Here is a 217,393-nt window from a genome sequence, read left to right as displayed (position 1 = left end):
AAAAAAAAAGTGACTGCTAAATTAATGGCAGCAAAACATTTTTTAAAACAGCTCGTTCATCTGCAAAGGCAGCAGTAAGTGATCGTGCTGACTCTGGATCTGCACCCTGAAGGACATGATTTAGGAACAGGTTCTCCTAAAGCTTTGCATTGTGACAGAGCCCAAGTGAGGTTTGTTCTATACTTCTCATACTGACAACTGCTTGCTCTGGAACAGTTGTCCAGCTGGTCTTATACTACAGATTTTAGAAACCTCTGATCATTTTGGAAGGCATTTAGGCCAAGGTTATGGTTTATGATTGAAGACATGTAACCTATGACACATCAAAAGTTTTCTCTTTTTTTTTCATTCCAAGTTCAACTGCTAAAGTCAACAAGAATAAAACAAAAGGGAAAACTCTCTCCTTTTTTCTCTAATCTATATAATCCATGTTTGCCAACCACCCCCCAATCTATTTCTTGCATGCTACTAGAATAGCAATGAGACAAATGGCATCACTTATCTTTCTGCTTTATGGATGCTCAATATCCTGTTTCCACACAGGAAAGACTACGCTGCTAAGCAATTTTCTTGATATGTGAACACACCTATTAGGATGCTATGCCTAATTAAGGCCTTTTGGGAAGCTTACTATTATCAGATAATATTTTACTGATATCTCCATACATCTGCAGAAATAAAGTACATGTTGATTCAGTAACGATGAAGTTCCAAAAAATCAAGATTGATGGGGAGCATTCTTCTCACTTGAACAAATTAAAGAAAAAGAAACCTGGTACCAGAAAACAAATACTGCTTTTTCATAAGCGCCGTTAACTATGACCTGAAACAATATTAATGCTATTAGAACTGCTAAATGAATAGGAGAACTAAAAAGTTCTGGTGGAGTTACAGTGGAGCTCAGCTTACCACTTTTACTATTTTCCAATATGGATTTCAAATGCCAGCATTTTGATTAATAATTCCTGATGTTATACCCATTGCCATTTTCAATTAAAAGGAAACATAACTCGCCTATTTAAGAACAAAGGAAAAACTTACAAAAGAAAAACAGAAAAAGGGAGAGAGGTTGCATTTATCAACAACATAGAGATAGCAGCCCCTCTCTGAATGTTCTGGAAAACAGATGGGCTAAAAGCAGAGAGGTTAAGGAGGGGAAAGCATGTCACTTTAACACTTGAAAAGGAAGTCAATTTAACGTTGACTTCCCCAGTGGCTGTGAAATCATAAACACCAAGCACAGCTTTGGATGAAAAGACTTGCTTCTCGGCTATTCTGGGATGACAAGGTTTGCAGAACTTCAAAATATATGGTTCTGAGATTCTGGTATACTTTTGCCTATTGGAATATATCAGAATATTCTGATTTTCTTTTCCACTGGAAAATATATATATATATTATATTTTATTGAGCCCTGAACTACTATGTTTAAACACATACCAAATTCTACTGATTTCTAAAATATCCTGTTTTTCAGGATAATGACTGTCTTTTAGTTATGCATATGTCCAGGTTCTTCCTTGGCAAACACAGTAGAATATAATGGCAAAAGTCTGCCTGGTTCAGCCAAACAAACTAACAAATGCAAACAAAATATCCACAGCCCAATCCTGCTTTCTAATGTCTTAATAAGCTGAATCAGCTCATGAGTGGTAGAACAAGCACCAGCACCTGTAAAAGAAGTTGAACCATGGAGGTAGAAGTAAGGGTGGACAGAAGAGGAAGCAGAGGAGAGCAGAAGCTTCCTTTCAGCAGTAACAAATCATTAAACAGGCTCAGAGATCTCATTTCTGCAGGTTTACATGCCCAAGTATCATGTCTGAACACAGGCAAGCCTCTCTGCCTTTTCTCTTCCTTCACTTCCCAGGGGCAAAATTCTGCCAAATGTGTAAAAAGAGCTGTTAAGTACAGCAAGATTTAGAAAAAACTTTTTCTTTAACTGCTGTTCAAGTATTTGTAGTAGTTGCAATGCACTAAATACAGACCTATAGTAAAAAAATTCTACTTGGTAATAATTCTGAAGCTTTCTTATGCTAGTTGAAAGTGTGAACTCTTCAAATGAGACATTTTTATATGGCTTTTCAAAACTCAAGGTCTTTTGCTGTAAAAATCAAAACAATTTCTTTTCAGTTTTCATCCTTCAAAAAGAGCTTGTGCAGTCAAATTTAAGTCTTTGCCAAGTAACCCTCTTTTGACTACACATCACACTTGAAAATCCAAAAGAGAAAGGAGTTCTGTGAAAGTCAATATTTAAAGCTTCTATTACAAAAATATTGGAATATTATGATATTATTAAGATGCACTGTAAAGCATTTGCATTAGAGGGTAGAGACATTAGTCAAGATTGTTCTGCAGGTCATCATTCATAGATTTTGCAAGAATACACTGAAGCTCAGAACAGAAAAAACACTGTCCTTTTCTATCTGTATTTATAGTAGACCTTTATTTGAAAGCCCATCTCAGATCTGATACTTGTTTTTGCCTTAATCAACATTGGATGAGATTGTACCATTACAGAATGATTTGGGTTGGATGGGACACTAAAACCCATCTAGTTCCACCCCCATACAATGGGCAGGACTGCCACCCACCGGATCAGGCTGCCCAGAGCCCCATCCAACCTGGCCTTGAATGCTCCAGACATGGGACACCACAGCTTTTCTGGGAAACCTGTTCCCCTATCTCATCACCCTCATAATGAAAAATCTAGCATCCCACCATCTAATTTAAATCCCATGTCTATTAGTTCAAAAACCATTCACCCTTGTCCTGTCACTATCAAACTGTGTAAAAAGTTGGTCTCTCTCCAACTTCTAAGCTCCCTTTAAGTACTGGAAGGCTGCAATGAGGCTTCCTCAGAGCTTTCCCTTCTCTGGGCTGAACAAGCCCAGCTCCCTCAGCTTTTCAGTATAGGCCCTCCTCTGTACCCCCTCCAGTGGCTCCATGTCTTTCTTAAGCTAGATGGAGCATACACTGGGTATGGTATGAAACAGCTGGAGAATGAAGGACAGAATGCACAGAGGAGCATCTTAATCAAACACAGACATACTGTCAATTATTCTTCTTCCTGTTTTGAAAGAGTAAAAACTGATTCTCTCATTGAAGGCAGTAAAAGAGGAAGATGTGACAAGAAGGTCTGAAAGCTGAAATTGGACAATGGGGAACCTGGAGACCAACAATTCTGGATACTTTCAAAGGGTGGGTGTTCAAGCTTTTCTGTCTCAGCTTATCTCTAAAATGTACACACAGTATCTAGCAAGCCTACAGAAGATATCCAGTTGTTGGCAGCCAAGCTCTTTTCAATACAAGGGGTACTATAAAAGCAGTAAATAAAATTATTTTTACTACCACTAAGAAGAAAACAATAAAATACATTCTTGAATGAAGGGCAGCACACTGTAGTATTGTTATATTCTTCTTGAAAAATGTATTTTTTTTCTTTTGAAGATAATGAAAATATACCATAAAAATTGAACTTGTAAAAATAAATCTCAGATAAGTAATCTAAGGAGGATGTGAGTGCTACAAGAAATTGACATTGGTTTGCCTGATTGCTTTAATGCTAAATGACTTGAAGATTGGGCCAAATGCTCAAGGCTGTCATAAGATTCTCTGTTAAGCTTGATTTGTCCAAACCAGTTGCTCTGACAGAACTTCTCATTTATGCATCTCTCATGGAGAGAAATCAACCATTTTATAGTCTCAAAACAGTGATGCCACTCTGGTCTTGTGATTTTTTTCATTTGGAAGCCACATCGGACCACTTATAAGACAGGACTGTCTCAACTCTAGCCTAAATACATTAGAGCCTAAATAGAGCTTCAGACCCCTGTCTGGCTGCACTATGCTTGACACCCAAGCTAGCTGTTTTAAAGACACCTCACTACATTGTTAGATTGCAGTGTAGACATACAATATGAGAGATGATGATAGATATTAATCAGCTTTAAAAATTAAATAATGCTTAAGAAAAGAGCAGGAGAGACAAAGACTAATTTTTAAAGGAAATAAGATTTTACTTTCTGGAAATTACCATTTAGACATAAAGCCTGATAAATGAAAATTTAGTATAAAACTCCCAACTAGGGAAACATATGATATTTCCTGTCATTTGAGGCTTTGGTGGAAAGATTTCTCATAAAAAACTGACTCAAGTCTAACAGATTCTTCTCAATGTTAAACACAATGTCAAACACAAATGTTAAGGACCTCTATTTTTCAATACCTGGGCAACAAATTTGTTCACTTGCATATTTTGCTCTGCAACTTAACAAGTAAAATCAGACAAAGTTCCTACTATAGGAAGCACTACCTTCTTATAGATACATTTTTACCTGAACTCTCATTTTTACTTTCATTAAGCAAAAAATCCACATAGGCACCATACAGTAGAAAACCAGCATCCTTACTAGGACAGAATGTAGACTAATTTGAAGGGTAGGCCTTCCAGTACACGAAGGGGCCCCAGAGGAAAGTTGGGAAGGGAATTTTAATGAAGGCATATAGGGTCAGGATGAGAGGAAATGGCTTTAAACTGGAAGAGGATGGATTTAGACTAGATAGTAGGAAGAAATTCTTTACTGTGTGGGTGGTGAGACACTGGAACAGGTTGCCCAGTGAGGCGGATTCCCCATCCCTGGAAGCATTCATGGCCAGGCTGGATAGGGTTTTGAGCAACCTGGTCTAGAGGGAGGTATCCCTGCCCATAGCAAGGGGGTTGGAACGAGATGATCTTAAAGGTCCCTTCCAACCCAAACTATTTTATGATTCTGTGGAACATCTGACTTAAAGTCTCTAAGGACTTACTGACATTCTAAGGTGGGCCTAAGTTCCAACAACACTTTTGTGAAGGAAAGAGATCAACTCTTTTCCTCTTTCTTGAGGTCTTTATCATTACAGAAGGAAAACATCAGAAACATGCTGTGTGTAGTTAAGGGATGAAGGCCACAGGAGTTTAAAATCCCCGTGTTAGGACAAAAACAGATCAATAGCTATGTAAACAATCATGTTACTTCCTTAAGATACAATTAATTAGGGAATTAGAGGATGGCAAAGAAATACTGGAAGTCCCGTATCAGTCAAAATTCTAACTACTCAGAAAGTGAATAGAAGTATACTTAAAATATTATGTACACTTATTATTTCAAAAATCAGAGCTAATACTAGCTTTAGTTTGACATAAATGGTTTATCAGGCAATGTTTTGACCTTATTTAAATTGACCAGTGTTCATTTCTGAGATTTCTATTAATCATCCTCTCACTGTGCACTCTTGCTCCATAAGCCATCGTTATCATCTAAAGTGACTCAAAGAAATGGTAAATCATGGTATTTATGAGCAAAAAGATGTCCTACAATGTACTTTAAAACATAATAAATTGCTTCTGTTGCATCTTCCAACAGGCACAGCAACAGATTCATTAAAGAGTGAAACAAAATGAAAGTAAGTGATAGTTTTTTATGTTCCTACAATTTTATTTTTTGCCTGATCTTTAGTATGTAACAAGATCAAAAGAACAAGACCTGTGCAGTTTGTTTCAATGATAACATTGTTAATTCAGAAGGAATTGCTATAAAGATCCACAGCAGCTGGCTGCAAGAATTATTAATGACAGCAGCAAAGAGAAATAGGAATTAATTTAAAATAAAGGAATATCACTTACAAATCTCACTTTTTTTTACTCTTTTGTTTACCTGTCACTGCAGTTATCAGTGTATGAAATAGCTGTGATGAGATGTCATGGAAAGATGAGAACCTTTGTGTGGTTTTAGTTTGTTTGTTTCTTAATCAGCATGTATTTGAAATATTTTCTTCAATATTATATCCTCTCTCTCCCATTAGGAGTGCCTCTTCCTGTAGGAAAACATGTATGAAAAGTGCAAAACCTATAAATTTGCTAGGGAGCTTGGGTACATATGGCACTGGAAAATACTTTTACACCTACCCCAGGAAAGATCAGATAAGATGTTGCCCTTTAAAATATATCTACATTCATCCATCTATACATGTATGCACGATAAATATAAATTATCATGTGATAGTTTTGAATAAACTGTTCGATGCTTCCCTGGGAAATTGGTCAAAATTCTGTTATTTGCAAGGATATTTAACACCAAGGTCCATAAAGCACTGGAAAAATTTATGGTAGTGAGATAGTTTGCAGTAGTGAGAAGATCAACTATGTAATCCAGTAGCTTTTTCCTATCTGTATATTATCTGATTCATATCATATACAAAGATTATCAATGACTTTATTTATTTATTTATTTATTTAAACACAATAAAACTCATATTTCTTGACATCCACAGCATCTTAGAAAAACTCTGTTTTAACTTTCTGGAAGATGTTAAGGTTGAGAAATCTGAGAGAGTCACTAATTGTTCTAAAGTTGCAATAAAAGCAAATAAATGATTTAGATTGAAGTACCATTTCACAATGACTGTATCACACTTCTAAACATTATACTTTCTGATGTGTTTACATTTGACTGTGGTCCAATACAACTTGCTGTATGCCCAGAGCAAAGTGAAATAGTGAAGCCATACTTTAAAATAAAAAATAAAAAATGGTACACAACAGGTATTTAAGCTCAACTTGAGCTGTGAATCTACAGGTCGAGTTAGAACAAAAAATGATTCATCGTATCAGTGAAAATTCATAATTGACCTGGATTGTTCACTAACTTGGGATAACTACTAAAATGACAAAGATTAACATTGTCACCTTGAGCCGCACATTTACCCTACAAGAAAGCTGTTCTGGGCTGAATTCAGGGCACCTACAGTCCAAAGAATAAATATGAAGCCTCAGTTACTGACACCTGCTTCAACAAAGTGTGCAGAGCAAGATGCTCCTGGTAGCCCAAATGCAAATACTTCCTGAGAAACACTGGCAGGTAATGCAGTGCATGACTCCACTACTCACCCCTTACAGCAGTAAGCAGCAGATGACGCTGCAGCAATACGTAGTTCCAGCAATTGCTTTCTGCTTTCCATAAGGAATAGAAAAGCCATACTGTGGAATTACACAGTCTTTCCTATGGGCCAGACAGAGCAACCAAGCTACGTACAGGTTACCCCTACTAGTTACTTCTAAGCACAGCCAGCTAGGCTTTGAGGAACTTTGGGCTGTCAGTTGAGGTACACCCCCATCACCAAAAATAAGGATCTGATATCCACTTCTGTGGGCTGATTCTTTCAAAACTATGAATAACTCTTACTGACAACAGTGACTTAATCCTATTTGCAGAGAGATAATAGAGTTTCTTAGCACAATGACTGGCATTATGCTGGGTTGGAGTAGGAAGGCAGGTGATGTCTTGCGCTGTCTCCTCTCTTACATAACAGCATGGAACAGTGCACAAATCCAGCCCTTAGGCTGTTGAAAAGAAAGGTATCTTCTGCTCAGTATTTTATAAATTCTTAATAAAATAGTAGAACCAAAATACAGCAATCATACACTCATCGAATGCAACTTGGGGAAAGGGAAGGAGAGAGGAAAGAATATTTATGGTATCCTTCCTGTATCTGGTTTGCTGAACAGCAGATTTATATCAAAACTTCATTCAGTGGAGATTTATGTTAAGATTTACATGCATATAGAAAGCAAAAATACTTTCACTAAATGTGGGAACAATGCTCATTTTTAGATACATATTTATTTACATTGAACTATCAAGGGACTTGACCCAGCAAAACACTTCAGCATAAAGTTAGCTCTATGCACTTTAATGGAGGCTTACATGTGCTTACAGTGAAACACTTAGCTTAAGTGCTCAACTCAAGGCTTATATATTTCAAAAAAATTTAAATGACAGATTTCAAGTAAAATATGCTAAAAGAGATAATACAAAAGCAGATTTTATAAAAATATTTCCAACCCGCAAGCAACCTCCCTCCCATCATCCCAAATCTTCAGGGACATCCTCATCTCAGCCACTGCTAGACAGAATCCTCAAATCTATCTCTTTTATTATATCCAGACATATAGTCAAACTCCAAATGATCAAAGCAACCTGATCTCTAGTGGGAGTACAGCAATGTATTTTATTTATTTATTAATCACAGCTCTTCTGTTAATTTTTCCTAGAAAAATAAGATTTAAAGCATATCTAGAAGACTTGACTCGAGCTTCCTAGCTAATAGTCACACTTCTGGCTACTTGGGAGAACGTGACATAAAAGATACAAGCCTAACAGATATATCACACTAAGTGTTCTCTGCCAGCTCTTCACCTCACCTAGATGGAAACTTTAACAGGATAATCCACAAACTGTCTCCTCTCATAGCACCAGTCTTCTATAAGTGATTCAGCCCAGTCAGAATCTGAGCAAATCCATCTACAGAAGAATTTGAAAACTCACAGCAAGAAATGCTTAACTGTATTACTGGAGGCAAGTTGCCTAAATTAACCAGGTAGCTAAGCATCAAGAATGCTCCCACTCATTAGGATTTGGCATGTGCTTCTTAAGGTACAGGCAATATACTCTTCCCTCCATCATAGTCACAGAATAAGAGTTAAGGATTTAAAACACTTTTTGTGTTTCTCTAGAACTGAGGTACTACACAATTCTTGTTACTGTTTTCTTCCTTTCTGCTTCAGGTATAGCAGTTGGTACCCCTGCAATGCAGATGAAGCACAAGAAATTTAGGACTACTTAATAAACAGTGTTTGTATAAGAAGTTTGTTGTGCATCAACCCAATATACCTGTCAGTCTGCAGTATTGTTACTCTAGGAAATCTAGATTTTAACAGGTTTAGGGACAGACATTGAAAACAGACAGTGTCTACAAGGTAAAGTACACTGTAGCATCCTTACAGTTTGTTTAGTCAATGTATAAAGTCTATTTGCCAGCAGACAGGACTGGAGTAGCTCATTGCTCACAGTAGATGACTCTGCAGAAAAGAAACAGTATAAATGCAACAAAATACGTGTTTTCCGCCCTTTTCAAGTTTACATCTCAAAGAGTTTCCCAGTGAAGAGGTAGTTCAAGAGGTTTCCATAGTCAGTCTAAGGTCACTGATTAAAGGCTTCCTTTTGCAAACCCCTTAAAGAAACTTATGATGGAGCTCCACAGACTACACTCTGAAATCTGTAAACAACACTGGCACCAAAGGAGCTGGATCCTGTGACTCTACCACCACAACGGAAAAAAGCTCTGCCACAAATATCTTTAGCCTAAGAAATATGTATATTCTACTGATTCAAAATACAAAGGAAGAAACACAGTGTTTATTTGTTCACAATGTATATATGCTGATGGGCCTGTTTTGAACACCTGACATCTTAACTTTGCTGCCAGTGTATTATTTATAACTCCAGAGCATTTCTCAAGCTTTGGGCATCCTGAAAATAAGGACTACATAAGCACAGGAAAGGAGGTAATGCCAATAACTATGTACTTAGAAGGCCCTGAAGAGCCGTAATACCGTTCTGGCCAATTTAAATATTCATTCTTTCCTTGTTAACATAAAGCCTCTCCACGTTTAGTTTCTCAATTAAACAGGAGGTGAAGTGGTTTACATAGCAGTGTTTTAGTGAGATGGAATCTAATTACAGTTAATCTCCCAATATGCAATAGGGTGGCTTCCCAACAATTAATAAAAAGCAATGGTTAGGAATGATGACAGCACTGCTTCCAAAATGAACTTAAGATAAAATGCAGGATTGTATAATTACCACATTAAAAACCTGCATTGAGAGGTATTCATTTCTCAGGCAAGAATAGGTAGAACAAATTATGATTATAATATATCTCTCATTCTGGAGGAAAGTAAAGCTTACTGTACACATTGCTTACAGACCTATCTTGCACTGGTGCTTAGGAAGCTGAATAGGGTTGTTCCCTTATCAAGAATCGAGGTGCCATGGTGTCAGCTGTACGAACAAAAAGATAATAGCATATGGAGACAGAGGAACTAAAATATTGATATTTCATTTTTTAATCCTACCGAGGATCTGTGGTTCTTCAGATTTTTCTACAATGTGACAGATACAGAGACAACTTCTTGCTATCATAAATTAATATGATTTGGGAGTGAACACCTAAAAGCACTCAGGGTTTGACCTTGTGTGTCTGAATTTTTAGGAGTCTCCATAGGACTCCAAAACATAATTGTATTATGCTGACAGACAGTACTTATAATACTCCGGAGGATCTGCCTGATCTTTGGAAGCGTATTTCTATCCCAACTAAAACAGAGCATTAAGTGAAAGACAGTCAGTCTTTGTACTTAATATTCACAGCTTTCCTAGATTCAGCCCATGAGAACCAGCAGTGACTGTATTAATAGCAATTTTTTCCCACCACTTTAGAAGAAGCCACATCAAACTTCTACTTGACAGTTCAGGTTAGGACAGTGCACGCTAAGCTACAGGGCACAGAAGAGCAGAGGTACTACAATGAAATGACACTGCATTTTCCCAAGCCTGACAAAATTACTTTAATGCTGTTGAAAGAGCACTTGAACAGCCTCCTCCTTGTTGTTATCTAACACCATTTGAGTTGAAGAAGAAAACAAGAAAGTCAAAGACTAATACAAGTCCCTTCTCTCTCCAAAAGAAGGGTAATAAGAAAAGATTGCCATGCCTAATAATGTAAATGTCAGTAATTAACAGCTCGGTAAAAATTGCCTATGATTTCCACACAAATCTTACCATCTGCCTGCAATAAAAACCACGGAGTGTATCTCTGACAGAAATGGAAGTCACATGAAGGAGATGTAAGCAGAAGCAATTCAGCAAATTAAAGGATCTTGTATGTCAAGATAAAGGGAGCATTTTCCCTTAAAATAAAAAATAAAAATCAAAAAGTCCTTTAGCTTAGATATTTTTGAACTTATTCCCTGATATTAATAAATGAGTTCCTTTTAAAAAGTGGTGTGAATCCATAAATACTTACAACTTCTGAGCATAATATTTTAGACATGTGACACTGTTTAAACAAGGGTAGTTTAAAAAGAGATCTGAGCAGAGAATTCTTGAGAACCAGAAAAAGATGTGAAGATGCACACAGGATGGCCACCTTCCCCACCCAGCTTGACTTGGAAACCAACGCTTGGTGTGCACAGTGAGGTTTTGGTTGTGGGAGACTGCAGGGACAGCCTGTTTGGGAAGAGGCATGGATCTGCCCTGTGCTGGATCCAGATGGTTCCAGACAGCTCCACAATAGGCCCAATACAGGCCAAAGCTGTGCCCAGCAGTCAAGTTGGTGACATGTCTATGAAGAAATATGAAAGACAGAAATAATAATATATATAAGAAAAGGCAGAAAACACCAGCTAGAAAGGAGGGAATGAGTTATAAACAGCAGAGGGAACACCAAGCTCAGAGGAAGAATAGTTCTGTGGCAGATTGATTGCATCCTTTAAATTGTAATAAATATAAGTGCCCTCCCTGCTGCTACATCATTAGAACTCCACTGTGCTTAGGAATACCAGGACACATTCAAAGTGGACAGGAGATAAGCCACTAATTTTATACATTTGTGTGCTGGTTTTGGCTGGGATAGGGTTAATCTTCTTCACGGTAGCTACTGTTGTGCTATATTTTGGATTTGTGATATAAAACAGTGCTGAGAAGTCAGTTATGATTTAGTTACTGCTGACCAGTGCTCATACAACACCAAGGTCTTTTCTGTTTGTCACACCGCCCTGCTTGTGAGCAGGCTGCGGGTGCACAAAGCCCTGGGAAGGCACATAGTCAGGAGAGCTGACCCCAGCTGACCAGAGGGATATTTCACACCATGTGATGCCTTGCTCAGCATTACAAGCTGGATGAAAGGAGGAGGGAGACAGAAGGGGGATGTTTGGAGTTATGGCATTTGTCTTCCCAAGTAACCGTTATGCATGAAGAAGCCCTGCTTTCCTAGAAACAGCTGAACATCTGCCTGCTGATGGGGAGTAGTGAATGAATTCTTTATTTTGCTTTGCTTGCACATGCAGCTTTTCCTTTACCCATGAGACTGCCTTCACTTAAAGCCACAAATGTTTGCAGCTTTACCCTTCCAATTCTCCCTCCTCTTACACTGGAATGAATGATTGAGTGCCTGTGTGGGGCTTCTCTGCATACCAGGCTTAAACTATCACAGCCTTTTCTTGGGGCTCAAGGGGCTTAAGACCACAAGTCTTCACCAGCACATGCTAGATTGGATTTATAGTTGCTCTGCTGCCGACAGGCTCATATGCCTGCCTTGGGGCTCACTCACTTTAATATATATTAGTCTAGTGCTTGTAGGGGGCTCTACTTCTTGTTGGACTCTAACGTGCTTGAGAACATTTCCCTGGCCACATACGTGGACTGTTAATAGCCAAGGCTTGGCTGCTGGTCCTGCGCTGCTGCATTGGACAGACTGCAACTCCATTGAGAAGCTGAGTCAAAGGGACTGAGAGCTGTGGATAAATCCATGAGGGAGCAGGTACACCTCAACGTTATCTGTGACTGGGGATAAGCCTACACCAGAGCGAGTATATCTCAAAGCATCTGTGGATGTTGAAGCTGGCACATCCCTGAAGAGAATGTGGCCCACAGATAAATTCACACTGGAACAAGCATACCCTAAAGTAGCCCATGAGTAAGGCAGATACAGATATACCTCTGAAGAGATGGACAACAGATAACGCTGCACCAGTGCAGGTACTTGCCAGAGGGACTGTAAGCCTTGGACAAATGCATGCTGGAACACTGGCAAGGACTGGAGTAACATTAAACCCAAACCAAAGGGATCAGTGATAGAGAACGTAGCGGATATACCTTTAAGTAACAAAATCCACACTTTGAATTGCTTGTTATGTGAACATATATAGCAAGAACAATCTGAGCACAAAGTGCTGCCCTCAACTTGAATAGAGACTTGGGTGCTTTGGCAGCAGAATTCGTCCTCTGGTTCTGTTTTTGCAGCATCACTTCTTATACAGCCAAAAGAGAAAGCATCTTCATTTTTTTGTATTCAGAATCGTGGTTGCTTTCCTTTGAAATTTGTATATTGTCTCCTATGAAAGCAATCCGAAACAGCAGCTGGGTTTTTAAGTCTGGGAGCACATACCAACAACTAACATAAACAATACCAATAGGGATTTCAGTATCCTAACATCTAGAAAAATAGTACAAATACTTAAAAAAAGGAATGCAAAAGGAGTTGAGCAGTAGGGATCAATTCTTGTGGGATCAGATTCCTCAGGATAGGATTTTAAACATTAAGATGTATTGTTCCAGATAGATGTATATAAAAAATCCACATCCTGAATTCAAATGGCTAACAATAAATTTGGGATGCAAGCGTTAAAGTCATTGATGCAAAGATTCCTGAAGTAATAAATGAAAGCCAACAGATTAAACATCACAGAACGTAATCTTCAGTCCACTTCTTTCCTCTTAGTAACCTTTCTGCGACACAGCACTTTTTGCACTTGTGAAGAGGTCAAATCTCTTGATGCCACTGCAGCAGCCAAAAAAAAAAAAATCAAGTCATATAAATCCATAAATTGGTCACCGCTGCATTTCCTTCTTGACGGAGATGGAGTCCTTCAGATCTGCATGTGAGGATGGGTTGAAATTACCCTATCCCCAAAGCACACATAAGCTCCTGTTTTGTAATGCATTGTGAGTTTTGGCACAGTTCATTCCACAACAAAATCATTTAAATTCTTTTGCAATTCTGATGCAGTTATTAATGCAGCAGTTGACTAGAAGAATATCTACAAGCAGCATTGAAAATAGAAAGGAAGATAATGACTAGTCTGAAATGCTAACAACGGAAAAGCACTAGAAACAATCCATTGTAAAATAACTTCTTTCCTCAAGGCTAGGCACATTTAGACTACAAACCCAATTATGGAAAAATACTGCACAATACTCACAGAGAAATTTTCAGGCATGGGGGATTCTTTGCTGATACTGTGCTACATAATCTTTCCCTTTTTTAATTTCCCCTGCTGAAGTAACCAATACGCTGAAAACAATATATTTAACACTGTCAAATTTTCCAAACTACGAACCTTCCTCGAATTTATTGGCCAAAAGAAAATCAGAAGAGTTAAACTTTGATGAGATATAGTAGCAGTTAACAGACAAAATGCAAATACCTCCTTCCTCTTCCTATACATTCCATCCCAGTGTGGTGTGTTCTGGGAAGGGAGGCAAGGAAGAAAAATACAACTAAAGGGTGATTAAAATCCTACAGGCAAAACCAGGCTTCAAGTGACAACGTATATAAAATCTTCTTTCTTTCCTTTCCTCTTTTCTTTGCTAAGTTTCCACACATCTTATTCCGATGCTGTAATAAGCGGCTGGCATAACAGCTAAAAGCAGAATGCCTCTTTCCTGTATTCTGCCCTTGTTCCTCACTTCAGTACAGTGAGGAAATTCACTTTAATGACAACTAAGCAGTACCAGATCCCATACATATAAAATGGACACAACTCTCACTGCATTCCCCAGGGGCCAGCTTTTCTCTCCAGCTGGGTCCCTTAGCAGTTCTGCTGTTCCAACATGATATATTAATGAGATCCAGTACCTACAGTTTCTGGGGACTTAGAATTTACATGCTAAGCATCACCATTCTACTGTCTGACAAGGCCATTTAAGATATCCCTGAAGAAAATGGCTTTGCTTCTTTTTTTTTCCCCAACACTTCAACCAAAAGCAACATATTACTTCTTAGCAGAAAGGATAAAATGAATATTTTGCAAAAAAAAACCTTCTTGTTGCAGCATTTGCCAAGAACAACCAAGGTCTGGTTAAGCATGCGTGCTAACACTAGAAATGACAACACAACACTTGAGAAAGGTACTTCACAAGTCCACAGGCTTTCTACATCGTGCAGCACTTGCATGTAGGTAAGAATATAAACACAAAAAAAAAATACTGCATGTGGTTTTTATGAGTTTTGGGGGGGATTTTGTTGTTTGTTTTGTTTGCCTTCTCCTAAAATAGTAATAAGAAATGGCCCACTGTGTTGCTTCAGTTATTCAAAGAAGGGCTGGGGATTCTGCAGAGCTGGTAGCACCCTGCCAGAAGGAAAAGTCCCGTTGCTCACTGAAGAAGAAAAGACAAGGTTGATACAACACGTATTTGTACCAGAGTATGCCAAGGGAGAGAAAAGATGCACTGAGTCTTGCCACTCCTCTTTGTGATTCCTGAGAAGTCTGTGCAAGCTGCAGCAACCTTTATCACTGCGTAGGTCACAAGAAAAGGAAACTACAGAGGGAAATTAAGACAGGAGAGCAGAGAAAGAACAGCAACTTGTGTTTAAATTCTTGGAAAGGGAGAAATCACAGCAAAACACTGTCAGAAATAAGTCAGGCCAGTTTCTACTGTTATTATTGAATTGACTGCTAGGTTAAGGCCTTGTCTAAACACAACAGTTATGCCAGTTTAATTCAAATCAATTAAAAAACTCATTAAAGTTACACAGGTGCAAAGCTCTTTGCAGACAATCTTGTGCCAGTTTATAACTAGCTAAAGTGATTTGCATGTATCCACAAAAGGTCGCACCTGCTTAAATAAATTGATTTTTTTAATCATTTTAATTTCATGACATTTTATCTAATGTAGAGACTGATATATAGCTATTTTTAAATGCACTGAAGTTCAGGTTCTCAAGGTTAATTATTATGCAGTTGTATTGTGTTTTCTTTCATTTAAACACTACCATACATTTTTAAACAATGATCATCCAGGGATTTCAGTGATGTGCTCAGTGGAATCAGGCATCTTCCAGCACGTTGAGTTATGCTCTGTTCTACAGTTCAGGAAGCGCTATTTCATCTGCTTATAAAGCTATCTTCAAAATCTTAACACTAAACTCACTTACCTGCTCATCCACAGGACCAAAAAGTTGGAAGGACTGTTTAAGATTTGCTTATTACCTTAAACCCGCTATCTATAGGTTTCTAAACTAAGCCACCTACTACTGTTAATGAACACTGCAGAACTGTTGCCAATAATATTTGGCAAAAGGCATGAATTGTTCCCTCCAACCATGAGTTTGTATTTCTGATTAATAATTTATTACATGGATGTGTCTGGTTTCTTCTGTCTGACATCCTTACAACAGCAGGCGGCATGTCAGCAACACATGGTAGCCGTGTTGAGGGGTGAGGAGCTCTCATATGATGTTTTCTTGTATACAGATCTACAACTTTGAATATGCTTCAGTTTGTACGGTCGCAACACAACCTCCACACTTGGAATTACCTTCCTAACAATTCCATTATTGAGGAAGCTTGAAAAATAAATGAGATTCTCCTCCACCTCCCTCCCCCCCTACCTGAACAGCCCCAGCTCCCACAGTCTTTCCTCATGGGAGGGATCCTCCAGCCCTCTGGTCATCTTTTCATACCTCCTCTGGACCTACTCTAATAGCTCCATCACGTCACAGGGCAACGGGGAAGGACAAACTTCAAGCAGAGGTGGAATGCAGTTGTTCAGTAGACATGGTTCGCATCTCCTCCACAAAAGTGTTTTCCATTTCTGTCATGGCAGCGTAGTGTCAAAATGACTGACTCCTTCCATCCAGCTGTATATGACCATGAATTTTCATTAGAGTGCAGCTGTTTAATCAGATGTACTATAAGACTATTAAACCTTATTTCGCACAACATTTTGACAATGTATTTACAGGAACATTAATAAAAGCTGGTACTAGAACTGCGCTTTTGCTGCCACTAAATTTTGTTATCCACGCTCTCATGTGTTCAACGATACAGACATTTGAACAGTTTGAAAATGAATAGGCAACAATATTGTTTGTTACCAAGGACAAAGAAACACTTTACCATTAGTCAGCATTCAAATAAATCAAGTTCTGTCGGAGCTTGTCTAGGCTCAAACAAATTGTCAGTATAGTCAGAATGATATAAGCTCCCTGCTGGAAGTTAGAAGTTATAGCACTGAAATTCAAAGTGAATGCCATGTAACTTCACCAATACCATGTCCCACAATGACTTTTAAATAAAGCAGATGCTTAATCAAGGAAAGTAATTTACTGATAGTAAATTTTGCATTAAAAGTTCTGGTATGCAATTTTTTTTTCAGCGCATCATTCGCCTTCTTAGTACCCAGACACTTAGGTGCAGGGGAAGAAAAGACAAAGGTATTCTGCATACAGCACCACATAGAGCTGCTCCCCTACTGCATCATTAACCTTGAATTGCTGTTACCAAAGACAGGATCCAACTGTGAGAATGGAAATACCACAAGTCATCTCAGAAGAGCAGCCCAGGACTGAGCCTGTTGTACGACCAGTTGATGCACCTGAAGAAACAATGGATAGCTGCAGATTTCTAGCCACTTTTGCTCTTTGTTCATGACCCAATTAAAGAAATATATATATATATATATTTCACTAGAAATGCCAGTTGAGCAGCTCATTAAAAACACTTCAGCCTGGAGAAGAGGAGGCTCAGGGGAGACCTTATAGCTCTCTATAACTTCCTGAAGGGGGGTTGTAGTGAGCTGGGGGTTGGCCTCTTCTCTCGTGTAATCAGTGATAGAACTAGAGGGAATGGTTTTAAGCTGTGCCAGGGGAGATTCAGGCTGGACATTAGGAAGTATTACTTCTTGGAAAGGGTAGTCAGGCATTGGAATGCACTGCCCAGGGAAGTGGTGGAGTCACCGACCATGGGAGTGTTCAAGAAACGCTTGGATGTTGTGTTGAGGAATATGATTTAGCTGAGAAGTATTGGTAATGGTTGGACTAGATGATCTTCTAGGTCTTTTCCAACCTTGATAATTCTGTGATTCTGTAACTCACATACCATGCTAGGAAAGGGGCAAATGTCTAACTTAATTTCTCTTGAATCTATTATTGACCTATTTTAGCTGGAGTAGAAAAGAACAACACGTTAATAAAGAGAAATAAAACACGCACAGCTTTTCAAGAGCCAGATTCAGCAAAATTGAACCCCAGAATTTTACAGAAGCCTCCTTAAACCTCATACAAGGGTTGCCCCAAAAGTAATCCTTCCTATTTTATGGTGTTGGCCCACAGTGTCTGGGGGGGGAGTAAACTCTTCGAAAGGGCTGACAATAGCAGGACACGGGGAATTGGTTTTAAGTTAAAAGAGGGAAGATTTAGGTTGTATGTTAGGGGGAAGTTCTTCACTAGGAGAGTGGTTAGGCCCTGGAACAGGCTGCCCAGGGAGGTTGTGGATGCCCCGTCCTTGGAGGTGTTCAAGGCCAGGTTGGACGGGGCCCTGGGCAACCTGATCTAGTAAATGTGTATGTTTGGTGGCCCTGCCAGGCAGGGGGGGTTGGAACTACATGATCCTTGAGGTCCCTTCCAACCCGGGTCATTCTGTGATTCTGTGCGGGTGGATGTTGATGGGATGGCCGTTGAGATCGAGCTTTTCCAACACTATTCCATGTTGCTGCCGTGTGCCAGATGGCAGCAGAGGGGCAGCACAACAGAATGGTGATAGCCAAGTGGAATCACTGAGGGACGGCTCCTTTCTCCACTCCGATTGGCCGCCTCGCCTCGCCCCGCCCCTTTTAAATACCTGTCGCTCCGTGACAGGCTGCCACCGAATTCCGGTTAGCGCCGATTGGCCGGTCCCTCCCCCCGGTTCCCGCCTTAGGTTCCCGCCTCCTCCCTCGCCGTAGGGCGGCAATGTCAAACCGCCCGCCAGCCGCCAGCCCGCGCGCTCCCGCCTCCTGCGTGCACTCGCTCCTCCCCGCTCCGTCGTCACCGCCCGCCCCTGGGCTGCCGAGGGCGGCGGCGGGAGGCAGAGCGAGGCAGAGCCCGACTCCGGCGAGGCGGCGGCGGGCGACCCGCGAGGAGCGCGGCGGCGGCGGCGGCAGCGGGCTGGCTCTGCCCCTTCCCTCCCACCCCCCGCCCTTCCCTTCCCCCGCCCCTCCCCTCCTCCCCGCACGCGCCGGGCGGAGCGGCCGCGAGGGAGCCCCGGGCGCAACATGGCGGAGCACTCGGCCCCCGACAGCAAGCACAAACCCGGCGCCAACGCCAACTCCGTGGCGCCGCTCAACAGCCGCGGCGGGCCGGGGGGCGGCCTGTCGGGGGGGCTGTCGCAGCCGGCGGGCTGGCAGTCGCTGCTTTCCTTCACCATCCTCTTCCTGGCCTGGCTGGCCGGCTTCAGCTCGCGCCTCTTCGCCGTCATCCGCTTCGAGAGCATCATCCACGAGTTCGACCCCTGGTGAGCGCACACGGGGGGGGCCCCGTCCGGACGCGGCGGCCGCGAGAGGCGGGCGGGGAAGGAGGGAGGAAGGGAGGGAGCGGGGCGGCGTGCGCGGGGCTCCCTCCTTCCACAGCGCTCCCTCCTTCCACAGCGCTCCCTCCTTCCACAGCGCTCCCTCCTTCCACAGCGCTCCCTCCTTCCACAGCGCTCCCTCCTTCCACAGCGCTCCCTCCTTCCACAGCGCTCCCTCCTTCCCCGGCTTAGTCGGGGCACGGTGGGAGTGACAGCGTCGTGCGAGGACGTGCCCGCGTCCCGACCGCGCTTATCCGCAACTTGGCGTGCGGCTGGTGGGCTCCTGGAAGCGAGCGCCGTGTCTTCCATGGAACGTCCTGTCTCGTAGGGCTGATGCCACGCGAAGGAGGGAGGTGCTTTGTTTTGAAATCCGCCTTAAGATCATCGAAACCTAACGCTGGTGCTGCATTTAGAGCCCTTGTGTAAAGCGTGTGGACCGCTGTGGTGGTCCAAAAGCACAACTTCCTCTTTTCTCTGTGTGTGTGTGTGTTGGTTTTTTTTTCTCCCCCGTCTCTCATGTAATCCATTCAGAAACCGTGGCACAGAACAGGCGGAGGGAACAAGGAATCGCTTTGTTTTTAAGCGTCGCACGAAGCAATCCGTGCTTTGTGATCTGCAAGCCAAATATCTGCAGAGAGCCGGGCGGTCGCCCCAAATTTAAGTGCCCTTCTGCAAACGAGGAAGGGAGGAATGCAAACTCTTAATTAATAAAGTTAACAGCGGGGAGCACGGCTCCATGAAGCTGCAGGGAGCGTATAACCCCAGGGTCACGTCCTGGGGAGGAGTTTTTATAACTCTTCAGATCGAAATCTAAGCAAAAAATCGGTGGTGGAGGAAACTTGATACAAATGACGTCTTTGCACAACTTATCTGGATGCTGTAATCAGAAGGCTCATCCTTGGGTGAATGGAAGTTGCACAGCGTTGGGTTGTATAACTCGTCGCTAAGCCTTCAAGGGCATTAGGAATGTGCCAGGAGAGCTCGGTTTGTGGCCCCAGTGATGGCTGTGAAGATAACCTGCAGTGTGGCGGGATTGCACAGTCATCTTCCTGCGCGTGCAAACAGGGCACTGCTGCTGTGCTGTTGCACTGTGCTGTTGCACGGAGCTCTGCAAAGTTGACAGAACTCAGTGGTTTTAGTGCAGGTTTGTGGGAAGCAGAGAGATGTTGAGAGCCAGTGTCATGTTGCTGCACGCCAGGAACAGCGGAGGCGAACGCACTTAAGTTAATTAGTAGGAAAGAACCTAAAATGGTAGAAACTGGGGGGAAAAAAAGTGTTCTCTATTGCACCGGTGATATTGATGGAGAAAGCAAACAGCAGTTGTTCCCAAATACTGCCGTGTGGTGAGGAATGAGTGTTTTCTCACAGTTATAAGGGTCTTACAAACCTGAATGTGATGTGGGAAAAGCGCTTATGAAAAGAGATTAGCAGTGCCCTATTTTTATTTTCTTTAACCACTTCTTTAGCAGGTTGTGCAGGTGAGCAGCTTTCTGTTTCCCTTTAGGCGTCAGTGAAACAGTTCCATGTTATTTCCCATTCCTTTGGCTTTTTCTGTCAAGCCTGTATAAGGGCATAAGCATCTGTTCTGTGTTATTTGTTTTGTGATGAGAGAAAGCTGTGGTCTGTGTGGTAAAATCAGGAGCATTAAGTGAATCTGTTAGTCTTTGGAATGGAAAACACTATTGCCACTGAGGTGTAGGAAGCTTTCTCCTTTACTTAGGAAATCCCTTTTCCCCTGTGCACATAAGAAGCATAGGGAATTTAGGGTGGAAGCAAAAGGAGGTTTGCTTTGGGTTATCAGTAAGTTAACTGGATCAAAATGCTCTGTTATCTCTAGCATCTGCTTCCAGTTAGATTTCTGCTGGTAAGGTGAGTTTTCTATTGGAGGGGTTGGGGTGCTCTGTACAACTTGCTTCTGAGCCTTTCTTCAGGTGTCATTTCTTCCCAATGTATAGGCAGCCCAGTGCAGTACAGAGGGCAGCATTTGCTTTTGATCTCCTCTACAATACACAGTGCTCGTTTGAGGAAAAACAAGCTGGTATTTTGTTATCATCATGCTGCTCTACAAACTTGTGGCCTGATTATCATTACTGGGATTACTGTTTTCTTTCACGCTGCATACCTCTTTCAAATTGTATTGCCACTCTATTTCCCATGCTTTGTTTACTTGCCATGCTTGAGCTGATTCAGAGACCACGAAAAACGTGTGTGATTTTTGTCCTAGGTTGGGAGCTGATGCGTGGAGTCAGTCAGCACTGACTGGGAGCTGTTCTTGGCTATTGGAAAAGCCAGCAGCTCTTCAGGATTTTGTTATCAGACCAAGAACTTGAAACTTGAGCAGTGGTTCCAGTGTATGCTGAGGTGGGCAGGTTTCCTGCCTAAGGTTTGGTTCATGGTTTGGCTGGTGTGGCAGCTGGGTGAACCAAGAGCATCATATCTGTGCTATGCACTTGTGAGTGTGCATTGAGGTGTGTTCGTGAAAGTACAGCTGTGCTTAACCCAGCTGTCCAGCTTCTTCCTTCCTTCTTTCTGGTGTTGCCTTATGTGTCATGATGGCTGCCCAGCCAAGGCAACCAGACTTACAGAATACCAGAACGGGACTGCTTCACCCCTTATATGCTGCTTTGCATCCACTGTGCAGCCTCAACCGGCTGCTATACTGTGTCATATAGCCACTCACATCACACGTACCCATAATAATCTATAAGCTGAGTGTGTATACATAGATAAGTCTACAGGTACATTAGTAGTAGTCACGCACTGGTAATGCTACTGACTAAAGCAGGAACAACCTTTAATGCATTGGTAGTCTTCGGTGAGTGCTATCAAAACAGCACCATTCATTCTGTTTGCACAGCTCTCACCACTGTCACATGTGAGAAAAGTATCTGAATCATTAATCATATCCCACGGCATTAAGTCAAACTTTTGTCTTTCCTGAGAACTTTAACAGCTACCGCAGAAGCAAAAGAGCTGACTGAAGCTGGAATGCGGAAACTCTTGTGCTTGGGTACGAGACCCTTCACGTGTGCCATGCAGCACCAGCGGGATCTTGTCAGCCAGGTTTGCCTCCTGCTTCCAGGCACGTTGTGTCCTACTGTCCTGCCAGCTCTGGTGCAGCAAGCTTGTACGCATCTTTACCTCTTCCAACTTGGCACCATTGTTCAGTTCAAACCACCTGCTGTCAACAGGGTGGCTGCTGTTTATCATACATCACATAATTGTGCTAGGGGTAAGTGTGGTTTGTATATACAGCAACTTATCACTGATATCATCAGCTGCTGTTAGCGGACTCTGGTGACTGGCATTAAATTGGCAAAAATAAGGGTAAGGCCAGTGCGATGACATTTCAGAGGTAGACAGGTTGAGGGGAAATTAGGATTTTACCTTGAGCACAGAAATTGTCCAAATACTGTAGTGTTTTAGTTCTCCAAACCTGCCCACAATCAATTTTTATATTGCACTTTAGTCTCTTTATTTTTGAGGAAGAACATGAGCGTTAGGAGAGAATGCAGATAGCAACTGACTTTACAGGATAAAATCAGGTTGAGTGATAGGACAGAGGTATGTATGTGTAGAAACAGTGTGTGAGGAGTGGATGTGTGTTTCATCGCAAGAGTGATGAAAGAAGGGTAGGTAGCAGTGAATGAGGGTACCTTAAACAGGTGTTCATAAGGGGGGAAAATTAGGTAAGGAGAATGATGTTGTATTTATAAAGTAGATAAGCTCAATTAACGGTGTTCTGTCTGTAGGCTGTGGGTGGATGTGGCCTACCCAGGTAATTCAACTGTCTGTTGCTTACCTGCTAGTGGCTTTTCTTGCTGGGCAACTGGAAGGCAGATTACGCAGTAAGTGTGTTGTTCTTGAGTGGTGGCAGGTACCGTCATCTCCAAACTGCTGCCATTCTGCAGGCTTTCACCCCATCCCATAACCTTATGAAAGGTGAGCACACAAATGCAGATCTGTTTAGGAAACCTTTCCCACCCACTTTAACATTCTTTTCCCAACCACCTTCTTTTGTTTATAATCTTTGACAACGTCCAGACCTTGGGAAAACATTTGGTTGCAATCCAGTTTGAATATTATTGGATTGATATATTGGATTGATTTTGAGATGCTGGAAAATGTCAAGAGAAATTAATGCTAAAAACTTATATATTTTCTTCATTTACAAGCCTTTTGATTCTATGAAATGAGAAATATTCTTGTTTCCATTTGATAGGATTATATTTCAAAATCCTGTCAGCATAGGATGGCCTTTGGATTTTAGTGTTTTCTTTCCAGGGACTTGTACAGCCTTTCCATGTTCAGATACTTGGCCATTTGGAAGCAACCTTCCAAATGTTGGAAGGTTGATATGGTCCCAAGTCAAGAAGATGTGAAATTGAGTGTATTTGGCTTTTCTGCTGCTTAGGAAGTTGCAGAAGGTGTTAAGTATTAGAAATGTAATGGAAGGAGTACAGTCTGACAAAGACCTGTTGGACTAAGTTGCAAGTGTAACAGAGAGATGCTGAGCGGGGAGACTCATTTTGTCAGGCTATAGGCCCAAGAAGCTAAGAGCAGTTCCTCTTGTGGTTTCAAAGTGTCTGCCATTCATATAAGAATCAAAGCTCTGATCCATTTCTCCTGTTGTTTTCTATCACATTTACTGTTGGTATTGTTTCTTTCTTCAGTAGCCCAACTTTTAATAGGGGAGAAAGCTCTGCTCAGTCACGTGGCTTGCAATAATGGGGTAATGGATGAGAAGGTAAGAGGAACAGCGTTGGTAAAACACAGAAGTGTGTAGAGAGACCATCTTTACAGCATCTCCTAGAAGAGATGGGAGATGAGACAGAGTGCTTGCAGAGTAACCGCCCTTCTATTGATTTGTGGAATGAAACTTGAAAAGCAAAATGTATCGGGATTGTTTTGTAGGCTGGGTTGAACTGAACCAACAAGTTTAGCTTTTAGTACTGTGATTTTAAAAAAAAAATAGTCTTCAAAAATGCTTTAGCAAGTCAAGTGTTATTGAGTGACTGCTATGATGAAAATCCTTGAATGGACTTCTCTTAGCAGGTATTCTATTATTTGAGCGGCTTAATATGTTCTGTTCTTTGAACAGAACGTTGATTTCATTACAGAAGGTCAAGGGTGGCTTTTAAAGGTTTTCTTTTGCTTCCTGTTGTAATTCCAGCAGCCCCTGGTTTTGGCAACAAGTAATCCGAATTCTCATGTTTTAAATCTGACTTGGGTTGAATTTGAGGTGGGGATTTGTGGGGGCATGTTTAGGTGGCAAAGTTAGCAGGCACATCTGAAATCCCATAGGTACTTAAAAGTGGGTCGGGGGTAGATGTGTTTGAATGTCTTTGCTGTTCCACAAGCATCTCTCCTGATGCAGGCAGGTTCTTTCCCATTTAATGGATGTCTGTGAACGTGCTGCAGAAAGTTTCCTGCTTAATTCTTGAAAATTCTGTGCTTGCAAGCGCTTTGAGGTACATTCATACTGACATGTAGCGCCAGTCCTGAGGGCTTCCTTCTACTTAGCTGAGTTGGCAAAGCTGCTGCTTTTGCAACCTGTACTCTGTGGCAGGGCATGCACGGATTTTTTTATTACTATTGTAAAGTCTTTCAGCGAAACTTCTAGCCATCAGATTTACCACGTGCTCGGAGAATGAAGTGAACTTGGGACGGGTAAGAAGTGGGACTGTTGCTGGAGTCTTCCTGTGTTCTATATCTGCAGCATGTCCAATAGACTCATTTACAGCCATATGACTGAGCAGAGCTTGTGATCTTTATCTGAAGTGTTGCTGGGAATCGAGCTGAGATGTTTTTAATGTTAGTAGCTGATAGGTCTGGGTTTGAGAAGTACCACTACACGGGCCCTAACATTACACCACACCTTAGAGAAGCTGGAACAGCTGAAGGAATTTATTTATGGCCATGGATACAAACAGGACAGTTCAGCTTCCTTATTTCTCAACTTAGGTGGCTTTCCCTGGGTAAAAGCTCCTTTGGCATATGGAAAATTGAGTTCTTCCTACACTTCACAACTCCTGCTATTAAGTGAGGCAATATCCCTATGCCTTAGCAAAAGAAATGGTCTCTTTTCATCAAGAAGTAACTGGGTACTTGTGCATGAGAGCTTCACAGAGCAGAAAGTGGCATTTGAAGTGTATATTTGGTGTGGGAGACCCAAGTCCAGTGTCAGATCTAATTTTTTTAAGAGCTTGTCTAATAGAAATGACTGGAGTATGTGAACTGCGATAAGAGTTATTCCTGGGTGTTACTCATACCATGTTCTACAGCATTTTATTTACACAGTTCAAGTTAGTTTGTTAGTTAAAGAGCTTTTCAGAGTTCTGTTCAGCTGATAATCCATGGAGATAGAATTGCAATACACCTTTGCAAAAAGGTTCCTCGCTGAAAACCAACAAACAAAACCCTCAGGAAACAGTGTTGCCACCAGGGATTTGAGTTCAGTTTGTGGATTTTTGGTGCTGTTCTTAACAGAATCACTGCTTTACATAGAATTATTTGCATTTGTTCAGAAAAGTGGCGCGCCGAACGCATCTCATTCATGGGTACTATCCATCCTGTTTCAATGGTAAATGAATTCTGAAGAAAGGAAAAATAGCATGTCGTTATGTCATTTTACACTGTTCTAGCACATGTGGCTGGGCAACCTACCTTATGTGACTTTTTTTAGCCCCCACTGAATTGCAAATGCTTTTTATTATTACATATTTTTTTCAATTATTATTCTGTAAATTGCAGCTTACTTCTTGCTTAGCTCTAAGAAAGATGTTGTTTCATTGTCTTTGTTGTTTTGGTTTTTATTCAGTCTTCACAATAGAGGGATATTTGAAGGAAAAAGGTGTGAGAAGCACCGACTTAATTCCTGAGTTGATCGGAAAGACTACGGTTTGGACCCAACACTTGCATTCTACAAGCAAAGGATTTGAAAATACAGCAGTGCATTTTGTTGAGTCAGAAGCAAAACAACAAAACAAGCCTACTTGTCCTAAATACCTTTCTGCGCGTCTTCAGCTCTTATTTTTGTCTCTTGCCTGTCTTGAATGTGCTTCCTTCCTATTCTAAATCTATCGCAAACTCACTGGGAAGTTCAGCTGAATAACTTGGAATTTTGTAAATATTGTTTCAAGTGCGTATCTTGGAAAAGACTGTTTCATTTTCACAACTGAAACATTTTAAGTTTATCATTTGGCTATTAAAGGTCTTCCTAAGTGCCTTTAGTTTTTTTCCTTTGGCAGTAGATAAAATGCCTTAAAGTTGCAATTCTTCTCATTTAGAAAGTCGGTGAAACAAAATTGGAGCTTTGGCATTATATTGATGTTAACAGTGGAAGTAAATGGGTATCTCTTTGGCTTGCTTTACTGTAGAATAAAGATCATTAGAGCCAATGCGGTGTTTGAGTTTTTTAAAAAGCTCTGTAATGCTACAGTGCTGTATTTTATCTTATACAGGTAATACTTATCTTATACAGGAATGATTTATCCAACCTCAAATGTCTGAGGTAATAATTGAAAAAAGCTGCTGCATATGTCTCACAATTTATTCTGCACCGCAACAGTTTTAATCTTTCATTTGCCAAGTAGAAAATAGATTTTTACACTGAGGAGACTAAGTTAAATATTTGTGACAGTGTCTTAATTTGTGATGTCTCAGGTCAGTGTCATTCTACTGCTGGTAATGACAAATGTAAATGTTCTGCTATGGCTAAACATGCTTAGGAGCCAAAGAACCTGTAGTGCTTTAATCTTGTAATGTGCTGCTACTTTACCAATGTTCCTTGCCTCTTCCTAAAGGAAAGCCCAATCTTTTTTACTGGGAGAGGTTTAGATGGCCCTGTTAGCTTCTAAGCAAGTGGAGTTCCTGAGGTTGCCAACATCTGTTGGTCATTTCTTGGGATAATTTTCTAGCATACTAATAAAGCAACTGACAGAAATCTGGTAAACACAGGTGTCAGGGAATGTGACTGGATGCAGGAAGAAGGAAACTCCCCTTTCCAGTGGCAGTGAGCTGCTGTATTGTCACATCTGCTATCCTCATTTGGCCACAGGTATCCATGAGTTCTGTGACCAACAAGCAGTTTATTCAGGGGTGAACATACCAATAGTTCCTCCTAAAGCTCTCTGACTGTGCTGTTTAAATGTTCCACCAGAAATAAGATTGCTGTTGGTTGACTGGTTATATGGGATGTTGAACCACTCAGATCTGAGCCCCTTTTCTGAATTACCATGGCCAACTCTAGTCACTCTTCCAATTTAAATGCGCGTTTGTGGAGAGTTGGGAGGGCATCCCGTCTGGTGGGGATTGAAGTGTGGAAAGGCCTGGAGCAGGCCAACTTAATTCATCTCTGGAGAGTGAGTGAGGAGATGATTTAGTATTATGCGACCTCAGATCCATCTCCTGAGAATTTCTGCTAGGTCCTTCCCAACAACTTTTACATATCCCCTGCCATATTCCTCCTTTCTTCCCTGCCTGAACCACAGCTGATCCTCTTGTTTTAGTATCCCCCCTGCCCTATTCTGTTTCATGTGCAACCAGATGTTCGTTTTACCTTAACCCAGTTTACAGGGCAGTGTGGGAGAAGGGCAAGACACGGCACTTCAAGTGAGGGCCTGTCACTTAATAAAGTGGCGTTAGAAGTTAAACCCTGCTCTTTTACTGTTCAATAATATAGGACAGAAGGGATATAACTAGCAAATAGTACATTACTGTAGCCAGCCTGTCAAGGAGGTGATGTATTTTGGAACATGCTCCTGGGCATATGATAGAAAGATGGGTACAGCCTGAATATTTCTGTGACAACATTTGTGTTAGGAAGGCATCACAGCTTCAGAGAGTATCTGTAATTTTAAGCCTCTCTCATTTTAAAACTATTGCCCCACATCCATTTCTTCTGTTTTTTTACAGGCACCTTTTAGATAACTTTTTAAACACAAATTGGATTTGGCTGGGTATCTAAAGAAAGAGAGGAGCATAGTTGAATAAGTTAATAACTACAATATAGTAAGACGAAAGAATACTAGAAATCAGGTGTGTAATGAAATAACAGACGCGCAACTTTAATTTCACATAGTACATGGCAGGGATTTAATATTAATTATAAATACTCTCTTAACTGCTAAGCAGTGTGGTCACTGTGGTACACTTAATCTATAATGCTTCTGTGAGGTTACCTAATAAAAAGCAAATCGTGTTTTATTATCATACTTCTGTGATTCTTTTGTGTCTTTATAGAAATATTAGTATGCGTTAGGTGCAGTTTTTAGCATGTTGAATAAAACTCAGTGAAAACTTGCATTTTTGTTTTGATTTAGGCTTACTGGAAGCAATATGAAAGATATGAAATAGATGTAGGGGAGAAGTAATTTTTACTTCTTCTTGTCATACTTCTGACAATAAATCTGACAGTAAATGTGGATCAGGAATGCAAAATACACTTTGAAAGATAAAATCCTGTCTGTCTATTGCAGGGAAGGATAAAGACCACTTTCTGTCATCATTTCTTGCTCTTTGCTTATCTTATTGGTGACCTCCTGTTCCCACACTGATTTCCTTCAGCATGAGAATATCTGTGTAGTCACTGCTAACAGCTGGAATGGTTTCTGCCCTCATCTAGAGGCTGCCATCCTTTATGTTGGTCTGTGTTAATGGATTATGGGAGTGCTTCTAATCTGCTTCAGGCAAAAAAATAAGGTGAAATAGTTTAAATTATCTTTAGAGTGGTATGCTTTTAGATGTAATTCAAGCTAATTATCTGATTTGGGCACTGGAGCAGATTAAGAGCGCTTCTGCACAACTTTTAACTAGCAAAACTAAACTGAAGGATGGCTGCCACAGTTAAATTTGGGTGTGTAATTAGTACAAGGCATTCTAGAGTTGTGCATTGCCTTTTTGCCATTCTTTGTTCATTTGTGGTTTGGACTACGCTCATGCCTTATTCCTTTCAGCTTGTTCAATTAGGGCATAATTAAACTTATCTATATGTTTCTCCAGATGTTAGGCATACAGTTGAGTTTGGTCAGCAGGCAGCTATGTCTATCTGCATAATGCAGCATTTGTCTACTGATGTCAAGTTACTGAAGGGGTCAGTGGAATTTAAGCAGACATGTACAGAGTTAAATAAAATTAGGTTTCTTACTCTGATCTTAGTCACTGGATTGAAGTTGTTCAAGGTAGATAGACAGTCTGCTTCTTCTCTGACTCTTATCCACTCTAAAACATTATTTTTGCAGTATCCCTTGTAGTGGTCAATAAGACAATATTGTAACAGATAGAGCTGAACAAGTGTGCTATGAGAGGTCCAGCTTCTTGAACAAAACAGAACCTAAAGCCAGGAAGGACAGCTAAAAAAAAGCATAGTCAGGGAATTCAGGTAACTAAGAATTCATTGCAGTAGGAGGAATAGCAGATGTATTAGGAGATGTACTAAAGAGTGCATTTTTAGGGAATAGCCTCTAATTTTGAAGCTATTAATCAGCCTTTGTCATATTAAAAGCCTGCTTTGTCTGGAAGAACCATCCTTAAACATGTTGTTGAATTTGGTGCAAAGCTTTCAGAGCTTCATGATGCAAGGTAATGCATTACAAAGTAACCCAGTACTGCTCAGGGGGAAAATAAACAAAAACATAACTCTAGTGCCTTTCTAGTTGTGAGAGCTGGTGTTGTATTGAGCGGAGACATGAAGCCTCTTATGCAGGTGTTACTGTCAGAGCATCACTGTCAGTATTGATATCAGTCATAGCTTGCTATCTGCAGTGAAGTATTTGTCCAGTAGAGAAGAAGAAACACATTCAAATGTGCCCTGCAGTAATTTTGAATGATTCTATATTTAAATAATCATGAAAACCTTTTGGGAATTTTGACAGTCTGAGGAAAAAATGGAATCATCATTTTCTTATTAGGTTTATAATCTTTGAAATGCTATGAAAGGCAGACTTCTCTAGCAAAGTAGAACTTCTGGTGTTGTTAAAACTAACTTTGCTTAATAATTTGCCTTTAGACATGGAATAATTCAAAAGCAAGGCAGAAAAAAAGGTCATGAAAAAGCTTTATAGGCATCAGAGGAATTGTCTGAAACTGTAGACAGATATCCACCTGCTACAGTGGTGATGGGATGCATATTGTGGCTTCAGATGTAGTATATTGTGTGAAAAGTGTAAGGAGTGGTCATGGCATGCCTTAAAAAGCTTGCAGTTATTTAGCAAAAATACTGAAGATGCCCTGGGCTCTCTGAAAACAGTAGGCCGTATGCTTCTTTTAGCATTTTGTATCATTAAGCTACTGACAGCATGCAGTTCCTGATGTTAGCACTTGCAAAGCTCAGTGTGCTGTCGGAAGCAGTCAAAATAACATACCAAGAAGTAGCTGTAGAAGTACTGTAATCTTTTTCAAATGCTTCAGGAAAGTTCTGATATTCTTAATGGTCATTTTTTAAGGCTTGTTCTATACACATTCTGGTACTCAGGATTTGCACTGAGCGTGGCTGAATGTTGCACCTGAAAAATACTAGCTGTCCTGGCTATGCTGTCTGGTTTTGTTTCTGCTTAGGCTGTTTGCAGTTCTTCCCCATCAGGGATTAGTCGAATGATACTACAGAGAGGAGGAGCAAAGTTGCTAAGCTGCATTCCAGCAACAGGGAGGAAAAAAAGACAAATAACTTCTTCCTTAATCTTTTCTGAACTTACATGGCCATATCACTACAGAACTTCATGCCATTTTATTGCATCAGTAAATCAAATGTGAGTGTTGTAAGCGACTACTTGCAGGATGTATATTTCTCTTTTGCAATGGCTCTATTTGCAATAAAACTGCAGAGATCAGTTGTGTCTCTAAGTGTGGGGCACTCTTGAGAACTTCCACCAAATACTTGGTATTATTTGAAGCTTATCTCGGAATACAAAGAATAATCGCATATTCATATCTTCTGAGATAAAATCATGAAGACTTAAACATTAAAAAAATAAAAAAATCCTCCTTAACCCCCACAGAAAGGATAAAATTATGACATTATCAAACTCTGCTTTAGTCAAAGCTATTACTTCTACTTTCTGGCAGACTTAGCTTCATAATTAGCATTTTTCAATCAACTTCAGTAATAACTATATGAACATGTACTATGTCTTCAGTGACAGACTGGCTAGAGTTAACATATTCATGAGTCCTGGGTGTTTGTGTTCCCATGAGGTGCAGATACTCCAGATGAGTGTGCAAAGTGATAACAAAACTGTGGTAGGAGAGCAAAGAGAAACAACGAGAAAAAAGGTTTGTGATCACAGAAGTACTTGATTATATGCGAATGTTCCAAATGGGGGCAGTTCATGGAATGTGTCATATATTTGTATTAAATTTAAGAAAACCACTCAGCTGACAATCATCTGTGAGCTGCAAAGAAAGGATCAAGGTGGGGGTAGGCTGGAGGGGTGTTGGTTCTGAAATGAAATTGCCTGGCTGCTCTTCTGTTTTGCAGAACGTTGTCTGCCTTGGTTCATGTGAACTGAGGACCATCCACCATCTGACAGGTTCTTGCTCTTGAACATCTCAGCTTATGTTTTCTCAGTTCTTAATGTGAAGCCTATAACACCTAGCTTTTGGTAGTAGGAAAGGTTCTTTATCTGTCATGAATGTTTGCCAGTAGGTATTTCTGGTACAAAATTCTGCTTGATTAGTTGAAACTAGCTTAAGTGGCCACGTATGGACTTCCAGAGATAGAAACTCAGCACTAGTAAGCAATTTTTTAATGAGAAATAATACTGCTGTGTAGTGCATTGAATCATCACGTGGTTCATTAAGGTACCATACTTCCATTAAAAAGTAAAAAAAATAAAAATAAAAAAACGTGCAAAACTCATTGTGCTGATCCTCAATTTTGAAGATGAAGGCTTCACAACAAGGCTTTCATCATGGTGCAATTGTAGTATAATATATAGGCAAGCAGGTGTTTTAAAATCTGTTATTCAATACTGTGTATGTGGTTTTTTTTTCACTCCAGTGGAAGTTACTGAACTTTTCTCATTAGTGTTTTTCACAGAAGCGTTGGACTGAGTAAGTTCTTCCTTTAGATGTAAAGCATGTCAGATTTGGAGTTGGTCTTTTTCAAGAATCTACATTTGCAGTCTCTAATTAGATGCTGTATTACAGAATTGGTTCCACATTTGCATTGAAATCTGACTTCTAGAATTGCTTAGATAACTTGCAGTGTTCACAGTTAGTTGGTATCATGTCATTTTCCTGAGTATGCAGATGTGAAAGTTTTATGCACCTGCAGCTGAAGACTTTTAGTGCACAGAATCCTTTATAAATCCAGGCTTAGAATAATTCAACAAATTCTTCTGGTAAGGAGATAACACATTCCCTAATGACAATAAATGCCAGATAAAATACCTAGATGATGGGACATCAGTAGCATGAAGTTGGTAGCATTTTTGGCAGCAGCATTCCTGCAAGAAGCAGCGCTGATCTTAGCCTCTGTTGTAATGGGAGGATCAACTGAATTTCATCACTGTCTGTAATTTGCTTTAAATGTTGTTAAGATCTGGATGAAGCAACTGCGCTGCTGCCGTACATGCTCTCATCTCCTGTGTATTCTCCTTAAATAGTACTTTTGTCAAAGAAGTACTCAACTTAGGAATGTCAAAGCCGAAGATATCTCTTTACAAATATAGCAGTAATTGTTGCTGTGATGTGCTGCAGAGTTCCATAGCTCCTGGATATAGCGAGTCATCGCTGTGAATAGGACCAACTAATCATCTTACAGCATCACTTGGTTTCATTAAAGAAGCAGTTCACAGAGTGGAATAAAAATTAAGCCAAAGTATGAACAGTTGGTTAAGATTTGATATTAGCAGTACATAACATGTAAATGAAAACCCTCACAGGCTTTGTATTGCAAGCTGCCTAGTTAAGTTTCCAAGTAATTTTGCTACTACTAGAAATGCTGCCTCCGCTCAGTTATTTTGCTGTTGCTGCTTTTGCTCAGCTGCAAGCTAAAATTAAAATATGCTTTGAAAATGGAAATCATACTTTTTAACTCTTTTGTCTTCTGCTGTACCTACTATAATATAGATTTCTCCAATCTGCTCTACCTATTGTAATATAGATATCTCCAATAGTTGACAGAAAATCACCAGAAAATAATTAGTACCGTGCATAAAGCATCATCTTAGTGAAGCTGGAGCACTCCCCAAAGGTTCAAACTAGGTTAATTTGGTGGCTGAGACTTCTAATTCTGAAATGTACCAAGGGGATTGTTTGATTTCTTCAAAAATTAGCTTTGAGGAGGAGATACTTCAATCTTCAGACCTGATAGAAAGAGGCATTGAGAACAGCAGAGCATCGTTTTCCTCACAGAATGTCAGCTAAAATAAGAAAAGTCAGTACACACGAGTATTCAGTCAGTCAAGTTCTTAAGTTCTTTGCTAACTGATAGCAAACGTGCATCTTATTCACAATGTGGGTTGAGAACGTGAATGTTCACCTCAGGCTTTCAAGCTAAGTTCTTAATTAGACATGTGTTTCACATAATTTTCTTCTTCGTTCTTCTCATACTGACTTGCCTCAAAGAGAGGAAGAGAATCTTGGGAGGTGGGTGAGCAGTTCCCATACCTCCCGATCACATGGCTGTGGGTGGGAGAAAAGGGATCCTTTCCTTCAGATGATCCTGTCGCATACTACCACATATTATTCAGTCACTGTAGCCAGAAGCCTCTTCCAGTCCCGGTGTGCCTAATCTCTATCCAGTCAGTAAGAGGGTTGGAAAAGAAGTCTTTGATATCTGTTGGGGTTGAAGAACTGGGGTTGAAGATGGTGATACCAAAGCTGAGATGTGCTACCCTTCAACCTTTGGAATGTGGGCATAAGCAAAAAGGTTCATCTGTTGATATTCCCTGAAATTGTTTTACATTCTGTGGAACCTGTAGGTGGTTGCATGTGGCATCTGTAGAAATATGATACCACTTTGCCGCTTTCTAGCACAGTTTGTAAAGAACCATGGTGGCATGAGTGTTGTGTGATCATAAAATCATGGAATGGCTGGGGTTGGACAGAACTGCCACCCACTAGATCAGGTTGCCCAAAGCCCCATACAGCCTGGCCTTGAACACCTCTGTTTCGGTGTCATTAGCAGACTTGCCCTTGATCCAAATGGACTTTCAACATGACCGATAAAGATGTGAAGAGGATTCCTGGGGGGTACCACTTGTGGGCAGCCTCCACTTGGACATAGAGTTACTGACCGCGGGTATCTGGAGTATTGTTTGCAGCACAAGCCGTTATCATCTCTCTCCATTCTGGTGAAAGGGAAACAGTTTTACAAGGTTCAGCCTTGTCCTTGTAGGAGCAGATCGCTATGATGCAGGGAAGTAGTATCAAAGCATAATATGAGCATCATGTTCAGCTGTCTGGTACACTGCCCACCTCTGCTGCTTTGTCAGCGCCTAAAGCTGGCCCTTGCACAGCATTACTCAGCAGATTTGTCCTTATGCACGTATATGCTTATATTCGCATATTTATTTTTGCTAGCAGGTTACCTGATGGAAGGGGAAGTGAGCCCTTTTTTATTTTGTCTGAAGTCACAGTGAGGTTCTGTTGTTAAGCTTCTAAATACTATTTTTTTAGATTTCTCTGGTCTGAAGGCTGTTTCTTGCACAACCTATAGGATACCTGACAGTGAAACGTTAATTTACCTATAGCCTTTTTTTGGTGCCAGAAGAATCCATTGCCTTTCAAAAAGTGGGGTCAATAGATTCGTATCTAACAAAATGTATATAAGGAGAGAAGATTAAATTCATTCATCTTAAGCGGTAAAAGTATAAATGCTGTTATGTTGGCTTTCAGTTTTGAGGGGTAATTCATTCTAATTACATACGTAATGGGTTGCAGCCAAAGCACAAGACAGTTGTTCTCTTCCCTCTGAAGTCAGTTCTGAAGCTTTACTCGTTTGAAACTTGAGGAGAATGTCAATATGTGTTCTTGCTTATTTCATTTTTTAACTTATCTTTTAATGTTGTAAGAGTAAATATCTGCAGCCTGTGTGAGCTTGAGTCACGACTTAAAAAACTGACATTAGTCCATGCTAGTAAATGCGTTATCTTTCTTGTTTCCTTTTTAATGTCTAGGATAGCAGCATTGACTGGGATTTCAGTGCATTTTAAGTCAGGACCATACCTGGCTGGAGAGCATGTAAATTCCTGTTTTGTCTCGTACGATGCTGCAGGCTCTTGGCACTAAACAAATTAACAAAAAACCTTGCTGCACTGAGATAAGGGGCTAGTTTTACAGGTACAGCATTTCATAAATCATATTACAGTTGACCATTCGGAGCTGGAGAATTAATTCTTATTTAGAAAGTTAGTCAAGTAGGAATGGGTGCAGTCTTGTTAAAAACAAATGTCACGTTGCTGTTTGAGAAATACATTTCTAGGTCAAAATGACGGACGTTTATGTGAATTTTCTTATATAAATATGGCTGATTACTTTAGAAGGTGTGCGGTTTTATCGGTGTGTCCAATATGAATGGTTATGTTGGACAGTTTTCCTGAAAATACTGCACTGTTATATTTATTGGGTTTTTTTAATGTCTCTTGACTTACTGTGATAGTTCAGTGAGTGGAACCATACAGGTTTGCTGGCATCTGGATTTGAATTTCTGTTCTTTTTATTCAGTCATCTGAGTTCAGCAAAAAATATAATCTTTAACACTTCAACTAAATACCAGTTGGAATATTTATTAGGAGGGCTGGATTTGTGGAAGTTGCTTGTTTTAGAAGTGACATTTACTCAAGCTGCTGTAAGCCTAAGGTTTGCTTGTTGAGTTTTTATTTGTTGTTGTTTTTGCACTTATTTTTTCTTTTGTTCTCTTCAAAGCTGTTCAGCATTAATACCTGTGGCTTTATTGGTTTGGCTTTAGAATACACACATACAAGAATTGCTGTTTTGGGTCAAATAGGCTGCAGTTTGTCTCACAGCAATGTGAGCTAATTTGAAGAACTTTATAATAGCTGCAAGATGTTGCTACTTGAAGTTTGAGACGTTTGAAGAATTAATTATTTGCCAGAGAATCAGAAGGTTATTGCATTGATAGCATTGCATGTGTGCTTGTCAATGTTATATGGGTGGAATGGAAGGCTGAAGTGAAAGTATGCATGGAAGGGCTTTAATTGTGCAAATAATTTTCTGACATAGAGAATATGTACAAACTTTAAATGTGAAATTTCACTTACAGTGATTCTATCTTATGTAAGTAGGTTCTTATTTGAAAGAAAATATTTATGCAGAGGGCCATCAGGTTGACATTGTGTGAGCAAATAGAGTTTGTTTATTTCATATTATTGCATTACTTCATCTTTCAACATTATGTAAAGTAGATCAGTGGCAGATGTGCTGGGTAGCTGCCTTGACTCAGAAGGAAGTCCTGCATTAATTCTTCCATAGTCTTCATTCTACTTAAGTGGTATTCTGGATAGGGTATGCAAATTGGTGAAGAGACTGCTAGCTTTAAAAAGGAATGCAGAAATAACAGAGGCTTTGTGTCAGTCGTAGAAAACTGTTTAATGTTTACCAGGAGAAAAGGCTGTAATACTTCACCTGTGAATGTGCACAGGCTGTAGGAATGGAGACAGTGTGGTTGTTAATAACTGCAAGCTTGGTAATTTACCTTAAAAATGTATGGATTTTGAGAGGACCTTTGTATAGTAAATGAGATGAGATACTGATGCTTATTTACGTTCTAGATCTCAGCAAGAGGACTTGGATTATACCTAGACTTCTTGATTTTTATTCCATTCCCACTGTTCTTCTCTTTTTTTTCTAGGTTTAACTATAGATCAACACATCATCTTGCATCCCATGGATTTTATGAATTTTTGAACTGGTTTGATGAAAGAGCATGGTATCCACTGGGAAGAATAGTTGGTGGGACTGTAAGTATTGTAATAATAACGAAAAGTTGACTTTGTAGTAATGCTGCTGAACTTTAAACACAACTTTGACATCAATAGAAGGAGAATCTTGGTAGAAAATACTTTTAATTGCTACATTGCTGTTGAGGGAGTAAGAGAATGTTCTTAATTTTTAGCTGAACTAATTAAGACATTAAGTCAACATGCATTAGACCTCATCCAACTGTATACTGTGAACAAGAAATACAGAACTGAGTTTTGCCTTGTTACATATGAGCTTATAATAATAAGTGGGGGGTTTATGACTCCTGTAACTTTGATTTTCCTTTGTAGAGAAATTATTACACAGGGTTACATTACAAAAGAAAAGAAAGGGAAAAACAATTAACTAACTCTTCTATTACTCAAACTTTAAGTCAGTGATGTATTTCAAGTAGGCATCATCTGCGTGTGGAATTCACATTGAGGGTTTCACTGAATAAAGACCCTTCAAAACTAAACTAGGAATGGTCAGGAGACAGGCATGAAGCATCAGGAGTGGCTAAGGTTGATGTCAGTGCAAGTTACAAAATAGGAAAGTTATAAGAAACAATATTATTGATTAGAATACAAATATAGCTCAGTAGAATGTCTTTAGTAATTCAGAGCAACACAGCCACATCTAACCTTGAAAGTACACTAAAACTTTTTAATTACAGAGCCTGCCATTTACATTCATTTACACAGATTTTTGTAACAATTAGATCACCATTTGCTTTGGTGTTTTAGAGATGCTTGTGACATACTTCTTGTGTGTCTATTTTTCCATACTTACCTAAAGTAAAAAATGTTGGAAACTGAAATTGATTTTGATTGCATGCCATATTTTGGAAGTTGCATGGCATGCTGTGTTTTAATAGTTTGCCTTGGTAACCTGTTCTCAAGGATATAAGCAGAACATCCCATCGTTGTTAATTTAGCACAAAGCTCTACTTAGCTTTTGGAAGAAACTAAGGCAGTTGAAGTCAATATTAAGTTTTCTACTACATATTGATTTTTTTTAATGTTGATAAATGTGGAAGGGTACAATTCCTATTAAGAATATTTTAATGTCCTCCAGTATTCTATGATAGATACAAATCCATGGAACCTATGCTTCTCTTTCCTGGAGGACATCTTAATTCCGTTTTGTAGGACTTCATTTTAGTCTTCCTATACAAGATATTTAAGGATATCTTGCAAATATAGAATGCTGAGCTGACTGTCAGTCAGCTTTTCACTTTAAAAACTTCAATGCATATTTTCTTTCTCCACGGGTAACAAGAAATAAATAAATGACATGGTATATTACAGAGAAAATTGGAAATGGCCGAGAAGTGTTGAGGAGCTTTGTGTTGGTTTAGTTCTTTTTTTGGGTTTGTTTTGTTGCGTTTTTTGTTTTGTTTCTTTCTTAAATCTGTTCGCTGGCTTGAAATTTTCATGCAAACTTCAGTTTCTGATTCCTTATCTGAACTGAAATTTCTGCTCATTATGTGATAAATGTCAAGGAAGATAGGATATTATCTGTGTGCTGCTTATTCATTTCGAAAATGGATTATATGTAATTGTTAGCATTTGGGTAAAATTTAAAGAACCTTGGGTATTCAGCAGTGTTGTCAAAACATGATAAAAGCAGTATTAAAATAATTCCATTATCTTTACCTGCTCACTGCTTGTATCAGCTTAAAAAATGACTGTATTTCCTTGCAAATTATATGCAAATAAACTTACCGTGACCATTTTCTACAATAATACAGTGAGTTTTTTTCCCTCCCTTTAGGTATACCCAGGACTGATGGTGACAGCAGGCCTTATACATTGGATTTTAAATATGCTTAATGTGACAGTCCATATAAGAGACGTGTGTGTGTTCCTAGCACCAGTTTTTAGCGGCCTTACAGCTATTTCTACTTTCCTGCTCACCAGAGAACTGTGGAACCAGGGAGCAGGGCTTTTAGCTGCCTGTTTTATTGCCATAGTTCCAGGTTACATATCTCGATCAGTAGCGGGATCGTTTGACAATGAAGGCATAGCTATTTTTGCACTGCAGTTCACATACTATTTATGGGTAAGTAATTGCCGCATCTTTTGCTTTGGAAACATTTTTTGGTTCCTCCTCCAACCAAATGAATGAGTTTTTCTTAGCATTCATTGAAATCTCATTTTCTTCCCTCGCATTTCTCTTCCCTTTGGCTCTGGATGAGGCAAGTACTGAGAAGTCACGTGATCTGAACCACTCCATAATAACGCTCTTGAGCTTATTACATGAAAATACCGCTCAGCTGGAATATGTGTGTCCTGTAGTAGTAGTAATAATGATAAGTCTGTACGTTTAAAGAAACAGTAGGGTTGCTTTCATTTTTTGGTTTGGAGATATTTGGAGTTTATGTCAGATTTGAGCTTCCTTATTTAGCTGATGAAAAGCTGTAGAGTTCAGATTGTCATCTGGAGAAGCTGTGACTGTATGTCTAGACATTGGCAATTCAAATTTAGTATTCACATTTAAGACCTAAATCTGCCCATGGAGCAAGATATTCATACTGCTTGCATGCTTTAAAAATGTTTAATAGTGTAATGCCTTTTGAACAGCCTACTTTTTCATCTGTCACTCCTTAATCTGCATGTAGAACTTCATCTGTCATGTAGTTTTGTGTGAAGGGATTTAGGCAAGCTGGAGTTTTTTGGGACTTGGGATATTGTTGGTAAGAACGTAATGAAGGAAAGTCAAGCTCTTCATGATTAAGTTACTCATGATAATTAAGTGCAGGTTCTGAAGAAAAGCCCGCTAATGATTTTTATGTTTTCTTAATTTGAATTTAAATTGCAGTTGTAAAGGTATATTAGTTTGGATAATAATAGAATCAACCTATGTTGTTACTTTTTAATAACTAAGACAAAATAGCATTTGTCTCTTCTAATGGAAATCCCATATTTAACTAGACTGCATAGTGCCAATAGTGTTGTGCATAAGCTCTTGCAGAACTGTGTGAATCCAATACATTTTAGAGATAACTGCATAGCTTTGTTTAATGACAGTATTTCACCACTAACTGTTCTGTACAAAATCATATTCCTGAGCCAGTTCATGGATCCTGCTTTATCTTTAGTAAAATCTGGATGCTTTCACCAACCTTAAGTGAGCTTTTCAGAATTACAGGACAGCTTTATAATAGCTGGGTCTGATGCCAGCCACAGGAAGCCACGGGTGGTCAACAGGTAACAATAAGTTCTAGTGTCTCAGAGAAAGCAGCACAAAAGTGTTTCGCCTACTTTTCTACCTTGGATCATGAAATAGACAGTTGGAGTGCATCCTGTCTCTGCATTATCTAGAGAGATACATGTAAGCTGTTGTGTGTGCGAATGAGTTGCCCTTGTGGTTTGATTTTTATGGACATCAGTTCAGAAGCATACAAATATAATTTGATACATATTTAAGAACTTCTCTTGACAGTTGTATTTAAGCTGAATTTTATATTATTGTCCAATATTTGTTTATTATACTTGGTTATTTTTAAAGGTGAAATCGGTGAAGACTGGGTCAGTCTTTTGGACAATCTGCTGCTGTCTATCTTACTTCTACATGGTAAGCCTGTTGTATGTGATGACTAAACTGTTTGGGTAGGACCTCATTCATGTGTTGATGAAGGACAAAAGGAGGAGACTTTAGTCTTTGTTGGGATTATAATGTAAAGTCGTTCGTTTGTCTTATTACTAAGACCTTAAGTATATGAGTTAGAAGAAATACTAAATATTTTGAAATTCCAAGTGTTTAAGTACAGTGAAAGCAGTTCTCATACAACACTAAATACAATAACTTTTCTTGCAAATTCATCCTGTGCTGCAAATAGATGCTCTGATTCTGTGGACTTTCTGGCTTGGTCCAGGTGATTGAAGGTGGAGTTTTGATATCCATGCATACGTGTGTCATTATTACTATGTACATATTATACAATATGTACATATTGTACATACTATATACAGTGATAATAGTAGAATTTTTTCCTCCCCTTCTCAACTGTTAGATTCACAGTATTATCCTGCATGAATCTGTCAAAGACCTTTTTTCATCTAATGGATAAACATTTTTTGTGGCTGTATGATAAACAAATTAGCTTCAAAATGACCAGTGGTGGGATAGTTGGAATAATTGCTTAGTGATGTTAACACTGAGGCCTGAAATACTGCTTTTTCACAGGCAGATAGCTGTAAAAAATAAAAATAAAGAACTTGGGAATTATTTTGCATGCCTTAATTTAAAGTAGAGCACTAATTCAGAGGTTGTGGGTGCTGCCTACATTTCCTTTAGCTTTAATGTTAATTGGGTTTTTTAGGAGTACATCTGTTTTCTCTCATTTCTCCTCCTTTCTGTTAAGTCAGCAAACAAAGAGCATCTTTTTATACGCTAACATTTGTGTTTATGTTGCATTACTTGGAAGATTTGTGCTTTTGGTACAGAGCTGTGTGTTGTACAAGGTCAGGCACATTAAGTTTTAAGTTGACACACTGGTAGATGTTTGTCTTTTATATTAGGCCTATTTAATGACAGGATCCTATAAAAGTGTTGTTCATAAATATGCAGGTATCTTAGTTTCAGCTGGGACAGAATTGTTTTCTTCTGAGTGTCTGGTACGATGCCATGTTTTGGTTCTAGGAGAAAAACAATGCTGATAACACACTGCTGTTTATAGTTGCTTCTAAGATGTGTTGTACAGAGCCAAAGCCATTCTTAGTGAAGGACCCAAGTAGCTGGGAGGGAACAGAGTTAGGACAGCTGACTTCAACTGGCCAAAAGGATATCCCGTAACTTAAGGCAACATGTAGGAGTTTTGAAGGGAGAAGGAGTTCCTTCGGCTCTCTGCTGCTGCTCAGGGACTAGCTGGACATCACTACTGGGGTACTGAGCAATTGACTGTGCATCACTTATTATATACATTAGTGTATACATATTGTCATAACTACTATCCTTTTCTCTATATTAGTAAATAGTTTTATCTCAACCCATGAGTTCCACTTGGTTGTTTTTTTCCTCGGTTCTCTCTCCCATCCCACTGTGAATAGGAGGGAGTGAGCAAATGAGGGTGTGATGCTGAGCACCACAACATAGCAAATTCTCCTCATCTCAGTCTGACTAGTACCTTGGTTTGTGGAACTTTCCAAGAAGGAAGGGATGTGATCTAGAGTGTGCATGTGGCAGAACTTAAAGAATCAATGTCATCATCGTGACACTCAGTCCTTCATGCAAATTTAATGTTTATTTTCCTTTATTTTCCTTTAAAGCAGTGCCAACTATTAAAAGGTTAACTTGTTTGTCCATAAATTAATGTCAGTGATTAGATGAGAATTTGGTTGCTCACAGAGCTGACATGTTTCATCTCTGTTGGTGGCTTTCCATATATTGTATTTCTTTTTGAGGAAGTATTTTGATAAGATGCCCTCCTTGGCATTTTGCTTACATGAATTTGTAGGACAGCGTAATGATTATATGCATTATGTAGTATTAATTTGTCGTCTGGTGGAATGAGTGATCTTCTCAGTGCAAGTTGAAAAATGACAATTTTGAGACAATTAGGGTCATTCTGTGCTTGTGGAATGTGGGAACACCTTCTCAAAAGAGAGATGGATATACATGAACTGAAAGAAGCTTTACTTAATATCTGAATTTGCTTAAGGTACGCTCCTAACTCACTCTGGTGATTTGACTCACAATATAGTGTTGCATTCCAAAAGGAGGAGTTGTTTTTTCTTGCATCTAAATGTTTTAGCTTTTATTTAACATTACCTTCTTTTGCTTCAGTTGCTTTGTCATAACAAAGGAATAAAATTAAACTTTAACTGAGTACTCACAAGAGCACTGCTCTGTTTCTATTGCAGCTCTGTGAGGAAATATCCCCGATGTTTGAAAAGCTCCAGTACAGTCGTCATTGTAGATCTAGTTTAATATCTTGATAATTAGTGAATAGATGCTTATTAGAAATACAAGTTTCTGGTCCATGACCATTTGTTCTCATTCTATCCTGTCTTACCTGTCTTTGTATTTTCTCTCAGAAAATGAAATTGCCTCTGTAAAACATGGTAGTCCATTTTAGTAATTTGGCAATAGAATGATAATAATCTGAAATTATTTTCTAGAAAATTCTCAGGTTTTCGACTTGTTTCTCATGGTATGAATCCGTCACCCCAAATTTTGAAGCGTCTGGTTTTGAACTTAGAGTATCAGAAAGCAGTACTTAATTTTGTCCTTATTTTAGAATTTGTTTTATCAGACACAGCTATTTGGGTTTCTGGATTCTAGGGTTTTAAAAATACCTACATGAATCTAAGCCTTAGAGTACAATTAAAGTAAAAACCACACAGCTGCTGCATTCTGAAAATGAAGATCCAGGGTAGGCATGGTACATATGGGAGAAGTCTAGACTGCAGTTTGACAAGAGAATGTGTTAAAATACAGACTGCCTAGTCAACATTAGCCCTTCATAATGTATTAAAAATTTAGATAACATATTGTAATGGTAGCTCATTAAATCTTTATCTAAGCCAACAATGAGTGATACAATGATAACACTGTAATGTTTCAGTTCTAAGTACATCTTACCAGTAGATCTCAAGCACCGCAGTTAGTACGGGTTGACAATCTCCTTGATCTTGTGGTGTGCCATTCCACAGCCCTGCTTCCATGTGTATCTGCCCTCTTCCCTTTGATTTCATTACACCTCAGCTTCCCTTTGCTGTGTTGTCCCAGTGGTTCTGTTGTTGGCAGTGCACCTTGCTCCATTTCTTCTTTTTGGCTGGAGATGGAAAGTGCAGGACATTGTGCTTGTTGTATGTCAAATGAAAATCTCGAATCCTAGATGGGAGTACTACTGCTGCCATGTGCTGCATCCGTCACCATGAGGAAAAGACCTCAGCATCACACTCTTGTTTGCCAGCCTGAACTAATTAGCTCAGGAGGAGCTGCAGAGCTGTAAGGAAGACAGTCATGAAAATGCGCTGGCCCATTTCAAAAGTCTTTAATACTTTGATATTATTGATTATGGGGGTTTGTATTTTTTGTTTTCCTTTCCGTTGGTAGTAAGTTTGGAGAAAGACCCTGGTAGTATTGCCAGTAGCTTGGTTTCTTGTCTAGATGGTTTTTGTGTTTTCTTGTCAGCACTGACTGTCATAAGTATTTGCAGATATTCTTGCAGCTGATTTTCCTATTCCATTTCTCACAGGTCTCTGCATGGGGTGGTTATGTTTTCATCATCAACCTTATTCCACTGCATGTGTTTGTTCTGCTGCTGATGCAGAGGTACAGCAGGAGGGTCTACATTGGTAAGTTTTGTTCTTTGAACAGTCACTTTTAAGTGCTAGATCGTGAGATACGAAATTACACTGATGTCATCTGTATTAGGTGGGAATGAAGTAATTGCACATTAGATTGCATTAAATTAACTGAATGACTGAGTATAGTCACTGTCAGCAGCAGTAGAGAGTGAAGACATCCTGTTCACATTTCCAAAACTTTAGATGCACTGCAGTGAACTCATTTTCTACTTTGTAGTGCACTGAAAATAAAAGAGATAACTGGGTGGTTTGATATTCCCAAAATCCTGTTAGTGTATTTAATTTGTACCTTGTGTGGGTGCATCTTAAATTAAAAAAATTCATTTTTTTTCCTAGTACATAAAACTGCTATTTTTAAAACGTTTTGCAGCAGTAATTTTGCAAATGTTCGAGTATATTGTGACATACACAGGAAAAGACACAGGGAATTCTAAACAACCACAGAAGTTTTACATAACCTGGACTAAAATGCAATGTAAGAGTCTGCCACTTCTACTTGATTCCTTAATATTTTCTTGGGTTAATGGATCAACCTTGCTGCCAGTTTCAGAAATGTTTGGATAGCGATCTTAGGAGAATAACTTTTTTATTTGATTTGCCTGATATTTACGTACTAAGTCAACAGTTTAGAAATAGTACCTATTAAATCAATTGGCCATGGTGTGGATATGTGAATGAAATAATTAAGAAGCAGCTCAGGGATTCAAAAATGAATAAATTAGCTAGAAGAATTTTGATCCCTTCATGTGAAATCTTTACAAAAGATACGTTTGAAAGCATAGCGTTCGTTCAACTATAATACCATGTTTTGTGTTTGTAAATATATATTTGTTCCCCCTTTTGGTACTGATTTTCTCTTAGTATTTTTAGTGTATTTTTTTTGTTGTTGTTGTTTTTTCAGAACCTACTTTGGGGGAATTATAATATTTACAGACAATGTATAGTGGTTCAAATATATAGTGGTTACTCACAGTCCATTTTTCATTTTCTATAGCCCAATACAAATGTTTGTTATCTATTTTTATCATCTAGAATCTGAAATCAAATTTAAAGGAGGGAAACTCTGAGGCACCTTTAATTTTAGTAGTAGTTAACTTTTTCATTAACTACTTGTTTATAATTATAGGGGAGAACAATCTGTCTTGTTTTTCTTCTAAAATCACTAATTCTAAAATCACTAATTCTTCTAAAATATTGAATAAAAATATTTTTGTTTCCAGCTTCTGTGAGTCAGGCAAGAGAAAATGAAAGTTATTTGTTATAAAATCCTAAAAGAATGCGGTAACCGGAAACAAGGACACATAAGTACTCTAGTTTTTTTCAGTTCTCAATGAACTAGTCTTTAAATTCATCAATGGAAAATAGTTCTGCCAGCTCGTATGACTTAAAGTTTTTGGCACCCATTTGTTTTGCAAAGAGCTGCAGTGTTTTGAGATGTTATTGTCCTTCAGCTGTGAGGGAGATGCACTTCAGCAGAGTTGTCAGAATTAAAACATGATTGCTGCCTTGCTGTTTCCTAGCAATTCCTGGCTCAATTTAAACTTCCACGGGAAGCCTTACACAGATGTCTGCACATCTTGCAGCAGCGTTCTAGGTTTGTTTAACAGGATGTTTTTGTAAAAACTGATAGGAATGTTCAAGCAATTCTGGGTAGAAATGGAAGTGTGTTTCACTGCCATATATTCAAATAGGATGATAAGATCATTGAAGTAGGGAAGATAAAGATATTTTTGGAGCATATGTGATATGCAACTACTAGTGTGTGTGCAGGAGACTTCTATTTCTCAAGAAGCAACATGCAGCTATAACTTTTTGTAACCTATTGACAGATGACAGTAGCAAGTAAAGTCTGCATCCGTCTTAGAAAAATAGCCTCTTTATTTGAATGCAGAAGCAGATGTTGTCCTCCATTCTTTTATGTGTAGTTTCTCTTGTAGTTTCTCACAAGTTTAAAACATGAATGGTTTTACGTTTGGAAAGGCACCAATGTAGATTTAAGTCTTGCATGAGTGGGAGGTTCGGCAATTTTCATTTCAATCTACTCCTTTTTTTTCCCTATATACTTCAAAACAAAACACTTAAAGATAAGACAAGGGGAAACGGTTTCAAGCTAAAAGAGGGGAGATTTAGATTAGATATAAGGAAGGTTTTTTTTACAATAAAGGGTGGTGGGACACTGGAACAGGTTGCCCAGAGCTGTGGTGGTTACCTTGACCTTGGAGGTGCTCATGGTCAGCATGGACCAGGCACTGAGCAACCTAATCTAGCTGTAGATCACAGAATCACAGAATTGTAGTGATTGGAAGAGTCCTCTGCAGATCATCTATTGCAACTCCCATGCTAAAAACAGGTTCCCCTACAGTAGGTGGAGCAGAAAAGCATCCCTTGAAATTGGAAGGGACCCTTAAAGGTCATCTAGTCTAACTCAAACAATTCTGCGATCTGCCGGAATATAAAACTAAATTTCTATAATTCCTTGCTTTGGTGTTGTATCTTATCATACGCTCTTGTTAACTACTAAAGTAATCTAAATCTTAAGACAGTAAGTGCTTGTTTCTGGTGATTCTAATCCACTAATTGACAACTGTTGATTGTATTCTCTAGAGCAGCTTTCAGTAGTTTTGTTGTTTGTTTTTTTTTTCTTAAGTTTGTGCAGTGTGCAGTAACTGAAATTGTGTGAAATGAGTTTATCCAAAAGAAGGTCAGGTGTTTTTTTTCTGGTTTTGGTGTAATCAAAGTTAGAATCATAGAATCATAGAACGGCTTGGGTTGGAATGGTTCTCAAAGACCATGTAGTTCAACTCTCCTGCTGCAGGTAAGGTTACCCACCATTAAATTACTAGATTTAGATCAGGTTGACTTGGGCCCCATCCAGCCTGGCCTTGGACACCTCCAGGGTTGGGACATCCATAATACCAAATAGATTTCAGAAATCCAAATCAAATTCTTGTTTTTACATCACGCTGTTTGCATAGTCTTTGCACAGGAACATGGATACTTTGTGATGCAGTATCCATGCCTTTGTGTAATAAATTACTCAAAAAGTTGTGTCAGACCATCTGTTCTTTCAGTACCAAGCAGGCAGCTGTGATGGCTGCTTGAGAGAAGTGGGCTTTGAGAGGTGCAAAAAAAAAGAGGGCAGATGAAGCATACCGGTTGTAGAATTAAAAATGATTCTTCAAAATGGTCTAACAGGCGTGAAATCTAGTGATTTATGCCATCATTAAACCTCCACAGGATGGCAGTGTTGCAGCACTTTTATGATACAAAAATGATTTATGTTTTAGTGAGTTCTTCAAAAATGAAGTTTTCTACAGCACAAATACATTTCAGTGGCATAAAGAGGGAATAGATTGGTAGTAAAGCCAAGCAGCAGAATACTGATGCTTTGAAGAACACGGCAGCAAAGAGAGCTGGAAGTGGATGGAAGCATCATGACAGTCATTTTTGTGATCTTTGCAAAGCATACAGTGTCCTAGGAGCGTAATACACAGCTGCAACAAAAATAATGCCACTGGTATATTAGGTGGTCCTCATTGATGTGGTCCCCAAACCTGTTCTCTTAGAAAAGGATTATACAAGGACAAGGATTTCCTCATAAGATTGAGGCTGTTGCCAAGGCCAGTGGTTTATGATGTATAGGAATCTTGGAGGTACGTTACTGCTGTTTGCAGCTGAGGGAAAAAAAACCTCATTTGGATTTGAAGTTGAGTAGTTGCTCCCAAGATGAGCAGATTCATGGTTGTTCGTAGTTGGTATTTCACTCCTGTCCTTCCTTTTCCTTCTCACCTTGGGTTGTTTAGCAACCAAATCCTGTCAGAGTGATGTATATGAAAATTGGTTCAGTTAAAATAATGATTTGTGGTGTTAATACTTTTGTGTTCTTGGCCTCAGCTTTCTGAGGGGTTATGAGTCCCTGTTATTGGTATAGGTCTAATAGTACAGATGCTCAGTATTCTCTTTAATTCTGTTGCTTTTCAGTTTCTTGTCATGCCTCTGTTCTTGCGTTAAAAATAGAACAAACATACCTTTCTCATTCTCTAAGTAAGGAGTGCACACTTAAATGTTTTGTATCTTTGTAGCCTGGCTCCTTTAATTTCTCCTCATATGGAAAGTTGCTTTTTTGACTTGTTACCTGAGATCTCTTCTCCCACCCATGCTCTGGAAAAACAAGGAAATCAAATGGGAAGAGAAAACTTCCTAAGCTACAGCATTTTAGGTGGATGATTCACTTCTACAGGAAGAAAAATAAGCAACAACAGCGTAGTTAGGAAGAGCGGCACTTTGCTACTTTCTCTAAGAATGCAATTTTTTACAGTAAACAGTGGCCAAAGTATTTAAACCAGTACAGTTGTGTTTCAGTGTCATTCTTAGTTCAGAGTTGAGGAATGGGCTCTGCTGGGGAATTGGTGCTTTTTGAAGTGTGTATACTCATTTGTTGACGCTTTTCTCTTCTGCTTTCTCCCTCTTTTCTTGTAGCATATAGCACTTTCTACATTGTCGGGTTAATATTATCAATGCAGATACCTTTTGTGGGATTTCAACCAATTAGAACAAGTGAACACATGGCAGCTGCAGGTAAGGAAACTGTTTGCTTCCAAACAACCTGTTCAGCACAAGAAAACCTCAAACCCTTGCGGCTGTTTCTTTGTATTAGAAATAACTCAAACTAACAAACTAAACTGTTGAAGAAAATAGGTACAATTTAGTGTCTGTTGGGAAGTTTTCTTTCCAGTCAACACATTAGCCTTCTTTGTGTGAGTTAATGGAAGTAAAATGCCTCCGTAACGCTGAATCACTAATGCATTCTGACAAGCACTTATTTTACACATTGATAATCTCTGCTGTGTTGCAATATAATGTTACTCTCAAATGTTGTATAATTGAAACATTTGTTACTGGTAAACACGCTTCTTATTGAGCCATTTGTTTTTAGAGTTGATAATTTTTCAAAGCGAGTTAACTACAGATGACATATTACATATAGGAGGCTGATTTTTAAATTACCCATTTTCATCTTTTTGATTCTTTGTTTTCTTAAACTAAGCTTGTTCTCAGTAGCTGTTAAGCATTCAGACATCTTGATTTCTTGACAGCAGTAACCTTTACTAAGTCCGCTAGATGTAGGAGCATACGTATTATTTATTAGGAGCACAGACTGGTCTTGTGGTACAGCTTAATTTGTTAGATGGCTCCTTCTTTCAGTTATATATTGTCACCTAAAATGTATTTTGGACAGCAATTGAAAGTTGATTAAAATTCACGAGAAAAAAATATATTTTTAGCATATTTTTTATATTAATTGAGATTCTTTCAACATTGTGCAAATAATGGACAGAGTAAAAGCTATTACACCACAGTTTGCATCAGAATAGAAATTTTGCTTTCTCTGGGGCTTCAGAACTAATGAATTTCAACATCATGTATCACAATTCCATGATTAGAGAAACACCATATGACCATATACTTGTAGTCATGTGGGTTTTTTTAGCAGCGATTTTAGCTTTTGAGTGGCAAAATCATTGGATTGATATGATTATGTACATTGAAAAAAATAACAACAGAAAATGCCCATGCTTAATATTAGACTCGGAACTACCTTTTTGAGGGTGCGGGGTGCTTACCTAGCGAATTCTGATGTTTCAGCATTAGCTTTGTATAATTCCATTGTCTGTGTTACTTAGATGTTGGTTTCTTTTTCTTCTTCCATTAAATCCTATTGTTTTGTTTGGTAACTTGATTCCCATATATTCCTTTATTAGACTTGCTCTTTATGTTGTCGGGGGTCTTTCTCTGTAACCCATTACTCAAAGTAGCCAAGAGCTGTATCTTGTTTTTTCATAACACCTGGGTTTATTAAACTGGCCTTTGTCAAAATGTATGCAATCCAGTTTTCAGATGTTTCTCCTCCTTAATCCCAAGTTAATTTGGGAGTGAGAGGGCAGCTTTTAATCCATAATAAGCAAATAATGTTTAGTGGAGAAATTACTTCATTGCAATAGCTGAGGAACTATCATCTCTGTTAACTATTAAAGTGAATTTTTGAGTAGGTAATTTTATACTGGTTTTCAGATGTAAGGGTACATATACATTGTGTGCATTTTTCTAACCCAAACAGAGGGTAATGTTGCCAATTGCTTTTTTGTTTTGTTTTGTTCTTAGCGTTTAAACAGAAATGTTTGTCTTTCTTTAGGTGTTTTTGCACTGCTGCAGGCATATGCATTTTTGCAGTATCTGAGAGACAGGCTAACAAAGCAAGAGTTTCAGACCTTGTTCTTCTTGGGTGTCTCACTGGCTGCTGGTATTGTATTCCTGAGCGTCATCTATTTGACATACACAGGTAAATATACATGGAACCAGATTCTCTTTGGAGCAGGTAACTGAGGTGATCAGAACTTAAGTCAGAAGTAGTTGTTGGTGACACCAGAGCAAACCAACACCCATATTATTACCATGCATCTGTGTGCTGGAATTCACTCTGCATTCTGAGCTGCAGGATTCTTTCCTGGATTTGAGTATACTGGGGATATTTAGATGTATAAATCAGCTGAAGAGACCAAACAGATCATCAGCTGGAAAGCACAGATCAATATCACGTCAAAATACCAAGAGCGCATTTAGAATTAAAGAATGGGAGAAGGCAAACATTATAAAGCATGTGCATGCTGGGCTAATTCTTTCATTACTGAAAATGGAGTGTGTGCATGTAAACGTATTTTGCATACAAAACTTTATAGCATCATTGCAATTTTTCCATAATACAGAGTATGGTGCAAGAAGTCAGGTTGGAAGAGGAACATAACTATAACAAAAGCCTATTGGGAAGATAAGCGCAGTTAATCTATTCTGAATAGCACTGATAAATCAAGATAAAGATAGGTACTTTATTAAATAATTTAACCTGATTTCAATATTACTGAAGGTAATGTATGTCTGTAAGTTCCTCTTCTGTGGTTCAGCCTCCAGTCTTCATGATAGCTACCCAACCTCACAAAATTAACCTTGTTTTTGCATGGTCGAGTTCCTCAGATGCCTCGCTACCTTTTTCTGATTCCATGACCTATTTCTTTGGTCATTTACCTCCATGCTTTCTTCCTCCAATGGAGAAAAAGTCAACTGTTTTCCCATATAAACATCACCCATGCCAAAACTGAATTCTGCTTGGTATAAATAGGGTGATGTTAATATATACCTCATATATAGTCATGTTTTTAGAGGGGTTGGTTGGTTTAAAAAAGAAACAACCACATTTTGTTTCTTCTTTTTTTTTTTTTTTTTTTTACTGTTTTCTGTTTTTGAACTTCTTTACAGCACATAGGTTGCAATCAGTCATTCTTTGAGAAATATTTTAACTATATTTTAACTATATTGACTTCTGGAGGTGTGTATGTCTTGAGATTGAACTGGTCCGGTGTGATCTCACAACTGAAACTGGGTTTGTGATCGGTAGACTTCCTGAGCTACCTAATGCAGTAGGCCTCGTTCACATATTCTGCACATTTAATGAAAATTCTTCTGGTGTTTAGTTTTGTGCTGTCATGTAAAGGTGTAGACAAATGATTGCATTTAAATACCTAGAGAGCAAAAGTCTTTTTTTCCTCTCTTTTCATTTTCAGGTTATATCGCTCCTTGGAGTGGAAGGTTTTATTCACTGTGGGACACTGGGTAAGTAAAGGATAATATTTGCTATCAATAGCATTCTACTGAAAACTGACAATCTTTTGCTCTCCTCATTCTCAAATCCATGTAGTATTTCAGTAAACAAGAGTACAGTTGATTTTGATCAGTTATCTAAAGAGAACATTGGTAGTAATTGTTCCGTGCTCTTTGCAGCCATTTTACCTTCATCACTAATTTGTTCATTAAAGTTTTTGTTTCTTTGGAAGTCTTTAAATATGCTGCTTGTATGTTCGTCTACGAAACGTCAGCGCTTCTCAGCTTAGGATAACCAAAAGTGGTATCAACACTTGAGGGCACGCTTCAGAATTATGAAGAACCTTAAACTTACACTGTTTTCATTGCACAACATTGCACGAAATCACAAAGTTGTAACACGTGATCTTGCATGGTGCCTGTTTATTACCTTCGTACATCTGTTTTGTGTATATAGATGGCTACCCTGAACAATTTTGGTTTATTTGTCTGTGTTTTTGTAGATAATTATTTTGGTTTAGTTAACCTTTAAAAATCCAGTGTTCAGTTCTTTATCCAGACACTTAAATAATGGACGGTATGAATAAAACCAAAGGTATTTGCAGATCAGTGTGTTGAAGGTGGGTTTTAACTGGTTGACTTTTAAGATTAAATGCAGGGGTGCATTTGCAGTTCAACTTTTTATCAGGCTTCGAAGGCCAGCTGACACAAGATCCTGTACCAGCACTGTAATAAATGGAGTAGAATAGGTGTCAGTAAAGGAGCCTCAAATTTATTTGAAAAATATATCGATGTTGTTCCTTGCCTATAAATGATCTGCCCGTCCAGGTACAAATACTTCCTAGATAACAGTAAGACAGGGGGCATCTTTTGGTACTGAAGTTTCATCAGGTTTCCGCTAAATAAAGCGCTTAGCATTTGAAATTGCAATGCTGCCTTTGAAATGCATTTCAGAATTCCTAATGCTTACAAGTTTTAATCATTTTATCTCTTCAAAATAATTTGAACTGAATTTTTTTTAAAAAAGGTATGCGAAAATTCACATCCCGATCATTGCCTCTGTGTCTGAGCATCAGCCTACAACATGGGTTTCCTTCTTTTTTGATCTGCATATTCTCGTGTGTACTTTCCCAGCAGGGCTGTGGTTCTGTATCAAAAACATCAACGATGAAAGAGTCTTCGGTAAGAGAAAATGTTTTAAAATCGTCTTCAACTTGATTCTGTTTTAGTTTTGTTTGCTCAAAGCCGGTTTACAACGTGTTTAAACCTTTTCTGGAATGAGGGGGGATGTTCAGAGTTGCCTGTAGGCAGTAGTGTTTACAACCAGCTCGTGTGGAGGTGGGTGGGACGGTGATGGAGTGCCTTATTGCGCGGTGGGGTCAAAGCATTTCTGTGGCTCTTCCATGTGTGGATTGCACAGCCCTCGGGTTAAGGCTGCAGTTTCATATTCAGGTGAAGAGCTCGGAGCAGCAACCCTCCCCCACACAGGTTCAAGGCGCCTGATTCTTCTCTGGGTACCTGGCAGTCATCCATCATCCACAGAGGATGATGCGAAATGCCTTTTCTTAACAGATTTTCAGCTATTTCAGTGAACTGAATCACTCACTGTGGAGCAAGTGCTAGATAAGTCTCAGACCTAAGCAGAGGCATGGGGTCTCACTGTGCCAGTGACAACAAGTTGTTTGTTTGTACGAAGCTTTACTTTGAGAGCACACTGCTAAGGTTGGGAATGAGGCTTCTGAAGGTGTAACTTGGAGTTGTAGCCCAAAAGGAGGAGTGAAGCACACTCACTCATTCTTTTATGGAAGCAGAAGGCTTCAGTCCAGTACAGCAGCCTGTTGGAATTACCCCACGAGCGACAGGAACATTTATTGTGTTCAGTCCTGTGACTTTGGAGTATTTTGTGCTCTTTTGTGTACATGAGTCCTTGCAAAAAGCAGTGCTGCAAGGTACAAAAAGCAAAAAGCAAAAAGCAAAAAGCTAATGCTGCATCCTTTCAGTCAGCTTCAAGAGACCTGTGAGTGAGAACAGAGAGCCGTACCACTGTCCTACAATGTGCAAAATGTTTGTACAATGCAATTCAATAAATCAGTGCCCCTTAATTATTTCTGTGGCAAATCACAAAGCTTTCACTAAAGTTTGTGCTTGTATGTGTCAAGCTGTAGCACAGCAGCAATAACCACTATTACATGAACAACAGATGTTCCTAACAGCGCATGCAGGTTGTGTTTTTGCTGTTTTTTCCTCTCAGGAAAAGTGTTATGAATATTCCTATCCTGCAAATCCTTTTGGGTTTTATGTTGTTGTTGTTTTGTTGATGCTTTGTTTGGGGCTTGGGGGGAGGAAGAGATGGGAGGGAAGCAAAGGAAGGGAGCAGAGATAATGCTGTCCCGGAAAACTTGCTTCAGAATAGGGCTTGCCGTATCATCTTCTGTACCTTTGTTGTAATGTAGATGAGCCCCCAGTTTGTTCAGGAATGTCTCTAATTTAAATTAAATGTTGATGTCTATACGAGAATCTAATCCTTGCTCTTTGTTTTTTCAGATTTAATAACTTGTTTGGCCTTTCTAACCAAGTGCAGCTACCTACTACTCCAGTAGTATTATTGGTGTGTGATATTAAATTTCAATACAGTGGATCTTCTGACACATTATTAATGAATATGAAAATTAAGTCGTGTTATTGTTAATAGTTGTCAGGACGAGTTTCAGGAAGGACTTGAGGCTTAAAAGGGAAACACATTAATTATCTCTGTAAATTAAGAAGCAGTACAAGGTGCACGCTCCAGTCTTTATACACACAGATACTCAGCCTGCTCCCAAAAACAGTTTTCTGGTGAGCCTGAACGCGTGCAGTCACAGGGAGGGTTAATTTCTAAATGTCATCAGTAGGTTTCTTTTTTTCCCTCTGCAGTTGCTCTGTATGCAATCAGTGCCGTTTACTTTGCTGGTGTGATGGTTCGTCTGATGCTCACTCTGACTCCTGTGGTCTGTATGCTGTCTGCAATTGCTTTCTCTAATGTCTTTGAGCGTTACTTGGGTGATGATATGAAGAGGGAAAATCCACCAATAGAGGACAGCAGTGATGAGGACGACAAAAGGAACCCTGGCAACCTGTATGATAAGGTGAGGGGAGGGAACAGAAGTTAGGAGTTTAATTAAGATAAGCTTTATTGTTGTTTTGGTTTATTTTAACTTTTCTAAAGGTCTGAAATTTAGAGTAACAAAGTGCTGTTCTTCAATGAGCTGTAAGTAATGATGCTCTGAAAGAAAATCAGTGCCAGTATAGAAGTGGTGCCTTGTAGCTGATCAGAGCAAGCCTTTAACCAAAGGAAGTCTGCAGTACTGACCCAGCTTTCTAGATGGGTGATGGCAGGCAGTTGTTCTCTCTCCTTTAATATGGCAGTTCTGTGTCACCCACTGTGTAACTGCTTCCCTCTTGTATTCCTTGCTAAACAGAGTGAAATAGAGGAATAATATATTTAATGGGAAGGTATGTCTGTACTTCCAAAGTCCTGAAGGAGATGGTGTTACCTACTCATGTTTTTATTTTGTATCCTATGTTACATTAACCAGTGAATGAGGGTTTCTCCCTGTTCCTCATAGTAGACTCCAATGTCCTTCTCTCTTCTACTCTACCTTATAAAAGGGCATTATTGCACTAAGCTGAGCTAAGCCACATATAATAGATTTTCTTCTTCTGAAAAGATACGGGAGAATAACCCATTATTTCAAGTTGTTGCGTTGTCCAAACATTCTTGTGCATACCTGGTTGATTTACACTAGAACTTGGTTGATTTTTGCAGTATCCCACAGCTTTTATGGAGTTAAGAAAAAGGCATTTCAGTTTCATTGCTTTAGATGATTGAAGTTGCCGTAACAGCTCTGTTTGTGTTTGTTCAGGCAGGCAAAGTGAGAAAACATGTATCTGAACAGGAGAAAACAGAAGAAGGACTGGGTCCCAACATCAAAAACATAGTTACTATGCTGATGCTGATGCTGTTGATGATGTTTGCCGTCCACTGTACCTGGGTCACAAGTAATGCATACTCCAGTCCTAGTGTTGTTCTTGCTTCTTATAACCACGATGGGTAAGTAGTGACACGGGTCTGAAAATAATTAAAGGGCAAAAGCATTTATAGTTCCTTTGCATTTATAATTTGTTTTGCTTTTTATTATATTAAGGCAAAATTGTCACCTGAATGAAAAACCTCTTAATATTCTACTTTTCAAAAGTATCTAACATTTTACAAAATAATATCAATACATAAAAAGAATCCTATCCAAAGCCAGTAAGCATGAGAGTTTGAAAAGGAACAAAAAAAGTATTCGGGTCTTACAGCTTGTTAATGAATATATATTCAACTGGAAATGCATTCAGTCACGTCTTCAAAAGCAGTTTCAGCTTCTGGCTGTTCAGCTGTCCATGAGTTTAAGTTCACAAGTACAGGCTGGGGACTGAATGCCTCACAGGGAGTGGAAAGCATAAAAAAGGCTTTGTTTGTGAGCCCAGATTTATCATGATGCAGTCAGTTTCTTGCCAACATTTGTACTGATGTGAATAAAATGAACTCTGTTTTGCAGCACTCGGAATATCCTGGATGACTTCAGGGAAGCGTACTACTGGCTGAGACAAAACACAGACGAGCACGCCAGAGTAATGTCGTGGTGGGACTACGGTTACCAGATCGCAGGGATGGCCAATCGGACCACGCTGGTAGACAACAACACTTGGAACAACAGCCACATAGCTCTGGTAAGCGTGGCCATGCTCTGCAGAGTGCCAGCACCAGAGTGTCTTCTTTTGGACAGATATGAAAGTGTAGATGTTTATTGAAGGATAAAATGACACAAAGAAACAGGTGGAAAAAGCAGGTATCTCGGCCGTTATTTCAACTCTGTTATAAAGGTTGGATTGGGGCTAGACAGGATCAATTCTGCTTTTGGGTTCTCCATTTTGTTTTCTTGGAGTTCCCAGAACTTCAGCTCCACTTCAGTTTGTCGTATTTTCTTTGTGTGAGGATGGACAGCATGGGGTCGTGTAACCACTCCCCTTGAGAAATGCACTGCAAAAACTCACCTGGTACCACTGCTCGGCCAGCACTGTCCAAACACAGATCAGTTCAGTTCAGCAACGTTTTGACTGGATTTTGAGTGGCACTATGAAAACTGACCACACGAAATACATTTTCAGGCATCCTGGAAACCTGAGAAAGCATATACGTAGCAATAGAAGTGTTGCAGACTTGAAGTGATTGTTTTCTCAAATCTGCAGTTTGATAAAACATCTGTACCTTCAATTTCTTCCAGTTCCGAAGTTTAAGGGTTGCTCTTTCTATCTAAGGCAGGGTGTTTGTTACCACTGTCTGTGTCTACAGGGGCACCATCCTTTTTTCAGAAGCAAAGCAATGCTCTACATGGCCTTACTAGGTGCTGTGTAGTCAGCCATCACTCAGTGCCCGCTTCTTCCCAGAAGATCCGTGTTCTGCGACGTGGGCAGAACGCCAGGAGGAGCTTGGGGGAAGTGATAAAATAGTTTCTGTCTCCTGTCAGTACCCAGCGCAGCAGTTGGACCAGATGTGCTGGCAAGCAGCATTCAAAATGAACAAATTAATTGAGTTGTGCTTCAAGCATACAAAGTACTGTAAAAATGTGTGAGGTGAGGTGGCAGGGAGCAAGCATCAGCCAAAAGAAAGTTTGGGAAATGGAATCACTGGTGCTAATATTAGTCAGCAAGCTTTCCCATGTAATAAGGCTTTTCTCTTTTTTTCTCTTGCTGGCCTGCCAGAGTCAGTGTGTTACTGACCGTGTTCATCTGCTCTATACACAGCTCTGTTTTGCTGTTGCCAGTATCTATAGTACAGATACTGTGTCCAAACCTGCAGATACCTTCAGGACAAGATGTATCATGTGAACAGATGGACCATAAAACAATCACCTGTGTTTTGTACACACAGTAACTGTGCACGTTACGTCACTATTTATTAATGGTTTTTAATAAAGAATTCTCCCCAGTATGACTGGAGAGTTGGCACTGTTCGCTTCCATTTGAGAACAAAGGGGGAAGTAAAGCACTACGTGTGTTTTGTGGCAGATCTCTGAACTTGTGTTTTGCATGAGGCATTGCCCTGAAATCTTTGCCAGGTGATTTTTTCCTGGACAGAAATAGAAATCTGCCAAATAATTTCACACAGATAAGGATAACAACAGCCAAGAAACTGAAGCTCTTGGTCTTTCTGACGGATTGACAGCCTAAGCTTAGTGTTTTCTCATTAAGTTCTTGACTTAACTGAATTTTACCCTTTTGGATGCAGTATTATTTATATTGTAGTTTTGCCCTTCTGCTATAGTGAGACATTATTATACATTTAAGTACAAGAGATTCTGTGGCACACAGGCCTACTGAACTGATGCCAGTTATTGACCTAAGTAGATTTTATAAGTGTGAAAAATGCACAAAAGGAAAGCAATTGTTACCACACTTTTTACAGCTCATTTCAGTAGGCTACCCTTTTTCCACAGAGCAGAAGACGTTTCCATTTAGGTTGAGCTTTTGGCCTTCTATATGAAGACAATCTGTTTTATCTACCTAGAAGGAGATTGTGGGGTCAGGTGGGGAACCATATTCATGGTCTTGCAGGTGCTTGATATGAGAATGTGATCAGTAGGCAGCTGTACAGAGACTGAGGGTGTTTTTGCTGTGATGCAGGTGGGAAAGGCCATGTCCTCGAATGAGTCGGCAGCATACGAGATCATGAGAAGTCTGGATGTGGATTACGTTTTGATTATATTTGGTGGTGTGATTGGCTACTCCGGTGACGATATCAATAAGTTCTTGTGGATGGTGAGAATAGCAGAGGGGGAACATCCCAAAGATATTCGGGTAAGTGGAAATGCACGCGGGGAAACTGAAGGGTTCTTGGCCGATTGTGATCTGTATTTTCACCTCCATTTGTCGTCGTTCTATTTAACCTTTATTTACTTTGTCGTTTTTCTGGTGTTCATCACCATGGAGAGAAATCTCTGTTTACTGCAAGTATTTGAAAGCTACGTTAGGGTTGTTTTTCTAGAACAGCAGCAGTGCAGAGGCCTGCAGTTTGCAGGACAGGTTCTGTCAGTATTTACCTGTGAAAGGTCAGTAACCCCAAAAGCTTCTCAGTTTCTTTTTTTGCACTGTAACAAAAGAACAAGGTATCCCTTATCATTCCTGTCTGTGTCTCACTGTGCACCACTGAATTACTAAAAAAAAGGAGCATTCAGAATGTTTAAATAGTTGGTGTTACCAATTCCTTCAAACTCCGTAATAGCAGGAGACAAGTTAGTGTTAATATTTATGTAGAGTTGAAGTTATTAGAATGTCTCCAGTTGCACAAGCCTGTAGTAATATTTGCTTAAGCCAAACAAAAACTTCCAGATCAGACATGAGGGAGATGCTGCATGAAGAGTTTCATCGTGCACTTGTATATTAACAGTGTGGTACTCTCTACATTTGAAGAGTAATTCTGGTAGACGTCCTACAACTACTTCGTATCTTTTCAAGACAGGTTTTCAGTGACTGCTTACAGTAAAGTGACAGAATTTGTAGCAAGACAAGAATAGAGATGTAGAAAAATTATTCCGCAGCATTTTAGGTTACAGTGAGTCAGTTTGTAACTGATTCTACCTTCAGTGACCACCATCAGCACTGACTTGAATCAGCTTTTAAACTGCAGAAGTCAGAAGAATCTTAATGATTCTTTATGGAAGTTTTGTTGGGGTGGTGGTGGTGTGGCTTTGTTGGTTTTTGCAGAGAAAGGAATGAGAAATTACCTTACATAGAGGTTCAGTTTATATTGACTCTACCTATCTTCTTTTACTTTCAAAGGAAAGCGATTACTTCACTCCTCAGGGAGAATTCCGGGTAGACAAGGCAGGTTCTCCAACACTGCTGAACTGCCTCATGTATAAGATGTCCTACTACAGATTTGGAGAGATGCAGGTTAGTGCTCACTCTTCTACTAAATCATAGTTAGAATGTGAGAGTACAAATGTTACTCTGATGCATTTTCCACTCTTTAGATTGAGTACTGCTCCTAGTAATAGAATCTTAAGTAAGAAAGTAATCTTTAACAAGTAATCATAACACCTCCAAACTACTTCTTGAACAGAGCCTTTAGGCAGAAGCAGCTGTACTGCTAAGCTAGGCTGGCACTCAGCTTTGTGCTGTCCTTTACTTGGCCTCAGATGAGTGTCCTAACTACATTATGGAGAGCACTTGATAAGCTTCAGTTCTTTTGTGGCGGGGAGCATTTCTTGTTAATAACAGCAAAACAGAACTATTAATAATTGTCTTTATTTAGTATCTGTCAGAAACAACCCAATTTCTATCCAAGTCACACTGGTGTTGTAAGCAACTCCATGCCATATAACAGAGGGAGGACCTAATTCTTACAGCGAGCCACCAGTCCCCTTTGGGATCATCAAACGTGTGTAGCTAAATTGGACTGCTTTGCTTTTTTTCTTCTCACCACCAGCCCTTGCCCCATGAGCTCCTCATTCTGATCAAGAGCTCTTTATTCAGCTATAACTTAGAGGCCATGGGATCATGTTCTTAACACAGGGGTCAGATTGAACTGATAACCCCAATAAGGAACTATTTCGGACTTGAACAGAAGAAACATGATAGTGCAAAATATTTCAGTATGAGAGTAGAAAAATAAACATTAACAGCTGTGCCAAAAAAATCCCCAGCCTACTCTGAGCAGTTGTACCTTTGTCTTTCATTGGAATAGCATATTCTCTGAATGCAGAAGTGGCGTTTCCATTGGAAGATACAAAGCGGTATTTCCTGCATCAACTGCAGGAATGGGTGAGGGTTCTCAATTTTGATAGTTGAGAATAAGAGAGTATTTTCCAGGTCACGATAACCAACGTAAGAAAGGAAGGAGCATCCTTTGAGCAGACCAGTGGAAATTATTGCCACGTGGTATAAAGCACCATAGCTTGTGGTGCTGTGCTTTTGGGTTTTGTCTTGAACTAATACACAACTCTGGTCTTTGTAGCTGGATTTTCGGACACCCCCAGGATTTGATCGTACGCGAAACGCTGAGATTGGAAACAAAGACATTAAATTTAAACATCTGGAGGAAGCCTTTACTTCAGAGCACTGGCTGGTTAGAATATACAAGGTGAAACAACTAGACAACAGGGAGACGCTGGATCATAAACTTAGAGTAACCAACATTGTACCGAAACAGAAGTATTTGTCAAAGAAGGTGGGTTCACAGTGAAGTAACTCAGAGGGTCGAGAGAGGGCAATTTATTTTTAAGTCAATCACATAGCGGGTGAATTATGTATTTCCACTAGCCAGAATGTTACGGATACTGTTCATGTTAGTGTCCAATATCAGACCTGCCTGCTGGTAATAATTGTTAATTTACTGTCTGCTTAACTTACAAGCATGTAAAGACACAAGGCTAGATTTTTTTTAGGCAGAACGCTAACTGGAAATAGAGCGTGTCACTGGCTGTTACAGCTCCTAAGTCTTCATGTAACTGGAAGCATAATCTCTAAAGTAAAGCAATTCATGTTTCAGTAACTATGGCTCACTAAGTAAATTATGTGGAAGTTGCTTTCTGACTTTGTTTGAAAGTAGTGATGCCTAGAAGTTTAAAAATGGCACTTTTGTATGAAATAAATTAAATATGAAACTTTTGTTGATGGAACTGAAGTGTCTGGCTGCTTACTGTTTGAAGTCATCTTAGCGTTAGTTTGGCGCGCTACTTCAGCCTGCTAAGAAGGATTTGTTATCAGGGAGCTCGGGAGAATCTCAGCAGCAGCAGCAGCCCTGTCCTTCACGGCCTCTGACCCCTGTGTATACTAACATACGTTGCAAAAGGAATCCCAGGATCCTGTCAGAAAGAAAGGTGTGTGAATTAGCTCAGGCAGTAAGCATACACTGCGTCATACAAGTACAAACGAGGAATGTTGGAAGGGACTGGTAAAATTGGTAAAAATGGCATATTTTTAGTGAAATAAGGCATTTGAGAGTTGCCAAGGAAGCCAATCTTACTTTAAAAAGACAACAAGCAAAAGTTATTCTGTGCCTAACTTACAGTGTAACTTTTGCTTGTAGGTGATAAAGCAAGGCTGTATGTAGTAATTGTGGACACACTGACTTCACTAGAGCTGTGGATGTGCCAGTTCTGTCTAAAGGCAGTTTAGATCCAGCACCAGCTGTTGTAGCACCAGCTACTAAAGGATTTCCCAATGGGGAGTCAGTGAACCGGGAAAGAGCTCAGGGCTGCTGTCTACACTCAGATTGCTTAAGCACATGCTGAGGGCTCTGTAGTAGCTGAAGGTTTCAAAGGGCTGCTTCCTTACTGGCAGTCCAGTCCTTCTCCTGTCACTCTTCCACGATAAGGGCTGACATTGCTCAAACTCACCAAAGTAGCAAGTCTGAGTATTGCGTTCATATCTCACTTCAAAACACTGTTAGTTTTAGCAGAAAGTTAAAAAGTCACATTGAATGGATGCAATGGAGCCTGCTGCTATGCACAGCACATTGCAGCAAGCTTGGGAGCTGCCCAGTGTGCAGCTCCGCTCTCCAGAAGCAGACTGACTATTTATTTATGCATTTTGAATTTCCGATGAGCCAAGACTAGCACTGATACTTCTCCCCATCACCACCTCTGTTAAATAAAAAGAAGAAAGGGGAACCTAAAGCACGCTGATAAGAGACCCACAAGCAGACAGCACTAACAAGCCCGCAGGCAACAGAGGACTAAAGACTAGAGAATATGGTTGTGCAGTTTCTCTTCTTTATGAAAAACCCATTTTGTGCAAACAAACATTGCTATCGACCTTGCTAACTTCAAAGAGATCAAAACAGGGCAAAAGACGCGAGGTGGTATTTCCAAACAAAACGAATGCTCTCTGTCGCTTCTGCTCTTTGGCCTATTTAGCAGAGCTTTATCGCGTTGGTTAATTATCAATTCTGCCTCAGCACAAAGCTTTGAAAATAACTCCATGGATCGTGTGTATGTGCAGCTTGGAAAAGTACAGCACGCACAAAAGCGAATGCTGGGCACGAATTAACAATCCCAGTTTTAAAAGTAATAAACAGATAATACTTAGTTGAGGATTTACCCATTAAGCTCTTTAAAAATAAATCTAATGCTCAGACTGAAATGCACAGCATTAAAATCGCGGTCAAGATTAAATCATTAACTAATACATTGTATTCTGTTTTTCTTTTTAGACCTCCAAAAGGAAGCGTGGCTACATTAAGAATAAACTAATTTTAAAGAAAGGCAAGAGACCCAACAGGAAGACAGTTTAAATACACTGTTCCGAATGCTAATACGAAGCAGTTGTCCTTGAGATAACCGGTCTTTGCCTTTAGCTCGAGTCATGTTTCACAGCAACATGAGGGTACAGAACCATCATTGGTCCAGATTATTGTACAAAATTTTCAGGCAATGTCTGATTAAAAATATTGGCTTATTGAGAACAGCTGTTTTAGATTTGTAATGTGAAGCAAGACAGAGCTGCTATCCAAGTCTAGCAGCGTTTTTTTTATTGGTACATATTATCCTTCAAATCGGTTGAGAATTGGGACTGACTGCACCAAAGAACCCTGTAATTTGGTCCTTGGCACATGCATACTTGTCAATCTTTCTTGGAACACGTTCAGCTGAAGAGCAGCAGCATGTAAACTGGAATGGTTAAATCTAAAATGACTTGTTTTCGACAATTACGAGGAAATAAAGCTGTCTTTGAAATTAAACCTTCAGAATAAGTTCCTCCCATAATTACCGCTCCATGGTTTCTTCAACCGTCCCTTCCTCCCGCTGCAGGCTGGTTTTGATCTGGGGTGTGAGAAGTAAAGCTGCAGTTCCCAGCAGAGCTGACAGGACAGATAACTGGGGGACGGCTCGGACCGGATGAGCTGCTTTTGGTTAACAGCGATTGCAGTATTGCTGCCTTACGCTATCGTTTCATCAGGTAGACGAGGCAAGCCTTGCACATTGCAGATACAAGGGCTACACTTATTTGCATCCTCTGGAAAAATCTGAATCGACAGTAATGAATGCGATAGAAACGTACAGCTGAGCACCATACGGTGTCTGGCGCTTCAGAACTGAAACTAAACTCTTGTAGGTAAATGTTTACATTAGTAAAACAAGCAGAGCCTGTTGTAGGAAAGAAAAAGGTTGACAGGTATACAGCCCCTTTTCTGTGGCTGGCAGCGGTAGAGGGTTTGCAAACCTCTTCCCCCCTCACCGCCTTCGCCTGTGAGGACAGAAGTTCTGCTGGAAATCTGTTTCTCCGCATCTTTTATTTAGTGCTCAGTTCAACTGAAGAAATCCCCGCTGTAGCGCTACCTGCTTCGTCTGTCTTTTATACTCATCTCCTGCTTGTTTTTTGTTGTTCTCAAAGAAAAAGGTGGTGAAAACCGTCACATTAAATGCACTAAAGTAATATAAATGGAGACTGAACATGTTCACTTTCCAGCTATAGGGAAACTTTATACAGACTTGAACGATTTCTTTAGATAAAATGGAAGAAGGGGTTTTGCAGTTTGTTTTCCTGCCACAGGTTGCAACTTTTTACCGAAACCAAACTTGCATCAACAAGTTGATGTGAAGCGCAGAATAGTATGTACCTTTCATGAAGAACATGTAACCTTACAGTGCTCTGTTGAGAACGTTACTGCTGACTTCTTCCCCAAGCTGTAGGATATTTTTGATTTACGAACTCGTTTCCAGCTCCAGCGGTTCTTACAGACCAATAACTACAGCTGCAGCGTTTTCACTGAGGTCATTAAATCTGGATTTCTGGGCCCCATCATTCGGAGATTTCACTTCTTTTTCGTTGCTTTCAAGCTCAATGCAGACCAGTTGTTGACTGTAGGGGAAAATAAAGTTAATTCAAGTTTTGTGTTAATAAGGGTGTTGTGTCGGTTTTGTTGTGGTTACTCGATAATGTGGTGCTTACAGTCCTAGCCATCAATTCATGCACTCAGACTGGGTCATGCAGAGTTACTGACCTCAGGAAGTTGCTGCAGTGAATCCACAGCAGCTACTTATTAAAGCTGGAAGGATGTTAAGTTAAACACAGAACCTCCGCTGTGAGGAAATCCAAAGCAGCTGTGATAGTTCCAGGGAACACACCCTGCACTGAACGGTGCCTGCGGCTGGAGAAGCCCGAGAGGTCGCCATCACTTACATCAGGCAGATGGGTGATGTATAATTTGTTGTATTCCAAGCAAATCTACACCCTGACTGCTCAGCAGTGCTAAGAAATAAGCAGTCGGGCATTTGAAAGACTGCAAAAGTCAGCTGAACAGGTGCTGCTGGTCAGTCTCCTGTTTAGCTGTAATGCAGCCTTGCTTAAGGGGTGACCCTCCCATCTCCAAGTATCTTTACGGTTCTGTGAAAAAATGTGTTCCATTTTAGCTGTCAGCGTTTTCCTTCAGTAGAGCAGAAATAATTACTAACGTTACAGTATTTTTAAGGCAACATGAAAGGATAAGCAGCTAACTCCAGGAACCTCAACCAGCCTGGGCCCAAGATTACCTGCTGCTCACTTACCTGAGCATTCTTAAATCTAATCTGACTTCAAGGCTTTTACTACTAATCTGCATTACAATGAAAACTTGCTTTGATATCATTAGGAAAATATAAAGAATTTCCACCGTACCAGCTGGCACTGTGTGACTGTGCCCTTCCTTGGTCCCTCAAGAACCAGCACCCTGCAGGTGCCCAACTTCCCCCATCCTCAGCACTCTTCTGCGAGCTGAACCCCCCTGGTACGAGCAAAGGGCAGCACGCTCAGTTTGCACCATTCTCCAACCTACCTTCCATCCTGGGCTGCTTCCTTACGTACAGCCATCCATCCTCTTGTTTCTCTACTGAGTCAAGGGTGCTAGAGCTGGAAGCACGGTTGCTACAAAGGAATCAAGATCTAAAGGGAAAAATAGGTTTGAGCCAGACTCGGCCCTTCAGTTGCTGAAGAACTACACCTGTGGACTCACAGCTGGTGCTGCTCAAGTTTGGCACCACTTGGGCACTGCTATGAGTGGAAACGAGGGCAGCACTGCTGCTGTTTATCACAGCAGAAACATTCGGACACTTGGAAGCAATTCCAGAAGAGGAGGGGAAGCTGTTTGTTAGTTAAGTACCTATCTTGATAGATTTACTCTTGGAAGCAGCAGTTAAATGCTTTGACTCAGCCCTCTGTACATATCAATGCCACTGAGTGAAAACTGAAATGAAATCCCATTTGGCAGCGACTAAAGCTGCCATGGCCCCAAAGCAATGCAACGAGAGGTGAGGAACATGACTGAGTGGTATTTCCTGTCTCATTACAGCCAGGGTTGGTCTGTTTTGCATTAAAACAAAGTCCTCTGGCATGGTGTTTCCCAGCAATTTGGATGAACATTTAAAACAAACCAGACTCACATAATCTGACATCTGAGAAACGCAGACCACGCCAGTGTCCAGTGCTGCAGTAACCCGGAGCCGTACTTTAAGATAATCTCTGTTAATGACGAAATTTAAATGAAATGATTTCCAGAACTGAGGGAACACCGTAACCTTTTTCCTTTCTCTTTGCCAAAACAAGGCTTGTGCTTCCCAGCCTTTCCAAAGCCCAGCCCTGTGCTCTGTGTGGTGCTGCCCAAGTTAAACACCATCAGCTGTACGGTGTCTGGCAGCAGTAACAGGGAGGGACCACTGAAGTACATAAATAAAAGGCAGAGCTCCAGTGACAAATCGCTCCTATCAGAACCATGAAAACGGACTACGTGTGCCCTCAACGCTGTGGTAGACCTGGAAATAAATGCTCCTCGTTAACTAATTCTTCAATGGAAAGAGAGAGGGGCTTCCCGCTACTGAATGAAACAGCTTTTATTCACCAGCATCGTAATTCTAACTTCACAAATCACAAGAGGAAGGCAAACCAGAAGAGACCACCAGAGCATCTTTTAAAATGAGGAAGGTAGAAATTATTTTCTGAATGTTTCTAATATGGGGGGGTGGAATTTTCAGTGAGCCTGTGGCGGCTTCTTTGGTGTATGACAGTCAAGAGGTTCTAGGGGAAAAAAATGTTCCATGTGTTTAATCTGCATTTGGAGTGATCTTTGTGATGATGCTACAAACTGCACTGGGAGCTCCGGATACCTACCAGACTCAACTAAAACAAGAGCAGAACCATGACGGGCGTACAGCTGGCAGGTGGCAAGGAAGGCATTTTCCTGCCCATGCCTGGTGGTGGCATTCAGTGATTACCACAACTGCATTGCTGTGGTGGTGTTAGACAAACACTGACTGCAGCTAAAAATAAGGTATTTCTCTCAAAAACCAAAAATTGCCAGTTACAAAACTAAGCTCATTCAGTCCACATTTTCCTTAAAAAATAGTATTTAAATCACTCATAAATCCTTCTAATGTGCAAAAAAAGAAGGTATATCCAAGCAGAGAAATAACATTCATGAGGAAAAGGAGGCCGCACTTGAAGTTCTGAAGTTCAGCATGGAAAGATCTATCAGACTTACGTCCAGTGAACTAATGTCTCCTTGTGCACACACCTCTGTGTGGCCTCCAGTTACTCGAGAGATTTTAATATCCATAAAACATTATAAAATGCACAACACTCAACAAGGATAGAAGCGACACTTTCACCTACACGTAGTAGTGTAACAGGTGCAAAGCAACAGTCATCCTATTAAGAAAGCAGACAAAAGGCACAACATAATCAGCGCTACGAGGCAGGGCCTCACGACAGGGGGTGAGAAACAGAGGTTTCTTTGCAGAGTGCTGTAAGAGCAGCACTGAGAAGTCAGCACATCTCAGTGTTTGCTGTCACTGCTCTCGAAAACACCTTCACTTGTAACAAACACAAACTGAAAAGCAACGAAGGTTTAAGGAATTCAAAGAATCCACAACGTCCTTCTGTGTGACAGTGGTTATCTTACAAAGCAAGATCAAGCTGCAGGATTGTTTACTCTTTTATTTTACAAAACAAGTTACATCCCATTTCATTCATTTCATTAATAAAGTTCTTGTTTCAGCATAGTAATTTACTAAATCGTTTCTCGAACATCAGAAAATCATTCATTTGAAAAGGCTTCTCATCTCCACCCACGAGGAACCATTCAAAGCGATCACCTGGGCCACAAGCGAAAGGAATGAAGGTACAGCTCTGCGTGACCAAGGACTGAGGGGCTCTGACCCCACAAGCAGCAGTGGGCAGGGGCAGCTCTGGAGGCTCAGACCCACTGCAGCAGCCGCACCTGATTCACAGCCTGGCATTTCTGCACAAGTGCATCAGCAGCAGTTTGATTTTAAAGGCAGGGCTGTGAAACCAGGCCCTGCGGAGGGGGAGGAGGGGCAATGTTTGAGGGGGAAGTTGAGGCAAATAAGTTTGAAGACCTCAGCTCTATCTGCCAGGAGGGATTTAGCAAAAACATGTAACCAAACGCATCTGCATGACAACAGCCAAAGAACATCACACAGCAAGACCAAAAGCAGCTGGCTAGGAGCGACCGACTGGAGACCTGTGAAACTTCGGGAGTAGGAACAAACAGAACAGTGAGGACACGCTGGGTTAGTGCCAACAACGTTCTTGAGAAGGTATTGCTACTTCTTGTAAGAGCAGAAAATTCACGCCGCAAGTGACAGAAACATGCTCTTAAATCAGCATCCCAAAGAGCGCTGTCAATGCATCATTCATACGTCAAAGTGAGTTACCCCGTGACTGTTGGAACGGAACGACTGCCATTAAGTGACGTCACATTTCAAGTGCAAAACATTTTTGGCAAAAGTGAAAAATAGAAAACCTTAACCAGTACTAATAAAAAAGTGGTTTTTAAATACTAGCACAGGGCCTGATCCTGCAAGCACGCAACTCAGGAACCCCAGCTGATGGCAGCCAGAGTTCTGTGCCCTAACATTTAAAGGATAAGGTCTTTAAATCACCATTAGTGTTTATACTTTGTTTATGTGTAGTGTAGGTAACACACACACACAAACACACATGCAACACTGTGTGTCTATATGTGCGTATATCGTACACGTGTGTGTGTGTCTGTGTATCCGTACACACCAAATGGCTCCTGAATCACCTTGAGCTTGTGGTTATTTGAGATGCACTGTTCACAGTATATAGCTTCTCAATTGTATCTTCTGAAAACGAGACCTAATCAGCGACATTTTACAAGTTATATACTGTATCTTTATAATGCCTTTAAGGTAAAATTATAAGACAACTCCCGTATCTTGTCAAAGGCTCTTCCAGAGAGGATTCAAGTATTGCCAACCATCTCCCTGTAAGAAAATTAGGGACAGGTTACAAACAAGATTTATACATAATGCATCTTCTTATGTCCACATAAAAGGTAAAACACCACCACTGACACTAGAAACCACCCCTGTCCTCTGCAAACTCTGTGCTTAATGAACGTACAGATAATTTGTGCAGCAGGGAATGAAATTCCCAAGGAGAAGAGAAGCAATGGGAAGATGCAGCAGATGAACTACTGGTTTAAACAGCTGCACACACTGGCTAACTTAAACACAGCTGTGTAATGATTCTCTCAGTACATCTTATTTCCCCTTCCGCTCTTCTCTAAGGATGAACAAAGACGAACTTTGTAAAATATACCTCATTTCAAGCAGTTGAATCCCAAGCCTGCTTACTTACATTGGGCCTATGTCCCTAAGAACATGTTCACTTTGCCATGCTAAGAACAAGATTATTAGGCAAGCATTTGCAAATCTAGCTGTGGATTTCAAGGTAAAAAGCAAAGCTTCAGGTGCCTGGTACCAAAAATTCAGTGTTAAACTCAGTCTAATTGAACAAAAGTGAACAAATGTACAAAATAAACACAGAACAATCTATTGCTTCTCTCTATAAAATAATCAGTGATATGTAAGAACACTAGCCCATGGTAAAACCACAAAGGTTCATCTGTACCAGCACTCATCTGCACAAAGACGGTACTGGTCTTAGAAAAGAAAACATAATGCAGTACCTCTTTGGCAAAATATTTTGGCTTCCATGGGGTTGTAAGAGCCGCACGCTGCCTCTCCTCTGCTCGCTGTCTCTCTTCAAGGTGGTGTTTGTGTTCTGTTGCTGCATCGATGTTGCCTTCCTTCAGAGAATTGGTGACGTGCTGCCAGAGGTGCCTGTGTGATGGGGAAGGAGCACACAGACAGTCAGCACATGGCTACAGCAGCAACGCAGACAGCGTTGGGCTGGTGCCACGTTGCCATGCCACCTCCACAAGTCACATGGATGCTGAACTACCACTTCACTCCTATACCCATTTGCAGACCACATCTTCAGATACACTCAGTTCCCTGCAATCTCCCACAAATTACATTTCTCAGCAGTTTCTGTTCCTCGACTCTTCACAGCCTGACCATTTTTCCTCAAAAGTGATGAATGGTTTTGCCATTTCCTGTTCACATCCTTTACTGATGACCTACCCCAAATGACAAGCATTTATTCTGCGTGTCTTTGCAGCCAGCTTTGGAATGACATGACAGAAGCCAAGAGAACATTAACCCGGGGCACTGACTGCTCCCAATGGCTTCCTAACAGAGGTGCTGACACACCGATGCTCAGAAGCCCTTCAAGGTCTACTCACTTATTTCCAGTTGACAATAACTATCAGTACAGAACCAGATTTGTTTTTACCAGCAGTATTGAGAAGCAATGCTTCCTCACGCTGCATTCACCGAGCAGCACCTTGGCCCCAAAGCAGACTAAGAAACTGACTGCAACTCCCACATATTTCCAGGGGTGTTTAAATGAGTTTGTTGACAAGCTGATAAACAGCACGCCCTGCAGAAGCACTAAATAACTGTAATTTGCTTAGCAGTGTCAAAAAATACAACAAATACACTGCAGTTACTGCTTTCATTATTTACTCCAGCCTTTCCTTGTTACTAAACTACGAGGAAAAATGAGTTTGTGATAAAAAGATACGTCTAGAAAGTAAAAAAAAAAAAAAACAAAGACATTTGACCTTGCACAATGTCTTGAGATATGCCATTGTACAATAAAGAAATACATTTAAAGATTATAAAATGAAGTTCAACTCGTGTTTTTAAATCCTCCAATAAAGTGTTTCATAAAGTGCTCCTAAATTCAATAAAAATATTGATTTTCCTGAAGATAAGTGAGAACAGTTATTGACAGAATAACAGAATGAGTTTTTTCTAATATACCTGAATCAGATGAGGCAGGTGATGTGAGTTCTGACAGCCTAGAAACACCTGCATGTGTATTTCTGTCACACTGGATCATATGTTACATTTCTGTACATGCACACACATCACATATATTACGTATATACAGATGAAATACGTAAAATGTGCATGAACACTAAGATGCAAAGTTACAAACTGACTAATTTGGCTGCCACGTTACAATCCAAGAAATACATAAAAGACTGCATTACCATTTTCAAATGCTCATTAAAATGCTTGTGAGCATTTTTCCCACTGGAAAACTCATGTTTACATCACTACAGCGTCATTTATCTACCAAAGAACCAATACACAACTTCAGCTACTTGCACCCAGATTAACGTGCTAAATGAAAGCAAGGTTTTTTAGCACCACACTGTTGATAACTGCAGGTTGCTTCATGATTCTGTTTTCTCACCTGGGATTCAGAAGCAGAATGCTGTAATTCTTCTGCCTTACCTTGATTCCAGTGGGCCTTGTTTTGCTATTGGTCTAATCTTCTTCTTGGTAACAGGCAGTTTGCTAGTGTCAATCACTTTGGTTTCTCCATTGCTGTAAGTGAATTCCAGCGTGCCATTCCATTCTCCCTGTGCCTTGCATACGATGGTATTAGTGGGATTATGTTTCACTTCAGCTGTAACCCTAATTGAAGAAGAAGAAAAAATAGACCACAAGAGTGATAACTGGTACCATTCATTATCAGTGTGTGAAAGCATTACTGCTGTACCGCTGCTAAGGTTACAAGTGTGTTCTTATGTCTATGAAATAGTTTTTCAAGCATAAAGACACTGCTCTCTAAAGACCCAACTAAAACAGGGAGCAGTTTCCTCTGTGTGTGTCTGTGTGAACAAGCACACTGCGTGCTTTAGCAGCTTGTGTCAAGTCATCTGCAAATTCGCTTAAGTTTTTAGATGATTAAACTATCACAGCACAGCCATCCCCATTTTGATGGGCACCAATTAATCTGTCCCTTTTAGATAAAGCCTTGTCAAAACAGCCCGTGTCAATTATTAGCCGGAGCACAATGTTGAAGGGGTTGACACACGTATGGAAGAATAACACAATCAACAGTAAGCGCAGCCATGGAAATGGCTACAGTCTGCAGCAGAACAGGAAAGGGAGCTGTGTGTGTTAATGATCATGTCACCAACTTAAGCACGGAATTAAGATGCAAGCTATCTTGCACAGCTCCTCCTGACACTCTCATAAAGCAGAACCAAAGACAGATGAGCAATAGTTTCATCCCATATTTCAGTGCTGAAATGGAAGTCCTCAGTGGGGAACTACTACTATGGGCAGTGATGTACCAGGTATCTACAGCACAGTGCAATAGAGGAACCGAACAGATGACCAGCTAAATCTTTCCTTGATCAGCCACAATAATTCCCATACCTGTGGACTTTCCCTCCATAGAAGGGCTTGGTGTGGAATGTGACTGTAGCAGAGTAGCCAGTCCTGGCACAACTGATGTTGACTTTGCCTCCGAGCTCCACCCACGGGATGGTAAGTATCGAGCGAGCGTAGGCACTGGGCAGTGTGAAAACATATTCTTCTTCATGCTCCAGCAAGTACAGAACACCTACACAAAGAGATTGACAGTGAAAAGGTAGAAGCTCATTTATAAGGTATGAGATTCACTGATCAATTATTGTCATTAAAATACACTTCCACAGAGGGCACAACATGAAACTTGCCTTGAAGGAGGGTACTGCCAGCTCCTCTCCACTAGTTTATTTCTGACTAATTTTCTGTTGGGAACAAAAGGTTCTCTGAGTCCGGCTGAATGCAATCAAGAATCGTGCTTAAGGTGACCACCTAGGAATTTCCTAGAAGTCTGCTCCTTTCTTTCAAAGGGCCCAAAAACTCTTACATAACTACTGGGAGGCCACTCCTCTGTTACCACTGACACCAGCCTCTCTACCATGCAGAGAAAATTGCTGCCAATTCTATTTCATTCTATAATGGTTCCTAACAACAAAATGAGCAGCAGACCTACAAAGGAAGTAGTACCATATCTGATGAAAAGACTGAATCAGCTTTCATTAAAGTTATTGATGGAGCTCTATCCCTATCACAGCCGTACTTTGGTCTTTAAGATGGCAAAGAATGGGACATAAGACCTAAAATCAGGTAAAGAGCACTTTAAACCTTGCACAAAGAATTAGGTAATGCCAACTACGTGCAGAATATTTTTATTACAGTTCTACACTCCTTTATAACCCATTTAATACCTAGCTAAAGGCAAATTTATACTTGGAAAATAATTTTTCACAACAGGGATCAAAAATAACCCATTGTGAGAAGTACTCAGACCCCAGAAACCTCTGAAAATATCAGGAAAATTATCTTGACATACAGAAAGTAATAGAATCAGTTCAGCAACCAGATGAGCATAAGCCAATTTACCTCGCCCTGGGGCGGAGAGGGGAAGAATTGCAACACATTAGTAGCTGTATTTATTAGTTTGTCTATCTGTTGAAGACAATAATGACACATCTTGCAAAGTGATCTGAAATGTAACAATGGAAAAGCACTGAATAGGAACGAGCTACTAGTACTGTCAACGTAAAAACATGCCCTTAATGCTGTACAAAGACACAAACCTAAGTGACATTCAGAATTTAAAAGCACAGAGCTCTATGAGAACCATCATTCTAAATACCAGCTCCAACAGCTAGAACAAAACACAGGTACAGGAAGCTTCTTAACTTGCTGTTTCTGTCTTCCAGTAACCTCACAGCTTTCCGCTGTTGTTTCTGGACCTCTGCAACTGCAGCTGCCAGCAGCAATGCAGCCAACACTCCTACTACAGCAAGTCTGACACAAACAAACCAGAGAGTGCAAAAGCACAAGCACAGAACAGCAATGTCATGAAAGAACCTTCCATCATTTTACCTTGCCGAGTCACAATTTGTTTGTGTCATGTGCTGAACCCTCAACCTCACTGAAAGGTCAGAACACAGCTGGAACACACACACATTTTGCCTCGGGTCTCCTCAGTTCCACTCCTGTAGGTAAATGCAACCTTAACACCTTGCAGGAAGGCTGAGCTGCGTAAACCATCCAGGACACATCCATCAGCACAGCCCTGAGTGCCAGAGCTCAAGGTACATTTGGACAATGCTCTCAGACACTGGGTTTGGGTTTTGGGAGGGTCTGTGTGCAGCCAGGACTGAACTCAACTGTCCTTGTGGATCATAACACAGAATATTATATGATTCTTCGCTTTTATGATTCTATAATGGCTACAAATACACAAAAGGGAAATGCCTGCGGTTGCACAATTTCCAAATGGAAGACTGTATCAGGTTTTAGATCCAAGCCCATCAGCCAGTAAAAGGATGCTGAAGCTCCCCATTTCCCACAGCTTTCTACTTCTCCAGGCCCAGACACGCTCCTCTGACATGGGAGGAAAATGCCAGGATCAAAACTGTTGGCACGGGTTTGCTTTCACCACTCTGATGGGATCAATAGCTCTACTTCTCCATGCAGGAATGGGAGGGATGCAGAGCTCTAATGATCAGTGCAAAGGACACTGAAAAGTGAGTGGCAAATAATAGCAGTGACCTTCAGTGTAAATATTTAACAACCACAGCAGGTTGTGTATTAAAAATTGAACCAGCTCGCTTAGCAGCATTCCTAACATTTGGTAGCATCATATTTTTCTTCTTAAATTCCTTAAACATCTCAATAAGTACATTTCTTTAATGGAGCGCTACCTCCCTTGAAACATGGCTCCAGCTCAGTAATTACAACCTAAAGAAGAACAAAGGAAAGATGTGAAACATCCACAACTTGATAACACTTTCAGCACCAACACGTAACCACCAGTTTCCCATTCTAACCCTTGCAGGATCCACCTGCAAAACCTCATGTGACTGAAGCAGCGCAGGGACTGCAGCTGCACCACTGGGCCCGAGCTAAGAGCTGCATCATTTTTGAAGTGGCAGCCAAAGGGACACCAAGACACAACAGATATAACTGCTACCACCCTTGCAGTTCACATTTTAGCCTCCCAGTTTTACTTTGAGAAATTAAAAGGCACAAAAAAGAAAACCTAACAGGTTTTTTTGTTGTTGTTGTTGTTTTTTGTTTTTTTTTACTAATGTTTCCTCCTCTTGCATCAAACAATGATTTTGGAAGCTGCAGATTCCTTCAAGAAGTCATTAAGTATTTATAGGCAGCTATTACAGAGGGAGAATGCATCACGTAAGTACTCTGGGAAGAAAAGTAGATTTAGTAATCTAGTGTATTATTAGAACAAAATCCCATAGAGAAGGGTGAATTTTTTGTAAACAAGCAGTGAATTTTGAAATCTCCCCTTGAAATATCCTTAACGCCATTTACTCCTGCTTTGATTAAGGCAACATATTCACAGCCATGCTCTTTTCCTGCCTCCCCAGCCCACATGAAAGGAAGCGATGTTCACAGCGTATCATTTTGCCCCTTTGACTATTACACGTCCCTCACTGACACTGTAGCTTTGTGAATTGATTTTCCAGTAACATGCATTGACGGAATACCCAGAGGATACTCTGGATCAATAACTGCAGAAGAGGCATGTGAAATTTAATGCTTCCCACTGATTGTTCGGAGATCAATCTGAACAACAAATGGTATGTGGGTCATAAATGGCCGAGGGCAGTTTCCTGATTTAACTGGCTCTTCACAGTCTGTATTATTCATAACAGGGCACAAATGAGAGTGAGTTACTCACTGGGATGCAACACACGTGGATGCAGCCCATCAGCAGCCACCACAGTTCACACAAGATGCCCTTGTCCCAAACATTCTAGCGAGCTGCTCTGCATTGCTTATTTTCCAAAAGCTGGACACCTTTGCTAAATTCAGTAATGAGGACTTTGTCATACAGAAAGTTCTGAAAGCACCAGACTAAAAATATTAATTACAAAAATTAATGCTAGGAAAATATTTCGTTAGTTCCAGCTGCATGGAGCAGAGCTGGTGAATTAACAGGTTATTAATTCCTCAGGATGGTAAATGATATATTTTGTTACATGCATGAACGCATGCACATACATACACGTGAATGGAAAAAACTAAGACAAACAACACTTGTTGCTTTCACTTGTATTTACCCTGGAAAGAGCACTGAGCCTTTCCCTATCTATCAATCCTCTTCAAGGCTGATTGATTTCAGTTTTAAGAAATAACTTCTGAAAGCATCTCAGGAGTTTTTAAAAGCATTTAAATAGAGAAGTAAAAACATGAGATGTAACTAAGCCAATTGGCTATAAAGAATAATCCACCTAAACTGTTTGAGCTACAAATTAACCAGTGAATCAAAGCTAACACTTCCCATTGGATTTTGCTGCTTTGCAACAAAAACCAAGGACAGACCAGGGGCACACAAGTAAGGTGTGCTCAGAACAATGTTTCCTACCAGAAAAGCCTTATCTTACAATCAGAATCTGTTTGAAGATTCCTTGGACCATGTAAAGCACATTAAATATTTACTCTGACTCTTGCATCCCCTGCTAATTTAAATCCTAACACAATTCTATTCATTACGCCCTCCTCCCCTCCCTCACTCTCTCATTAGTACATAATTAACATTAATCAGAATTAGGGACTGTGCGTGCAATGTGAATTCTTACATGCAAAATACTCCCTCTTCTAATTCCATTTTCTCCTGGGGAAACTCTGGCTGCTCTGAAGAACGCTTTTGTCACACAGCGAAGAAGTTAACAATTCTCCTTAGCAAACCAGATTTGGAGCCCTCATAACCAAAGACAAAGGCCTATCATAAAAAAAATGCCTCTTACGGGCTTCCAGCATCACCTGTCTACTCACTCTGCATCTCTGGAATTAATAAACAAAAATCATAGTAGACAATCTTAAGTACTTTGATTTGCAGCAGACACAAAAAATTGCACAATTTGGATACAGTGCTGTACCATTTGTACGACAGATCCATACTGCTACCAAATCCCCTTATTTAACCTCCTATAAAAGCCTTGGCAACTCTACTGCACCCTATTTCAGCAAGGCACGAAAAGCAGCATGTGCTGCACATCTCAGGGCATTGTGACAAGTTGAAAACACAACTTTGCAAAAGAACCATGGAAATGTTATTAGCATATTCCTTACACAATTAAGTCCAAACATCCAGTACTACACTACCTATGTAAACAGCAAAGTGCAATATAATAAACATCTCTCAACTGTTTGGAGGCCATACATATACACAAAAAAACCCAACATTCAGGGGACAGCAGCTTCCACGTACACCACACTTACTTGTATTCAATGCTAAGGTCACAAGAAAGTTAGAGGATAAACAAAAGCATTATGTTAAATATCTTAAGTACAGCAAGACAGTCACTGCTACCACTAAATTATGTGAATTCAGCACAGTTTGCCTCTGCTGCTCTGCGGGGAAGGATTTTTCCTCCCTACATACATCAAAGCAGTGTTGAATGAATACACAGGGTAATGGAACTGCCACATGAGCACCAGAAAGATCTGAATATCATCTCAGGAAGGACAGAGGCACATGGGAAGTCAAGAAAATTGCCTTTTCAGAATCTAGAATCCATAACAAATATTCAAAGGCATCTACATGTACAGAAGTAAACTTGACAGGTTATCTTAAACACGCATCAGAGTCACTGAATGCATATCCTGAAAGAGCACGGAAAAGAAGCTGAACGATCATAATGAAAATTAAATAAATAAAAAAGGAGGACAGAAAGGAGGACTTTTCATTGGTTCAGCAATATATTCCCCAGCATTCACGCTGACCTCAATCTAACACAGAATTTGTACTTATGTAAGACATAATAAAGAGAAGTCTGCAACAGCTTTTCATTTTTGCACAGCTTGACAAATCTATACAGCAACTGTACCAGGAAGACCTCCCTGGGACTAAAATAAAAGAAGAAAAAAAAATCTATATTGGAACAAAGTATAGTCTTGAGTGAGGAAACCACACAGCAAGCAAACATTTTCAATACAGGCTGCCAGATTTGAGCTGTCTGTTCTCAGATTATAGAAAAGATTCGCTGGTACAATTTCCTGCTGCTTATTGCTTGTCTTCAACACACAACAGAAATGCCTGGGCTGCACTGGCGTTTCTCCATCACCTCACAGAAATGCTGTCACCATGAGTCTGCATGCTTCTGCATTGCTTACGTGAACAAAAGAAGATGAATGACAGCTATAAATTGGTAACCCCAAACTTCTTCCACAAATGTTCACCACAAAGACAGTGGTGAACCTCACACTAAAAGGGTTCATCACCACAGATGTTCCCCAAAGCATGACTCCTCTGATGGCACCTCTCTGGGATCACCAAGGAAGGGAATTTATTCTCACTAATGAACACTAAACAATCACTGCAGTGGGGATGCAGTTAATTCCTATACCCTTTCTCTCTCAAAACTGGGACACATCAGGACTTGGAAGTCTTAAATAATCCCCACAGTAGACACCCCCAATCCCAGGGAACTGTGTGCTAGCAGCAAGAAAAAGAAACTTCCTCATTCCTAAAAAGGTTTTGCTTTTGACTGTAATTCCACTTAACAGCTCCCTTCACCCAGAAAAACAGTATCAGATATTAATATGTACCAGAAAAATGTGACAAGTGAAACCAATGACTTGGCCTGGAAGTAGAATGGACAAAAGGACCTGTTTCCCTTCTGACACTCCCTTCACCCCATATTAAAAGACCAAAATCTCTGGAAAAAGGAAACAGCAGCACTACTACAGACTTCAACTATCACAATATCGGATCCAACAGTGAAAAAGTTTCAAGGTTCAGGTATGAGAAGTGAATATATATTGACACCAGGAAAGAAGCCACTGTAGCCATGTCTACCGTTCAACTTCGTTCTTCATCTCCAGCAGAAACAACAGAATATATCCATCTGCTCTTCGATATCAGGGTGTTTATTTCATCACCCTACTTGTTGTCCTTTGTTCCTGTCTTCAATGTTGATATTATTTAACATAATGGAAAAAATAAATAATTACTCTAAATCGTTCTGGTTCCCTTTCTATGACTATTAAGAGCAGCACCTAAAACTTAGTTAACAAAAAGGAATAAAAACCACAGACAGGAGATTACCCTCAAACATCAAGAGGGACTAAATAGTTTTGAAACATTAAATTAATAAATTAGCAGTCAGTAACAAGATGGATATATGCGTGTTTATCAGCTCACATCATACATTAATAATTCATTGACTCTCCGCTTTTCTGAACTTCTGTTGAGCAACAGCTTATCACAAAGCTGAATGTGTATATATGATACAGCAAATTGTGATTAATACCCCAACTATTTGGCTTATCACAAAGGTTGAAACAATACACTACTGTAGTAAGCACTACAAAAGCCACGGTTCTTTATTGGAACTATGAGAAAAGAATGTTGGGCTTAAGTACAAATGTTTGTTTTGTTTTTTTCCTATTTCTTTGCTCCAGTTGTAAGTCTCTAACGTAGAATTGGATATTACATTAAAACTGAGCAAGAAAACGAAAATTGTTCTTACAAAATATACTGTCCACAGTCCATTGCTACTGCAGCTTAACATAGGACCATGTATTAGGAAAAATTTCTTCTCTGAAAGAGCTGTCAGGCACTGAAACAGGCTGCCCAGGAAGGTGGTTGAGTCACCACCCTTGGAGGTGACTAAGTACACATCAGATGTTGTACTAAGGAACGTGGTTTAGTGGGGAAATACTGATGGTAGGTAGATGGTTGAACAAGATGATCTCAGGGGTCTTTTCCAACCTCGGTGATTCTATGATTCCATATTTCAGATATAATTAACCATCCCATTTAAATACACATTTCTGTTGTTTGGACACTCATAACATTGGCTCAAGAAGTAAAATAAAATCACATTTCTTACCTTCACCTACCATAGAAACACCTATCGACATGCCCATAAACTTGCTTTTGGTCCATACGTGAGCGTTCACACACATTTTCTTCTCCTTGCATTCACAGTAAAAGCAAGATACTGGTGGATGATGGGACACTTGTTCAGCCACAAACCTCAGCTTGTAGCACGTGGACTGGTCCTGGCCAGACTCCTTGGCTGGGTCCTTAGAAACCGCAGAGGCACCACTAGTTCTGAATGGTTTCACTTTATCTTTAGGCACATCCCATGAGCAATGAAACACTTCACCAATTATAGGGTTATAGGGCTTCTTGGCAACCGCTCCCTTTCGGCCTTCATGAAAAGCTGTTAGATAATACTCCACAAAGCAGATAATTCTTTCCTCAGGAGTGGCTCCAGCTGCAATTGACAAAAACAGGTCTGGATGGGCCATGAAATTTGCATACATCTCCAGCAGGGATCTTTTCTCCAAAATAAATGTTGGAAGCACTACCTGTATGCAAAGCAGACAAAGGCAGACATGATTTCCCCATGATCACACTACAGTGAGGGGTAGGGGGGGAGAACAGTTAAGACAGCTGCAATTTTGGCTTAGCCAAGTTTCAGGATAGTGTATTTTCCTCCCCTCTGTAACAGCAATTTCACATTCTTTGCAGTGTAAATAATGGGTAAAGGAAAAAGCAGCAGCCCTGATAGCTGCACCGGCTGCTTCCTATTTCATTATGATTCTCAACAGTAGCTCATGCAACAGGGATGTGGTGTTCTGATTGCATGGAAATTCTCCTTTTCCTCTCCTCTCAGTTAATAAACAAACCATTGTTCTCATTGCTCTCCTGGTTCACAAGGTAGAAAAAAAAACATACTGTGATGTAAACTTATTTAGTTCTAACATCAACAGACCCAACTGATTATGACCCTCCAAAAAAGCAAACCTTTCCGAACCATTAAAAAAAAAGGGTATTGTACATAACCATACACATCCTAATCTAAGTGATGGACAGCATAATGTGTATGGCTATCCAGTACCTCAAGCACCTGGGCTCCCAGTTTCACTCCCAGTTCCTCAACCACCCTCTGTGCACATATATGTAACTGTCCCCTTCCAGTCCCTTCAAACCAGGCCAACAAGATCCAACCCAAGACAAATCTTGAGTGTTTCCAAGGATAAAATCACACCAAAGGCCTTTCTCAACATGCTCTAGGCAGGAAAATGCTTCAGGTTGGACTACACCTGCCATACCTTGTCACTGTATCCCCCTGACCTTCCCACTACATCAATCTCCAGTCACCCTAGGGTACGTGGCACAACTCTTCCTTTTCATCCCCTCACCACATGACTACAGGAAGCCACTGCATGCCTTTACCTTTTTTCACCCAAATTGAAACAAAGGAAAAGTGCACAAGCTGTTACATCAGTGTCCTGGGACTAGAGAGGCCCACTGGGTCTATAGGGATACTGGGACTGAGTGCAAGTCAAGCTGCATGGCAGGCAGCCATCCGAAGTGAATTTTGCATGATGTCAAATGGTTCTGGCAGCACAGATGTCACCAGTGCCCCCTCCCTTCCCCCCCCCCCCCCCGCTTATAAATAAGCTTTGTTGCAAGTCTTATTGAAAACTTCTTGGAGTGACCTAGAATAATCTATTTCTCTCCATTCTTCCACGTTCTTCTCCTTCCCCTGCCCTCCATACCTTGTGTAGGGAAGCTCAGAGCTCAATGCTGTGCAGCCAGCAAGGAATTTCTGGCACAGATATCCCTCTGGAGTCAAATGGGTTGGTAATGATAGTTACAGAACTACTGCTATCCTCTATTAAAGCAGATCTTCAGCTTTCCTCTTCCAGCTCACTTACTTTTTCCCTTTAACTCTCTTCCACATTCACTTGCTCCCTTCCCCAAAAGGGATGGTTATTTAGTACACACAGGGAATCACTTTTCAAACAAATACATTTGCTCTGCCCTTTAGTCCCATCATACTATTCTACATGGAACCAAAACATGGGTCAGACCCACGAATCCCATGGATAATGGAAAAGAAGCCATCAAACTTTTATTCACAACTTAGTTCTTCCTAAAGAAAACTTGCAAGTGTGAAAAAAAAAAATTCTTTTCATGATGGCTCAAACAATCTTAATTCCTTCAAAGTAAGTCATCACACCCCAGAAACAAAACAAAACCAGACTGCTGCTAACATGCATGCTCATTTTCTCTCTCCTTCTGTACGTGTGTGTGCATACATAATACAGTCATTCTTCGGCTAATATTTTTACAAGGTTAGACATAAATCAAGTGAAGCTCCCTCTGTAATATTCCTCAGACTCTGTAACACTTGAGGACTCTACACAGTTTCTATTACTAAACTAACGAGTCCCCAGAAGATGCCAAGACCTTAATTTTATACTGTTTGTGGTAACGTACTGAGTGCCAAATAACGTCCTCAGTGCCCAGTGGTTGTGTGATGGGTGGAGGTGTAGCTGAGGAGATTGCTTTTTAAAGGTGAAAGTTAAAAGTAAAAGTAGAAAGAGAAGAGATTTTCTTACAGTATTTTTAGCTCTTGAAACAATTTCCTCTTCTCATTCTAACTAAATATTCGTTTTCTGATATCACCTTTAAAAATGCAATTCAGCATTGGTGACCTCAGTGCAGAATCTCATCTTAATACGAATTGTACACTGAAAGATCAGGGTATCAAAGGGAAAACAGCCAGTAACACAGAAAAAGCCTACCACTGGCATCTAGAAATGCCAGCAGTGGCTCTCATGAGTTCACTGTACAGAAGGGAAAGGGCAGAGAAACTTAACTAAATAAAAAGCACTGCACCTCCCTCCATGTCCAAGTGGCTAACTCTAAGAGTGACCTTTATTAGCACAAACAGAGGAAAAGGGAAAGGAAGCAACAGGCCATGCTTAAGATTATGCACATTTGATGACACAACATTAAGTCGTCTGTAGTTTCATCCTGTTGGGTTGACTGTGAAAACAAAGCCCCCTTACCCACTCTCTCAGACACCAGCTGCTTCGCACATACACACTTAATACAGCCAACACAGTCACTAAAGAGACATTATGAAAAACTGAACACTTTTGTTATTCAGTTTCAATAATCAACTTTAAATCTGAAAGCCAGCTCACATGATCTTCTTCAAAAGCCCCAACTACAATGGAAAATGCACCATTACCTGTAGCAGGTAAGGATCCTTTGCAAAACAGTAATTGAATTGCTTCCTCAAAAGGATGCAGAAGTACATATGAAAACTGAGTTTCAAAGTTTACAAAGCTCTGTTATTTTGCAAAAATGTCCAGAAAACGCTGCCTCCTACTAAACAATCTCATTGCCTGGAATCTCCATGATTTACTGGGAGGCAAAAGCTGACCAGCTTACCCCACGCTGAGGTTTTCACTACCTTAAGTGGACAAAAGCCTTCTACTGTTATCTGTATCATTGTGGGAGTAAAATAAGGGTCTTTTCCACCCATTTATGTTTTTAATTTATTTTATCTTGAAATTTTAAACCAGAAGATCTTGTGAGCAACTGCAGAACTAATCTAGAACTACCAGTAATACTTCTACTCTGAACGGCAGCCCCTTATTTTTCAGTACAGTTATGATGCATGAGGAAGGTAAGGGAATGGGGTGAGCAATCACCCATCTCTACAAACTGTTAGCATTGATTTCAACCCATTGGATGCCGTTTGTCAACACAAAGAGATTGTGGTACTATTTTTTGGTTTTTTAGAGTCCAAATAATAAACAATTTATATGCGTGGCAGGGTTTTCGCTTTGTTTTTCTATCTTTTTTTCTTCTCCTCATCACCAATGCCAATTTTAAGCAAAGTGTAAAGTCTGAAACTAGTTTGCCACCACAAACTGCTCGCCCATCCCTCCAGCAGCTGCTGAAGTCCATTTCGCCACCACAGGGCTTAGCCTGTTCTAGCAAATCCCCATGCAGATTTGATACTTCATTGTGGGGTTTTTATTTCACAGCAATGTTTTACTGTTTAATTCTTCATTAAAAGGCATGGCAGCATGACGCGTTTCAAAAGTGAAACACCTCTACGATGCTAAATGTGGCTATTATCTCTGCAGGAGACCCGTGTCACTGCAGGCAAGGCCAACACTAATGTAATGTTGTTTCCTCTGACATGATACAAGAAGATAATGGTTATGCATCCAGAACCAAAAGTCAGCAAGGGCTCAGAAGAGCCGTTTGTTCATGTGCATCTCATCCTACAGTCCCTAGCTCATAAAAGGAACTAAAAAAACAACCCCAGGGAAAAAGGCAGAGGAAAATGCAAACATACAAAAATATCCTCCGATGTTAGTAACTACTGTGTCACAAGCACTTCCAGCAGAAGCTGACTAGCACCAAGGCTATCTGAAATCTGACTTCCACAGGAATAATGAACAGTAAGCAGCACAGCCAACAAACTGAGCTGTATCGTCACACGTCTGTGGCCCTGAGGGCCTCATGTCAGTAAGCAGAGTTAATAGCAAAACAAAAACAACAACAAAAAAAAGCAGCCAGCTGTCCTGTAATTTTTTTATTTTAATCCTTAAAACGGTCAGAAAAGTGATGTGCACATGTGGCACGTCTCATCAATACTCATCATATGCGTAGTCATGCATCACACACACACAAGAGAGATCCAACTCTGCCATATGCCTGCTCTTCTTTTCAGGTTGTAGGCATTATACACACATTCATGCACACTAACGTTCTGCCACAGCACAGATCTGATGATATTCATTGCTACCCTCAGAAACCATGCTCTAAGTATGTTGTATAAGAAGTAGGTTATCATATTAATTTACTTTCTTACTTTTCATATGCATGTCTACACCTCTCTTATTTACAGAAATTTATTTACACTATGATTCTATGGCTCTATGATCTGGGATTTTTGCCTCTGATGATAAAAACATGACACCAGAAATCAGAAAGAAAAGCCTTATACATTAAGACAGAATGTTTTAAAGCACACAAAACTGACAGATAAGGAATCAGTCTAGTTTAAACATCACAGATTACAGCAGCCGTAGCCAACCAAAACAGAAAAAATGAAGAGCTATTAATGATTGAAGAATGACAGGGAAACAAAACAAAAATAAACTGTACATAACACCAGACGTACGAAGAAGTGACAAGTATAAATTATGCACAAATCAAATGATGAAACATTTGTCCTCTTCAGAACAAAACATTAACTTCCCTGTAGCTATTCAATAGCTATACTTAGCAACAGATCACTGGACTGCTCAGTCTTAAAAATGTAAGTATTTATAAATAGTGTCAATTGCTCCAGAGGAAGCAGAGAAGAATACATTGAGAAAGTCTTACGTTGTACAAAAGAGTAAAAACAGCTTTGATTAATATGTAAGATTAAAAGGAAAGCAGATGCAACTCTTCAAAATACACAAATGCCCGTGAAAATAATCTGCTGCACAGCTACCCCATAGCTACTTATGGGAAATCTCTCAGTAACCTCTATTCACTTCTGTTCACTTCTATACGGATAAGCTCACAACAACACTGGTTCCAGAAGCAGGAGGATGTACAGAATGTCAAACTGCTGAGCTGGTTAGCACAGACACTCACTATGATACACTGAAGACTGTCTTGTTTACCATTAACTTTTTCTTTTTTTTTTTAATTAATTGAAGCTGCCAAGTAATTAAAAGGGATTCATTCCACAGAGCAGTAACTCAAGCACAAATCTCCTTCATCCATAAAATTAACACTATGGTTCCTCAAAGCTTGATGCACTCTGACTTAATACACATGTGGGATATGTACACAATGTACAGTTGTATGAAAGATTTGTAAAAAAATAAGAAAAGTTTCTAAATCCCTTTTTTTATTTTTCCCCCTACCAGTGCCTGTTGTAGTCACTTCATGTGAAAGCCTGCCTAGCAGACAATAGGAGCCCATAGCTGGTACAAAACCACCCTTTTACACACACACACAGAGACACACATTAGGATAAAGATACAATGTCCATACCCTGGTAAGGTCCATGCCAAGTTTAAGCTGGGAGATGAGATGGAGAATTACACTACGTTGATCCTCCATGACTCCTAAGTCTTCCTCCTCGTTATCTTCTGTATCTGTTGCTTCATCTTCAACTAGGATCAACTCAGATGCTGAATGCTGAAATGAAAAGGAACATCACCATCTGGACAAACATGATTTTCTCTACCACGTACATTTAATATGAAGTAATTTAAGGGAACAAAAGACAAACTGTTAAAAAATAAAGGTACAAATAAAAAGCCAGTGATGGGTTCAACAGAGTGTTTTCTTCTGAACAGCAGTATTAAGTATCAGACACTAATTTACACATTATATTCTTATCTATATTGCAGTCAGTGGTCATTGCTCTCGCTGACCACTACAGTCCAGACTATTAATGGAAGAAGATAAAGAAACCATAAACACCTTGGGGGATGAAAAAGAGAGATGACTGGGGGAAAGGCAATGCCATGAATTTGCAACATTACATTGCTTCCCAGTGTAAAAGCGGCAATGCTGCCCATTCTGCAGACACACCAGGTGAAGATCAAGAGACATCATGCCATCCCCCTTCAAGAGGAACTTTGACAGCAAATAGGGATCGTGGTTTGTGACACTGTTGCCCTTTGGGTTTTACAATATATTGACACCACTAATCCAAACACACGCTAGTACTTTTGTACAGCCCACTTTGCAAGCCTTCCAGATTTAACTTCTTTTTTTTTTTTTTAATAAAATGAAAGTTGGGTTACACAGTCAAAAAATTCCAGCATTTCATTATTCCCCAAGGAGCCCATGCTGCACATGAGCCAGCACCACCCGCAGAAGTTAGCATTCCTTCATGCTAAGCAGCACATTCCCGCGGAAGCACTCAGCTTGTTGAGTAGAGCGAGAACATTTTCAGCTCACTGAAAGTCTCTGCAAGTGAAAGTTTCATTTAAAAAAAAAAAAAAAAAAAAAAAAAAAAAAAAGCTGATGCTCAGAATTAGGTTTCAAAGGAAGTACTTCTGAATATCACATTAGAGACCCCGCAGGTGAGCAGCTTGTGTAAGGAGGACGGTGCTGGAATCCAGTTGCTGCACCTTTACAAGATTTTAATTAAGCTCTTTCCACTTTTTTTTTTTTTCCTTTTTAATTAAATACATGTTAGGTAACTAGTTGCAAAGGAATATCCATTTGGTGAGATCCAAGGACAATTAAAAGACACTCTGCATCAATTTATTTAAGGCAGTAGAACACGTAGCTTCCATAAAGCAAGATCCGGTGAGCTGTAACCTCAACAGCTTAAAGCATCTCAAAAGAATGAAACCACACTTTCCTCTTCCCACTCCCTCAGAAAATAAAAGGACAGAACAATAATCCCTTTCCTCCCAAAGCACACAGCAGCAGCTGATGCCTTATTGACAAGTTCAATCAATGTAAACCTGACAGCCTCACACAAAATTATCAGTCAGGGGACACACAAAACACTGAAGCCCTGCTCTGTTGTCGAGGCGACATTTCATTTGGAGGGACAGTGGAAAAAGCAGAACTTACAGCAGGCGTTTCCACAGGAGCTTTGCCTTTGATCCAGCTTGACCTCATTGAGAGCACTGAGCTACTGGGTAAGCACTGCTTCTTCGTTACTGCCATGAACCAAGCTCGCGGCAAACAAGCTCCAGCAGGAATTAATAGTGCTGGGGAAAAGCAAGGGAACCTCCCTCCTCGCTCCCACCCCCTCTTCCTATTTTTTTTTTTGCTATCCAACGAGTTTCAGTGTGTGTGCCGGACGTCAATCTGCTCCGTGCATTGCGAGTCATGTGATGCTGGGATGAGTGAGCTTAACTGCAAGCGGCTCCAGTGGGAAAGCACTGCTGATGTTTCCCAAAGGATATACAACTGGGCTGCCCTCCAGGTTTGGGCTGGGGGGTGGATGAGGAAGGGAGAGAGAAAGCAATTGCAGGTAACAGCCAGCATCAGAAAATAAGAAAAGCTACACATCAACCCGTTAAAAGACAAATAACATATAATTTTCTTTTGCTCCTGAAGACTGCACACTCAGCCAGGGACAGAAACACTTCTTCCTTGCCTGCTAAAACAGGTATTAAGTTTTCCATGCCTTTCAAAGTGCTGCTAGCAAAATGCTACCTGCCCCCCATTGCTCCTGGACAAAACGAACACGGTGGGTGGGAGCAGCTCTAGAATCAACACAGGTATTCAGGGAAATAGTTTTTGCATTGTTTCAAATGAAAGACTTCCTACTCCTTAGGGATGATAATAAATACAATGTAATACTGGGATCAAGCACTTTTAGTGACCATTCTGCAATAAGGACTGTATTTTTCATTATCTTAGCTATTTTAATAGCACACATAAGGACACTGAAAATCCTCTACTCCTTCTTCCACTACTGGAACTTTCAGTGCAACAGTGATCTTCAGTGCAGGCAGAATGACATCACTTCTCTGTAGCTTTCCTCGCTTTCCAAGAAAATAAGAACACAAGTAGCAGTCTACTACTTATGTCATCAGACCTGAGTAGTCATCCTCAGTAGCAATATCCCATATGTGTTTTCTTCTCTTCCCATTTGCTGTTCCACGTAATTAACGAATTACCTTTTGGAGTAGAAAACAGACTCCTCTTTTAAGAAATGCAAACTTTCTTTAAAAACAAACTAACAAAGAAAAAATCCACCATGTAAGTACAATACTTGGTGTGTGTACAGACAGCCACAAAATACAACACTATAAATGCCACAGAATACAAAAGACAATTCACATTCAAAATGTCATTTTAAAGTGCCACTGAGTTTTTACCTATTCTCAAGCATGCAGTAAAATGTAAGGGATTACACTGACCGATCATCCCTTAATGGCAGCTCTTCTGAATTATTAGACAGACACGTAAATGATTTTTCCCCATTAAATATAATTGCACAGCTGAGCTAGGAAAGCGGTGATTTGCTTCATTCCTGAGTGGTTGGGGCACAAAATAAAAGCTTTGGAGCTGTGCAACCCAGCCTGGGAATGAACAGCAGAGTGAAATGGATGCTGAACCCAAGAATCGGACAGAACCACTTCCAAACAAACACCAAGAAGGCACTATTTACCATTAGTATATGTTTCCAGCATTGTTTGTTTCCAACACTAGTCTGAACTACCAAGACTTTACAGAAAATAAGACATACTTTCTAGAAAACCCTTTGAAGTTTACTACTTTAGTCTTTAAAAGTGGAAAACTTTAGTTTAGAAAATTATTTCTGTTATAAGGTTCAGGGCTCAGTTTCCAACATGCTCACGAGTCATATCATGTAACAGTACTGTCAAGCATGGCACAGATCTTGTTTATTTGGAGAAAGGAAGCGTAGAAAAAGGAATATGCAGAATCACTGCATCAATTATCAGGTTAGAAGAGATCAGTCCTGATCACCTCGTCCAAACCCATCTGCTCAAATGAAGAGCCAGTTGTGTGTTGTACAACTGTGTTGTAATGGGATGTGAAGATCTTCAAGGAGGGAGACTCCACAGTATCTCCGGGCAATCTGTGCCACTGTGTTTGACCATCCTCACCATTACTAAGCAGAGGGAAAGGAGCACTTCCCTCGACCTGTTGGCAGCACTCTTCCTAATGCAGCTTAGGAGGCTGTTGGCTGCTTTTGTCATAAGAGTACATTATTGGTGCATCACTGACAGTTGTCTCCCAGGACTCCTGGGACTGTTTTAGTGCAGTGCCTTACCTGCAGATAGCTCCAGATGCATTATTTTGCACTTCCCTGTGTTGAACTTGGAGACACTTCTTTTCTGTGCTGCCTATGACAATCTGTTTCAATGGCAGCACAGCCCTCCTATCTCATCAGCCAACCTCCTCCAGCTTTGTATCAGCTCTAAACTTGCTGAAGATTTACTCTGATCTCATCATCCAGGTCATTAATGAAGATGTAGAACAGCACCAGTCCCAACATTGATCCTTAGGTACATCACTAGTGTACTAGCCTCCTACTGGACTTTGTGCCACTAATCACAACCCTCTGGGACTGGCCATTCTGCCAGTTTTGATCCACTTCACTTACCTAATCCATTACCCATCTGTCTATGAAGACATTATGGAAGACAGGGTCAAAATCCTGTTGGAACTAATTAACACATACTGCTTTCTCCACACACAGCAAGCCAGTCACCTTGTAGAGAGCTTTCATGCCAGTTAAGTAGGTTAGCTCGTAAACATACGCTGACTACTGGTCACCTTTCTGTCCTTCGTGTGTCTGGAAAAGGTTTCCAGGGTTAGGTATTCAACTACCTTTCCAGGCACTGAGGTGAGGCTAACCGACTTGTAGTTCCCCAGTGTTCTTTCCTGCCCTACTCAAAGACAGGAAGGGCATTTGCTTTCTTCCAGTCTTCATGAACCTCTTCCAATTGCCATGACTTTTCAAAGATAACAAAGTGGCCTTGAGATTACAATGGCCAGTACCTTCATGCTCATAGATGTACCCTGTGGAGCCCCCTAGACTCATGCACATCCAGTTTAAGTGCTCCCTAATCTTGTCTTCCATGAACAAAGGTATATCTCCTTCTTACTCAGTATCTTCTCAGAAGCCCGGCATTACCAAAGGCCAATCTTAGAGCAAAGACTGCAGCAAAGAAGGCACTGCATAACTCAGCCTTTCTTCCATCATAGCAATAACTACTCGAGCATAGTAATAAGCAGACACCATGTGTATCCTGACACGACACAGTGACAACTTGTATAGGACTCATAAGGCAATTCTGCATGTAACCGGACCAAAGAATTTTAAGAAATTTTATCAAGATATGGAAAAGTCTTATGTAGGAAAATTAGATTTCTAGTCAGGTGCAAGACAATGAAACTCGAATGCTTAAAACATCTGGACAAAACAACAATGTGAAGTAGCCATTAAATCTTCCTATATTAAAAAAAAAAAAAAAAAAAAAGGCAAATGATAATACAGAGTAACAGACTCTGAAATACTTTTATATTGATAGAAAAGCTGCAAGACTTGTTCAGAATCCACATTAAAAAGAATTAGCATTCTCAGACTAGTCAAAGATTGACATATTTTCCATAGAGTCATCTGATTACAGTTAGTCCTACTACTGCACATAAAAGTCAAAGGCTTAATTTTTAATTTTCAGATTCCCTCCATAATGATAGAGGCTTGCAAATATCATTTACATTTTTACTTGTGTAACTTGAAAGCTCGCAAACAGGTTTTCTGTGGGTGTAAGACTATATATAACTCTGTGTTAGGCCAGAGAGTTTTGGCATATTTACACTAACGTGACAAATTGACTCCATACAATTTTCACCACACTGAATTCCAAAATTAGAACTCTCTTTGTACAGCAGATACATTAACAGCACTCCATAAGTGGGTGTTGTTACATAATTAGGTGCTGGCTTCTTTCAGGACTTGTCACTATATTAGAATTGACAAAGCTCCACAAACCTGTATGGGTCACTTGTCTTTTTCCAGCAGGTACGCTTCTGAAATATTTAATTGCATTTACTATCAGTTGTGGCATGAACCTGCCAGGAAAATGTGAGCTTACTGTACCCCATCCATTATTGAAAGTGATCTGAATCTCAGATAAAGCTTTTACCAGCAAGTTGTATTTATTAAACTCATTTATATATAGACTAGTTTATTAGCACACTATGGAAGGAGTAATTCTCATACAAAATGTTGTACTGAACAGAAATTGAAGATTTCAGTTCAGTCATTAACCTAAATCTTGAAAGAAAACACTCAGATGCATTTACTTTAAATCCATGATGAAGACAGAAATCACCATCACCTATGCACCTTTCTGACTTACAATGTATTGCCATTTACAGATTAGCACCTTTTAACCAACACGTTCTTTTCTTTTTTTTTTTTAACTATATCCAGGAAGATTCTAATCTCTCTTTAAACAAGCTTTTCTCTCCTCAAGAGCAGTCCAAATAAAACAAAAGGGAAAATACTTTTCTCAGCACTTACCATCACACTATTAAACAATACATGCACATTGTGGAGAAAGAGAAATAAGAGGGTTGGAAGTGAATTCAGTTTATTCGCTGCTTAAGCCCTGGCCTCCATCTTACTGAAGCCTTAAGTTTTGCTCCTAGTAATGCCCTTGACTGATTATTGCAAAGAGCAGATGAAGGATGAAACTTCAAATGCACCAACATCTAATATACCGATGTCAACTTTAGCACCTGGATACCAAAGTTCCAGTGACTTTCAAAGAGATTTAAGCATCCCCATTTATTGATTTATTTATTTATTTAAAATACAGCTTAATAAGCCTACATACAAAGCAGAGCGTAAATGAGGAAGTTAGAAAGCAAAACTTAATATAGCTCATACACCTCAATTTCGCCCCCCAGAAAGATCCCTTAAAAGCAATAAAACTAGGTGGCTTAGCTGATTTTCTTCATTTATTCAAAATATTTCATAAAGCTGTTTCCTCTTCTACCTTTGTTACAAGCTTTTGATTTAATTGCTAGGAAAAATTTTCCACAGTATTAATAAGCAAAATGTTTACCAGCTCAATGAGAGAAAAAAATATACCTTTTTTTCTAGAATTCAACTGCTATAGCTTAGAGTTAATACTGAAGAAATATAACTCCTAAACAATAACGTCTAAATATATAGACGTAAATAGAAGAGGATGACAATCAAATGAGAAAGATTTTAGAACTAAAAAGTGTGCACACCATAACTTAACAGTATAGCAAACAAAAAAGTCCTTCTTTTTGCTTTGATAGTCATCTATATACAGATCCAATCAGCAAGACTGTTTCTCTTTCTTCCAAACTGCGTGAAGGAAAAAGTAGAAAATAAGCTGGTTTTCTACTTACCTTAAATTATGGGTACCAAGAAAAATAACTAGAAAGATAAGTAATTGCTGCATCTGGGTTTGGGATACAGTGCTCATAACTGACAGTTAAATACGGAATATTTGGTAGGAAAAAACTTACATCAGGAAAGGAAGTCTACAAAGTGCCTAGAAACAACTTCCTTAGTGAAGCTGTTGTTTCAGTTTGGTAATTCAGATCTCCAGAGGAAAAAAATATATATTCTTCAAAGCTTAACTATTAATGATAAAACATCTAAATTTCTTGTCTAGATAACTTACATGTGTTTTGTGGGTTGAAGTGTTTTGCTTTTTGTTAGAATATGCTACACACTTGGACAACCATAACATTTATCCAGCAAGGGACAAGTGAAAAGATCAGAGACCAGCAAGGTGAATCACCTTCCTATTACACAAGATTCTAGACGCAACACGTAACTGCAGTCACTTATGGAAAAAAGTAATGCCTTGCTCATTTTACGAGAAGCTTCACTATGAAGTATGCAAAGTCCATTTTGCAGAGATGACATTGATACTAACCACTTTGTAAATGCAGACAACTGACACACAGATGGTGCAAGCACAGAAAATAACTACAAAACTAGCTCTGTAGGTCACAAATAGGACTGCAGTCTTTCTGCCCAACAAAACCAATCTGACAAGCATCTTGAGGCAAGAACATTACCTGGATTTTCACTATTTTGAGAGTTCCACTAACATTCTTTGTTTCCCTCCCCCACTCCCAAGCATCTCCAGGAACAGAGGTCTTTTTACACATATATAAGCTCAGAAAGTGTCCCTTTCCTACACCACGTAATTATTCCAAATTTTATTTGTGACCATAGTTGGCAGTGAATATAACAATACAGAAGTGAAGAGAACCAGACAGGATAAGATGTTTAAGAAGGAAAAGCACTGATGTGTTGTAAGAACAAAATGAATGTAACATGAAATATCGGGCACCTTTGTAAGCCTTTAAATAAAAATACTGGAAACAAAGGAGATGATTATCTTATAAGATTAAAGTAGCAGTCAGTGAACCAATACCCTTTTATATGCAGAGATCCTTACTTGGATTACTCATAGCACCGTAACCCTGTCAAGCATCAAATCAGGTCTGACAACTTTCCCCCTCTCCCATATGAACATATTTTCTTCGTAAGAGAATTTTTCTTTGGTTATCATAATTTTCCTAAACCCAAAGTAGTCAGTACAGAAAATCAGCTGAAAAGCAGCTCATTCCTAAACATAGACTTGAAAGAAAAAGATAAAGTATCAGCACCAGTCTGCACATCTTGTGAATATCTATCATGAAGCAAGCGCAACTGAATTATGACACTGTTTAATGTGAATTCTAAAACACCAGAGGACTGTGCAATATTGCATAAATTGAGTATGAACAGGGAATAAATATTTTTCATCACTGTTATCAGAAATGGCAAAAAGGAACAGCAACTAGAAGAACATGCTAAAAAGAAAATGCTCAAAGAGAAAAGCCCCAAAGACTTGTCCTAAATTGAAGCAAAAAAAAAAAAAATAAATAAAAATCGTGAAGGCTAATATCAATTATAATAGTGAATTTCACATTAACCTGAAAATACATGAAAAAAAAATACCATATCACATCATCTAATGCCATACAGACACTAGTGAAGAAAAACTTCCTGTAAGATAACCAGTTTTGTTTTGAGAATTAAATTTTTAGAAGCAAGATGGCTTTAAATACAGAATCTGACAACTCAAAATAAGTTCTTTACCATTTACAAGCCTGTAAACTCCAGTGTTTAGAAGCCTGGAAAGACTCCCAGCAGCAGCCAGGCAAAACTTCAGAGATTGTGAAAGGTCTGAAAGTCACGTGCCCATGACTCCTCCTGAGCTAAAGACAAAAAACTGCATGGAGCAGCAGGCTGGTAATGGAAACAAACGTGGATGAAAGCATAGCAGAAAGTTTTACCCTTAGTTTCCTCCTGTATTAAAAGGTATCCTCACTAGACTGAGATCCTTGCATAGAAACTTGATGAACTTGGAGCAACTCGTCTCTTACACCCACAAAGTAGGGAAAGACTTTTTGGTAAGGGACTCAGCAGGCAATAGCCATCCACTATCCCATACAGCACACTGGTAAGGAAAGCCATCACACTGAAATGAAATTTTGTTCATATTGATAGAATCCCTACTTCAGTGTTCTACTTTGACCAGAGAAATACTATGAAGAAAAGTTACTCTTTCGGTCTCCAAAGCAAGCAGTCAAAAGAATACAGGTCCAATATTTGATAGTTGGAAATCACGCTCTTTACAACTTAAGGGATATATGCAATACCTTTAAAAGAAAAGAAAAAGAAAAAAAGCCAAAAGAAGATTTGTATTTTTTCTGGGATGTTTTCACAAGACACCTATTTATAAACTTAAAATTTTTTTCAAATAAAGAACCATTAAAATTCATCATCATAGGTGGAAAAGCCTCTTTCTAAGCAAGACCAGATGGAACAGCTGAGGTCAGCTTGGATGACACTTCACTTAACAAGATAAAACATATCCAACCTGAGACAAATACATACTGTGAAAAAGTTCAATCCATCCCACTGAAGTCTAGGTAAGCTACTGATAGCCTTAATGAGATGGGTAAGCTCACTAATGGACAGCATGGCCAAATCCACATACTAGAAAAGCAAAAACAACAGCACAAAGCAATACAATTAGCACACAGCAAATAGTGCACAATCCTGAAATAAATCTGATATTGGCTTTGAAACTAGCTTTGCAAGGGGGCACAGGTTTTATAATTAACTGAATAAGCAATCTGCTTATTTTAACTTAATTTTTAAGTCTTCCTGCAAGTGAATCTGATTTTACAATAATGAATTTTCACTGAAATTCGCTATTAATTATGAAATTCCAAATAACCAGAACCTCATGTTTATTCAAATTAGTTATAAATTTTGTATTAAAGCTTCTTTTCTTATTTTAAGTAGAATATTACTCTTGAGTATATTTTACAGATATTAGATGGAATATATGTACATATCAATTTGCATCTATTATTTACATAAACAGATCGACTAGATTCTTTGCTGACACCATAATTACTTCAGAAGATTATAAAAATACAAAAACAAGATTAGCTAGACTATCTTAGTCATTTTCTTTCAGTGCTGCTGTAGCAAGCTCATGGCATATAATTCTACTGAATAGCTGTATATTTAATCCCTAACCATACTTTTCCCTGGAAGTTTCAATCGATTATCTCAGAGTGCATTTTTTAGATGGCCTGATAGAGAATAGATTAACTGGTACCATCTTTGCCTAGAGGTTAAATTTATCTATCCAAGTCATTACAGTCCATTTACTGTGCTCTTCAGCCCAAAAGTACTTAATCACACAGAAAGCAAAACACAGGGCACATTTAGCAATTCCATAATGTTGATGCTAAATAGTGAAAAAGGACTCTGTAGTACCACCAATATTACTTTCCCACACTGATCTGTTTTCTTTCTATTGCTGCACATGTAGATAGCACCGCATGTTCAATTCTAAGCTGATCTCCCAGCACTGATTACAAACACTTGTGTCAAGTACAAAAAGGAAACAGGAAACACTAGGAAAAATTGATACCAGGAAATAATTCAGAGTCTTGGGTAAGACTGCCTCAAAACAGATGTACACAGAAAAGGTAACACCAAATTAGAAATTACTTCCCTCATCTAGTTTTGCTTCTAAAATGACAGAAACACTTAAAATTATTTTTTACTATCTCTAAATCATCCTGTAATCGCTCAAAAAGAGAAAGGACTCTGCAGAGAATGAAACATCATCATATAGGACGATATTAAAGACAAGATATTAAAGGCAGAAAGCAACTTCAGCCTAAAAGATAAAATCTCCTGAGCGGATTGGGCAAAAGCATATCTTTAAGAACTAAGAAGAAAACAACTCTGTGCCACCTACAAATACTGCAGGTTCCCTCCTGCTTTTGAAAACATCAAGGTTCAGATCATCCAGGGGACAGAAATATCCTTAATGATCAGGCCTTGACTACACTTGCAATCACTATCACAGTGAAAACATGGTTTAACAGTTAGATAATCAGAGCTAAGCCTCAATCCTACAGTGCTGAAACTTCAATCCTATTAAAAAGATACTTTTGTATGGAACATGTGTACAGCGTCTCATGCACGTAAGCAAGGGAAAGTTAGAGACAGGAAAGCAGAGACTGCACAGATGCCAAATCCCCAGGAAAGTAATAATCAGCCAACATGGCAAGTTAAGGAATTAGGGGAAAAAAACAACAAACAAACCAAGAGCAGAACTAAATTTCAGATGTAGGTACAGGATATTACAACATAATAGTTCTTAACCAAACTATTAGAGCTAAAGAAAATTAGCACTTCCCCCTCAGGTCTCCCCTAAGAACCACCATTTTTATTTGGCTACCAGGGGAAACATTTGGCCTGCAGTCCCAATCTCGTTGCTCAAAGGGGGACTTCTGCCACCTGAAATTACAATCAGTTGAACTGGAAGAGCAGCACACACATGGAAGTGACTCACAGCTTTATTCCACGTAGGCACAAACTTTATTAGAACAAAATTTATTGTTAAACTCAGTATTTTGAAATTAATCAATGTCAGAACTTCAAGAAAGGAATTTCTAGGTTGTAAACAGTTATGTGAAGGAAGCAGGTCACTTTTTGTTGCAGACTTTACAGAGATCAAGTTCACATCACAGCTCTGAAGGATGTACAAAGGCATATTTGTCCTCTTCTGCTTTAAGGGAAAAACTCTGTAAAATACATTACAACTTATACCAAAACCTCCAGGCAGGTTTGTTAGGGGTTGCACAAAAGTATTTTAAGACATCTCACATCAGATGTAAAATAGCTCTGTTCAGATCAGCCTTTAGCCCTGACGAAAACAATATGAAAGAGCTATCTGGCATTTCACTATCAGTGGTTTCTTCTTCCAGTTGATACAAGAGATTCTAACCTAATGCTGTTTTGTAACACAAACCTGAAAGGAAATTCTCATCTAGGAAGGAAAAGCAGCAATAACAACAGTAACAACAAAGGAGATGATAAAATAAGCAAGTAAATACACTTGGAAATGAATTCTGCTACAAATCTTTTCCTTTCCGAGCTACTTTAAGAGGTATCTCAAGTGACATCCCCCTGCACTTGGAAACAAGGAACATTTTAAATAACAAAAGCAAGTAAACAGTAACAGATTGTTTAAAAATAAGACTCTCAAGCTGCTACATTGTTTCACCATGGGAGAAATTGCAACCTGAAATCTTAATTGGGCAGCAAAGCGAAAAGAAGTGTGTTTTTCCCTTTAGTTATATGAGGCATCAAAACACAACTCCACAACTTAATATATTCCTCAAGAATACTTAGGCATTAAAACTGCATCAGATGAATCTTGTCCATGCTTTCTTTGAAAACATAAAAAAAAGAAAAAAAAAAGAGAAAAAGTCATTTATGTGTTAATGATATTTCTTAATTCACTGCTACAAAGAGCCTACCCACTATGCTGAGAATTAATGTAACTATCACTAAACCTGTTTAGTAACTTGGCCATGTAGCCAGGGAACTACTACCAGTTTGTAGCCTTCTATATCGGGAACAATTCCTTTGCAATCTCCTTTCAACAAAACAAACATCTCTATTTTCTTCTTAAAATGCACTGTTGATTCACATACCTAAAATGATCTTTTCCTTATAAATAACATCCTATAACATAAGCAGCTAAGTCAGTTGCTCCTCAAGGGCAGCAATTTAATGGCATTTTCTATTTCAGACTACAGGTCAGTTCACAATTTGTTTAGTTGGTACATCTAATATATTATGCTGAATGTCGGTCAAAAAGCTCTCACCCATTCCTTTGGGGCATGGCTTCTGACTAAGAGACAGAGGAGATGCTATCAAAAAAAATAAAATAAAGAATTCTTCCATAAAAATCCAGGCAAGGCCAAAGAAGAAACCAGAATTAACTTGATAGCACTGAATGAGGAAACAGCACTTTCTTCTCAGAACTTCTTGAAAATTAAGGATCATTTCTTCAGGCACTTCTGAAAACCAGCCCAACTTACACACTACCAACTTGTTCAGAGAAGACGAGCACAAGTTTCTTAACAGTGTCACTTAGATGGATTATATCATTCTCTGCTGATGCCACCACAGTTTCTAACAAGGAACTAAAATCTGCACTAGGAAATAAGTGAAGCATGATGACTTGTAGTTGTTTTTATAATCTCACATAGTAAGTAATCAGCTGAGTCACTGCTTCTTATACCCTTGAACATGAACTGGCTACTCAGCATCACTTACTCTTGCCTCAGCCATACAACAGTCACAGCAACAGGAAGCTTTGCCTCCTATTTGACACTGCTCAGCTTACACAATTGGACAGAAAACTTGCAGCTCTCTCTAAGAGCACCTGCTCCAGAAAAGAACCTGACCACATGCAACCTCTATAACAGACAGGCAAAACAGAATTTCTGTTTCAGAAACTGTACTACCCTAATGAAAATTACATGCATAAAGATGCTTCTTGTAGTTTCAACCTACTAACTTCCTACTACTGCTTGTGCCAAAGCCAACATCCTGAGCTTTCTGTAACCTAAATCTTTTCTTCCCTCCTTTTTTTTCAGTGCTAGTGCCCCTAGGGGATGCAAACACAGGCTTCTGATTTCAAGAAGATGGTCCACAAAGCACCAAGTATTCCATACTGATACTAGTGTTATGCTCCCTTGCTAATATTCGTCTCTGGAAGGGTATTCCCTCCTTCACAAATTATGAGCTCCCATACCTCAAGCCATATGCAAAATTCAATATCTCACATCAGCAAGAGAAAGAGCTGAGTTTTTAAAAAATAATAGCTGTAATTCAAAACAAATTATAAATGGCTTAAATTCAACTGCAAAAATAATGCTCTCTAAAAATAATAATAATAAAAAAACAGAAAGCTCCCAAAAGAATATTCTTAAGAAAATGCTGTAAGAATTGCAGTTGGCTCCTCTAAAAAAAGGAATTATACAACCTCCTAGTAAAAAGCAAATATAATTCATTTAAACATTAAGATTACTGGATACTGTAAGATAGCAAAATTTGAAATTGCTTTTTAAGGACAGAACTGGAAAAGAACCAAAGTAACAAAGAACTGGAGAAGAACCAAAGAAACAAGTAATATTTTAAAAAAAGAAAAAAAGAAAGAAAATCTATTTTGTTTAAGCCAAGGAATTTTTAAACTACATTCAACTCAAGATACTACAAAAGACCTGGAAAAAACAAGCAGCTTTATTATCTCCCCAGCCATTACAAAGTTTGTTAAAGGCAATATATTTTAATTTAAGCTATTCCAATTGCCAAAGAGCATTCACTTGTAGTAAAGAGTTTCTTCAGCTCTCAAAAACGTCTTTCCAGTTCTCCAGGTCTTGTGTGCTCCAGGTGCCCAACAATCTGTGAAGTCTCAGTGTGAAGTGTTTTCCTGGTGGGCAGCACTGGTATCCAAAGCAGACAGCAGAAGCTGGAGAAGTCTGACATGGTGAGAGAGTTTCAGTGCACCAGATGCCTGATATGCAGCTATGAGCCTCCTCAAAGAGTCGATGCTTCAGAACTGCCCTTAACCAAGTAAATGCCACAAAAGCACAAATCAACAGGCTGGTGCAGATGATGTGAACAAGTTTGCCTACAATCACTTAACATGAAAGTGGGCCAGAAAGCAATGTACAATTTGAACTCAGAAAAGCTGTACCCAGAGACATCCAAGAGCAATTAGCAACATAGAAAAATGGGTAGCAAGCAAATTGTGGTCCTAATGTCTCGTGTCTCAAAGCAGAATAAAAAAACAAACAGCTTATTCTATCGTCAAAGATAGATACGTACACTGATAGACCACTAATGGCTATTACAATTAGGAGATTATACGCTTTCCATAGTCCACTGTCTCTCAGTATCACAGGGAAGCAAAAGCACAGCGCAATATATAAACATTTTGTTCTAGTTTTCAGAGTGCATTTTTGCATAAAACACCATTTTAACAATTATTTCATACAGAACGATAAAGATAAAAAGTACAGTAAGTGCTTCATAGAAGCATCTACTATCGCACATCTTTGCATCTAATCAATGTCAAGTCTCAAATACAATAGAAATGGTCTGCTTACCTCAGTACCTGGCTGCAGTGTCTGCCCATCTTGGGCTGCAGATGGAACTATGGCCCATGTGATGTTGGCACTAGCAGATGATAAGGAGCTGAGGGCACCATTTTTCAGTTGCTCTGAGGAATGTGACTTGGGCCCAGGCCATCCCAGGATACCATCTGAAGCAGGAAAACAGGAATCAACTTACAAGATGCAGACGACTGATATTTCCACTCCTCTCATCATTCTATTCATATTAATGAACTGTTGCTTGTTCCCTGTCCCCATGCACAGCTTTATTTCAGTAATAAATCAATGAGGGAAGAAGATTTTACAGTTTTATTTCTACTGCCAAATAGAATTATACACAAATTATTATACATAACTATATGTAAAGATTGTTCAATCTGGTACACCTCTGTAATTAAGCAAGCATTCTCTATCCAGGGTTTTAATAGGTAGGAAGTTATTCAACATTATTGTACCTAATACAGTGCAGGTGCTTGCCACATCTTTTAAACATTGATCAGTACCAGAAGAAAAATAACTAACCATCTAGCATTTGCACCAGCCCCCAGGCCCAGGATGAGCTCAGGTAATATGCTGACTACCTCTTCATTTACTCTGCCTGAAAACAGAGTTCTCAGCTTAACAGATGTACTTAATTTCTGCTGGAAATTACTCCAAAGCTCTCCCTAGATTAAGTGCTAAAATGCTTTCCTTGTACCAAGATGACAGTTTAGAGGAGTTCTCATTAGAAAGATGCACGTTATATATGAATCAAACAGAATTAGACATCAAGGCAACCCCTACTTCTGGAGGCACCTAATTTCCAGGACAGGCCAGTACTGAGGGATGCTAAGACAGAAAAATCCAATCAACTAAGAAGGCTGCAACGTCCTTCCTACCTCACTACTCTAAAACACAGTATTGCCATTCATATCTGTAGCCCTCACCATTGTGCTTAAATTTCAGCTATCAATTACATGCTGTTATAAAATAGAAAGATATGGATAAGGAAATTGTGGTTTTTCAAGCATTACTGTAACATGTGCATGAAAATACAATTAGTGTCACCAGGAGGTTCTCTTTCTCTCATCACCACCAACATTTTTAAGATGATCTTAAAGAACAAAAAGTACATTAAAGAACATGCTATTTGTTTTCTCCATATCACTAGTGCTTAACAGAGGTTACTTCCTAATTAAGATAAATAGCTTGATCTGATGAGATAATCTGTGTACTATTATATTAACTTAATATTTGCATTGCTTAAAATGGGTCAGAAGTCCTATAGCTGAAATCTTACTCCATTCCAAAGATAGAACAATTGCAGCACATTCCCCTCATCTGAAGTGATACCAAGTTATGACAGTATGACAAGACTTCAGGTCTACTTGCTCAGCTGGATTTTGTAGTAGTGCCCTCTGAAGAAAGAGTAAGCAAATGATCTGTAAAAAGTGTAAAATGATTTTCAAAGAACAGAGAAACTAGCAGGAAGGTAAAGAAAAAGAAAAAAGAAAAAAAACATGAAAAAAAATAGAACATGTATTTCATACAACTCAAATTTCCCACTGACAAAGGAAGAATATCTCTGGGGCTCTAATATTAGGCCTTTATTTTTACATGCTGCAAAGACTTCTGCATTTCAGTAATTCTGAGTACAATGCCAGTAGATATTCTTTAGATCAAGCAAAGTTATGTGAATATGTGAGGAAAAAATGGTCTTTTTGTTTGATTTGCCCTACATACTAGTCCAACACACCACAAAGTCAACATCTGCTCCCATTTCAAAATCTGAATTAAATTTACACTGTATTGGTATACATGGCAAGGAATGAAGAGCTCAGTGACTGCAGTCATAGTAGCACTCTGTTGGGAAGAAAAGGCAGCTCCAGAACCCCCCAGATAAGCTCTGATTCAGAGGATAATCTGATGATTTTTCTGGCAAATCCAAAATGGATTCTGCATAGGAGGAAGTAAGGAAGCATAACTCCAGCATTTAAGGACAAAACTAGAAAACTTAAAAAATTAAAAAACTTTATGTGAAATCAGAAAACTTCACATAACCCGTTAGCTCCTTGGAGGGTATGCGTAAGGCTATAAATTGATAAACAATTTTTATTAATTCTTTTTTATGTTAATTGATACAAATTTCATAGAGAAAAATCACATCACAAGCAGTTGAAGTACACTTGCTTCATTTCAACAGTTTTGTAGAGCGCAGCTATCCTTCTCATTCTTCACTACTTTGTAATGTTGTAACAGATCTATTTTTCCGTTTCTCTCTGTCAAGCAGCTGAATATTGAATTATTACTGTTATTTCCCTATTACAGAGAAACTAAAAAAAACTGAACTGACTTTTTTTTTTATGCAACTATCTGAAAATAAGTCATCCACTCATTTCCTTGGGCTATCAATTTTCTCTCTTCACACGCAATCTATTTTGCCTTCACTGTGAAGAATTACTCTTTTTAACTAACATTTTTTTAGAAAGCTCATTTCTGTAAATAGCCATAAGAAAACACCATTGAATAAACACTTTGCTTCAGGGGAAAAATGCAAGCATGAACATTTACTTAACCGTCATTTACATATTTTTTTTAAACACCAGATCAGTTTTCAGTACAAACACACCTAGTAAAAAAGATTATTTTAGTCATCATCTTTCTCTGCACATTTTAAACTCTATCACAGAAACAGCATCTATTAGTAGTAAGCCAGCATGTTTTTCCATCTGTCCCAAGGGCAGTGATATTCCTTCATAGAAAAATTCATCTTGTCAGCAACTTTTTAAGCAGATCTTAACCACACTTTACTATAGGATGCTAGGAGTAATAGTTAATAGTGTCGTGCGGGTTGGAAGGGACCTTAGAGATCATCGAGTCCAACCCCCGGGATTCGAGCCTCCTGTGTAGCAGAGCGGCACTTCTACCACTTGAGCCACAGGGGGATTCGAACACCTGGGCCCCGGTGTTGCAATGCGGCATTCCTACCACTGTGCCACTGGGGCACACGGTTAAGGTCCAAAGGGTAAATCACATCTAATAACATCACATTCAATATGTAAATCTACACTGACACATCAGTATTCCTGGGTCACTGAAAGGGACTTACCATATACCTTATAGAACTTTACTTCCCAGACAAATGCAGGGTACTAAGAGAGAATCACCGGAAATAGTCTAAAAATCAAGTGAGATAAGAATACAATCTCTACATGTAGAAAATTAGAGGATGCAAAAAGCACCACACTAATTAAAGCAAAACATCTACTATTATAGCAAACAATGCACAAATTAGAACAGATGCATTAAATATGATATTTGTATAATCAACCAGATTTCTTCCACTTGTACGGCATTGGGTATGTAGTTCCAAAAGAGAAAGCCAATTCTAAGCCCAATTACTCTGGCAGTTCAGTGTGTATGTACACACAGTATGACAGCTTCCGCAGAAAGTACCGAAAAACGACACCAATATCTACTGTAACTAACAGGCAGCAGGAAAGTTCCAACAAAACAGAAGAACATTTCTAGAAAAGCTACATGTAGCACCCAGATATAACCAGACCTTCTTTCCCTTTAGCAATGCTGCAGTTCAGAAAGATCATCCATTTCAGATGGCACAATACAGAGTATTCTACAGAAGAGTCCTCAGGATCAACACTTTCCCCCTTAAATGCTGCACACAGCAGGAGTTTCTACCAAAAGAAGGGGTTTGGAAAAGATTTTTCAGTTAAGCACTATCAATTTCTTTTTTTTATTCCAGTGGACCTTCAAACTATGATTCTGTATTATAATTGATGTATGAAATATGCTTAGTACCTACATCAATTCTATAACAATAGAAACTTTAAGTTCTCTGCTCTTGGCTTACAGACAAAAACAAAAAAAACAAAAAAGAAAAAAAAAAAAAAAACAAAAAACCACATCATTTTTCCTTAGCACAATCATAAACAAACAACTATTGATGAAACTCTTTCAATACATTGTAACTACACTATAATACATATTCCCTTAAGAATTCTACACTAGCACTGAAGGAGAGACCAAAATTGGTCCCTGCTGGGCTGGAACTAGAAAACAATGTTATCTTGCAAAGCAAGAAGAGCATGTAAGGAATAATGTATTAGCATATAGATGGAAGAGCAAATTGTTTTTGTTAGTCCCAGAAGAAGCAAGTCTAGCACTGATACATTTAAAGGAGACATGACTGACTGTGGAATTTACTTAATTTACACAGGTAATAATTTTATTCTTTCCGGCACCTTCAGGCACTGGGAGTGTTGGGGACAGCAGGTGTTAAGCAAGAAGGAGGATTCCCCTACTTGGTCATTTTTCTCTCCTCTTGACATCTCAGCTAAAGGAGAATCCATAGCTGTCATCTATCACCAAGTTAAAAGCACCTGGATTTTGTCTTTCCTGGCCAATTATTTTCTCAAAAGAAGGAACCAGACAATCTGATGAAATAAAGTACATCCCCTTCTGCCCCCTCCCCCTTGAACTCCAGAATCACCTTCAGTCCATTTGTTGCCAAATAAGCAGCATTTGCACATCCAAATGAAATCCAGAAAAACAGATAGTGAAGAGGGGTTTGGGTTTTGGCTTTTGTATTTAGAAAAGAGAACAAAAATAACCCCTCAAAAAATAAGAAAATAAGAAACATTACATTTGCTATTCAGAAAAGTGGGCAAGTGAGACTTAAAAATATAATGAAGGAGTTCCTGTCTGGTAGATGCTTTATTCAGTAAATGAACATGTGATGAAAGATAGATTAAAATAAGGGATATATTTGTACTCACTGCCAATGACTGTAAGGCAGGATTCCAATTGCAATAATACTAAAATAAAGAACAGGCCTAAAGCACAACATAAGGTGATAAATTAGCTTTAAAACAAATACCCAAATTTGCTGCGGTCTTAGTTTGGGATAGAAGGAAGGACATTAACCCCAGCAGTCATCAGGCTCCAGAGATACTCTTCTGCCAAAGGCTACACATTAGGAAAAAAGTAACACCAAAGATTTTCAAACAGAGATAGAAGTTTCTTCTCTGTAGTTTTATTTTGAAAGCCATCTGTTTTCTGTTGCATGCTAAATAAACTCAATCTTGTCATATGGCACTTAATGCTGAGTAGTACACACTACTCTGCTAGGTGACATCCTGGAACAATTTTTGGCTCTACGCTTGTTCAGTGGCACCCATCTGAGACAACCTGCTTGACAAGCTTTTGAGGTTAACGGTTACCATGAGCACAGCACTAAAAGAAACATATGTGGCTAGGCAATGAGGAGAAACCATTTTCAGCTGGTTGCTCATTTTGGGCATTCAAGCTGACTTACGGGGGTGGTCATACAGCCAACAAGATGTCACTGGATGCCTTGTGGTGAATATCCCCACTGCCTTAGTCTTCTAGATATTCTAGGTATCTAGATCTTCTTGATATCTGTATCTATCTATATCTCGAACCATCCCTTCCAATTACTGGAGCTAGACAGCATGTAAGAAATCTCTGAAATATTTCTCCTCCATACAAAGAGAACAGAATCCCAAAACTCAGAACTTGTAGATATAGATGCAATTCTCTCTCCAAAGTGTAATCAACACTTTGAAGTGATAACATATTTTCCCAGCGCGTTTTTCAGTGAAAGAGAAAAATTACAAAGAACTTAGCCAGTGATCAATGCACATAACTTTAATAAAGGCAGCTAGGTATGTCTGTCATTATTTTGGCTCAAAAGTAGAAACAGACAGGATTCTTCTTTCACTGTCTGTTCTTGTTGATACATTTCCAAAAATCAAACACTAACAAAAAGAGAATCGCAGAATCCTTTCTTTGAATCTTTACAGTAAGACTAAAACATGTGTTGACTACCCTTCAAAAAATGATTGAAGATTTCAGTTTAATCTTCAAAACTGCTTGTAGACTTGAGTTATGTGATGGACAACTTGTGAGAAACATTAAAATGAAGAGCAGAAAATTATGTTTTCCTTTAACTATTCCATGCCAAACAATTTCATAAGATATCTCAAGTCAAGACCTACACACTTCTAGATTTTGGATGCAATTTTATTGCACTGACTGCTAAAATACTTTCCTTCTACTCACACTACTGGAAAAGATAACAATAAATAAATTACATTAAAAGAGGAGATTATTTTCTTTTAAACAGTAACAGCCCACAAATCTGTTTAAAGTAGCTACTACTAAATAACTGTCTTTGTGATTGCAGTTCCTCAGTATTATGTCAGAAACTCAGCTACCTCAAGTTCTTGATGTAAAAGAATTAAGATTGTAAGGCAATGCACAGAGGAAAAGTTAACAATCCTTATGTAACTGGCCATAACAATTTCAAGAACAGAAACAAAGTCATTCAGAAAATAGATATGTATTACTCTTCAGGCAATTCTCCTTATTCAGGACGTAATAGTGAGAGATTCTGACACTGAAGTAAAGGTAATCTTAAGGATAAGTTAAATTCAACAAAGCTAAGTCACTGCTTATTTCTCACATTCTACATGAGCAATACTGCTCTGCTTTGCTGAAATACTTCCATGAACTGTAGGCTAGAGGCTAGCACGTTATCAAATACCTATCTTGTGCGTCTATACAAAAGCCTGGAGATGCTAGCTCAGGATACCCATTGCCTTCTCACAGGAGTTATTCAGCATTATCTTGGACGCCATGTAGCAGGTAATCAGACAGCATCTGAGTGGAAACATATGGCAATACATTTCATAGGGCCATCACATCATATAGAAAAGGTATTTTAGACTTCTTGTCAGAGGAACCTGAGGCTTTTAAAGTAAGAAGCGATTTTCATCTAGCAGCATCAAGAGGTGATAACAAAGGTTATTCTTTGGTTGCTCCTTCTGGATATACAATTAAAAAAACAGACAGGAAGACACAATCAAAATGAAATATATTATCTCTCAGAATTAGAGTTTCCTAGAGGATTTCCTAAAGGCGCTAGTTTGATTAGGTATGAGCTTATGTAGCCTTGATGACTCAAACTCCACCAACTCAGCTGAAACATTAAGTCCATCAAAGTACATCTGAAAAAGATTAAGCGTAGGAAAATCAGTAATCAAGACTTTCAGGCCAGGTTCTTTAAGGCGACTGTGTTGCATAATAAGTCCTGGGGAAAAGAAAAGGGAAAAAATACAATAATTTTGCAGACTTTCAGTTAGAGAGAATAGACTAAATATTTCAGCAGCTTTTAGTTACCTCCTCTCCCCCTTCTTCCCTCTCTCTAAATTACATACCAAGTGGTAAGCACACCTACACTCTGAAGAATTAACTGTTTGCATTCAGGTCCTGTTACACTGCAGATGCTGGTATGAACAAATGCTACAGAATTCCTGAAAGAATTCTCCTGTAAGTTTAAAGTCTAAGAAGAAACAAACAACCGTATTTATTAGATAATACTAAGTACTTCCTAATAGTGACTTCCAAAGGGTTTTAAAGGAGAGATTAAGATAAGCTTAATAAAGGAATTAAACAGCTTTTCCCCATTATTATGCACATATCTGCAAAAATCATTACTAAGTCAAAACAAACACCAATTTAAAAGAACATTATTTAGACACACAAGTACAATTTAAGTCATCTATCTCTGACAGTTTGCTTAGATCACATGAACATGGAAAACAATATTCCGAGAGTCTGAAACTGGAAACTGACTTCACTTTGAAGGATGCTTTTCATCTTTGATACAGCCCATGCTGTTTTGAAATTGCATTATATCAAAGATATCTATTAAATGCCCTTTATCATTACTGTGTAGACATGCACAAATTTTCTAAATTAAAACCAAAACGTAGAAAATAAAATTTGTTGTTGCTGTCCCATGTTCCCCTATGAAACATATCAGAAACTGGATTAGGGAAAGTCATAATACGCCACAGTATAGGTGTAACAGTTTCTAATCCTTTTTTTCCTTCACCAAGAACTATTTTTATGTTGTTTCCCTACTTCTCAGCTGATCCTCTCATATTTCTACTTTCCTCACAGGGGAACTCTATAGAGGGCTTGACTTCTTAACCAGTTGTCTCAATGGCTCTGAAGGCATATTTGCCCAGTAGCAAACCTACTGTAAAAGTAAGAATGTTTCACCTTTTTGGTTTTATATCAGTTTTTTGAGGTTTTTTTTCCTACTTGAAGATGGATTTTGTTATTGATTCACCTACAGGAAACACATAGAGCCCTGATATCCAGAATTCTGCTGTTGCTCCTCCTCTTATACCAGCTCCTGCTCCTGCACTTAAGCTACACAGCGCAATAAGAAAGTAACAAGTACCCTTTCAGAAAGGTCTTCTTATGTTATAGACAGAGTTCTGCGTGATCTGGGAAAAAAAAAACGAGCTATATAAGGATTGAGAGCTTCGTGCCTGCATAGCTAAATGCAGTATCAAACTGTTTGACATTTTAGGCTCATAAAAATTTGCGAAACACATATCTATATTTAAATAGCAGCAAGAAGATCTCTTCCTAGAATTAAATAAAACCACTGACTGGAATAAAATCTGCTTGACCACAATTCTTCCATGTAGGAAAACTAGTAATATGATTTTTCAGAAAGCAACTGCATTTTTATCAAACAAATCCGTATTGGGATTTCACTCTCTACAAGAAAACAAAAAACAAACAAACAACAACAAAAAAAAAACCACAAGCAGGTTCTGCACTGTTATTAAGAACACAGGCTTATATACCTGTTCTCCTTGCCGTCTCTTTAGGTTTTTGTTATTATTATTATCCTTTCTCTGCCTTGCTGTCTTCAGATTCTAACTTCCCTAGTAATACTAAGGATAACGTCTTTTTCTCCCCTCTTCGGTTTCCAATTGATTGTGTAGGTTATTTTTTAGATTAGAACAAAAATCCAGATCCCTGATGTTACAGAAGTCTACAAGTCGCTCCATCCAACTTGTGTCTTTAAGGGATAGTATATTTTGCCCGCTTCAGTACCATAATAAATAATAATTAAATAAAAAAACAAAACCTAAGACACAAAAAAATACCCAGGAGAGATTATGCTCACCTGAGGACAGAGACCTGTTATGGTGCTGGCCCACTTGATGCATGCTTTGCTGTAACAGAGTCAGGCATTCTCCAAGGCAGCTCAGGGTGGCAGCAGAGGTAGCTTTTAAAAGCAGCAAGTCCTGATCCAAGGCAGAAAGGGGGCCAGAACTTGGGAGAGCTTCAATGGCTTGTACAAGATTCTTCTGTTGTCCCTCAACTTGGCTCATCATCTGTAAAGGTGCAAAAACATCTGATGTCACAGGAGATATCACTACATAGCTGTCAAATTCCTACAGCTCAATACGATGACCAAATGTAAAGAGCTGCCTAAAATGAATGTTAACGTTATGATCTAAACAAACCATAAACATACAAAAACATAGGGCTTGAGACTACCACAAGCCTAACAAACCATCAAGACTGCAGTAACAAAAGTAGGCACTTAAAATAGTAGGTTTCCTATAGATTAAATAATGGCTCTCACTGTCTGGAAGTCTTCATAAGAAAATACATTAAATTTCTATCTCCTTCTTCATTACTAATTCAGACTTTTATTTTCTTTCCTTGGTATACGATCTGAGCCACCCAAGGAAGATACACTATCCATCTTCTTCCTTTCCCACATAAAACATCTAATCACAATTAAAGAACTGTTATTTTTCATTTCTCATGCTACAGTAAGGAACTGCTCTTAAAAAATACGGTGACTTGGAAGCTTACAAGCATTACCATAGGATGCAACTTAGAATACTTATTTACTGTCAGATATGAATACCAGCTGTCAGGGAGAAAGTTAATCTGTTTCTAGATTTGAACAAACCAGATGAAGATAAAACGCATGCTAGTAGTGCAGATAAAAAACATTATAGAAGTAGGCTGTTCTTAAATAAACTGGCAAGTTTCCAAAGTCATTCCTATAACCAAAAGAAAGAGCTTATTAAAAGTTCTATTTTTACAATCTGCACCAAACTGCACATGCACACTGACAGGCCTCTTTATTTCACTTACCTTTCCTTCAAGTAAGAAGCCACCTTTATGTATCACACTGTACCTGGCAGCATCTTTGAAATAATCACACCCATGCCTGAAATCATACCTACTTGGGCCAAAACTCAAATTAACTCTGGATTTATTATTTTTTTTGTTTAATGCACTGAGATACTATCAGCCTATGCCTAAGGAGACAGAGTTTATAGACTTCATCTCAGACAATTAACTTTAGTTAAGCCACTGCAATATTTCTTTAGTGATGGTGCATCACACTTCTTCCCTTCTTCACCCTTTGGCAGAAAGAGTATACAGAAAGAGTATATACTACTCGACAGACAGCTCAGTCAACACAAACTGAGTTGCTTAGTATTCCTTTCTCCTGCAGGTATAAGACCTACCAATATAAACTCAAGATTCAATTACCTGTGAGAGTCCATACTGATTAATGGCTGTCATGCGTTTAATTGTCTTCCCTCTCCTGAAAAATTTCATCTTTATACTTCCAGTACAATTGCAAGTTTATGATCCTAAAAGGTGGACACAGAAATAAACTTCCCGTCCTCTGCCAGACTGATATAAGAGAAAAGTCCTTTTATACAGCATGCAGCATTTTAAAATCAGCTTTCTAAAAAATAAAGGATAACCATGTGCCAGTCATTCTTTCCAACAGGAGATAAATGCATTTATTCTATTCATCTCTATGCATTCCTACAGGAGGATTTTTTAAACTAAATATGACACTTATTCCTCAGAAGTCTCCTTCTTACATCTCCCTTTCCTTTCTTCTCAGAGAGTCTATTTTGCTAAATCTGATGTTTTTACATAATCTAAGAAACCGCTACTTGAAGAATACAAGCTTGAAAAAAGAAAAAGATGACTGCTTAATAGGTTTATGAAGCATACAATTTCAATCTCACACCTAAAGTTCAAACTCGAAACATGACTGGAGATAAATCAAAGTCCAGCTCCTTTAGTTACATGAATGAATCATACAACACTGAGATTACAGAATGTGTCAGCACTGAACCCATTTACCATTCAATTCACCCCATTAACTGCAATGTTCCTGTACTAGCTCACTGATTCCAACCAAGCCTAGACAAACACATCTGGCTTAATTATTACAAGATTCATGAGATGATGTCAATCTTTCTTTATGCAACTATTTGTAAATCCATTAAATTACAAATAAAGCTTTTCAATGTAGGTGCTTTCAATCTGCAGTTAACTTTTCTTCATGCACCTTCTTCTACACATATGCAGCATTTAACACAACAGTCATCATCTCTCATCTAATGCAAGTATATACTAACCCAGCCAGATCAGAGCACCTGAGGACACCGGCACGACACTATCACTGACAACGAGAAAGTTATAACCTGGTTATAGACATGAAAGATGTTGCTATGCAAAGATACAGTTTGATTACAGGCAGTCTGTAGTGCTAAAATGCTTGACTATAAAAGCAAGCTCGATGCACTCTAGAAAATTCAGAATGTTGAGATGTACTTTGCTAAGTGTTTTAAACACAGCATCTTCCAAACAGAATACCTTCACTAAAACCCAAAAAACTACACTTGAGATGATCAAAGCTGTCAAAAGAAAAGATTTGTAAACAACAGATTCAAGTTCCTTTTGTCCAAGCTACTACAATGTTTAAAAAAAAATAAAAATAAATAAATAAATGAAAAGGAAGGGCTTCATCAGGTTTTTTATTATTACCTTTTTGACGTATGGTCAGAACACTTCCTGTGGCCTCCCTACACTGTGGCAAATATACTGATATAAAGGGCCATGCTGAGTGCACTGAAAAGAACAGAAACTGAACTCAAAGAAGAAGCAAATAACCACTCCAGGAAACAAGCATCCTCAGCACCTTAAGACATAGTGATTTCAAGCTCCTTGAAGAAAACAAAGACTGACATCAGCCATTTTACCTCCAAGGTAAAAAGCATACACTTTCCCTTCATCATGTGTAAGGCCATGTGAAGAATGGCAAGAAAATAAGTAGTGCCATTCATTGAGGACTCACTTTGCTCTATCAGTTAACAGCAACCTTTCTCTGCTTCAGTATCCTCTGTGCCAGCTGTCAGCAATACTACTGCTAGCGGCATATTGTCTGCCAAGTTACCTCTGGGCACTTCCCCTGCAAGATTCAATGCAGTGATGTATTTATTTATTTTAAAGCTTTTCCACTGCCAGCTGCACATAAGCTGAAAACCATCATTTAAAAAAAAATAAATAAATAAATTGGAAAATAATCAACAGTGTTCATATGAAAATCAGAGCATCCATATAAATAAATATGTGACCAACAAGAAAAAAAAGAGACCGCTTGTGGGAGGAAAGACAATTAAGTGACAGAAATTCAACACACATCCCTTCTTTTTCAAACCAGATATATCAAGTTCTGTTTGATAGAGGTGTATCACAAATACTTCCTAGTGCTATTAGTTTCTTGCTTTTGGATAATCATGACAGAAGGAAAGCATTTTGAAAGACATTAGGAAAGGACAAAAGGAGAGGTCAGTTTATGAAACCTACTGAGAATAGGTCCAAAGTGATATGAGTCCAAACCCTGGTTCTTGTTTTTAAACATATATGTACCACAAGGTTTTTGGTTTTTAATTTTGTTGTAATACAAAGCATTGTTTTTCTCAAAAAGAAAAGCAGACATGAAGCTCCCACACAAACAGAAACCTCCAAAGATATTGTAAATCAAATACATCAGATTGTTACATAACCCTAATAAAGTTTTTAACTCTGATTTTGAGCAAGAACTCCTGGCTTGATGCAGGTATCATAAACAATCCTGACCCAGATATCATCAATAACAATACGAACCATCATATTACAAAAATGATGAGTTAGAACAGTCAAAAAATTCTTACCAAAGCATAATATAGAGATTCATATACCAAGTATATTGATATATACTGTAATGTAAGATAAACACATGGAACTCCAGTGCCACCAAAGTAATCATACCAGTCACTGAAGTGACACATTGGCTAAAATCTCAGCACAACTTCACAATTCCCACATCGTATTTCCACGAAGCTTTCTTATTTTCATTTATTTATTCTGAAAAAGGAAAGAGCATAAACATACATGCAAAAAAAGAAAAAAAAAAAATACCTAACAAACATTACTTCCTTCTTTAGCTTGTTTTCAGCCACACCTGGAGAATGCAATGCTGCCAATCACCAGCTCAGAAAGTATACGTCTCCCTACTGAAATGTCTGTCAAACGAAGATAAATTCTACAGTTGCAGTAGAAGCACGGAGTTTGGGTTGGGTTTATTTCCCCATTCGATATGTTCTTATTTTGAGTTATAGCCCTGCAGAGTAAGAGCCCCGGTCCTAACTTCTGAAAATTCTCTTCAAACTTACTCAAAATCACTTGATACATGCACCTTCCTACTTAATGAAAGATTCCCTGACTAGGATTTATAGGTTTATCCCTTTTCTTCAGTAAAGTCATGTCCACAAATATTCTAGTGGGGTTCCATCAATGGTATGCAAGGCAGAAAGGCAAAGTTAGAGCTTAATATATAGTTGAAGTGAAAGAGTTATATACAAGAGTTGTTGCTGAAGGCGCTGCAATATGTAACACCAATCTCTTATTACGGAACATTTTGCTTTTCAGTCCTGAATCTGTTTATCTGTTTAGTATAGAAAGGTACACAGGACCATATGACTACAGACATGTTTGCTCTACAATTAACAGATGTGTATGCTTTGCTTACAACAAACAACTCAGTTTTCAACAAAAAGAAAAAATAAGGGGGGGGATGGGGAGGGGCTTTTCTTGAGCTGTAGACAGAAAGAAATTCTTCCCAGAAAGCTTCAATCTGGACAAAGACCCACAACAGCCTCTGTGAACATTGTTATGCTAATGAGAAAAAACTATTTTGCAAAAGGATCCCAGAACACTAAGTGAGATATTCCAAAAGCATCTTGGAAAGATGGAACAGGATAATGACATCCATATCAACTGCCCTTTCTTGATTAATGCTCCCTTCCCCTTACAAAGAAAAAGCACATAATTCTCCATTATTGTCACCTCCGGATAGCAACCAGCTTGACCTCAATTATTTCAAAGATGCAAACAATGAACAGTAAAACTGGAATGACTCTGTTATATAATAGTTATTAAGGCTTAGACACACACATCCTATCAAAGAAGCTTCAAAGGAGCAAGTTAATTTTCACTTGGCATGTAATTTGCAGACAGAGGCACAAAAAGTGACAGAACAAACAGAACTACACCTCTGACAATCAGAACAGCAGCTAACCACCAGGACAAGTTTTCCTTGCAGTCTTCGCCCCTTTTTCCACAATATTATTTATTTCCTTTCAGAAATAAAAATAAAAACAAAAAGCACAAGCATCCCTACTTCCATCTGTTATTTTGTTCTATTTTCCCAAACCAGAAATTCATATAATCTGTTACAGGAACAACTAAAAAGCCAGTTGCCACATATCCTATTGTCTCAGCTGACAAAGCATAATTTCCTTTGGGGTTTTGTTTTGGTTCTTTTGCTCGGTCTTCTTTCAGTGCACTCCACAGAGTGGTCCCTTCTGAGGAAACCCTTAAAAAACAGAGGAACAAATGTTGTTAGACTGGACCAATTCTGAAAGCAGAGCATAAGATAACCAGTAAGAAACAGAACGACTTTGTTGCTTCCTGCCTTAACTACTCTTCCCAATCCACTGTTATCAGCGATGATGACACTGTTCCACTGGCAACCACAAGCAGGGGCTATGAGCTTACCAGGGACTGTGGCACCAGATGTACACGCCAAAGAGCAGCTAGCACTTAATTGTCATCACCTGCCACTTACTTTCAAAACTGACTGCTTAATCTGTCCAAATATTCCTATGTTCCAAGCTTCACCAGCACGACACATTCAATCTATGGTTTATATTTTTAAGTTCTGTAATCTGGTCACTTGATATACATCCATATAAGACAATATCACTGCATTTTTTGAAAACATGATTAATTACTCGATTATCTAGAGACTTCTTACTCTTTAGCCTCCTGTCCAGTAACTTATTAATTAATTATATATTCAAGCTAATTTGCTGTTAATTGTACATTTACAGTAATCAGACTGTATTTAGCAGGTCTGCATACTACTACTTTTTTTAGGGCTGTTGGATATTGGAGTGAGGAAGGAAAGGAGACAGAGGAGTATTTTTTGGTTACTGATCTGGAAGCTGTAAACATTGCTTCCAGCACTGGAGGAGCAAAAGTAATCCTCTTAACCCTCTTCCCTGACAAACTCTCAGACTACTGCAACTTGGGCACATATTACATTCCTCCTCCTTTCTTCCAGTGTTTTAAAACAGGCACAAGCTCAGCAAGAAAACGAGTTGATTAGCCACCTGTTTTCTCTTTTCAGAAAAAAAAAAAAACAAACACCAAATCAGGATATTCTCAACAGATTTCATCTTTAAGTACTACATGAAAAACTGTAACAGTTGACGTTCTCTGGGACTCTATTTGAGTGCAAATACCTTATTTGGATGCAAATAATCCCAAGTTTCCAGGAAACTCTGCTTCCATCCACATGCAAAGACAGATCTCAGGGGAATAAAAGTGAGGTCTCAAGAGTGATTCACAGCCTTTGCAACATATATGCAACTTCGAAGAGAAGATTCAGCAATTCTGGCGGAATCCCCAAGAATGCTACCATAAATCTCAGTACAACAGCCCACTTACTTGGGTGTATCAGGTGTTTTCCTTTGCTTTCTCAGGCAAACTTACTACCATACTTTGCTAAGATCACACTTTCAGACTTAAGATTAAGTACATGCTTTCTGTATACAGTCTGTCTTACTCCTCACCTGGGAAACAAGATAGTGAAAGATGGAAAGAGGAAATATTTTTCATCCTAATCAATATCCTGAGATATTTACCTTCTGTTGGCTCCCTACTGAGCTATTAAAAAAAAAATAGCCAGTTCTCACTCTCTTCTTCCTCCTTAAGATCAAGGGAGGACAACAGCTCTCCCTTCTAAACCAACATATGCTTCAGGTTCTTTTCCTCACATAAGAGGAAGATTTAGAAATAAACCAAAGTACTAGAACACTGGAGTAAAATGAATTCCTCTGATAGCGTCAGCTACTGTAAGAGTGTTTCAAGGAGACACTAAGAAAGACTTTAGGTGAGAAGTCAAAGCTTTTTACTAAGATCTGGCTTCTGTAATAAACACTCAAGTAAAAAAAACATGACTCAGACAGACAGAATCAATAAGCACTAGTTTTCTCCACAAATCAGGGAGAGTGGGCTATGTTTTTTTTTTTTCCTCTCCCCAAAACACTAAGTATTAATCTTAGCAAAGTCCATCTTGCCACTGGAGGGAGCTGTCTCAGCATCAGGATCTATTTTATGGCGATAAGGACTGGTTTTCTTCACAGCCTGTTGTATTAAAGCTCCCTTTGGATAATCTATACATCTAGAGGTAATGCTTCCGTTCACTGCCAGCATAAGGCTGGAACAAAAAACTACAACTAGTACATAGTAAGTACTCAGTTCTCCCTGCTATCTTAAGAGCTCCTTCCTTGAATATTTTTTGTCTACCTGTTAGTTTAACCATATCATATTAACAGTCACCTACTGAGACTTAACATTTGCTACTAAAGATAACTCAAGAGTAGCAGGATGCAAGGATATCAAGGCAAAAAGCACAGAGAAAAGTAAAAGAAGGTAGCTGCTGCAAAGGTTGGTGGTGTTTTGTTGAGGATTTATTTCACCTGAATTGCTTCCAGTGATCAAGAACCAAAAATTGAGAAGCCAAAGGAAGAAGCCTGCAATTTCATGTAAATCTTGGACAGCAACTGGCTGCCATCCAGCCAAGCAGAAAGTGCATTGTTATATTTTAAACCACGGAATGTAGCACTGAGAACACAGTTTCTGAAAAGCTTCTGATGGAAAATTAGGTTGTTTAATTTCACTATACGGATTGACTCAAAATCCGTGAGGAAAGTCATTTCTTTTAATGATTAAGTGTTACTCACAACTATGTGTTATCCTATGAGCTCTTCTGAACAGCAGTTTCTCCTACATTAAATAAGGATTAGTTAATGTTTACAGCACAAAACTGTAAAGCATATTTTGATTACTGGCAAGTAAGGCAAATTTGTGACTATTAAATATTCAAAAGGACACCCGAAGGGCTAGTCACTAAGTCAACATCAGCAATCACAGAAACATTTTGTTAGCTCGTCACTGTATAGCATACTATTCACAGAAGCTATTTTTGGTAACTTATGCTGCATTGCTCTAGAAGATAAATTATACATCTCAGAGATGGATTTTTAAGCGTCGTGATTCCCTCAGTACACATCACTAACGAACAATTTTAGATTTTAAAAGAAAATGAACATTCCATTTCACCTCAGAATGTACAAAAATGCCTATGGTGATACAGAGTAGCCCAATACACCATACAGGTAATTCTTATGAAGATTTCCACTGTGTCTATAAGGGGTTTAAGATGGCAAGGGCCCAGAAGCTGTCCCATGTCAGTTAATAGCCAGCTCTCCCAAAAGGGACTCCCTGCAGACACCCAAGTCAGTGCAGAAAGAGGGTAGGAGGTGCTCTATGCACAGAGCAGAACTTTGCTGCAGCCCAGGAGGCCCACATAGGAGCAGGCTGTCCCCCTGCAGCCCATGGGCACCACACAGAGCAGATCTCCACATTCAGCCATGGAGGAGCCCACGGTGCAAAGGTGGATGAGGCCTGAAGGAGGCACAGCCCACAAAAAGCCCCTTCCTTTCACCCCCAGCCCAGTTTGCTACTTAGGCTGTAGTAAGTGCAAAATAAAGTTCTAATTCTGTCACGTCTAACATCACCTTCATAATCTGGAAAACCACCATGCCAGAGGACAACAAGATTTGCTTATAATTACTAAGAAGTACTCTTTGAACAACTCTTAGGTGAAAAAATTTACAGCAGAACAATCATGAGTTTTCAAAGTAGGTATTACTTCCCCATCTGGCAATCTGTTCAGATCATGTTTTCTGAAAAGCAAGTCAACTGTCACTGTCAAGGCTATCTAAACCTGCTATTCCTGAAGCCTATACAGGAAGCCCTGGATAAAGCATATCCCTATGGTTTATGACAAGTCACACAGAGACAAAGCACAGTAAATCCATCCTTGGCCTTATCCCACTGTCCCAAAGCCGACTGTGAACTGGTTTAAGTTGATACCATCAACTTAACAGCACTGAAGTGATTCAGCGTGCACTGCCATGGTTTTGAGACAGTCTGTGACACCATAATGCAGTTGAATTGTACTTATACTGCAACTTCTAAACAAATTCACATGCTTTGCATTCACCAGCCTAGACCTACCAAAAAACAAAAACTGGATAAGTTGGAATCTCTGGGAGGAAAAACTGCAAGCAGTCAGCCCAGAAGATAGCAGACATTATCAGAACACACTAAGCAGTACTCAAAAGAATTTAAGATGATGTTTTCTGAACAAACACAGGAACCATTTTTCCATCATATTATATATCATTTACAAGTATATATCTAATGGCTGTAACACAAAGTTATGAAGTAGTGTATTCAAATTTAGCCAGATACAGCTCTTTTTATAGCCCACTGGACAAAATGTTACTATCCATCTGGGATATTAATCACATTTTAAAACTACTGTCAAAAACTGAAGGCCTGTAAGCAGGAAGTGGGCAAGCAGCTTCTTAAAACTTTAAGTGTAACATACAGAAGTTCCAAAGGCACTGAAAACCTCAAAGACAAGCTTAAGTGAAGGAAATCATATGAACATGTCTCAAATGTCATTGGTCACATCTTTGTTAAAGATGAGAGCTACAGTGTTTACCATCTTCCACTTGTAAAATCTAAACATGTCCTGCGTTTATTTGTGCAGCAGGCACAACTTGGGTGTAACACAAGAATTTGAAGATTGTAAGTCCTTCCAAAACGTATATAATAATATAAATTGAAAACTACACAAAATATATGAGACATTTCTACAGTTACTTTCTCCTGGAGGTCATTAACGTAAGTACTTTCTGTAATTAACATTTGAAAATTGGCCAGCCACCTAACACTACATAGTCATCACCGAGAACACTCAAAAACATCTTCTACTTAATTTAATAAAAATTGCATTCAAGTAGGTTAACAAAACAGCCCATGTATCTTGGAAGCAGTTATTGCTGTTATAAACGCGGCTGTAGAAATTAAGCGAACCTGGTCTCATTTAGGACTTGCTGTGAACATCACTGCTGCACCACACAGCCAGAAATGTGCACTGAAAGGAAGGGTGCTAAACAACCAGGCGTGACGTGCTATCCTCCCATCTCAGAAGAAGATTTACACAACTATGCTTAGTTCAATGCTTCAGTTCCAAACTGTCAACTCTGAAACAACTGCAGTATTAGTGCAAGAGAACAGCCTGGTTGGTTTTCAAAATGTAGGTAAGCATATGATAGGGTACACCCTATTTCACAAAGAACAGGTGAATTCTGTTTTATATTCAACATTAATTGAGAATTTTGAAGGCATGAAAAACATGAAGACTGACTTCCCCTCAAATTTCATTTCTTAAGCTCCTTTGCAAGCTTTCCGTTTAGTTAAAATTTAATGAAACGCTCTTAAAAACTAAAAAACAGTAATCTTAGCTTCTCCAAAACTGCTTTAGAAAATGAATGCTGCTGCAGCCTCCAAATGTAGCTATCATAAATGTATTATCCCTAATTTATAAAATTGCCATTTAAGTGATTGAAAATGATCATCTTTCCACATACTCAATTACTACTAAACTACAGGCTGAGAAAAATTTAATAAAAAGGAGCCATGTTTGCATCATTAATATTTTTAATATTTGGAACAAAAACAACAACAAAATCAAAGAAATAACAAATGACATTCACTCTTGACATTACTCACATGGGCAAATGGTGTAATTTAGTAGAACATTCGCTCTGTGATTCCCATAGCAACCCTAATTCTCTCTGCTTGTGTATTTGGAGTCCAAGATGACACTGCATTTGATTTCATATTCAAGCAAAAGTACAGAACAAAGTGTAGTTTAGAAAGGTGCAACTTGTATGCATTGAACTGCAAAGGCAAGGTTAAGATTTGCATAATAAAAATATTCAACTCTTGCCTATGCAACTTAATAGTTACTGTTTTATAGTACTGTAATTTTTATAAGCACATGCACATTTACTACTTAGCCTGATACCCACAGATATTTAAGCATCCCATTTATTCCCTAAGGAGACGTATTTTTATTAAGCTTTGCAACACTAACTCGTGGCAGAACAAACAGCCTTAGGACATGACACATCCTCAGACAAATCAAACAATCTCCAAAGAAACTGCCCTGGAAGACATCAAATAATTGTATCTGTTCCTATGTGGTCTAACTTAACTTTTTGTCTACAACAGTATGGAAAGCAATTAATCACACCAACACTGTTGGACAGCTAAGAAGAAAGTTCAGCATGCTTACGCTTCTCATAAGCTTCTCTATATGAGACACACAGATTTCTAGAGGAAGCAAGTAACTCACCATCCAGTTGTGTGGCTCCTGCAGGAAACAGGGAAACAGGGAAACAGAAAGGAGGGGAAACAGAAAAAAAGAAAGAGGCCTATTTGGTTGGCAAAGTTTCAATTATTTTATCAGGGAAAGAACATTAACACAGACCTGTAAACCTTTTGCAAACTTGTCTTATCATTGTAATCATACCAAAGACCAAATAAAAAGCAAGGATTCTCTGCACTTCTATGTTCTAAGTTTCCTCTCTTCACATAAAAAACGCACCATAACAGAAACAGACTTAAGGGCATTTTTGTGAATGCCTCTGGCCACATCTCTTTATTCATAATTCTAAGAAAGAGCAAATCTAACAGTCCTGATTGCCTGATACAGGGAACAAGAATATTCATCCCAAAAAAAGCAGGCAATATGAACCCAAGTCTGTTGCATGTAATCCTGAAAAGATTTGAGAAGGAAATAAGTAGAACATGTCACTGAAATCCAGTATTTCCAGAATAAGGAATCAAATATATTCTTCTTTTTCCAAAAGATGTACCAAAACACAGAAGGTAAAGTTCAGGCACCTCCTTGTAATAACTTCCCATATTTATCTTAGCTTAATTTTCTCTCCTTGAAAAATATTCATTTCTTTGAACTTTCAAACATTATCATATGTTCTGTATCTATTTCTTTTTCTTTTTATTGTTGCTCTCTAAGCTTTCCTCAGAGGATTTGATGCTCTACCTGACCTGTGACTCACAACAAATATAGTAAAGCTTTATCTATAATTACAAAATAAAGTCCCATCATATTTACCTTTAAGCAATGACATCACACTGCAATATTCTATACCTAAATGAGTCAGCATTCAGCAGGCCTTGTCTGAAGAGATAGTATCTTGACATTTTTTTCTATTTAACATAAGCTAATATTAATTTCCTTCCCAAATACAGTTCTTCAGGTTTGTTGATTCTGTCCCTTTCCAAATTATTATGAACAGTACAGATTAGATCTCTCATTTTCGATTCCTTTCAGTCTTGATAAGTTTTATTCAATGAATCTACTACAGCTCCCACTGTTTATTTTATTAATTGAAGTAATGAATCTCTTGATTCAGCCTATAAGAACAAATACATTTAGTAAGGTAGAAAGAACTTGAAGAGATGACTGGTAGACAAGGACAGGATATTCTAATGCAAAACAAACAGACGTGTGTTTTCTGTAATATGAAGTTAATATCAGTGACAATCAGTGACTCCAGGGCAGGGAATGAGCACTGTCAACACAATACAGAATACAAGGGAAGTTCTCACTTTTAATGCTAGCAGGGATAAAAAGCATTCTTCTTCAGAATGTGTAATACAATTCCTCACTGTTAGAACATACTAAGACAATTTATTCAAATTCTTCTTTTAAAAGTCCTAAATTAATAAAACATTCCAGGGAACAGAATTTAAAAGTAGATTCTTCAGACTATAACTTAAAGGATGAAGGCAGATATTTTAATCTAATGTGATAAAAGAATGCTTTAAAGTTAGGCTGCCAACAGTTTCTTAGGTAGAAAAGGTGGGAAGGGGATTTACAAAGGCGCTATTAGAGAACAGCAGGAAGTTCAAACGAAACAAAAATAACAAGGGGTGAAAGATGAAAGTGAGCTCTGTGAATATCTGCCACATTAAGCTTTATCTCTGTACTATTTTTGCTGTCTAGAAGACAGACTTAAGTCAGTATAGGAGTTTTAGTTTTTAAACTGCGATAGACACACACTGAAATAAACTCTTCTTTTTTTAAATTTGTTTCCTAAGAACATAACATTCTTCCATCACAGACCAACAACATCAAAATGTCAGCAAAGTTAAGACCACAGTCACATAGAAACAAACTACTGATGGGGAGCAGCTACTCCTTCTTTCACATTCATTCACCAGTATCATTCTTTTCTAGTTACACTTAGATCTTTTATGGTCAAAAAGGTTTTGCTGCATGCAGCTTAAGAGATGTTCCTCCAGCACTGAAGCACCACTGCAAAGTCCAGTTGCTACTTCACCTTTTAATGTACATGCACACAGAATAAAAAGCCCGTACACATCAGACTTCAAGCTGAACCAGAACTAAAGAGAGCCTTTTACTCAGCAAAGGGATCAAAACAAAACAGTCATACAGAGTAGGAAACAAAGAGAAGTATTGACTTGTCAGACTTGACTGTTTATCCCAAAGCAAAATAAGAAGTCATATCAGATTCTCTTACCTCTCTAACTTCATGGAGTTGTCCAGAACGCTGGCTCTTAGCTCTTCGAGCAGCTGCAGGTGATTTGTGATGTGTGATGGTCACAACAGTTGGCCCACTTTGATTCATATGTTTTTGGCCACTAGGAGAATTAACTGTCCCAGGTGGCAGCAGAGATGAGCTTCTACTTCGGGAGGATGTAATGCTCTAAAACAAGCGATAGAGTGTTGATATTAGCAATCTTTACACAAATAAATGATTTGCAGTTCAGGCTATAGATCCGCATTGTTCTACTTTCCTCACAGTCTTGGACGTGGAAATCTAACTGCTCAGGTTTTACTTATTCCTTTTGAAGCACCTGCATCGCTCAGCACAGATCTTCTCAGAAATACTGCAGCCAATGCCTTTCTAGAATTGCCTGAACTTGGCCTCCTCAAAAATCTCCACAAAATCCTAAGTGAGGATACAGTTATATTGTTATGCTCCTGTAACCATGCTTTTTAGGAAAGACTGGGAAGTATTCTGAAGACTGAATAATAACATTCATCAACACAAACATTTTTAATGAAGACGCTGACCCATAATTCAAACTATTTAGCATGAATAGCAAGGAAGAAAGGAAATCTCATAATAATGCTTTTACCTGATAAACTTCTGAAACAGTATAGTGCTGAAATTTCACCATGAAGAGCTGCAATTTTGGCAAAGCCAATCCACAATCCATTCAATTAAACCTAACCTTCTATCCAAAGTGTGGCTTAAACTGTTAACAGGTTTTGGTGTGAGACTAGGACAAGCAGTAAGTACAAAAAAAAGTCTAGAAACAAGTCTCCAACAGTGTTTGCAGCATGAGGACTCCTTACATACAACCTATAAAATTCATCTAAACATTCAAGAACATTCTTTGTTCTTATCTCATCATTTACCAGTGTTGCTCCCTCTGTTTGTTTTCTGTAGCCAAGCTCAGATGTGCACTAGAACACTTTGATATATCATATATGGTTACAATATAAAAAAGCTTTTTTTCTTCTATTTAAACTGCCGGTTGCATCTGTAAGGTTAAAATTGAAACAGAGTAACTTCTACCTCATAAAACTGAAGCCAGTTCAGAGAGTGACATTTACTAGCACTTTAAGAAAGTGAGGTAAATACACAGTGCAATGGGTGAAAAGAACATTTAATCTCTCATACCAGCTCTGCACAAGAAATGACGGCAGCCTTCAATACTTCTGAGTTACTGTGAATGTGGGAGACTATTCCTAGAGTGTTGGCAAGTGCACATAAGTATTATTTGAGTACAGTCTTTCCCTCTATACGTTAACAAGTTACTCATGAGCATTACAAATCCGTAGTTTAATAACTAAATAAGAGTTAATAACTAAAAGACAAAATCCAGGGTGGACGAGTGCCAGCTAGCACTGGAATCAAAGTCACGCATTATATTACCACTACAGTGACTGTAGATGATGAGGTAGATTATCTGGCACTGACAAGATGAGTTAACTATGTCGTGTGTTCTCCCTGCCACCCACTCTCAAAATAGACATCTAACTTCTTTGAGGCATTGGAAGTTTTAAAAAGTGAGATATCACAGTCTTGGTACATGAAGAGCAGCTATGCAGACATATTGAGTGCTCACAGGAGAAAAATAAAAGAATAAGAAAAAAGCGTTATCCCAAAGGCTTAGATGTACACTTCCTTTACTACCATGGCTATTCAGATTGTAACAGCAGGCACCCATACATTCAGGCATTTGTAGAACTAACTATTCTGGCTGATAATTTACAATCACATCAGAACCGGATTTGACTGCAAGGTAAAAGACATCTATAGAGCACAAGGATGGAATTTATCATAAAGGAACGGAATTTTGACACCTTTTTAATACACCTTTCATCTGAAATAGCATTGTTTAGAAACAAGTACAACTCAAAATAACAGAGAAAGAGGTATTTAGGAAAATGTGTTGAGTAAAGCTGGATGTGACTGAATTTTCTTGTTAAATAGAAGTCTCACAGAAAAGGGTTATCCCTACCATGACAGCAGAATATATTTACTCATTTTTCTTTTTTAAACTGGCTAGCATGAGAATAGTTCCAAATGAAATTTTGAGTGCTGAGGAAGAACATGATAATTTCATTTTTCAGCATAAGATAAACGTATCCTTCAGTTTAATAAAAATTATTTTTAGAATTAAATCTTCTGAGAATCACTGAAGTTCTAGCATCATGCTATCACAATATGAAAATAATCCATGACTGCTACCTTCACATAGCCAAACTGATCACAAAAGTAAGATAAGCAGCAGCAATTTAAAACAGTGAGTCCAGCCATTAGTTTAACTTGAAGGAAAGCAACACTCTATGAGAAGTTCAATTTTATTATGTTTTTATTTTCTTTTGGGGAAAAATAAGTTATAGATCTGCAAACAACAAAAGAAATATAAAATAAATATGGAAAATTCTGTTTAAACACAGAATCAGGAAGGAATGAGAAAGATCAAGCTTTCAGAAAAAACAGCAGTCAAAATAATCCCAGTGAAACAGAAGGGAGAACTGGCAAAACACAACACATCTACAGTTTCAGTAGCAAGTGGTACAAGAAAGGCTGTACCAACAGAGTAACAACAGGTCACCCCAAATCTCTATGCATACAATATGACAACCTGATAAGGGCTAACTATAATCACACTGCCAGGTTTGCCTGGTGTTCAGCTGAATGCCTTGCCCTACAACAGTGCTACAAGATCTTTGCAGAGATCATCTCTGCTTATGGGTGTGTTTTATTAACCTGTCCTTTCCCTCTCAGAACATCAATTCTATGCCTTTCCAATCAATATGCTATAAAACTCCATCAGCCCACCACACAAACCCTCTCGCATCTAATCTTGGAATTATCCATTAGAGGATGTCCATAATATACAGAACCTAACTGAACTCTACACTAGGACCCAGAAAGTTCACCCCAGGCTCACCCCAAAGACAGACATAAAATTTCAACTTGCAAGTAACCTTTCTTCTATTCCATAACTTAATTCATGAAATCAGTGCAAAACCTAAGCAATGATCAAAATGACACAGAACTGCAAGGAACTGATACTAGTAAGCGCAAAGCACTTAAAGATGCAAAATGCAGATGAATGTTTGCAGTAGGCAGTTTCTACAATCACACAAGAACACCTTTTGAAATGGAACTGCACTCCTAAGCAGTGGGAAGCAGTAGACCTGCCCCAGTCATCTGTACCAGCAGCAGGGAACTGTGCCTACTCAGCCCAAGGACATGGGGCTGGTAACCAACTCCTGCCAGATTCTTCCCACAAATTCCAAGAGAGACCTTTCCAGGAATCACACACTCAGCCCTTCATGTACTTTCAAATTTTACAACACATTGTCAACACTTACATCCCAGCCAAGTACTTGACTCTTCTTTTGCAGAACTTCTGCAAATTAAAAACTGGAGATGAAAGGCATCTCTTTTGCATTTAGACACAGCTGTTCAAAAACCAACTTTTTTGTTCCTGTTAAAAATGTTAAAATCATGATTTTAACAGCCCAAAGCAATCTAATTACACATCATACTGCAACACTCGTTTTCCTAAATTCACTCTCACAGGAAATCAAAGCAATGACAGTAACTGACAGATCTTTGCTCCTAATCTCCTACTCTCTCCTCTAGTATCATAGATTTTCTCTTTGGTTCTATTGCTTTCTGGCTTGCAAGTAGATAGATAATAAAAAAGAAAAATAAAGACAAACAGAGGAAATTAAGACATAAGCTCTTTGACAATTAGTAATGTATGGCGCTAGTAATAAGCCAGGAAACTCAGAAGCTGAAGCATCTGAAAGGGATTACAAATACCCTTTCCTGAGGCTACGCTTTACCATGGCTCCAACACTTTGCCTGCTAATAAAATGAACCCAATAAAAGAAAAATATAGAAGACAATAAAAGGTTATTTGTACTCACATTCATCCTTGTTTTATGACCTAAAACTCTCTAAAGTATGCCCCGCTAATATAGTCCTGGGGTAAGCTCCTTATTTTGACTGTCCATCTCCAAGAGAAAAAAGCAATACACTGACTGCTTCCATTTGGATATGAAAAATCCCAACAATTAAATAATGTAACCTTAGAACAGAAAGTTCCAGCTATACTAATGCTTCAACCACGCTAATGTTTCATGACTCACTTTCCCCAGAGATTACACTTTCTCCTCACAGAGAAGGGTTTTCCAGCGTTTACAAGAAGCAAACAGTTTTGTTTATTTTCAAAAGCAAATGCAATGTTCCAGAGATCAATAAACTAATTTTTGAAGTGAATTGTCGTATCTGTTTATGGATGATAATCATCATCTGCTTCAGAGGCACTGTGCCACAGATGTTTTCTACAGAATAATAAATACTGAAATGACATTCCTCTACTCCTCTGTATACATATACAGCACAGCACAAATCCCCGTGTACAGCTTTAAAGCAATGAGAACTCACGCAGTCAAAAAGTAATTACAACTGAGACACCACCATTCGGTATTTTAATTCCCATCTATTTCTTTCGACAATGTATCCTAAGTAAGTAAATATCGAAGAAGAATATGCACAGATCTGGTTAAACTACATTCTGATCATTCAGAAATATTAAAATGCAAATGACAAACTACATAAAATCCAAATTCTAGCACTGAAAAGGGATGAGCTTATGGGCTCCTTTGCATGATTGTGTACAGCAATAACTCGTCTGACAGATTATTACCATGCTTTATCATCTTTAGGTAAGGCAATACATTCGTCTGCTTTTAAGCAAAAGACTCATGTTTATTTGCTCATTAAAATATTTTATTTGTCAATAATCATTTCAGCATGTTTATATTCAGCCCTGAATTTTTTTTTTCCCAAGACTTCTTTCAAAGATTTAGAAACCAGGGATGTAAGCAACTCTATCTTCATGCAAGTTCCAAAGGGAAGTGAAAAGTACATATCTACGGCCAAGCAGTGCTTCCTTCTCAGCCTCACTACAATGACTATTTCCAAAGCATGTTTTAATTAGAAGTGTGATGCTTTATTTCAGTTCTCCAGATAAAGAAAGAGAGATGTGGAAAAGCATACAAGAGAGGAGGGAAGAGTAAACTAGCTGAAAAGAAAAAGAGTTTTGATGTTAAGAATCAAAGATAGAAACCTTCACTAGCCTGGCTTTATGGAAAGTTATCTTGAGCATGTTAAAAACACGCACTGTGTATTCCATTTGGAAAGCAAAAGTCAAGTCTGTTGTATTCATTACTAAAGGCAAAAAGAAACCTGAGAAAACTGAAGAAGAGCCTGCAAAGATCTGACAGTCATTTTTCCATCTGTAGAGAAAGTAGTACACATCATTTTCAGCAGCTCACTGCTCAGCTCTGAGCTGAGCACTAGAACAATGAGTCTAGCCCTTTGTTTTTCCATAAACCTAAGCTGAGAGTTTCCAGCTTACCACTCTTCAAGGCGCAAGCTGCTTCACAAATTTTTGTTCCTTGCCACGCTCCTGATACACACTGAGAAATACAAGAGTTGTTGGACTGGCATATATAACTGATAACGTATGCTGAAATTGAGTTGCATAAAGAGCTCTCTGTGTATTTGTAGTGGTTTTACAGCCACCATCATCAAACTTTCAAGAAAAGGAGAAAAGAAATTGAGAAATAAACAAGCTTTGGATAATTCATGGATATAAAATTCTTGGAATTTACCAGAAAAAAATCATGCATGGGCCTACTTTTTGAATTTACTTTCTCTCTGAACTCCAATTTGACTTTAATTAAGACATGGACAATCCAATTGATTTAGAATAGTCTTTAAAAAAAAAAAAAAGGAAGCAATCCTATCTAGACACAGATGACTTCTTCTAACGAGTGTGATCTGGCACTCTCTGGAGGCTAAGCACTCTGTAATTAAGCAAAATGAAACTTGTATGGGAATATGGAGAACACTGGAATTATCCTACAGCATGGGTATTATTTGCCAGGACATTATCCTTTTATTGCTTTTTTTGTCATTAGGATGTAAAATTTAATTAAAACACAGCAACAGACTTAGCTTATATTATGCCTACTTCTCAGTTATGCAGCTCACCTTTGGACTACATTCAGTAAGTACGCAAGCAACATTTTCATACAACATTTTTCTGCTGTAATAAGAACACAACATTTATATGAGAAAGGGATATAATCAGATTCGGATTTAACTATGTGGTTGCTTACACCTGCAGGACTTCTGAGAAATTTCAGTACAGGAACACAAGGGGTTCAAGGAGATTACCAAAATTACTATAAAATTATTATAAGATATCATTATTAGAGAACATGATGGTACAATACGGTACACATAAACAAAATATATTGAGAATAGCACCGGGCCACAGTCACACAAGAACAATATTTAAATGCTTGTCATAAGGAGTAAAAGAGATTAATGAAAAACTAAGTTACTAATTTTCCTCAGAAAAGGCTTTTACTCAACCAGAATGACTTCCCAACAAATCACCATCAGTCAAAGAAAGAAGATAAAAACGTTTCTATTTTACTTCAGACACTGTAGTGAATGCCATTCCCTTAAAAAAATATCATCCAGCTGTTCAGCTAACATACGATAAATACGTTTTGGCAGGGTATGGCACAGCCCTTTCCAATCGAAGTTAAATGCATTTATTTATTTATATAGCAAGCAATTGGCAGCAGGAAAGCAATCTTTTCATTCTTGTAAATATATTAACAAAACTGTTTAAAAGACCAAATGCAGGAACAGAAATTGCTGGTTGTTTTTAAGTGTCTTCAGTACATACACTAAAAGCACACGAAATAAATACAATAACAACTTGTTCCTCAAATTGTTTTTATCTATTTTGTAATCTCTCCCACCTTTAAGGTGCAAAGGAATTGAAACAGATTCAAACTACTTCTGCTGAGAGGCAGGGAACACTCTCAACTCATCATTCTGCTCTTTTTAAAGTACCTGTTCAAAACATTTGTCTGTTTGCAGAGAAAAATTCAGACATCACTTCTGAAGAGCAGGAATTCATATTAATCTTCATATGACAACATCTCCCAGATTTGTGAAAGAAGTCGTAAAATTGACCACTGCTAACATATACATGAAGCTTCTTAATAAGAGCCATTAAACTGGAAATACTAATCAGCATATCACACCATTAATGAATGGTCAATTTTTCAATAACCATCTATTGACAGCATCCAAAATGCACTTCATGAATTTTCCACAAATTGGACAATGTTTATTTAAAAAGAAAGAAGCCCAACTGACTTAAAGAATGCTGTTCCAGATAGCAAGGAATTAAAGTTTGCTGCTTTCATTCAGAAATACCTGAACACAAATACAAATTACAGCAGCCAGTCTATCATCCAGGTATTTCTGTTCCACCCCTACGCCACTTAAAACAGTCATTACTTCTCCTCTTAATTATTTACCTTCGAATTACCTTCCTTGTGGTGTTTGGCACAGGATCGAAGCTGATTGATCCAATATTGTTTCTCCTTTGCATCAGCAGCTAAAACAGAAGCAAGAGAATGCAAGGGATCACACATGCACTATTTTTTGGGATACAGAAGATGAAGGGAGAAGGAAACAAGAACAGGGAAGGAAGAAAGAGAGAGGGGGGTTATTCACTCATTAAGACTGTACATTCTAATTTACTCTAGTTTAAGTATGTGCAATTTCTGAAGTACTATACATCTCAATCTCAACTTAAGATGCTGTAGCCAGTTGGAATCAATAAGCTTATGACACTTCTTCATGGTTATCTCTACCAGTCGTTATTTGTCTCATGTTGATTTGAGACACTCCTTACCAGTCTCAGACACTATTAAAAGCAAAAGGACCTCAAGATGGCTTTCAACTTTTCCTTTAATCATCACTGTCCATGAAGAACAAAGGCCGTACCACAGCATTCAAGTATGTGAAAACTATATCCAAGCCTGTCAATCAGACAAGCTACAAATTCTGCAGACACTTCAGCTCTTCTTCAGTGTAGTTCAACTGAACATCTCTTTACAACTTTATTTTGCTGATATGCCTCTAAATGATACAATGTCCCCTGACTATCTTTGAAAAACAGGTTTAAAAATTGAGAATTATGCTTTCTATATTAGACAGCTCCTGTAAAACGCTAGTAAAATACACTTAGGAGAGATTTGTGCTTATCTTTTTTAAAAAACAAACTACTAAGATGGTAATTAGGAATACCAGTGCAGAATTGGATACATTCAGTAAATATTCTTTCCTACTTCCTTGACTATTAAATATCTCAGTGGTTATTGACTTGTTATAGAATCTATTAATTTTATTTATGTCCTTAAATCTCACTACGCTAAAAGCAGTATGCTTTAAGTATCCAAAAATCTCAAGTGAAAAAGCATGACAAACCGAACATGCGCATTCATGATTTCTAACTGCAAATTCCAAAACATTTTAGCAGAATTTCTCCTTGCTTGATATTGTGTTTCAGTTCCAAACTTAAAATGATAACATGTGCCTTCCTTTACATTTCCGTACATGCACTCCACATTACTATTCCATCATGTTTTACAGCATAGTATGCAAGAATACAGCTATGCAACCACTACTACCTTCTGACAGTACAGGAAGTAAGAGATAGGAGATGCAGAAGCAAGAAAGGAAGAACAACGCAGCCAGTAGTTTAAACAGCACTGTACCTACCTCTGAGCTTAAATATCTCTCCGTTGGCTGAGTAGACCACCAGCATGTGTGGTACTTCATCACTGGGTGATATTATAGCTCCAGCTAAAGACAAGGCTCCTCGAGGCTTCTGGGTTTTACTTTGTTCATTCACAAAATACTGCAGAATTCCCGTCTCAAAGTCCAGCACAAAGTACCTGTTCAAAGAAATAAAATGATTCTGTGAAAGGGTTTTTCAAGCAGTTACTGAGAGAAACACAGACCTATCTTTAAAAAAAAAGTCATAAACAAACAAGGTTAAGCCACTTTCGATAAATCAGCCAATTTTATAAGGTAATATTATTTTGACTAGTAATTGTTTTGGAGGCTTGGGGTGTTTTTTCTTAAGGACATTTTATTCTTCTGCACAGGTTTCTTTAAGACTAACAGTGAGGTTCACACAACTCACAAGAGCAAGTAAAGAAAGATTTAACTGAAGAGATGCACTGAAGATATTAGACAGTTTCTCTTTTGTTGGTTGCTTTTTTTCCCTTACATTTATAACCTTGATATATATGCTAATTCCTTGCAAATGGCCTTCAGAAAAGGAGGAGCTCTTTTTACAGAAGAACGAGCACAATTAAAATGATGATATTTTCACTTCTGTGATCGCATTTCACACAGAACTGTTATGGTTTTAGTTCTGAAAGTTGAACAAAGAAAACTGAACATTCAGTTCCCATTAAGTGCTGGTGAGGAAGTACAAGTGGCTATCTACAATACAGCTAAGACACGGGAGCAAAAAAAAATCAACAAGCGAGCAGAAGGTACAGAACCCTATGAAGAGAGGTTGAGAAAGCTGGGGCTGTTTAGTCTGGGGAAAAGGAGGCTGAGGGGAGACCTTATCTCTCTCTTCCAGTATCTGAAGGATGCTTACAGTGAGAGCAGGGCAAGTCTCTTCTCACTGGTGACAAGTGACAGGACAGTGGGAAAAGGTAAGTTTAGGCTAGACGTTAGGAAACACTTCTTTACAGAAAGGGTAGTTAAGCATTGGAATAGGCTCCCCAGGGAGGTGGTTGAGTCACCGTCCCCGGATGTGTTTAAGGGCCATTTGGATGTGGTTTATGATTTAGCAGATATGATTTAGCAGAGGGTTGTTAGAGGTAGGGTACTATGGTTAGGCTGCGGTTGGACTTGATGATCTTTGAGGTCTTTTCCAACCCAGATAATTCTATGATTCTATGACTGACCCTATGTTTGATGATCATCTGATTTCCAAATTAGTTATTCATAGAATGTTTTTTTCAGGATTCTGAGGAAAGGCCTGGGAGGTTGAAACAGAGAAAACAAATGTTTCATGTAATAAAAAATAAACAAATACACTTAGAAACAAATGAGTACAAACATCAGAGTCCTTACTCATTTCTAGACTCATTAAGCCAAACATCTATTGTTTGTATGGTATTAAAAATCATGCTCTAATATAGCTGTTTGGGAAAGGGAAGGAGCAATAGCCTTCTGCTAAAGAGTAAGCAACCAGCATTATTCTACTTCGGTCTTCACTCACTCATCTTTGGTTGGCCCCAGCCATCCTACAATAAATTAACTGCTAGGACCATAAGACCATAGAAATGAAATTAATTGTGCTGTTCAAGTGAGACAGAAACATTATTTTAAATATAGCCATCTCGCACAACAGCACATATCTTAAATTGCCTTTTCCTATAGGAATCATACAAGTAATTAAGTAAATCAACAATTTAACTCTTTGCCAAGAAGGGACCGAAAACCTCTTAGCTCACATGAAGGACTGTCTGCTGTGATTCCCAACAGTCCAGAGTGAATATGATGTACATATAACCTACCTGCTTACTTCCACAAAAAAATAAAGTTAAAAAAAAAAAACTTTGAAGCAGCCCAAACAAATTGACAAATAACACTAACGCAGGCATTTGGTACACATATTTGCTACTGTTCCTGTGGGTAGGATAAGCATACTTAATACAAACGTCTGTTCAGTATTTCAGAAACTCTGACTGATCAGACTTGTTGTTTTGCATACCCCAAATTTGCTCAGGTTATTAATTTATTTTGAAAGTGTCATATTGTTTTAGCCCTTTCTTCAGTATTTCCATACTAAGAACACCTTTAAGCTTTTCCATCACATAATGTTTACGGAATTGTTTTCATAGCCTACTGAGGTTCCCATTGTTCATCCCCGCTTCTCTTTTTCCAGACTAAGTTTAGGTATAATACGCAACCACTGCCTAAGATCTTCAGAGTTTGAGACATTTTGCTTGGGCAAGCATCCTTTGTCACCTTTACTCTACTCCCACTGCCTCCAAAACAGAATAAAGATCACCTTTACTTTATTCATAGATAAACAACCCTTGCTTCAAATAATCCTAAGCTAGTGCACCATCTACCCCCATGCTTCTGCCCTGACTCCATTTCCCATACATATCTCCACAAACCTTCCCTCACTAAACGGAAACTCTCTCCTTGTAATCATGAATCATCTTTTCACCTACCCTCTGCAGTTTATCTTCTCAGCATAAAAACAACTAGAGTAAAGGCAAACTGAATGTCAACCACCATAATGTTTTCAACAGCAGTGCTAAAAGTAAGGGAGCTCTAAACAGAAATTGCCAACATTTGAAAAGATTAACTTATTGCCATCTATTACACCAATCTATAATCTCCATGTTTTGTTTGACTTTTAAATGATTTTCCAATACCGCTTCCTCACTTACAAAGCATTTCCCTCTCTTCTGATTGCTCTGTAGGGAGAAATGATGCACTTAACGGTGGGTAAAAACAGCAGAATTGAAAAACATCTGATCAAAATTCTGACTGCACATCTCATAGCACATTTTCATTTCACTTACTCTCAGTTTTCCTTGTCCACTTTAGAAATATCTGTTACATATTCAAAGGGATAAAGCAGACAGAAGTGAAGCTATACCCCTGAGAAAATGATATGGCCACTTGACCCTAGTGCAAGTGTTTCCCTCCATCCAACTGATAAGTTCTCAGTTTTCTATTTACTTAGATTCAGCAAACAAGCCTAGGCTTTGTAGATAGCAAAGTCCATTCTAAGCCTGTGACATCCTCATGATAACTGCCCCACTTACTTCACTCCTCTTATCAGGCCATCTTTTACCAACTACATCCCACGCAGTAATGCGTTGTATCTCCGCAGCTTAGAAAAAAAAAGCAACAATTGCATTAAAAAAAAAAATTTCCTCCTATCAAGACCAAGGAAAAAAGATCCTTTGAGTCTATTAGAACAGAGTCTATTAAGTTATATCTACAGTATGAGCATTTCAATTGAAAATTGAAATCTTTGCATATTAGACCAGCAAAGCACCCCCAGAATGAACATAAACTCCACAAAGACACGCTTTGCACTGCCTAAAGACACCCCAGAGAAGAAAACCAGCCATTCAAGTACAGAGTACACCTTCACCAGCACCATAAAAGCCTGCTGTAGTAACTTTTAAAGTTCCACATATGCAGAGGTGATGGCATCCTTTCACATCCTTGTGATAACAGTCTTAGCATCATTTGACCTCCAAGTCAACCATAACCTATTTTATACACAGCCTCAGAAAAACAGAACATTACCACGGGCCTCATCCCTTCAGACTTTTAGATGCTTTCTTAGTTGCTTGTAAAAGCATGCTGCACAATTTCTGTACAGTTTGAACAGCAATGCTAAATGGAAAAAAAAGTAACCAATTTTCACAAGCCTTCGCATTGCGCTCTTCAAGTACTCTGCCTTCTTTTGTTATCCCAGATGACAACTTTAAAAGCCAGAAAAGCAAAGAGAATTATCTATGGAAAGAGGAGTCCTAACCACTCAGCAAAAACTGTTCAGGTGAACAAAATAGCTTTCCTCTCATTTCGGAGAGGCCAGCAACTCAGGAACTTTTCATAGTCATCCATTCTAACCGTGACCTTGCACAAGTTGAACAGAAATGTAAGTATATGATGCACGATTCCTCTCCTCACCTTTTTTACAGTGCCATCCCAGGGAAAAAAAAAATAAAAGAAAAAAAAAGAAAAAAAGAAGGAATTGCAAAGACATCTATAGTCATAAAACAGTGGCAGGTAAATTACACTTGCAAAAACATTAAAGTGATAAAAAGGAGCTAAGAGAAGGAATGAGGGATAAATGTTCAATCAACACAAGATTTCAAGGAAAAAAAAAATAGAACAGAAGCAGCCTTCAAAAACATTTTCTTATGTCATAAGACAAATAATCCAGACCAGACTATCAGAAAAACACAGGAGAAATGGAGACGAGATTCTTCCATTAACTGAAAATTGAAAAGCATATAAAGCAGGAGAGAAGTAAATGATGGTACATGTCCCATTTTAGAAGACAGATTAACTGTAATCAAAAGAAGGATATCTCATAACTTGAGTTCCACAAGTCATTTGTTCTGCACACCAGGGAAATAACAGCATTAACTTCCTTACAACTGATTAATCTTGCCATCTTTTCCTCTATTACTTTACTGGGCTTGCTCATAGAGCACACAGTTACCCAGGACATCGTCTTTCTGTAATTAACTCACAGATTACCACTGATGAAAACTTCAGCATACTCTTAAGAGAACTGCCAGGCAGAAGGTAGCAGAGCTGAGTTATGTAATATCAGACATACAACAGCTACAATCACATGGAAGTTAAGAGCACTAAGAAGCACAATATGATGCTTTCTACACTTGTGGAGCTGAAAAAAAAGAGACTCAAACACTGTACGAATCTACAATTTCAACTGGATTTCACACTTACTGTGACATGCACTTTTATAGTGAACTATGGACATCTTACTTTTGCTTCCCCAATCAACAAGAATTTAACTAGCAGTAATTTCAGTTTGGGGAGCAATAAACCGTTTTTAATCAAGATGAACCACAACTGGGAACTTTTGGAAGTACTACATGTCTAAAATGGAGATAAGAAATAGAATTATTACCCACAAGTAAGAGATGACCTGTTTCTGATTATCATGTCCTTCTTGATTTTAACCACAGATCCACAAAATCTCAAGAGAAATCTCTACTGCTTTGCCAAGACCCAGTCAATTCCTACATTTCTAACTGAGCCCACTTTACAAACAGAAATGTCACCCATCATCCAAAGAAGTTACATTCGCTATCAGTAGTTCATAAGTTCAACCTTTGCTTCCTCAGCCAATTACCTTCCCCTGTTCAACAATATGAATTCTATAGTCAGCAACAGACTATGGTCAGCTGCCCTTATTTTAAGTAAAAAGAGAATACAGTAATAATAAACTAATACTACGTAGTTTTCTAATTTCAAAAGGGGCTTGCTCAGGGGTTGCTTTTTAGGACTGTGCATCAATTTTTCACACATCAGGCTTGGAATTCATACTGATTATGAAAAAGAACATTAACTGTAATAATCCATGCTTCAGCACATCCAGCATCACCACACTGAGGGACAGCAATTTATGGCAAACACATAAACAGAAGGTATACAATTGGGATTGATACCATAAGCAGCACTTAGAGCTTACACCACACCCCAGTGAACTGGCTGGCTGCCCAATGCTATTTGTGTCATTTAACAATCCTTCCCATCTTCTTTTTTTTTTCTTTAATTTGTTCTAAATTTTCTACTACTTAATAATTTAGCAGACTTCACTTTTGTATTGCAGATCAGAGAGAAAAGGCTAACAGTGACATAACTGGGAGGAATAAACAGGCCAGTGCAACCTTGATTACAACAACATTATTATCCAGCTCAATTCACATCACAGGTGAAAAACAGTTTGCAGATAGGAAAAGAAATTCTCATTTACAAGGAAAAGAACTTTGATACAAAACAAGAACAGAACAACTCCACGTTAATTCTAATAACTAAAATACAACTGAAAGGGAGTTGGGCTTTGAAAATGTTGTAAATATCCAAATTATTTATCAGGACAGTATCTCAGGTAACAGCAGATTTTATTCGCAATTTCAACGGTGGGCATTCCACAAGCAGGAGCACGTACAGAAAACAGCATTACATCCTTTATGCCCTATTACCTGACGCTTAACTGCTCATAGGTCTATATCAGCATGATCATGCAGAAAAGTTTAAGGAAAACCACATCCCATAAAACTTGTGTCAGACAGTCATGTCTAAATCACAATTTTACCTCAAATTTCTCAGTATCATCTGTAATCTAAGTCATCTGCTATTCACTGCTAGTAAACTCCAGTGACGTCAAAAGATGCACACAGCAGAAAAAGGCTGCTGAAAGCAAACTAAGAACATCTATCCAACTGAAGTACCCACTCACCCTTCTTCATTTTCAGCTACCAGAGCCTGCACTCTAAACTATGTTAAGCAAGGCAGACACTATTACCAAAAGCATAGAAAACACAGGAAGGAAGGAAGCAGTAAATACTTATCACAGGTGTCTACTACACAATACCTTCCAATCGTCCCCATCCTTAACTGTGCTATCAGTTCCCTCTTATGGCATGCATGCCGAAGATGAATCAAACCCACATTTGCAGAAGTAAACCTGGTTAATATTTCTCTAACCTTTCCCTCCCAACTCTTCCTTTCTCTTATCAAACAGCCCTTAAGGATTAAGTCCAACTCAAATCTTCATTGCTGTGATATCTAGATATTATGTCCTGCCTAACAGAGGCACCTTCACCCATCAGACGTCTGCTGACTTTGAGAGCCTTCACTACCAAAAATTACTGGTCTCATGTAGAAAAGCACCTAAGCAAAGGACAGCCACTGTGGGCCTGAGCTTTTATGTCAGATCTGGTATGAGTTTGGATGTCACCAAACTAATGATGAAGACTGAAACATTAATAAATCAAATAACAAAGGCACAGAGAGTGACCCTGAACAGCAGCAAGAGCACTGAAACTGAGGAAGAGACAATAGCTGGCTGCCAAAGCCCAAACACCTCCAAGTTGGAACTCTGCAAAACTATTCAAGTAATCAAGACCACAAAATGGACTGCAAATAGCACTGGTTCAAATATCAAGAATACTCTAACTTCAATTAGAGTAGCTCCCAAGTAGTTCAGCTACTTAAAGTGCCTGCATTTTTGTTCAATTTAACAGCAAGGGAACGGAAATTAGAAATACTGTTCAATCATAGTTTGAGCAAATTTCACAGAGACAAGGAATCTGTTAACTCAGAAGTTAGTTGGACTGCAATGTCTTACTGTTAAAAGACATGGAAATCATCTGTGTAGTTGAAATGTGCTACAGTGACAGCCCGTCACTTAAAACGGGTATAGCACAGTGGTTAGTCAAGGAACTTCAGGGAGTTGACCAGCATATAAAGAATGGAGAGCAAATACCAGCACAAGAAAATTCTTTTTTACTGCTTACAGGACACCAGGGTCACTTTAAGAGAGTGTAAAAACCCTGAAATCACAGGAAAGTTATATCACACAACTGAATTATAACTTTTATACTATAAAATCTGCTCTATTTTGTAGACGACACTTACTGGAGAAAATAGCTGTTGAATAATAGGACTGTCTCTTACTTAGTTCTTCCTTCACATTTAAACATGCAGTAGAAGAAGTCAGAGGGGATTCATAGAATCTCTTAATAAAAGATGACATCAACCTAGAAGTTTTCATTAGAAAGATATTACTGAAAATTAATTAGAGCAGTCACTCATGTAATGGTTTATGGAGACAGAGACTTGGTTTTATCACAACTGCTCTGCTGCCAACAAGCAATGGACAATTTATAGAGCAGAAGAAGGTGACAATTAAGGAGCACAGAAGCAGAATGGTTTGGTCACAGGAACTGCCAAGAAGGTTTTTAGTAGATATACCTAAAACTAAGCAAACAGAAATCTGAAGACACTGCAGTTGAGTATAAAACACCATCACTTTGACTTCCAACCACTAACAAAAACAAAGCACACAGTCCTTTACTGGACTATATCTACAAGGGGCTAATCAGTAAGATGGTGAGGATAGTTTTCTTTTTACAAGTTCTTACAAAAACTAGCTCATCAACTAGTATCTTGAACAACTTAAAATGAGAACAAGTTAGTTACCCCTTCCTAGGCTTATTAGAGGACTGACAGAGGAAAATATATATATATATCATCACCACAGGACTATATTTTGACAGTACATCGATGTTATTCTTTCAAGATATACAGAACATTAGACTTTCTCCTGCAGCTTCAATAAACCAAGCACTTACTGGTGACAGCCAAGATTTAACTGTTATCCTTGAAGCCGGAGTACTTTACAAGACAGATATTGACATTTAAGATATATTTATTTACAGTTTATTCATCTTCTTTTTTTTTTTTTTTTTTTTTTTTTTTTTTTTTGCCAAACTTATTTGTTGTCACTTTCATAAGTGGAATCCCATGACCACGACTAAGTGCAGTGAGGAGTAAGTAAGAAGTTTACTACCTCTAGGTGACAGTGTGTTCTTAATTCAGTCCAGACAACCTTGCAAAACCACATCATCTGAGGGCCACTGTAATGATGTGCTGTTGTATTTATTGGCATGGATAGAACTGCAGAGAACTGTGATGCTTCTATTAATCCCACTTAGACTTTTCTATATTAAACACTACTAAGAATCACAGCCGATGGCATATGGTCTGAGTATTTTTCTTCAAAGAGAGGACTAAACACTAAACAAGATTTTCCTCAATCTTTTCTACCTATATTATCTATTTCATATCCAGTTCGCCATCCGCTAATATAAAAACCTATATATCATGAAAAATTAAACCTACAAGTACAAATTTTGTATATTCTGTATTTTCTATGCTCTCAGGCACACTGTGTAAAATTCTGGTTAATGTCACTTCTGCTAAGCTTAAAAATGACCAGCAGGTAGAAAAAGTATCCCCTATTTCTTTTGATGTATGAGAAACAGCTAGGATGTCATATGAGCCTAGAGATATTCATTCCAGCTTTCTGTAGTCTTCATGAAAGAATAATGTGACAGAAATACTACCACAAGACAATACATGAATAAATACAAAAATGTATTCATGTAGAGCAAGCAAGAAAATACTCGAAGGCATACAGGATGCTAAATCACCCCATAAATTTTGGAAGTTTTCAGACAGACGCTATTCGAAAACATCAAAAGTCACCTTTATTGCTGAATACATGCAGGTTCCAAATCACAGGTGCCACTAACGTATTCCAGGCAGGAGAAGCTGTTAAGTCTGCTCCCACTTCATTGCCAGAGATCATCGCCCCTGCAGAGCAATGAACCAACCTGTCCCCAGTGAAATTAAAATTGATGGACTCACGCAGGGTGACAGTGTCTCTTGTACTGATCTGCTTTTCAAATAGTGTAATTTGGAAGAGAGTAGGAGATATTTAAGTCTATGCAAGTTACCCGCATGAGACTACAAAGAACAGACATCTGCTGGAAGCCAAAGCCCTTCCAAAAGTTACACTTCACAGAATCACAGAATGACCCAGGTTGGAAGGGACCTCAAGGATCATGTAGTTCCAACCCCCCTGCCTGGCAGGGCCACCAAACATACACATTTACTAGATCAGGTTGCCCAGGGCCCCGTCCAACCTGGTCTTGAACACCTCCAAGGACGGGGCATCCACAACCTCCCTGGGCAGCCTGTTCCAGGGCCTAACCACTCTCCTAGTGAAGAACTTCGTCTAATTTGTATGTGATATATTTCTATGGAAGAAGACAAGAAATCAACACAACCATCTTCTTATAATTGTTTAGATTCTATGTGAATAATTCCATTCCAAAACAACTACACTGAAAATTTAAAAAAATAAAAAAATAAAAAGTAGCTCTACTATTTCTAAATTCAGAGAACTCCTTTATGTACAGTAAAAAATATATATAAATATCAAATATCTAATGCTGATCTTTTAATCTCTGAGTCACTTATTTTTAAACAGAAATACAATATTTTGGACGTTTACACCACAGTCCACAGCAATTCTACAAAAATGAACAACAATGCGCCTCCTAAATCTCAGATAATTGGGCAAAGTAAAGTGAGCTGCACTTAGAAAACTTCAGAGAAAAACAATTCTAGTTCTCACTCTTGCTCCTCAAGGAAGAATCACAGAATGGCCTGTGTTGAAAAGGACCACAAAGATCATGTAGTTTCAACCCCCCTGCTATGAGCAGCGTCAACAGCCACCAGACCAGGCTGCCCAGAGCCACATCCAGCCTGGCCTTGAATGTCTCCAGGGATGGGGCATCCACAACCTCCTTGGGCAACCTGTTCCAGTGTGTCACCACCCTCTGAGTGAAAAACTTCCTCCTAATATCTAACCTAAACCTCCCCTGTCTTAGTTTAAAACCATTCTTCCTTGTCCTATCGCTATCCACCCCTATAAACATCCATAAGAACTGAGGATGAGCACTTTAAAAGGCTAGTTCAGCTGAAGAAGCCCTCCTCTATTCACTGTTACATCAGAACTACCAGTCTGTCACCTTAGTTTTTCAGTTCCCGTTTCTGGCCAACAGTAATACTGAGCACGGCATTCCTGCAGAACTACAGTAATAAATGTTGTTAGCTAAAGAAAAAGGTGGCACATAACTTGCAAGGTCAGTCTTCAGGTAGGAGTGGAACTTCATAGAATCATCCATCTGTTCGGACAGTGATCCATTGCCTCTGCCAGCTACTAGCATTACATGGAAACAATTGGCCAGTGTTTTCAGCAGTAGATCTCAAGCGCTGGTAACGGTACATGGCAGTACTCCCTTCAGTTTGTCCTGCACACAGTGAAGCTCGCTTACTGTTGCACTGTGAACCCTCAACTATTCCAGACTTCTGAAAATAAGCTTCCATGCAATTGCATGCAACACCTCCCACGCTGAAAACAGCCTCTCCCACACCAACAACCACTTTACTAATATGAATCTTTTATGACCAAAGAAAACAGACATTAAGAACAATTTTTACCACTCAGCATCATCAGTCCTGCCACGTCAGATTCCACTGTACTCACTACTACACCAACTTCAATTTTAAAGTCATGAAAACATGGCATTTTGCATGGACCTCCAACACTGCATATGTTCCTGTCAAATCCCCTGTCATATCTTATTCAATCAGTCAAAACCCTATTTGCTGGGCAGCCAGCAAGTAGGTAATTTTCAATAAAATTTAACAAGAGTTAACACAAAAGTATTCAGGCTGCTTTACAAACAGGAACAGACTCACAAATAACTTTTTACAAGCACAATGTGATTTCTGTTGTTATTCCAGCGTTATAACCATGCTAGTTATAACAAAACAATTCAGGGATTTCTAATTTAGTACAACCTCCTACACAAACAAGTACCTTTGCCATAACTGTTATGAATGACAATGATCAAGCACTGAAAAAACAGAAGTTAAAATTCTTCACTGCTGCAATACGCAAGTGCTTCGATATGAAAGAAATTCCCACAAAAGCTTTAGGCACAGTCTTTTTACCCACTGGAACAATCCAAGAACACAGCCAGGACGATAAGCTTTTGCACTGTCTCACCAAAACTATAGAAACTGCTTTCCATTAGCCTTAAATTGACAGAAAGATGCAGGTACTTCCTTTCTCCCCCTAACATCCAGCAGTATGCATTCTCAGCTTCAAATCATGTAGATTTCAATCATGTAGAAAGCAAGATTCCCAAGACTTACCATTCAGTTACAGACCATGAGCAGTTTCTGAGTTCAAATGTTTAAAAGCCTTGTCTTGTAACTATTAGGAGCAGGTTGTTAATCTCCTGTTTCCATTATCAGATACCCTCATTACCTTAAGTACTGGCAGTGTATGCTGCAGATGCAAACAACCAAAATCTACTAAGAGAATCAGCAGGTGTATGGCAAAAGAAGGCAATGACAGTGCCTTCTAGTAGGATACAAACCCTACAAAACAATAGCAGGTAAAAAAGAAGGAAAATCCGCTCATCCCTTCCAATGACCAGTGACAGCTCAAGAGCAGCACAATCTGTATCCAGAGCAATATGACTCCCTCGGCTGCTAAGTGAGGAGGGACAGATGTAGGCTCCATCCCTTCCAGTCCCCCAGCTGCACTGCTTGTCCTTGAGCTCCCTGTGTTAGACACACCTTCTCGCTTGGTGCTCAACCATCAGTTCAGGCTCTGACCTGGCAGTTCCACTGCAGTGGGTCAGAGTAGTTCCATTTGGTTTGTACAGCTTGAACTCGCTCTCACTTCTGCTCTGCTTTTTGTAGTGGTGTTGTTTGTTTGTGGGAATTTTTGTTCTGAGGATTTTGTTAGTTCCAGCTCAGCTTTTGAAAGGATTAAATGCTTAGATAAGCACTTAACATTCAACCCCCTTGTATACAGTGTAGTCAGTGCTTGAATTCTGGCAAACCATTTGGGTTTCCAAGTGAAACTCCTAACTACGAATCCCATTTGACTATTGGAGGCATTAAGAACTGTACAGCAATTGCAATAGTGGAGCACAAGGGGGAGGACTCCAAACTTGATCACCACCTTTGTAATCACTGTAATCTGCTTCTCTGTTGCTGAATTCCTATGGAGCATGGTCACAATTGTTTTCATATTTTCATAATCATTTATTTGCTAATTCCTATTCTTGCAATATAAAACATTCTTTTTTAAAAAAAAAAAATCATTTTAGAAAAAAAACAGGAGACATTTCAAAACTATATTGCCAATAATGAAAATACGACAGCAAATCCAATTTCCTTTAATCATGTAAACAAAATCACATCCTATCAATCACCTCTAGAAGATCAAACCCTGGAACAGTCAGTTAAGCCAGTGAGACACAAAACATCACTTCAGAGGCTGCTTCTACTGTAGCTCCAGACAGTAATAGTTCCTCTCAGGTCAGAGTTGCATGCTCTTCATTTCAGTATTAAGTATCATAGCAAAATAGAAGCCTCTTTTTTTCCTCTGTGTAATGGGAGGTAACTTCAGTTGAGAGATCTGCATTACACTCAAAGTACGCCAGCTGCACCAGTCAGAAGCTCAAGTCTTACTTTTAGTGCTGGAGGGATTAGGCTACATGAGGATCTTCACAAACACTCATAGTCAATATAGGTAACACCGCAGGGAGATTTCAAAGGGAATTCAAGTAATTACAACTCACCCATTTCCCTGGAGAAGCAACAAGAGGATGTTTTCCTTCAGCCACCAGAAACTTTCAACCTCAAATCCAGAACAAGCAAAACTATCCTACTGCACTAAAAGTTCAATGTAAAGACTTAGAATTCATTTTCTTCCCCTCAAACACAGTTCATAAAGCTCTTCCCTCTAGCTTTTTTCATTGTCTCTAATTGTGACAAAAATCAACACTATAGTAAGCACTTGTCTATTTAACCACTTCTTTGTAGTTTTGTTCTATTCCCAAATGGTATAAACTATTCACAAACACTCAGCAGATGTTGCTCCTTAGCTGTTAATTTCTCTTGTCTAACGCCCCAAACAGAAAATAAGTGATTCAGAACATATATCATTATTCCCCCACTCCTCAACAAAACAACTCGTTGTATCTGAGACATTATAACTGGGGATGCTCAAGTGAAGAAAACAGAATTCTCTAATGGAATGCAAGTCTCAAATGAAAACAGAACCTGCAAGTCATACATTTAACTGCCATTTCCAAAAACCATTATTTTGTACAAACATCATTTCTCGCAAGAGAACACTGTAAAGAAGTAATATTTCTCAACTTAGAGAGCAAAAGCTAACATGTTTTCCTAGCAATCATTTGACACCGAAAGGTCACTCCTGTTCTGCAGAGCCCTTTGGCACCCTACTACCTCCCTCATACACTTCTCTATACTCACACCAGATCCAGCACTGCCCCCCTCTTTGCTCAGAATGAAATGAAAATCAATGACAAGGAAATAGAGCGATAAAAGAAGGAAAAAAAAATTAGAATAAAAATAAAAAGCTACTAAATATACTAAATACTAGCAGAGCTCTGGCAGTTTTCAGATTTCCAATGCTTGGTTACAGTTCCATAATTCTTAAATTTTCCTTTAAAAAACTGCACAATTCAGTATTCCAATAACTAAATCCAGTTAAGGGAATGTAATGAAAGTCAAAACTCAACATATGAGAGCAGAGTAGGCATTTTCAGTCTCTTAGACATCTGTTCTTGATATCCTGACACTGTCTCAAAAATGCAATCTGTGAGAAACCATACTGTATATTCTTCCTGTACCAGCTGCTTTCTCTATTATCACTGACAGTTCCATTTAAGCTGTCCAAGTCCCTTGGTTGAGATACCTATTGCACACCCCTAGTGTTCAATCTGTTCAGGCATAAATAGTGAAAAACTCAGTTTTAAGCTCAAGGAGAAGAGAATTCCAAAAGGTTTCATACCATTGGTCTAATCTCTGGAACCAACTGTCTGTTTGGCCAGTTCTAAGTATTAGAAAATGCATTTTTACAGCTGATCTCTTTACTTTCAAGTATTTTCTCCAATTCACTTCCTAGAACACCTCCCAACCCTACACTCACTGTCACAGTAGCAAATTAAAGATCAGACAAAGGGGAAAATATCGAGAGGGATCCTTCAAAAACAAAAAAGAAGACGGTTGGATTCATGCCACCTACTTCATATCCCATCAGAGTTAACTGCCAACCTGGCAGTTGAACATAGGAAAGATCAAGACTAGATTCAGCATCTGTTCATCCCTTTTTCCTCAAGACATTAATTCTTCCATTTAGAAACTAGAAAAGACATGAACCTAAGCCATCAGGCTAACAGTTCTAAGCTGCTCCGGCACCTGCTTAGTGGGTCTTGCTATTTTCTGTGACTCATGCTTCAACACAGAACTCCTACCAGAACATCTGTGCCCAAGAAAGGCCCACCTGAGCCTCCTACCAACTTTCACAGTCATCTGCACCATGTATTACAGCTCATGCACGAAAAGAGACAGTCCCAACAAACTTCATGCACTGACAGTGTGGCACAGTCACAGTGCGAAAGAAGAACCTCCATTTCTTCCTATATTTGAACAATCTCCCAGCCTAGCAAAAGCACAGTATGTGCTACAAGCTTTCTTCTGAGCAATAACATTTGACACTTCAAGCCCCTGGGAAAAGGCTGCTGAAGGAGACTGCCCAAAGGCACCAGCTGCTTACTGCCTGCAACTAACTCCTACACATACATCCACATCTAAGAGTTTCGCTTTCAGATAGTGGCTGTTCTCTTACCTTCTTATGCCAAGTCTCAATTAATGCCTCACTTAAGAAAAGAAGTAGTAACATGCTATTTTCCCAGAATAATCACATTTTTTCTATGAAAACGTAACAGCTGGAGAGGTAAAGGGGGCTTAGAACTAGCAGTCCAAGCTATTTAGTCATAGAAGAAACCCAAAGACCTAAAAGTTGCTAGTATCCCAGACATTGCTTGTATTATTGTTCTGATTGTCTATGATTCTTCTCAGGACATTCTACACTGAGAACTGCCAAGTAGTCCATATAGTAACATATAAAGAAAAAAGAAGAAAAAAAAAAAGCAAGAAAATATTTACACAACTAATCCTGATTTATTTTCATATTGGCTAGATTTCAAGCTGATATATTTTCAATATTCAGAAGTCCATCTCTTTAAAATAGCCTATCCAGAGAAAGATACTGACTGCATTGCATTACAACCAACACAGCCCAGCAGGGTACAAAGCATATTCACATCCCATCAACAAATCATATAGCATAAATTTTCAATTAGCTGTCTTGAGTCAGCAAAGCTTTATGGAGGTTTTATCACAGTTCACTGACTTCTCTGTCAGACCTTCATAGTTCAACCTTGTTTTGCAATGCTCTGTCCTCAGCAAGAATCACTGCCAGGAGCCACCAACATTTCAGTGTTATGTTTTTACCTATTTACTATAACATCAAGAAATAAGAGACCTCAAAACAACATTTCCAGCAAAGCCATAAATTAGAACATTTTATAAGTCACTTTTATCTGAAATATTCTTGCCTTCATCATCTAGGTCAGGGTCGTAATGCCAATACAAAACTGGTGCATACAAGAATTTGGCTCCTTCATCTTTCTTGATAATTCTCTCATGTTCATCTAGGTACTGTAGCATGTGGACCTGTGTACGTTACCTGTATAATTTATATGGGAGAAACAGTTTGTTCTTAGCTGTTTTTCAAACGCTGGAACACATAATAAGAGCTGACCACCACCTACGAAAGCAATAAACACAAAGATCTCAAAAGCAGTTTCCAGATGGACAAAGGCATACACACTGATGCCAGGAAACAGCAGCCCTCATACCAGCTCTGCATTCCTCTCTCATTCCATATAGCATCGCTTACATAATTCACTAAAGGTATATTCTCTATAGTTATTCTGGACACAAATTATTATAATAAATTCCAGATGATTACATGGACTATCAGACACTTTCAGGCAGTGAACGCACCTGCTGGGGCAATAATTTTCGTGCAAGTTAAAACCAGATATTTTATTCCATCAAATTTGTTCTGTGTGATTACTATACTGCTTATAGCAGCTGTTATTTTTCACTTTCTAGATGATAATTTATCATCAAGGTTCTCCAAATTGAACCTCATGAATGTTGGCACTTCTCCCAACAGCAATGTTCATTTAAAATACCATTTCACCCACAGAACCTGTTGAACAAGTAATGTTTATTCTACGCTCAGACACAGGGGGCTGAGAACTCGGCTACATTAACACTAATGCCATTTTTGTGAGTTGCTTGTATTTTTTAAAATATATATAATTTTATGAAACTAAATAATGCAATGGGCAATTTAAGGAGGTCCTGCTTCTGGAATTAATGTATTTCTCAGCTTCCCTCTTCCCTGCAGAACTTGTTTTTCCTTGCCTTTAAAATAATAATAATCTGTAGTCAACAAATCCCCAATTTGAAATTACAAAGATATTCAAGACCGCTCCACACTTTCTCTATAACATCTCTATATCATATGGAATAAACTAAGACATACAAAGTAAAGAAGCTGCTTTCAAGTTACCATTGCACTGGCTCATTTCCATCTCCAGCTCATTTCCACCTCTTCTCCAGCTCAACACGTTTAAACAAAGCTTTGCAGAAACCAGATCTTTCTGATTTATCAGACCATCTTATGACAGCTGGAACTTCTCGGCTCTGTCAATGCTCTGAATAGGGCTGGCCCTACCTTTTCTCTTAGAATCACTGATTCACTAGGAAGAGACATTAAAGCTTCTGTGTGCGGTCTTGACAGTTGATGTGCAGCCTTCTTCACAATACAGCGTCTTGTCAGCACCGCTTCTTAGAAACATATGCAAAGAATCCACAGAGCCCACTAAACAGTGCTTTCACCAATATGTTGTGAGATATTCAGAGTATTAGCCATGATCCCCCCTGTAGACAGCACATTTTGATTTGCAAGCAACATTTACTCTGAAAGACCTTTATGCATTAAGCTTTGTTTCTGTTTCTATAGCCTCTGTTCTACGTACACACAAAAATCCAGATATTCACTCTTTAATCAAAAACGAAGGAACACTAGTGACCTTTAAACAGGAAAAATCATCACATATTCTTGAATTTACACATAAGCAATATTGTGTTTAAAAGGGCAAAGTTAAGCCTGGCACACGACTATATATCCAGGTGGGCGCTGTCAGTAGCTTCCTCTGGCTGCAGTTCACATACTATTAACGTACAACAAACTCTGCTACAGAAGGCGGGAGAGGTAAGAAAGCAGAAAAATGTTGGCACTGCCTCAACTGTTCTGCAAATTAGAGAAGAAGAATTTCTGCCTATTTCTTCAGTGCCACTCTTAAAAGTAGGATTAAAATTAAGAAATAAAATCTTCTCACATAGGCTTCATCGACATCATTCTGAATATACATTACATGATTTTTAGACTTTCTTTTTAATTTTTTTTTTTAATAATTGCTCAAGGTCTATCTCTGTGCTGTCTTAAGTTTTATATCTACTTCTTCATTCTTTCCTTCATTTCCTCCTCCTCCATGGCTCCCTTTCCCTCCATCAGTCCTCCTCCAGCAGCTTTTATTCCTTTCCTACGTTTCTCCCACCATTGAACACCTCATCTTTCTTCCTCTGTTCTACTGTCAAATCACCCTTTCCTTCCACTTGCTTAATAAAAATGAGATTAAACGACTGTTGTATAACCCAACAGTAACACAATCAAAGCCTAATAACCAGGTAAGATAAAAAATGTTCGATGGAAGTAAAAAAAAACAAACCCTATGCCTATGGTGTGAAAGGCAAACCTTCCAATTGAGAGAGATTTTTTTTCCTGTTTCCATGAGTCCAAGAGTCAGAGCTTCTATAAAAGCCTACTGTGATAAGTCACCAAATATATATATATATATATACCCACCTTCAGAAGAGGTTTCTGTGCCAGTGCGAAATGCCCAAATGCCTGCAGCAGTGAATACCACAGGTTCCATCCTGCCCACACCTAAGTAACTTAGCTATGATCCAATTCACTTTTTTAATTCCAATAGTCAAAGAAGCATGGAGAACCCCAACACAGTTCTACTTCAACAGGAGACATTAAATGCATTGAAATACAGGATGTAACCAGCCTAAAAATATAACTGAACAAGGATCTTTGAGTGAATGTATTTCTAATAGCGTTCCTTGGCAATCAGTTCTTGGCTTAAAGCGTTTAGCAATGACCTAGATGAAAAAGAAATTCCATCAGGATTGCTGATGACATGAAAATAAGCCATCCTCAGCAAATACCATGCATCCTAATAACATCAAAATAAAATCACACATCTAGTGGCAAAAAGAGTCGTAATTACAAGAAAGATTGACCTGGAAAAGCACTGTCTGTACACACACACACTTATATATATCTCCAATCCTTACACTAATATTTTCCCCCTAGGTAACGCTTCAACCAATAATCAGTTTCACCAGTTATATTTTTCAATGTTCTTAAGTGGTTTTAATGTTTAAAAACAAATAATCAAGTACTATTTTTCCCCCTACAAAAATAAGGCATCCACAAGCCATGAGAAATTCTAAGACTTATTAGGGAACACGAGAAAACATGTGCTAACCATGGATAGAGAATATAGCAGGGGGACATCACCTTGCTAATTAAAAAGAAGAAATGGAGCATCACAGTACTTCCAAAATGAGTATGATAATGGACATCAGAAGAAAGAATAAGAAGAAGCACCACATGCAACTTAGAGAAAAGCCTAACAAGCATCAGATCGCAAGCAACTCAAGCAAGGCAAGCAGAAGGTTGCAAGAGAAGGGGTAGGGATGCATCTGTCTGGAGAAGCAGAGCAACACCAGGGAACTTAAAGTACCAGTGCTGTGTGTAATTAGACTAACAGTTAAATTCACAAGTCAAAACAAAGCTAATCTTCCAAAACTGTAATGGAGACCTTAAGAGTTAAGTTTGAGGACATTTTTAGCAGGAAAATACTGGAGAAAATAGGATGCATTACATCTGCATTTGTTCACAATTGACTGTACACAGTTCTAGTGTCCAGACTTGAAGAAGAACACTGAAATAGCCAATAGTAAGGTCATAAATTACTAAAATTATTGGGAAGCTTGACTTACAGCTCCTCTGAAGATTCCACTGGTTTAGCTATCAACAGACAAATGATAACATCATCATTCCGAAAAGGCTGCACAAGGAAATGATATTTGGTAAGCAGTGCTTTCTGTCCCATACACAGTACATATAACAAGATTTGAGTGGGTAAAAAAAAACAAACAAAAAACATTGACGCATATTAAGAAAGTCAATTTTTTAAGCACTGAGTAATTAAAGTTGGCACCCATAGTCAAGAATGCTCTATCACTGGAATAAAAAGTCTTAGACTCTCAGAGAAACACACTGATTCTTGTCTAGGTGGGACAAGAATCAAGACAAATGCTACGGCTTGTGCTAGATAACTGATACTTAGGGATCTAAATTACTCGATTTACCTGCTAATTACGATGGCTGCTCTCAAAGTAATGCCTCCTATTTCATTACGTTGTCCCACAAAACCAGAGGTGGATGTTGGTGGTATGGTGGTAGAGGTTAACTGTCCCACCAATACTCTGCTGCTGTGTGACAGATGGCAGCAGAGGGGCAATCTGACAAAATGGCACCAGACAATAAAGTGTATCTGAAACAAAAGGGTGGCACAGAATCCCTCTACGTGGAAAAAATGGCACCCCCTGATATTCATCAACACTTACTGAATGTTTATGGAGACCAGAGGAGGTGAGCACAGTGAGCTGGTGGGTGGTACATTTCAGCAGTGGCAACAGTAGCATGAAAGACAAGCCTCCTCCAGGCAGCCATTCACAGCTGTCACATCACAAAACAAAGACCATCTCAATCAGCTTATCTGCACAAACTGGTGGATTAAAACCTGCGTATAGAGCTGAATATCAGCTTCAATTAGTGGAAATGTTGGAATACTGCAAAGTTTGCACCAGGTAGGTCCACAATGCTCACATGGGAACAAAAAGAACAGCATACATAAGTTTGTCAGGACTAAATGAACAAATGTGAGGATGAAGGTTATTCCCTGTATCACTTCACCACCGGTGACATGACATGGTGCATGGACCATTATGAGCCTGAGTCAAAACAGCAGTCCATGAAGCAGCAATATGTGAATTCCACATTGAAGACGAAGTTCAAGATGCAGCCCTCAGTGGATAAAATGATGCACACTGTGCTTTGGGACAGGAAAGGAATATTCCTTCTGAACATCCTGGGATCCAGACAAACCACCAACTCCAACCTCTACATCACTATGCTGACTAAACATCAGGTCAGAGAAGACAACAACCTTTCTCTTGCAGCACGCTAACACCAAGCCTGGTACCACAGGGTGCACAGCCAATCTTTACTGGACTGTCCTACCACACCAACAGTACAGTCCAGATTTGGCACCTTTGGAATTCCATCTGTTCAGGCTGATGGAAGATGAACTGCATGGGCAACATTTTCCTAGCAACAACATCATAGCAGCTGTGAAATAGCAGGTCACCTCACTGGTGCAGATTTTTTTATGAGCAAGGCATGCTGGCTCTTGTACATTGCTGGCAAAAATGCATAGCTAATGGTGGAGACTATGCTGAAAAAAAATAGTGCTTTGTAGGTGATACTTTACTCTATCAAACAGTCTTATTGTGTTCTTTGTATCTTTTGTAGTTTCCAAGAAAATAAATACAAGGTGCTGCTTTTGGAGTGACATAAATGCCATTTTGGAAAGTACAGTAGTATTTCAACAGTGTTTACTGACATATATTTGCAACAGAAAGAAAAAGAAAAAGGAAAAGAAAGGGAAAAGCTTTGCCTCCCTGGATGAGGTTCTAAATGTGCTCAACTATCTCAGAAAGATATTCCCAAAATCCCAACAGACCTAAAGCATAACGACATGATACTTGGAAAAAAATAAAATAAAATAAAATAAAATAAAATAAAATAAAATAAAATAAAATAAAATAAAATAAAATAAAAACATTTAAGTTCTGGAACTGTATTAGGCCAAGGAAAGAAACACAACTTTTTTATTTGTATCAAATTCAATACTTTTTGTTTTGTTTCATCATCCATTATAACACTGATTTAAAATATATCAATTTACATTAAGAGTCGATGGTCAGTGATTTCCAGTACCCTTTTCACTTGAAAGGTTTACCCTTTTAAATATACCACAAAGAACAAGGTAAGAATCATCATATTACTTAGTCAAAGAGAAGCTAAAGCCCAAATGCTTCCTACTTATTTAATAATTGCTTTTAAATACAAAGTGATGTGGAAAGCTTCTTGAATACAGTTCTTACAGACACACAAAAAGACTCCAGGCACATTATTTAGTTTAACAACTTACTGTCACTTCACCTACTTGAACACAAATCCGTATGCACAAACGGGTGCATTTTTTCAGATGAGCTAACAGGAGCATGTGTGCTCCCTCTAACCACATTTATCACCGCGTTACTAAGCACAGAGATCTCCATTCAAAAAGACAGCAGTGAGATGAGCTAGTAATAACAAAACCCAGATAAGGGTAAGTGCTAGAGCCAACTGCCACTTCTTTTCACTGTCTGAAAGCAAAGTGTGACATCTGGGTGAAAGGAAGACCAAGGTCTATTTTGTCTGTCACTTCATTCCCTCTGGTACCAAGACTGCTGCTCAGCTCTGAAGTGCACTTGAAAATCCCAAACGTACTGACTGAGTGAAAATGTTCAAGTCTCCTTTGTTTTAAACAGACTTTACCCACACCTACGACACCATCAAGCATCTTACATAGTGAATAATCATACTTCACATGAACTTATCCTCCAGATAGGCATAAGTAAGGCAGCCAAGGAGCAAAGAACTTGGGTTACCTGCCTGGAGATGAGAGAAATGTGGATTGCTTGGAGAACTGCCATGGACATCTCCAAAGTCCAAACCACAAGACCATCTTTTTAAATTTCACCCTGACATTCAAAGTTTTTTTTCTTCCAAATGTTTCTTGTAAGCATCCCTGAAGGACACAGAGAAAGAATGATCGATTTCTCATCCTGCCTCTACCTTAATAAAAGCCCTTCTCTAACTTCACTCCTCTTCCAACAACCTTTTCCATTCTCCTGACATACCTCTTTAAAGACAACAGCAAAAGTTACTCAAGATAAGTCAAGCAGTTAGTGATAAAACAAGTTAGGTTTAACCAACCATTAACTAAGCAAAGTGCATCTTAACTTAAAATTTTACTTTTCCTACAAATAAATTAGAGGTATACAACAAAGGGTTATTTTTTTTTCCTAACAGTAACCTTCAACAATAAATAATTAAGAGCAAAAAGTTCCAATAGCAGGAAATGAAGGAAATAGAGGAGTTAAAAACTTAAAGCTCACATTTCAATATTATTACTTTCATTACCTAGATTTCAGGATTAAGGAAAAAGAAAAGATTAGCATTTATTCTAAACCAGAAATTACTAATAAGTGATTTTTGACATTTTAGGTTCCGAGTTTATCTGACACTAGCAACATACATCTAACTTCCAATAACATATTCAAGTATAGTCATATTTCTCCAGTAACCACCTACTTGCTTTTTACACTGGAAAAAGGTTGTAAGTCATTCCTAGACCTTGAATTCTACCAGTGAAAGAACCTGGAGCAGCCGTCACTGCATTAGACTCTTTAATCTTTGACTCTCAACATGTTTCGCACCTCTCTTATGACAGGGAAGAAACAAACAGAAAGGCTGGGCTGCTGCACTTGCTATATAGTTGGTACCTTATGAAAGCAGACAGAAGACGACTAGAAAAGTTGGACAAACTCTTTTTCCCTAGGCAACACTTTGCCTACTAATGCAGCCAAGAATTCCATTAGCTTTTTTTATCTGCAAGGGCACAAGTCTGACTCACAGTTACCTTGGTGTCTACCAGGACTCCCAGGTCCTTTTCTGCTGAGCTGCTTTCCAGATGGGTGGCCCCCAGCACATCTGGCATTATTACTCCCCAGAATGACTTGACTTGCCATCTCTCTTTGCTGGACTCCACATCAACCACCTCCAGCCTGTCCATGGCACTCTGGATGCCTGCGCATTCCTTTGAGTTGGCCACTTCCCTTGGTTTCACGACATCTGCAAGTTTACTGAGGGTTTACTCCACCTCATCACCCAGATCTTTAATTAAGACTTGGAACAAGACTGTGCTCAGAATCAACTCCTGGGGTACTCTGCTCAATACTTGCTCCACTAACCACTACTCTCTGCACTGATATTCAGCCAGTTATTGATCCACTTCACAATCCAGCCCTTCCTCCTGATCTCTGGAAACTGGTGTTCATGAAGGCAACCTTGCTGCTGAAGAAGGCATTCAGTACCTCAGCACGGCCACTGTCTCAGGTAACCGGGTCATTTTCCCTAGTGTTCTTTATGTCATAATGTACCTGTTAAAGGCAACAGGAAGGGCTTTTACATCCATTCAATACTATCTGGACCTTAGCTATCCTAACTTCATCCCTAGCTGCTCTCTGTATTCCTCCCAGGTTACCTGACCTTGCTTTCATCCTCTGTAGGCTTTCTTTTTGTATTTGAGTTTGGCCAGGAGTACCTTGTTCATTCATTCAGGCCCCCTGTCGCTAACACCAGTCCAGCAGCCAATTACTGACCTGTCCTGACAGTGAAATGTTCTAGTACCTCACATCAGACACAAATGTTCTTACATGAAAGAACATCTTAAACATCTTACATCCGTGGTTGAGGTTGTTTTGCTCTCTACCTTCACAACTGTGAAAATCAATGGCGAGTCAGACCTTAGCAGAGACACTCTAAACGCCCAGCCCCCTTGACAACTTTACTGTACAACAAACTGCCTCAAAACAAACATAAAAACAGCCCTTCCTTCTGCTGGTATGAGGGTAAAAAAAAACACCCATCTCTTTTTCAAAACAGGCCGTTCCTGAACCTGCTGGAGGAGAACAAATAGACTTATTTAGTAATAGACAGAAATACTTAAAACAGAAATAAATGCAGCCCTCAAGATTGACTGAACCTAAAGCCTTCAATTACTTCAGCTATTGTTCATCAGTGCAGTGTAATGCTTTAATATTGCCCCATCCGAAATATCTTGCACACCCCTCTTAAAGGGCAACTGATAAAAAAGTGACACCAATTTATTGTAATTCAAACAACGAGACAAAAATGTCTCAAGAATCTTAGAGGTTACCCTGCAGGAGAGAAAGCCTTCCTACTTCAATGCCTCATGGCAGAAGCTAACATTAAATGCATTTAAATTATTTAGGCTAATGGGTAAGGTACTTTAAAGAACATTTCAAATCCACCATCACTGAACTCTCAATTTCCTCTTTATTTTTCCATTTTATTTATATTCATGCCATCCGGCTGTATTGACCATGAAGTTAAACAATCCTGCGTTTTTCCAGATGAAGTAAACTCAGAACTAATTTCTATGATCATTCCACAACACATACATTCCCAAACAGACAACCACACTTCAACCCACACATACTCATTTATTGGAAATTATAGTAAGATCAACTTTTGTAACCTCCCAGCTGCAACTGTTTTGTTTAGAACTGGCATCACCAATGCCAGCCAACATAGATCAAGGAACACCCGAATAAACTAGAAACATCACTTAGCCCAAAAGCTCTGTCTCACCATGAACCATGTAGTCAAATAGCCAGATTTACACAAAATAAGATCAGCGGTTGACAAAGCATTATATAGCAGGATTAAAATAGACTGCTAAGAGCAAAATAATATTAACTTCCAAGTGCTTCAGTGGAACTGCTCACGTGACATTTATCTCTGTAATGTTTTCAGATAGAAGTTTTTCAGACATACATAGATCATCTTGAACCGCCATCTTTATCAGAGATCTAATCAGTGCCAAACACTGCCCAAAGCCAACAGACAGGCAAGTACAGACCCAAAGACTTACAAGCAAAGACCTCAATTTTACCCATTTCCATCAGGTTACCTGAAAGCGACCCTTGGCAACACTCACGCGATTAGAAAAAGTTACTGCTTCTACCAAAAGAGATGGCGGTACCAGGAAAAAAAAGAAAGAGAAAAAGGAGAGGAGGTTAGTTGTTCATTTCAATACCAAAATGTGTTTATTTGGTTCTTAAACAAAACAACAGAAGGTCTGCATAAATCAGTAACAGACAAGATTCTAACACAGAGAATGTAGCACAGAGCAGCAGAAGCCATGAGATAGTTGAGGGCCTTCTCTACATCTCTATGCGAGCGGTCTATACATGTACGTGAACAGTGTCTGGTTTACAAATACAAGTGCCTATCCATGTTGGGCCTGACACGTTCACTATCACCCACAGTGGGTATAACCTGTGCATGCCTCCTCCTGCATGAAATCGGATCCATTTCTGAAACTTTTCAGTAAGCACTGCCACAGTCCTCTACACTGATCCAGCTCCGCAAGAGTCAGCATCAAAGCATCCTTGGCATCCATTTCTCACTTAGAAATACTTTAAAATTACTGCTGGAGCATCCAGGAGACATCTATGCCTGCATTCTCACTGCTTGTGACCACTTGGTGTAAGCAGTCTCCTGGTTTTGCTTCTCCTTTTCCAAAGGTTTGTGGCTGGACCTGCATTCTCTCTATAGCCATTATTTCCCTTCAGAGCCACCACCGCAACACCATACCTTACAAAGTTGAGGTATAGCTACCCAAGCTCACGCACTCAGTAAGTTTAGCAAGAAGTAAAGCAGCAATGCAAAACCTCTCACGTTCCACAGACCCCAACGCAGCGTTCTGAGTCCCACAACCCGCACCGAGGCCCCACTCCCGGCACCTGTCACGCAGGAAGGACACCGGGGCTGAGCACACGGATAATGGCCCACCCTAAAGCCGGCAAATCACACCGGTGACTGCACTCACAAGCACGGCGTTTCCCTTTCACTCGCACCCATTCCGGTTATCCCGCCCAACTTCCCAGCGGGAGGGAGGTAAGTTGCACGAGGAGGAACGCGGAAAGGATGGGAAATAAACCATAAACGGAACGAAACAACAAGAAATACAGAGGGCAGCAGGAAGGGCGAGGTGCGGCGGAGCAGGGCCGGCACACAGCACCGGCACACAGCACCGGCCTACCTGCCCGCGGCGGGGAGGGGAGGGGGCGGCCCGGGGCGGCGGCCGCCGGGCACCATCTTGGGGGCGGCGGGGGCCGTGAGGCCGCGTCCCGGCGGCGTATTACCTGCTCTGCCAGCCCTGCAGGAGGTTGGTGTATTTGCTCAGCGTCCCTTCCAGCACCGGCTCCCGACGCCTCCCGACGCCGCCCGGCGCCTGCGCGCCCCCCGGGCTGGCCGCCGCCGAGCCGGGGCTGCTGCCGCCGCCTCCATCCAGCCTCCCCGCGGCCGCCGCCCGGCCCGGCAGCCCGCGGCCGGCGGAGGAGGACGAGGGAGAGGAGCCCGCCGACGTGGGGCGGCTGCTGCTGCGGCTGCTGCTATTGCTGCCGCCGCCCTCGTTCGCCGCCGCCTTCTCCATGGAGCCCCGCGGCGGGAGGGTACGAGCCCGCTCCGGCCGCGGCCGCCGCTGGTGCCCGGCAAAGCCCTGACTCACGGGCGGCGCCGAGCAGAGAGGCGGCGCCCGGGGGAGAAGGGGCCGGGCCGCGGCAGGAGAGGGAACCGCGCGCCGCCCCTCGCCTGGGGCCGGGGGGCGTTGGGCGGCCGTTGGGGCCCTGCCCTGCTCTGCCCTGCCCTGCCCTGCCCTGGGTGTGCGCGGGATGCGCGATGAAAGTCGGGGGGGTGGCCGCCCTCTGTGGGATGCGGGTGTGCAGCTGCACCGCTGGGCAGAGGGTGCCCGGGGAGCGCAGCCCGTGGCACTACAAAAGCTGTGCCCGCCTGAGCGCAGCGCTTGGCAGGAGGGCGGCTCTCAGTGCGGATGGATGCACACGAGTGCCCTTGGCCGTATATCGTGGCACCGAGGAGGCGGCTGTCTGTGCCACCACTCATGCGGTGCACGCCAAGGTGCATGTGCCCAGCAGCAGCAATCCCCAGCGTGTGCAGCGGGACACTGTACAGTCACAGAATCATTAAGGCTGAAAAAGCCCTCTAAGAGCACCTAGTCCAACCACCAACCCCACCATACCCACTGCCCACGTCCCTCAGTGCCACATCCACACGGTTCTTGAACACCTCCAGGGGTGGTGACTGCACCACCTCCCTGGGCAGCCTGTGCCACTGCAGCACCAATATTTTGGATAAGTTTTTCCTAATACCCAACTTGAACCTCCCCTGGAGCAACTCAAGGCCGTTCCCTTTTGTCCTTTCATGTACATCATCGCATTGCATCAGTTCTACCATCGATCCAGACTTTGCAGAAAACATTTTTGCGGGCACAGTTGCATCTCCTGAAGATGGAGGATGTTTTAAGATAATTTAGGATCGTTATAAAAAGACAAGCAGGTCCTTGTACCATCAGCAAGGTTTGCAGCTGTGCGGTTACATTCCCCTAGATCAATTCCACAGCCGGCTTTGCTGTGTTAGCCGGTTGCCTCAGCCTTGTTACAATACAAATCTTCACAGCACACCCGATGTACAGTTATGTCATTTTATAACTAGAGACCTGAAATACAGAGGGGCTCAGTGGGACTGACAGCACAAATGGACAAAGCTTAGTGCTTTGCTTTAACTCTTAGAAAGGTTGTGTGTTTCCACGTGTTTTTTGGACTGTGTGGACTCATGTGTGGACTCGTGCCATCCCATTTCTGCACCTCTCAAGGTTTTCAGGCCCTCTAAACTCCCACATCTAGAGGCCTGCGCTTCCAGTATTAACCAGCCAGCAGTGCTTCTTGCTCAGATTCTCCCATTTCTCGCTCTAGAAAATCCTACCATATGTGTTGTGGTTGGTTAACTGAAATGTTGGATAACTCGATCCTGAATTTTGGGTAGTTAAACTTCTATGTTGTAGCTAAATACTGAGGCACTGCAGTCTGGAAACTTGAATTTTAATTTAGCCTTTCATTGGTGGAATATTTAGTGTAACATTTAGTATACATCTCTTGCAGCACAGACAAAGATTATTAGCTTAGTTAGGCTTTAAAACAGAAAATACTTTAGAGTAATTTTCCAAGGCAGAGCTATTACTTTAATATTTATGTAAAGATCCCCACTCGTTGTTCACTACAGAAAGAAACTCTGTAACTACAGTCTGAAAAGCCCTGTTCTCTGACTCAGCTCCATCAATTTGATGGCTGCAGTTTTCAGAAGACCTTGGAATGAAGGAGCTGTGCTCCTTCGGGAAGTTCAGACCTCTCTGGAGACAAGCCTGAGATGCTTTAATTTCTCTCATCATCAGCTACAGCAGCTACAGCTACAGACCCCAACAGTGGAACAAAATGCTTTACAGAAGTAGCAGCATCATCACCACAGCTTCCCACCAGCCATTGCAACACATTAACTGTGTGTGTTCCATATTATAAAGAAAGATTTTTTTTCCTGTCTTCTGTAGAATTTATTAGAAGAGAGTTATGTCAGGAAAAGAAGCCTCCTCATAAAGTTATACAGAAACTCTATGTCTTTCTGTACAGTAAAACCTAAATAACAGTTGTGTTCCCATGAGGGAGCTTCTGACACTGGAGAGACAATGGTTTGCCAGCATATCATATCCCCAGGAGTTTTGCAAAATCTCAAACCACCTCACTGCTGCAAGAAGGTTTCTGTGATGTGATAGCACACCTCATACAGCTTGAAGGCTGGTTAATGGGGAAAACAAAATAGAGGGCTCAGTGGCCACTTTTCAAGTGGGGGAAAACGCTGCTCTGATTGGAGACATATGTCACTCAATATCTTCTAAAATCATTAGTCCTACAATAATAGTTAAAACCAGAATCAACTGGAAGGGGGAAAAGAAAAACAGTAGAGATTTCACAGTAGTGACTAATTTGCTGATAAAATGATAACTGAAGCAACTAATTTATATGATCTATACGTTGCTGTAGCTTCCCAGGAAAGACATTTTGGTGTCATTTTAAGTAGTCCTCTGAAAACCCATCTCAGTGTTCAAGGGCAATCAAACAGCTGGGATGAGCTCATTAAGGAAAACAGAAATATCAGCACGCTGCTATATAAATCCATAGTACACCCAGTGAACGTATACTCTGCATTAATAACATTCCTTCAGAAGGGATGGAATAGAAAGAGAAAAGGTATAAACCCCAATTTTCTAATGAGGAGAGAGCCAGCTCAACAGGATTTTCTGCTGGAATAGAAAGAGCCTGTGTACAGGATGGTATTTAGGTTAATGGCTATAGTTCACCGTTTCTCATGAAACTAGAGCTATGGGGGAGCTGGTTTAAAATAAGCACAAGGGAATCTTTTTTTCACATGATTTCTAAAAGTGAAACTCATTGTTACAGGATGCCAAAAGTCCTGAAGAATAAAAGAGCAATTTGATAACTGTTTTCAAAGACCTTTAAGCAAGGCTGTGCAAAGTGTTTTGGAAGTATCCGAAGATCAGAAAAGCCCTGAACTTCTGATGCCTTGCAGAGTGTTTATTGATGAAATGATATCTACGTTATTCTTGATCTTTCTCTAGGCATCTAGTAGTGGAAGAAATGGACTATGCAGACCTTTAATGTGACCTATAATTCATATACTAAATATATATGGATATATATAAATTAATATATATATCCTCCCCTTGGTTAACCAAAGATCCTTTTGATCCCAGCCTTGGCAATCTATGCTGGTTTTGCATCGTATCTAAGAATGAGACTGTACTATCATATTCCCAGTATGTACATACTACTGTGATGTGACAGAGTCGGACAACCTTTCATTGCAATCTCGATATCAGTGATCCCCTATTCTCATTTACTTTAAGGCACTGATGTTTTCCAAAGTGACTGAACTTGTTTTACTTTTGTGTATTTTTTTCCCTTAGTTAATGATCTGTCCCAGCAGAGCTACCCTTCAGAGTAATACAGCCTGAGTTATTCTGATGCAATCCTGCATGATGTATGCTTTGTTACAAGTATTCTTAATTAGCTATTTATTAACAGCGACCTACCTAATGAGGGCTTTTGCTGTTTCCAAGGTAACACAGCCACTACTTTACAGTCCTCCTTTGGTGTGTTACTTTCCCTCTGTGGTCAAACTAAAATTATGCCTCTAAACCAAAATTTTGCCTCTTTCTTTAAGTACCGTACGAAGCAAAATGGTTCATTATTTATCCCACCTTTTAGAAAGCACAACATCTGGCAGGATAACAAATTCATCTGTGTTTGCCTTTATCGGCAGACAGAGAAGTTTCCTAGTTTCCTAGTCATCTTGTTTTGGGCTTCTCTACCTTTTTAGTGCTTCCCTAGCAAATAGTTTTCTATAATTACTTTCCATGTCCCTTTTCCACCTCTTGCCCTCTGTCCCCACCAGCTTTCCTCACAATTTGTAACAAACATAATCACAGGGGGATGGAATTCCTACAGGTTCTTCTCTAATAATGGGGCCCACAGAACTTAGTATTGTCTGGTCTGTATTCAAGCATTGAACCTATTCCATGAAAATGACACAAGGCTTCCTCAGTTTTACCATCTCCTCCTTGTTCTACAGAGACATTGCATCATTTCCCATGAGCTTAGAAGAGTAAAGCCACATATCACTGAACTGCAGGCAGTACTTAACGGCAAAAACGTGCCACTGCTCACCTCTCCTACTGTTGTGAACACCGGAATGAATCAGACATGATCCCTAAGGATTAGTTCATGCCACAGTCACACTCATGCCAAGGCTGTTCTCACTAACACTTCCCCAACAGTCTACTGCGTCTGCCACAGCTTGAGTGCAGCTGGCACACATGCAGCAGGTGGAATGATGCAGAGAAACAGGATGTTCTCTGGTTCTTCCTCAGATCTACTTCCCTACATTACTGGATTTGAAGTTCTAAAAGAAGCAGTGATCTCTCCAATCTGACCTTTCCATGACATAGAACAAGAATCATAATACAACTATTGTGATCTATCTTACATAATGGTTTCATTTAGATTTAACCAGCACATCATGCACATTTCTGACCTGAGGATTTCAAGGACGCAGAGAAGCTGCCATTCATTTTGCAGTCTGCCAACTTTAGCATTAGCTTTGCTGCATCAGTGTGCATTTTATGCTCCTTTCTTGGTGCCTGTAAGTCTGTAAGTGTACTAAGCATGCTTCTTTGACACTCCTCATCTGTCAGCAGTTTCTCATCCATGTTTCTCAACCACCAACAAGACTATTTCTCACTGAGGTTCAAGCTGGTGACAGGGAAACCAGCATACGGCACTAGTACCCGAACCACCTTGGCTGCCAGAAACAATCTAGTTCAGGAAACACAGTCTTGACTGAAGCATAACTAACTCTGCCACAAAGCATCACAAATTCATTTGGGCTCAGATTTGTGCTGCCTGCCACATCTAGATTTACAATAGCTCATTTACTCATTTACTCACAGCTCTGTAATTTGCAGGTTAGGCCAGTTGAAAAAGAACTTGATCAAAACACCTGTGAACCTCTAGAATGCAAACTTTGGGATGGCCAGGTGGAGAGAATACTAGTTTATATTGCTTATATTTGCATCGGATGTCATTAAATGAGCATAAGGAAACAATGTGTGCGATAACCATGGTGCAAAATATTTTCTGTATGATTAGAATTAAACCTTTGAACTGCCCAGGAAACAAACAGAAAGGTGGTGAACAGAGAAACCAGGTGAGCATAAGCATCACACGCAATATATATTGTGTATTTTAGCTATGGGGAACAGCCTTATTCTGTGCCAACTTATGTTTGAACAGTTGTTATAGGTAGTGAAAAATACAGCTCTTTAAATAGATTCTTTCATACTCTAAGGCCAGAAGAAAACACTGAGATTATCTATCATGACCTTTTGAGTAAGTGAAGCCCTTTTAGCTTTGTTGTGAAATTACAGATAAATGTTGATTTATCAAATGTTAACATGATACAGGCACTTTTACCCATGTTTTTCCAGCAGTATAGTTAAACATTTAGAGATCTGAAAAGTACACTATCCCTTCTAAGGGTCAAAGTTAGATTTAACACCAGACTGACTCTTCTCATTGCTGCTCTCTTCTATCAGTTCTCATGGTAGTAGTACATGGGCTCTTTTTTGTGCCACTTTTTGCCAAACTGAATGTTTTCCATGGAACGTATCAGATTTCAACATTTATTATTCACAAAGCATGATGCCATATGACATTATAAAATCAACCTGATTGTCTTCCACTGAGTTTCTAAATGAAGTATCTGTGAAGCATCGCAAGGGGATGGCATAAATCTGTTGTGAATTCAATAGACTAGTGAAAAGTGCTTAGCCATTTAGTTGTAGCTCCCACCAATAAAAGCCAGTCAAGTAAGCACGTAAAAGGCAGTAAAATGCAATAAATGGTATTTTGTTTTGTGGTGTTTTTTTTTTTTACAGTTTGTGAGTTTATAATCTTTGGGGTTATACTTTGATTAAGTCCTGAATGTTTTACAGCTGCAATTCTCCCAAGATTGGGGTGGCAATATGTTTGCCAGGGTTCGCCACTGATTTAACCTGTTAACCAAAATAACAATAGGTTGTGAAAAGCATAAATTATTTACATGACGTAGTAGGTTTTTTGTGTTTGTTAGTTAGTTAGTTTCTTCTTTAAACGGAACATACTACATAGTGCCATATTAGTGCGAGTACGGGGCTAGGCCTCTCACAGTCTGCAGGTCCAGTGCTGACAGAATGGCTAGATAATGTGATGTTCCACAGGACCACAGCAGAGAACTGACTGTTCAGTGATTCTGAAGAACGCTAGAAACTGAAGTTTACAGAAGCTTGACAAAGTCATTTGTTTACTCCTTTTTTGTTTGCTGGAAAGGAAGAGACAGACATATTTTTTATCCCCCTCCTCCAGTGAATTTGCTTGTGATGCTTTCTCTCTCCCATCACACTCAGCCCTGACAGGAGTATCCAGTAGCGACAACCTCAGATATGCAAAGAGCTGAATTGGGATTCTGTATCTCTGGTTTCCAAAACCAGAGCTGTCAGCTTTGATCTTTGACTTTTGAGAGTCTGTTCTGCAAAACCAAAGGTATGTGGCTTGATGTGAGAGCATTTGCCTTGATTTCAAAGGTAGAAATGAATGTTATTTGTTCTTGAGCACACAAACTAAAAGTTCAGAAAGCTGCCATTTTTCAGGTTAGCTTTTCCTGACTGTGTTATTTTTCAGAAAGGATTTTTAGGATGGGCACTCCTGCAGATTCACAAATCCAGGCATTCCAAGCTCTGAGCTCTGCCAGTTTCAATCAATCATAAACGTTCCCCTACTATGGTGATCTCATGTCACAAACTAAAAATAGGGCAATGCTTGCAAAAAAAAAATGAGATAGCATTAAAGTTATGAGCATTGGTATAAATTGGGCTACAGGCACCAACAACCAGAAATGACAACAGGAGCAAGAAACTAGAGATTTGCATACAGAGGAACTTCTTCTTTATAAGATACACAGAAGACTGGACAAATTTGTTTTACTTTTTCTGACATCCTGTTTGTATGAAATTGAAGAAGGAATGTCTGATCTTACCGTCCAACTGGGGAAAAAATAGGGATTGATTCTGGGACGTCTGGAAATCCTGACCAGAATTCAGCCCCTAACCAATAAAACAGGTACTGGATCTCTAAACAAAAACAAACTTCTGACAACTTTTTCTGTCACCAGAGTTACACATTTGAATGATGTCATACAGCTTTGAAGAGTCTAACTAGAGACTAACTGAAGAGTTTAACTGAGACTGCACATCCAAACCTGGCTTCACTTAGATTTAATATTCATTTGATATTTCTATCAGCTTTTGACATAATTTACAAAACAGGACATGGAAAAGATCTGCGTTTTTAGAATAGGTATCAAATGGAACAGGAAAAGCCTTCAAAAGATCATGAACCTCTTTTTCTTCTTTAGAAGACTGATGGAACAAAATCATCATCTACAAGCTATAAATATTCATACAGTGAACGCTTCATAAACTGGAATAGGGTCTTATTATGGGAAAACATAGCCCATTTAATCTTAACTTAATCTGATATCAAATTCATTCATGTCAGAAATGAAATCCATATTGCTTTTAGTAGAGAAGGGCATAGAATTCTGCTGCTGACAGAGGGAAATGGGGCTGATAGACAGAAACAGACAAGAATTACCCAGATCGTTTTAAAGAGTTTCAGGTTTTTTCACAGCTAACAACCAGTAGTCACACCACATTGGTCTCCAGCAGTTGTTATTACTCTCTTTCGCCAGCTTGATCTGTGCTAACCAAGTTTAGACAGCACTTTGGTAGCAACACAAGCACTTAGTCTACTGCAGAATTCCCAGTGGAGGTGGAGCTGCTCCTCTGTCAATCTAAGAGCACAGCAGAGAATTTACCAAAAAAGGTTATGTTAAATACCGTCTTCAGAGGCTGCACATAAACCGCACATGTCAAAATCCTGGTGCTTAACTGGCAGCAAGCTTGGAAGTTTGTAGCCAGGAAGAAATAGAAGATAAGTCTGCTGACATAACAACAGGATTTTCTCACTCTCCTATAACTGCAGAAGGAAAAGCAGCATTGTATGACAGGGCAGCGCACCAGAAATAAGACAGAAGTTGTCAGCCCCAGGATAAAGAAGGGTTTCAAGGTAATTTGAAACTTAGGAAAATAATACAGCGGGAAATTGATGTAAAGAGCACACCCAAGCCATTGCACAAGAAAAGAGAAGGATTTAAGGCTCTTGACAAAAGAATAAAATAAAAGAGAAAATAATCTTGTTTCAGCTTCCTTCTCAGGTTGGATATTAGGAAAAAATTCTTCTCCAAAAGAGCTGTGAGACACTGGAACAGGCTGCCCAGGGAGGAGTCACCATCCCTAGAGGTGTCAATAGACATTTAGATGTTGTACTGAAGGACATGGTTTAGTTGGGGAATACTGGTGGTAGGTGGGCAGTTGGACTAAATGACCTTGGAGGTATTTTCTAACTTTGGTGATTCTGTGAATCTATGAAAATTCTCTGGTTCAAGTCAAGATTGCTCTGTTTATTCTTTTTCCTTGGTCAAGAGCAATGTGCTTCAGCCTCAACTGGGAAAATGGAAATAAATAGCAATTAAAAAAATAATTAAATAAATAAAATCAATAGAAATGCATTTGTAATGTAGGATCAAGGTATCCTGTTCTTTTGTCTACGATCTGCACCATAATACAATTGGTGTTTCTTTTCTGGGAGAATGCAGCTACTTTCTTCTCCCTGAAGTTGCTGTTAACTACCCAGCAATGCACACATGACAGGACTAAGCAGGAAGCATGGACCTTCCTGTTTCCTTGGCTTCTGAACTTCCCCTGCATTCTCCATACTACTAGTGATACCCCTTGTAAAGAACTGTGCCCCTGAGAAATCAGTGCTATTGTTTGTAATAGAAAAGATCAAGAAATTCAGGCCCAGCTGGAATCAAAGTACATAATGTAATATCTCTCTGCTATGCATCTTGTGTCCCAGAGTTTACTTAATGTTGCATAGTACTAGAAATGAAATTAAAATACATATCCCAAAGGCTCAGTCACATCTCTAACACTCTAGGTATACAGCAGACAATGAAGGAAGTTCATACAGAGTTATACTGTGAATACAAAAGCAATAGGTATCATCAAAAGAAAATACGACGTTGGGAATGTTGTTTTTTTATGGTGGCTGGTGTTGAAATATATGGTATATTTTGTCGTTCCCTGTTAAAATAAGTCAAAGAAGGCAGAGAAATTGCAGTATAGAGATATAAGAAACAAAACTGCTGTGTCATAAAATGGAACACAGAAATGTGGTCTTATCTAGGTTACACTGGATGTATCTGCAGCTCACTGAAAACAGAAGAATCAATTTTGTTTTCTCAAGAAGAAAAAGAGCAGTGAAATCTGGGACAAAACTACAAGGCTGCAGAAAACACTGAGAGTGCTGGCAGGTTTATATTTAAATTTGAGCCTATTGTTTAGCATTAATTTGAGATTTATTCAATCCAGAACAAGGCTAATTCTGCAGACGTGAGTGAAAATTCAAAATATCAGTAAAAGGATAACTCAGGTATCAGTACAAATCTACTGGGTAATAAGGAATATAAAGTTCAACACTGAAGTCAAGAAGAATAACATGAGGACCCACGCATCCTGTGATGAAACATATGTAGAAAGTGAAGCAGAAAAAAATAAATCCAGGACATTGTGTCATTTTGCAAAGGTTTCCTGCACTGGCAGAGTGCACAACACCAAGAAAGAGCTGATATGAGCCTCATTAAGCTATGATTAATTCCTCATAGAAGTTGTACCAGGAGATGAGTGGGGTATCAGCTGGAAAGCAAATGGGGAATGTATTGCTTTGTGCATCAGTGTCCACCTAATAAATGATGTATTGCCAGAACTGTGGAGTTTCTAATAAAATACCACTAATAATAGAAGATAAACAGTAGGGTATAGATCTCACAGCGGTAAGCTTCTCCCCCTTACACAGTATAGTAATTAGGCTATATTTCTATATATTCTAGCAGTATCAAAGGAAAGTAAGCCCCAACTTCTGGATTAAAAGTAACTCATAGCCTTGTTCTCACAAAGGTGGACACACTGAGAAGCAGAAGGAAAGCAAAATAACTCAGGATATTATGAAGGCACTTCCCTAGAAAACAGAGAAATACTCATAAAGCACAGAACAGAAGGGGGGAAGTTCATGTTTTGTGTCGCTAGGAAAGTTCTCTTTGGCCTAACATAGCGTGAGAGTCCAAAAGCATTATCTGGGGATATGCAGAGGAAACAGAAAAACAAAAAAAAACAAGCACATTTATGACATCATAGAAAAAATATATTGTAGTTGGGCGTGGGTTGCAAAGAATTCAGTGAATATTTTAAAAGGGGACATGTTCCATTTCCTCAAATGGAAGTAATACTCAGGGAATGCAGCTGATGCTAAAACTTGTCTTCATTGAACACAAACTCAACATTTCCCAGTTACATCTGCGATAGCTTTTCCTGCAAATATTATGTACTTCACTTCTCCATCTGAGGAAAAGTTAATCATATTTGTTATTTATTCCAATATCGTAATAAAATCTCTAAGGCTTAAAGGTGCAAAAGGGTTTCCAGTTAATGTGGTAATTAATGACTACAAAGTCAGTTTTCCATTTCCTTGTAATTTGGACAGCTAAACACACTCCAGAAGGCTTCTGACTGGATCACTGATTATGAATTTTGAATGGTCAAAGCATGTATGAGTTTTACTGCCTTTAAGGCCAACACTCCAAACAATTAAAAACTTCCAAATAAATATTCTTGCCAACTTGAACGCAAAGCCGTGAACTGCATTGTTAAATTCACTGTCATTGCAGCAGATTAATTGCTCGTGCTATAAAGTTTATGAGTGCATAGAAAAGAGAGAAAATGCTTCATCTCTATTTGCTGCATATTTGTAGCAACAAATGAATAACTGCCTCCAAGAAAGTTGATAATATTTATTCTCAAAGTTGTTGAGAAAGCAAATGCAAATGAGAAAAGGCATCGTTTTCTATTGCATTAATACATTCTTCATGTGTTTTTTACACCATTCTGACATCCATTATTATGTATTAAGTATAAATAGAATATCAGAGCAGAGGAGACATGTTCTCAGAGATGGAGACAATTATGAGGAGAATAGTATATTCGTGATAATAATTTTAAGAATTTTCCTCTTTAACTGAATTAATACAAATTTGACTATCAAACAATTTAGAACCTCATATCTACATAAAAAAGAGATAGCAGCATGTGACACATTGTCAACTCTTGGAGTGGATTTTTTTAAACAAAAGTGGATTTATCTTGTGCATATTCAAAATTAATGCTTTCCTACTAAGAGATATCTGCTGATCTCTATTAGAATCATAGAATCATTATGGTTGGAAAAAACCTCTCAGATCACATAATCCAACCACTAACTCATTACTTCCACACCACTGACCATGTCCCTCAGTGCCACATCCACACGGTTCTTGAACACCTCCAGGGATGGTGACCACCACCTCCCTGGGCAGCCTGTGCCACTGCAGCACCAATATTTTGGATAAGTTTTTCCTTATATCCAACCTGAACCTCCACTGGAGCAGCTTGCAGCCATTTCCTCTCATCCTTTCACTGTTAGAAGAGGCCAACCCCCACCTCACCACAGTCTCCTTTCAGGCAGCTGTAGGGAGTGATCAGGTCTCCCCTGCGCCTCCTCCAGTCTGAACAATTGCAGCTCCCCCAGCCACTCCCCATGAGACTTGTGCTCCAGACCCTTCATGGCTTTCTTTCCCTTGTCTGGACACACTTCAGAGCCTCACAGTGGCTTTCTTGTAGTGAGGGTCCCAAAACTGAATGCAGCACACTAGATACGGCCTCAGCAGTGCCAAGTATGGAGGGATTATCTCCTCCCTGCTCCTGCTGGCTGCACTATTTCAGATACAAGCCAGGATGCCATTGGTCTTCTTGGCCACCTGGGCACACTGTTGGCTTATGTTCAGCCAGCTATTGATTAACACATCCAGATCTTTTTCCTCTGCATGGCCTTCCTGAGGAAAATTACCCCGAGGCTGAAGCAAGGAGCTGCTGAGACCAAAGTACACAATATGACATTCTGTCTTGTTAAACCCATGTTATTGACCTCAGTCCAGCTATCCAGCCTGTCCAGATCCCTCTGTAGAGCCTTTCTACCCTCAGGCAGATCAATACTTCACCCTGACTTGGTGTCTTCTGCAGACTTACTGAGGGTGCTGTCAATTACCTCATCCAGATCATCAATAAATGTGATGAAGCATTATGGACTGATCGCAGCCTTCATTCCCAGTTCCCCTGTGCTGCTCAGGAAAAGGAGGTAGAAGATGATGGACTGGGGAAAGTTTGAACCTCCAGAATAGTTTTTTTATGTTTGAAAACCACATTAATACACGTCAGCATTACAAATGATGACGTTTTTCTTTCCAGAATTAATAAAATGCAAAACTAGTGACAAAATTGCTGACATCATCCCATTTCGTCATTATTTTTCCAAAAACTTACAGAGAGATTTTTTTTCCCACTTTTTCTCCCACTCTCCAGTAACCAACTGAGGTATCACTCAGGAAATAAAAACACTCTGTAGTGTCAAAGGAGCTTCCTCCCTCACAGTACAATAAACTAATCTCCAGTGTAAGACATCCCGTGCCAATTAATACTGTGTTCCTGTTATAGAGTTGCGTTCAGGACTCTATCCTGTTTTTACTGAGCACTAATGTAGTACTAAAGCTTTGCTTACATACACAGTCCCCAGCAAGCAGGCACTATAGCTGGCTAGCTGCCATCCTTGGAAGCTGTTTCAGAATCTCCTGGCCACTCACAATTTATGGCAAGTGTATAATTTCCATCCTAACAAAAACATTGAAATCAGACACGGTTACTATGGATCCTAAATTTGTCCTGTGTTGATACTCCAGGAGTCAGTACGCATAGTGACTCAGGGAGTCAGTACATACCACAGAATAAGAAAACTGAAAGTTGCTACATCCCTGTGGGAGTTTTTCTCCTCTGCAGCTAAGATAAATAAAGTCCTACGCCCTTGAGTTAAAACTAGCTGAGAAAGATCAGTTCCACGTGGGACATTCCATGCCGGCTTGTTACGCTGATAACAGGGTTTGTATGCTGCTGGTACTGTCAGCCTGCACGTACTGTAAACAAAGGTCATGGAGATTGTCACGCTGAGTATAGACAGGCTTTGGACACATTTAGGTTGCACAACTTGCATTATTTTCATACGCACACCAATGGAGCAGCACAAATCTAAGCCACCATGGCAAAAAGCAGCCCACTGCTGGTGAAAAGTAAGATTGCACTTCGTTAAAGGCAAACAAGGTCAGCACAGAAACTGTCCTGCCTTCATCACAGAGAGGCTGTGCTAGACCTCCCCTCCTTCCAGAAGGTCCACTAAAGCCCTATAAATGGAAAATTCTGGGAAATTGGGTTTGTGGAAGGCATCCCACTAGAAACTCCTGACGCAATGCTCTAAAGCACAGATGTCCACTTTTTTGTCTTGCCTGGACTGCATTAAATGAAAAGGAATTGTCTTGAGCTGCATTTAAAATACATGTTATAGTTAATGTATATAAGTAACAAAACTTGTTTTTTTTAAATGATTTTGTATATTATGCATATAAAAAATATTTCCATGTCAGAGGCCACTTTGCTAGAGTGCCCCTCTGCTGCCTTCTGTCAATTTTATTTTTTCTGTGCGAAACTGTGAAAACAGTTGTTGACAAAAGTGCATAACGCCAAAAAGTGATGATGTGAATAAGGTGTGATTGTGGAGGAAGGGGTGTTCCTCTTTGTAAGACAGGGCTTATAAAGGTCCAATAAAGAGACATGATGAGATTCTTAAGTTGAATATCTGATGCCAGCGCTACAAATTTGTAAGAGTCTTGTACAGACATTCTTGTCTCAAAGTCTGTAGAACTTGTGATAAGCTGGTCAGACAACATTTGATTCCACTTGTGTCTTAATCTCACTCTGGGTATACATACATCAAACCATCTCCTCCAACAAATGAAGCGAGACAACATTCCATTTTGAAATTTGCAGGTAATTTATGACTACTGAAAGTAGAATTTATAAAGTAGAAGTAGCATTTTATTTAGTCAACATACCACAGTGCACGCAATTACTTACCGTAACTGAGTTGGCACTGCTCTGCACCCTCCCTGTGTCTCAGTATCAGCCCAGGCAGTGCCAATCCCACACTGCTCTGCATTTGTTGTGAGTGATGGGTGCATGTCTAGAGCCAGGCCAGGCTTCTCAATAGGATAGAGCTGCTGCCACAATAGCATGGGGCAGAGGGTGGCCACAGAGCAGGCTGGGCCAGGCCGCAGGTGGGACACAGCTGGGATAAAGCTTAGATGTCCAATAACATGCATTACTAAACCATCATAGAGTCACTCACTAACACCTATCTAGAAGAAAAGATGAACAGAAGAAAGATGTCATAATTACATTGCTTTATCAAATCATTTTTTAATAGCTGTTGTCAAGGGTCATCATGGCCCCATACATCCTGCTCAATAAATTTCCCAGCAGCTACATGACTTTGATCATTTAGCTGCCTACTGATACTTTTGGAAGCCGCTCTGGCTTAGACTGTTGGTTTCTATTTTTTTTTCAGTCTGTTACTATAGGTTGATCTTGTTCTCCTTTCTGGGCTTCTGCTTTGCTTAACACAGAAAAATACTTCTTGCATGAAATAACCTGTGAGATCCTTGGCAAACTGTGCTTGGCAGGCTGTTTCTGACTGATATCTTAATTAGCCCTGTTGCAATTGTAGAGGTTCAAATTGACCTTAAGGGAATCAGTTTGGACTAAATTTTGTCACAGTCCATGTGTGTTGTAGACACACTTTTCTATTGTTAATATCTCTGTTAAGGATAGCAGAACTGAGACTTAATGGTGCTGGAACTGCTGTTTGACAGTTGCATCTTAGCCAGGACTTACAGAACACCCTTCTCAACTTGTGCCAGCTCAATCAGTGCTTCTTTTCTGCCCACACCCACCCACATGGGAATCTTGCCAGATTGCTGCAAATACTTCCCTTTGTATACGAAAGCGTTCTAAGATTGTCACCTCCCATTTCTCTGTATTACCTGATGGTCCCACACAACCAGCTACTCCGTAGTCTTAAGTTCACAAGCTGAGGAACAACAGCCCCTAACGTAGCTGGTGGCCACATACAAGGCAGACAAGCATGTGGTGTGCAGATCCAAAGTGGCAAGGTACGTCTCCATGTGCTGCCATATGGTGGAGTTCTCCACAGTGTTTGAGCTAAAACAGTCAAGTCAGCATGCAGAGAACTAGAGTCCCTGCAATACAGATAGAAGGCATGGAGACAGTGGGGCCAAGAAATCACATTTATCCCAGTAGAGTTATCAACCGCAGGCTGGATTCCTTGTTCTGGTAGCCTATATTTTGTCTTTACTGGGATCACTGGCACCCTATGAGTCCCACACAGTGGATCTCCTATCGATCATACAGCTTTACACAACTGACATCTTACAACTTGGCCTTCTACTACAGTCAGCTTGACGTGTTACTCAGCCTGAAAGCTCACAGACCTCCTTCCTGCTATGAAGAACAGCCCATTTAGAGAATTTTACCTGAAACTTAATTTATCACCCACCTAATCTGACCAGGTGGAGCCAGGGGTTATGGTGATTCCCTTAGGTCTCTCTAGAACCTTTTAGGACTGAACTTCTTGCCTATTCTTGCACTCTGCAACAAATAAAATGTTGCCTGGCATAGTTACCAGAGTGTCTACCTTGCATGAGGAGTTAGCACGCTGCATTTTATTACATAAAAGTACTAGTTTTGCTTGGCATGTATTATGTATTTTTCATACATAATAATATCTATATATACAGATTTTGCTAATCCTACTTTATTTCTTTTCTATATGATCTCACGATAGCATGATTTGCTGCAGTTCTAAGACAAGGGAATAAGAATATGCTTTCACTTCCAATCTTAAACAGCTTTATAATCTACAATGATTTGCCCTTTGTACCTACCTTCCTTTTCTGAGTGACTCCTTGATGTTGCATAACTTTATTCAATTAAATCAGTTCTGCAGGTGAAGTCAGACAGCAATACAAGTAAATTTTTTCCTGTGCAGTTGGAAACCTAACAACCTGGTGGTGTTGTTAGGCTGATTTCTACTCTCATCTATGCAGGATCAGCATGGATTCATCCAAGTTGCTAGTAAAAAAGGAATGTCATTACTGTGTTGTGTGTTAATTGTACATAAACTTCTGTGATCACAGCTTTTAAAGCTAGTGTAAAAAATTATTTATAGTTTCAGCTGTTAGATAAAAGCAAGAATGAACTGTTCCACAAAGAAAGGTGAGCCCAGATGACAAGCAGATGGAAGCAGTACTCTCCCTTGAAAGGGTGTAGTCCCACGCTACTTGAACAAGAGCAGGTCTGGTGACAATGACTGTGTTCAGCACAAAGTCCACTGATGGCCAGAAAAGTCTGAAAGCATTTTGCGGGTCCAGGTAGTTCGGACAGGAACCAACAGCAAAGCCTGAGATGAAATGCAGTTCCTGAGCTAACAGGCTGTGTGCATAGATGAAAGTGCGCAGCTGGGTCCAATGTAAGGTAGTTTTTACAGAGCCATCTGATCCAGCCTTACACAGTTACAGCACACCATGGCTGTCTGTGAACAGAGGCAGCCAAAGTCTCCAGAGGAGACTTAAAAAGAAGGATGGTTAGAGGTTGGTCAAGGCAACAACAGCTTCTGAGCTCCCTGGGGCTGTGACAGCAGCTTAGGTAAAATGTTCCACTAACACTTTTGATCTGTGCATTTCCACTTAAAAGAGTACTTTACTCTTGTGTTTTTTACTCTTCTTGCTCCATTAACTGTTCCCAAACCCATACCACATGTAGACTTTCACTTTGCTTGAAATGAACCAACACTTAACATTCTGATCCTACCGCTTTACATGGACTGTTTCATAGTTTCATAATTCACATTGTTTATGGTTTCACAATGTTTACACTATGAAAGGGCCCTCAATTCAGCTTCTCTTAGTAGATACTCCACTAATTTGTTCCAAAAATCACAACTACATGTAATCAAATTAGAATGCAACAACAACAAAAACAAATATAAAACTGCATGTAATACCACACAGTCTATGTCAATGAAAAACTCTTAAACAGTAACCAGCTGACTTTCAGATACAACTGTTCAGAGCATCAGCTAATCACATCCTTATTCAAGCAGGAACCACAGAGCATAACTATTTCTAAAAATTAGCTGCTATACCTTTCTACAGTAATTTTATCTGGGCTTTGAAATGAAGGATGTCGGCATATCTATGTTATCATTCACTGTGTTAATGGAAGAGCCCTCACTGTCCCAGTTGTAATGTTGGAATTTATACAGAATTACAGAACCATAGGGGTTGGAAGGGACCTCATGAGATCATCAAGTCCAACCCTCTCCTAAGTAGGTTCCGTACAGAAGGTCACACTGGTAGACGTTCAGGCTGGTCTTGAATATCTCCAGGGAAGGAGACTCCACAGCCTCTGTGCTATACTCATGGTGTAATTTCTATCATTATAAGTACTGTATTTCACATCTAGTCAAACTAAAAAATTCAGGGAAAGCACTCAGGATGTTTTCCAGAACCTTTACAAACTGTAGTTACACTCCAGTTAAAATTCATTCTAGATGTAATAAAGACATTGGAGGACAGCAGAGAGACTATAAGAGAACTATCCTGTTTCCAGGTAATTGAAAAGAGCAACTAAAATCCATTATGGATGAAATAAGTGTCAGTTATATCTACAGCCTTGTAATTCTTTAGTTCAACCAACCATAGTCATTTTACAGCTTTTCAAGTTCAGAGAATCACCGAAATGTCTTTACTATCAGATTCTTCACTAAAGTAACATACTGGTGCCAAGTTCCCTTCCACTGCTGCAGCTGCCTGGAGTCAACATGATGCCAACATACAGCACTATGCCTAACATTCCATGACACCGAGAAATTAAGCAGCAGTATTAAAGAAAATAATAATAGCTATGACTTATTTAGTAGCTTGCAAGGCCAACTCTCTCACATTAAAATGAGGAGGCAATGATGCTGACAACTATGGTGCAGATTTGTAGTCATCTGTGTCATCACAGTAGTAAACAAAGAGTCACAAACCAGTCCATTCTTGAGTTAAAGTAGAATTTTCCTATTTGCAGCACTCTATGGAATAATGGTACATGCACTGACCAACTTGGCATTCTTTTTGTTCCTAACTAAGAACAGTTGTGTAACATGGAAACTAGCCAGCACCGTTTGTCTGAAGATCTGGATTTTATTTCATTGTGGGTTTGTCATCTGAAATCCAGGAAGAAAACTCTCTAATTCCAATGTGGTGTTATCATTTAGATCATGACATATGATCTAAAGCCTTCTGGACTAATATATTTGCAAAAATGTTATATAGAACTCCATGGAAATGGAGATTAACAGTAAATTCAATTCACTCCGAATCTTCAATACTCTATATGTGCTTGATAAGAGCCCTGTGCCTGATAAGAGCTCTGTGTAACTTCAGGAGTACAGTTCTGTGGTCTGGGGCTGCACAACAACGGGAGGGTTGTTTCAGAGTATTGCGAGAGACCCAGACACTGCTTAAAGGCAGAGCAACTATATATATATATAAGTTATCTGCAAAGCAGAACCCCAGTGATTGTAGTGGGATATGTCTGCGAGAAGCACAAGAATTAACATAATAGCCCGGCTTGATACTGATCTATGCTTTGCAAATTGACCTCTTTAAGAAAGCTGACTTAAATATCAGGGAACATTCTTCCACTCTAACCATTCTAGTTGTCCTAGCTTCCAAAGGTAAAGGTCTTTGTTACTGCTTACTTTGTAGAGGAAAGGTTAGAAAGAAAGCATTCCATGCATGCCATCAGAATGGTTGGGTGAGTAAGCTGAAATGAAGGTTGAATCAACATTAAGAGTAATGGAAGATGGAAAAGGAAGTAACTTGAGCAAAACAAAGGAGAAAAACAAATTTCCATCTGTAGAGAAAAACTTGCCTTTTTTTCTTTTTTTCTTTTGTAAGGAATATATTTGAATATTGTTTATCTGCCGAACAAATGATGGCAAACAATTATTCTAAAAATGGTTCTCCACTATTTGGGGATTGTGGGAAAAGAACACCCAACAAACATCTTTGCTTCCCAAAATCAGCATGTTTTACCCCGAGCCCACATAACTCTGTCTCTCTCTCATATTTTGATATCATATTTCAGAATGCAAATCTAACAGCAGTAAGTTGCCTCATCAGGCATTTATCTTGTAAGACCTGTCAAGATGCAGTATATTCTCTCAGCAAAGGTGCAAACATTCTTTTTTCTTTGGGAACTGAGAAGTCATACATTAGGAAGACTGACTGACTTTGAAGGTGTCCGTGAACCTTTTGTGAGTTTGCTACCAATGAAGTGAATACATCTGCCTGAATGTAGTAAGGAATACAATGGTCTTTACCCCTCAAAAATCCTTCCTTTCATCATTAGACTTAGTCATTAAAAATGCAGAATGGTCAGCCAAAGTAGAACAGCATGGTGATGTCTGAGGTGAGAACAGGCATCTGTGAGAAATATTTGAATGGATGAAGGAGTGGAGAGATGGCAAAATACGCACAGATAAGAGGTAGGAAAGCACAGTGGAAGAAACACATGAAGGGAAACAGGGACTGGAGTTGATGATGGAGAGGAAATCTAAGTTAGGAAGACTGTGAAATGTCTGAATTTCTTCTCCTAGCCTTAATGTGCATTTCCTCTGGGGGACTTTTAAGCTACCCAGAAGTTGCTAGAAATAATAATAATAGTAATAGTAATAATAAAACACAAAAAAAAAAACCCTACAACCCAATCTAACTCTTTCTCCATCTGGTCCACCTTCAAAGTAGCCAGAAAATGTGGGACATGCACTTTCTTAATTCTATTGTCCAGTTACATCTACATTTAAACTAGGCAGGAACCTCAACCTCATATCTATCATAAACATACGTTGGGAACTACGGTATCTTTGGGAAATGTGGATTATTATATCTTAGACTTCTTTGCTTTGAGGTCATCTACTGAAATGTGCTACCTAATTCATATCCAGATTTAAGCTAGCAAGTTTATACTACTGAAGAAGTCAAAGAGATTTGCTGGCCCCACAGTAGCCTGTATGTAATAGAAATTCCTACAAAGTCAGCAAGACGATTTAGAATAACTCAAGGTGCATTTCAAGACCTTAATATTTTCCAGTCTAAAGTTATGTAATCAAGGATTAAAGTCAGACTCCTATCTTTTGTACAGAACACTGAAAATAAATCAGACACAACTGCTACTGCTTTTAAATGCATCCTAAGAAAACTGTTTTGAATATGCATCTACTCACTGAAAAAATACAGCATATCAAATGGAAATTTTCCAACTAGATAATCAGGAGCATTTCCAAAAATCCACACAGAAAGATAAATATTTTAAACTGTGTTTTCCTGTTGACAGATGTTTCTGCTTTGTGCAAGACTCTGCAGTTGTAGATTACAGCTGTCGTATTCTATTATCTCTGGGTGCTGAGTTTTGAAAGGAGCTCCTGGGTTTTGATAAATGCTTGGATGTCAGACAATCAGAGAACTTCCTAGAAAAGAGGAACAGATATCCCAGCGACTCGGTTGAATTAGTTAAAATAGATTCATAGGTTGAGCTACTAGTGCAGTGACTCTGCATGTATGTAGTCTGGAATATGAAACTAGGGAATCTCTGAGCTTTATCTTTCCCTTACAGGAATTAGTTTTGTTCTTTTTAATGGATACTTAAATTGTGCTGTGTTTTTGTTGTCATGAGTAAAACCAGATAGAGCAACGAAGAAAAAAATGGACCTACTTCTATAGACATTGGACCAACACACCATTTAAATAGAGGAAAACAAGAAATCAAGAATTTAACAGTAATCTCTGCTTATTCTTTCCCTTCCACCCAAGTTGTATCTTTGTTTTCTATATTAAGATTCCTTTCATTTTCTGTAATGGATCTGTAGGTTAAAATGCCAAATAATCTGCTTCTGAAATGCACAAGATAAGTCAGTATTGACTGAGTCTTTTGGTGAGTTGACAGACCAAATGTGTCAAATCTCAGTGGTGATTTAATAAGCCCAGACGCCTGATTAATCTGTCAGAGAAGCACATACTGTGGCCATAACAAACCTGACGTAAGGGAACACGTGCTCCTGCCTCATCTACTTCCTTACTAAGCCCAGAGTCTGATGGCCTCAACATCCCTAATTCAGGCAAACATCTGTTTGGCTTGATTTCGCTTACAGCTTATCTGATGCTTCCCTTCAGACTGCTATTGTATAAGGCTCAGCAGAACAGAATATGTGTCTGAGGCTCTGTGACTTCAGCTCACTAATTGTTCCTGGACAGTCTCGGCTGTGCCAAGAGAATGTGCTCTTCTATCAAAGAGCCTACCCTTCTGGTTTCCAGGAGGCTGCCTTTGCTCCTAACCTACCTCATTATCAACTTGAGGTATGATACCAAACTGTGAACTCAAGCCACTAACATGCAGAAAAGATGATCAGGGGGCTGGAGCACCTCCCCTACGAGGACAGGCTGAGGGAGTTCGGTTTGTTCAGCCTAGAGAAGAGAAGAGAAGGGCGGAACTACAGCTCCCGGCAAGCCACAGGGACGGAGGGAGCTGAGAGGAACCGCTGACGGCAGAGGCGGGCGAGCGCGAAGTCACCGCCTCACGGAGCCCTTCGCCGCGGCCATTGGCGGGGCGCGGGCGGCGCTGCCATGGCGCTCTCCGGGGCGCCCCTCAGGGTGTGCATCGTGGGCTCGGGGAACTGGTGAGTACCGCCCCGAGGGGACCGCGGCTCCGGCCCGGGACGAGCCTTCTCATCGCCGGGCCCCACCCGGGCCTGCTGTCACTGGGCGCGCAGCGCGGTGCTCCGGCCCGCACCGCAGGGCTCGGCTGCCCGCAGGGGTGGCGGTGGGGCGGGCTGGGGCCGGTGAGACACATTATTTCCCTGGGGACAATATGGTGTTTATGAGCCTTCTTTGTCTCCTTCTCTTCATTTATCAGTCCCAAGCACCAGTTTTACCCTGGATCGCTATGTGCAATGAATAAGTACAGTGTGTTACATGAATGTCTTCAGAGTTTGCCTCTTTAATGAGTAACGCTTGGGATGTGTTATTTCTGGTCACATTCTGGTTTGTTGTTGTTTTTTCATTATTAAATCTAACTTCCTTGAAGTTCAGTTTTCCAAAGAATAAGGTCCTACCTACAGTTTGCTGGACAAAACTTGCTGCTTGTAGGAACACTCTCAGCCTTGTTGTTTGTCCCTTCCCAATGGCTTTTGTTGTGATTTTACATAATATAGAAAATTAGACACTGCAAAACTCTTTGTTTTTCATTGTTATGGGGTTTCGAGGGAGTGACAGATGTTTCAGCACAGCTTCCCTCTTGCTGGCAGTATAATGAACTGAGAGATGATTATAGAAGGTGACTAAAAATGAAGCTGTTTGATTTCGGGCTGCCTGGAATGGGCTGCCCTGGGAGGTGATGGAGTCATCATCCCTGGATGTGTTCAAGAAGTGTGTAGATGTGGCACTAAGGGGCAAGGGTTAGTGAGCAGCATTGGTGGTAGGTGTTTATGGTGCTTGAAATCTTAGCACAAAGTTCCGTAGATAATTTGGCTGCAGACATTGCATATTTTTATGTGGAGCTCTGTTAGATGATCTTGTCGTGTGAGTAACTGTACGAGTGAATGCCTTTGCTTTCTCACAGCCCTTTCACCTATATCTGGGATGGAAAAAAAATGCAGAGGGAGCTTGGCACAACAATGACAGGTCAGAACTAATCACCTTGGGTGACAAACAGCTTCCAAACACATTGACTGGGGAAGGTCACCTTAACAATGCAGTCAGCTTGGCAGGGTCTCTGACATCTGGAGCAAGATCGTGGATCAGACAGATGGATTGAAAAAGGTGCAGAAGAGAAGGAGCTGTGCATTTTTCTCTTGGCCCGTTTGCAGTTGTTCAGATTGGGGATAAGTGGTTGAACGAGAATCCTTACAATAATAATACAATAATAATAATAAACCCTTGCTTGAAAGCCTTTGATAACCTGTCTTGAAAGCACTATCAAATAAGAAGGCTACAATCAGAGGAAGTGCTTGCAGTATTCGAACTGAATATGGCCACTGTTCTTGAACACTGGAGCTCCAAGGCACATATTCCCAAGGTGTATGGGATTGAGCTTGGGGCTGCCCTTGGTACTGGCTGCGGGGAAGAGAGCTCTTGCATTACTTGAATAGCATTAGCCAACAGCTGGAGAACATCAGGCTAAGCTTTGTGAGGGCTTCTTTTATATATCTTTGTGTCACCAAGATTTCAACCTAGATCTGTTATTAGGAATAAATTGGCAGGAGTTGGAGTTCCTCTGCCTTGTGATGTGTCAGGAGCGTGCTACAAGACAAGCCAGAAATGCCAGTAGTGAGTCCAGAGTACATACTAAGGAGTGGTAAGACATAGAAGAGAATACAGGCTTGTCTGTTGGATTAACAGGTGTGGGGAGCTGGTATTTCACCTTAAGCCATCTTGGAGTCAGCTGTATGACCTTGCTGTACAGCAGTTATTGCGACAGAACAGGAAGTGGGGAGCCACAGCAATCAGACAGAAGAATGTTCTTGAATTCAGGAAGCAGACAGCTCTTCACTTTGTGGTATTAAAAAAGGCAGCTAAGACGTTTTAAGTGTTATGATGATAGAATTAACGTCTTGATGAAGAAGCATGTGCTGTTGAGCATTATGCTGGCAAACATAAGGGACCCACAAGGATCAGTGATACAACCCCACCTCCACAAGGCACCACCCAAAACACCCTTTGAACTCCAGCACTGGGGCCGTACCCACTGCCCTGTGTAGCCCGTTCCATGCCCACCACCCTCTGGTGCAGCCCCTGTCCCTGACCCCCCCTCCCCTGTCACAGCTCCATGCTGTTCCCTCGGGCCCTGTCGCTGTCACACAGAGCAGAGCTCAGCGCTGCCCCTCCGCTCCCTGTGAGGAGCTGCAGCCGCCATCAGGTCTCCATCAGCTCCTCTGATCTGCCCTGAGCAAACACAAGGATAAATCCGTAAAGTGAAAGTGTTTGTACTTTCTAATAAGGTGTGCTATTCCTCCCCACTTCACCACCCCAACACAAAGCTCTAGGAAGTCACAGTATCATAAGTTTAAATGGAGGGAGAGATTATAGAATTGTAGGGTCATAGGATGGCTTAAGTCAGAAGGGACCTGAAAGATCACCCAGTTCCAACCCCTCACTGTGGGCACAGTTGCTAACCATGAAAGAGATGAAGATCTGCAGAAGTGGGAAGCCTCGGACCTGTCACTCTGTATTTTTGTCACATCTTTCCAATTTCATTTTATTTTTACTCCTGTGTATGTTATCTGTAATTATGAAGCCTTTTTCTTGTCTCAGGGGAGCAAGCTAGAAAAACAGGCTTCATGAAATCGTATCTTTTAATTCCATGCAGCATTCAGACTAGGGGTAGAAGAAAAGGTCTTGATTCCTCATCACGTGTATAGCTCAGTAATTCCGATTAATTTAATGGTTGCATAGAGATTTGGGCAGTAAAGATGGCCATCATCCTGCAGGTTTCATCGTGTGCTTTTCTTGGGGAGATCAGTGATAGAACTGCCTGCCTGCAAATGCAGAAGATGCCGTTGCAATAATTAAATCCTATGAGATAGTCAGGGTGATCATAATTCTTATAAATTATGCAAAATATAAATGCTTCTTGGCTTTAAATGCACATCAGCGTTCTACAGAAATGGAAGAATCAGTCAACTTAGCAAAGAAAAATTGCCATTTCTGAAAGGTGAAAAGCTGGTTTTAAAAATTTAATATGCCACCTTTACCACTGCATTGAAGATAGAATCTGTTTGATTTGTGGGGATGCAGTACTCCCACTGCATAGCCAGTAAGCAAACAAATGCTTCTGTCCTTTGTACTCTAGATATACTTGAGAGAAAGCAGCAGGTGTGAATGGCTGCTGTATTTTCCACTTGCTTTACTGGGTCAGAAATGCTGAGTAGTGATTGGTCCAATAACCCGTGAGCTTCTGTTTATTTTAAAGACAGTCTCTTTTTCTTGGGCAATATCTTTTTTTTTTTTTTAATTTATGTTCTTTAAAACTATGTTTTATATAAATATATAATTATATATGTGTTTTATAAATATATATATATATATTTGTTTTGTTTTCTTTCCTGCAGGGGTTCTGCGGTTGCCAAAATAATAGGCAATAATGTAAAAAAATTGCAGAAGTTTGCTTCCACAGTGAAGATGTGGGTCTTCGAGGAGAATATTAATGGCAGAAAACTGACAGATATAATAAATAAAGAACATGAAAATGTAAAATATCTCCCTGGATACAAGCTGCCAGATAATGTGGTAAGGAAAGGAAGCTAAATTTGATATATTTACAGAGCAGAGGGAATATCGCTCACACTGTGAATGGAATAAATAGAAATTTATTTTGCTAACATTGTTAGGTTTTATAATATTTCAAACAACGTACTTTTTAACTTTTGAGATCAGAGACTTGCATGAGTTCAACTACAGGTAAATCCAACTTTCTGTACTTTCTAACTTCTAAATAAAAATTGCCTTGCTGGTTTTGTCTTTATGTTACTACAGTTTCTCTATGTGGAAGTAAGATCAATGGCTCTAACCACACTCAACACAAAAAACTGGGCCTCAGCTTTGGAAGGGAACTGGCTGATGAATTAGAATTGAAGGGATTTAAAGTATCCTGAAACTTCAGGATGAGAGCTAGGTTATTTCTGCAAGCCACTTGGGGTTCATCTGATTCTCAGTTCCCTGTTGCTATGTGCAGCTGGATGAGTGTGTTAGATGTAGCTCTGCCAGGGCAGGACAACAGAACTCCACAGCCACTCTGTGCCAGTATAACATGCCAGTGTGTAGCTTGCTGGAGAATCTTGCCCTGGAGATGTAACAGGAAGAGACTGCAGCAGCTGGCAGTTCAGTAAAGATTTTGGGCAGGAAAAACATGAAATGCCATCAGTTGCTGGGTTTTGTTGTGTGGGTTGTTTTTGTCTTATCTTTAACAGCCCCATTCCCCTAGACTTTAACAGCAAGCGTGATGTTTCTGCTGTCCCCCACCTGCTCATTCACATTTGTTCTTCTTTGGATAGAAGGATAGAAGGCTTCTTCTTCCTAGATTTTAAATCTTTGTGTTATTTTGTGATGGTCATCAATAAGAAGAGTGGAGTCCCTAAAGGGTTTTCAAAGTAGGTCTCCTTTGTAAAGAGTAAACACAGTCTACGAGTGCAGGGAAAGGGAATATGAACTAGGGCACATAAGAGGACTGGGGAAGAAATTTGATTGGTCAAGGAACTAATTAAGGAATCAAGTTTTCACCATGCAGTAATGCATGAAAAAAGTCAGATCATTTTGTTAAAGAGAAGACAGCTGCTTCTTTTAGATTTTCTAACTCAAAATACTTGCTTAAATGTTATGGTGCACTTGGAATTTTTTTACACTAATCAGACTTGTGGCTGTGAAGATGCTTCTTTCAAGACATGTAATAGCTTATCTGAGAACCTCAATTCTTTGGCTTTTCTGGAATACTTATTATTATTTTCAATTATGAAGCTCAGTAATTTGTAGCATTCTGTATAAGACCCAAATGTGCTTTTACTAAGCTAAGAACATTTGTTCATAGTGTTAATTTTAAGAAGTTCTGTGGTCTTTTCTTTCCCTGCCTGCATAGGTTGCTGTCCCGAACCTTAATGAAGCTGTACAGGATGCAGACCTGTTGGTTTTTGTCATTCCTCATCAGTTCATTCATAAGGTCTGCGATGAAATCACAGGACGAGTACCCAAGAAAGCTCTCGGTATAACTCTGATAAAGGTATAACAAATACTGTGCATGAAAAACAGATAATATGTTGTGGGATTTTCTAAAACATGGTCGTTTGGAATTTAATCTTAAAACTGTGTGCTACTCACTAGATTGTTCCATTAAGCCTTTGGAGATGCAAGACTGGAATTTGTTTCATTTGTTAGTGGAAGAAGAAAATGAGGCTGTTCACAAGACTTGAAAAGAAAAAGAAGAGGAATATGTTTTGCACCATCAAGCTTTCCAGTCTTTCATTTGTTGTTTCCAAATCCATCATTAGATAGAGAGCAGAGCACAAGCATAATGCTTCGATTGTTAATGTTCATCCCACACACTGAGTTAATCATTTTAAGAACTACTGGGAGAATTTCATGTGAGCGAGCTCTTGTTTGTATCATAGATTGTGTTCAACAGCAGAGATTGTTCAGCATGGCCCAAGAGGATTTTTCAGACATGGGAACTTGAAGAAGGGCCGGGGTGTAGGAAGTAACTGTTCCGTTGGAGGCTTCACAGTTTTGCTGATAAGAGAAGTTTTAAATGTTTCTTTTCTTGTTTTGTGTTGGGGTTTTTTTTAGTTCCCCTGAGGTTATCTAGAATCCTTTCCATTTAGTTGAGGGTAGACCATTTTCTCAGCACATATTCCCTCGTCTGCTGTCATTTCTGGCAAACGATCAATGTATGGATCATTTAAGGATCTATGCTTCAAAAAGAAAAAAGGAGGAAGAGTACAGGAAGACCCTATGGCTGCTGACCACAAGCTTGTCTTTAGTTTGACTAAACCCATCAAATTTGTGTTACTTTGTCAGTGCTGACTTGGTGTATTACTGAGAGGTATGAAAAACTGATGCTTCCTGAATGCACTTGCTGTGCTTTGTGGAAAAGTTTTCCATATGGGAGAAGGATCACAGAATCACAGAATGACAGAATGACCCGGGTTGGAAGGGACCTCAAGGATCATGTAGTTCCAACCCCCCTGCCTGGCAGGGCCACCAAACATACACATTTACTAGATCAGGTTGCCCAGAGACCCATCCAACCTGGCCTTGAACACCTCCAAGGACGGGGCATCCACAACCTCCCTGGGCAGCCTGTTCCAGGGCCTAACCACTCTCCTAGTGAAGAACTTCCCCCTAACATCCAATCTAAATCTTCCCTCTTTCAACCTAAAACCATTTCCCCGTGTCCTGCTATTGTCAAATAAATAATAAGGATAAAATGAAGCAGCATTAAAAGAGCTGAATGCATAGCACCCAAACCACACAGCTATCTTAGTTGCCCTAAAGCTATAAAACTTACGTTGCTTTGAAGTTGTCAGTTTATGCCTCTTTCTTCTGTAAGCTCAAGATAATCTTTCTTCTTCTGTAGTCTGCAAATATGATTTATGTTCTTATATCCCTAATGCTGGAGACAACTCTGATTAAACGGGTGGAGTAGATGAGGATTTATGTCTGTGTATCTGAAATCAGAACCTGGGCCTGCATTCCCTTGGGAGTACTGCTCAGAGTATTGATTTCAAGTGCCTTAATAGAGTGTTGATTAAGGGCTATGTTAAAAAAAAAAAGAAATAGGGGAAGAGGGTACATAGCCCAACTTGCCATAGTATAGATAAAATAATGACACCTGCCATGCAGGGCAGAATTGCTTACTAAGTGCATTTCCTTGTCTTATTGGGTTGTTGCACCAATAGGTGCTTTTTGAGATAGAAATGGTGCGAGGACTCTCAGGTTGGTTATTTTTTCAGGAGAATGTGAATTGTGCTGGCTTTTATCAAAAGCTATAACTGCAGCATTAAAAGTATCATTTGAGAAGAAAGGCTAGAAGTAGAATGCAACATTAAAAGTAATAATAGAGGCAAGAATGCACTCTTTCCCCTGCTTTTGCAGCTTCTTTATGCATGCTGTTTTCATCAAGGTCATATTTTAGCAGTCTCATTACGCTCACCTCATCACTAATGCCATTAAAGAGGTTTGTGTTAACTTTGGCAGTTAAAGTGCAGTTCTCTGAAAAATGTCACCTGTGGGACTCCTTATTTCTTTGCTTTCTAAATTGCTTAGTGAGTCGGCAGTGTGTCATCTTTAGGCTTTCTTCGTTTTTCTTTTCTCCTTTTTTTAATAGTCAAATTTTCGAGGGAAGCCAAATGTCATAATAAAATGGAGTCTTTGGGAAGTAAATGCATTTAATCTGTGTTCCCATTCAGAGTTCTTACTTTACGTGAACATTGTTTAGAGGTATCTATGAAAACCTAACAAATGATTGTGCAGATGAATGGAACCTGAATCATACACAAGACAGGGTGCAGCTCAGTAGGGAGCTGGGAACCAGGGAGCACTTGAAGCCTCCTCAGGCAGCCTCAACACTGAGCTCATTTTCTGTACACAGGATTCAGGAATTTCATTGGCAGGCATTAGCACCAGCGGGTGATACACAGAACCACATTGCTGCCCTTAGTTTGGGATGGGGAGTGGTTGGTTTTCTTCCTGCTGGCTGTCACTGTGTGTTGAATGTCGCTCTTCAAGAAGCAGGTGCAGCATTCCTTGACTTTGTCAGAAGTTGCATTTGTTTCATAGCAAAGCTGGGTTTTGGCACCCAAGCTTCTTTCATCAGCTTTTGCATGGACAAATAATTGTTGTGTACACATTTAAATTGTTGGAGTTGTTCCCAGTGTGAGTATGTTTTTCTGTTTATTTATGTTTGCTAGGAGGATGGGGGAGAGGCCTTGCAGTTACCTCATGGGAACATCTTGGTATTCTTAGGGGAAAATGCAATATTTATGTGTCTGCTTGCTTTCATATTCTTTTATGTATGGCCCATAAAAGATGAGAAAGCAGAGTGTGCTTTAAGTGCTTGAAAAAATAATGCAGAATGCAGGCACTGTTGGCTGTTGCTCTGTTGGCTGTTGTTATGTAGGCATTTCATCTCTAGGTTGAATGATAGTTTGCAAGGAGTGTTACCTCTGGTCTGTGAAAATGCAAAATACTGCACGACTGCAGTGCCACTACCAACAACATACAAATATGTGTGTATATGTATTTATTAAGGAATAAAATAAAAAATGACCATGCCTTCCCAACGTTAAGAAATAGTATTGAATAAAACTTACATTCTATAGGAAAGAAAGACCATTTCAGTAATCTGCCCCGCCCCCATCCTCAGAATGGAAAAAGAGTCTCTTATCTGATTCTGTAAAGGAGAATATGATTTTGTGAAGATAAAGTGGTCTTACTTTGTGTTTATGATTCAAGCAATTCAGGGTACCAGATTGTGTTCTCCATTGCAGCATTAATCTCTAGGGTGATCTTCTCTGAAGTCCTGTTTCTCCCCCTACTTTTACCTTTCATGAAGAGTGCTTAATAAATGCCGATCAAAAATATCCTTATAAGTTAAAACATTCTGAGTTGTTCAACTTTCTTCATATCTGTGTACTGCTGTTTTGTTTGCAACATTCTTAAGTTGATTAAGATGCATTTCTAGGAGTGAACTGCTGTTGGTGTTGTACAGGAGGGAGTTGGTCTCTGGTGTTTCAGTTCAGGTACCTTGAAACAGAATGAGTCAGTGAGATGCTGTTAGTGAGTTTGGGTGCACTTCCAGATCCAAGTACAGTGAATAGTGCTTCACTATTTTTAGTGGGAACATAGTGATAACCAGCTGAGATTCTGAACAGTGCTGAATGTCACAGAATAAGACTGGGGAAGACCAGTGAGTTCAGCACTCTGAGAGCCAGAACTGTTATTGAGCATGGGAATAACAGTGTTCCCATCATCTCCCTGTTGGTAGTTTAGCCATAACTCTTAAGGTGCTTGGACAAGTCACAATAGCAGAAGCTTTACTGGTATGGCAGCAAAGTGGGAAGTTCCTTGTCTTTAGTCTCTGGACAGGCCTCAGTGCAGTGCCCATGGATAAGAATAATTGTGCTCTGCTTTCTTTTGTACTGTGTCTAATGAATGCCTTTTGAGTAACTGCATTTAATGTTGGCTGCAGGGAATAGATGAAGGCCCAGAGGGTCTGAAACTGATCTCTGACATAATCCGAGAGAAGATGGGAATAGACATCAGTGTGCTGATGGGAGCCAACATTGCCAATGAAGTGGCAGCAGAGAAATTCTGTGAAACCACAATAGGTAATGTCCCAAGTAATAACAGTGTTGCAAGTATGTTCTTATCCTCACATGTGCACTCCAACTAGTTTAAATTTCATTGTTTTCAGCATCAGAAGCTCTGGAATCCTTCTGATTTTAATGTTAAATTTCCTAGAATGTTTACATGTCCAAAAGTACTGGGAGAATGCTGGGACCAGTGGGAGAGATGAGTGCAATTTTAATACGTCTCACAAGAGCTTGACCTTAGCGCATGAAATGCTAAGTGCATTTTTTATCACCTTCCACTTACAAGACTGCTTTATTTTATTGCTGTGCTTATGATTTTTCTTGGATCTGCGTGGCTTGATGTATATAAATGACTATATACTCTGTATTCCAGCTCAGGTGTTATGGTCACAGATGATACTTACATACATGTCTTTTTTTTAGGTGTCAGTGTCTTTTGAGTTCTCCAAGTAATTAGTTCATCCCAAAGATCCCAAAGCTAGGGATGGGTTCAGTTCTGTGTTGGTGTCTTGGTGTCTGTAAGCTCTGCAGCACAAAGATGTCTCTCATCTTGCATGTCACAGTCTCTGGATAAACATATGTGTGTGTGTACATGGACTTAGTTTTTGAATGGTTGCATTACATTTCCATGTTTATAAACAGCTGTGAATGTCAACATGCTTTAGTTTATACAGTATCCTTGATGTGCCTTTATAAGTAGGTATTTTTCTAGAATGAAGGCCTCAAAATAATTGGGAGAACTGCACCTGCTACATTTAAAATTTAGCTTTGCTTTATTATTAACTGTTATTTTAAGGAGAAAGATCAAAGAAAAAAATAGAGTATAGAGAATTAATGGGATTATTATTTGGAAGCTCTTGATGAGCAGGCAATGAATTATGAATCTAGATAAACTCAGTGTTCAGAGCTTTTAAGTGTAAAGGAGTCTGTTTTGGATGACAACCTTATCTCTACTTCTAAATAGTCACACTTGTGCAGGAAAGACTAAATAATACCCAAATCAATTATTAATTGGCGGTTTTTATCCTTCCTCTCGACAGGCAGCAAAATCCTGGAAAATGGCCTTCTCTTCAAAGAACTCCTGCAGACTCCAAACTTCCGAATAACTGTAGTAGATGATGCGGATACAGTTGAGCTTTGCGGTGCTCTGAAGGTAAGATTAACGGGCTGCAGTTTGTGCACAGATGGAGCAGTAATCCTTGTCGGAAAACAAAAGAAAAAATGGATAATTTCATTTAAAGAATCAAGCTTATTGTACTTTGTATAATGTATAAAACTGTTACGTAACATTTCCAGAAGAACCAGATAAGCAAGTAGGCATCAGCACGTTCAGCAAGTTGGCTTTTAGACACTTATCTCATGTTCTCTTCTCTTTCTCCATCTTTCACTTACATGCAGTCACAAAACAAGTGTTAATTTCACCAAACTGGTCAAACTATTTCTACATCTTAGTTCACTTTTTCGTTGTACAGCAGTACGTTCATCAAAATAAAGTGAGCAGTTGGTATTAATCCTTGATGTCTAATGAGTGAAATGTTCTCTCCACTGACGTGTGTAATGTGAGCTTTATTGCATGTTACACTTTCTCGACATAAAACATAAAGTTCACATGTATGACCACATATAAAAATGACTTGAATTGGAAAATAAACCTCCTTTTGGAGAGTTACTTATCTGCATTTTATTTTTTAGTAATAAAATGTATGTTGACTGGAAGCAAAGACTAGCTTAAGAATACTGATAAAATTTTGGGTTAATTTACAGGCCATTTATGAAGGGAAAGCATTAGTAGCTTGGGACCCCGGCCAGTAGTTCATATTATCTGATAACTATCACGGAAGCATTTGAAGAGCTCGTAATGTGGCTCCTCAGCCATTGCTTGAAACTGCTGTTGTGGTGATAAGCGAGGTTAGTGGGAGAGAAATTCCTGCATACAGACCCATGGAATAAGTCAAAAAACAAACACTACTGATTTTTTATTTTTCATTTTTAAAGCTATTCTGCCTGGTGTTTTCTGACTATCTCGAATCCTTGCTTAATAGATTAATTCATTCCCAGACAGACGTTTCCTCTAGAAGGTTCTCTGAACTAACTCAGCAGTTAGTCAGCAGGTACTCAAACTCTATTTTAGAAGTCCCAGACAGACAACAGACCAATATCTCTTTGGAAGTGCAGAATAATTGAAATCAATTGTCCTTCTTGACCTGAAAAGGGGCTAAGGTAAAACTTTGTGGGTTTTTTGTAAGCTTGTTTTGTTCCTCCCTCCTGCTCCATTATTCATCTTGCAACCTGCGGATTGAGTTCTGAAGCTGCATTTCTTAAAAGCTGTACGTATTTATTTTATGAACTCTGGTCATTTGGTGTTGTGGTATATTTTGTTAAGCGAGCTGAAACTTCCGAAAAAGTGTATGATGTGACTAAAGAAAAAGTGTGAATTACAGCTGGTACATTAAAACAAGTTGATCTTAGCATTTTGTACCTGATTGAAAGGCACGAACTCCCAAGTGCGGCTTTTGTTGACTGACAGTTACTTGATTAGACTTGCAAAGTGACTTCATGAGAAATAATAAAAATTAGCATTACTTAACTAGATGGAATGGAGAAATTCTTATTTCAGAAGATGTCAGTACTGTGTTGTGTAAAGAAACAGGCATGAAAAGAGAGGCTCTGGTCTTTTTCTATAGCAGCACTGCATCAGACTGACAGGAGCATCCCTGCAAACTGCATTTTGGAAGTCAGAAGCAAGCAGGTGCACACGCTTGACCAAACTTGCTTTTCTCATATAGAAATTGTAAAAGCAATTCCTATATTAAATGAATGAGAAATGCCACACTGCAAGAAATAGCATCTCCTTCCAGCTTTTGCTTTTTTCCATATGTACCTTCTTGGGAAAAGGAGACTTTTCTTGGTTCATCTGGCACCATAGGCTTGTTGTAAGTCAGTACTTACCTCACTGATTTCAGTGTGGATGATTGCAGAGAGGTTGGGAGAAAAAATACAGAAGGATAATAGAGAATGCTCTCAGCTCAGCTTTCGCTCACAATAATGATAATTTTAGGTTTGAAATTTGTCTTTTGAAGCGTATTTAAATTCAGACTGTAATAATAGGTATTGCAGCTGGGTGATCGTGAACACGTGCTTTATTGCTATTTATCTATGTGCACACATAGACTGAATATCCACTTTGTTCGCTGTGTTTATATTTTGTGACAATGGGCAGATGGAGATGTATTGAAGTATAGAAATAGGTACAGTGAAACTGCAGTCTTGCATCAGCTGAGAGACCGGTAATGGCAGTGATTTTACAAAATCCGATGATACTGAAGGAGAACATCTGTCTACAGTAACTTGATGGCTGCAGGAACAAGATGCGCTTGGAGGGTTTTCTGTGAGGAATTTTGAGGACTGAAGCGCATTTCACATTTAGTCAGCAGCCTTTTCTATGGAGTGAAGTCGGGAATGAACCAATTTCAACTGTTCAGAATGCCTTTGTGGAACCTTCCTAGGAAACACTTAAAGGTGACAGGAACAAGGTGTAGGTGACAGTTCTTGCAGGAAAGAGAAAGAACCGCAGCTGTGGTTGCCTTTCCCAGTGGAGCTTCAGGTCCTTCTCTAAATCATAAAGCTACAAGTTAACCTTAAGCAAAGAAGAAAAAAGCATAAGTGATGTGTTGCTTACCAGGGTATGTAACCCAGCATTATCATTTCAAAGGTATTCCTGTAGTGTTTGTTTATGGCAGCTGTTGTTGGATAGTCAGTCTAGCTACTGTAGAAGTTAATTGTGGTAATTTAGCTTTCCTGAGATTAGTTGGAAATGAAATCCATGATTTATGTTCAAGTTTGCCAGGAGCAAGAAAATGGTTTATGCTGAGCCTCTTCTAACAGTCTGCTGATATTGCCCTTGATTTGTTGAGTCTCTATTTGACCTTCTGTTTTCTTCAAATTCCTGTGCTGAGCTGTGGTGCTGCATCAAGGAACAGCTGATGTCCCAGGTGAATTAAAATATCTGTATTGCCCTTTAATGACCTATTTAATTAGAGTCAGAAATGGCTTCTGAGAATGTCTTCATGAGCACCCCACAAACCTAGTGTAAGCACAGCAAGACTGAAAACTGAGTATTTCTTAGAAGTGACGTGTATTTCTTAGAAGTGATGTGTGTCAGTAGAGTCTACAATTTTGTTAGTTATGTTTCTTGGGTCATCTATTGCATTTGTTGCTTCTGGCATGCTTGCAGCAGATCACGTGCTGATAAAAGATACACTTTCTCACTTACATTGACATTTTTTTTCAGTATCCTGGTGACAAAATAACTGAGTCCAGGCCTTGCTCGATTTCTAGAACAGTGAATGTAAGCTTCAGGGTTTGAGACCAGCCAGAAAGTCAGCTGTTACTGCAAAGTATTTTAATAGCTTAAGCCATATTTGGTATAAAAGCATCCTGTACATCTTGCTTGCTTTAGGATGCATGTTTTAATGGAAAAAGCCATTAATGCTGAGTTAAGGGAAACATTCACTCAAGCATGAATTGATTTTGAGAGCTCTGAATCCCACAGTCCAAGAGAAACATTGTATTGCAGTCATTTGGGGTTTGTTCTGTTGATATTTTTGAAGCTTTGGAACAGCAGGTTTGTCTGTAGGCTAAAGTTGTCTTTACTTACTGGGTACACTGCTGAGCTGGTACACTTCACCTTTGTTGGATGCAGTAAATGTATTTTGCCATATAGAAGGCTGATAACACACACAATCTGCTTCTCAGGTGATTACTATAGTGCTAGTGCCACTAGGCTCTTGTGTGTTCATTTGTGCTTTGCTTATGTATCTTTCTGAGATAGACTCAGCTCACCAGAGGTTTCAAGCTGTCCGTTTTGAGACTTACACATCTTTCTGTCCAAAATAAGATCGAGTTTTGAGGCTGTTTTGTTTTTAAAAGAGGCTTCTTTTTCGGGAAAGCGTAACTTTCTGTGCGGCATAATTCGGTTTTCTCTGCAGTGTATTAGGCAGGAAGGAGTTGTCACAGATTCTTCAAGGATTTAAATGAAACCAGATGGTGGAGTTTATAAGGTCGTGAGTGTTGTGTTGACAAGATTGTAACAATCTCCTAGGTGTGGGTGTGTATTCAAGAGCAAAAGGAGTTGTCTTATTTCCTCATTTGCAAGCTGTGTGCTAGAACATACAATGGGGGTATTGTCCAAAAGAGGAGCTGAGTGATTCAGAGCTAGAATTACAGCTTCCCTTCCTCCCCACACCATCTCCTCAGAAGTGGCCAGTCATGGTAAGACTTGCTTAAAACAATGTTTGCATTACTCCCAAGGGCAAACATTGTGAAAGGCAGAAGTAGGCAACAAAATGCCATAGGTAATAATTGTACTGAAATTTATGATCAGGTAGGCTGCTGCGAAGTGGAAAAGAAAGTCAAAACAGGCAATGTCTGAGCTGGGGGGGAAGCTACACTTATGGGAGTGTTCAAGAAGTACTGGAAAACACCCAGGAGTTGTTCAAAAATATTTTTTTTTTCTTTTGCTGAACGTTTAGACTTCATGACCATGTGAACTCCAGTTAAATGAGTTATCCCATCTGAAATCTTTTCAAAGACCTCTTTGAATTATTTCACTTTGCCACCAAGTGAACAAATATTGGAAGTTGCTCTAGAAGAGATGTCTGATCACAGCCAAGATGTACGCCAAGATGAGCTCAAGAACCAGCATTAAGTCTGATAATTCGCTATTGCTGTCATATCTGATGTTCACATTTCTGCTTGCAGTTTGTCAGGGCCACCTTTAGACCTTCACTGGTACTTAAAAAGCAAAGAGTCATCCACTTGATAGAGAGGAGAAGCTGTGATTGGGTACACAGCACTGCAACAACCTGCAGTTTTTCATTCTCACAGTCCAAAAAAATGAAACAAAAATGGCTGTTCATCAGCTTGTTGCTTAAAGTAGCAATTTCTGACTGTTTTATCTTCAGCAGCAGTTAAAGGCTTTTGTCTCCTGTACTGGGAGCTACAGTAGGTGCTGTAATATTGGTTGTCCTCTAGTTTCTGTTGAGTTTTCTGCAATTGCTGTTGCATGCAGAAACATAGCGCTGTATCTATTACTTCCTTGTTTTCTTTATCAGGCCTTCAGAATCCCATCTCTCTTGGAGGATTGGTTTCTTTATTTCTTTAGTAAAAGCAAACTGAGTGTGGGTAGTCTCTGATTCCTGTTACTTGATCTCATTACTTTACAGGTTGAAAAATAGCTTTTGCAGCGATTCTGCTCAAGCATCTCTGAACTAATCTCTACTTTATGTTTGGAAACCAAAGCTAGTCATACAGATGATTGATCATGAAAAAACAGTACATTATTTTTAGAAAGCCATCACTAGATCTAAGGAAAAACACAACAGTTTTTGCTTAAGAAAGGTTTCCTGTGTGATGAAACTTCTGAGAACCCTTTATTAGCTATTACTGTTATGTGATATCCATATCTTTGAAAGGGCTTAATGCAGTTAGCTTGGCTGAATTTGGCCTTCTAGCATATTGGCACGAAAGTCAATAAAAGTTTCTCAGATTACTTTAATCATAAGAAAACTGTGGGTAGAAGGCCATGGGATGTCAGTCTGTCTTCACCTCTACCTCAGAGTAGGAACAGCTTAATCTAGATAAAATCTTGTTTGGGTGTAATGTGGCATGTTTTTAAAGATAGTCAATAAAAACAGCTTCACAGCCTCCAGGGCAGCTTGTTCCAGAGCTTTAACTATGGTTTTATACTTGGGAATAATTTACTAATGTAAGACTTAAGGACTTTTTCTTTTGTAAGAGTATCTCATTAATCTTCAAAAAAAAATGTTCTACATTAATAAAGTATTTGCAGTTCTTGAGGATATCTGAACTCTTGTCCCTACACATCTTCTGGAATTCTGTTTGAATCATTTTCCCTTTGTTTTTTTCTCTTCTTACTAGAATATAGTGGCAGTAGGAGCTGGGTTCTGTGATGGCCTTCGTTGCGGTGACAATACCAAAGCTGCTGTTATTCGCCTTGGCTTAATGGAGATGATTGCCTTTGCAAGAATTTTTTGCAAAGGACCGGTGTCTACTGCTACTTTCCTGGAAAGCTGTGGAGTTGCTGATCTCATCACAACATGTTACGGTGGCCGGAATCGACGTGTAGCGGAAGCATTTGTCAAAACTGGAAAGGTACCTTATTTACTGGGTGAAATCCACTGTTGCAAGTACTAAGCACTCCTGGTTTGTTGGAATGATAGTACGGTTCTCTGAGATGTGTTAGCTGTACTTCTCTTTCCTCTCACTTTTGAGTATTACGAGAGTAGAATGAGTGGGAAGGTGTTTAAAAAAAAAAAAAAAAAGAGCTGGAGGGATAAGACAGTGGGAGATGCAGATGGAGGAAGGAGAACATTTACAGACGAGAATATAGGAGAATGTGTGTACTCACTCAAATTCACTTTTGGGAAGGGAAAACCATCAGTAGCATCTTTACTTCCATCCAATGTTGACAAGCTTACAAAACCTATTGTAGCTCTACTTTTCTCCCTTCCTCTTGTTTAGACTATTGAAGAATTGGAGCAAGAAATGTTGAATGGTCAGAAACTGCAGGGACCACAGACATCTGCAGAGGTGCATCGCATCCTCAAGCAGAAAGGAATGGTGGACAAGTAAGTAAGAACAGATAAAGCCAGTTATGCATGAACCTTTTTATCTCCGTAACTCTTTTTACACATTTGGACTTGCTTTCTTCATGAAGGCTTTGCCAAAAGCAAATCACTGTCATAAGAGTGGCTTAATCCTCAGTTTAACTGCAGAAAACGATGAAAACTCAAAATAATACTGCTGTCACTAGAGTTAATATTGTGATACTAAATCTGTGAATTCCCTTTTGTTTACACCAGGATGTATTACTGTCTCCTATCATAGGAAGATATAGCAGACTGTGTTTTTTAACATGTGAAAAGAATCAAACAGATGAAAGCTGAGCTCCCTAAAGAGTCTTTTTAATGAGGCTCTGCAGCTCATTTCGTTCATTGCTTATCTCTGAAGAAACTGAGGGAACTGGAGCTGTTTGGTCTGGGGAGAAGGAGGCTGAGGGGGGACCTTATTGCTCTCTGAAAGGTGCTTACAGAGAGAGCAGGGTTGGTCTCTTCTCACTGCTGACAGGTGACAGGGGAAATGGCCTCAAGTTGCCCTAGGGTAGGTTTTTAGGTTGGATATCAGGAAAAGCTTCTTTACAGAAAGGGTTGTGAAGCACTGGAATAGGCTCCCCAGGGAGGTGGTTGAGACACCATCATCATCATGATTTAGTAGAAGATTGTTAGTTAGGGTACGTGGTTAGGTCATCGTTGCACTCAATGGTCTTTAAGGTCTTTTCCAACCGGAGTGATTCTATGTTTCTATGATTCTAAGAATCCATATAGCTAAGTAGGGGCATCTGTCTACATTGATTCTAGCTAAGATGCTGCAGGTTTTTTTCATTATTTGATTTTCAGTTAGATCAAGGGTGAAACTGCCATCAGCTACTTTAGATCAGTTTTGTTGTATGAAGTTAAGCAGGTTGTCCTGGCTTGTTCATCTGAATTAGATTCAGCATATATAGGATTCCTAAAACCACGCACACAGTTGTCTCCTTATGAGATTAAGTGATGCATTATTGCCAGGTGTTTCTGTTGGTAGATGACACAAAACCAGAACATAGATGACTGCCAGTCAGAAGACCTGGCCTTGTCCTTACTTTGTCCAGAACAGTTTTTAAAATCTAGTTCTAATGGAGCAGCTATATTAAATTGCCTATTTTTTAACTATCTCTTTGGGACTACGACACCTAAGCCTGTCTCTGCAGAGTACAGTAATTAAGCTAACTGTAGAAAAAATAATTAAATATTGCCTTCGATCCTGCTGATTAAGATACTTTAAATAAGACAGGATTCTGTTAGATTATTTTTTTTCCCTCTTTCTTTCTTATATTTTCTTTTCCTATTTTATCCTGTAACAAATAGAGCACATTATATTTTTTTTTGGACAGTGTTTTTAGTGAAAAACATGAAAGCAGACATTTCTTATGTCATCTGGTGCACCAAAATATGTGTTGGTTCTTCATGAGAGGTGTCATTCAATGAGACTTTTAAAAGCAATTTTCAAAGTGTTTTTTTTTCAAGGACTTGCTTGTTACTGCTTTAAAACACAAAACACGGTAAAAAGGTCATGGTTCCAAGGTGAAGAGGTAGGACACAAGAGTAAAATTCCATATTCTCACCCTGTAAATGGACTCCCAAGGCTTTGTAGAAATACTCAGAAATCAGTGAGGTTCAGCAGAAGAGCCTTGGTAACATTGTTGGTGTCTGTTTGTTAGTGGTGGAACTAACCTTCTTCATGCACTCAGCCTTGATTCTTCATTTGCTGGGTGAAGTGTGGCAGACAGGCACACCCGAGTAATGTTCTCTGTGATAAACAACAAGAATCAGGTAGCAAGATGTGCTTTGTAGTAGTGGTCTTTCTCCAAGCATTCTGATGACCATCAGTGCTGTTTCTAAAGCTGTTTGAAACTTGCATTTGTTCCACCAATGAAGTAAAAACGAAAACCCAGTCAGTTGGACTGACTTGAAGTACTTCCTGCTTTTGCAGCTATTTTCATCTTACATTCCATGAAAACAAATCAAAAGAAATGGGTGTGCATTTCATAGCAAGACATGAAAATATTTCAGAGAATTCAAAATGCAGCATTTCATATTTGAGCACTTCCAGTAAGAGCCATAAAAAAAATGGAGTCTATCCACAAGCGTGTCCATGCTACCTCTTCTTTTTCGCAGTAATGCAAAGTGTTGCAAGTAGAGATTGTTTCAGGTAGCAATTCTGTACCTGCCATAGTGGTACTCTCAGTTGGATTGTTCATGGCTTCTTTCTCTTTCCTTTTGAGGAGTCTATTTCAGGCTCTGTGGCAATGTCAAAGTTAGCTCAGTATAGCAGGTCATAGCAGAGTACATTGGGATGCACGTACAGTGCCCAGTACTGGTTGGGAGTTCTGATGTGAGTTGCCTTTGGGCAATACAGAGAAAACCTCGGAGTCACTGATGGAACCACTTTCTGAAGGAGAAAGCACAACTCAAAATAACAGCATTTGTGTCAAAAATTTGTCAGCCACCTTGAAATGGCCCGTTTCTTTTGCTGTACAGATAATTTATCCCTGAAGTTCTCCAGGCTGGGTCTGAAAATTGGACTCATCTAGCTCTGTCTGGGATGGACAGCAGGCAAACATAAAGTTTGTTGGCTGTAATTCCTTTCAGATTATAAAAATAGCCTGAATAATTTGTGCTTTGTTGGAAATGTGCCCCTCCAAAAACAAAATGTTGAGAGAGATGACTGTTTCAAAATCCACATTTCATTTCAGACTCATCATTAAAAACGTGACCTTCAGTTTCTTCTCGTGTTTTTTTGTGGCATATTTTCACATTATTGTTCAGATAGAATGTGAAACTGACGAGCCAGAACTGCTGTATAAATATCAAAGAACGATGTGATTTTATTTCTTATTGTTACATTAGCTAACTGAATAGTTGTGCCATACATGATGAATGTTGCAGGCTCCATTATAGCTAGTGAAGCTTCTGAGGGAGTGACTCATTGTAGAGATGCATGTAGGTTTTGTATTTATCCAGCACTTTTCAGCTCACCTTGTGTGCTTGACAAATGCTAAAAGAAATTGATTTTTTGGTCTCCCTCTTTCTCTTCCCTCCCCTCATTCCACTTTGTTTCTTTCCGCTAAGAAAATGTTATGGAATAATCTTACACTGCGTTTGTATTCCCCCACCCTGTTTCCTCAGGTTTCCACTGTTCACTGCTGTATATCAAATCTGCTATGAAGGGAAGCCTGTCAAAGAGATGATATCCTGCCTCCAGAGTCATCCAGAGCACATATAAAATCAATCAGGCCATTGTACTCATGCAGCTTTTTGCCTTTCAAATTTGTGTTCGAGTTCAAGTGGATGCATCATTAAGCTTCCTGCAAAGCTGCTCACTAGGCAACAGTAACGACGTGAATGTCTTTGGGTATTGGTTTTACTTTTACTGCCTAGTTTGCCATAGCATGCAGTGTTGTTGGCTTGGTGACTCGTTTTATTGGCTAAAATACAGCTGTTTTAAAAAGCGCACTGCAGAAGTTGCACTACGTACGTAGTCCATACAGAAGTGTACTTTGTGTGAGTTCCTACCACATAAAACACAATATGTTGTTGTCTCTTGCTAAGGCCTACTCCAAAATCCTCTGGTTGCTATGGGAAGAGTCCCACTAGTTTTCATGGAGACTGAATCAAGCCTTTAACCTTGAAATGTTAGGAGTTTTTCTTTTAAAACTTGATATTTTTTTCTGCATACACATTGGGATTTTAATGTTTTCCGTGTTTGTATTAATTTAAGCAATATCAATGCATAAAGAAGTGGTAATAGTTATTTAGGGGGCTACAGGGACCTTCTAGTGAACTCCAGTGATTAATATTATGACTTTTAGAAGTCTTTAAAACTGCCAGGCGATTTTGAAACCAATTTGTAACTGAATTTAAAGTTTTTAAGTACACTGTTTTAAAGGGAATATGCTGGTGGGGGATCGTTAGCTCCCCTTCTGTTTTTTAATCCTCGCATTTTTGTATTTCTGTGTTTTTTCCTGTGCTGTTCCCAGTTGTTGGGCAACTCAAGAATCCCATTCCCCAAAACAAGTGGGTAACTTTGACCTGGGGGTTCCAAACCTTGGAGCCCAGGGTTCATTTTAGTCTTGTGCCTGCGGTCATTCTTCACTAGTATAATTTGGTGAGTAGCAAAGGATACTCTCGAGTTTCCACTGCTGAATTTGTCACGCTGGTTATCCAGCTTAAACACCAGCTACAAAGTGCTACACTCCACACCAGGCTCCAGGGAGTATTCGGGGAATTGCCCGGTAGCTTATGCTTGAGTTTTAAAAAGGGTTGTACACCGTTATGCATTCATTTCTGTGCCTCACAGTGACTGATAGATCAGCTGGACTGCCGTCCTGAACCAGCATCCTCAGAGAGATGGATTCTGAAGTTATTCTTTCACTGGATAAGACTTTAATGGGTGCTGGATCAAGTCCTTATGACCTGAAAACTTTGCAAAGCCATCTGTCTCTTTTATTCCCTAGATATTTCAACCATTTTTTTTTTCTTTCAGGCATTTTTCTTTATCAGGGAGGGTAATTTTATTTATTATTGGGGAAAAAAAATGTAATTTTTGTGGAGTATTTTTGGAGGTTTTCTTGGTTGTTTGCTTGCTTGTTTTTTTAGGAAGGCTGATGCAAGAGAAGGTAGGTAAATGCAATCTTCTGTCTTAGTTTCCTTGTACACTAAACTGTAAATTTTCTGGTGAAATATATGCTAAGTACATAAAGAGTAGATTTTACTCTTGTAGCTGGAAGATGAAGGTTAGAATCGAGTTTTACAAATCTCAGCATGAAGCCAATCACAAGAATGCCCATCAGCTCTGAATATCCACTCCAAACCTCTGAGCAGTAGCAGAACTGATTACCTTGTTCTCTGTCATGGGTGGTGGTTTTAGACCAGAAATTGTGAGCACACACACATCCTGAAGCTTTAAGTTGCCATTCAGAAGTTGCTAAGACAAAAGAGATGCCTGTGAATAATTGTCATCCTTACTTCAGCAGCCTAAATAACTCTGGAATAACTGGAACATCTTGGTAGAGACAGAAGGATGCTTCAGTTCAGGGGTACAATTCCTTTGTACTCCAGCAATGTTTTAGATAAATTTTTGGAAGATGTGAATGTCCTCAGATATTCAGAGTTCTGAAAGATTATTTTGCCTTATTTCTGATTTTGTGCTAAGTATTGCAAAGATAGCTATGAAGTAAAAGGTAGCTGTTAAGTAAAAGGTAGCTGTTAAGTAACGTGTTTGTGGTGATTGGGAAAATCACTGGTAGAGGAGATGTAGGAAAAGCACTCTGCTTAGACAATGCAAAGGGTGTTTTAAGGTTGGAAGCACCGTTACACTAACGCACACGTGAAGCATACACTCCTCATTACTGCGTAACTTTCAGTGTGTCTGCTTATGCTTTGTGCTGTGTTTTGGTTTCTTTAATGCCACACTGGCCGGCTTTGCCTTTATATGTAATTATACATATATATATATATATAAACTTTTTTTTTTTACATGCAGAATGTAGAACAATAGTATTTTGTAAGATACATAAAGGGCTAAATGTGGTAAATTAATATATATTTTAAGATTATTTCTTTATCTCAGTACTACTTCCACTGAAACCCCAGCATCTCAATTGGTCTGGTTTTATACAGAAGCAGATCCAGAGGAAAGCTTTTTATGCAGCTCATTCCTCCAGTCTGTAATGGTATTCTCATTCTTTTCAGGCAAGAATTGGGATTTCATTAACTAAGATAATTTAATTTCTATAGGTACTTCAGCATTCATATTTGCTTTTCAGTGCTTGTGAGCGTTCATTTTGGCACTAGATACTTTTTCACCACTAACATTTTCTTCTAATTAAAGACTGTGATGTGAAACTGGTACTGAACAATCAGGATCTTGTTCTACATATACTCTTTCTCCTAGTGTTGGAATAGTCTTACTGAAAACATTAACCCCTATGTAAGATTTTTGGATACAAGGCTGTAAGTTTGTAACTAATTCTTCATTTACATACATTAATTACTAAGGAAGGCATTATCTTCTAATGATCTATCATCAGCTTGCCCTGGAGATGTGTACTGGTTCTGTTTAAAGATTGTGAATGTATGCCTCGTTTGAGGAGTTAGTACAAATAAACATTTTGTCTTGGGAATCAACGTGGCTTCTTGTTTCATTTTACATGGCTTGCATTTACTGTTTTACTTAGTGGAATGTGGTCTTTCTGTACATAATGATATGTAATGAGAGCGTATATGAGATACAAGAACTTAAATTACAAAAAGAGTGATATGAAATCCAGATGTATGTCAGCGTTTTTGGTTTTGTCCATTAGTGAAACAATTTCAATGAAATGGTGGCTTTGACCTCTAAAGCAGATTATTGCCTTCAGTTCCCTGAGCTACTGTGTGAGCCACTGGAGGGCACTGGTTGGTAAGTGACCGATTCCACTTGTTCTGCAGCTATTTTTCCTCTGGCCTATTTCTGAATCATCTCCTTATGTTCCTTTATGATTGTGGCTGTGTTACATTGTGTTTGTAGTGTTTGGAGATGGTTATGGTTCAGCAGCAGATGTAAGCATTGCAGATCCATCAGAAACTAGAGAGAGAGCTCAAGCACCCACACCTGACTACACCTGCCATACCTGTCTTCCAAAGTGCTCCACGTCAGGACAGCAGTCAGTGCCTGAAGTCATAGGCAATACAGTCTGAGACCTAAGACATCACCCGAAGCCCTGAAACATGCATCCAGCAGTGCTTGTTTCTGTTGCATCTTCAAGTTGCAAGAGAAAGTGGTGAGTGCACATCGTGCTGTGCTGTTTTCTCAATGCCTGCATCAGCTAACTGGGGGATGTCACAAGTATTCAACTAGGGGCAGCATTTCCACTGATGCCTTTGTGCAATCTCCTGTAGAGGCATGAGGGAAATGCCATCGAATCACGAAGTTCTTATCAGCATTTTCACATGTGCAGTTGCTCCAAGATTTGTGTTCCTGCTAGGGATAGGTGAGCTGCAGCTGCAGGCAGGAAGGTTGCATTACTTTAAGTCTATCTTCCTCATGGATGTGAACGTGGATGTGAAGTGTCTTTGGACAGCTGAATTATGAACAGACACCATCTTTTGCATCAGCTCTTAAATCCTTGCTACCTGGTCACGAGACAGAGACTACAGCTCTCAGTTTGTGGTGGTTTTTTTACTTAGTGTTTCCTCTTTTCTAAGGTTTCTTGTGAATGAAGGTAATTCAGTGTGTTAGACAGTACATAGTTGTGAAGCACTGTATAGTTATGGAGGAATGGGATTTTTTGGTGAACAAAATAACACAGTCTCCCTGAAAGCCTACCATAGAAGGAGAGCAATGTCCTGATTCTTCACTTACTGGTAGGGATACTGAGATGGGTGAAGATGGCTGCCCAGCCAACCTGTGACAGGACACATTTTGTACTTAATTTTAAGCCAGAGCTTTAGCCATTAGGTCATTTCTGTCTGTACTTATAACTCAATGTTGTTTTTAATTTAAAGGTACATTAAATGAACCGGTAGAATAAATATGTAGGTGTATTAAAAGTACTGTTTGAATTCTAATAAGTCTGAGTTAATAGGTATAAACCATCACAAGAGAATTAGGGTGGATATATTTCTTTCATGGGGGTATTTTCTTCCATAGGGACAATGCTTTCTCGCTGGATTGGTGCTTATCAACACACAGGCTGACACTCAGGTACAAGAAACATGGCAGACAAGAATTCCCTTTCATGTGCCCTGTGCTGATGTCTGTTCCCCATCTTCCCACTCGTTTTATTGTAAGGTTGGAGCCTTACGAACGAAGTACACAGATATCACATGGGGTGATGAATGCTAGAATAAAGCATCCAGAAACACGTAGCATTTCTTATTATTAGGAGTAAAATTATTTCTCTTCCACCAGGTTCTTGGTCACACTTGAGTTTTTCTCCAGTGATCTGCAGTGAGCTGATGGAAATCTGAGCAGGAGAAGTTAACGCTTCAGTTTTGAATAATGGATGAAAAGAGTATCTGCCTCCAATCCCAGCATGTGCAAAGGAGAGGTATCTGGCATTTGGCTTAAATGGAGCCTGCTTCTCAGTCTGTTGTAATTTGATTGCAAATTCTTGCTGCCATGCCTTGTATGGGTACTTCAGATACTCCCCATCCTGCTCTTACAGAAAACAATTACAGAACTGGACTTTAAGATGAGGACAGTAGAATGACACCCAACAGAATGGCAACTCTCTCAGAGTTCCCCCTTCCTATTTTCCTTTAACTATGATATTTACCTATTAACTACAGTATCAGTTTTAGAGAGAGACTGTAAAGGGTAATGGTAGGGAGCGCTGGGAACCATATGTTGATTATTTCAGTAAGTTGCTAGAAACCGCACAGACTAATACTTTTACATGTACGACTCCCTCATAATTCACACCATAAGGATGAGCGAATAATAAATTCAGCACAGTTCTGTATGTGAGCAGTCATTGATGTTCAAATGAGGAACTGCCAGAGTCTGTCCAGTGTAATGGGCAATATTGTAATATATTAAATAATATAATAATGTGTGTAATATTACGCTGTGTGATGTTAGTTGTTCTTCTTGTGGCCGAATTGGGTATTTGCTTTTTCTCACCTGGGCCCAAGTCATTCAGTATATTTCATCCTAGGGGCTTTTCTTCAAAGCTGTTCCAGTTTCTCTCTCTTCTTTGCGTGGCTGCTTCTAAACATGCTGCTATGTAGGGAACCTTCAGTAGAGTTCTTCCTGTCATAAGGTGGGTGTGTGTACATGTACATGCATTTGTGCTCGTCTATGCAGCTAGACCCATATCTACCATTTATTGAAAGTCTGTATGTGCAAGTAATCCTTGCAGGGGGCTGTGAATTCTGTAGGAGCACAACCCATCAGGAGGAACACTCTTCAGCTGCCCTGGCACTAGCTGTGATCAGCTGTATATTTAAAGTTTCTTGGCTATGAAGTTAATGCATAGACCTTCCTATGGTCTCTTGTAGGGTGGCAGTAAGACAATTTGGGCTAGTTGGAAACATTGCTACTATTTTGGGAGAACAGTAGTATAAACACACCCCAAGTCTCTGAAGCTCTGACGTGCCACGTGTGTGCAAATAACACAGATTCAATGTTCAGCTGAAAACGAATGACATTCACTGAACTGGTTTGCCCTTCCTTTCTCCAAGTCCACATCCATTACAAATCCCATTACTTTCTTGCCATAGAAACGCACTGCAGCTTTCAGCAGGGTGGATTCTTGCTGGATCTTTTGTGTTTAGTGGACTTAGCGAATATCATGCAGCTTAATGACTAAACACAGCCATGCAGTAGGCTCAGAGAGCACAATGGGGGATTTTTAGTTTGCTTTTTTGCCTTTTTTAAGGGTGAGGAGGATTGGGAAGCTAGCCAAATCTGGTAGCAAGTGCTGGCAGGGTTCCTGATACATGTAAATAATAATATGGAGACAGTTATGAAGCATTAGCTACTCTTTAAAATGCAAACTTAAAACACATAAGTAATGCTGTCGGCTTTTCAGTAACTGTGAAGCAGCTTTTTAGACATGCCATTCTTTCTGGTACCTACTGTCTGTATTGTTGCATCGATAAATAAACCATCATGTATCATGACATGATTTTGAAGGCTCCATGCTCTGTGTTGTGGTGACTGAACAGAGGCAGCCATGGTGGGCCGGTGCTTTGGAACAAAGCCCAGTTCTGACACAAGTGTTTTAATGGGGCATTTAAGTTCAGAAATCCTTCCAATTTCCTCTTACTCTACAGAGTCGCATTTGAATGTGACTGACTTTGTTTGTTTCTTTAAATGTAGACCTCAGCTGCATAATCTTCTTTAAACCTGGAGCTGGGTGGTAGCTGCGGCTGCACTGTCCTACCAGTCTCCCCTTGTCCAAGTTCAATCTTATCCTCTGATTTTCTTGCTCATCTGCGTTTTTTTTCCAAGCTGAAGGCTTCTACAGAGAAGAAATATCTTGTGCCCTGTGCCGGTGCCCAGGAGAGATGCAAAGTATGGAAAAAGATCTTCCAAAATGTTAAGCTGCTGGTTGGAATCTTTCTGCTCACATCTTTATTCATACATTCACCGCTTTCAAGCAGCAGCAGCTCAGGTTTTCTTAGCGGCGCTCCCTGGGGCAGGAGCAGCTGCTCAGGCTGGGATGTGTGATCAAACCAAAGCCAGGGCAGGCAGCAATCATCTTCACCCAGCAGAGTGCTTCAACTTTCTAACAAAAGCTGCTTAATTTGCTTTTAGTGCATTTGCATTCTGGAGCCATAGTATCCTGCATATATTCTTAATGTACTTCACCATACTCATTTTTTTTTTCCTGAGATTTTCTCTCTAATTTAGCCACAAATTCACCATTTTTTTTCTAAAACTTAAAATTTATCTGCATATAACCATTACCATTTGGCAAAGGAACGCGCATTTCCCATGCTTGACATTTTCCAGGTGTGGCCTTTCTTCCACAACACAATGCACTTGGCTTCACAATGCCAGGCACTGTAGGGCAGCAGATGAAAAGAGCAGGCGCAGTTTGCTTCTAGAAAGCAATCCGATCAGGTCTGCAATGAGGGAAGAGTGGCCTGGGGCTGAGCTGCCCACCCTGCATGTAAATAGTTTCGAATGTCATTTGTATATACTGTGTGTGGAGGAGAGGAAACAGAATTTGAAGTGCTTGCACTCCTTAGAGAGTAGAGGAGACAGAGTGAGACCAGTGCAAGAGCTGGTAAGCCAAGAACATGCTTTAAAATATAGGAGTCCAGGCAGAGCTTTGGAGAGCTGATTTAAACCCCCTTTGGTATGTCGTAATGCATCAGGAGCAGCTTCACAGCAACACAGTTCTCTTCAAAACTAAAAGCTGGACAACTAAAACCTGTAGCAGTTGCTGAAGTGCAAGTAAGATTCCACAAGCACACTCAAAATATCCACATGTACAGTGAGAGAGCAGCTGTATTTCAAGTTCCCCTTCCCTTCCATGTATCAGTCTTCGAGTAATATACAGAAAACTTGAGATTAGGAAAATATGCTGTTCATGCACTCTGGATGGGTTGTACAGAGGAAATATGCACTTAGTTCAGTTCGCAGTGAGATTGTGTGAGATCAGAAGCATGCAGAGATACTCAGGAGAAAGGCTGGCAAGAGGTGATCTGTGAGCTGCAAGCTCCTTAGGGTAAGGACTCCCATTCTTTCACCCGCTGCATTTAACAGGTGAGAAGTAATCAGGAGTGTTGCTTGTCTTTCCATTAGATCGTCATTGTCTCAAAAGTAAATTAGGAAGGATTAAGTCTGATGGAGCAGGCAGAGAGAGTCTCTCAAAGCAAAGCTCCTGAAAATTCTGTTCCTGAAATTCGGAGGCAATCTTCTTCCCTCTGTTCAGAACTAGAAGTGGAAGCCCCAGGGAAAACAAGATCCGTGTAGCTCCAGCTATTAAGATTTTTATGTGATCTTAACAATCAAATGAGCTGGGGACATGAAAAACACTTGGTGAGCCAAGTACGTTTGGATGGAGTGTGTCAGGTCAGCACAGGAGCTGAATAAGGGGATCATTCAAGGAGCAATAAGCTGATACTGGGAGGTCTACACATCTCTGCTTTCCTAATGTTGGGACAGAATTTAGGTCCAAAGTGGATGGGCAGGTGGATCTTAGGAAATGGGGTGGAAAACTGGTGCATTATAGCTTCAGATACCTTGTTTTAATCACTAGCTTGGACTAGATTGATTTAAAACTCATAATGAATGGGAACTCCACACCAAGTAGTCAGACCTCAGATGAGGTCCTCATCAACACATCACTAAAACTGACGTCGTTTATTGTTGCATAAGTTACAAGGGGTAAGTATGGAACCTGATCTGTTCAGGGGAGACGACCTGAGTTGGGATTGAAGCCGTTCTTTCCTCTGGGCTGTGCAGTATTCTTGGGCTCAATCCGTCACAAGGCTTTGCTTAGCTAGACAGAGTTTTGGAAATATTATTTTGATTTCCAAAGTATTATCTGGCTTGAGGTGATTAGTAAAATACATAGAAATCCAGTAAGCAGATCTCCAAGAATAGCTCTTTTTCGTGTGCTGTTCTTCCTAATATTGTGCTGCACACGAGGTACACTGTAGGCCTGCTGCCCCTGAGTTCCCCCTTCCTGGAGAGGCAGCTGTGCATGCTTGCAGTTCCCGTTGAGCTCTTACAGGAAGAAATAACCACGATTAGGGGGGAAGTTCTTCACTAGGAGAGTGGTTAGGCCCTGGAACAGGCTGCCCAGGGAGGTTGTGGATGCCCCGTCCTTGGAGGTGTTCAAGGCCAGGTTGGACGGGGCCCTGGGCAACCTGATCTAGTAAATGTGTACGTTTGGTGGCCCTGCCAGGCAGGGGGGTTGGAACTACATGATCCTTGAGGTCCCTTCCAACCCGGGTCATTCTGTGATTCTGTGATTCTGTGTGTGATAACCACATACTTAGTACAGGTGCCTTTACCAGCGTCTTTTCCTTTCCTATGCGTGTCTTCCTTTTTCTTGATTGCCTTACATTCAGTTGTTTTACAGCTGGGGTTACTTTGAAGGCCGGAGGAATTTCAACTTAAATTCCTCATATTGCATTGCGATAGAATATCTCAGTGTTGTACCTCGTTATTTATGAAAGTAATTTATTAAATCCCGTATTTTAGCATTGATGCATTTGTGTCATTGTGTTACCCCCGTTTCTCTTACTGATGAATTATATGGAGAGACCTTGCAGTAATGAATTTGTGCAGTCCATAGAATTAGTCTTCTAGAACAAGAAGGATGATTGCATGCAAGAAATAACCTCAGATTTCATCAAAGCAGTAACTGATTTGAATGTGTCCTTGCTAACTGATGTTTTCCCTTGCACTGCCAGCCTGAACAATGAATCATAAATATATGATCTCCCTGATTAGTACTTCAACGTAATAGTAATCATAGCATCATTTAAAACAGGTAGCACAGAAGTCTGATGCATGACCTTCATTCGCACAAACTGATACTGTTTGGTTCCTGAACGTCTGATTGAATCTTTCTGAGGAAGGCAAAATGGAGGGATAAAAAAGAAAAGATCTGAAAGTGATGTAAATGTTAAGAAGACGTTGTAACTGATGATACCTTCAGTAGAAAAAGGCTACTTGGAGTAAATTGACCTTATTTATAACCCCGCCGCAGCAAGTATTTACAGCAGAGTCTGAACTTTCTTGAATGTGAACGTCATCCATCCTCAAAGTCCACAGTAAACCCAGCTTCTTAACTGTGATGCTTATGGGGATTAACAAATCTCCCGTCAGAATTGTCTCTAGTTCAAGCTATGTCAGACATTCATGAATATATGGTGCTTTTAATTCACCTCGATATTAGTAATTAGAGCCCCATCCATCTCAGAGTATCCAAATCTAATAGCACAATCCACAGGGCTGTGCCAATTCACATTACTTGCACATTCAGATACCTAGGTAATGAGGTCGCCTTCAATAGAAAGGCTGTATTTTAGCTGTAATATGAGCATTTAGTAAAATCCTTCTTGGTGTGTTTTTCATGGTTCAAAGAGCTTAGATAGTCTAACTCCTATCAGCTCTTCTCCTCAAATCCCCAAATGAAAACCTTTTCTTCTGAAATTCTCTTTTCTCTCACTGATCTAGCAAAGAAGCATTATCCATGCTCAGTAGCTGGTTAGCAGGGTGGTAAATGACTTGACAGGATAAGCTTTCTCAAGACATGTCATAAATGGGATAAGCTTTTGTTCTGAGGAAATTCCAGTCCCTCCAAAACGCATCCCCCAGCTGCTCTGTAGGCTCCACAGTGCGCCGTTCTTACACAGCGCAAAGCCGTCCATTTTCAAAGCAGAATAAGTGAATTAAGAAATTTAACCAAATACATCTTCTGATTCCTTTAAAAATCCCAGCAGGTGTTGCTAGAGAACACACTCTCTTCCCCAAAAATATGTAACGGTTTAACAGGAAAATCATTCTCTTCTATTTATCTCCTGTTTCTCTGGCTTCCTGTTTCTCCTGCAACAGCTGCCTTCTGGAACCTAGAATAGAAGCACATACAAAGCGTGTTGCATCACTGCACTTATCTTTTCATGAACTGGCACAAGACTTAGCCAGTGTGAGCAGCTCTGCATATCTGCAATGCTAATGCTTTGAAGGCATCCAGTAATAATTCATAGTCATGAGAAGCGTTCTATGTATTCTAAAAGTACATGCACCTGTGTGTCCTTTGAGTTAAACTTAACTCTATTTTGTGCCGCAGATACTTGTTTCTTTGGATGTTGGTTTTTTTTGTTTGTTTCGTTTTGTTTCAGAGCTGAGACTGTTGTGTGGGTCACTTCGTGATAATAATGACAGGGTCGCTTTGTTCTTTGTGTCTATAAAAGTACTTTGACACTGGTCTACTGGCAAGGCCTGATTTACTGATAGCGATTTATAGTGATAGCGTTTCTCTTGGTCATTTGTGTTTCAGATCATTATGTGGTCTGAAGTGTTGCTGTGTTAAAATTTTGCTCTTATAGTTGATAGAAGTTAAATGTCTTTACCCCACAGGGGATGGCTATGCAAAGAAGAGCTGTGCAGGACTGTAACGCATCTGCCCACATTTCATGCCTCACGGTAACATGGTACAGGACACTTGAGTATCCAAGTGACTTGTGATCTGCAGGTGCGCAGCTAAAGACAACTGAGAAGCATCCCTTGAAATACAGTATATACAATACAACCACAACATCCATTCTGAGATTTGTACATAGACTTCACGCTTCTCGCTTTTATCTCTTCCCTTAACTGAGTAGGTGCACTCTCTGCCCTGAAGTTAAGTGTATGCGTGTAGCATGCAGGGACTGTGAAGTACAGATCTGCTCTGAAGGAAATAAGCAGCTTTTCCTCAACACGCTATTTAAGGCACAGTTGTGTTTGGGAAGGATTCTTAGATTCCCAGAGATGGAACAGCTGGTGAAAGCCTAATGCATAGAAAACACACCGTTTATGTACTCTGTGACTTCTTTTCTTAGCACAATCTCTTACAACGAACAGAATCACAGAATCACAGAATCACAGAATGACCCGGGTTGGAAGGGACCTCAAGGATCATGTAGTTCCAACCCCCCTGCCTAGCAGGGCCACCAAACATACACCTTTACTAGATCAGGTTGCCCAGGGCCCCGTCCAACCTGGCCTTGAACACCTCCAAGGACGGGGCATCCACAACCTCACTGGGCAGCCTGTTCCAGGACCTAACCACTCTTCTAGTAAAGAACTTTCCCCTAACATCCAACCTAAATCTTCCCTCCTTCAACTTAAAACAGATTACATAGAATCATGGTAGCGTGTTTCAGAAATGAAAAGAAATGGAAAAGCCAGTATCTTACTGTTCGTAGCATGGTCTTAATTCTCTATGGGGCAGTTCACATGTAATAAGAGCGTTTTGACAGGTTAAATGCCTGTGTGTCTCCAGACTTGCCTCTCTGTTCATGTAACACAGGTAAACTTCCTGCATAGAAAGAAATAATTGAAGGAGAAGGCCCATGGAATGTCAACAGCCAATTTTGTATTTTCTTTCATTAAGGTGGTAACTTTTGTTATCTGGTGATGAAATCCCATGCACCCTTATTACTCAATTGATGGACTTTGAGTTAGTACTGATCATGGGTTTGTGAATTTTGGGGTGTCTGGGCTGCAGAGCCAAACAAATGCTGTGTTCAGTAACCTCACGTACAAACACAAATCCATCTATGGATTTGAAGAGCCAGAGCCATTTTGAAGATGAGAGGTTATCATCTATTCACTCTCTCTTGCAGCAATGTTAGAAGGGCTGGGTATCTCCATAATGAAAGCCAATTTTACTCTATTAAATGCTGGTTCATGCAGAGTCATTTGTCTTGATTTATCATGAGGCATGTTTGTAGTATATCTCACTACTGAAGTCAAAGTCAAGTATTTCTGGTTTAGACTAGTGTAAATCAGATTTTCTGTCCAGCTAGGTGAGCTGACAGTGTCATGCATGTTATTAATTATTTACTCTAAATACACAGCTCAAAGCCTATACATTGCTGGTTCCAAAAAGCCATTAGGAAGTATTCCAAACATAGCTTTAACACTTGATTTATTGCTTAGTGGAAGTATCCTCAGATGAGCACAGTCGGATGTCAAGGGTGAAAAGATTTGGCCTGGACATCCGACACTGATCCCTATTCCTTACATTTAGCCTAGGTTCTACAGCAGGTACAATTCCTTCCTTGTTCTCTTGAGAATAAAATCACTTATTTTTCTCTGATCGCTCCCATGTTGTTAAAAACGTATGTTTTTGTTGGTGGCTGAAAGGTCCCGATGACTAGTGAGAAGTTTCAGTCACCTCACCTTGATCTGTTCCCTTGTTTTGTTTAGCTTACTTGGACGTTTGGAAGTTCTGAGGTTTGGGAGGGGTGAAGGGAAGTTGTATTTCAAAACCTGAAAAAAAAAACAGCTCAGGAAATTCCAGTCATCTCAGCTCCTTGATGGTGTGAATAGACTTTAATGAGCACTTCCAGTTGGCCACAGTGCTGCTAATAGGGTGGTTCTGGAGAGCTCAGTCAGAAATCTCAAATATGTTGATTCCTCAGGATTTGAGATCCAAACCAGCTTAAGTGGAAGAATCTCTTAATTAGATATCAGGGCCTTTCAGCAACAATTCCTTTACTTAGAAACGTTGTAATACTTTTATCAGCTCTTTTGCTTTTACTAAAACGATTAAACAGAAAAGCTTACTACACATTGGGTATCTATTTATTTTTTCTAATCTCAATTTACTTTGTGAGGAGATACAGGAGCTGACAAACAAAGGTAAGAATCCTGACTGATGTTTGCAAGGCTCGCTAATCCTTCCCTTGAAAGGTTCATTTAAAAGACAGAAAATGGGCCACCTTCCTCTCTCTCGGTAGCTTTGTAATGAAAGGTTGATTGTTGGAGCGGCAGCATTCAGTTCTTTTGCTTCTGATGCTATCTGCGTGTAAAAAAAAAATCTAGCTAAGCTCAGATGCTCCCTGCAGGCTTTTCAGTCGGAGCCTTCAGCACCAGATGCAAAACAAAAAGCCAGAGCTTCAAAGTTAACGTTCTAAATGGTGTTTTTTAGTGAAACTCATTACGTTTGCTGGAGAAAATGTTGCTAATTAGGGATGTCAGAGCAAAGTGTTCTCCAGTGGAGAGAAGTCGCCCAGCAATGCAGCCATCCACCTCTTGTTGAATCAGTTCCAATATGTGACATCCTCAGCAGCCATTAAAAACGTCTGCTATAGTGATAGTTTTAGATTACTGCACTGCTACTGATAGGAATTTGAGCCCCACGTTTACTCACTTGTGGATGAGGAAGTTTGAAAACAACGATTCAGCGCTGCAAGCAATGGATCCGCACTGACAGCAACAGGGGCATCTCACAGTGGCTCTGGCACTGGGGTGAAGCTTGGCAGTGCTGAACAGTCAGCACACAACCAGCTGAGGATGGTCTCTACACAAACCAATGCACAGTCTTCCTTACCATCTCAGCTCTTACTTTTAAAGGGAATAAAACAAAAGTGCAACCAGTACAGAAACACTGGTAACTCCACACCGACACACACACAAGAGATAGTAAGAAGTGTAACATCATTTATGATTGAGATGCTGTGTTATATGTTATGAGATGTTAAGTGTGGTTTGCTTACGGTCTACTTTCTTTTCCCCTCACACGGTGTATCTGTATATCATACCCCACTGAGTAACCGGCAGCTCATTCTGATGTCCCGCAGCTCATGTTTGCAAAACGCTGCCACATTTTTTCTGCCACCTCAAAGCAAAGTCACCCGTGCCTTTGAATATGCCATGCAGAGGCTCCACTGATCCCGAGCCAAGGCACACCTTCAAAGCACGAGGGAGGCACAATCAAGTATAAGCAGCAGTTCCTTTGGGTAATTCACATTTCCCGTGCTGCTGGGAGAAACTCTGCATCCTCCTCCTCCTCCAGCTCGTTCAGTCCCCTGCTGAAAGGTAACACTGCGAGCCCATCCTTTGTTAGCCAGCGGGAGAGCAGCAGTAAACAATTCGAGGACAATAGCCACCAGACATATGGAAAACACTTCAGTTTTACTGAGCTGCCACTTAGAAATGCTTCACTAATGAGAATTCCTGAACGCTGAAGGAAGCTATCACCTGCTGGCTGGTTCTTGAAACGCCGTGCTTTCTGTGGAATGGAAGATTGCTTCAGAAGCTCTTAAATGACCCACGTTTGTATGTTTTTATTTATTTTTAAGGGGACACTTAAGGCTAGACTGGAAAGTACAAACAAATACAGGTTAGGGAACAGCTCAGCTCTGTCAGGTAGTAGTTTAATAATGACCTCATACTTTCCATTTCCAGTGTCTTTCAGTGTTTGCCTTTTACAACACAGAGACTCTGAGTTGTTTGTGAGATGCCAGCTAAATCCCCAGTTTCAGCTCTCAGAGGACTACTGCACCTTCCAGGCCCTGATGTCTGCCTGTGGCTCTGCATGGTGGTCACATTCCCACTAACCACCTGCAGCAACTCATATTCCTACGATGTCTCCATTAGTGCTGCCCACAGGTGACAGTGCAGATAGACAGTGCTGGGGATGGGCCTACCAAGTGGTGCTTACCAACCATGGGTTTCCACAGTGTTTCTCAGCTGCTCTGGAAGAAAGACCAACACCTCATAGGATTATAGAATCATTAAAGTTGGAAAAGAGCACTAAGATCACCCAGTCCAACCATCAGCCCATGGCTGTGACTGCTCACAGACCATGTCCCTCTGTGCCACATCCACACGGTTCTTGAACACCTCCAGGGACGGTGACTGCACCACCTCCCTGTGCAGCCTGTGCCACTGCAGCACCACTCCCTCTGAGAAGAAATTCTTCCTGATATCCAACCTGAACCTCCCCTGGTGCAACTTGAGGCCATTCCCTCTCATCCCATCACTGTTATCTGGGAGAAGAGGCCAACTCCCACCTCACCACAGTCTCCTTTCAGGCAGCTGTAGAGAGCGAATCTCTGTCTCTTCTGAGCCTCCTCTTCTCCAGACTGAACAAT

At 39.5% G+C, this 217,393-nt stretch overlaps 3 protein-coding genes across 5 annotated transcripts; 2 read left to right on the top strand and 1 right to left on the bottom strand.

Moving 5' to 3' along the window:
• Positions 1-18,880: 18,880 nt before the first annotated feature.
• On the top strand, positions 18,881-63,868 carry STT3B (STT3 oligosaccharyltransferase complex catalytic subunit B). The gene is made up of 16 exons (XM_015853900.3): positions 18,881-19,150; positions 37,020-37,128; positions 38,906-39,193; positions 40,643-40,708; positions 44,337-44,436; positions 48,928-49,026; positions 50,642-50,788; positions 52,065-52,113; positions 53,129-53,283; positions 55,015-55,226; positions 56,004-56,191; positions 56,685-56,856; positions 58,810-58,983; positions 59,965-60,078; positions 61,142-61,354; positions 63,341-63,868. The coding sequence occupies exons 1-16, from the start codon at positions 18,912-18,914 to the stop codon at positions 63,419-63,421; spliced, it is 2,406 nt and encodes an 801-aa protein (XP_015709386.1). The 5' UTR covers positions 18,881-18,911; the 3' UTR covers positions 63,422-63,868.
• A 4,206-nt stretch (positions 63,869-68,074) lies between these two features.
• Positions 68,075-159,692, bottom strand: OSBPL10 (oxysterol binding protein like 10). Of its 3 annotated transcripts, none has more exons than XR_014942945.1 (12): positions 159,282-159,668; positions 132,651-132,826; positions 131,402-131,481; positions 123,972-124,157; positions 110,225-110,435; positions 101,206-101,360; positions 86,203-86,349; positions 80,216-80,605; positions 72,732-72,918; positions 71,799-71,981; positions 70,118-70,271; positions 68,075-69,410 (listed from the first exon to the last, which is right to left on the bottom strand). XR_014942945.1 is itself a non-coding variant. In XM_015853901.3 (12 exons), exons 1-12 carry the CDS (start codon positions 159,569-159,571, stop codon positions 69,366-69,368), a joined length of 2,298 nt encoding a protein of 765 aa, XP_015709387.2. In that variant the 5' UTR covers positions 159,572-159,692; the 3' UTR covers positions 68,075-69,365. The 3 variants fall into 3 exon arrangements, 2 of the variants coding, with proteins under 2 accessions (XP_015709387.2, XP_085394441.1); XM_015853901.3 differs by having other exon boundaries at positions 80,216-80,699; positions 159,282-159,692; XM_085538315.1 differs by lacking the exons at positions 101,206-101,360; positions 110,225-110,435; positions 123,972-124,157; ... (1 more) ...; positions 132,651-132,826; positions 159,282-159,668 and adding an exon at positions 87,748-88,003 and having other exon boundaries at positions 80,216-80,699.
• Positions 159,693-181,420: 21,728 nt separating this feature from the next.
• Positions 181,421-204,474, top strand: GPD1L (glycerol-3-phosphate dehydrogenase 1 like). The gene is made up of 8 exons (XM_015853985.2): positions 181,421-181,496; positions 184,926-185,103; positions 186,446-186,586; positions 190,553-190,691; positions 191,717-191,829; positions 197,616-197,849; positions 198,219-198,325; positions 201,482-204,474. Exons 1-8 carry the CDS (start codon positions 181,444-181,446, stop codon positions 201,576-201,578), a joined length of 1,062 nt encoding a protein of 353 aa, XP_015709471.2. The 5' UTR covers positions 181,421-181,443; the 3' UTR covers positions 201,579-204,474.
• Positions 204,475-217,393: the final 12,919 nt, after the last annotated feature.

Source organism: Coturnix japonica, chromosome 2 (genome assembly GCF_054131305.1).
Source record: "Coturnix japonica strain WE chromosome 2, WE-NBRP24, whole genome shotgun sequence".
NCBI classification, from domain to species: Eukaryota; Metazoa; Chordata; class Aves; order Galliformes; family Phasianidae; genus Coturnix; species Coturnix japonica.
This window is presented reverse-complemented; position numbering and strand designations above follow the sequence as displayed.

Bases quoted from the DNA above. Each gene is read 5' to 3' on its own strand.
- STT3B (XM_015853900.3), top strand. From the start codon at position 18,912: ATGGCGGAGCACTCGGCCCCCGACAGCAAGCACAAACCCGGCGCCAAC. The intron at 50,789-52,064 runs GTAAATATACAT...TTTCATTTTCAG, and splicing joins CATCTATTTGACATACACAG to GTTATATCGCTCCTTGGAGT. The intron at 56,857-58,809 runs GTAAGCGTGGCC...GCTGTGATGCAG, and splicing joins ACAACAGCCACATAGCTCTG to GTGGGAAAGGCCATGTCCTC.
- OSBPL10 (XM_015853901.3), bottom strand. From the start codon at position 159,571: ATGGAGAAGGCGGCGGCGAACGAGGGCGGCGGCAGCAATAGCAGCAGC. The intron at 131,482-132,650 runs GTAGGTACAGTG...CTTCTGTTTTAG, and splicing joins AGAGATATTTAAGCTCAGAG to CTGCTGATGCAAAGGAGAAA. The intron at 72,919-80,215 runs GTAAGAAATGTG...CTCTTTGTGTAG, and splicing joins TGTTTCTATGGTAGGTGAAG to GTGTTCTGTACTTGCTGGAG.
- GPD1L (XM_015853985.2), top strand. From the start codon at position 181,444: ATGGCGCTCTCCGGGGCGCCCCTCAGGGTGTGCATCGTGGGCTCGGGG. The intron at 186,587-190,552 runs GTATAACAAATA...TGTTGGCTGCAG, and splicing joins TCGGTATAACTCTGATAAAG to GGAATAGATGAAGGCCCAGA. The intron at 197,850-198,218 runs GTACCTTATTTA...CCTCTTGTTTAG, and splicing joins CATTTGTCAAAACTGGAAAG to ACTATTGAAGAATTGGAGCA.